This window comes from Chiloscyllium punctatum, chromosome 49 (assembly GCF_047496795.1).
Source record: "Chiloscyllium punctatum isolate Juve2018m chromosome 49, sChiPun1.3, whole genome shotgun sequence".
NCBI lineage: Eukaryota > Metazoa > Chordata > Chondrichthyes > Orectolobiformes > Hemiscylliidae > Chiloscyllium > Chiloscyllium punctatum.
Window position 1 is genome coordinate 34,146,069 of NC_092787.1, and position 288,358 is coordinate 34,434,426.

At 44.4% G+C, this 288,358-nt stretch overlaps 1 protein-coding gene across 8 annotated transcripts; it reads left to right on the top strand.

Annotated features, from left to right (window-relative positions):
• The first annotated feature begins 80,231 nt into the window (after positions 1–80,231).
• Positions 80,232–231,837, top strand: LOC140469554 (uncharacterized). 8 transcript variants are annotated; one of them, XM_072566182.1, is made up of 4 exons: positions 80,247–80,364; positions 81,569–81,658; positions 163,169–164,291; positions 229,076–231,837. In XM_072566182.1, exons 3-4 carry the CDS (start codon positions 163,342–163,344, stop codon positions 229,908–229,910), a joined length of 1,785 nt encoding a protein of 594 aa, XP_072422283.1. In that variant the 5' UTR covers positions 80,247–80,364; positions 81,569–81,658; positions 163,169–163,341; the 3' UTR covers positions 229,911–231,837. The 8 variants fall into 8 exon arrangements, with proteins under 8 accessions (XP_072422279.1, XP_072422277.1, XP_072422283.1 ...); XM_072566181.1 differs by lacking the exons at positions 80,247–80,364; positions 81,569–81,658; positions 229,076–231,837 and adding exons at positions 120,539–120,639; positions 123,066–123,134; positions 124,698–125,232 and having other exon boundaries at positions 163,169–170,232; XM_072566178.1 differs by lacking the exon at positions 229,076–231,837 and having other exon boundaries at positions 80,232–80,293; positions 163,169–170,232.
• The last annotated feature ends 56,521 nt before the right edge of the window (positions 231,838–288,358 follow it).

Here is a 288,358-nt window from a genome sequence, read left to right on the forward strand (position 1 = left end):
CTTCCTCTTCACATAATTGTTCAATTCTATTTTCTTCATTGTATCTGCCTACACCAGACTCTTTGCCACTGTCTTCCAGACCTTAATCTTTTGCTACAGGAAAACATTTTGAATCATGTCACAAAGAGTAATAGAGTTCTACAGCATGGAGATACGCCCTTGAGCCCAAACCAGTCCATGATGACCAAAATGCCTGTCCATGCTAACCCCATTTCCCTGCCATATTCTCCTAACCATTTCCTATCCATATATTTGTTCAAATGCCTTTTAAATGTTGTTAATGTACCCGCCTCAACCACTTGTGCTAGCAGCTCATTCCATATGCATGAAAAAACATTGCGTAAAAATGTTGTCCCTCAGGTTCCCTTTTATTCTTTCCCCTCTAACTTTAAACTGATGCCCTCTAGTCCTCGATTCCCCAACCCTAGGAAAAAGAACATAGAACATTACAGTGCAGTACAGGCCCTTCGGCCCACGATGTTGCGCAGCCCTGTCATACGAATCTGAAGCCCATCCCACCTCCACTATTCCATGTACGTCCATTTGTCTGTCCAATGACAACTCAAATGAACTTAAACTTGGCAAATCTACTACCGTTGCAGGCAAAGCATTCCATACCCTTACTACTCTGAGTAAAGAAACTACCTCTGACATCTGTCTTATACCTATCTCCTCTCACTTTAAAGTTGTGTCCCCTCGTGTTTGCCGCCCCCATACTTGGAAAAAGGCTCTCCCTGTCCACTCTATCTAACCCTCTGATTATCTTGTATGTCTCTATTAAGTCACCTCTCAACCTTCTTCTCTAACAAGAACAGCCTCAAGGCCCTCAACCTTTCCTCGTAAGACATTCCTTCCATACCAGGCAACATCCTAGTAAATCTCCTCTGCACCCTTTCCAAAGCTTCCACATCCTACTTATAATGCGGTACCAGAACTGTACACAATACTCCAGTTGTGGCCTTCCAGAGCTTTGTACAGCTGCAGTATAACCTCCTGGTTCCGGAACTCAATCCCTCTATTAATAAAGGCCAAAACACTGTATGCCTTCTTAACAACCCTGTCAATCTGGGTGGCAACTTTCAGGGATCTGTGCACATGGTCACTGAGATTTCTCTGCTCATCTGCACTTCCAAGAACCTTACCATTAGCCCAGTACTTTGCATTCCGATTACTCCGGCCAAAGTGTATCACCTCACACTTGTCCATACTAACTCAATTTGCCACCTCTCAGCCCAGCTCTGCATCCTATCTATGTCCCTCTGCAACCTACTACATCTTTCATCACTATCCACAACTCCACCGACCTTAGTGTCATCCGCAAATTTACTAACCCACCCTTCTAAGCCCTCATCCAGGTCATTTATAAAAATGACGAACAGCAGTGGACCCGACACCAAGATGAACATGTTCCATCAACTACAACCCTCTGTTTTCTTTCAGCAAGCCAATTACTGATCCAAACTGTTATGTCTCCCACAATCCCATTCCTCTGCATTTTGTACAATAGCCTACTGTGGGGAACCTTATCGAACGCCTTGCTGAAATCCATATACACCACATCAACTGGCTTATTCTCACCTACCTGTTTGGTCACTTTGGTCACAAAAAAGTCAATAAGATTCGTTAGGTACGACCTACCATTCACAAAACTGTGCTGACTGTCCCTGATCAGATTATTCTTTTCTAGATGGTTATAAATCCTATTTCTTATAACCTTTTCCAACACTTTACCAACAACTGAAGTGAGACTCACTGATCTGTAATTACCAGAGTTGTCTCTACTACCCTTTTTGAACAAGGCAACCACATTTGCTATCCTCCAGTCCTCAGGCAGTATTCCTGTAGACAATGATGATTTGAAGATCAATGCCAAAGGCTCAGCAATCTCTTCCCTACCTTCACAGAGGATCCTAGGATAGATCCCATCCGGCCCAGGGGACTTGTCTATTTTCACACTTTGCAGTATTTCTCATACCTCTTCCTGTGAACCTCAAACTCTTCTAGTCTAGATGCAAGTATCTCTGTATCTTCCTTGCCAACAATTTCATTTTCTATCGTGAAAAATATTTATTTAGTGCTTCCCCTATCTCCTCTGACTCCACACACAACTTCCCACTATATCCATGCCTCTCATGATCTTATACACCTCTACAAGGTCCCCCCTCAGTTTCCTACTTTCGAAATAAGGAAGTCCTAACTTGTCTAACGTCCACCTTTAACTCAGACCATTGAGTCTAGGCAACATCCTTGTAAATTTCTTCTGTACTCTGTCCAGTTTAATAACATCCTTCCTATAACAAAGTGACCAAACTCAACACAATCCCGTACGCTGCAACATAACTTCTATAGTCAATGCCAGTGTGCCAAAAGCCTCCTTCACTGCCCTATCTACCTGTGACTCCACTTTCAGAGAACTGTGCACCTGAACTGATCCCTCTGTTCCATTTCTTAAGGCCCTACCATTCACCATGAGATTCCTGTCTTGATTTGACTTTCCAAAATGCAAGGCCTTACACCTACCTACATTAAACTTCATTTGCCATTTCTCAGCCCATTTCCCCAGCTGATCAAGGTCTTGCTGCAATTTCTGAGAACCTTCCTCACTGTCCACGATACTCTCTATTTTAGTGTCATCTGCAAACTTACTAATCATTCTCATCCAAATCATTGATATAGATAACAAACAGCAATGGGCCCAGCTCTGACTCCTGAGGTACTCCACTAGTCACAGGCCTTCAGTTTGACAAGCATCCTTCCACTATTACCCTCTGCTTCCTACCATCAAGCCAAATTTGCATCAAATTTGCCAGCTCGTCCTGGATTCCATGTGATCTAACCTTCCAGAGCAGCCTACCATGTGGAATCTTATCAAAGGCCTTACTGGAATCCATATAGACTACGCTTGAACCCCTGCCCTCATCAACCTTCCTGGTCACTTCATCAAAGAACTCATCAAATTTGTGAGGCATGATCTCCCATTCACAAAGCCATGCTGACTATTCCTAATCATGTATATCTCATCAGTCAGAATCTTCTCAAGTAACTTACCCGCCATGGATGTTAGGCTTATTGATCTATAGTTCCCAGGCTTTCCTTAGCAGCCCTTCTTTAATAAAAGCACAACATGCTTTGCCCTCCAGTCTTCTGGGACCTCACCCGTGGCTAACAATGATGTAAAAATATCAGTCAGGGCCCCCACAATTTCTTCTTGAGTCTCTTGCAGCGTTCTTGGATATATCTGGTCAGGACCAGGAGATTTATCCAACTTCATACATTCTAATGCATCCAAATCCTCCGGCCACTGTGGCCTTGCGTCAGCTTTAGCGCCTCACATTTCCACCCAGGAAAGGGTTAATAATCAGTGTTTTTTTCTCCCCAAGGTGGGTGAGTCCAAAACTAGAGGGCATAGGTTTAAGGTGAGAGGGGAAGAATTTAAAAGAGACCTGAGGGGATTTTTTTTTTCATGCAGAAGGTGGTGCGTGTATGGAATGAACTGCCTGAGGAAGTGGTGGAGCCTGGTACAATTACAACACTTAAAAGGCATCTGGATGTGTTTATGAATAGGAATGGTTTATACGGATAAGACCCAAATGCTGGCAAATCGGGCTAAATTAATTTGGGATATCTGGTCAGCATGAACGAGTTGGACTGAAAGGTCTGTTTCTGTGCTGTACAACTCTATGATTCTACAATTATTGACACTGGCTTTAATGGATTATTTATAGTGCACATTAGTGACTGTATCTGTGGTGCAATTGGTTGGCATGTTCAGCTGCCAACCAAAAGTTGGTGGTTTGAAGCCACCCGCAGCGGAAGGACTTTCATATTTTTTTCCCCCAGTGACTATTCTCTGTGACACACTCCCAGGTTCTGAGTGACGGTTTTGGCTGAAGAAACAGCTCAGAAACCATACTAGCTTGTCGGGTATCGCGTGAATCCCTGAACAGACATCTCCTATTGCATAACAGAAGCAAGTATCACATGCCCAACACAATTCCGGACACATCAAAGTATGAATTCTTGTCAGTGAGATGGACCGAGGGATCTGAGTCATAAACTATTCCTACAACTGGCAGAGAGGTAATTCCAACCTGTACCTCCAAACATGCTGTAGCCTCAGAGCACCGCCACTTCCCGGAAAGTACTCAAATGACAAACGATAACAGAATAACAATGACCCACAAGAAGTGAAGACTACAATCACAATCTTGATTAGATCAGGGCACCCTTCCAATCCACAATGCGGTTGTACCTGCAGCGGATAAAGAAGGCGACTCACCAGCCTCCCATTCACTACAATAGTAATACAACACTAACAACCAGAGTACATGAACATCAATTAGCCACAAAATGACATGACCCTCTCTCACGTACAGATAAGGAAGGACACCACTTTGACTGGGACAATACATCCATCCGAGGACAAACCAAACAAAGACGAGCATGAGAATTCCTTAAAGCATAGCATTCCAACCGGAACTCTATCAACAAACACATTGACTTGGACCCCATTTACCACCCCCTGAGAAAAAGAACAGGAAATGACATCACCATAGGAAATGACATCATCACAGGAAATGGCATCTCCAACCCAAAGAAACCCAAACATACAACTAGAAAGCAGAAATCGTCAGCAGTTCTTCATTTGGAGGCTCACTGAAGACGTTACCTAGTGTGGTGACACAATGTCTGAAAGTGAACCTTCAAGCTCAGCAAGCAACCTCAACCTGAGCTACAAATCTTCTCAAAACTCACTAACAACAGTAAATAACGGTGAGTAGATTCAATGCAGGATTTTATTTGACAACAGCGGTGAAATAACAATCACCATTTACCTTTAATGAAATGGTGAACAACAAGTCGCCTGGAACATGAAACAGCAGTGGAGCCCACTTGAGCTTTTTGCATGTGAAGCATATGTGATCGCCACAGCACTATGGAGACCCAGCCTGTTGACCTGTTGGAGGCTCTGTGCTGTCCCACATTAGTCATTGGCAGGAATGAACTGGAAGCAGGGAAATTGAGGTTCCAGGTGGTTCACTGTGAAACAGGAAACTAAATAGTAGCTAGTCAGACCCAGCAGAGTGTGAGACTCTTCAGCTCAGGGTCATGGGCTTGAGCTCCATGCTGGGTACCTTCATTTTAGAAGGCATTTCATTTAGATTGGCCTGCAAGAATCAATTAAATTTTGTTGTATTCAACTTAAACACAGCTCAGCCCAATCAAACTTCAGCATTACAAAGTATCAGCACATGTGGCAGTGGTGGTATTTGAACCCACACCTCCTTTTTGACTGGAGCTATCCGAATCAGTTAATTCTGGACACTGTCAGTCCCCTCAGGAAGTGGCCATTCTCATTCTGTGACTCTGAACAGTTTGGTTGGTGCAGGGTTGGAGTGGAACCTGCCCCTTTGAATGTGTCATCATTCACTGTATATTTGACTATACCTAAAACTTGTCTTTGGCACTTCCTGTGAAGTGGAAACCGTTTTCACTCAGAAACTGGTATCTGAACAAAAGCAGCAGGAGGGAGAGACAGAGAGAGACCTGTTTTGGGCAGTGACACTGCCAGTGGGGATGGAGAGCTGTGCACCGCCTCAGAAAGTGAAGTTCTAGGATGAAGGTACCCAGCATGGAGCTCAAGCCCATGACCAAGATGAAGAGTCTCACGCTCTGCTGGGCCTGACTAGCTGCTATTTACTTTCCCATTTCACACTGAGCCGCACCTGGAACCTCAATTTCCCTGGTTCCAGTTCATTCCTCCCAATTACAAATAATATAATTTGTCAGAAGATTACTTCAGGTTACAACAGGATCTCAGTCAGATGGGCTAATGGGCTGAGAAGTGGCAGATGGAGTTTAATGTAGATAAATGTGAGGTGCTATACTTTGAAAAAGGAAATCAGAGCAGGACTTATACATTTTATGGTAAGGTCCTGGAGAGCGTTGCTGAACAAGGAGTGCAGGTTCATAGCTCCTTGAAAGTGGAGTCGCAGGTAGATAGGATAGTAAAGAAGGCATTCGGTATGCTTTTCTTTATTGTTCAGAGTATTGAGTACAGGAGTTGGGAAGTAATGTTGCGGCCGTATAGGACATTGGTTTGGCCACTGTTGGAATATTGCTTGCAATTCTAGTCTCCTTCCTATCGGAAGGATGCTTTGAAACTTGAAAGGGTTCAGAAAAGATTTACAAGGATGTTGCCAGGGTTGGAGGATTGAGCAATAGGGAGAGGCTGAACAGGCTGGGGCTGTTTTCCCTGGAGTGTCAGGGGCTGAGGGGTGACCTTATAGAGGTTTATAAAATCATGACGGGCATGGATAGGATAAATAGACAAAGACTTTTCCCTGGGGTCAGGAAGTCCAGAACTAGAGTGCATAAGTTTAGGGTGAAAGGGGAAAGATATGAAAGGACCTAAGGGGCAACGTTTTCATGCAGAGGGTGGTACTTTTATGGAATGAGCTGCCAGCAAAAGTGGTGGAGTCTAGTATATTTGCAACATTTAAAAGGCATCTGGATGGGTATATGAATAGGAAGGGTTTAGAGGGATGTGGGCCAAGTGCTGGCAAATTAGACTAAATTAGGTTGGGATATTTTCTTGGCATGACGATTTAGAACGAAGGGTCTGTTTCCATGCTGGTCATCTCTATGACTCTAGGAGTCCTTTGTGTTCACTATTTCTCAGTATCCTTTCATTTGCTTATCAGTCTTTTGTAACTGACAGTCAGCCTGACAACATCTAAGAACACACGTTATTCACGAACTTTGAATACAGGATGTACAGGAGTGTATATCTTGTCATTCTGGCTTTGAAAAATTCAATGATTTTAGTAAATGCAGCACTGTGGTTTTGTGATGTTGATCAAACTGCATTCAGGAAATCTGCCAGACATGTCTATCGTCTGCGTGAGGAACTGTAACCCAACACAAAGTCTCAACACGATTGCAATGGAGTCTGTATCCATTCACTTTGCCTATAAACAAAATTAGGTAAAAACAAGGGCTCCAGATGCTGGAAACCAGATTCTAGACTAGAGTGGTGCTGGAAAAGCACAGCAGTTCAGGCAGCATCAGAGGAGCAGGAAAATCAACATTTTGGGCAAAAGCCATGAATGGCTATCAACAAAATTACCCCACCCTCTGTAACAAACAAGTTATCAAGCAAATGGGTAGAATCACAGATGAAATAAAAATACATTTTTGTGATCTACTGTAGATTTGCAGCAACAGATGTCCTACATTTATAATAAATACCATATTCAGATTAATCAAAAATATAACAAGTGCTGGGAAAACAATGATGAATCTTACCTGGGTCTCCTGGTTACAGGTGTAAACATTTACAATATATGCTACATGTGCTGGAGAACGTAGATTTACACCTGAAGGCCTGAACTTATTATTCTCTTCTGTGTCCAATAGTTTCATATTCAGATCACAATGGATTCACTGGAATGTACTTACAATGACCCTAGGATTTGTAATTGCTCATGAGTTGCTCATTGAGCAATATTTAGGGAACACAACTTCTGCGAATTCTATCAATAATGTATTGGGTAATTACAATAGTTTGCTTCTAATATTAGGTTAGATTCCCTACAGTGTGGAAACAGGCCTTTTGGCCCAACAAGTCCACACCGATCCTCCAGACAGTAACCCACCCAGACCCATTCTCCTCCCCTATATTTACCCCTGACTATGGGCAATTGAGCATGGCCAATTCACCTAGCCTACACATCTTTGGATTGTGGGAGGAAACCGGAGCACCTGGAGGAAACCACGCAGACACGGGGAGAACATGCAAACTCCACACTGACAGTCACCCAAGGCAGGAATCGAACCTGGGTTGCTGGTGCAGTGAGGCAGCAGTGCTAACCACTGAGCCACCATACTACCCGTATTTAGTGAATTTTGTATTTCAACGCTGGAACCTTGAATCAGAAATTCCAGTTGTATAAAATATTTCCTCTTGTGACTGCATGTAAAATCTATGTAATTATGGGTGCAAGTCTGCATTTAAAAATGACACAGCCACTGATCACGTCATTCTCTTCTCAATGGTGATGAACATAAAGATTTTCCAACTGTGTAAGCACGTATTCCTGAGGATTTCACCAAAGAAATGCATACTTTCAACCAACAAACAGCTTCTCATCCTCTTCAGTGTCCTGAAAATATCTGAAAGTGATACATGTGGCGAACCCCTCTGCTAATTTAAACCAGCCACACAGGAACATGTTCCCTTGCGCCATAACCTGTTAAATTTTGAATGTCAAAGAACTATCCTAGATCTCACTATTTAGTAAAAGTAACAATTTTATTCTTTAAGGAGAAAATTAAATAACAGCTATTTATGACGCCTTTCTCTTAAACCTATTTCTTCCTCCCCACTCTACATTACTGGTCCGATAAATTCCCTCTTAAATTTATGGCAAATCACTTTCAAAGCCAATTGACATCTTCGGACATCAAGCTTTCTCTGTAGATTTCTCTAGGTCATCTTCTCTTCAGTATTCTGCTTCACAGGTCTTCACCTTCCAGAGAGTATCTGTCTAGCAGTATGTATTTGTTGGTGCTGGCTTGGCTGTCTTTGCTGTTCTCCCTCCAACTGTTCAAAATGTCCAATTTTATACCTCAAAACATTGGATCATTTCATTGGTTTGATGTTAAAATATTAAGTTCAAATTTGATTGGATTTTGGTATCTGAGGCATAATTTAAACTGATTGGCTAAATTTGAATTTGTTTTTGTATCATGGCAGCTCAACTGCACAATTTGTTTCACAGTCAAATGTTATATTTAACTTCTTTCAGCACACATTGTGCTTCTGTAAGTCCACAGTGGCTTCCAGTCTCTCTTAAAGGTGAAGTACACATGTACACCATTTGATTCCAGAAGCTGAAAAGTAAATATTGCAGTGAGAAAACAGAAGCTGTGGTTCTGGGAACAGTGACGGTGCTGAGTTGTTTAAAGAACATTTTCTAGTAATTTCTCTTCACAGCTCGGCATCAGCTGGGGAAGGAACTCTGGTTTTGTGAGTTAAAACTTGATGTTGAATCCTCTCGTATCTGGGTCACAACCGAGTTCCTCCACAACATTCTAAACACGGCTCTCCCATTTCTCCTGATTCTGCTGCTCAATGTTTTCACTGTCAGATACATTTTAGTGACCAGCAGAGTCCACAGGAGACGCCAGGCCCACAACAAAGGGAGCAGTCAGTGTGACACAGAAATGCAAAATCAAAAATATCCATCATTTTACTGTTTGTGATCTCAGCCAATTTCATTCTGTTATGGTCAACTTTAATGGTATATTCAGTACGGAGCCAGATGTGGTATTTGGGGTATTACTCTGTGCATCTAGATTGCTTGTGCAGGAATTGGGCTTCATGCTGCAGCTGCTTAGTTGCTGCACAAACACTGCGATTTATGCCGTGACCCAGACTAAGTTCAGACAGCAGCTAAAGAATGTGCTGAATATCCTTTTACCCAAATTCATTAATCAATTAAATTCAGTTATTAATCAATCGACCCAGGATGTTCTCATTTCAGTTCAATGTTGCAGCAATGAAGCAACCTGTTGCTATAGTAACAGAGTGAGGGTCATGCTGATTTGTCCAATTTTATTCTACACGGGGTTACAGGGACATATTTCAATGTTTCTCTCAATTCAAGGACTAGTGAGAAATGACACCATTGTACTGACCGTATCCATAACTTTAAATTGTAAGTAATAAAAATGTCTGTTTAAAAAGTGCCAAGCAGCAGAATGAATCATATTGTGGTTTGTCTTTGTGTTGAAGATGCTGAGCTGGAGGGAGACAGACTCAGTCCCAAGTCCTCATCCTCAAGGAAGGGGAGGGGACCAAAGATGAGCTCAGAAGTTGTGTTTAAGTCGATCTATCCTGGCCTCAGAAGAATTTATCTCTTTCCTTTGTTCCCTTTCCCTCCATACCTCCCTGCGACACTCCTTGTCCATCTCTCTCCTCATCCTTTTTCTCTCTCTTTGTCACTGTCCCTCCCACCCTCATTCTGCTTCACTCCCCTCCCCCCCCCACTCCCCCTTGCACTCTTCCTACCTCTCAATCTCCCTCTCTCCCAGTCTCATCACCATCTCCATTCATCTCTTTGCCTAATCTTCTCTCACCTTATGTCGCTATGGGAACAGTTTGGAGTGGGGCCACAGAATATTGCTAAGTACCATAGTGCGGTGTGCACAAACCCCGTTGTTAATGGAACAGTGCAGTGGTGGTGCAGCAGACTGTTTGTAGGGGAGCAAAGTGGATGGAAGATAACTGACATTTGTTCGGCATGGTTGGGCTGAACGTTGATACCTTTAGAACAGTATGGAATGGGACCTCAGGCAGCTGTTAGGGAAAGGTATAGGTGTGGTCCACAGGCTGTTGCCAAGGGAAAAAGACTGAGTGTGTCAATCTGGTGGTGTTAAACATGTCAGTAACTGAAGGACAAACTGTGAAAGCAGCTTGTGATTGACACAGCTAAGAGGTCACCCAAACAGCAGCTCAGCCCTGAGCTGTAAAAGGGACCTGTCAATGGAGGCGGAGAACTGAAACTACAACAGGAGGAGATAACTTAGAGTCATAGAGATGTACAGCATGGAAACAGACCCTTCGGTTCAACCTGTCCATGCCCACCAGATATCCCAACCCAATCTAGTCCCACCTGCCAGCACCCGGCCCATATCCCTCCAAACCCTTCCTATTCATATACCCATCCAAATGCCTCTTAAATGTTGCAATTGTACCAGCCTCCACCACATCCTCTGGCAGCTCATTCCATACACGTACCACCCTCTGTGTGAAAACGTTACCCCTTAGGTCTCTTTTATATCTTTCCCCTCTCACCCTAAACCTAAGCCCTGGACTCCCCTAAGTTCTGGACTCCCCGACCCCGGGGAAAAGACTATGTCTATTTATCCTATCTATGCCCCTCATGATTTTGTAAACCTCTATAAAGTCACCCCTCAGCCTCTGACACTGCAGGGAAAGCAGCCCCAGCCTGTTCAGCCTCTCCCTGTAGCTCAGATCCTCCAACCCTGGCAACATCCTTGTAAATCTTTTCTGAACCCTTTCAAGTTTCACAACATCCTTCCGATAGGAAGGACACCAGAATGGCATGCAATATTCCAACAGTGGCCTAACCAATGTCCTGTACAGTCGCAACATGACCTCCCAACTCCTGTACTCAGTATTCTGACCAATAAAGGAAAGCATACCAAACGCCTTCTTCACTATCCTATCTACCTGCGACTCCACTTTCAAGGAGCTATGAACCTGCACTCCAAGGTCTCTTTGTCCAGCAACTTTCCCTAGGACCTTACCATTAAGTGTATAAGTCCTGCTAAGATTATTCCCAGACTAAATCCTGAGGGAACATATGACATCTTTCCATGCACATCCGCAACAAGAGTTCATGTCCCATCATTCTGAATGGATTCATGATTGCCACATTTACCTGTGTAAAGGGAAAAGTTTTGTTTTGCATGCAACACAGGCCGATCACGTAGCCACAACTTTTGTATCTTCTCATCATGGGCTCTTCCTGAGGAGCGCAGCATCATGGATATCAGCCTTGGACTAATTTGACTCATTCTGTGGAATATCAGGAAATGGTTAAAGGGACTGAATATTGTAAAAGCTTTTGGCTTTGCCACCATTCCATTAATAACACTGAAGGTCCATGTTCCCGAACTGATGGGGCCACAAACCAAACTGTGCCAGTACATCGACAAAATTGACACCTACCCAGCAAGGTGGGCAATTGCCCAGCAACATCCTGAGCACAAATGGCAGGAAATGTCCAGTTGAGATAATTTGCATTCAATCAATGATCTTTCAATCAATTAGGGGAGGTGACAGCCTAGTGGTATTATTATTGATCTGCTTATCCAGAGACCCAGGTCATGTTTTGGGGACCCAGGGTTGAATCTCGCAGTGAAATTTGATTTCAATAAAAATCTCGAATTAAGAGTCTAATGATGACCATTGTCGATTGTCGGAAAAGTCCATTTGGTTCAATACTCTCTTTTCACGATGGAAACTACATTCCTTACCCTGGCTGACGTGACTGCACATCCATAGCAATGTGATTAACTATTAACATGGGTCATTAGTGCTGGCTTGACCAGTGATGCCCTCATCCTGTTAATGAATTAAAAAACAAATCCTCAATGCAGTTGACTATAGCGAACCATATGAAGACTCATTGGAGAAAAGGAGGAGGAGAGGGGACCTAATTGAGGTATACAAGATAATGAGGGGCATAGATAGAGTTGATAGCCAGAGACTATTTCCCAGGGCAGAAATGGCTAACACGAGGGGTCATAGTTTAAGGTTGGAGGAAAGTGTAGAGGGGATGTCAGAGGCGGGTTCTTTACACAGAGAGTTGTGAGAGCATGGAATGCATTGCCAGTAGCAGTTGTGGAAGCGAGGTTATTGGGGACATTGAAGAGACTACTGGACATGCATATGGTCACAGAAATTTGAGGGTGCATACATTAGGATCAATGGTCGGCACAACATCGTGGGCTGAAGGGCCTGTTCTGTGCTGTACTTTACTTTGTTCCATGTTCTATAAGACTTGAGAACTTGGGGAAGTGGGCAGTGATAACCTGGGAACAGTCCATATCACAGTAGAGGAGGTGCTGGGTGTACTAGAACGTATGAAGGTGGATAAAGCTCATTGTCCTGACCAGATATACCCAGAATTATTGCAAGAGGCTAGAGAAGAATTTTGGGAGGCCCTGGCTGATGCTTTTGCATCATCGTTAGCTCCAGATGAGGTCCCAGAAGATTCCTGACTAAACGGTCCTCTCACAAGTGTCTGGATACAGTTTTGATTAGATTAGATTACTTACAGTGTGGAAACAGGCTCGTCAGCCCAACAAGTCCACACCGACCCTCCGAAGAGCAACCTACCCAGACCCATTCCCCTACATTTACCCCTTCACCTAACACTACAGGCAATTTAGCATGGCCAATTCACCTAACCTGCACATTTTTGGACTGTGGGAGGAAAACGGAGCACCCGGAGGAAACCCACGCGGGGAGAATGTGCAAACTCCATACAGTCAGTCGCCTGAGGCGGGAATTTAACCGGGTCTCTGGCCCTGTGAGGCAGCAGTACTAACCACTGTGTCACCATGCCGCCCACAGTTGCATTGGAAATACTCTGTTTCATGTACATAATGTCAGGAACACTAGCGAAGACAAACCACTTACACATTGCAGAGGGAATGGGTACATTTCTGAAGATAAGCATCCTTCACTCTGAGGAGCTTCAGTACAGTTGCAATCCTCTGCACACCAGCACTGTGTGTGAGAGTGTGTGTGTATGTGTGCATGCGTGAGCTACTCTCTCTTTCTCTCTCTCTGACTGAACCCCACGATACTGCCTATTTTAGTGTCATCTGCAAACTTACTAATCATGCCTTGTTCATTCTCATCCAAATATAGGTAACAAACAGTAATGCACCCAGCATTGACCCCTGAGGCACTCCATAAGTCACAGGCCTCCAGTCCAATGAGCATCCTTCCACTATTACTCTCTACTTCCAAGCATGAAGCCAATTGTGTATCCAATTTGCCAGCTCCCCCTGGATTCTATGCAATCTAACCTTCCAGAGCAGCCTACCATGTAGAACCTTATCAAAGGCCTTACTGAAACTATACAGATTTCATCTACCACCCTGCCATGTTCACTTTATCAAAGAACTCTGACAAATTTGTGAGGCATGATGTCCCACACACAAAGCCATACTGGCTACTTCTAATCAAACCCTGACACAGTCAAGCACATAGAAACATATAGACATACAGTCACATGCACATACATGCAAACACACAGAAATGCAGATAGACAGACAAAAATACAACACAGACATAAAGTATCTGTGTGTAGTAACTAGCACTGCCCTAAACTTAACCATCTGTAACATAATTTGTATACATCAGATAATTCCCAGATTTTCCTGATGAAATGTCGTTGAGAAAATGGGACAGTCCTGTGATGCCCCTCACCTTCTGGAGTAGATAGGCAGAAAGGCTGCTTGCTACTTCTAGGTGTAGGACTAGTTTTATCCATCTAGACATCTGACAATATTCCAAAACACTTTTAAGGCTAAAACGAAAGACCAAAGCCTCACATTTCTTTACATGTGAAGGTACCAGGTTAGCATGACAGAATTCCTCCCTAACAGGCATTATTGAGTGACTTGGGTTTTTGCAAAAGTATGGAAGTTATGTTCACTGTAGACCTATTTCACCCAAATCCCACACTGTTCCCCTAGCAACGCCCAGTAGCCCCACATCCTCTGTTCCCCTGACAACAGACAGTGGACCCAAAGAGATTATTTCCCCGAACAACAGCTAGTTGTCCCACACCAAATCTGTTCCCTCAGCAATGGCCTGTGCATCATGCCCACTCTATTCCCTATGAATGACCAGTGGTCCCACTCCCTCAATTTGTCTATAATAATGTCCAGTGGTGTAACATGACTCAGTTTCCCCAGCAAAAGACTGCAGTTCCATTCCAATTCTGCTGGCCAAGGGGCAACTCTGGCCGAACCCACAGCTGTTCCCCAAGCAATGGTCTGCTAAGCCATGCCCAGTCTGTTCCCTGAGCAGGAGGCTTTGGCTTAAGCCCCACACTGCTCTACAGCAACGCCTTTGAGTTCACCTGGCACACTGTTGCTCTGGCAAAACCTGGCTGCTTAACCCCCACATTGCTTTGCATAGACACCCATTCTGTTCCATTAGCAACAACCTGCAAATCCACATCCACTCTGTTCATCGACACATTGGATCCACTTCCTTATACTGGTCTCCCAGCAACACACTGCATCCCCATACCCATACTGTTCCCCTAGCAACACACTGCATCCCCACACCTACACTGGTCCCCCAGCAACACATTGCATCCCCACACACCCACAATACTCCACCAGCATCACACTGCATCCCCACACCCACACTGCTCCCCCAGCAACACACTGCATCCACACACCCACACTGCTCCACCAATGACAAACTGCATGCTCACACCCCCATACTGCTCCCTCAACAACACACTGCATCCCCACACTCCCACAGTACTCCCCCAGCAACATACTGCATCCCCACACTCCCACAGTGATCCCCCAGCAACACACTACATCCCCACACCCGCACTGCTCTCCCAGCAGCACACTGCATCCCCACCCCTACACTGCTCCCTTAGCACCCAATGCATCCCTACACCCACATTGCTCCCCCAGCAAGACACTACATCACCACACGTACAATGTTCCCCTAGCAACACACTGCATCACCCCACCCCCACACTGCTCCCCCTGTAACACACTGTATCCCCACACCCACACTTCTCCCCCGATGACAAACTGCATGCCCAGGCTCCCACACTGCTCCCTCAATGACACACTGTAACCCCACAGTCCCACAGTGCTCTCCAGCAAAACACTGCATCCCCAAACTCACACACATCAATCCCCCAACAACCCACTGCATCCCCACACTCCCACAATGCTCCCCAAGCAACATACTGCATCCCCACCACCCCACACTGCTTCCCCAGCAACACATTACATCCCCACACCCACATTGCTCTCCCAGCAACACACTGCATCCCCAACCCCACACTGCTCCCCTAGCAACCCATTGCATCCCCACACCCACACTGTTCCCCTAGCAACACACTGCATTCCCACCCCTACACAGCTCCCCCAGCAACACACTGCATCCCCACATCCACACTGCTCTCCCAGCAACGCACAGCATCCCTACCACAACCCTGCTCCCCTAGCAACATACTGCATCCCCACACACCCACAATGCACCTCTAGCAATACACTGCATCCCCACACCTATACTGCTCCCCCAGCAACACACTGCATCCCCACAACCCCAGACTGCTCCCATAGCAACACACTGCATCTCCACACCCACACTGCTCCCCCAATGACAAACTGCATGCCCAGACCCACACACTGCTCCCTCAACGACACACTGCATCCCCACACTCCCACACTGCTTCCCCTGCAACACACTGCATCCCCACAGCTACACCTTTACCCAGCAACACACTGCATCCCCACACTGCTCCTCCAGCAACCCACTGCATCCCCCCACCCCAACACTGCTCCACCACTAAAACACAGCATCCCCACACTCACACTGCTCCCCAACCACACACTGCATCCCCACCCAGAACTGCTCCCCGAGAAAAACACTTCATCCCCCACCCCCATATTGCTCCCCCAGCAAAACACTGCATCCCCACAGCCACACTGCTCCCGCAGCAACACACAGCATCCCCACACCCCCTCAGTGCTCCCCCAGTAACACACAGCATCCCCACACCCACACTGCTCCCCAACAACACACTGCATCCCGACCCGGAACTGCTCCCCCAGCAACACACTGCATCCCCACAGGCCCCACAATGGTCCCCCAGCAACACACTGCATCCCCACACCCACACTGCTCCCCCAGCAACACACTGCATTCACACACCCACACTGCTCGCCCAATGACAAACTGCATGCTCACACCCCCATACTGCTCCCTCAACAACACACTGCATCCCCACACTCCCACAGTGATTCCCCAGCAACACACTGCATCCCCACCCCTACACTGCTCCCTTAGCACCCAATGCATCCCCACACCCACACTGCTCCCCCAGCAAGACACTACATCCCCACACTGTTCCCCTAGCAACACACTGCATCACTCCTCCCCCACACTGCTTCCCCTGTAACACACTGTATCCCCACACCCACACTCTCCCCCAATGACAAACTACATGCCCAGGCTCCCACACTGCTCCTCAATGACACTCCCACAGTGCTGCCCAAGCAACACACTGCTTCCCCAGCAACACACTACATCCCCACACCCACACTGCTCCCCCAGCAACACACTGCATCCCCACAGCCACACTGCTCCCCCAGCAACACACTGCATCCCCACAGCCACACTGCTCCCCCAGCAACACACTGCATCCCCAGACCTACACTGCTCCCCCAGCAACACACTGCATCCCCACAACCCCATACTACTCCCCCAGCAACCCACAGCATCCCCACCACAACCCTGCTCCCCTAGCAACACACTGCACCCCCACAACCCCACACAGCTCCTCCAACAATACACTGCATCCCCACACCTACACTGCTCCCCCAGCAGCACACTGCATCCCCACAGCCACACAGCTTTCCCAGCAAACCACTGCCTCCCCACCTCAACACTGCTCCCCTAGCAACACACTGCATTCCCACCCATATACTGCTCCCCCAGCAACACACCGCCTCCCCACACCCCACAGTGCATCCCGACCCATTACACTGCTGCACCAGCAGCACACTACATCACAACACCAGCACTGCTCTCCAAGCAAGACACTGCATCTCCACAACCACACACTGCTCCCCCAGCAACACACTGCATCCCCACACCCACACTGCTCCCCTAGCAACACACCACATCCCCACCCCTACACTGCTCCCCCAGCAACACACTGAATCCCCACACACCCACAACACTTCGCCAGCATCACGCTGCATCCGCACACCCACACTGCTCCCCTAGCAACACACTGCATCCACACACCCACACTGCTCCCCCAATGACAAACTGCATGCTCACACCCCCATACTGCTCCCTCAACAACACACTGCATCCCCACACTCCCACAGTGATTCCCCAGCAACACACTGCATCCCCACCCCTACACTGCTCCCTTAGCACCCAATGCATCCCCACACCCACACTGCTCCCCCAGCAAGACACTACATCCCCACACGTACATTGTTCCCCTAGCAACACACTGCATCACTCCTCCCCCACACTGCTTCCCCTGTAACACACTTTATCCCCACACCCACACTCTCCCCCAATGACAAACTGCATGCCCAGGCTCCCACACTGCTCCTCAATGACACACCCACAGTGCTCCCCAGCAACCCACTGCATCCCCATACTTCCACAGTGCTGCCCAAGCAACACACTGCTTCCTCAGCAACACACTACATCCCCACACCCACATTGCTCTCCCAGCAACACACTGCATCCCCAACCCTACACAGCTCCCCTAGGAACCCACTGCATCCCCACACCCACACTGTTCCCCTAGCAACACACTGCATTCCCACCCCTACACAGCTCCCCCAGGAACACACTGCATCCTCACCCTTTAAACTGCTCTCCCAGCAACACACTGCATCCCCACATACACACTGCTCTCCCAGAAAACCACAGCATCACCACCTCAACCCTGCTCCTCCAGGAACACACTGCATCCCCACACACCCACACTGCTCCCCTAGCAACACACTGCATCCCCACACCCACACTGCACCCCTAGCAACACACTGCATCCCCACCCTTTACACTGCTGCCCCAGCAACACACTGCATCCCCACCCCCACACTGCTCCCCCAGCAACACACCCCCATACTGCTCCCCCGGCAACACACTGCATCCCCACTTTTTACACTGCTACCCCAGTAACACACAGTATTCCCCACCCCCACAATGCACCCCTAGAAATACACTGCATCCCCACACTCTCACTGCTCCCAAGCAACACACTGCATCCCCACTTTTTACACTGCTACCCGAGTAACACACAGCATCCCCTCCCCCACATTGCATCCCCACGCACCCACAATGCACCCCTAGCAACACACTGCATCCACACACCCACACTGCTCCCCCAATGACAAACTGCATGCCCAGACCCACACACTGCTCCCTCAACGACACACTGCATCCCCACACTCCCACACTGCTCCCCCTGCAACACACTGCATCCCCACAGCTACACCTTTACCCAGCAACACACTGCATCCCCACACTGCTCCTCCAGCAACCCACTGCATCCCCCCACCCCAACACTGCTCCACCAGTAACACACAGCATCCCCACACTCACACTGCTCCCCAACCACACACTGCATCCCCACCTGGAACTGCTCCCCGAGAAACACACTTCATCCCCACACCCGCACACTGCTCCCCAAGCAACACACTGCATCCCCACACACCAGACAGATCCCTCAGCAACCCACTGCATCCCCACAACCACATAGCTCCCCCAGCAACACATTGCATCCCTACACACCACACTACTCCCCCAGCAACACTCTGCAACCCCACACCCACACAGCTCCCACAGCAACACACAGCAACCCCACACCCAACTTTTACCCAGTATCACACTGCATCACCGCACCCCCACACTGCTCCTCCAGTAACACACAGCATCCCCACACCCACACTGCTCCCCAACAACACACTGCATCCCCACAGGCCCCCACAATGGTCCCCCAGCAACACACTGCATCCCCCCACACCCACACTGCCCCCCCAGCAACACACAGCAACCCCACAACCAACTTTTACACAGTATCACACTGCATCCCCCCACACCCACACTGCCCCCCCAGTAACACACAGCATCCCCACACCCACACTGCTCCCCAACAACACACTGCATCCCCACAGGCCCCCACAATAGTCCCCCAGCAACCCACTGCATCCCCACACCCACACAGCTCCCCCAGCAACACACTGCATCCCCACATCCACACTGCTCCCCCAGCAACACACTGCATCCACACACCCACACTTCTCCCCCAGCAACGCACTGCATCCACACCCCTACACTGCTTCCCCAGCAACACACTGCATCCCCACACTCCCACAGTGATCCCCCAGCAACACACTGCATCCCCACACCCACACAGCTCCCCCTGAAACACACTGCATCCCCACACTCCCACAGTGCTCCCCCAGCAACACACTGCATCCCCACAGCCACACTGCTTTCCCAGCAACACACTGCATCCACAAACTCACACTACTCCCCCAATGACAAACTGCATGCCCATGCCCCCACACTGCTCCCTCAACGACACACTGCATCCCCACACACTCTCAATGCTCCGCCAGCAACACGCTGCATCCCCACACCCACACTGCTCCCCCAATGACACACTACATCCCAACAACCCCACACTGCTTCCCCAGCAACATACTACATCCCCACAACCACATTGCTCTCCCAGCAACACACTGCATCCCCAACCCTACACTGCTCCCCTAGCAACCCACTGCACCCCCACACCCACACGGCTCCCCCAGCAACCCACTGCATCCCCACACCCACACTGCTCCCCCAGCAACACACTGCATCCCCACACCCACACTGCTCCCCCAATGACCCACTGCATCCCCACACCCACACTGCTCCCCCAATGACACACTGCATCCCAACAACCCCACACTGCTTCCCCAGCAACATACTACATCCCCACAACCACATTGCTCTCCCAGCAACACACTGCATCCCCAACCCTCCACTGCTCCCCTAGCAACCCACTGCACCCCCACACCCACACGGCTCCCCCAGCAACCCACTGCATCCCCACACCCACACTGCTCCCCCAGCAACACACTGCATCCCCACAGCCACACTGCTCATCCAGCAACACACTGCATCCCCACACTGCTTCCCCAGCAACACACTACATCCCCACACCCAAATTGCTCTCCTCGCAACACACTGCATCCCCAACCCTACACAGCTCCCCTAGCAACCCACTGCATCCCAATCCTCACACTGCTCCCCAGCAACACACTGCATCTCCACAACCACACACTGCTCTCCCCCAGGAACACACTGCATCCCACCCTTTACACTGCAGCCCCAGCAACACACTGAATCCCCACACACCCACAACACTTCGCCAGCATCACGCTGCATCCGCACACCCACACTGCTCCCCCTGCAACTCACTGCATCCACACACCCACACTGCTCCCCCAATGACAAACTGCATGCTCACACCCCCATACTGCTCCCTCAACAACACACTGCATCCCCACACTCCCACAGTACTCCCCCAGCAACATACTGCATCCCCACACTCCCACAGTGATCCCCCAGCAACACACTACATCCCCACACCCGCACTGCTCCCTTAGTACCCAATGCATCCCCACACCCACGCTGCTCCCCCGGCAAGACACTACATCCCCACACGTACAATGTTCCCCCAGCAACACACTGCATCCACACACCCACACTGCTCCCCCAATGACAAACTGCATCCTCACAGCTACACCTTTACCCAGCAACACACTGCATGCCCAGACCCCCACACTGCTTCCCCTGCAACACACTGCATCCCCACAGCTACACCTTTACCCAGCAACACACTGCATCCCCACACTGCTCCTCCAGCAACCCACTGCATCCCCCCACCCCAACACTGCTCCCCAAGAAAAACACTTCATCCCCCACCCCCATACTGCTCCCCCAGCAAAACACTGCATCCCCACCACCCCACACTGCTCCCCCAGTAACACACAGCATCCCCACACCCACACTGCTCCCCAACAACACACTGCATCCCGACCTGGAACTGCTCCCCCAGCAACACACTGCATCCCCACATCCACACAGCTCCCCCAGCAAAACACTGCATCCCCACACTCACACTGCTCCCCCAGCAACAGACTGCATCCCCAAAACCCCAGACTGCTCCCATAGCAACACACTGCATTCCCACAACCCCATACAGCTCCCCCAGCAACACACTGCATCCCCACATCCACACTGCTCTCCCAGCAACCCACAGCATCCCCACCACAACCCTGCTCCCCTAGCAACACACTGCATCCCCACAACCCCACACAGCTCCTCCAACAATACACTACATCCCCACACTTACACTGCTCCCCCAGCAACACACTGCATCCCCACAAACCCATACTGCTCCCCCAGCAACACTCTGCATCTCCACAGCCACACAGCTCCCCCAGCAACACACTGCATCCCCACATCCACACTGCTTTCCCAGCAACCCACTGCCTCCCCAGCTCAACACTGCTCCCCTAGCAACACACTGCATTCCCACCCATATACTGCTCCCCCAGCAACACACCACCTCCCCACACCCCACAGTGCTCCCACAGCAACACACTGCATCCCGACCCCTTACACTGCTGCACCAGCAGCACACTACATCCCAGTACTGCTCCCCCTGAAACACACTGCATCCCCACACTCCCACAGTGCTCCCCAGCAACCCACTGCATCCCCACACTCCAACAGTGCTCCCCAAGCAACACACTACTGCATCTGAACAACCCCACACTGCTTCCCCAGCAACACTACAACCCCAAACCCACATTGCTCTCCCAGCAACACACTGCATCTCCAACCCTACACTGCTCCCCTAGCAACCCACTGCATCCCCAAACCCATACTGTTCCCCTAGTAACACACTGCATCCCCACTTCTACATTGCTCCCCTAGCGACACAGTGCATCCCGACACCCCACACTGATACCCCAGGAACACACTGCACCCCACCCTTTACACTGCTCTCCCAGCAACACACTGCAACCCCACCCCCACACTGCTCCCCCAATGACAAACTGCATGCCCAGACACCCACACTGCTCCCGCAACAACACACTGCATTCCCCCACCCCCACACTGCTCCCCCTGAAACACACTGCATCCCCACACTCCCACAGTGCTCCCCAGCAACACACTGCATCCCCACACTCCAACAGTGCTCCCCAAGCAACACGCTGCATCGCAACAACCCCACACTGCTTCCCCAGCAACATACTACATCCCCACAACCACATTGGTCTCCCAGCAACCCACTGCATCCCCACACCCACACTGCTCCCCCAGCAACACATTACATCCCCACAGCCACACTGCTTCCCCAGCAACACACTACATCCCCACACCCAAATTGCTCTCCTCGCAACACACTGCATCCCCAACCCTACACTGCTCCCCTAGAAACCCACTGCATCCCAACCCTCACACTGCTCCCCCAGCAACACACTGCATCCCCACAACCACACACTGCTCTCCCCCAGGAACACACTGCACCCCACCCTTTACACTGCAGCCCCAGCAACACACTGAATCCCCACACACCCACAACACTTCGCCAGCATCACGCTGCATCCGCACACCCACACTGCTCCCCGAGCAACACACTGCATCCACACACCCACACTGCTCCCCCAATGACAAACTGCATGCTCACACCCCCATACTGCTCCCTCAACAACACACTGCATCCCCACACTCCCACAGTGCTCCCCCAGCAACACACTGCATCACCCCACACTCCCACAGTACTCCCCCAGCAACATACTGCATCCCCACACTCCCACAGTGATCCCCCAGCAACACACTACATCCCCACACCCGCACTGCTCCCTTAGCACCCAATGCATCCCCACACCCACACTGCTCCCCCAGCAAGACACTACATCCCCACACGTACAACGTTCCCCTAGCAACACACTGCATCACCCCACCCCCACACTGCTCCCCCTGTAACACACTGTATCCCCACACCCACACTTCTCCCCCAATGACAAACTGCATCCCCAAACTCACACACATCGTTCCTCCAGCAACCCACTGCATCCCTCCACCCCAACACTGCTCCACCAGTAACACACAGCATCCCCACACCCACACTGCTCCCCAACACAACACTGCATCCCCTCTCGGAACTACTCCCCCAGCAACACACTGCTTCCACACACCCCCAAACTGCTCCTCCAGTAACCTATTGCATCCCCCCACACCCACACTGCCCCCCCAGTAACACACAGCATCCCCACACCCACACTGCTCCCCAACAACACACTGCATCCCCACAGGCCCCCACAATGATCCCCCAGCAACACCCTGCATCCCCACACACCACACAGCGCCCGCAGCAACCCACTGCATCCCCACACCAACACAGCTCCCCCAGCAACACCCTGCATCCCCACACCAACACAGATCCCCCAGGAACACACTGCATCCCCACCCTTTACACTGCTGCCCTAGCAACACACTACATCCCCATACCCCACAGTGCTCCCCCAGCAACACACTGCATCCCCACATACACACTGCTCTCCCAGCAAACCACAGCATCCCCACCTCAACGCTGCTCCCCCAGCAACACACTGCATCCCCACACCCACACAGATCCCCCAGGAACACACTGCATCCCCATACCCCACAGTGCTCCCCCAGCAATACACTGCATCCCCACACATCCACAATGCTCCATCAGCAACACACTGCATCTCCACACGCCACACTGCTTACTGCACCCCTAGCTACCCACTGCATCCCCACACCCACACTGTTCCCCTAGCAACACACTGCATCCCCACCCCCACACTGCACCCCCAGTAACACACAGCATCCCCACCCCACACTGCTCCAATAGCAACCCACTGCATCCCCACACCCATACTGTTCCCGTAGCAACCCACTGCAATCCCACCACTACACTGCTCCCCCAGCAACACACTGCATCCCCACCCTTTACACTGCTGCACCAGCAGCACACTGCATCCCTACCCCCACAATGCGCTCCCAGCAACACTCTGCATCCCCACAACCACACTGCTATTCCAGCAACCCACTGCATCCCCAACCCTACACTTCTCCCCAGCAACCCTTGCATCCCCACACCCACAGTGTTCCCCCAGCAACACACTGCATCCCCACCCATACACTGCTCCCCGAACAATACACTGCATACCCACCTCAACACTGCTCCCCCAGCAACACATTGCATCCCCACAACCACACACTGCTCCCCCAGCAACACACTGCATCCCCACACCCACACTGATACCCAGGAACACACTGCACCCCACCCTTTACACTGCAGCCCCCGCAACACCCTGCATTCCCACCCCAACACTGCTCCCCCAGCATCACACTGCATCCCCACACCCGCACTGCTCTCCCAGCAACCCAATGCATCCCCACACCCACACTGCTCCCCCAGCAAGATACTACATCCCCACCCATACATTGTTCCCCTAGCAGCACACTGCAACCCCACACCCCCACAGTACTCCCCCAGCAACACACTGCATCCCCACCGTTTACACTGCTGCACCAGCAGCACACTGCATCCTCCACCCCCACAATGCGCCCCCAGCAACACACTGCATCCCCAACCCCACACTGCTCCCCCAGCAACTACATCCCCACAACCCCACACTGCTCCACTAGCAACACACTGCATCCCCACACACTCACAATGCTCCGCCAGCAACCCACTCCATCCCCACCCATACATTGTTCCCCTAGCAGCACACTGCATCTCCACACCCCTCCCCCAGCAACACATTGCATCCCGACACACCACACCCCTCCCCCAGTAACACACAGCATCCCCACACCCACAGAGCTCCCCCAGCATCACGCTGTATCCCCAACCCCACACTGCACCCCCAGCAACACACTGCATCCCCACACCCACACAGCTCACCCAGCAACACACTGCATCCCCACCCCCACACTGCACCCCCAGCAACACACTGCAACCCAACACCCACACAGCTCCCCCAGTAACAAACTGCATGCCCAGGCCTCCACACTGCTCCCTCAATGCTCACCCAGCAACGCTCAGCATCCCCTAACCCACACATCATCCCCAGCAACCCACTGCAACCCCAGTCTCCCACACTGCTTCCCCAGCAACACACTACATCCCTACACCCACATTGCTCTCCCAGCAAGACACTGCATCTCCAACTCTATACTACTCCCCCAGCAACACTCTGCATCCCCACACCCACACTGAACCCCCAGGAACACATTGCATCCCCACCCTTTACACTGCAGCCCCAGCAACATGCTACATCCCCACTCCCACAGCAACACACTGCATCCCCACACCCCCACAGTATTCCCCCAGCAACACATTGCATCCCCACACCCACACCGCTCCCCCAGCAACACACTGCAACCCTGCAACCCCACAATCCCACACAGCTCCCCCAGCAACACACTGCATCCCCACAGCCACACTGCCACCCCAGCAACACACTGCATAACCCCCACCCTCACACTGCTCCCCCAGCAACACACCGCCTTCCCACACCCCACACTGCTGCTCCAGCAACATGCTACATGCCCATCCCCACACTGCTCCCCAAGCAACACACTGCATCCCCACCCCCACACTGCTCTTCCAGCAACTCACTGTATCCCCACACCCACACTGCTCCCCCAATGACAAACTGCATGCCCAGGCTCCCACACTGCTCCCTCAATGACACACTGCATCCCCACACTCCCACTGTGCTCCCCCAACAACACACTGCATCCCCCCACGCCACAGTGCATCCCCCGCAACACACTGCATCCCCCGCAACACACTGCATCCCCCACCCCACAGTGCTGCCCCAGCAACACACTGCATCCCCACACCCACACTGCTCCCCCAATGACAAACTGCATGCCCAGACCCCCATACTGCTCCCTCATCAACACACTGCATCCCCACACTCCCACAGTGATCCCCAGCAACACACTGAATCCCCACCCCTACACTGCTCCCCTAGCAACCCAATGCATCCCCACACCCACACTGCTCCCCCAGCAAGACACTACATCCCCACCAGTACATTGTTCCCCTAGCTGCACACTGCAACCCCACACCCCCACAGTACTCCCCCAGCAACCCACTGCATCCCCACACTCCCACAGTGCTCCCCAAGCAACAGACTGCATCCCCACAACCCCCCACTGCTTCCCCAGCAACACACTAAATCCCCACTCCCACATTGCTCTTCCAGCAACACACTGCATGCCCAAACCTACAGTGCTCCCCTCGCAACCCACTGCATCTCTGCCCCCACACTACTCCCCCAGCAACCCACTGCATCCCCAACCCCACACTGCTCCCCTCGCAACCCACTGCATCTCTGCCCCCACACTACTCCCCCAGCAACCCACTGCATCCCCACCCCCACACTACTCCCCCAGCAACACACTACATCCCCACAACCCCACACTGCACCCCCAGCAACACACTGCATCCCCACCTCAACACTGCTCCCCCAGCAACACACTGCACCCCCACACCCACACCGATTCCCCCAGGAACACACTGCATCCCCACCCAGTACACTGCTGTCCCAGCAACACACTACATCCCCACACCCACACTGCTCCACTAGCAACACACTACATCCCCACACCCACACTGCTCCACTAGCAACACACTGCATCCCCACCCCCACATTGCTCCTCCAGCAACACACTGCATCTGCACACACCCTCAATCCTCCCCCAGCAACACATTGCATCCCCACCCTTTACACTGCTACATCAGCAGCACACTGCATCCCCACCCCCACAATGCGCCCCCAGCAACACACTGCATCCCCAACCTCACACTGCTCCCCCAGGAACACACTGCATTCCCACAACCACACACTGCTCCCCCAGCAACACACTGCATCCCCACACCCACATTGCTCTCCCAGCAACACACTGCATCCCCAACCCTACACTGCTCCCCTAGCAACCCACTGCATCCCCACACCCACACTGTTCCCCTAGCAACACACTGCATCCCCACCCCAACACTGATCCCCCAGCAACACATTTCCTCCCCACACCCACACTGATACTCCAGGAACACACTGCACCCCACCCTTTACACTGCAGCCCCAGCAACACACTGCATTCCCACCCCAACACTGCTCCCCCAGCAACACATTGCATTCCCACACCCACAATACTCCCCCAGCAACACACTTCATCCCCACCACCCCACACTGCTTCCCCAGCAACACACTACATACCCACACCCACATTGCTCTCCCAGCAACACACTGCATCCCCACCCCTGCACTGCTCCCCTAGCAACCCAATGCATCCCCACACCCACACTGCTCCCCCAGCAAGATACTACATCCCCACCCGTACATTGTTCCCCTAGCAGCACACTGCAACCCTACACCCCCACACATCACCCCAGCAACCCACTGCATCCACACACTCCCACAGTGCTCCCCAAGCAACACACTGCATCTCCAACCCTACATTGCTCCCCTAGCAACCCACTGCATCCCCAAACCCATACTGTTCCCCTAGCAACACACTGCATCCCCACCCCAACATTGCTCTCCGAGCAACACAGTGCATCCACCCATGCTGATCCCTCAGGAACGCACTCCACCCCACCCTTTACACTGCTCCACCAGCAACACACTGCATCCACACACACACACTGCGCCCCCAATGACAAACTGCATGCCCAGACCCCCATTCTGCTCCCTCAACAACACACTGCATCCCCACACTCCCACAGTGCTCCCCCAGCAATACATTGCATCCCCCCCACCCCCAGACTGCTCTCCCCTAGCAACACACTCCATCCCCAGCCATACATTGTTCCCCTAGCAGCACACTGCATCCCCACACCCCCACAGTACTCCCCCAGCAACACATTGCATCCTGACACCCCACACCGCTTCCCCAGTAACACACAGCATCCCCACACCCACATAGCTCCCCCAGCATCACACTGTATCCCCAACCCCACATCGCTCCTCCAGCAACACACTGCATCCCCACACACCCACAATGCTCCCCTAGCAACACACTGCAACCCCACCCAAACGCTGCTCCCCAACAACACACTGCATCCCCACTCCCAAACTGCTCCCCAGCAACACACTGCGTCCCCACATGCCCACAATGGTCCCCCAGCAACACATTGCATCCCCACACACCACACACCTCCCCCGGCAACCCACTGCATCCCCACACCCACACAGCTCCCCCAGCCACACAGTGCACCCCACACCCACACTGGTCTCCCAGCAACACACTGCATTCCCACCCCGACACTGCACATTGTGTCCCCACATCCCCACAATGCTCACCCAGCAACATACCGCATCCTGACACCCCCACAGTACTCCCCCAGCAATATGTTGCATCCCCACCCCCACACAGCTCCCCCAATGACATACTGCATCCTCACATCCCCACTCTGCTCCCTCAGTAACACACTGTATTCAGACCCCCACAATGCCCTCCCAGCAACATCCTGCAATCATACCCCTACACTGCTCCCCCAGTGCACACTGTATCCCCACACCCACACTGCTCCCCCAGCAACAATCTGCATCCTCACAACCACAAACTGCTCCCCCAGCAACACACTGCATCCCCACATCCCTACCCTTCTCCCCCAGCAACACACTGCATCCCCACACCCCCACACCATTCCCCCAGCAACAGACTGTGCCCCCACACCTCCACACTGCTCCCCCAGCAAGAACCTCCATCCCCATACCTCCACATTGCTCCCCCAGTAACACCTGTATCCCGAAACACCCACACTGCTCCCCCAGTAACACCTGTATCCCGACACACCCACACTGCTCCCCGAGCAACATCCTGCATCTCCAGCTCCTCCAGTTCCCCTTTGCAATGGTCCATGATCCCACTTCCATATCTTTTTCTCAGCAACTGGCTGTGAATTAATTCCTTGTGTGTTTTCCCTGAGCAACAGACAATGGTTCCACACCCGGACATTTCCCCTAACAACAGCCTGTGGTCCCATCCCACACTCATCCAAAGGCAATGTCCTTCATCCCAACCACCCCACTGTTCCCCTGACTAAGGACAATGATCGTCCACCCACTTTGTTCCACTAGCTACAGCCTGCTGTACACCACTGCACTGTTCTGTTCACAACAGGACTCCTTCCCCACAGTATGTGCCCCAGCAACAGACTGTGGTTCCACCCACAACTGTAATCCCTTAGCAAAGGTCAGTTGTTCCATTCAAATTCTGTTCCCCTAGCAAAGGCTTCTGAACATATTCCCACTTTGTTCTTCCAGCACTGTGGTCATACGCAATTTGTTCCATTCACAATCGCCTGCTCTACCGCCTGCACTCTTTTGCCCAAGCACATCTACCCCCTCCCGTGGCTAGTGTTCTTGCACCCATTGTGTCCTCACAATGGCATTTGGCCCAAGCCCCATTGGTAGCCGTGCAATGGCCTGAAGCTCCACACCGCTCTTTGTTTCCTAAGCAACAGACTGTGGAACCATTTCCACTCTGTTCTCCTAGCAACGAAAAGTGAGAGAGGATTATGAGGACCAGGACTTGAGGCCGGGTCTGTCTCTCTCCAGTTCAGCTTCTTCAACACAAAGATAACCAACAATAAAGTTCACTCTGCTGCTTGACACTTTTTAATGAACATTTTTATTGTTTATAACTTGAGGTATAAATACAGTAAATGTAATGGGGCCTTTTTTCACCAGCTACACCTGCCTCTTTGTCAGCTACGTCGAACAGTCTCTCTTCAGTACCTGCACAGTTACTGTGCCCCAACTCTTCTGCTGTTACATCGATGACTGCATCGGTGCAATGTCCTGCACCCAGGCTGAACTGGAGCACTTCATCGATTTCACCCACAACTTCTCCCCCACCCTCAAATTCACTTGGTCTATCTCAGACACCTTCCTCCACTTTCGTGATCACATCATTTCCATCCCTGGTGATAGTGTACAGGCAGACATTTCCTGTAAACCCACAGACTCCCATGCCTATTTGGACTACACCTCCTCCCACCCAGTACCCTGCAAGAACTCCATCCCATTTTCCCCAAATCCCCTGCCTCCATTGCATCCGCCCAGCTAAGGAAACATTCTGCTCCCAATTATCCCAGATGTAAGATATAAGTAAAGCAGTGTTGCTTCTGCAGGCATAATTGCTTCTGCAAGGTGATGAACTAACTTACACAATTGTATAATTGTTTCAGCCAAGAGCTGAGTTAGCTAAAACGTGCATGCAAACAATGGAATATGTTACAGGCAAATAGATAAAGAGGGAAAGAACATTGAGTTATGCCAGCTCAGCATATTGCCTCCACGTAGGCACCAGAATGAGCCAAGTTAGCTGCAAATAAGGGATAGAACAAATAAGAGTAAAGGTCGCCAGGCTTAGAGTAGTGGGAGAAGTAAACAAGGGCAGAGCGCAGCTAGGTCGGGGTGGAATACAGCAAGGAATAGTGATAGGTTTAACGCGTGGTATGCTAGGCCAATGAAGTAAACAGGGAAGTACCGAGAGAGACTCAATTAAACTGTATAAATTGTGGAGTAATTTTTGGATCTGTTTGTCTATTTATTAGCCACCCGTGTTGCAAGAACATTTCAATAAAATTCGCTGCTTCAGAATTTGACTCGGACTGAAATTTATTGATATGTGAGCTTTGTTTCTCACATTGAACAACGTGGTTTTTCCCCCTTTGTCATCCAGAAAGGCCTCCACTGCCCTTCCTCAATTCCCCACTCCAATGCTCTAACTACCCACCCTGAAACACAATAAAGATAGGGTCCCCTTGTCCTCCCATACCATTCCACCAGTCTCTGCATCCAACGGATCATCCTTAAATACTTCCGCCAACTCTAATGGAGACCTTACCCTCCAGAACATTTTCCCCTCCCATCCCTCTCTGCCTTCTGCAAGGACTATTACCTTTGCCAATCCTTGGTTTACGCCACACTTGCCAACAAACCCCCCGCCACCCCCCACCCCCACCCACCCCTGCAATCATCTGCTGCAAAATGCAAGCATAAAAGATCCACCACCTGCTGGAACACCAACCCTCTTACTTCCACCCATGGCCCCAAACAGACTTTTCAACTGAAACAGTGGTTCACTTGCCCCTCTTCCAACCTAGTTTACTGTAACTGGTGCTCTTTATGTCTTCTCTACATCATTGAGACCAAACTTAAATTCATTTCACCATGCATCTCACCTGGATCCACAGGGGCTAACCTGACCACCCAGTCACCACCCGCTTCCCACCCCCTTTCTGACATGACCATCCTTGGCTTCCTCCATTGCCACAATGAACCACACTGCAAACTGGAGCAACGATACCCCTTCTTCTGCCTGGGCAACCTACAGCCCGGAGGACTCAACATTGTGTTCTCCAATTTCAAGTAACCTCCCTTCCTATCCCCCGACTCTCATTCCAGCCCCTCCCCCTCCCTTCCATTCCTCTCATCGACCCTTCTTCCAGCCACCAACCAGATCCATTCCTCCTATTGATGAATCAGGTTGTACCCTCTACCTGTGTACACCGATCCCTACCTCACCACTCCGCCCCACTCCCCACCCAAAACCCTCTCCCACGCGACTCCTTTATCTTCAGCTCTCCTTACATCCACCCTCAACTTGAAGAAGGGTTACTCCTGAAATGTTGACTTCTCTATCTCCCCTTGCTTCCTGGCTTGCTATGTTCTTCCAGCTTTATGCTTGTCTACATTTTTAATTGGCCAGTGAGTTGAGAGAAACATTGAAAGGTGTCCCAGTAACCTGTGGGACAATGTTGGACCCATAGTGACAAGCTGCTTCATTGCTGCAAACATTTCACTGAAATGAGAAAAACCTGGATTAATGAGTGTATTTGATTGATTGATGAATTTGGGTAAAGGGATACTTCAGCTGCTGCCTGAACTTAGTCTGGGTCACGGCATAAATCGCGGTGTTTGTGCAGCAACTGAGGAGCTGCAGCATGAAGCCCAATTCCTGCACAAATCATTCTAGATACACAGATCCATACCCAATCCATGACATTCGGTACCAAATGGAAAATACCATTAATGTTGACCATAACAGGAGGAAATTGGCCGAGATCACAAACAGTAAAATGATGGATTTTTTTCAATTTTGCATTTCCGTGTCTCTCTGAACATCCCCATTGGTGTGAGCCCAGAGTCTCCTGCGGGCTCTGCTGGTCACTGAAATGTGTCTGACAGTGAAAACATTGAGCAGCAGAATCAAAAGAAATGGTACAGCCGGGTTTAGAATGTAATGGAGGAACTCAATTGCGGCCCAGACAGGAGAGATGTAAACATCAATTGCTATATAGCAAAACCAAGGTACTTTCTCCAGCTGATACTTACCTGTGAACATAAAATACCATAAAATGTTCTTTAAACAGCTCAGCACAGTTACTGTTCCCAGAACCACAGCCGCTGTTTTCTCACTGCAATATTTAGTTTTCAGCTTCTGGCAACAAATGGCCACAAATCGATCAAAGGTGAAAATGATGGTGAACCAGACAGAACAGTCAGTGGCTGCATAAAGCAGGACGGTGTGGATATTACACATGGAGACAGAAAATCTCAGGAAATCAAACTGCTCCCAATAAACAATGGGAATGTGTCTCAGTATCAGGTCGAGGATAATGACCAGTAGATCCGCCACTGCCATGGCCCCCAGGTAACGTCTGACACACTGTGATAATCCACAATCTTTATAAAGCAGGATTGTCACTACGTTAGCTGTGGGGAAGGAAAACAAACAACTTATACATCAGCCTGGAGGCAATGTTACCAGTTTGAGCATCTCTTGGGATTTTCAATTGTGTCACTACATTCAGAGATTTATTGAAATAATAGGAGCTGAAATAACAAATGGTAAATTCTTAATTACCTACAACAATGTGATGTGAAACACAAGAAACCCTCCCTCTCCAAACACACAGACACACATCCATAAGGACAGAGGATTTCTAGAGCATTCCCATTCATTCAATCACTCAAGAGCAGACACTAGTCACTTCTTTCCAGATCTTCATACACAGGGTGAAAAAGTTGCTGTCCTTAAGGATTCTCTCTCAGTTGAAGACAAACGAAGGTTGGAAATTTCTGTCTTTTAGTCTAAATTGTGGTTGATCCTCTGTCCTGAAGAAATGTAAATGCAGGGAAAACATATTCATTGCTTTAACTGCCTGAGGGGACTTTGAAACAGTGTCTCCTTCTCTCTGGAACGAGATCTCTTCCACAGGGATCTTATCTTTTGTCCAATTAACAGATGTCTGGCCATTCAAAAATTATGTCAGCTATAGAATATTCCAGAGAATGTTGGTTTTAACATCTTCTGGAAATTGTCAATTACGGAATGTGATAAAGTCGTCTAGATCCACAGGCAAAGGCTCTTCTGACCATTTGGCCTCACAATGGCAATCTCTCCCCAAACTTGAGTCATCTGGTATTTTACACACACAAGCAATACGATTTGGTCATTATTTTGATATAAAATCCATTTTACATTCAAACGGATGCCATCCATTGTTCAGAGATCTATCCTACCTCCTATTCTTTTTGTATAACACTCACAAATGTAAAATGTTCTGGATATCCATTTCCCAGTATCAGTTACTATGTAGCCAGGTTTCTTGAATTCCATTAAATCATTTCTATTTACTTCAATATATACAATGCATGCCTCAATCTTTTTTGAAAATACAGAACACATTCAGATAGAGTGCCTTTCATTCAGCTTTTGAAGCCATTATACCCTGCTTCATTGTCGCTTTCATTCCTCATTTTGACTCATTACGACAAAGTCTGATATCATCGTACTCACAGAATCAGACCGATTAGGCAATGTACCTTGAAGCACCATCACCATCCCTGGATATATCCTCTCCCACCAGCAGGACAGACCCACCAGTGGTGGTGGCACAATTCAGTCAGGAAACGAATTACCCTGGAATTCCCCAGCTTTGATCCAAAACATCTCAAAGTAACAGGTTAAATATGGTCAAGGAAATCACCTGATGATGGATGTCTACTGCCCTCCACACCTCTCCTTGGTGCATTCGAGAAGGTTCCTCACAGTAGGCTATTGCACAAAATACAAAGGCATGGGACTGAGGGGGATTTAGCGGTTTAGATCAGAAATTGACTAGCTGAAAGAAGACAGAGGGTGGTGGTTGATGGGAAATATTCATCCTGGGCTTCAGTCACTAGTGGTGTACCGCAAGGATCCGTTTTGGGTCAACTGCTGTTTGTCATATTTATAAATGACCTGGATGAGGGTGTCAAAGGATGGGTTCATAAATTTGTGGATGATACTCAGGTCGGTAGAGTTGTGGACAGAGCTGAAGGATATTGCAGGTCACAGAGTGACAGAGATAAGCTTCAGAGCTGGGCTGAGAGGTGGCAAATGGAGTTTAATGTGGAAAAGTGTGAGGTGATTCACTCTGGAAGGAGTAACAGGAATAAAGAGTACTGGTCTAATGGTAAGTGTAGATGAGCAGAGAGATCTCAGTTTCCATGTACATTGATCCCTGAAAGTTGCCACCCAAGTTGATTGGGTTGTTAATTAGCTTTTATTAGTAAAGGGATTGAATTTCAGAGCCATGAGATCATGTAGCTGTACAAAAGTCTGGTGTAGTCACACTTGGAGTATTGCCTACAGTTCTGGTCACCGCATTATAGGAAGGGTGTGGAAGCTCAGAAAGGATTCAGAGATGATTTACTAGGATGTTGTCTGTATGGAAGGCTGAGGGACTTATGAGGAAAGGCTGAGGGACTTGAAGCTGTATTTGTTAGACAGAAGAAGATTGAGAGGTGACTTAATTGAAACATATCAGATAATCAGAGGGTTAGATAGGTTGAACAGTGAAAGCCTTTTTCCTTGGATGATGATGGCTAGCACAAGGGGACACAACTTTAAATTGAGGGATGATAGATATAGGAGAGATGTCCGAGGTAGTTTCTTTACTCAGAGAGTAGTACAGGCATGGAACTCACTGCCTGCAACAATAGTAGACTCGCGAACTCTAAGGGCATTTAAATGTTCATTGGGTAAATATTTGGGTGAAAATGCAATAGTGTAAGATAGATGGGCTTCAGATTGGTTTCATAGATTGGTGCAACATCGAAGGGTGAAGGGCCTGTACTGCGTTGTAATGTTTATGTTCCATGTTCTATATTGAAGATATTGTCCATTATGTCATGTGGTATTACCATACTATTTACGATCATACAGATGTCATCCATTATTCAGAGATCTATCCCACCTCATTTTCTGTTTTGTATAACACTCCCAAATGTAAGATGTTCTGGATATTCAGGTCAAATATTGGTTATCATGTAGCTCGGTCTCTCGAATCCCATTAAATCATTTCCATTTACTTCAGTGTATTTACTTGCATGCCTGAATTATTTTTGGAAAATACAAAACACATTCAGATAAAGTCGGGCCTACATGAGGCCATCAGCAGCTGCTGCATCAATGGCCCTCCCTCTGTCAGAAAGTCAGAAGTGAAGCTCACAAACAATTCCATTAACAACTACACCTTTCCTGAAACAGTCTATTCAGCCCATTAAGAGTTTTAAAAGCAGGAACAGAATGAGGCCATTCAGCCATTTCAGCTGTTACTCAGTAATTGTAACAGATCTTTTAATCTCTCATGCCATTTATGCAGATAATTGGAGGGGAACATTCAGCCTAACAAAGCTGTTACATGGGACTAGGGGGAGGACTGGTTAATGAGGAAGCGGGGATAAATTAGTCTTTCTCAATTTCACACAAATTATCGACTGTGGTGACACAGTGACCAGTGCTTCTTCCTCAACTATTTGCAATCTATACCAATGTTTTAAATACATGGAACAAATGTAATTTAACTAAATTTGTCAACAACGCTACAATAGGCAGGAAACTAAATTATCAAGAGGATAGCGAATCTCTACATTGATAATCCATGAACAACAACTTTGCACATGAAATATAACACGGGTAATTGTGAACCTGGGAATTTTTTTGAAAGAATAAAAGGCTATATATTCCATAAATGGAAAGAGATTACAGGTTCTGGATGTAAGTTTGCTCACTGAGCTGGAAGGTTCATTTTCAGACATTTCGTCACCATACTAGGTAACATCTTTCATGAGCCTGCGGAAACAAGAAAAGCAGGAATAATCAGCGGTACTTCATCTGCAGGATCACTGAAGACTCTGTGGATTTTGGGTAATCCAAGATGGAGGACGGGAAAAATTTATGGCTGTAACAGCTGTTCCTTTTTTTGAGGTATTTTAGGTGTTGGAGGTGATTTCCTCGAATCCCAGGAGCAGCAATTACTGTTTTATATGCTGTTGCATTGTTTTGGAACTTTGGGAAAAAAAGTCAAAACAACAGCAGTTTAAAAGGGAGAAGAGCAGGCAAAGGAAACACATGGTGAGGACAGTGCAGGAGAGAGAGAGAGAGAGAGAAAGAACCTGCACAATTACTGCCTTTGTTGTTTGAATTCGTGTATCACTGGACATTGGAGTGCATCTGGAAAAATTAACAAACAGTGAAATTCACAACTGATCTTGGTGAAACTGTTGGGCAAAGTTCACAGCACAGAATCAGATAAGTTAACTGTTATTTTAAGTCTGTCCAAGAGAAAGGCTGCAGTGGTGGGTATAGTGGATTCTTTCTTGATGATATATTTTTGGAGATAAGTCTCTTGATTAATCTTAAAATATAAGCCATAGCTACTAATTTAACCTGGAGCAGTGTTTGTAGAGGAATAAGACGGTGTTATTTTCTGGGTCTGCAGATTGTGAAGGAGCAAAAATGGCCTTTGCAGTGATATGTACTTTTTGTCAGATGTGGGAGTTTAAAGAGAATTTAAGGGTTACTGCGGATTATATAAATGCTGTTGAATGAGAATCTTATCAGATCGAGTGGATCGGTTGGAGACAGATAGAAGCAATGAGGAATTTGCAACAGCAACAGTATGTGATGGATGGCAGTTATAGGAAGGGGGGAAAGTCTCAGATACAGTCACATAGATGGGTTAACTCAAGGAAGGGTGAGAGAGGTCAGCACCTAGGGCAGGAGTCTTTTGTGGATATACCCATTTCAAACAGGTATGCTGTTTTGGAAAATGTAAGGGGTGATGGATCCTCAGGGGAATGTAGCATGAACAGCCAAGTTTCTGGTATTGAGACTGGCTCTAATGCAACAAGGGGTATGTTGGCTTCCAAGAGATCAATTGTGTTAGGAGATTCTGTAGTCAGAGGTACACACAAGTGTTTCTGTGGCCAGCAGAGATAAAGCAGAATGGTGTGTTGTTTCCCTGGTGCCAGGATCAAGGATGTCTCAGAGAGGGTGCAGAATGTTCTCATGGGGGAGACGGGCCGGCAGGAGGTGGTTGTCCACATTGGAACCAACAACATTGGAAGGGAAAAGGTTGAGACTCTGAAGGGAGATTACAGAGAGTTCGGCAGAAATTTAAAAAGGAGGTCCTCAGGGGTAGTAATATCTGGATTACTCCCAGTACTATGAGCTAGTGAGGGTAGGAATAGGAGGATAGAGCAGATGATGCATGGCTGAGGAGCTGGTGTATGGGAGAAGGATTCACATTTTTGGATCATTGGAATCTCTTTTGGGGTAGAAGTGACCTGTACAAGAATTGGAAGGGGACTAATATACTGGCAGGAAAATTTGCTAGAACTGCTTGGGAGGATTTAAACTAGTAAGGTGGGGGCGTGGGACCCAGGGAGATAGTGAGGAAAGAGATCGATCTGAGATGGGTACAGCTGAGAACAGAAGGGAGTCAAACAATCAGGGCAGGCAGGGACAATGTAGGACTAACAAGTTAAACTGCATTTATTTCAATGCAAGGGACCTAACATGGAAGGCAGATGAACTCAGGGCATGGTTAGGAACATGGGACTGGGATATCATAGCAATTACGGAAACATGGCTCAGGGATGGGCAGGACTGGCAGCTTAATGTTCCAGGATGCAAATGCTACAGGAAGGATAGAAAGGGAGGCAAGTGAGGAGGGGGAGTGGCATTTTTGATAAGGGATAGCATTACAGCTGTGCTGAGGGAGGATATTCCTGGAAATACATCCAGGGAAGTTATTTGGGTGGAACTGAGAAATAAGAAAGGGATGATCACATTATTGGGATTGGATTATAGACCCCCCAATAGTCAGAGGGAAATTGAGAAACAAACTTGTAAGGAGATCTCAGCTATCTGTAAGAATAATAGGGTAGTTATGGTAGGGGATTTTAACTTTCCAAACATCAACTGGGACTGCTATAGTGTTAAAGGTTTAGATGTAGAGGAATTTCTTAAGTGTGTACAAGACAATTTTCTGATTCAGTATGTGGATGTACCTACTAGAGAAGGTGCAAAACGTGACCTATTCTTGGGAAATAAGGCAGGGCAGGGCAGCTCTGATCTCCAGCATCTGCAGTCCTCACTTTCTCCTATGTCAGGTATAGACAGCATAGATCGAGTGAATCCTTAGAAGAGTACAAAGAAAGTAGGAGTATACTTAAGAGGGAAATCAAGAGGGCAAAACGAGGAAATGAGATAGCTTTGGCAAATAGAATTAAGGAGAATCCAAAGGGTTTTTACAAATATATTAAAGACAAAAGGGTAACTAGGGAGAGAATAGGGCCCCTCAAAGACCAGCAAGGCGGCCTTTGTGTGGAGCCACAGAAAATGGGGAGATACTAAATGAATATTTTGCATCAGTATTTACTGTGGAAAAGAATATGGAAGATATAGACTGTAGGGAAATAGATGGTGACATCTTGCAAAATGTCCAGATTACAGAAGCGGTAGTGCTGCATGTCTTGAAACGGTTAAAAGTAGATAAAACCCCAGGACCTGATCAGGTGTACCCAAGAACACTGTGGGAAGCTAGAGAAATGATTGCTGGGCCTCTTGCTGAGATATTTGTATCATTGATAGTCAAGGTGATGTGCCAGAAGACTGGAGATTGGCAAACGTGGTGCCACTGTTTAAGAAGGGCGGTAAAGACAAGCCAGGGAACAATAGACCGGTGAGCCTGACCTCGGTGGTGGGCAAGTTGTTGGAGGGAATCCTGACGGACAGGATGTACATGTATTTGGAAAGGCAAGGACTGATTAGGGATAGTCAACATGGCTTTGTGCGTGGGAAATCATGTCTCACAAACTTGATTGAGTTTTTTGAAGAAAATTGATGAGGGCAGAGCAGTAGATGTGATCTACTGTTAAGGGGTTGGCACGGTGGCACAGTGGTTAGCACTGCTGCCTCACAGCACCAGAGACCTGGGTTCAATTCCCACCTCAGGCAACTGTCTGTGTAGAGTTTGCACATTTTCCCCGTGTCTGCATGGGTCTCCTCCAGGTGCTCTGGTTTCTTCCCATGGTCCAAAAATGTGCAGGTTAGGTGAATTGGCCATGCTAAATTGCCCGTAGTGTTAGGTGAAGGGGTAAATGTAGGGTAATAGGTCTGGGTGGGTTGCTCTTCGGAGAGTCGGTGTGGACTTGTTGGCCGAAGGGCCTGTTTCCACACTGTAAGTAATCTAATCTATATGGGCTACAGTAAGGCGTTCGACAAGGTTCCCCATGGGAGACTGATTAGCACGGTTAGATCTCATGGAATACAGGGAGAACTAGCCATTTGGATACAGAACTGGCTCGAGGGCAGAGGGTGGTGGTGGATGGTTGTTTTTCAGACTGGAGGCCTGTGACCAGTGGAGGATCTGTGACAAGGATCGGTGCTGGGTCCTCTACTTTTTGTCATTTACATAAATGATTTGGATGCAAGCATAAGTTAGTAACAGTTAGATACAGTTAGTAAGTTTGCAGATGACACCAAAATTGGAGGTGTAGTGGACAGTGAAGAGGGTTACCTCAGATTACAACAGGATCTGGACCAGATGGGCCAATGGGCTGAGAAGTGGCAGATGGAGTTTAATTCAGATAAATGCGAGGTACTGCATTTTGGGAAAGCAAATCTTAGCAGGACTTATGCACTTAATGATAAGGTCCTAGGGAGTGTTGCTGAACAAAGAGACCTTGGAGTGCAGGTTCATAGCTCCTTGAAAGTGGAGTCACAGGTAGGTAGGATAGTGAAGAAAGCATTTGGTATGCTTTCCTTTATTGGTCAGATATTGAGTACAGGAGTTGGGAGGTCATGTTGTGGCTGTACAGGACGTTGGTTAGGCCACTGTTGGAATATTGCGTGCAATTCTGGTCTCCTTCCTATCAGAAAGATGTTGTGAAACTTGAAAGGGTTTGGAAAAGATTTACAAGAATGTTGCCAAGGTTGGAGGAGCTGAGCTACAGCCGAACAGGTTGGGGCTGTTTTCCCTGGAGCGTCGGAGGCTGAGGGGTGACCTTATAGAGGTTTACAAAATTATGAGGAGCATGGATAGGATAAATAGGCAAAGTCTTTTCCCTGGGGTCGGGGAGTCCAGAACTAGAGGGCATAGGTTTAGGGTGAGAGGGGAAAGATATAAAAGAGACCTAAGAGGCAACTTTTTCATGCAGAGGGTGTTACATGAATGGAATGCGCTGCCAGAGGATGTGGTGGAGGCTGGTACAATTGCAACATTTAAGAGACATTTGGATGGGTATATGAATAGGAAGGGTTTGGAGGGATATGGGCTGGGTGCTGGTAGGTGGGACTAGATTGGGTTGGGATGTCTTTGATGTGCGACTCCCATCCATTTACAGCTCCACAACTCCATTGTGTCATGCCAAGGGATGCTCTGGGAGTGAAAATCACTGCCAGGGAGAAACGTCAGGGGAGCAGTTTCAATACCAACAAACAGGAGAGGTTTGTATAGAGAAGGTGCGGGAGGGTGTGGGAATGGCGTATTGAGAGATAATATCATGGAAGGATGTGTTCAAGCGTCTCAGAATGCTAAAATGAAGGCATTTTAACTGCATCTTTCAATATGTGCCAACGTTTCAAGGAGTGATGGATGAATAGGATTTTGTGTGAGTTAAGATGATGAAGAGTATTGGCTGAGCATTTGTTCTCCAGCTTTGCAACTGGGAATAGGGTCAGCAGAGTCTTTGATTCATTGGGCTGCATGTAACAATGATTTATCTCCATGTCATTTAGTTTCACAGAAGGATCGCCTGCAGGAGTTTGAGCTAGTTTTCTGATGCTATTTTATAAATTCCATTAACTACCAATCATAATTAGTAATTCACTTGTCTCACCTTATTTATTCAGCCAAAGACAGCATCGAAATGTTTGCCTCATGACAGAAATACAATTACTTGCAGAAAACATTTTTTGTCCCTTATCCTGGACAGTATCTTAATTGTAGCTTCTTCATTGTTATCAAAGTTCCTACGGTCCGTTATCTTTGACTTCTTCTGATTTTAGCAGTTTCATATTCTCCAACTCAATTGGCTAGATGGCTGGTTTGTGATTCAGATGGAAGCCAACAGTGCAGATTCACTTCCCCAAACTGACAGATGGTCCCATGATGGTCCTGTTTTCTCAACCTCATCTCTCACCTGAGGTGTGGTGACCCCCAGGTGAAACTACAAGTGGTCTCTCTAATTAGAGAGCAGAACCATGGTCCTCTGGGACTTGAGTGATTTTATTTTATGACTGTCAGCATTTCAAAATTTTGTCTACATTATGATTTCATTTTCCAGTGTTCCCCTGGGTGTTTTGGTCATCCGCAGTTTTGTTTTGTATAACTGTCAGCATTTACCCCCAACACTTCACATTACTTCCCACTTCCTGGTAATCCTTGATTCCGTTGTTATTAATGAATCTATCTGTCTGCGCTTCAAAAATATTCAATGTCTCTGCCTCCAAAGCTCTCTGAGGAAGAGAGTTCCAAAGAAAATAAATCTCCTCATCTCTGCAATAGACTGAAGATGATTTTCAAAAGAAAATAAACATAAAGCCTGTCCACGAGCTGTACTTTCAATCAATGTTTCAGGAAGATTTTCCAAGTATGGGGACGGCAAACATGAGGGCACACAACTTTAAAGTGAGGGGAGATAGGTATAAGACAGATGTCAGAGGTAGTTTCTTTACTCAGAGACTGGTAAGGGTATGGAATGCTTTGCCTGCAATGGTAGTAGATTCGCCAAATTTAAATATATTTAAGTCATCATTGGACAGGCAAATGAATGGACATGGAATAGTTTGGGTGGGATGGGCGTCAGATTAGTATGACAGGGCTGCGCAACATCGAGGGCCGAAGGGCTTGTACTGCACTGTAATGTTCTATATTCTATGTTCTATTGTGTTGCTGTAACCAGGCTGACTGAGAACACGTCTGGAGGACTGTGTGTGAAAGTTTATTTTTGTCCCCTTACCTGAGAATTACAATTGCTTATAATTACATTAAAAGCAATTCAGAATGTTTCCCTTTGCTTACTCCTGAAATAAAGAGATATATTATTCCATTTTGAATAGGGCAGCGAGGAGAGAGGGCGGCGCTGGAGCTGGATGAACTGCAGATCATCTGGGAAGCTCAGGAGAAATTGAGAGGATATATAGTGAAATGGTCCCTCCTTAGGCACAGGATATGGACAGCTGGGTTATAGTCAGGGGGAGGAAAGGGAACAGACGGACAGAGCAGGGATCCCCTGGGGCCGTTCCCCTCAGCAATAAGTATACAATTTTGGATACTGCTGGTGGGGATGCCTACCAGGGGAAAGCCAGAGTTGTCAGGTCTCTGGCACTGAGCCTGACACTGAGGCTCAGAAGGGAAGGGGGAGATGGCAAATAGAAAACCGCTAGTGGTAGAGGACTCAATAGATGGACTGACAGGAGATTTTGTGGTCAGGAATGGGACTCCCAGAAAGTATGTTGCCTCCTCGGTGCCATGATCCGAGATGGTGCCGATCGGGTTTACACGATTCTGAAGGGGAAGAGTGACCAGCCAGAAATCGTGATACATATTGGCACCAATGTATAGGGTTGTCTTCTCAATCCTGCCTCATTATTCATGTGAACTTGGCTGATCTGCTCCAAAGTTCAACTCTATTTTCATGCCAACTCCTTGGATCCCTCAGCTCACAAATATGTTAAATAACCATGCACCTCATCTGCAAACACTTTCAGTCATCTAACCTCCACAACTCTTTGGGTGAGGGAATCCCAGATATTCATGACCTTCTGAGAGAAGAAACTTCTTTTTTACCTCAGATTTAAATCAACATTCCTTGTTCTGCATCTATTGACCTTAGAGACTCCGCCCAGCAATGGAAACATCTTCTCAACATTTACGTTGTTAAGTCACCTCTGTATCTTTCTTGATTCAGTAATATCACCACTCAAGCATTTCAATTACAATGATTAAATGCTTAAACATTTTAATTGTTCTTGATCAGTCAACACTTCCTTCCCAGAAATCTGCTGAATAAATCAACCTGGTTACTTGATGTATCAGCATTCAAACTTTATATTTCATAGACAGGAACACCACAATCTCTTTGTACTGCATGCTTTTTAAACATTCTCTCCATTAAATAACAGCTTGCCTTTCAGTTCTCAGTTTCAAACTGCATGACCTCATACTTTTCTTTTACAATGAACTTCACCTGCCAATTACTTGCCCATTCAATGACCTTATCTAAATCCCTTTTCAGATTCCTCACATGATTATTGCCACATGCTTTCCCAGGTACATTTGCACCATTTGCTAACTTGGATATACATTGCACTCAGCTCCTGCCATCAAGCCATGGTGGCTCAGTGGTCAGCATTGCTGCCTCACAGCACAAGGGTCCCAGGTTCGATTCCAGCCTCGGGTGACTGTTTGTGTATTCTCCCTGTATCTGCATGGGTTTCCTCCCATAGTCCAAAGTCAGGTGATTTGGCCATGCTAAATTGCCCATAGTGTTAGGTGCATTAGTCAGCATGAAATGAGTCTGGGTAGGTTAGTCCTCGTTGGGCTGAAGCACCTGTTTCCGTACTGTAGGAAATCTAATCTATACATTGTACATAAGTGATGCCATCAGACTCATATTTGTGGTGTTCCAGGAGATGCATTTTTTTTTAACTGGATTAATCCCCACTTTCAGTCTTGTGTGTGTTAACTTACCTTATTCCATGTGAATATATTTTCCATCATTCTGTGGGCTCCTGTCTTGTGTAGGAACTTTTATTTTGTGGCACCTTACTGAAAACTACTGGAAAACCAAATGTGCTGTGTACAAGTTCCCCTTTATCAAGTCTGCTTTTTATATTCTCAAAGAACTCCAACCAAACTTTACATGATTTTACAGGGAAAAAGCATCATTTCCCTTTCACAAAACCATGTTGAATCTGATTCTGTTAAGCTTTACTAAATGCCCTGCTATTCCATCCTTATTAACGGACTCTCACAGATTCCCAGCAGGAATGGTTAGGCGAAATGACCTATCAATTCCTGATTTCTGAATTACTCCTTACTTACAGGGCTTCACAAATACCTTGATCCTAAATAATGGAACAGTCCTGCACATCAGTGCAAAGACAAGGCTATCATATCTGCCCCATCCAACCTAAAATTGTTGAGTGGATGATCCAGTTCACCCTTATCATGATGATCGCAGAAGCAGGGATACCAGTCTTCAAACAATTTGATTCACTCTACGTGACATCAAGAAGCAGCTGAACACAGTAGATATGCTAAATATAATGAAGCTGACACCATTCCTGCAATAGGACTGAAGTCTTGTGCTGCACAGCAAGCTGTGTTCTGACAGAAGCTGTTTCATTCCAGTTCCAACTCTGATGTTTACTTGACAATGTGGAAATTTGCTCAAATATCTCCCGTCCCCTAAATGGGGAATAATTACAATCTGACCAATTGCCATGGTCTCAGTCTCATCACAATAGTAAATCTTTTGCAAGTTTGTTTTGACAGAGCTGTCAATCAGCTCAGTGTGGTTTCTGATAGATCCCCATGTAGAGATAGTCACGAGATTTCTAATCCAGGGGAATAGGCTTTTGCTCTGGCAGCTTGTGAAAGTTAAAGGCAAGTAATAAAACATCTGAAACCAAGATCTGATGTCAGTAATAGTGACCGTGGAGTCAATGTCGATTGTAAACACCCATTTGTTTCACCAATGTACTTTCAGGAAACAAGTCTACCTTGCTTTCCTGATCTTGCCAAAAGTGAGGCCTCATTCCTGGTGAAGGGCTTATGTCCGAAATGTCAATTCCCCTGCTCCTCGGATGCCGCCTGACCTGCTGTGCTTTTCCAACACCACACTCTTGACTCTAATCTTCAGCAAGTGTAGTCCTCACTTTTTCCTAAAAGTGACTCCAGACACACAGACACATGATGAGCTCTTGATTGGTCTCTGAAATGGTCAAGCAAGACAATCAATTGTGTCAAACTGCTCCAAGGTCTCAAAGGATAAACTGGAGAGAACACATGGCTCCATCCTCGATATCTGAAAAGGAAGCAGGAAACCCAGTCCTGTCAACCTTGTAGAGAACTCCTTCCTAATGTCTAAGAGCATTAGACATTCCTAATGGTAACATTTATACAGCTTTCCCACAGACTACACAGAAGCACAGGGAAAGGAGTTAGCCATTCAACACTTTGAACCTCCATCTATTTTAGTTCATCTCCTCAATGCACTTTTTTCCACACAATGTACATATTCCTTAATCTGATTACCATCACAAAAAATATATTAATTAGGAACTGTAGTAGTCACTTCAGTCCTTTCCCAATCCATGTACTGTTGGCTGATCTTCTCGCTCTATATTATAGTCCTATTCTTTCTCCATCCAGAAATCCTTATTTACATTCAGTGCTTTGGTTTCCTCAGCTTTATGCAGTTGAGAATTCTCTGGGTTCCCCAGTCTCTGAGCGCAGAGATTTATTTTCATCTCAATGCAGAATGGCCTGTCTGTGTATAATACTATGCTCCCATGTTTCAGACATCCCAGCCAGTGGAATTATCATTCCTGCTTTCAGTCTGTCTCGCCCTGTAAAAATATTATATATGTCACTGAGATCTGCACTCATTTTCCTATAACTCAAGAAATACAGGCCATGCCGACACGAACTCTGATTCACAATAGGCCTGTCATCCAAGAGATCAGTTTGGTTATCTTCGCTGCATTCTCTGAATGTCAGGTTTGATCTTTATTAAGTAAGGAGACCAAAACTGCACACCATACTGCACAATGTTTTAGATGAGCTCTCACCAGGACCCTGCGCAGTTGCACAAAGACAGCCTTACTCCTGTGCTCAAATCCCTTTGAAATGAAGGTCAACACAGCATTGATTCTCCTAACTGTTTTCTGCTCCTGAAAAATTGCTTTCAGTGACTGGAGTACACAGAGATCCAGATCCTTTTCAATGTTCCAGCTACCCATTTGGCGGGGCCTATGTACACTGGCCAGTGTGCCAATGCCATTCCTAGTATTGACTTTTGGCTTCAGAACCCACTGCCCCGAATGGACCCAGGACACCTGCACAGAAGAAAACAAAAAAAAATGAACATAAGTCCCTTTAAAGATAAACATTTTTAAAAAAATAATCCCCTTTCAAATGGAAGACTGTTGTTCTTTCTTTCCCACCAAAATGCACACCTCCACATCTATCTGAACTGCTATTGTTGTGCCACATATTTGCCAAATCACTGCACTTGTCTTAATCACCTTGGATCTTTTTAATGTCCTCCTCACCATTCACAATCCAACATATTTTAATGCCATCAGCAGACTTGGAAAGATTTCATTTGATTCCTTTCACCAATTTGTTGATGTGTATTCTGAATAGCTGGGGTCCAAGCACCGATCCCTGCAACACACCACAAGGCTTCCACCCCCAAAAGACATTCTTTTGCTCCTGCTCATTGTTTCCTGTTAGCTTGCCCATCCTAAAACCGTGACTATGTATTAGCTGCAATCCCACAGGATTTGAGTTTGCACACAAAGCTTGGTACTTGATTAAAGGTTTCTGAAAATCCAAATGCATTGCATCCTTTTGCTGCTGCATACTCTATCTATGAGTCGGTTTCTTAAATATGATTCCTATTTCATAAATCCACGTTGATTTTTGTCTATGTCCATTAAATTCAGTCCTAATAATTTCTCCCAAACCATGTATTTACTTATTTCATTCTATTCATTTTCTCTCAGCGGACTTAGCTTTTCTAGTATTGCTGGGAAGATTTATTTTACTTCATTTTCTTTTGTGAAGACAGAGCTGAAGTGGTTGCTCCATAGTTCTGTCAGTTACCTGTTCTCCATTCTCTGCTTTCAAACTGGAGGGAAGCTGCACTTGTTTTCTCTTGCCCTTCTCATTGACATAAGTTTAGAAGCTATTGCTGTTCACTCTTATAACCCTTGTTAATAAAGTTTTCAAAACCCATCAATTCCTGTCTTAAGCTGCTCATTGATTGATCTTCCACACCACACAATCACAGAAGCATAGACTCTGTACCGTCTACATTAGTCCCACTTTCCTACATGAGTTTCATAGCCTGTTATTGTTCTGACACTTTAAATGCTTGTCCAAGTACTTTTTAATGATTGTAAGGTTACCCGTAACAACTGCCCTCTCAGGAAGTGTATTCCAGATCGCCAACACCCTCTGGTTGGTAAACAATCATCAAACCCCAAATGCTTTACCTTAAAAGTGTGCTCCCTTGTTCTTGACCCTTTGACTAAAAGGAACAGCTGCTGTCTGTCAACCCTGTCCATGCCCCTTGTAATCTTATACTTTTGAATTATGTCCCCTCAGCTTTCTGTGCTCTAAAGCAAACAGTCCAAGCTTATCCAGCCTCTCCTCATAGCTAATATGCTGCTTCCCACAGACGATTCTGATGAATCTCTGCTGCTCCCCATCCAGTGTAATTACATCCTTTCTGTAATATGTTGCATTGAACTGCCCACAGTATTCAATCTTGGCCTTAACAGAGTCCTGTATAGTCCTTATAATCTATTCCTCGATTAATAAAGGCACGCCAATGCCTGTGGTCCACCTTACCTTCTTAACGAGCCTATTAACCTCGCCCATCGCTTCAGCAATCAATGGAGAAGCACCCTCTCAACTTCCTCATGTGCCGCCATTTATTGAATGCTTTCTATCTGGTTGCTTTTTCCAATGTGCATCACCTCATATTTATTAGGCTTAATTTCCATCTGCCATTCATCTTCCAATCTGACCATTCCATCTATGTCTTCCTGTAACATAAGACATTCCTCCTCACTGCCAACCACTCAGCTAATATTTGCGTCTAACACAAACTTAATTATCATTCTCCCCCCACCCCATCCACATTCACGTCTACATCATTTATGAATACACCAATATTAAGGGACATAGCATTGATCCCTGTGGTACACCGGGGACACTGGTCTCCAGTCACACAGCCTTTTACCACTATCCTCTGTACCCTGCCACTAAGGCAATTTTGAATGTAACTTGCCAAGCTATTCTTGCTACCACAAGATTTTACTTTCTTTATTAGTTTCCCATGTGGGGCTTTGTCAAAGATCATTATGAAAAACCATACAAATGATCTCCTCAAAAATAAATTTTTAAAACATTCATTAGTCATGACTTCCCTCTGTTAAAGTCATGCTGACTACCCTGAACAAACCTTGCCTCTCTGAACGTAGATCAATTTTCTTCTTTTCTATTTTCTCCATTAATTTCCCTAACAATTATCTGATACTCACTGGCCTATAGTTCCTTCATCTACCTCCACCACCCTTCCTGTAAAGTGGAACCACACTTACTATACTCCAGTCGCCTGGCGCCTCCCCTGTGGCTGGACACTATGGAAAAATATGTGTCAGGGCCTTTCCTCCCTTATCTCCCACAGCAGCCTGAGGTGCAACTTAACTGGACCTGGGGATCTGTCCGATTTCATACCAGGCAAAGCCACCAACCCCTGCTCGCATCTTATATCAATCTGCTCAAGTGCTTCACAGTCCATCTTCTCGAAGTCTGGATTTGCATCCACGTTCTGCCAAGAAAAACAGATGCAAAACACACGTGTAACAATCTATCAATATTCTTCAGCTTCACAGATACATTGCCCCCTTGGTTTCTACTGAGGCCTACTTGTTCCCTGGTTATTCTGTCCCGTTAGATATACATATAGAATATCTTGGGATTCTTCCTAATCTTACCTGTTTGCACGTCTCTATGCCCTTACATTAGTGAATCCCCTCTGTGTGACTTTTCTAAGTTTCACTACCACTACCTTTCATTCTTTGAATCTCAAGACAGCACAGCCAAAATCCTCATCAGACAATCTTATAGTCTGAGGGATTAACTTCCAGAAATCCCATTGCACTTCCTCTGTGATCAGTATATTCGTCCTTAGATTGGGACACCAAACTGTCGGCAAGGCATTACTTCAGCAAGACATTTGATAGGGTTCCCCATGATAGGCTCATTCATAAAGTCAGGAAGTATGGGATATAGGGAGATTTGGCTAGCTGGATTCAGCTGTAAATTTTCTTTGTTCTTTGTTCTTTGACAGAAGGCAGAGAGTGGTTGTAGATGGAAAGTATTCTGCCTGGAGGACAGTGTTCTTGGGCCTCTGCTCTTTATAGTTTTTATAAATGACTTGGATGACGAGGTTGAGGGGTGAGTTCGTAAATTTGCAGATGACACAAAGGTTGAAAGTGTCATTGATAGTATAGAGGGCTACTGAAGGCTGCAGCATGACATAGACAGGATGCAGAGCTGGGCTGAGAAATGGTAGATGGAGTTCAACCTGGATAAATGTGAAATGATGCATTTTTGAAGGTCAAACTCGAATGCTGAATATAGAATTAAAGACAGGATTCTTGGAAGTGTGGAGGAACAGAGGGATCTGCGTGTGCAAGTACATAGATCCCTCAAAGTTGCCACCCAAGTGGATAGGGTTGTTAAGAAAGCATATGGTGTTTTGATTTTAATTAACAGGAGTATCGAGTTTAAGAGCCGTGAGGTTTTGCTGCAGCTCTACTAGTCCCTGGTGAGACCACACTTGGAATATTGTGTCCAGTTCTGGTTGCCCTACTATAGGAAAGATACAGAGGCTTTGGAGAGGGTGCAAAGAAGGTCTACCAGGATGCTGCCTGGACTGGAAGGCTTGCCTTCTGAAGAAAGGTTGACTTAAGCTCGGACTTTTCTGTCTGGAGAGAAGGAGGAAGAGAGGAGACCTGATCAAGGTGTACAAAATAATGAGAGGAATAAATAGAGTCAATAGCCAGAGACTTTTCCCCAGGGCAGGGTTGACTGGTATGAGAAGTCATAGTTTGAAGATATTAGGAGGAAGGTATAAAGGAGACGTCAGAGGTAGGTTCTTTACGCAGAGAGTTGTGAATGTGTGGAATGTGTTGACAGCTGTGGTGGTGGAAGCAGTGTCATTAGGGACGTTTAAGCGACTGCTGGACATGCACAAGAAGAGCAATGAGTTGAGGGGTGCGTGGGTTAGGTTACTATATTTTACATTAGGATTAAACCTCGGCACAACATCGTGGGCCAAAGGGCCTGTTCTGTGCTGTACTTTTCTATGTTTTATCCACAATTCTCACCAACACTTTGTGCACCTGTGAGAGGACATACTTACTTCTATAATCCAATTCTCTTTTAATGAAGGCAAAATTAATTCTTACCATTCAATCTGCATGTGTTCCTTCCAACATATTTCGCTTTCATTTTATTTACTAACTCACTGTGTGAGATTGTAAAAATTCCTCCTGAGTATCCAACTATACCGCATCCACTAGTGCTCCAGTGTCTCTGTCAATAGGAAACATCATCAAACAATTTGTCAGTCTGATTTTCCGTTCATAACTGTGTTGGCATTCTTTCCAATTTTTGCTATGGATTTCTAAATATGCAATATCAAACCATTTCTAAATTCTAGATTCCAACAGATTCTCTACTGTGGATAATAAATGTAATTTGTACATCATCACTCTCCCTTTTCTTCCTTCCTTTAATCATCCGATTACGTTAATAAACTTGCAGTTATCCAGAATGGCTTCTTGCCTTTGCAGAAGGTATGGGGAAAAAACACAGTGATTGCCAATACAATCAATGTGTCTATTTCTGCTTCCCCTGAAAATTTGGTATAACATACATCTATTCCGTTAGACTTACCAATGCCTAATCCACCCATGTTTTCAAATACAACCTCGTCACTGATGTGAATGAATTTAGTCTTTAGTTACAAATGTCCCATGGTCTCTTGGCATTTCTGGGAAATTTTCTGGATCTTACTCCATGAAGATAGACACAAAGTTAATGCTTAGTTTTCCTAGAATTCCTCCCCTTCTCTGCAATAAATGATCCTATCCACACACTGTTCGACATTTGTTAGCCGACGACACCCTCATCCTGTTAAAGAATAAAGATCTTGCTTTCAGCTTTTTGTTTCAACTCTTGGTGGAATCTTTTCAGCAAGCTTTATGCTTCTTTTAGTTTGCATTCCTATTGTCTTTTTGATTTCCTTCTCAATTCCTTTTTCCTTCCTCGCTGGGTCATAAATTTCTCTGAATCCATGGCGTCCCACAATACTTAGTATTTTTCTGAGCCACTTCCTTTGATTTAATGCACTCTTCTTTTGTTAACCATTGCGGAGTCAACTTTTGTTTTGTTGTTTGCACCATGGGGGCTATGTGTATTTTATACATCTTACAGTGTTTCAATAAGTAACAGACATTGTCATTTCTCCATGAAATCTTTTTCACGAATTTTTCCAATTCACTGAAGCCAACTTGCCCCTCATGGCTTGTATGACTTAGGTAACTACCCGTAATTGCTTTTCAAAAACTGTTTTGTATTAAGAAATCATGTAAACTTCAATGTATTATAATCACTACTTCCAAAAGTTCCTTTACAGCAAGGTTTTCAATTAGCATTTCTGATCGCACAACACCAATTCCAAAACAGCCTGATCTCTAATTTGGTGCTCAAGCAAACCACCTCATACTTGCTCATGAAATCCTTTTTTCCCAGCATTAGCATTCACTTGGGTTAACACAGTTTAGGTGAAACTTGAAATCGTCCATTATTATTGCAGTACCCTCAAACTTGGATATCGAATTTCTTGTTTTATAACATGCCCAACACATATATTGCAGTTTTGACTTTGAAATCTAAATGGGAGCATCAATGCTTGCTTCTCCTTGATGTTGCTTAACCTGGGTGGAAACCTTATCAAACACTAGAAAAGGGTTTTTGACACTTTACAGGATCATAGTGAGATCGCATCTGGAGTAATATGTACAGATTTAGTCTCCTCACTGAAGAAATGATATTGTTGCATTGGATCAGCTCAGAGATTCTTTTCCCACAAATAATTCCTGCAATGAATTTGTAAACTCATAAGGAAAGGATAATTAAGTTGATTCAATGCCCACGAGAGTTTACAGGAATGAAAGCTGACCTTATTTGTAGATAGAAGACCAGGAGTCAGCAACATAAGCCAATTACACAGCAAATGGAAGAAGCCATTCTACCTCTCCAAGCTGTTACACAGGAACGCCAGAAGCATAGTCAGGCCTTCAACCATGTTATATGAGAACAAGACGAGGCTATTCAACCCTTGGAATCTGATATACAGTTACAGGAGGAGGTCCATCTGCCCATCAAGCCTGTAACTCTGGACCCAAAGTAGGCCATGCCACACCAGTATCCTATTACACAGCAACAGAATCAGGCCATTCAGCCTCTTCATTTTTGCAACACAGGAACAGGCAGAAGCCACAAAGTGACTGTAGATTGGACACTAGAATAAGAGGAGGTCATTCAGCCCATCAACACATGAATTGTACAAAGAAACAAATCTATCTCAGACATTTTATGGGAAACGAGGAGGTAATTCAGCCATATGTGGACAGGAGAAATCTAATCACTCCCTTAATCCCATTTCAGGGATACACAAGGACACTGTTCAGTGTATCGAGCCTGTTATGGAGGAATAACCTCCATCCCCTGAAACTGTCAATCAGCAATAGGAAGGTTCCATAGACCCTCAAGCTTCTTCTGCATCATCAAGAGGAGGACAAACAGACTTTCAGCCTCTTACTCAGGAACAGGAGCAGGACAGTCAGGCCATAGAAACTTTACTATAGGAACAGCAGAATGACATTCAGCCCATTCTACCTGAGACTCCACTTTCAAGGAGCTATGAACCTGCACTCCAAGGTCTCTTTGTTCAACAACACTTCCTAGGGTCTTACCATTAAGTGTATAAGTCCTGCTAAGATTTGCTTTCCCAAAATGCAGCACCTCACATTTATCTGAATTCAACTCCATCTGCCACTTTGCAGCCCATTGGCCCATCTGGTCAAGATCCTGCTGTAATCTGAGGTAACCCTCTTTGCTGTCCACTACACCTCCAATTTTGGTGTCATCTGCAAACTTACTAACTATTCAGCCCTTTGAATGTGCTAAATAGGAATGGGAGAGGGCTGGTTCTCAACAGGAAGCAGACACTCAGGATAAATTAGTCTTGATCAGTTTGACCCAAGATAATGGCACGATGGCTTAGCGGTTAGCACTGCTGTCTCACAGCGCAGGGACCCGTGTTCAATTGCAGCCTTGGGCAACTATCTATGTGGAGTTTGCACATTCTCCCAGCGTCCGTGTGGGTTTCCTCCAGAGCGGCTTTTCCACAATCCAAAGATGTTCAGGTTAGGTGAATTGGCCATGCTATATTGCCCGTGGTGTTCAGGGATGTATTGGTATGGTCCATTAGTCAGGGGAAAAGGTACAGCAATAGAGTAGGAGAATGGGTATGGAGGGTTAACCTTCAGAGTGCCAGTGTGGACTTGTTGGGCCAAATGGCCTGTTTCCACACTGTAGAGATTCAATGTAACCAGTAGAATCACAGAATGACTCGTGCCGGGTCCTCAGCTATTTACAATCTATATCAATGATTTGCAGGAGAGGAACAAATGTACCGTAACTGGGTTTGGGGCTAACACTAAGATAAGCAGGAAATTAAATTATCAAGAGAAGGTCTTAATCCATGGACAGGTAAAGTCAATGGATGATAGTTGGTATCAAGAGTGTCGTGCTACAAAAGCACAGCAGGTCAGACAGCATCTGAGGCGCAGGAGAATCGACATTTTGGGCATAATTCCTGACGAAGGGCTTATGCCCTACATGTCATTTCTTCTGCTCTTCAGATGCTGCCTGACCTGCTGTGCTTTTGTAGCACCACACCCTCAACTCTGATTTCCAGCATCTGCAGTCCTCACTTTCTTCCAGATAATTGTGTGGCAGGTGGAATATAATCTGACATATAACTTGTCATTTTTGCTTTCAGGAAGAATGGAAGACGGTATATTACTGAAATGGAGAGACATATTAGTACAGGGTTCACTCTGAACCATTCAGACATTGGAAGTGTTGCTTCATTTCCCTGATATTCTGCTTCTTGATGTCCCCGGTGGCCCTTTGCTCTGAGTACACAAGGGATATTTTGATGTGGTTGGTTGACGGTGGGTAGTGGTGTGGGGGAGGGTGTTTTCAGCCATGGATCAGGGGGACAGCCTTTATCTGAGGGGCCATCCTTTCTTTCTACATGGAGACCTGAAGTTGATGGGAATGGCTGACTGCTTCAGAATGAATAGGCTGTGGGGTTTTCCCAATAAAGCAAAAGCTTGTTTAATTTTTTTTCCCCTTTTGCCACAAGCTGTTTCAAAGTCCATTAGTCATCTTGAGCTCAAAACCAAAATTGATAAAATAATAATTTTATTATTATTAAAATAGGATCAGCAAGGATTCAAACACAACGGCCAACTCCTTTAGTATCATTTTACTTGAATCAAGTTTTTCAGCACTATTTTGTTCTAATCTTAATCACTTTCAATGTTTCTCTCCCAGTACAAGTATAAGGAACGAATAAGGGTATAAGGCTTGTATTTTAGTCGAGTTAGGGCATGATGATTGAGACAGACTTAGAGGGCCGAAGGACCAGTTCCTGTGCTGTACCTTTCTTTTGCTCTTTTGTTGCTTTGGGTACAGTTGCTTCCCTGGCATTTCTGGGAAATTACCTGTGCTTTCTTCTATAAAGGCAGAACTAAAGCAGTTGTTTAATTGCTCCATCATGTCCTTGCTTCCCATTATCAATTTAGAGCTGAAAATGTGTTGCTGGAAAAGCGCAGCAGGTCAGGCAGCATCCAAGGAGCAGGAGAATTGATGTTTCGGGCATGAGCCCTTCTTCAGGAATGAGGAAAGTGTGTCCAGCAGGCTAAGATAAAAGGTAGGGAGGAGGGACTTGGGGGAGGGGCATTGGAAATGCGACAGGTGGAAGGAGGCTAAGGTGAGGGTGATAAGGCGAGGGTGATAGGCCGGAGTGGGGTGGGGGCGGAGAGGTCAAAAAGAAGATTGCAGGTTACAAAGGTGGTGCTGAGTTCGAGGGTTGGGACTGAGACAAGGTGTGGGGAGGGGAGGGTTGGGTTGAATGAGGAGGTTGAGGGGTGGGTTAGTACATTTGCAGATGACACAAAGGTTGGAGGTACCATTGATAGTATCAAGGGCTACTGCAGGCTGCAACATGACATAGACAGGATGCAGAGCTGGGCAAGGAAATGGTAAATGGAGTTCAACCTGGATAAATGTGAAGGGATGCATTTTGGAAGTTCCAAATCAAATGCTGAATATAGGATTAAAGACAGGATTTTTGGCAGTCTGGAGGAACAGAGGGATCTTGATGTTCAAGTACATAGATCCCTCAAAGTTGCCATCCAAGTAGGTAGAGTTCTTGAGAAAGCAGACAGTATTCTGGCTTTCATTAACAGTGGGATCGAGTTTAAGAGCCGTTAGGTTTTTGCTACAGCTCTACAAGTTCCTGGTGAGACCATGCTTGGAATATTGTGTCCAGTTCTGGTTGCCCTACTATAGGAAAGATACAGAGGCTTTGGAGAAAGTGCAAAGAAGGTTTATCAGGATGCTGCCTGGACTGGAGGGCTTGCCTTATGAAGAAAGGTTGCCTAAGCTCGGACTTTTCTCTCTGGAGAGAAGGAGGAAGAAGGTGACCAGATCGAGGCGTACAAAATAATGAGAGAAATGGATAGAGTCAATAGCCAGAGACTTTTCCCCAGGACAGCATTGATTGGCACGAGGGGGCATAGTTTGAAGATATTAGGAGAAAGTTATTGAGGGGACATCAGAGGAAGGTTCTTTATACAGAGAGTTGTGAATGCATGGAAAGCATTGCCAGCAGTGATAGTGGAAGCAGAGTCATTGGGGACATTTATGCAACTGCTGGACGTGCACATGGAGAGCAGTGAGTTGAGGGATGTGTAGGTTAAGTTACTTTATTTTACATTAGGATTAATCCTTGGCACAACATCATGGGCCAAAGGGCCTGTTCTGTGCTGAACTTTTCCATGTTCTATGCTCTAAATTGACTATGCTTTATACTAAATCTAAGACCGCTTGTTCTAGATTGTTCCACATGAAGAAACATCCTCTCTAAGTCCACATTTTCAGTCCCCTTTAGAATCTTATATCACCCAATCAAATCTCCACTCATTCTTTTAAATTCCTCAGTGTATGGCCTGAACTGTTCCATGTGTATTCATAAAATAAGCCATCTGTCTCTGACAGTAAAGCTCTTCTGAATTACCTGAAATGTAATTACATCCCTCTGCATCAAAACTATACACAAAGCTCCAGTTGCAGTTTCATTAATGCCTTGCATAACCACAGCCATGTCCCTACTTTTATACTGTTTTCCTTTAAGTAAAATAATGGAAATTCCATTTGCACTTCCACTCCAATCCCCCACCCCCCCCCCACCCCCCCCCACCAAACCACCCGGATGTGCAGCGCTCCACTCACTCCACACCGACTCCCGGTTCACCATCAAACCCGCTGACAAAGGCGGGGAATGTGCTTGCCTGGATGACGGACCTTAATGTCACAGAGGCCAAATGCCAGCTCTTCAACACCCCAATCTCCCTCTCCTTGACCACAATCCCACCATGGCCCATCGTCACTCACACTGTCCGTGACCTTATCTCAGCTGGTAATCTTCCCTCCACTGCCTCCAAACTCACAGTCACCCAGCTCCGCACTGCCTGGTTCTACCTGCTCCCTAACATCCACAAGCCCTACCAGACCCAATGTCTCCACATGCATCTGCCCCACTGAACTCATCACATCCTACCTCAACTCGATCCTCCCCCTGCTAATTCAGGCACTTCCCACCGACGTCCAAGACACCAACCACACCTTCCGTCTCTTCAGCAACTTTCAGTTTCCCAGCCCCCAGTGCTTTATCTTCACTGTGGGCGAGCGGTCCTTATACATGTCCATACCCGACAAGGATGGCCTCCAGGCCTTCCACTTCCCCCCCCCTCCAATAGACCCATCTAGGCCCGCTCCACTAATACTCTCCTCAAACTGACTAAACCAGTCCTCATCCTCAATAACTTTTCCTTCAACTTATCCCATTCCCTCCAAATCTGGGAGGTGGCTATGAGGATTCAGGTGGGCCCCAGGTATGCTTGTATCTTTGTTGGCTATTTTGAACAGTCCCTCCTCAGTACCTAGACAGGCACTGTGCCCCAAGTCTTCTGCCATTACATCAATGACTGCATTGGTGCAGCGTCCTGCACCCGGGCTGAATTGAGCAGTTCATCAACTTCACCCATAACTTCCATCCCAAACTCAAATTCATGTGGTCCATCTCAGACACCTCCCTCCCCTTTCTTGGTTCCATCTCCGATGACAGTCTACAGACAGACTTTTACTATAAACTCACAGACTTTCCAAACTTCCGGGATTAAACATCCTCCCACCCAGTAGCCTGCAAGAACTCCATCTCATTTTCCCAAATCCTCCACCTGCTCAGATGAGGAGACATTCCACATCCAAGAATCCCAGATATCCACCTATTTTGAACAACATGCTTTTCCTGCCCCGTCATTCAGACAGTACTCCACAGCACCACCTCCATTTCTCATTCCACTGCTATAAATCTCCTCTCCCAATGCAGTAAAGACAGAGTCCCCCTTATCCTTACCGATCACCCCACCAGTCTTCACATCCAACACATCATCCTCAAACACTTCCGCCAACTCCAACTAGACCCCACCACACTTCCCCTCCCCATCCTTCCCTGTCTTCTGCTAAGACCATTCCTTTTGTCAATCCTTGTTTCATGCCACCCTTTCCACCAACTCCCCCATACCAGCACAACCGTAACAGATGCAAAACCTGCCAACACACCATCTCCCTCAATTCCAGGGCTCCAAGCAATCCTTCCAGTTGAGACAAAGTTTCCTCTACCTCTCCTACAATCTTGTATTCCGAATGTGGTCTTCTCTACATCGGGGAGACCAAACATATTGGCACATTTTGCCGAGCATCTCAGCCAGGCCTGCAGGGGATAACTTGACCTCCGTGTCACCGCCAATATCAATTCCCCTTCCCATTTCCTCTCCGATATGACCATCACTGGCCTCCTCCATTGCCACAGTGAATCCGACTGCAAGTTGGAGGAATAACGCCTCATCCTCCGCCTGGGCAACCCACAACCCGAACGACTTAATATCAAGTTTTCCAATTTCAAATAACCCCCATTCCCTTTTCCTTCCCAAATCGCTTTCCAGCCCCTCCTTCTCTTTTCCATTCCTCCGACTCTCCCTTCGGTCCAGTTACCAACTGGATTCATTCCCACCATACCTACCACCTGTGTTCACTTATAACTCCTCATCACTCCACCCCGCTCCCCACCCAAAACCTTTTCCCACCTCCCTCTTTATCTGCAGCTCCACTTACCCCCACTCCCCCGTCCTGAAAGAGGGTTAGTCCTGAATTGTTGACTTCTCCTCTTCTTGATGCTGCCTGGCTTGCTGTGTTCTTCCAGCCTCTAGCTTCTCCTCCTGTAACTAAGCAGTCTCAATGCTCTGAATGATGTCTCAATGTTATGAAAAGGATTGAAAAGAGTGCTCCTAAACCTATGAATAACATTGCATCAAGGCAATGGACAATAAATATTGTTACTCTGGTTTATGGCCTCTATAAATTTCCCTACCAGCCATTTTATGCTGTTGGTCTGTTAGTTTATCCTTGTCTCCTTTCATTAACAAGGTAGAACATATGAAACGCTGCAGTGTTCTGGCACTATTCCCACATGCCAGGAAGAAAGATTGAGGCTGGTCACCCTCTCCCTTCAGGACCCCAAAGATACGATCCAAGACATCACAGCCCCTGGCACCTGGGCGGTAACACACCAATTTATGGTCCATCCCTTAGCAACCTTCATCAGTGAGTCACTGATTTGAACCTTCAAAAACTTACCATGAGCGCGGGAGTCCTCCATTTCTATTTTTCAGCAACAACTCGAAGGGCGGGAGCTTGCACCAGGAGCCTGTCGGAAGCTGTGAGACACTAATCTGTGCTTTTAAATTTGAAATCAGAGAGCAGAGGTTTCTGGGAAAGGAGGGACTTCTTATTTTTATTTTCATCCAGCTATATAAGTCAGCTGGAGCTGGATGAACTTCAGATCATTCAGGAGGCAGAAGCTATGATAGGTAAGAGTTACAGGGAAGTAGTTACTCCGAGGCACAAAGAAAGCTGGGTGACTGTTCGAAGGGGGAGAAAACAGTCAGTGGAGGGATCACCTGTGGTCGTTCCCCTGAAAAATATGTATACTGTTTTGGATACTGTTGAGGGGGATGACTTACCAGGGGTATGCAGTGGGGCCTAGGTCTCTGGCACAGAGCCTGGCCCTGTTGCACAGAAGGGACGGAGGGAAAGGAGGAGAGTGTTAGTCATTGGGACTCAATAGTCAGAGGCTCAGATAGGTTTGTTGAGAACGAACAAGACTCGCGATTAGTGTGTTACCGCCCAGGTGCCTGGGGCCGTGATGTCTTGGATCGTATCTTTGGGGTCCTGAAGGGAGAGGGTGACCAGCCTCAAGTCGTTGTCCACGTAGGTACCAACGACATAGGTAGAAAGACGGATAGGGATGTAAGGCAGGATTTCAGGGAGCCAGGGTGGAAGCTGGGAGCTACAACAAACAGATAACAAACAGAGTTATTATCTCTGGTTTGTTACCCGTGCCACGTGATAGTGAGGCAAGGAATAGGGAGAGATATCAGCTGAACACGTGGCTGCAAGGATGGTGCAGGAGGGAGGGTTTCAGGTTTTTGGATAATTGGGGCTCATTCTGGGGAAGGAGGGACTTGTATAAACAGGACGGTCTTCACTTGAACCAGAGGGGTACTAATATCCTGGGTGGGAAATTTGCTGGTGCTATTCGGGTGGGTTTAAACTAGGTCAGCAGGGCGGTGGGAACCGGAGGTGTAGTTGCAGTGCACAGGAGGATGAGAGTAGGAAGGACAGGGACAGGATTTCAGGGTCACAAGAATGTGCTGGCAGACAGCAAACCGGTTTCAAGTGTGTCTACTTCATTGCCAGAATTATTCAAAATAATGTAGGTGAGCTAGCAGCATGGATAGGTACCTGGGACTTTGATGTTGTGGCCATTTCGGAGACATGGATAGAGCAGGGTCAGGAATGGATGTTGCAGTTTCCAGGGTTTAGATCTTTCAGGTTGGCACAGTGGCACTGCTGCCTCACAGCGCCAGGGACCCAGGTTCAATTCACACCTTGGGCAACTGTCTGTGTGGAGTTTTCACATTCTCCCTCTGTCTGTGTGGGTTTCCTCCGGGTGCTCCAGTTTCCTCCCACAGTCCAAAGGTGTGCAGGTTAGGTGAATTGGCCATGCTAAGTTGCCCGTAGTGTTAGGTGGATTAGTCAGAGGTAAATAAAGGGGTGTGGGTTTCTCTTCAGAGGGTTGGTATGGACTTGTTGGGCCAAAGGGCCTGTTTCCACTCTGTAGGTAATCTATCTATCTAAACAGGCAAGGTGGTAAAAGAGAGGGAGGCGTGGCGTTGTTAATGGTGCTTGGTAATGAACCAGGCCAGGTGTTTGATTTAGTTGCAGGTTAGCACTTTGGAGACAGTGACCATAATTCAGTTACGTTTAGTTTAGCGATGGAAAGGGATAGGTACGTGCCACAGGTCAAGAGTTACCGATGGGGCAAGGGCAATTAGGTAAGAATTAGGATGCATAGAATGGGGTAGCAAAATGCAGGGGATGCAGACAATGGAAATATGGAGCTGGTTTAAGGAGCAGATATTGCGTGTCCTTGATAGGTAAGGTGATAGTGATAAGGTAAGGGAACCGTGGTTTACAACAGAAATTGCATCTCTTGTTAAGAAGAAGAAAGAGGCTTATGTGTTGATGAAGCAAGATGGTTCAGATGAGGCGATGGAAAGTTACAGATCAGCTAGGAAGGATTTAAAGAGCGAGTTAAGAAGAGCAAAGAGAGGACACGAGAATAATAGAGAACCCTAAAGCTTTCTATAGGTATGTAATGAATAAAAGGATGACTACAGTAGGAATAGGGCCAGTCAAAGACAGAAGTGGGAAGTTGAGTGTGGGCCCTGTGGAGATTGGAAAGGTGCTAAATGAACATTTCCCATTGGTTTTCATTCAAGAAAAGGAGAGTATTGTAGAGGAGAAGAATGAGGTACGAGATATTAGACTAGAAAGGATCGAGGTTAGTTACGAATGGGTGTTATCAATTCTAGAAGGAGTGAAAGTAGACAAGTCCCCTGGGCCAGATAGGATTTATCCAAGGATTCTCTGGGAAGCTAGGGAGGAGACAGCAGAGCTTTTGGCTTTGATATTAGAGTCATCATTGTCTACAGGTTTGGTACCAGAGGACTGGAGGATTGCAAATGTTGTGCCCTTGTTCAAGAAGGGCATCTTTCAGCCCCAACCCACAAGACTCACTCCCAATGAAGAACTGATGCCCGAAACATCGATTCTCCTGTTCCTCGGATGCTGCCTGACCTGCTGTGCTTTTCCAGCACCACACTCTCAGCTCTGATCCCCAGCATCTGCAGTCCTCACTTTCTCCTTTTTTTAAGAGGTTGGTACTCATATGGAATGAGCTGCCAGTGGAAGTGGTTGAGGTGGATAAATTAACAACATTTTAAAAGCATTTGGACAAATATATAAACAGGAAAGATTTAGAAGGATCTGGGCCAAGTGCAGGGAAATGGGTTTAGCATGGTTGCATATTTAGGTTGGCATGGACCAGTTTGGGACAAAGTTCCAGTCTCTGTGTTGCAGGACTCTTTGACTCTATGACCTGGGAAAGGTCAGTGGAAGTACAATGGCAGACAATTAAGAAACTTTTCATAATGCTAAGCAATGATGGTTCGTGGTCAAAAAGAAGAACTCAATACCAGAGGAACCCATAGTCTGTCAAGGAGAGTATTCAAACACCACCTGAAGAATTAAAATTGGCAAGAATTAGTGTCAAAAACTGTGGTACTGGAAAAACACAGCAGACCAGGCAGCATCTGAGGAGCAGGACAATCGACATTCCGGGCATAAGCCCTTCTTCAGGAATGAGGCTGGTGTGCCAAGCGAGCTGAGCTAAAAGGTAGGCGGGGAGGGAATTTGGGGGAGGGGCGCTGGGAATACGATAGGTGGAAGGAGGTGAGGGTGAGGGTGATAGGCTGGAGAGGGGGTGGGGGCGGAGAGGTCGGGAAGAAGATTGCAGGTCAAGAAGGCGATGTGAAGCTGGGTTGGGACGAGATAAGGTGTGGGGCGTGGGGGGGAGGGGAGGAATGAGGAAGCTGGAGGAATCTACATTCATCCCGTGTGGTTGGAGGGTTCCTAGGCGGAAGATGAGGCGCTCTTCCTCCAGTCGTCATGTGGTCAGGGTCTGGCGATGGAGGAGGCCAAGGACCTGCATGTCCTTGGCGGAGTGGGAGGGGGAGTTAAAGTGTTCAGCCACGGGGCAGTTGGGTTGGTTGGTCCGGGTGTCCCAGAGGTGTTCGCTGAAACGTTCCGCAAGTAGGTGCCTGTCTCCCCAATGTAGACTTAGTGTCATCCAGTTATGGGATACTTATTTTAGGAACCCGAAGCAGATGTTACAAAACAAAAAAAAAGCAAAATATAATGAAAGTAAATTAGAAACAAATATAAAAACAATGAGCAAGAGCTTTCTTGTGCACATAAAAAAGAGTTCCAGATGTCAGTTGCGATTTCGTTTCACTAATTTTCTATGCTTGAATTGAGTTCTGTAAATGCATCACACAAGTTCAAAAAGGGAGAGGGGCTGGTAAAACCAAGAACAAAAATCTGTGATGTTCATGAGTTATTGGAACTTGGTACTTTATATCAATGTTTTATTGAAATTGTGACGTGTCTGGCCAGACAGTAACTGCCCTCCATGAATTACTATTTAGACACTGCAAACCAGTTTGAGCTGATGCACCCACAGTGCTCGAAGGGAGGGAATTCCAATGGTTCACCTTGGAAGTTACTGTTTCAGGGAGTGAGTGCTGCTGGTAGTGAATATTGGACAGTGAATTTGGGGAATTTTAGCCTTGTCTGGGTCTCACTCCCGCACTAGCCTGGTCTGGGACTCACTCCCGCGCTGGCCTGGTCTAGGACTCACTCACACATTGGCTTGGTCTGGGACTCACTCACACATTGGCTTGGTTTGGGACTCACTCCCGCACTGGCCTGGCCTGGGACTCACTCCCACGTTGGCCTGGTCGGGGACTCACTCCCGCACTGGCCTGGTCTGGGACTCACTCCCACACTGGCCTGGTCGTGGACTCACTCCCGCACTGGCCTGGTCTGGGACTCACTCCCACACTGGCCTGGTCGTGGACTCACTCCCACACTGGCCTGGTCGTGGACTCACTCCTACACTGACCAGGTCTGGGACTCACTCCTCACTGGACTGGTCTGGGACTCACTCCCGCGCTGGTCTGGTCTGGGACTCACTCACACATTGGCTTGGTCTGGGACTCACTCACACATTGGCTTGGTTTGGGACTCACTCCCGCACTGGCCTGGCCTGGGACTCACTCCCACGTTGGCCTGGTCGGGGACTCACTCCCGCACTGGCCTGGTCTGGGACTCACTCCCACACTGGCCTGGTCGTGGACTCACTCCCGCACTGGCCTGGTCTGGGACTCACTCCCACACTGGCCTGGTCGTGGACTCACTCCCACACTGGCCTGGTCGTGGACTCACTCCCACACTGGCCTGGTCGTGGACTCACTCCCACACTGGCCTGGTCGTGGACTCACTCCTACACTGACCAGGTCTGGGACTCACTCCTCACTGGCCTGGTCTGGGACTCACTCCCGCGCTGGTCTGGTCTGGGACTCACTCACACATTGGCTTGGTCTGGGACTCACTCCCACGCTGGTCTGGCCTGGGACTCACTCCCGCACTGGCCTGGTCTGGGACCAGATCTGGGACATGATCTGTGATTCATTTCAGTGGCTCACCAGTGATGCCCTCTGGTCTGACAGTCGTTCTCTCCATTTCCCACCCAGTGCGGTTAAGATGTTAACATTTTGTAAAATATACTACAGAGAGGAGGCAAATGTAGAACAAAAAGATATAGAAGGTTTGGAACAGAGGAGATCCGAATGGAGCGTCCTATCGTGCCACTATCAGAACATGGGACTGAACAGCACAACAGGGTCATTTGACCCATTTCACTACTGCCCCTTTAAATGAGATTGTGGTTGCAGTTGCACTTTTCCTTTCAGACCATGTTACTCACTCTCTATCGAAAATCGAACAAGGTCAGCCTTGATATGATTTAATTCTCCAGCCTACGCGAACTACTGTTGAAGAGAACTCTCACTTGAATAAACCTCTGAGAATGTCCCCTTGGCCCTCTTCAGGTTGGTGTTCAGAACTGACTGATCCTTTGTATTCCCGCTCCTCGACCAATCACAACACATTTCAAATTTGACGTGGTCAATGATACAGGTCTCAGACTGAGCCAAGTTCACTGTTAAGAATAAGTCAGGTGGGTTTCATTAGTCAACAACAAAAAACTTGTTTACTACCAAGATAAAATTCTTCAAAAAATATACAAAACATAATGACAAAAAAAAATGTTTTAGACTGTACAAGTATACATTGAGAATCCACAAGTTCAACTGTCTTCAATATCTAGTATGGCTCAATATGATCACCTCTTCTAGGTTTTTATAAGCAACAAGTAGCTTGTTAACACCTTCCTACCATAATTCCATCATCAAGGAAGTAATGAAGTTAAATATCTCTGAACTATTTGTAAAACCATGAGGTACTTTGCTTCCCAATTAGGAGGTCATAGCTGCACAAACTGAACCTGATGTGGTCTCACCAATGCCCGGTACAGAGGAAGCAAATAATACTTAATATTTATTTAAATAACCTTTGCAAGAAACAACAGAATGCTGTTTACCATGTTGCTGCACCTGCGCACTAAGTTTATGTCATTCATGTATCAGGACACACAATTCATCTGCACTGCGGAATTCTGCAATCTCACTCTATGTAAATAGTTTACTGTTGATTTATCCGTCATGCCAAATGGACAAATTCTCATAAACCACATCACATTGTTTCTGCAGAAAAGTCTGTTCACTCACCTCCCCTGTCTATTTCCCATTGATACCTCTCTGCCTCCAACTGACAACTTATTGAAGGATTTCCTTGGTACATTAGCTAATTGAGATCCAATGCATTCTCAGTTTCAGATCATATACTCAGGTAGCATTAGTCCAAAGACAATTACCATTCCACTGTTTCAGAATTCCAGTCTTTCATTAATTTCTCTAAAGTAACAATTCAAACCAATGGACATTTAACGTGAGGAAATCTTATTATACAGAAATAACGATTCATGCTATTTCCTATTTATTCTTTCCCCAGTTGGCCATATGCAACTAATTATAGATGAGGGAAATTCTGACAAAAGATCTTTAAATTCTGATTTCAAATTAAAGTTTAACAGCAGTCTTTTTGTGATCACTAAAAAGCCCTTACAATGAAAGAATACTGTTGCCTCTCCATCCTTTAATCGATTTGGAATTTGCTTCAAAATTCTTCCTTCAGATCGAGGGGTCAGAATAATGCCATGAAGCCCAACGCTAAATGCACCACCCAATTCTGCAAATTGACCTGACATCGCTTTGTTTTCAACTGACACAGGAACAGTAGATTCACATCTAACTTTCATATTTCCATGCATCTGAGAAATATGAATTCCTTTAAGTTATAAACTCAATGCATCATAGTGTTCTCATACACAGGAACTGCAGAGGTGAAGAAAAACATTGGAAATCGAAAATGGTTTAAAATATGACCCACCGTACAAATTCATATAAGGTCAGACCACAAAGGGTTAACATTTATTTCAGTGAATGTTAGTATTTGAGAAATTCCCAATCAGACAGAAACCCCTCTTTTCCCACAATAGAATAAGAGCACAAGCTACTCACCCGCTTCAGGATGGGATTCTTTCTTTTCACAGAACAAAGCCCTTCACCTTTTAATTAACTTCTTACAATCTCAGATTTTAATTTTGTTTCAATCTTTCTTGTAATGGGAGTGAGAGATATAGAGATTTCTGCGATTGTATTCAGAAGTACCATTTATAGGACATGGCCACAATATAGGAGCTTACCTCCACTCGTCCTCCCAACTGTGACTAATATGTATTGTGTATAGAGTGTCCCATTTAATTCCAACATCCGAAATTCAAACAGAGAATGATCTCCTCCTCCGTGATGGTGTCTCAAATTCCTGGTGTTTGTTTTTTAATATATTATTCACTCACTTCATCATGTCTTGGTCTTGTCTAAACAGAAAGATTCAAGCTTTCTTCATCATGATCTTTATTCTCTTTATCCTAACTCATATCCTGTTGCATGGGGATTGGAATTGAATTCTAGCTGTTATTCCTCCCTGTAGATTCCCTATTTGTATCAGCCAGAATCTAGTTAGTGCCATTTCTGGTGCCCACTCGAGTTCTCTTTCATTCAGCCATTTAGAGAGACCTGATGGGATTATTTGTCAGATTCTCACCTTGGCCTCTCGCCATAGTGAAACCTTCACTCATGATGGATACTGAGGATATTGTTAGGATGGAATATTATTGGGATGCCTGACAGTTCCTGGGATGGTACCGAGTCTAATGCCATATGAATAAAAGAATAGTCACATGGTGACTTCCCATTGGGTCTCCTGTAGTCTTTCTGACACCAAATACAAGGCCAAGTTGACAGTATTTAATAAAAAAGAAGAAATTCAGCAGTCTGAGTTTAAGCTATGAATGTTATATTCATAGATATGCGGGAGCAGGAGAAAAATGGTTGTCCACTGTGCCACTGACAGTTGTGATCTTTATACAAAACATGACAGCTCTCCATTTTTGATCATTGAACTTGGGACATGTCACATGTTATGACTGCTAACAAAATGTTTTAAATTGGCCTGTTCAGGATACCAAGTTGCTTCAGTAAACAAACTTGCTACTGCTCTGCTGCTCTGCCCTCATCAATCTTCTTTGTTACTTCTTCAAAAACCTCAATCAAGTTTGTGAGACATGATTTCCCATGCACAAAGCCATGTTGACTATCCCTAATCAGTCCTTGCCTTTCCAAATACATGTACATCCTGTCCCTCAGGATTCCCTCCAACAACTTGCCCACTACCAAGGTCAGGCTCACCGGCCTATAGTTCCCTGGCTTGTCTTACCGCCCTTCTTAAACAGTGGCACCACGTTTGCCAACCTCCAGTCTTCCGGCACCTCATCTGTGACTATCGATGATATAAATATCTCAGCAAGAGGCCCAGCAATCACTTCTCTAGCTTCCCACAGAGTTCTTGGGTACACCTGATCAGGTCCTGGGGATCTATCCACTTTTAACCATTTCAAGACATCCAGCACTTCCTCCTCTGTAATCTGGACATTTTGCAAGATGTCACCATCTATATCTCTACAGGAATGAGGGCATTCCTGAAGAAGGGCTTATGCCCGAAACGTCGGTTCTCCTGCTCCTTGGATGCTGCCTGACCTGCTGCGCTTTTCCAGCAACACATTTTTCAGCTCTGATCTCCAGCATCTGCAGTCCTCACTTTCTTCTAGCTGATCCCTATTCTCTCCCTAGTTACCCTTTTGTCCTTAATATACTTGTAAAAACCCTTTGGATTCTCCTTAATTCTATTTGCCAAAGCTATCTCATGTCCCCATTTTGCACTTCTGATTTCCCTCTTAAGTATACTCCTACTTTCTTTATACTCTTCTAAGGATTCACTCGATCTGTCCTGTCTATACCTGACATATGCTTCCTTCTTTTTCTTAACCAAACCCTCAATTTCTTTAGTCATCCAGCATTCCCTATACCTACCAGCCTTCTCTTTCACCCTGACAGGAATATAATTGCTCTGAATACTTGTTATCTAATTTCTGAAGGCTTCCCATTTTCCAGCCGTCCCTTTACCTGCAAACATCTGCCTCCAATCAGCTTTTAAAAGTTCTTGCCTAATACCGTCAAAATTGGCCTTTCTCCAATTTAGAACTTCAACTTTTAGATCTGGTCTATCCTTTTCCATCACTATTTTAAAACGAATAGAATTATTATCGCTGGCCCCAAAGTCCTCCCCCACTGACACCTCAGTCACCTTCCCTGCCTTATTTCCCAAGAGTAGGTCAAGTTTTGCACCTTCTCTAGTAGGTACATCCACATACAGAATCATACTGACATGTGGACATTTCGAATCGAGAATGGTCAGGAGATTGGAATTACAGCTAATGCAGATATCTCGAAGGGTATTTTGAAAAGTTCATTCTTGGGATGTGGGCATCGCTGTTTGATTTCACTTTTATTGGCCAGCCTTAATTGTCCTTAGGGGACCTTAAGAGATTAAAGCAATAGTCTCCTCTCTATCTATCAAGAGATTTGAAGAGAAGGATGAAACATTTAAAATGTAGCTGTGCAAAGAAGGCGTGTTGAGTGAGCAATACTTGGTGCGAAAACTCACACAGGCAGCAGAGTTTTGGATTACTTCACCTGGTGAATAACCTGTAACTCCTTCCCTTAAAGCACTGTATTGCCCAATTCCTAAGCATCTGTATCTCTGTTGTTGTGGTTCTGTTCGCTGCGCTGGGAATTTGTCTTGCAAACGTTTCGTCCCCTGTCTCGGTGACATCCTCAGTGCTTGGGAGCCTCCTGTGAAGCGCTTCTGTGCTGTTTCCTCCACAGAAGCGCTTCACAGGAGGCTCCCAAGCACTGAGGATGTCACCTAGACAGTGGATGAAACGTTTGCAAGACAAATTCCCAGCTCGGCGAACAGAACCACAATAACGAGCACCCGAGCTACAAATCTTCTCCCAAACTTTGAATCTGTATCTCCCTGTTCCCCACCTCCTCATGCATCTGTCCAGACGGACCTTAAATGAATCTACTGGGCCTGCCTCTACTGCCGCTGCTGGCAATGAATTCCAGACACCTCCCATCCTCTGTCTGAAGTACTTGCCGCCTATATCCTCCCTTAACCTTTTTCCCTCTCACCTCTTGTTATTGAATCCATCATCCTGGGAAAAAGCTTATCTCTATCTACCCTGTCTATACCCTTCATGATTTTGTAGACCTCAATCAGATCCCACCTCAATCTTCTTTTTTTCTAGATAGTTCAGTCCAGAAATAACAAAGGAATGGAATAATGTTGCAGCAGCAGATGATCAGAAACTAGGAGAAGTCGAGTGATGTTACTGAGGCAGAAGTAGAGAGTCTTCATCATAATGGGGATATGTGTTTGAAAAGTCATCGCTAGACTAAATATTTCACCATGGTTATGACGTGTTTAATTCAGACTCTGACAGGGAGATGGATGGAGTTAGTGGTGAGGCATTGGAGTTTGCATTGGGGACTGAAGACAAAGGCCTCAGTTTTGCCATAATTTAACTGGAGGAAATTTCAACTCCACCAGGACTGCATTTCAGTCAAGTCAGGACAGTGTGTGTACTGGAGGGAATTTGGAGGTGATGGTGTTTACATCCAACTGCTACCCTGCTTCTTCTCGGTGGTGGAGGCTGTTTGGAACATTCAGATGAAGGTTTGTTCAGGTTGTACATGTCTAAAACCAAACTTCTTCAGTGCCTATCATTCACATTGAAGTCAGAGTTTTGTAAGATTGTCTCTCACCCTCTTGTTACTTGTTTGACATCAGTTTCACAGGATATTAGAAAAGGGTAGTTTACAAAACCAACCATCACACCAAGATTTGATGGAGTTGCCCATTTGATCAAAAATAGATCGAGAGCAGATTTTGAACATGGAAGAAAAAGGTCCCATTGACAGTGGAGAGAAACTACACGTGTTTTGTGTGTGCGTGTGTGTATGCATGCATGCACAAGACTTCAGCCCAGTCACCAGACCTCAGAAACCACAAATTCAGTCAGACTGTGGAGGAACTGTGAAAATATGGGAACAAATTCATTTCCTCATCTGAGCTGGAAACACACCGATGCAGTCATACCAGTAATAGGCAGTTCACCTGCTCAGCATGTGGGAAAGGCTTCCCTCAGTCACTTTATCTGCTGCAAAACCAGCTCATTCACACTGAGGAGTGACCATTTGAATGCATTGACTGCAGGAAGTTCTGTAGAACTTCTGGAGGACTGCTGTGCCAATGTGTTTGCAATGCGGACAGACCTTTTAATTGCCAGACTGTGGAAAATGCTTTAAAGCTTCCAGGGACATGACATCCCATCGACTTGCTCACATTAATGAGAGACCTTTTCAATGCCAGGCTGTGGGAAATGCTACAAAACCACCAGGGACCTGATGTCTCCCAAAGTGTTCACTCTGAGGAGAGGGTGTACAGATGCTCACTCTGTAGGACTGGGTACAGGTTTTCTCTCTGTGGGAGTGTGTACAGGTGCTCTCTGTGGTACTGGGTACAGGTGCTCTCTCTGAGGGACTGGGTTCAGGTGCTCTCTTTGTGGGACTAGGTTCAGGTGCTCTCTTTGTGGGACTAGGTTCAGATGCTCTCTCTGTGGGACAGGGGACACCATGCTGTCTTTGCTGGACTGGGTTCAGATGCTCTCTCTGTGGGACTAGGTTCAGGTGCTCTCTCTGTGGGACTGGGTACAGGTGTGCTCTCTGTTGGACTCGGTACAAGTGCTCTCTCTATTGGACTGGGTACAAGTGCTATCTCTGTGACTAAGCTTGAACAGCACAGACAGTCTGACCAGGTAGCTGAAGCTCTTCCTCGAGCTGAGAATCAAGCCAGTTTTTATAGGAATACAGTACAATGACGCTATTAAAAATAGTAAAAATACAACTGTCTTGATAGTCAAGTAATCAAGTTAAGATGGTGATAATAGCAAAGCAGTTATCAGAAGAATATCCTGAATGTAGATATAATGAAGTGTCCAGTAGCATTAATCAGTTTTTAATGGGATCAGGAGATTCCAGCTTTCTGTAAGAGTAGGTAAGAATGCCTCCTTTCTTGGCAGTAAGGTGTTTCCATTGTTTCTCTCCTGTGAGCGAGGTATTCTGGTGCCTCTCTATCTGACCTGAGCTTTGTGTGGCTTTGGTATTACTGGGGTATGAGACTGCCCTTAGGGCTGTGTTTATCGGGTCCAAGAAGCCTGTTGTCAGTTTGTCTTGGAAAGTGTATTTCCTGATCTGTGAGTGACTGTGGTCACTGGAGATTGGGCTTCATTGAGACCATGGCAACATCTGCTATTTTCAGGCTGAGGTGTGCTCCTCTCCTTCTCCCCTGTGATCATGTTCTTTTCTGGTAATGACCCTCCCTCTGTAAGTCCTCCACGTCAAAGGAGCTGTTGCTGTTTCCATCATGCAACTACCTCTTCTCATTTTGCTGTCGGACAGTAGGGTCCTACGTGGTTTTCTTTTTCAGCTTTTCTTATCATTTTCCACTCCCTCAACCCCTTCATTATCACCTTCACAATTGACTCTGGATTCTCGGGTGGAGGTTGAATGGATTCTTCCTTCATTTCCTCTCTGTCCTGTCCACCATACACTTAAACCTGCATGGTGAGTTGAGGATGTTCCCATTGACGCCTGCCCGCAGGGTCACCTTGACCTGCTTTTTGCTGTCCAAATCCAGAAGTAGTCCATCATGTTGATGATGTTGCCTTTTTAGATTATATTAGACTAGATTACTTAGAGTGTGGAAATAGGCCCTTCAGCCCAACAAGTCCACACCGACCCTCCAAAGAGCAACCCACCCAGACCCATTCCCCTACACTTACCCCTTCACCTAACACTACGGGCAATTTAGCATGGCCAATTCACCTAACCTACACATCTGTGGACTGTGGGAGGAAACCAGAGCACCCGGAGGAAACCCACGCAGACACGGGGAGAATGTGCAAACTCCACACAGACAATTGCCTGAGGCGGGAATTGATGGTTATACAATGGTTATACATATGAATGGTGACCATCCAACTCCTCTGGTCAAGTAGCTGCATGCAGAATGGAGGGGGGGGGGGTCCTTCACCTCTTTTGTCCCCTATTACCTACAAGAGGCTTTAGACTTGCTTCACACTCCAGAAGGTCACATAAAATGTTGAAGGTAAATCCACATTTGATATTTGGGAGGCTTTTGAAGAGAGGTTGATTATTGTGTAGGGGAGACATGTCCCTGTGAAACCGAAGAATTGAAATAGCAAGTTTAGGGAACCATGGATGACAGGTGAACTTGTGAGACTAGCAAAGAGGAAAAAGGAAGCATACATAAGATCTAGGTGGCTGAAGACAGACGAAGCTTTGGAAGAATATCAGGAAGGTAGGACCAATCTGAAACAAGGAATTAAGAGTTAAAAGGGGTCATGAAATATCTTTAGCAAAGAAGGTTAAGGAAAATTCCAAAGCCTTCTATTCATATGTAAGGAGCAAGAGGGTAACAAGAGAAAGGGTTGGCCCCTCAAGGACAAAAGAGGAAAGTTATGTGTGAAGTCAGAGAAAATGGGAGATTCTTAATGAGTACTTTGCATCAGCATTCACCGAGGAGAGGAATTTAACACTGGTGAGGTGAGGGATAGATGATTGATTACTCTACATAAGGTTGGCATAAGGAAGGAAATGTTGGGTATTCTAAAAGGCATTAAGGTGAAGAAGTCCCCAGGTTCAGATGGGATCTATCCCAGGTTACTGAGGGAAACGAGAGGGGAAATCTTTGCACTATCCTTGAACACAGGTGAGATCTTGGAGGACTGGAGAATTGCTAATGTTGTGCCCTTGTTTAAGAAGGGTAGCAGGGATACTCCAGGTAATTATAGACCAGTGAATCTGTTGTCAGTGATAGGGAAGCTGCTGGAGAAGATACTGAGGGATAGGATCTATTCCCATTTGGAAGAAAATGGGCCTATCAGTGATAGGCAACATGGTTTTGTGCAGGGAAGGTCATGTCTTCCCAACTTAATAGAATTCTTTGAGGAAGTGATAAAGTTGATTGATGAGGGAAGAGCTGTCAAAGTCATATACATGGACTTCAGTAAGTTGTTTAATAAGGTTCCTTGTGGTAAGCTGATGGAAAAAGTAAAGTCACATAGGGTCCAGGGTGTACTAGCTAAATGGATAAAGAATTGGCTGGGCAACAGGAGACAAAGAATAGTAGTGGAAGGGAGTTTCTCAAAATGGAGACTGAAATCAGTGTGTTCCACAGGGATCCGTGCTGGGACCACGATTGTTTGTGATATATATAAATGATCTGGAGGAAGGTAGAGGTGATCTGATGATGACACTTATATTGCTGGAGTAGCAGATCGTGAAGGGGACTGTCAGAAAATACAGCAGAACATAGATAGATTGGAGAGTTGGGCAGAGAAATGGCAGATGGAGTTCAATCTGGGCAAATGCGAGGTGATGCATTTTGGAAGATCCAATTCAAGAGCAAACTATACAGTAAATGGAAAAGTCCTGGGGGAAATTGATGTACAGAGAGATGTTCAGGTCAATTGTACCCTGAAGGTGGCAACACAGGTCAATAGAGTGGTCAAGAAGACATATGGCACGCTTTCCTTCATCAGACAGGGTATGAGTACAAGAGTTGGCATGTCATGTTACAGTTGTATAAAAGTTTGGTTCGGCCACATTTGGAATACTGCGTTCAGTTCGGCTGGCTGCATTAGCAAAAGCATGTTGATGCTTTGGAGAAGGTGCAGAAGAGGTTCACTGAGATGTTGCCTTGTATGGAAGGCACTATCTATGAAGAGAGGATGAATGGATTAGGATTATTTTCATTGAAAGGTGGAGGTTGAGAGGGGACCTGATTGAGGTCTGCAAAATACTGCAGAGATACAGACAGGTAAATAGAAAGAAGCTTTTTCCCAGAGTGGGGGACTTAATTACGAGGGGTCATGAGTTCAAAGTGAAAGGGGAAAAGTTTAAGGGAGATATGTGTGGAAAGTTCATTATGCAGAGGGTGGTGGGTGCCTGGAATGCGTTGCCAGTGGAGGTGGTAGAGGCGGGCATGATAGCATAATTGAAGATATCCCTAGACAGGTACATGAATGGGCAGAGTACAGAGAAATACAGATCCTTAGAAAACAGGAGGCAGGTTTAGATAAAGGATCTGGATCGGCGCAGACTTGCAGGGCCAGAGGGCCTGTTCCTGTGCTAGAATTTTCTTTGTTCTAAACTCGCTGCTAATGGGAAATCCTACAGGCAGTAGATGGCTGCTGCTTGGAAGCCACAGCAGTCATGGAGAATGACTGTGTCTTCTTTCATCTTCTTCACAGTCACCTTGATGTATTTTGAAGCTCATGATCTTGGCCGCAGCTGCTTGCCAAGGTCATAGCTCCAGGCTGGCTTTTCCCTGAATTGGCATTAGGCTGCATAGGCACTTTACAACCTCAGGTCCTCAACATTGAACTCTATAACACCAGAAACTGATTTCAATGTCTGTTCTCCAAGTTTCTTCCACTCTCAGCCCACCTTCCATCGGTTGTTTAGTGAAGACTTCATATAAATGCCAGGAACTGTGATCAAATTGAGGGAACTGGTGACATTGCAACAACACTTAAATCCACTCCCCACTTATGAAAAGAATGAGAATTAATCATAGTTTTAGATAGAAACTGCAGAGCACACATGCAGATTTAAATCAAATTATTCATAAAGTTCAGGCTGTATGTTGGGATTGTTGAACTGATAAAACCTGCATATGTTTCAGGTCACACTCACAGTGAATGCTTGAGACACTCAGCAAGTCCAGGCACTGTCTGACACACATACACTTTACAAGATCACCAGGAGAATGGAGAGAAATTGCCTCATGTTTGAACCAGGACATTCAGAACCAGCTAAACACCAGGTGTGAGGCCTTCAGATCAGGAGACCCACTCACATACAAGGAATTCAAGTATGACCTTCGCAGAGCCATTAAGACAGCCAAAGACCAATACCAATCCAAACTAGAGACCCCGACAGACACCCATGGCGACTATGGCAGGGACTAACTGACATCACAGATTCTAAAAAGAGACAATGCAAGATAGCAGACCATGACATATCCCTTCCAGATCGTCTCAACGTCTACTATGCTTGCTTTGAGCAGAATTTTGGGGGAGACGTAACACCTATTCTCAACAAGTCCTGACAAACCTATCCCAAAAGTCACTGCATCAGAGATCAGATCAGTTTTCCATCATGTGAATCCAAGAAAGCGATGGGACCAGACGGAGTACCAGGCCGTGCACTCAGAGCATGCGCAGTTCAACTGGCAGAGGTCTTCTCGGACATCTTCAACCTCTCCCTTCAGCAGGCCACTGTCCCTGCCTGTTTCAAGAGAGCCAACATCATCCCTGTGCCTAAGAAGGCTCATGCAGCATGTCTCAATGACTACCACCCAGTGGCCCTAACTTTGGTGGGCATGAAGTGTTTTAAAAGGCTGGTAATGGCATTAATCAACTCCAGCCTCCCCACTACTCTTGACTCACTCCAATTTGCCTATCAGACCAACAGATACATGTCAGATGCCATATCACTTGCCCTTCATTCCTCCCTAGAACATCTTGACGCCAAGAACAGCTACATAAGAATCCTACTCTTTGATTACAATTCAGCCTTCAACACTATTATCCCCTTGAGGCTGATTACTAAACTTAATGATCTCAGTCTAGGGTCCACTCTCTGCAACTGGATGCTCAGTTTCCTGACCCACAGGCACAATCAGTGAAGATTGGGGACATTATTTCATTGTCACTAACACTCAACACTTGGGTCCCCCGGGGTGTGTACTCAGTCCCCTACTGTACTCACTGCATAGCCATGATTGCATCGCCAAATACCAGACTAATGCCATATACAAGTTCGCTAATGACACCACCATAGTCGGCCAAATCTCAAATGGCGATGAAACAGACTACAGATCGGAGGTGGAAGACCTGGAAAAATGCTGCACTGAGAACAACCTAGCTCTCAATGCCAACAAAATCAAGGAACTCATTATTGACTTTCAGTGGAATGTTACTCATGCACCCCCTACACATTAACAGCACAGAGGTAGAACGAGTGGAGAGTGTCAAGCTCCTGGGAGTGGTCATCCACGACAAGCTTGCTTGGACTCTTCATGTGGATGCACTGGTTACAAAGTACTATTCAAGATCGGAGATGATACAGAGAGTGGTGAACTCAGCCCGGACAATCACAAAGGCCAATCTCCCATCTATAGAATCCATCTACCAGGCCCACTATCAAGGAAAGGCTGCCAGCATTCTTAAAGATCCATCCCACCCTGGCAATGTTTTTCTACAACCTCTACCATCGTGGAGAAGGTACAGATGCCTGTACACACGCACCAGCGTCATAACAGTTTCTACCCTACTGTTGTTAGAATATCGAATGGACTCACAAACTCTTAACATTCGCCTCTACCTGAGTTTTTGTTCTTGCCACTGTTTACCTATTATTTACTATCTATGCTATTAACTATGTGATCTGCCTGTAAACTTTTCACTGTGCCTTGGTACATGTGACAATAAATCCAATTCAATTCATTAAGCAGGGAGACTGGGACAACAGCAAAAGATGGGTATCACTGGGAAGGGAGCAATGGATAAAGACACAGTGAGTCAGAGAATAGGTACAGCACTTGAGGGATCCTGAATTACTCACTTTGGACTGTCCTACTCCTGAACCGAGCTGGGTTGAGGGTCAGAGCTTAAAAATGTGTTGCTGGAAAAGCGCAGCAGGTCAGGCAGCATCAAAGGAGCAGGAGAATCGACGTTTCGGGCATAAACCCTTCTTCAGGAATGAGGAGGGTGTGCCAAGCAGGCTAAGATAAAAGGTAGGGAGGAGGGACTTGGGGGAGGGCCGTTGGGAATGTGATAGGTGGAAGGAGGTTAAGGTGAAGGTGATAGGCCGGAGAGGGGGTGGGGGCGAAGAGGTTGGGAAGAAGATTGCAGGTCAAGAAGGCAGTGCTGAGTCTGAGGGTTGGGACTGAGAAAAGGTGGGAGGAGGGGAAATGAGGAAGCTGGAGTATTCATCCCTTGTGGTTGGAGGGTTCCTCGGCGGAAGATGAGTCACTCTTCCTCCAGGCATTGTGTTGCCATGGTCTGGCGATGGAGGAGGCCAAGGACCTGCGTGTCCTTGGCGGAGTGGGAGGGGGAATTAAAGTGTTCAGCCACAGAGCGGTTGGGTTGGTTGGTGCAGGTGTCCCAGAGGTGTTCTGTGAAACGTTCCGCAAGTAGGCAGCCTGTCTCCCCGATGTATAGGAGGCCACATCGGCTGCAGCGGATGCAGTAAATGATGTGTGTGGAGGTGCAGGTGAATTTCTGATGGATATTGAAGGATCTCTTGGGGCCTTGGAGGGAAGTGAGGGGGGAGGTGTGGGCACAAGTTTTGCATTTTTTGCAGTTGCAGGGAAGGTGCCGGGAGTGGAGGTTGGGTTGGTGGGGGGTGTGGATCTGACAAGGGAGTCACGGAGGGAGTGGTCTTTCCGGAACGCTGATAGGGGTGGGAAGGGAAATATATCCTTGGTGGTGGGGTCTGTTTGGAGGTGGCGGAAATGATGAAGGATGATCCGATGTATCTGGAGGTTGGTGGGGTGGTAGGCGAGGACTAGTGTGGTTCCATCCTGGTGGCAATTGGAGGGGCGGGGTTCAAGGGCGGAGAAGCGGGAAGTGGAGGAGATGTGGTGGAGAGCATCGTCAACCACGTCTGAGGGGAAATTGCGGTCTTTGAAGAAGGAGGCCATCTGGGTTGTTCGGTATTGGAATTGGTCCTCCTGGGAACAGATGCAGCGAAGGAATTGGGAATATGGGATGGCATTTTTACAGGGGGCAGGGTGGGAAGAGGTGTAATGTAGGTAGCTGTGGGAGTCAGTCGGTTTATAGTATACGTCCGTGTTGAGTCGGTCGTCCGAGATAGAAATATTGAGGGTCAGGAAGGTGCAAATTGATAGATTGCTCTGTGAACCGGGTGAGGCTGGAATTGTGAATGACAGCTGTGTGGGATTATCAGAGCAAGTAGCGTCTATGCTCCACCTTTCTTCATGGGTGTAGAACTAGAGTTGGGTTGGTAAATGTTTCGAACTGATAGTCCACAAATGTAAGTGGATTGTAGATCTCTGTGGGTGTTACATTATATGGCATCCCTTCTCTCCCCCTTTCCTTCAATCCCAGTTTCGGGCTGAATGCTCTGGGGTCAATGGCGGATGTTGGACTGGGATCAATCTGGGTCTGAAGACGGTTTCGTATTGGGTGATAATGACAGATCATCCTGCACAGAATGTCTGGCAGAGTAAAATCTGATCTCTCTATGTCAGTAGGGAACCACACCACCCTCATAAATTGAGGTTAGATTCTGTGGAACAAAGGAGACGGTAATGGGGGAGTGATGATTAAGATGTATAAAATTATGAGGGACAGAGACAGGAGCGATTTCTGATTGGTGGAGAGATGAATGACCGGGGCCATTGGTGGTAAGGATATGGAGGTTGAGAGGGATGTGTGGATTTTAGTTTTTAAACAGATGGTGGGTAGCTGGGACTTATTACCTGTAAGCGTGGTAGAAGCAGACATCCTCACAACAGGTAAAAAATATATTTAAATGTACACTTAACGATACCAAGGTGTGCACGGCTATGAGCCAAGTGCTTGAAATGGGATTAGAATAGCTAGCTGGTTGTATTTTGCTTACAACCTCTCACATGCTTTCTCTTTCACTTCTTTATTCCATTTCTGTGTTTGTTGTTTTGACCTGTTCCCCGGGTGACATTAACATCTCAACTGAAACGTCAAATCTCGCTGATTCTGGCCGTTCTGTGTTTTCAATAAATAAACTAAAAAAGTCATGTTTCATGGTTACACACACGCAGGAATTGACTATTCCCTGAGCAGGGCTGTTAACATAGATTATGATTTTGGAGGTGCCGGTGTTGCACTGGGGTGGACAAAGTTAAAAATCGCACAACACCACGTTATAGTCCAACAAGTTTACTCAGAAGCATTAGTTTTCTAAGCGCTGCTCCGAAAACTGGTGCTTGTTGTGATTTTTTTCCAACATGGATTATGGGAGCGATCACTAGGAAATGGGAAATTTGTCTGTAGTGGCAGTGAACTGAAGTGAAAACTTGGTTGAGGTGACAATGGTCAGTTACTTTGCAGGAATTTTGGCTCATAAGGAACAAGGGATGTCATGGTAATTGATGAACGATGAAATGGTCTTCCTGGGTTCTGTTGGTGAAATGGAGAGCACCCACAACCCGTTGTGTGTAAACCGTCCAAGATTAAAACTGCTTTCCCCAGTTGAATGTGAAAATGTTAACCCTGATATGAAGTGTCACAGGAAGTTTTTACTCCGCAAAGGTGTTATATAAATACACGCTTTAGTTGTTATTGTGATGAAGAGTGAGTAGTGTGCAGCTCCACTCTTAATCAGATCCCCAGTCTCCACAAACGGGAGAGACGCGCACGCGCAGTTCTGGACAGTTTGCGGAGCATGCGCAGTTCTGGACAGTTTGCGGAGCATGCGCAGTTCTGGACAGTTTGCGGAGCATGCGCGGAACAAATACTGACGGTTGGTGGACGTTCGTTCAGTCGGAAAACGGTGAGAATTGAGACGGAACGGGAGGGATCGACCATCCAGCGGGAAAAGAGTGAGGTGTCTGAAATTCTTGAGTAAGCGGTGACTCCCAAAAAATAAGTTAGTAGTGCCTTGTTTACACGAACTGAGGACGCGTGTTTAACGGAAAGCTTTCGCCTTAAGTTAGGCCCCGGGTTAACGCTGCCATCTTTATTGGGCATGAAGTGGAGGTGCTGGTGTGGACTGAATTAAAACAACAATCACACAACACCAGTTAAAGTCCAGCGAGTTTATTTGGGAGCACTTGCTTTCGGATCATTGCTACCTGACGAAGGAACAACGGTCCAAACTTGTTCTTCGAAATAAACCTGATGGACTATAACTTTGTGTTGTGTTGGATTTTTATTTTTATCGGGGACACTAGACAGCAGGGTGCATGCATTCTTTGGAATGACTGAGTGAGTGGAGATTGCTGCCCGTGGTGCAGAATGGAGACAACTTGTTCATCAAGCTGCATTAGCCTTTCACACGTAATATCTTACTGATGAGGCAGAGCGGCTGCAGAGAAGGAGTGAAACCCTCATTGCTGCTTCGCACTAGTTCATGGGATCCCCTGCAATTGTGTCTTGACTGTCTCCGATCAGTCAAATGAAGACCCAGGGCAGAAACTTGGGCTCCTGAGTAGACATTATTATTATTAAAATTAAGTGATTCCTGACTACAATGAAAGTGATGTGCAGCATCAAGCATGCATATTCTTTGTTTTAGGATTAGTGGTGCTGGAAGAGCACAGCAGTTCAGGCAGCATCCAAGTAGGTTCGAAATCGACGTTTCGGGCAAAAGCCCTTCATCAGGAATAAAGGCAGTGAGCCTGAAGGTTACCTTATTCTTTGTTTTAGCAGAGTTAGAAGAGGGCGGCACAGTGGCACAGTGGTTAGCACTGCTGCCTCACAGCACCAGAGACCCGGGTTCAGTTCCCGCCTCAGGCGACTGACTGTGTGGAGTTTGCACGTTCTCCCCGTGTCTGCATGGGTTTCCTCCCACAGTCACAAAGATGTGCAGGTTAGGTGAATTGGCCATGCTAAATTGCCCATAGTGTTAGGTAAGGGGTAAATGTAGGTGTATGGGTGGGCTGCGCTTTGGCGGGGTGGTGTGGATTTGTTGGGCTGAAGGGCCTGTAAGTAATCTAATCTAATCTAGGGCATTAATTGTAGCAAATTCAAACCGGAGGGCTTGTTTTTCTTTACTGAATTGCTATCCTGAGCTGGCAGTGATGAATGTTGTAACCATCTTTTGCAGGATGTTACGTGAGGATTTGCTGATCGAAATCTGAAATCAAATATCACACACAACTCTGACAGAATTAGTTACTTCTCATCATCGGCCTCTGTAAGTAAACACTGAACTCCAGACCTTCCAGCTCAGCGAACAAACCTACATCCAGAACCACAACCTGAACTACAAATCTTCTCAAAATTTGCTAATTCAGTTCTTTTATCATGTATTGTACAAAATGTTCCCTGTGGCTCTACAGCTAAGTCTCCAATCAATGTTCCATAATCTTTTTTTCTTATGTCCAGCTGACAATAATAACTTACTTGTAAGGTCATTGAGGTATACAGCATGGAAGCAGACCCTTCAGTCCAACTCGTGCATGCCAATCTCACTTCCCAGGTAGCTCTAGTCCCATTCGCCAGCATCTGGCCCATATCACTCTGAATCTTTCCTATTCATATACCAATGCAGAGGCCTTTTAAGTGTTGTAATTGTACCAGCCTCCTCCACTTCCTGTGGTAGCTCATTTGATACACTACCCTCTGTGTGAAAAAGTTGCCCCTTAGGTCGCTTTTAAATCTTTGCTCTCTCACTGTAAACCTATGCCCTCCAGTTTGGACTCCCTCACTCTGGGGGGAAAAAGTACCTTGTCTGTTTATCCTATCCATGCACTCATGATTTTATAAACCTCTGTAAGGTTATATCACAGCCTCCGACAGTCCTGGGAAATTAGTCTCAACCTATTCAGCAAGTCTCTATATTTCAAACTCTCCAACCCTGGCACAATCCTTGTAAGTATTTTCTGAACCCTTTCAAGTTTCACAACAAGCTTCCTATATCCAGGAGACCAGAATTGCACGCAATATTCCAAAAGTGGCCCCACTAATGTCCTGTACAGTTGACACATGACCTCCAACTTCTATGTTCAGTGCAATGACAAATAAAGGCAAGCATACCATACACCACCTTCAGTATTCTATTTGCCTGCAACTCCACTTTCAAGGAACCATGAACCTGCACCCCAAAGTCTCTTTCTTGAGCAACATTCCCCAGGACTTTACCATTAAGTGCATAAGTCCTGTCCTGATTTGCCTTTCCAAAATGCAGCACCCATATTTATCTAACTTAAACTCCATGTCACTTATTGGCTCACACGCCCATACTTCTATTGCCCTGCTCATTCTGTTTCACTCCAAACAGACAATTTACGTTCTATAATGTAACAGTGGAACTCAAATTCCTCATCTCTCAAAGTATTTTGGTAGATCTCCTCCCATCCTTCACAATGTGTGGTGATCTTTGCTTTTAACAAACTCCAATGTTCTGTGTTCCTGTGTATGATGCACAATGACATCACCCATTCCCCTGAGATTTCCTCAAATGCGAGATTTTTCTCTGATTCCTTACTGCAACTTCAGGAGATTTCAAAATCTTGAGCAGCAGATTTGAAAATATTGAGATTGTTTCGCTGACGAGTGTGAGGTGAATTATCGTAATCATACATATTTTCCCATTTGCCTGTGTTCTGTTATCTGAGAGAGGTTCCATGGCATTGCGACTGGAGTTGTTTCCTCCACAGCTCTGTAATCTTTGCTGTCCCTGATTACATAACTGCTATTGACTAACTTCGTCTATCCTCAATGGATGTCTTTTATCTCTGTTAAGTATTGCACTACTTCTGCCAACCGTGCTGTAAGTGAGGTTTACATACTGCCTATCCCCTGATTAATATGCTGCCAGTATATTTTGTTGTCCCACGGGATCTTTCACAATCAGGAATTGTTTTTTCCTGCACTATAGTTCATTCCTCTTCCGCATCTAAACTTGCATTGATCAGCAAGTTTGCACCACATTTATTCACCGTGATTCATTCTGTACACCTTACATAATTCACTCCTTTTATCACTCCCCATCTGCATCCACTTATTGCCATTCCACCTACCTTCCCGCAGCTCCACCCCCCCATTTATCTCTCAGCCCTGTGCCCTCTCCATATTCCTGATGAAGGGCTTATGCCCGAAACATCGCCTCTCCTGGTCCTTGGATGCTGCATGACCTGTTGCGCCTTTTCCAATGCTACACTTTTTGACTCCATGGACACTGAATATTTTTGACGAGTGTATACTCAATGGGTCTCAGGACCTTTTTTCATGCTAGAGACCTATATGAATCTATGAACATGCCTGTCCTCCAGACAATCTCCAGCATTTTCTCTCTTTACTTCAAATTTCCAGCATCTGCAATATTTTGCGATTATTTTGTTGTAGGCCATACTCACAAAAACAGATGGACTAAGTAAGAGAGAACTTACTTCATGTGGTCTCCATTTCCACTGAGATACTGAATCATTCAGTGGCTATAGTATATTACAACTGGACTGACTCTGTAAAGAGCATCACCTAACCCCACTCCCATTCTCTTTCACTGAGGAGAATACAAAGATTCTACAAATGTTTTAAGGTAAAAAGAATAACTAGGGAGAGAACAGGGCCTCTTAAAGCTCGTCATGGCTCTCTGTGTGTGGAACTGGAGTTGATAGGGGAGATACTGAACGAGTATTTTGCGTTAGTGTTTAATGTGGAGAAGGATATGAACGGGAACTTGGGCAAATAAATAGCGACATGTTGAAGAGGAGGAAGTGTTGACTGACTGTCTTAAAACACATAAAATTGGGTAAACCCCCTGAAAACTGATCAGGTATATCCTAGAACTTTGTGGGAAGCTAGGGAAATGATTGCTGGGCCCCTTGCTGAGATATTTGTATCTCAATAGCCATGTGTGAAGTGTGACTGGAGGTTGGCTAATGTGTTGCCACTATTTAAGAAAGGTGGTTATGAAAAGCCAGGAGACCATACACCAGTGAGCCTGAAGTCAGTGGTGGGCAAATTGTTGGAGGGGATTCTAAGGGACAGGGTTTACATTCATTTGAAAAAGCAAGGACTGATTTATGAATATTCAACATGGCTTTGTGTGTGGGAAATCATGGAAAAACTAACTAAAGTTTTTTTTTTGTAGAAGTAACAAAGAGGATTGATGATGGTAGAGTGGTGGGTGTTGTCTGTATGGACTTCAACAAAGCATTCAACAAGGTTCCACAAGGTAGACTGGTTAGCAAGGTTAGATTACATAGAATACAGGGAGAACTAGCTATTTGGATACAGAACTGGCTCGAAGGGAGGAGAGTTACTTTTCAGACTGAAAGCTTGTGACCAGTGGTGTGCCACAAGGGTCAGTGCTGGTCCACTGCTTTTAGTCATTTACATAAACGATTTGTATGTGAAGAAAGGCGTATGGTTACTAAGTTAAAGTTCTGGGATTTACATTTTAGATTAAACTCCATCCGCCACTCCTTGGCCCATTCGCCAATCTGATCAGGATCCTGTTTTACTCTAAGGTAACCTTCTTCGCTGTCTACTATACCCCAAATGTTGGTGTCATTTGCATCTGAGATTTATATCCAAGTTGGACCTGGTGTTATGTGATTTTTAACATTGAAAGGTCATCTGGATGAATACATGAACAGGAAGTGTTTAGAGAGATATTGGCCAAAAGCTGGCAAATAGGACCAAATTAATTTAGGATATCTGGTTGACATGGGCGAGTTGGACTGAAGGGTCTGTTTCTGTGCTATACTGCTATGACTCTTAAGATTACTATATGTTGTCAAATCCTCAGTTACATGTGGAGAAGTGGATGTTAGAGATTCTTGAACTGCTGCAATCCATGTTGTTTGGATACAGAATGGCAGATGTCCTATAGTACACATTCTGCACCAACTTTCTAACTAACATTGTCTTCATGCCATTTGTCTGCTTTCTTCCTGAATCTCTGTATATTCTTTATCTTTGAATATTCTCCAATCCCTTGGTGAATGCCTCATGCAAACTTGCCTTTACTGAACTTGCTGGTAGTAAATTCCAGGCACAAGTCATTCATTGTGTGACACAATATTTTCATGCAACAAATTTGTTTTCAAATTAACTTAAAATTATGCCCTCTTGTTGATCCTTTTACGCATGACTCTACCTAGACCAGTCACGGTTTTGACACTTTTTTGTTCTCAGATGTGCTCTGATTTGCTACAGTGCTGATAGGTAAGAGGTTCCACATAATTCACCCAGTGATAACCATGGAACAGTAATATATGTACAAATCAGCAACATCTTTTTTTAAATGTGTTCCAAATCATTTCATACAGTGTCAGAAAGAACCTGTTGATACTGAGCTAAAACAGAGATAATCAGGTAGGTGACCAAATATCTTAGAATGAAATATTTCATTATTGTTGTTAACAGTCTGTTTAAACCTCAAACATTTGCCTGAGAGGGATGGAGTCAGTGATGAGAAAGTGCAGTTTCTAAAAGGGAATAAAAATATTGGCTTCAGTCTTCATAATATGTAAATAGATGAGGGTTTTGCCCGTGTAGTACCAGAATGTCAGACAAGTCATGGTGGTGTGTAACTGGGAAGTGGAAGTGTTCGCATAAGGTATTCCTTCTGGGTGATATAAATTGAGGGATTGGGAGTTTCTGTTAAAATTCCTGATCATATTAAATGATATTGTATCCCTCTCCTTCACTACTTGCCTACCCCTTTCTCTTGATCTTCCGTAGAGGCCAGAGTCTTGCGTACATGTGGACTGGATGTGGATGTTCTCCTCAAGTCATTGACCATGTAAAATCCTTCATTCTGTAGCTCTTCCAAATAAGTTTCTCTGTCCTCGCAACCCCCCCCGCCACCCCAAACGCCCTCAACCCTGTCATCTAGTAAAAATCAGAATTCGGTGTCAGACTGGAGCGGGTGGTAATCTCCGTTTCCCGAAGGACATTTGTAAACGGGTTGAATTTTTGTTAAAATCTAGTCACTTCCATGATAGCTATCTCCTAGACCTAGCCCCACAAAAATTCCCAGATTCAATCAGCACCATTTCCTAACTTGCCTTTATGTTTTTATGCCTTCTTTCACATCCTTTTTTCATGTTTTAAACACATTTTACAGGATATTGGAAGGACAGGGTTTGCATTCAGGCAATTCACACCACATGTGCCATCAGGATCTTACAGAATCACCTAACTATCATTGGATTTTGAAAATGGAAGGAAACAGCACAATTTTCACTGGGGAGAAACCATACATGTCTTCTGTGTGTGGAAAAAGCTTTGCTGATTCATCTCACCTGCTGGCACACCAGCAAGTTCACACTAGAGAGAAACTGTTCAACTGCTCCCTGTGTGGGAAGAGATTCAATCAGTCATCTGACCTGCTGAAACACCAGCGTGTTCACACTGGGGAGAAACCATTCAACTGCTCTGTGTGCGCGAAAGAATTTGCTTGGTCATCCAGCCTGCTAAGACATCAACGCAGTCACACTAGGGAGAACCTATTCATCTGCTCTGAGCATGGCAAAACATTTACTCATTCATCCAACCTTGTGGAACACCAGCGAATTCACGCTGGGACGAAACCATTCACCTGCTCAGAGTGTGGGAAAGGATTCACTAAGTCATCCAACCTGCTGAGACACAGGCAAGTTCATACAGGGGAGAGACCATTCAGTTGCTCTGTGTGTGGGAAGGGATTCACTCAGTCCTCCCACCTGCAGGTACACCATCGGGTTCACACTGGGGAAAGACCGTTCACCTGCTCTGTGTGTGGGAAGGGATTCACTCAGTCAACACATCTGCTGCAACATCAGCGAGTTCACACTGGTGAGAGACCATTCACTTGCTCTGTGTGTGGGAAGCAATTCATTCGGTCAACCAAACTATTAACACACCAACGTGTTCACACTGGGTAGAAACTATTCACTTACTCTGTGTGTGGGAAAAGATTCACTCAGTCATCCATCCTGTTAACACACCAACAAATTCACAAAGAACATAGTTTTGAAAGATTTTGGAATGTCTTACACCAAGGAATGAACTGAGGTCATTGGGATGTTTGTACTGATGTTATTAGACATGCTCTATTAAAGGTGCTAATATTGTGGATAAAATGTCTCTACAGTTTTTTCAGTTTGTTGGTATTGATCCCAACTTGCTTTACGTCATTTTCACATTGCTCATCTGCTCAATCTCTTAACCAATGTGTGGATGGGATATTTCTGATTCATCAGGACTGATTAAACATCAATGAGTTCCCGAGTAATTGTAAAGATTGGGTTGTGATGCTATTGGCATCTATCTCCAATCCATGTTTGTTGGGGTCAGCTTCTGATGATAATTGTAAACACCCCAAGTCCAGTATGCTTACTTGGGTTTAAAAAAAAAAATTTGGCTTTCCCTTAATACTGTGGTGCTTTATCATACCTCTAAGGCAGATTGTTGAGGGGAGGTCACATCTGAGCAACTTGATTCAAATTTCTTTGAAGAGATGTTGAGGTGTGTAGATGAGGGAAATACTTTTAATGTAGTCTACTTGGACTTACGTAAGGCTTTTGATGAGGTTCCACATGGGAGACTGAGAGCAAAGAGCCCACGGGATCCATTGACGTTTGGCAAATTAGACCCACAATCGGCTGAATGGCAGGAAGGTTGTTAACTGAAAGTTTGGTGGTTCGAAACCTCCCAGGGACGGACTGCTCGCTATTTTATAGATCAGTGAGCCTTACTTCTGTTGTAGGAAAGGTTTTGGAAAGGATTATAAGAGATAAGATTTATAATCATCTAGCAAGCAGCAATTTGATTTCAGATAGTCAACATGATTTCGTCAAGGGCAGGTCGTGTCTCACAAACCTCATTGAGTTTTTGAGAAAGTGACCAAGCATGTAGATCAGAGTAGGGCAGTTGACGTGGTATACATGGACTGCAGCAAAGCCTTTGATAAAGATCCACATGGTATGCTGTTGGAGAAAATGCAGAGGCATGGAATTGAGGGTGATTTAGCAGTCTGGATTAGAAACTGGCTTTGGTGGTGGTTGATGGAAAATATTCAGCTTGGAGTCTGGTTACTGGTGGTGTTCCACAAGGATCTGTTTTGGGACCACTGCTGTTTGTCATTTTTATAAATGACTTAGATGCAGGCATATGTGGATGATTTAGTAAATTTGCAGATGACATGAAAATCGGTGGAGAAGTGGACATTGTGGAAGAATGTTACAGGTTGCAGGGGGACTTGGATAAACTGCAGAATTGGGCTGAGAGATGGCAAATGGAGTTCAATGCAGCTAAAAGTGAGGTGATGCACTTTGGAAAGAATAACAGGGAGGCAGAATACTGGGTCAATGGAAAGATTCTTGTTAGTGTGAATGTGCAGCGGGATCTTGGAGTCCATGTACGTAGATCCCTGAAAGTTGCCACCCAGGTGGATAGTGCTGTTAAGACATACAGTGTGTTAGGTTTCAGTCATAGAGGGATTGAGTTCCAGAGCTGCAATATCATGCTGCAACTATACAAAATGCTGGTGCGGCAACACTTGAAATATTGTGTACAATTCTGGTCCCCATATTTCGGGAAGTATGTGGAAACATTGGAAAAAGTACAGAGGAGACTTATCAGGATGTTGCCTGGTCTAGAGGAAAAAGTGAGGACTGCAGATGCTGGATTTACCTGGGGTGTGCAGTGAGAGAGGGATTCCTGAAGACGGGCTCATGCCCGAAACGTCGATTCTCCTGCTCCTTGGATGCTGCCTGACCTGCTGCGCTTTTCCAGCAACACGTTTTCTGGTCTGGAGGAAAGGTCTTACGAGGAAAGACTGAGAGACTTGGGTCTGTTCTCATTGGAAAGAAGAAGGTTAAGAGGGGATTTGATAGAGACGTACAAGATGGTCAGAGGATTAGATAGGGTAGACAGTGAAAGTCTTTTTCCTCGGATGATGACGTCAGCTTGTATAAGGGGGCATTACTCCAAATTGAGTGGTGATAGATTTAAGACAGATGTCAGAGGCACGTTCTTTACGCAGAGAGTGGTAAGGGCGTGGAATGTCCTATCTGCTAATGTAGTCAACTCAGCCACATTAGGGAGATTTAAACAATCCTTAGATAAGCACATGGATGATTTTGGCATCGTGTAAGGGGCGAGCTGAGAATAGTTCACAGGTCGGTGCAACATTGAGGGTCGAAAGGCCTGTTCTGCGCTGTATTGTTCTATGATGGTTGAAAGGTGATTTTTCCCAGTGGAAATCTGTGCCCAATGGGGTCCCAAAGTAGTTACTTTCAGGGACCTTGCGATTTATGATTTATATGAACGATTTAGTCATCTACGAGCATTGATCAGTTACCCTACCAGATGGTATAAAAGGATCCAGGAGAAATAGTGAGGATGAAAGCCCTCGATGACATGATGATATAGATGATCAGTAGCGCATTGAATTCAATCTAAATTAGCATGAGCTTGGAAAGGACAATTAACCAGCACGGTCAGCTGTTAACTACAAGGTTTGTAATTCACAGACCAGACAATGATGAAAGTCTTGTTGGTTTCCTCATACATCAGTGAACTCCATGACATAGTCCTGGATTGTTAGTGGAGATATTGGCTGCAAGACAATTTCCCTCAAATCTTACTTGCTGTGTTATCCCGTGAGTTGGTAAAGAGGCAGTTTTTAATGCAATTTTGATGCAACTTATGAAGAAACAGTTTGGAATTTTGACCTTCATTTTTGGATGTTAGGGTTTAAAAATAGGAAGATCTTGTCACCACTGCACAAGGTTTTTGTGAAGCTGCTTCTGGTGGACTACTTACAGTTCTGGTCCCATTATTCACAAAATAGTATTTTGGTATTGAATGCGAAGAGGACTGTCAGAGAATACAACAGAATTTAGATAGGTGGAAGAAATGGCAGATGGAGTTCAATCCAGGCAAATGTTACGCTATGAATTTGGAAGATTCAATCCAAGAGTGAACTATATAGAAAATGGAACAGTCCTAGGGAAATTAATGTACAGAGAGGTTTTGGTGTTCAGGTCCATTGCATTTTGAAGGTGGTAATGCAGGTCAGTAGAGTGGTCAAGAAGGCACATGGCATGCTTTCTTTCATCGGACCAGGTACTGAGTACAAGAGTTGGCAGGTATTTCCTCTCTTGCTTCCCTTAGCAACCTGGGATAGATCCCATCTGGACCTGGGGACTTGTCCACCTTTAATGCCTATTAGAATACCCTCCTTATGCCAACTTGACCTAGAGTAATCAAAGATCTATCCCTAACCTCAACATTCGCCATGTCCCTCTCCTCAATGAATACCAATGGAAAGTACTCATTAACAATCGCACCCGTTTTCTCTGACTCCACACATATCTTTCCTCTTTGTCCTTGAATGGGTCAAGCGTTTCCCTAGTTTCCGTCTTGCTCCTTATATATGAATAAAAAGACTTGGGGTTTTCTTTAACCCTGCTCACTAAGGATATCTCGTGACCCCCTTTAGTCCTCTTAATCCCTCATTTCAGATATTCTTCCAAAGCTTTGTCTGTCTTCATTTGCCTAGACCTTTATGTAGGCTTCCTTTTTCCTTTTAGCTAGTCTCACAACTTTACCTGTCATCCATGGTTCCCTAATCTTGCAATTTCTATCCGTCATTTTCACAGGAACATATCTCTCCTGAACTCTAATCAACCTCTGTTTAAAGGCCTCCCATATATTGAATGTGGATTTCCCTTCAAACAGCTGCTTCCAATCTACATTCCTCAGCTCCTGTGAAATTTTGGTATAGTTGGCTTTTCCCCAATTTAACACGCTTCCTTTAGGACCACTCTCATCTTTGTCCATGAGTATTCTAAACATATGCAATTGTGATCGCTATTCCCAAAGTAATCCCCAACTAAAAGTTCAACCACCTGGCCGGGCTCATGTCCCAATACCAGGTCCAGTATGGCCCCTTCCTGAGTTGGACAATTTCCATACTGCTCTAGAAAACCGTCCCGGATGCTCCTTACAAATTCTGCTCCATCCAGACCTCTAACACTAAGTGAATCCTAGTCAATGTTGGGAAACTTAAAATCTCCCATCACCGCCACCCTGTTGCTCCTACATCTTTCTATGATCTCTGTAGAAGAAGAACAGAGACATCATGGAGTGATGTCCACAGATCCTTGAAGGTGCCTGGGCACACAGATAATGAGATCAGTGAGGGATTTGGTTGAGCCTAGAATATTATAGCCAGGAGATAACGCTGCAACTTTAGAAAGCACAAAGTTAGAGCACAGCTGCAATACTGAGGGCAGTTATGTTCATTATATTAATGAACAAGAAATTGAGATGATTAATCAGAAAACTCAAGTCAATTTAATATTTCTCTCGTAATAGTCAGTGCTCAATTCACAAAATTTAGCTGATGAAGGGAAAGCTCACCTTCCAGGAATTGTAATAGTGAAGCCACCTGAATTTTTCAGCATATTAAAATCTGTCCTAAGAAATTAAGAAAAATATTTTACTGAACTCCTGAAAAGTCAGGTACCTTCTGTATAATGGAGAAGTTGATTGGTGAGTAGTTGATGAATTGCTATTTATTTTAATCAGAAGTTTATTTTGGTTTAGTTAAGAAATAAATTCAAGGTAGCACAGCCCAGTAACATGGAATGCACATCCAGTTCCATGTGGGAAAACTACAACACTGTACCAAGCACAAGCAGCCATAAGAACAGAGAAGTGACTCTAGAACAATCAAGAACGGTAGTTTGACTACAGCTAAAGTACTGCCCTATTTCTGGTCCCCACATTCCAGGATGTGCAGAGGAAATTGATTAGCATGTTTCCAAAAGATTGGAGAATTGTAGCTGTGAATAAAATTTGGATAGGCTGGGGTGTTTTCTGTGGACTAGAAGAGACTAGGTGAGATTTAACTTAACAAAGAAATGGCAGTCACACAGAATTGCTCTAGTTTACTCAATCTGCTGTTCATTGCCTCCTGGATGACCAGTTTTAATTTACTTGATTTGATTGAAGTCTCGTAAATTTAGCCTGATAACAATGCTAGATGATGACTGGCAGATTTCTTTGACCTCGTATGACCACTTCATGTGGTCTCACATCAACGTTGAGGACTCTGAGGGCAATTCTGAGCTGCATGTATACCAATGTCACTACCACCGCTGGGTCTGTCCTGTTATCGGAGCTGGATGTAGCCAGGGATGTTGATGGTCTCTGAAATATTGTAACATGTTATCATGTCACAACGCTACTTGACTAGTCTGTGGGAGAGCTCTCCCAAGTTTTTCCCTAGCCCCTCAAATGAGGACTTTACAAGGTCCCCAATGCTGAGTTTGCTGTTGTTTCCTAGGCCCGGATCAATGTCAAGTGATTTGTCTGGTTTCATTCCTTTAAGTTGTTTTGATACAACGAATTGCTAGCTCATTTCAGCAGTTGCACATTGGCTGCATTGCTTTGGGTTTGGAGTCACAGGTAGGCCAGACTAAAGAAGGATGACAGATTTCCTTTCCTAAATGGTAGGGAACCAGTTGGTTGCCATTTAGAACAGCATTTTTTGTTTTAAATCCAGATTTTAATTGCGTTTGAATTTCACCATCTGCCATGATGGGATTAAAAGCAATGTCCCCAGAAGATTAATCTGGAGCTCAATATTACTAACCTAGTGCCACCTCTTTCTGCATGAATCTCCTGCATCTATTTCCCATGTACAAACATACATCTTGTGGGGGCTCAGACACCGTTTCAAAGGAAAAAAAAATTTCAATTTTTTAGAAAGAATAAAAATTGCAGGGGAAAAGTGTTTGTAAAATGTATTTGTAAAAGGATTAGTAAACTGGCTTTGCAGCTCAGTGGAGCAACTGTTTACAGTGACTTTGAGCAGCAATGTAAGGATTTGCAGCAAGGCATGAAGGGAATATTACCAGTGTCAATTAAATATGGGTTAGAAGACCACATGTTCTGCTCTGGCTGTGACGTCCCCCATCTATAGTGCTTGTGTCTATGCAAAATCGTGGAATTGTGTGTATTTCTCCCAGTTGTATTTCTTCTTATTGTGGAGATTTTTGACCCTTTTGTTTCCCCCTTCATACTTCCAGTAAAGGAAATTGCAACAAACAAACAAACAAACAACAATCCACCAGCTGTGGTTTTAAAAAGATAGGTTAGGAATTGGTGGGACAGTTACATTCTTCAAGTCAACTTCTATTGATGTGTTAGATCTCAAATGGACTAACTCCAGGAAAACTTGCTCTTTTACTCTCGAGGTCGCCACTATCTCAGACTGTGGTCCTATTTAAATGATATGAAAACCAGACAAACAAGACTTTGCTGGAACATGCAGCCAATGTAATTTTTAAGAAGGCTTGGTCTATGCAAAAAGTAGAGAATAACATAGAGATAATAATCACACAGACATGTGATTGAATGGGCTTTTTTATTTTGCTTAATGACCCAGGCAAGACTTCTGACTCTCGTTTTTCAACTAGCCAGTCACTGAATTTTTCCATCAGATAGAAAATAATCATGTTTAAAATGGAGAAGCGTACATTTTTGTACCCTGACTGCTTAATAATGGAGGTGGGAAGGAGAAAGAAGTGACAAACAATCCCCAAGTATTTTAGTTTCACTTCTTAATTAAAGTCAGATTAACAAATATCTGGATGTGTTAGCAGACAGTTGTTTAATAAAATGTCTAGGTAACATTATGAAGATATGGCTTGATATTGAGCTATTAATATTGGGAGCAGACATGTCAGTGCTTTCATTTGAAATTCATTTGTCAAAATGGATTCATACTTTAATTAAAATACAAATCAGTTGATGCTTTTGTTAATATACCTACATTGCTAACCCCAGAGAATTAATGAGAGCTAGATTTTTTAATGGTATGGGTGTCACAGCTAAACTAGCAGTTATTGCCCATCCCATTCCGAAAAACCTTTCACAGGGGAAATTGGTTCTCGATATTTACACGTACTTCCTGATGGTGAAGCTTATCAAAATGTCACTTTTATAATTAATTACCAGAAGGACTGGTCCATTGCTGGTCACTTTGCACAATGTCTCAGAGGCTTAGTTTGTTTTTGGCTGATTGTGCCAGTATTAAGTATTGGAATCCACTGGTACAAACAGGTTATCCAATTAGTCACATTCATGATGCCACACGTGCACCTAACTGATTTTAGGAGATTTCATGTGCAGAATTAGATACTTTTCGGTGTCTTTTTTTTCTGTAAATCTGAAAATGAGCACTCATTTGAGATTTGTAACGACAAATAATTTTCCCTCATTATTTTTCCACTTAAGTTCTATTGGTCTAGAAAGTTCCTTAATTCTGAAGGCTACTTCAGCGATGAAATTGGCAAATTCAACTTTTAATGAGAAATTATCGTCACCTCAATTACTTTTCTTGACATGAGACAGATGCTGGTTTATAAGATGTTAGTGTAAAATTATATTGATGATCCCTAAGAAACTTGCAGCATTAAGATCCGACCCTGGTGATGTTCCCCTGGTAATTATGGTTCCATATGGCTACTCCAAATGGTCCAGCTCCTGGCTGAGGTAGGATGCACTTGTTGCCGTTTATTCACCCATCCACTCTGCTGGTCTCAGGATTAATTCACAAAGGGTCACTTCCTTTTGAGGGGTACCTTTGTCCCAGATCATGTGAATTTATGATTTTTTTAAAAAATGAGCTAATTGAGCTAGATTTTATTGCTGAGTGTGAGAAGTAATAATGACATGCAATCGTAAATTCTCACATGCTCTCATACAATCTCACATGACAGATGGCTCAGACTCTATGGGTTGTCCATGAAGCACAGCGAATAGGAAGTTGATAGTTTTGTTGTTGATTTTTCAGAATCTTGGCTTTGATTGAAATTCTTTTGTTCTGCTTTTTTTGACTAGATTTCTGGATAGTAGGCTTTAAGCACTCAGAGGGAGGGAGGCTTTTTGTCTGCTGCGTAGGGGTGACTAGTGGATGCTTCTTTGGCTGTTATCTTCACTGCCCACTCGTGCTTGAAAACAGGCTAATAAACACATATACCTGACCAGCGCATGCAAATCAAGGTTGAACTGGCTTTTAATCCTTTTCTTGTATGATTGTTCATCCCAACATGTCTATCATAATGACTGCTACCTTTTTCATCCATCGTGTTCACAGTAACTTCCAAAGTGCATTTCAACTTCCTTTGAAGTTCCTTGATACTTTGTTGGGTATTCCTTACCTGACAGCTTGGGAAAAAAACATGCTGAAATTAAAGTTTGATACATCCATAGGCGACCCAGGGTTATGATTGTGCTCGTGACAACAGGAAATATTTGAAAGATATCACCAGATTCGACATTCTGAATTGCAAGTTCCTTAATTATATTTTTATTCCATAACTTATTCCAATTTTAATTCCAACAAATTAATGCAATGCCCAGGAATGTCTAATATGAAACTTGAAAGGGTTCAGAAAAGATTTGCAAGGATGTTGTCATGGTTGAAGGGCTTGAGCTATAAGGACAGGCTGAATAGACTGGGGCTGTTTTCCCTGGAGCATCAGAGGCTGAGGGGTGATCTCGCAGTAGTTTATAAAATCATGAGGGGTATAGGTAGGTTGAATAGCCAAGGTATTTTTCTCATGGTAGTGGAGTCCAAAACTAGAGGGCACAGGTTTAAAGTGAGTGGGCAAAGATTTAATAAGGATCTAAGGACAGCACGGTGACTCAGTGGTTAGCACTGCTGCCTCACCAGGTTTGATTCCTGCCTCGGGTGACTGTCTGTGTGGAGTTTGCACATTTCCTCCGTGTCTGTGTGGGTTTCCTCTGGGTGCTCCAGGTTCCTCCCACAATCTAAAGATATGCAAGTCAGGTTAGTTGACCATGCTAAATTGCCCATAATGTTAGGTGCATTAGGTGGGGGTAAATATAGGGTGGGTTATTCTTTGGAGGGTCACAGTCGTCTTGTTAGGCCACATGGCCTGTTTCCACACTGTAGGGAATCTAGTCTAATCTAAGGGGCAACATTTTCACACACAGTGTGGTGCGTGTATGGAATGACCTGTCAGAGAAAGTGTTGGAGGCTGGTGCAACTACAACGTAAACCCATCCAGATGTCTTGAAAATGAATAGAAAAGGTTTAGAGGGATAAAGGTCAAGTGCTGGCAAATGAGACTATATTAATTTAGGATATCTGGTCAGAATGGACGAGTTGGTCCGAAGGGTCTGTTTCCATGCTGCACAGCTCTATAACTCTTTGCAGCAAGTGGAATACACTTACATAGTAATTAAGTATGTTAGATTCGAGAAAATGGTTGTTTCATGTTTTTTGCACACTTGGAAATATTTAGAATTGGTCAGAAGATAATCATTACAATGCATTCCTCTTTTAAGTGGTCGTTCAAATTCCAATTGTGAATGTTTGGAAATAATTACCTGAACCTATCGGGTGTTTGCAAATTATTTTTAAAAAGTGTTGACTGTTCTTAAACAAAATCAGAGACTTCTCTGGTGAAAACTTGAACATGCCAGCAAATTGTGCAGAAACACTGTAGCATTTTTTGAAGAGAGGTGGTCCCTTAATTACTTTAAAATGTAGTTGTTGAGTTTATTTATGGACTGAAGTTGCTTTATGCCACATATTAAGGGTCAGGAGTAGGTTGTTCTGTACCAGAGTGTTTGCCACCTCCTACTCTGAAGTATGCTTTGTTGGTATAACTAGAGTTTCCCATGATGCTAAAGCTGCTGAAGGATAATGTGATTAGTAGTGGAGAAATTTTCCCAAGCATTAACGTTATTTTGTCTGATGGAATCAGAAACTTGACATCAGATTAGATTAAAATTGACAGACCAATTTTTGAAAGGCCTTCAAGTAACAAAAGAAATTCCAATTCCCCTATTTTATTGGATAGTGCGTACTTTGTTTCTATAGTTGTGTTCTGATAAATATTTATCTGGGCTCCATTTCATCAATTTTGATGTAGTTTAAGTTTATTAAAGACTGCATAGTTGTGAATAACGACTGGAAAAAAATTTGATATTTTCTGATACTCCTAACACAATCATGAGAAAAATGTCCTTAACATTACAGTCAATTGTACCTTGTTCTAGATGCAGCAATAAATCTTTGTTCAACCAGGATGTTTTTAAAAATTGTAACCGTAATGAATGTTATCACATTGCAATTTGATACCAAAAGGCTATAGTAGAATTGCATTGAAGCTGATGCATTGTAGTGTTATGATGTTTGGTAATTGTTGATCAGTCCTGAAATTGACACTCTAACAAGGGCAAGCAGTGATAAATATGTAATTATTAGATCTTTTGATTAACAGAAAGTAATCTCCAGTTGTGTTGCTGGGTGGTATTTACCGTGTGACCATGCTATGAGAAAATCCTATGTGATGTTGTATCCAGATGTACCTTTTGGGCATTCAAATCACTGAGCTAGTCCTACTGGGGTGGCACAGTGGCTCAGTGGTTAGCAACACCAGGGTCCCAGGCTCGATTCCAGCCTCTAGTGACTGTGCAAACTCCACATAGACAGACATTCTCCCAGTCCCTGTGTGGGTTTCCTTTGGGTGTTCCGGTTTCCCTCTCAGTCCAAAGATGTGTAGGTCAGGTGAATTGGCCATGCTAAATTTCCCATAGTGTTAGGTGCATTAGTAAGAGGGAAATGGGTCTGGGTAGGTTACTCTTTGGAGGGTCAGTGTGGACTGGTTGGGCCGAATGGCCTGTTTCCACACTGTAGGGAATCTAATCTCTAATCTGTACCAGAGAGTTGCGCTCGCGCTCTCGTTATAGAGGGATGACTGGTGGTAATTTAATCTGAGGGTCGCTATGCCTCAGGTGAGAGAAGAAGTTGAGAGGGAGAGTCCTTGGCTGAACGCACACTGTTAGCATCATTCTGCATTGTAAACCAGCTGTCAAGCTAACTGACCCTGATCCCTTTTAATGCTTACTGGTTCTGATTGTACTTTTACACTTCCAGAAGGAAACATTGACTGTATCCTGACCCAAACTGTCACTACAAAATCTGGCAATTCATGAAAAATCAAAGAGTCAGGTCCAATAGCAGCAGTGTGTACAATTCACAGGATGCATTGCAGGTACTCATCTATCCTCCTTTGGACAACACCTTCGAGACCCGTGATCGTTATCAAGTGGATGGATCAGGGTCACAGATACAAGTTCCGCTCTGAATCCTACACCAACCTGACTTGGAACTATATCACTGTTCCTTTATTGTTGCTGGGTCAAAATCCTGAAACTTTCCTCTTATCAGCAACTTGGCTGTACTGATATCATGTGGATAATGACTATTCAGGAGGTTGGCTCATCACCATTGTCTTAATTGGCAGTTAAGAATGGGGATCACATAACTGCCCTAGCCAGCACTGTTGCCATGCCATGAACACGAAAGATCAAGTCTACAGCAAGTATTGAGATATGGAAATAGGGTAGAAGTAATTTTACTTTTGGTCGTCTCCTTTCGTGGTGATGATGGTCTTATCCCTAGTTTAGAAAAACGAAGATGCTTGGGGTTACAAGGTATTTTGGCCATTATTTATAGACAGTTGGAAGCCTCTGAAGTTAATATCTGATGCCACAGGCCTCCTTCGGCACAGTGGTAACCATCTTGCTCTTGACTAACATCAGTTTCATATCTAGTCCCGACACCTACATAATCCTGACCACAAGTGCTGCATTGTCAGGTGCCATATTTCAAATGCAATGCTAAACTGCAGGTCCATTTGTCCTTTCAGTCAGATATAAAAGATGCCAATTGATACTGTTTTGAAGAAGGCAATGGAATTCTTCTTGGTGTTGTGGCCAGTGTTCATCGCTGTACTAATTTTGATAGAAGAGATTATTGCTGGCATCTTGCTGTGTGCAAATAAATTATCAGTTCTTTTTTCTCTCATTATAGTAATGGCTGCTCCCCGACCCCACTCCTTCTCCCTCAGTGTGGACTTTGCAGAAGAACATCAGGCCCAGGATGGCTGAAGTCTAAAAGAGAACTTACTTCCTATAACTTTAAGAAATTGAGGGCAGGGAGAGTGCTTTAAGAATACCAGTCTTGAGGCCAGCATTGCTTCTAGAACAACTAAGCCCAGTTTTATTTGGAAAAGTGCAACTGGCAGTAGAAGAACTGTATGTTGCCATAGGTATTTTTTTTCTATATGTGGCAAGTAAAGATAGCAGTTCTTCACTTAGTGATTCCATCTTGGAGTCCCTATTCACTTTATCTCCAGAGGTTCTATAGAGGGGTTTTAGTTATTATTCACCAGTGCTTTAGAGCAAACTGATTACGACTCAGTTTATTTCATAGCCTATCAACTTGTTACCTTTCCCATGTTCTCAGAAGTAACCATTCCAATAGCAAAATAATTTAATGCAAGGCTTTTGTTAAAGATGCACATTGTAGGTTCTTTCTGGGACTGAATATTTTCAGGTGTTGAGCCCATGTTGCATTACCATGTACACTACACAGTTTTCCAGGAATTGGCTTCCTCATGGGCTGCCTCCCCAAAGACCCCAGCTGAGCTCCTGAGGCTGCAGCTCCATGGTTTCAGCCACTGTCCCCAACTGGCAGGGACGACCACTTTTTAATCAGAGCATGAGGCTGCCTCAGAATGGTGATGCCTTCAAGCACTCATTTTAACCTCCAAGGTTGGAGAGGCCCAAAGCTGAGTAGGCCATGAGAGTGGCAAGAAGCCCACCTGGAGGACCTGTTTGGGCTGAGCCTTCCATCACCATGGTGTGCTCCATTAGAACCTGGACGCACTCATAGCTACTTCTGGATCTGACAGTACGCACCTTGGTGGAGCTGGTGGGCACCACACTCAACTGGAGCCCACTCCAACACCAGAATGAGCCTGTTGGGTCCCCCTTGCCTGCCTCACTCAATTGACAGTGATCTACCTGCAGTGGCTGGGCAGATAGTTACTGTCGACGTTCACCCTCCCCTCCAAGAGTGCTGGGAAGTGACAATACCTTGTAGAAATGTCTCAACCTCCTTTTTCTCTGACTTTGCTCCCACCTCTGCTTCACAAACTCCCTGCTATGGGGCTGTGAAGATGCCCCTCTGAGTTTTATTGAGAAGGGAATAATGTTGACTTGTTTTTTAAATTTCTCTTTGAATGTGTCTCCAAACAGGAAGTGATCCAGGCCTGAGGAGCTTAAGTATAATAAGAGTTTTTCCCAGCATTCATTATTCACGAATTGAAAGCATAATTTCCTCCTTATACAATGTCTCATACTGCTTTCAATATGTTTACTTCACATGTGTTGAAAGATGAGATATGTACTTCTGAAGGACTACTGTCAAAAAAGGTGCTAGTAATGGGAATTCATGTTGAGACAGGAAGCAGTCGAATATGTAAAATGAGGTTAGAGTGTCCAGTGAAAAGTGGAGAATTTGTGTACTGGACAAACTCTCAGCTCCAGGAATACAATTCGTCCTTGCTAACGATACAGTGATTCACCGGTAGATTTGCTGCCTACTGTGGTTGAAATGTCAGTGGAAACTTGGGCAACTGAAATATTGCAAGACACATATCCTGGGATTTTTCCGGACTGTGTGGTAACAAGGTCACAAAGTTACCAGTTCAAATTGGAGAGATCAAAGAGTACAGATAAGAAAGTTGAAGTGGAATTAGCAGAGACCCTGTTTGATCAGATGGTTGAACAAACCAGGAGGCGATAGATGACAATGCAGACTTCTTTAGCTCAGATAAATTAACTGAGCTACAGCAGAAGAATGAAAATTTAAAGCAATTATATCAAAAGGCACACACAGAAAAAGAATCTGAATAAATCCTTGAGTATTATTATCTTAAACATGATGACTTAATGAGGAAATGGAGACCATATTCAGGCAAATGAGAAATGGGCAAGTGGTGCGAGTGGTGAATGAGCAACCAGTAGGGAGTCATTTAGGGGTTGATAAAAAACCCAAGCTAAACTACAGAAAACTATTTTACTGGGTGGACTGCACAAGATTATCATTGAATTTTGCCAGATATGTCATACATGTCAAGTAATTGGAAATCCTACCTTTCGTGCTTATTCCTGGATTTGAGGAATCTTTTACAAAAGTCTTAATTGATTGCGTAAGACTCCTACCTAAAACAAAAAGTGGAGATCAGTATTTGTTAATAATAATGGATGTGTCCACTAGATTTCCAGAGGCTGCCCCATTATACAATAGGGGACTGAGATCTGCAGATGTTGGAGATCAGAGTTGAATGTGTGTTGCTGGAAAAGCACAGCAGGTCAGGCAGCATCTGAGGAGCAGGAAAATTAATGCTTTGGCCTGGAGCCCTTCTTACAGCTAAAAGGTTTGTAGAGAAATTACTTAAATTTTTCCCGAGATACGGAATACCGACCGGAATATAATCAGATCAAGGGTCAAACTTCACATCGAAATCTTTCAAGGAAGTTATGGACAACTTCAGAATAAAGCTGAAAATGTGTTACTGGAAAAGCGCAGCAGGTCAGGCAGCATCCAAGGAGCAGGAGAATCGACGTTTCGGGCATGAGCCCTTCTTCAGGAATGAGGAAAGTGTGTCAGCAGGCTAAGATAAAAGGTGGGGAGGGGAGTTGGAAATGCGATAGGTGGAAGGAGGTCAAGGTGAGGGTGATAGGCTAGAGTGGGGGTGGGGGTGGAGAGGTCAGGAAGAAGATTGCAGATTAGGAAGGCGGTGCTGAGTTTGAGGGGTTTGACTGAGACAAGGTGGGGGGGAGGGGAAATGAGGAAACTGGAGAAATCTTGAGTTCATCCCTTGTGGTTGGAGGGTTCCTAGGCGGAAGATGAGGCGCTCTTCCTCCAACCGTCGTGTTGCTATGGTCTGGCGATGGAGGAATCCAAGGACTTGCATGTCCTTGGTGGAGTGGGAGGGGGAGTTGAAGTGTTGAGCCACTGGGTGGTTGTGTTGGTTGGTTCGGGTGTCCCAGAGGTGTTCTCTGAAACGTTCCGCAAGTAGGCGGCCTGTCTCCCCAATACAGAGGAGGCCACATCGGGTGCAGCGGATGCAATAAATGATGTGTGTGGAGGTGCAGGTGAATTTGTGGTGCAACGCTGCGCTTTTCCAGCAACACATTTTCAGCTCTGATCTCCAGCATCTGCAGTCCTCACTTTCTCCTCCAGCTTCAGAATAAAACAAATCAAATCTACTGCGTTCCATCCAGAGTTGCAGGGAGTGCTAGAAAGGTTGTGTTAAACATTAAAGACCATGTTGAGGACCTATAGTCAAGACTATCAAAATGATTGGGATAAGAGAATTTCATTTGTACTTTTTTTTTAATCAGAGATGCACCAAATGAATCGACCAAATTCAGTCCATTTGAATTAGTTTTGGGGCATGATGTGAGAGGACCACTAAAACTGATTAAGGAGAAATTGATAAGGCAGCATTCAGGGACCACATATTTGGACTATGTGTCAAATTTTTGGGAATGATTAATAGAGCAGGGGAGTTGGCAAGACAGCATTTAAAAGTATCACAGCATGCAATGAAACAGGAAGCAGACAAGAAATTTTAAAAATTGCAATTTTGCTGTCAGATAAGATGTTAGTGTTAATTCCAGTTTTAAAAGCAAGGTTTATTGTCTCCACTTTTACAGAGTAGTGAGGAGAGGGGCTGGAGAGAAGCGAGGGCTGCTGGGAAGGGTAAATTTTCCCACTTAAAAAGGGACTTCCCTCAGGAGTCAGGCCTCCATTTTCACAGAGAGGCTAGGAAAGAGGGTGGAAAGAAGAGAGGGCTGCTAGGAAGGGTAAATTTTCTCACATGAGAAGGGACTTCCCTCGAGTTGGGGCTCCATTTTTACAGAGCGGTGAGGAGAGAGGGCGGACAGAAGAGAGGGCTACTGGGAAAGGAGAGCACGAGAACCGATTTTAAAGGAGCAGCAGAGGCAGAAGGCCACAGCGAGGAATAGGGGCTGCCAGGTATATGTTTGGGCAGCGGTTGAATCGCGAGACAATACACGTGTAGTGTCTTCCACCCACCCTCCTCCTCTAACCAAAAGAAGGACTCTCGAGTGTTGCTAAGGTAAGGTATTTCAACTGATACTTATTGTGTGTCTTGTGATTGATTGATTAAATATTTACTGTTAGTTAGTTCGTTGAATAAGAACATAAATTTGTATAAATTAATTAAATAAGTAGAGATGACTGGGCAGATGATGTGCTGTAGCTGTATGATGTGGGAGCTGGCTGATCCCATTGTGAAAGGCAGTGACCACATCTACAGCAGGTGTTGATTGCTGGAAGAATTCCGGATCAGAATTGATGATCTGGAATCTGAGCTTCAAACACTGCGGCACATCTGGGAGGGGGAGAGTTATCTGGACGCTTCGTTTCAGAAGGCAGTCACACTCGGTAGATTAAGTAATTCAAATTCAGTTAGTGATCAGGAACAACGGGAGTGTTACTGTAAGTGAGGTAGGGAGGGGGATCCTGAGTTCAGGAATGCAAGAGCCTCGGCCCTTGACATTGGACAACAGGTATGAGATTTTTGCTCCTTGTGTGGATGCGGGGTGGATGGGCCAACTGACCATGGTGCAGAAGGCCATTCATGAGGGGGAGCAAAAAGACATGTAGTTGTTCTAGGGGATTCTATAATTAGGGGGACAGATACTTTGCAAGCTGTATCGGGAGTCCTGCATGGTGTGTTGCCTGCCTGCCTGGGCCAGGGTGCAGGACATCTCCGACCAGCTAAAAAGGATATTGGACCAGGAGGGAGAAGATCCAGTTGTGGTCCACGTTGGCACTAACAATATAGTCAAGGCTAGGAAAGAGGATCTGTTTGGGGATTGTCAAGTACTAGGAAGGAAGTCGAAGAACAGGTCCGCAAGGGTCATAATCTCTGATTACTGTCCGAGTCACGTGCTAATTGGCATAGGGATAAGAAAATTAGGGAAGTAAACACGTGGCTAAGAGATTGGTGTGGGAAAGAGAGATTCCATTTCATGGGACATTGGCATCAGTTTTGGAACCCGGGGATCTGTACCAATGGGACGGTCTCCACCTGAACTGATTTGGAACTATGTTCTAGCGAAAAGGATAAATAGGGTGGTCACTCGGACTTTACATTCCTTACAGTGTGGAAACAGGCCCTTCAGCTCAACAGGTCCACACCAACTCTCCAAACAGTAACCCCCTCAGACCCATTCCACTACATTTACCCCTGACTAATGCACCTAACCTACACATCCCTGAACACTATGGGCAATTTAGCATAGCCAGTTCACCTAACCTGCACATCTTTGGGCTGTGGGAGGAAACCCAAATAGACACTGGGAGAATGTGCAAACTCCACACAGACAGTCACCCAAAGCGAGAATCGAACACAGGTCCCCAGTGTGTAACGACTGAGCCACCGTGCCACCCCTAGAGAACTTGAGTCAGGCGGAAGGGAAAGCAACAGGGAGTATGGAGTCAAGTAGAAAAATAAGTAGCAGGTTAGCATATGTGCAGGAACACAGGCTAGGAATGAAGCAAAAACGAAGGATAACTTGGGACATATCTTCATGATTTCCAACATCTCGAGTAATAAGAAAATTAGCATTAAGGAGCTACCTGAATGCTCATAGTATTTGTAAAAAGGTAGATGAATTAACAGCACAAACCATCATGAATGATTATGGTGTGGTAGCCATCACAGAAACGTGGTTGCAGGGGTTTCAGGACTGCCAGTTAAACATTCAAGGATTTACAACTTATCAGAAAGATGGGGAGGTGGACAGAGGGGACAGAGTTACCTTGTTAGTTAAGAATGAAATTAAGTCTATGGCACTGAATGACGTAGGGTCAGATGATGTGGAATCTGTGGGTGGAGTTGAGGAATCACAAAGGCAAAAAAAAACAATAATGGGAGTTATGTACAGACCTCCCGACAGTGGTCAGGACCAAGGGGTGCAAAATGTACCGGGAATTAAATAGAGCATGTCAGAAAGGCAAGGTAATGGTGATCGTGGAGTCTTCAATATGCAGGTAGCCTGGCTGAATAATGTTGCTGGTAGATCCAAAGAAAGGAAATTCGTGGAATACTTATAGGATAGCTTTTTGGAACAGCTTGTGATGGAGCCCACAAGGGAGCAGATTATTCTGGACTTAGTGCTGTGTAGTGAGCCACAGTTTATAAACAATCTTAATGTAAGGGAACACTTAGGAGGCAGCAATCATAATATGGTAGAGTTCAGTCTGCAGTTTGAAAAAGAGAAGGCAAAATCAGATATAATGGTGTTACAGTTAAATAAAGGTAATTATAGGGGCATGAGAGAGGAACTGAAGAAATCTGACTGGAAGCAGAGCCTAGTGGGGAAGACAGTAAAGCAGGAGATTTCTAAATTCTTGGAAGTGCAGGGTCGGATTAGAACAAGTCAACATTGATTTAGTAAGGGGAGGTCGTGTCTGTTGGAATTCTTTGAAGAGGTAACAAATAGGTTAGACCAGGGAAATCCAGTGGATGTTATCTACCTAGACTTCCAAAAGGCCTTTGATAAATGCCTCACAGGAGGCTGCTGAGTAAGATGAGGGCCCATGGTGTTCGAGGTGAGCTATTGGCATGTTTTGAGGATTGGCTGTCTGACAGAAGGCAGAAAGTTGGGATAAAAGGCTCTTTTTTTGGAATGGCAGGGTTCAGTGTTAGCCGCAGCTGTTCACCTTTATATGTTAATAGTCTGGATGAAGGCACTGGGGCATTCTGGCGAGTTTGCCAATGATACAAAGTTAGGTGGACAGGCAGGTAGCACTGAAGAGGTGGGGAAGCTGTATGAAGTTTTAAGCAGTTTAGGAGAGTGGTCCAGGAAATGGTTAATGAAATTCAACGTGAGCAAATGTGAGATCTTGCACTTTGGAAAAAAGAATACAGACATGGACTATTATCCAAACGGTCAGAAAATTCATAAAACCAAAGTACAAAGGAATCTGGGAATACTAGTCCAGGATTCTCTAAAGGTTGACTTGCAGGCTGAGTCTGTGATTAAGAAAGCAAATATAATGTTCTCCGTTATCTCAAGAGAGTTGGAATATAAAAGCATCAATGTGCTTCTGAGACTTTGTAAAGCACTAGTTAGGTTGCATTTAGAATACTGTAGCTGAAAATGTGTTGCTGGAAAAGCACAGCAGGTCAGGCAGCATCGAAGGAGCAGGAGAATCGATGTTTCGGGCATGAGCCCTTCTTCAGGAATGGTCCTTTGCAAGTCTGTGAGAGTGTTGTCCTGAGCTGGGGTAGGGCTGATTGCAGGGAACGTAGGTAGCGGTGCATGGCTGCAAGCGTGGAGCAGAGGATCCGGAGGGAGGTCTGTTGCTGGATTCTTCGGATTTGTTGTTGGTACTGGTTGTCCTGGTTGGGTCCAAATTTTGTTGGTCTGAACGTAGTCCGGAGACTGTGCGGGGTCAGTCGGTTCCGTAGGCAGGTGCTGAGGAAGGAGATGTGGCTGTGGTAGCGAATCTGTTTGAGAACGTGGCTGAAGAGCTTCTGGGCAGAGGAGATGACCTGGGGTGTGCAGTGAGAGAGGGACTCACTGAAATCCTTGTGGAGGGAGGAAGAGACCTTCTTCAAAGAAGGCATCCTTGTAAGAAGATTCGCAGTAGGTTAAAATCTTCCTGAAGAAGTGCTCATGCCCGAAACGTCGATTCTCCTGCTCCTTGGATGTTGCCTGACCTGCTGCGCTTTTCCAGCAACACATTTACAGCTCTGATCTCCAGCATCTGCAGTCCTCACTTTCTTTAGAATACTGTATCCAATTTTGAGCTCCACACCTCAGGAAGGACACGCTGGCACTGGAGCATGTCCTGCAGAGATTCACATGGACGATCCCTGGCATGATAGGCCTAACATATGATGAATGGCTGAGGATCCTGGGATTGTATTCACTAGAGTTTAGAAGGTTGAACATAGATAGAACATAGAACAATACAGCACAGAACAGGCCCTTCGGCCCACGATGTTGTGCCGAACTTCTATCCTAGATTAAGCACCCATCCATGTACCTATCCAAATGCCGCTTAAAGGTCGCCAATGAATCTGACTCTACCACTCCCTCGGGCAGCGCATTCCATGCCCCCACCACTCTCTGGGTAAAGAACCCACCCCTGACATCTCCCCTATACCTTCCACCCTTCACCTTAAATTTATGTCCCCTTGTAACACTCTGTTGTACCCAGGGAAAAAGTTTCTGACTGTCTACTCTATCTATTCCGCTGATTTGAGGGGAGATTTAATAGAAATTTACAAGATGGCTTAGAAAGGGTGAACGCTGTGAATTTGTTTCCGTTAGGTGGGGAGACGAGGAACCGTGGGCACAGCCTTAAAATTAGAGGAGATCAATTTAGAACGGAAATGAGGAGACACTTCTTTAGCCACAGAGTGGTGGACATGTGGAATTCATTGCCATGGAGTGCAGTGGAGGCTGGGACGTTAAATGTCTTCAAGGCAGAGATTGATAAATGCTTGATCTCGCAAGGAACTAAGGGCTATGGGGAGAGTGCACGTACGTGGAGTTGAAATGCCCATCAGCCATGATTAAATGGTGGCGTGGACTCGATGGCCAAATGGTCTTCCACTCCTATGTATTATGGTTTTATGGTCTTATCGTGGAACTTATCAACTTATTACTATCACATGGGGAGATTTGGGGAAATAAGCTGGGAAGTACTAACCAAATTATGCATGATGTTGATATAGGAAATGCTTTTCCGATAAGCAGCATCCTTATAGACATAAACCTCCAAAGTTGGCGCAGGTTGAAAAGGAGATTGCATGCTCCAAGTTGGCATAAACGAAGTGAGTTAGTGACTGGAGCTCACCCATAGTCATGGTGCCGAAATGAGATGGGATGCTAATGGTTATGAATGGACTATCGCAAAGTCAATGCAGTTACAAAGACTGATGCATATCTGATTTCATGTTGAAAAGTTGGGACAAGCAGCTTATATTTCTAAGAAAGAGCAAAGAAAATTTACAGCCCAGGAACAGGCCCTTTGGCCCTCCTAGCCTGAGCTGATTCAAATCCACTGTCTAAACCTATTGCCCAATTCCTAAACATCTGTATCCCTCTACTGCCCACCTACTCATGCATCTGTCCAGCCGCACATTAAAAGAATCTACTGTGCCTGCCTCTACTACCTCTGATGGCAACACGGGCCAGGCACACACCCTCTGTGTATAGTACTTTCCGTGTGTATCCACCTTAAATGTTTCTGCTCTCACCTTGAACACGTGATGTCTTGTTATTGAATCCATCACCCTGGGAAAAAGCTTATCGCTATCTACCCTGTATATACTCTTCATGATTTTGTAGACCTCAATCAGGTTCCCCCCTCAATCTCCTTTCTCCTAATGAAAACAATCCTAACTCACTTAACCTTTCTTCACAGCCAGCATCTTCCATGCCAGGCAACATCCTTGAAAACCTTCTCTACACCCTCTCCAGAGCGTCCACATCCTTTTGATAGTGTGGCAACCAGGACTGTACACTGTATTCTAAATGCAGCCGAACCAAAGTCTTGTACAGTTGTAACATGACCTGCCAGTCTTATCCAGTGAAGGCAAGCATACTATTGACCACTCTGTCCATCTATGCAGCAACCTTTAGGGTGTAATGGACCAGAACTCCCAGGTCTCTCTGCTCATCAACTTTTCCCAAAGCTCTTCCTTTTACAGTGTAGTTCATTCTAGAATTAGACTTCCCAAAATGCATCACCCCACATTTGCCTGGATTGATCTCCATCTGCCACTTCTCCGCCCAACTCTTTAGGCTATCTATATTCTCCTGTATTCTTTGACAGTCCCCTATGCTTTCTGCTACTTCACCAATATTCATGTCATCTGCAAACCTACTGATCAGACCAACAATACCCTCTTCTAGATCATTTATGTATATCACAAACAACAGTGGCCCCAGCACTGATGCCTGTGGTGTTGGACTTGCTTAGAGGATACTGGCAGGTACCTTGTCAGAAAGAGCTAAAGAATTTCGGCTTTCGTAACACCAAATAGGATTATGCCATTTGGTATGAAAAAATGCCAGCCACCTTTCAGAAACTAACTACTTGCTGGACTACCCAGTTTCTTATATAAGTGACCGAGTGATTTTTAGTCATACAAGGAAGGAACATTTGCAACATTTATCAGACTGTTCAATCCTCTTAGGAAGGCAGGTTTGGTGACAATCCTGGCTAAAAGTGAATTTGCCAAACCTTCCTGGGCCATGTTATTGGATATGAACAAATGGCCCCATGGAATGCAAAAACAAAGATAACTAGAGAGTTTCCCATACCGATTGGAAAAAAAGAGCAGTATTACGATTCCTGGGATTGAGTGGATTTTATCAAAAGGAGCTGCTAGATCGCTTCGAAGTCTGTCCCATTTAACGCAATGGAGGGTATTCTCAATGTGAAGTTGGGACCACTTCCCCACAAGGTCAGTGCAGTAGTCACTTTTACCTCAAAGAGTCATAAAGTCATAGAGATGTACAGCATGGAAACAGACCCTGCGGTCCAATCCATCCAGGCCGACCAGATCTCCCAACCCAATCTAGTCCCACCTGCCAGCACCCAGCCCATATCCCTCCAAACCCTTCCTGTTCATATACCCGTCCAAATGCCTCTTAAATGTTGCAATTGTGCCAGCCTCCACCACTTCTTCTGGCAACTCATTCCGTACACGTACCACACTCTGTGTGATAAAGTTGCCCTGTAGGTCTATTTTATATCTTTCCCCTCTCACCCTAAACCTATGCCTCTAGTTCTGGACTCCCCAACCCCAGGGAAATGACTTTTTGTTTATTTACCCTATCCATGCCCCTCATAATTTTGTAAACCTGGACAGGTTGCTGCACAGGTGGATAGAGTAGTCAAGAAGGCACAGTGGTTAGCACTGGTGCCTCACAGCGCCAGAGACCCGAGTTCAATTCCCGCCTCAGGCAACTGTCTGTGTGGAGTTTGCACATTCTCTCCATGTCTGCATAGGTTTTCTCCAGGTGCTCCGGTTTCCTCCCACAGTCCAAAAAAGGGGAAGGTTAGGTGAATTGGCCGTGCTAAATTGCTCGTAATGCTAGGTGTAGGGGAATGGGCCTGGGTGGGTTGCTCTTCGGAGGGTCGGTATGGACTTGTTGAGCCAAAGGGCCTGTTTCCATACTGTAAGTAATCAAATTATAAGGTCTCCCCTCAGTCTCCGATGCTCCAGGGAAAATAGCCCCAGCCTGTTCAGCCTTTCCCTATAGCTCAAATCCTCCAACCCTGGCAACATCCTTGTAAATCTTTTCTGAACCCTTTCAAATTTCACATCATCTTTCTGATGGGAAGGAGACCAAAATTGCATGCAATATTCCAACAGTGGGCCTAACCAAAGTCGTGTACAGCCGCAACATGACCTCCTAACTCCTGTACTCAGTACTCTGACCAATAAGGGAAAGCATACCAAATGCCACCTTCACTATCCTATCTACCTGCGTCCTGTAAGATTTGCTTTCCCAAAAAGCAGCACCTCGCATTTATCTGAATTAAACTCCATCTGCACTTCTCAGCCCATTGGCCCATCTGGTCAAGATCCTGTTCTAATCTGAGGTAACCCTCTTCGCTATCCACTACACCTTCAATTTTGGTGTCATCTGCAAACTTACTAACTGTACCTCTTATGCTCACATCCAAGTCATTGATGTAAATGACAAAAAGTAGAGGACCCAGCACCAATCCTTGTGGCACTCCACTGGTCACAGGCCTCCAGTCTGAAAAACAACCTTCCACCACCACTTTCCCTTCTCAAAAAAAAATACTATTTCAACTGGACAACACATCTATCCTGGGACAGACTAAGCAAAGACATGCCAGAGCATTCCTAGAGGCCTGGCACTCCAACCACAACGCAACGCCATAAACAAACACACAGATCTAGATGCCATCTATCAACCCCTCAGAAACGAACAGGAGATGACATCACCACAAACCCCAGGAACCCCATCCAGGAGAAAGATATAAATAGAAAGCAGGAGACAACAGCTTCGCTTTACTTGGAGGTTGCCACTGATGATGTTACCTAGCCAGGTAATGAAACGTCTGGATATCAAACCTACAGCTCAGCAAGCAAACCTACACCTCACCCCCCCCTGCCCCCTCCACCACCACCCTCTGTCTTCTACCTTTGAGCCAGTTCTGTATCCAAATGGCTAGTTCTCCCTGTATTCCGTGAGATCTAACCTTGCTAATCAGTCTCCCATGGGGAACCTTGTCGAACGCCTTACTGAAGTCCATATAGATCACATAGCAGAGATAAGTGGGAAAACTGAGGACTGGGAAGCTTTTAAAGAGCAACAGAGGATTACTAAGAAGGAAATACGCAGAGGAAAAATTAAGTACGAAGGTAAACTGGCCAATAATATAAAGGAGGATAGTAAAAGCGTTTTTAGGTATGTGCAAGGCAAAAAAATGGTTATGACTAAAATTGGGCCCTTGAAGACAGAAACAGGGGAATATATTACCGGGAAAAAAGAAATGGCAGAGGAATTAAATGGGTACTTCAGATCTGTGTTCACTGGGGAAAACACAAGCAATCTCCCTGAGGTAACAGTGGCTGAAGGACCTGAATTTAAGGGAATTTATATTTGCCAGGATTTGGTGTTGGAGAGATTGTTAGGTCTGAAGGTTGATAAGTCTCCGGGGCCTGATGGTCTCCATCCCAGGGAACTGAAGGAGGTGGTTCTAGAAATCATGGATGCGTTGGTGATTATTTTCCAGAGTTTGATAAATTCGGAGTCGGTTCCTGAGGATTGGAGGGTGGCTAATGTTATACCACTTTTTAAGAAAGGTGGGAGAGAGAAAGCAGGAAATTATAGACCAGTTAGTCTGACCTCAGTGGTGGGAAAGATGCTGGAGTCTATTATAAAGGATAAAATTACGGCACATCTGGATAGTAGTAACAGGATAGGACAGAGTCAGCATGGATTTATGAAGGGGAAATCATGCTTGACTAATCTTCTTGAATTTTTTGAGGATGTAACTCTGAAGATGGACGAGGGAGATCCAGTAGATGTAGTGTACCTGGACTTTCAGAAAGCTTTTGATAAAGTCCCACACAGGAGGTTAGTGAGTAAAATTAGGGCGCATGGTAATGGGGGCAAAGTACTAGTTTGGATTGAAAATTGGTTGGCTGATAGGAAACAAAGGGTAGTGATAAACGGCTCCATTTCAGAATGGCAGGCAGTGACCAGTGGGGTACCGCAGGGATCCGTGCTGGGACCGCAGCTTTTTACAATATATGTTAATGATATAGAAGATGGTATCAGCAATAACATTAGCAAATTTGCTGATGATCCAAAGCTGGGTGGCAGGGTGAAATGTGATGAGGATGTTAGGAGATTACAGGGTGACCTGAACAAGTTAGGTGAGTGGGCAGATGCATGGCAGATGCATTTTAATGTGGATAACTGTATGGTTATCCACTTTGGTGGCAAGAACAGGAAGGCAGATTCCTATCTCAATGGAATCAATTTAGGTAAAGGGGCAGTACAGAGAGATCTGGATGTTCTTGTACACCAGTCAATGAAGGCAAGCATGCAGGTACAGCAGGTAGTGAAGAAGGCTAATAGCATGCTGGCCTTCATAACAAGAGGAATTGAGTTTAGAAGCAAAGAGGTACTTTTGCAGCTGTATGGGGCCCTGGTGAGACCACACTTGGAGTACTGTGTGCAGTTCTGGTCTCCAAATTTGAGGAAATACATTCTGGCTATTGAGGGAGTGCAGTGTACGTTCACGAGGTCAATTCCTGGAATGGCGGGATTACCTTACACTGAAAGATTGAAGCGATTGGACTTGTATACCCTTGATTTTAGAAGACTGAGAGGGGATCTGATTGAGACATATAAGATTATTAAAGGATTGGACACTCTGGAGGCAGGAAACGTGTTTCTGCTGATGGGTGAGTGCCGAACCAGAGGACACAGCTTAAAAATACGGGGTAGACCATTTAGGACAGAGATGAGGAAAAACCTAATCATCCAGAGAGTGGTGGCTGTATGGAATGCTCTGCCCCAGAGGGCAGTGGAGGCCCAGTCTCTGGATTCATTTAAGAAAGAGTTGGATAGAGCTCTCAAAGATAGTGGAATCAAGGGTTATGGAGATAAGGCAGGAAGAGGATACTGATTAGGAATGATCAGCCTTGATCATATTGAATGGCGGTGCAGGCTCGAAGGGCTGAATGGCCTACTCCTGCACCTATTGTCTATTGTCTATTATCTGCCCTCATCAATCCTCTTTGATATTTCCTCAAAAAACTCAATCAAGTTTGTGAGACATGATTTCCCACACACAAAACCATGCTGACTATCCCTAATCAGTCCTTGCCTTTCCAAATACATGTATATCCTGTCCCTCAGCATTCCCTCCAACAACTTGCCCACCACTATCGTCCGGCTCACTGGTCTATAGTTCCCTGGCTTGTCCTTACTACCCTTCTTAAACAGTGGCACGACGTGAGCCAACCTCCGGTCTTCTGGCACCTCACTTGTGACTATCGATGATACAAATATCTCAGCAATCATTTCTCCAGCTTCCCACAGAGTTCATGAGTACACCTGATCAGGTCCTGGGGATTTATCCACCTTTACCCGTGGATAAAGAAATCCAGCACTTCCTCCTCTGTAATATGGACATTTTACAAGGTGTCACCATCTATTTCCCTACAGTCTATATCTTTCATATCCCTTTCCATAGTAAGTACTGATGCAAAATATTCATTTAGTATCTCCCCCATTTTCTATGGCTCCACACAAAGGCCGCCTTGCTGATCTTTGAGGGGCCCTATTCTCTCCCTCGTTACCCTTTTGTCCTTAATATATTTGTAAAACCTCTTTGGATTCTCCTTAATTCTATTTGCCAAAGCTATCTCATGTCCCCTTTTTGCCCTCCTGATTTCCCTCTTAAGTATACTCCTACTTTCTTTGTACCCTTCTAAGGATTCACTTGATCTATCCTGTCTATACCTTACAAATGCTTCCTTCTTTTTCTTAACCAAACACTCAATTTCATTAGTCATCCAGCATTCCCTCTTCCAACCAGCATTTCCTTTCACCCTAAGAGGAATATACTTTCTCTGGATTCTTGTTATATCATTTCTGAAGGCTTCCAATGTTCCAGCTGTTCCTTTACCTGTGAACATCTGCCCCCAATCAGCTTTCGAAAGATCTTGCCTAATGCTGTCAAAATTGGCCTTTCTCCATTTTGGAACTTCAACTTTTAGATCTGGTCTATCCTTTTCGATCATTATTTTAAATCTAATAGAATTATGGTTGCTGGCCCCAAAGTCCTCCACCACTGATATCTCAGTGACCTGCCCTGCCTTATTTCCTAAGAGTAGGTCAAGTTTTGCATCTTCTCTAGCAGGTACATCCACATACTGAATATGAAAATTGTCTTGTACACACTTAACAAATTCCTCTCCATCTAAACCCTTAACACTATAGCAGTCCCAGTCTATGTTTGGAAAGTTAAAATCCCTGACCATAACCACCCTACTTTTCTTAAGATAGCTGAGATCTCCTTACAAGTTTGTTTCTCAATTTCCCTTTGACTATTAGGGGGTCTATAATACAATCCCTTTCTTATATCTCAGTTCCACCCAAATAACGTCCCTGGATGTATTTCTGGAATATCCTCCCTCAGCACAGCTGTAGTGCTAACCCTTATCAAAAATGCCACTCCACCTCCTCTCTTGCCTCCCTTTCTATCCTTCCTGTAGCATTTGTATCCTGGAATATTAGGCTGCCAGTCCTTCCCATCCCTGAGCCATGTTTCTGTAATTGCTATGATATCCCAGTCCCACGTTCCTAACCATGCCCTGAGTTCACCTGTTAGGCCCCTTGCATTGAAATAAATGCAGTTTAATTTATTAGTCCTACCTTGTCCCTGCCTGCCCTGACTGTTTGACTCACTTCTGTTCTCAACTGTACCAGTCTCAGATTGATCGCTTTCCTCACTATGTCCCTGGGTCCCACCCCCACACCTTACGAGTTTAAATCCTCCCGAGCAGCTCTAGCAAATCTCCCTGCCAGTATATTCGTCCCCTTCCAATTTAGGTGCAATCAGACCTTCTTGTACAAGTCACTTCTACCCCAAAAGAGATTCCAATGATCCAAAAATGTGAATCCTTCTCCCATACACCAGCTCCTCAACCATGCATTCATCTGGATTAGTGGTGCTGGAAAAGCACAGCAGTTCAGACAGCATCCGAGGGGCAGTAAAATCAATGTTTCGGGCAAAAGCCCTTCATAAGGACTATAGGCAGAGTGCCTGAAGGGTGGAGAGATAAATGAGAGGAGGATGGGGGTGGGGAGAAAGTAGCATAGAGTACAATAGGTGAGTGGGGGAAGGGGATGAAGGTGATAGGTCAGGGAGGAGGGTGGAGTGGATAGGTGGAAAAGATGATAGGCAGGTAGGACAAGTCATGGGGACGGTGCTGAGCTGGAAGTTTGGAACTAAGGTGAGGTGGGGGAAGGGGAAATGAGGAAACTGTTGAAGTCCACATTGATGCCCTGGGGTTGAAGTGTTCCGAGGCAGAAGATGAGGCGTTCTTCCTCCAGGCGTTGGGTGGTGAGGGAGCGGCGGTGAAGGAGGCCCAGGACCTCCATGTCCTTGGCAGAGTGGGAGGGGGATTTGTAATGTTGGGCGACAGGGTGGTGTGGTTGCTTGGTGTGGGTGTCCCAGAGATGTTCCCTAAAGTGCTCTGCTAGGAGGCATCCAGTCTCCCCAATGTAGAGGAGACCACATCGGGAGCAATGGATACAATAAATTATATTGGTGGATGTGCAGGTAAAACTTTGGATGTGCAAGGCTCCTTTAGGGCTTTGGATGGAGGTGAGGGAGGAGGTGTGGGCACAGGTTTTGCAATTCCTGCGGTGGCAGGGAAAGGTGCCAGGACAGGAGGGTGGGTTGTAGGGGGGGGCGTGGACCTGACCAGGTAGTCACAGAGGGAACAGTCTTTGCGGAAGGCGGAAAGGGGTGGGGAGGGAAATATATCCCTGGTAGTGGGGTCTGTTTGGAGGTGGCAGAAATGTCGGTGGATGATTTGGTTTATGCAAAGGTTGGTATGGTGGAAGGTGAGCACCAGGGGCGTTCTGTCCTTGTTACGGTTGGAGGGATGGGGTCTGAGGGTGGAGGTGCGGGATGTGGACGAGATGCGTTGGAGGGCATCTTTAACCATGTGGGAAGGGAAATTGCGGTCTCTAAAGAAGGAGGCCATCTGGCATTCATCTGCTCTATTCTCCTATTCCTGCTCTCAATAGTTCGTAACATCGGGAGTAATCCAGATGTTACTACTTTTGAGGACCTCCTTTTTAAATTTCTGCCTAACTCTCTGTAATCTCCCTTCAGAATCTCAACCTTTTTCCTTCCTATGTCATTGGTTCCAATGTGGACAATGACCTCTTGCTAGCCCCTCTTCCCCATGAGAACATTCTGCACCCTCTCTGAGACATCCTTGATCCTGGCACCAGGGAAGCAACACACCATTCTGCTTTTTCGCTGCTGGCCACAGAAACGTCTGTACCTCGAACTGGAGAATCCCCTAACACGATTGATCTCTTGGAACCCGACGTACCCCTCGTTGCACTCGAGCCAGTCTCCATACCAGAAACTTGGCTGTTCATGCTACGTTCCCCTGAGGATCCATCACTCCCTACATTTTCCAAAGCAGCATACCTGCTTGAAATGAGTATATCCACAAAAGACTCCTGCACTAGCTGCCTACCTCTCTTATCTTTCCTGGAGTTAACCTGTCTATGTGACTGTATCTGAGACTTCCCACCCCACCCCCCTCCCTTTCCTATAACTGCCATCCATCACATACTGTTGCTGTTGCAAATTCCTCATTGCTTCTAACTGTCTCTCCAACCGATCCATTTGATCTGATAGGATTCGCAGCCAGCAGCAATACCGTCATGGACAGATGCTTCTGCAACCGGCAGATTAGTAAGGATGAGATCAAGTGTATTTTGTCCTCTTGTTGGTTCCTTTATCACCTGCCACAGAGCCAGTCTAGTAGTTGTATCCTTTAGTACCCGACCAGCTCGATCAGTAATGCTGCTGCCAAGCAATTCTTGGTGATGGACACCCAGAGTACATTTTCCACCCTCAGTGCTTCCTCCAAGTGTTGTTCCACATGGAGGAGTACTGATTCATCAGCTGAAGGAGGACGTTACGTGGTAACCAGTAAGAGGTTTCCTTGCCCATATTTAACCTGAAGCCATGAGACTTCCTGGCGTGTGGAGTCTATGTCCAGCACTCCCAAGGCAAGTCCCTTCTGACTGTATACCACTGTACTGCCACCTCTGCTGGGTCTGTCCTGCTGGTGGGACAGGACATATCCAGGGATGGTAGTGGTGTTGTATGGGGTGTTGTCTGTAAGGTACGATTCCATAAAAATGACTATGTCAGGCTGTTGCTTGACTGGTCTGTCAGACAGCTCTCCCAATTTCAGTACTAGCCTCCAGATGTTGGTCAGGAGAACATTGTATGGTCAGTCGGGCTGTTTGGTGTTTTTGCTGTGGTCTTTTCTGGTTCCAAAGTCAATGGTGGTCCGTCTGGTTTCATTTCTTTGTTTGACTTTCTAGTGATTGATACAACTGAGTGGTTTGCTAGGCCATTTGAGAGGGCAGTTGAGAGTCAGCCACATTGCTGTGGCTCTGGAGTCCTATGTAGGCCAGACCAGGTAAAGATGGCAGATTTCCTACCCGAAAGGGCATTGAACCAGATGGGTTTTTCCTGACAATTTCATGGTCATCAGTCAATTTTTAATTCTTTTTTTAAATTTAATTGAAATTCCACCATCTGCCGTGGTGGGATTCGAACCCAGGTCCCCAGACCATTATTCTGCGTTTCTGGATTACTAGTCGAGTGATAATGCTACTTGGCCATCATCTTCCCCATTATGTGCTGTTTAAAATAAAGTTTGCTGTCCTGATAAAATTCAGTTGTTGAGGAATTGACAACAGTTTGCAGATGGTGGAATTTGAATGTAATAAAATTCTGGAGTTAAAAAGGTTAGCCTAATGGTAACCTGCCAGTTTTTGTGAATTCTCATTTGGTTCATTCATAATCTTTCGTGAAGGAAATCTACCATCTCCCCTGATCTAGCCTACATGTGAATCCTGACACATAACAATGTCGTTGACTCTTTTAATATCCTTTGGATAGTTTCAACAGATGAAACATTTTGTGGTGATCCTGTGAACAAACAAATCAAAAAATCCATTCACTGCAGTTACGTGTGAACTCACTGGTTAAGTGAAGCTGAATTACAGTGAAGTTCTTCCCACGTTCAGAACAGGAAATGGCCTCTCCCTGTATTCGCTGGTGGACAGTGGGGGTTGATGATGTCTTAACACAGCCCCACAGTGAGATCACCTGAATGATCTCTCTTCAGTGGGAATATGTTGATAATACATCAATCCACTTGAGCTTTTAAAGTACATCAGATCACTGGAACTCTGATAGCATTTCCCATAGTCTGTACATTTAAAGATCTCTCCCCAGAGTGAACACGCTGATGTTTCAACAGGCTAGATGACAAGGAGAAATCCTTCCCATGCTCAGAGCTTGTGAACAATCTCCCCCCCAGTTTGGACTCGCTGGTAGCGTCACCAGGTGGGATGACGAATGAATTTCTTGCCACACAAAGAGCAGGGAAACACCCCCTATCCATAAAAGATTGCACTGGTGAGCCAGTAGATGGGAGGACTTCATAACTGCCTTCCCACATACAGAGCAGGTGAACATTTTGTTTCCTGGTGTGACTGTGTCAACATGTTTGCAGCTTGGATAGGTAATTGAAACCTTTCCTACAGTCTCCACATACCTAGCTTCTTGTCAGTGTGACACTGTTTTCGTTTCAAAAAGTCATGTGATTGCCTGAGGCCTAGTCTACACAGAATCTGTGCACAGTTTATCCTCACTGTGAATAGTGTATCCGCCTTCCATGTTTTAAAACCAATTATGTTCAGCTAGCAATAAATTAAACAGTTCTGACAGATCCTGGTGTGATGTTTGGTATGTCTCTTGACTGCACATCCTCAGTTTATAAAACACTGTGGAATTGATCTGAAACAAAAAAGGTGTATGAGATAAGGCAGCTTGTGAAATCAAGGGGAATTAATCTAGCAATTGGTGGGGCTGGCACTAGGGAATAGTGACCATAAAAACTGCTGCATTGTCATTAAATCACTAACTGGTTCTCTCGTGTACATCAGGGATGGGAACTATCATCCAATCTTGAACCGCCACAAGACACTGACGTCAATGTGGAGAGACAGAGCACTGGTAGGGGCTGAGAACAGTCCATGGGCTTTTTCTACATTCAGTGAGAGAGGTTATAACCTGAAGGGGGTTCTTCCTTGCTGTTTTGTTCACCATATATAGAATCCAATCAATTTAAAGTAATCAGAAGTCAGCAATAAAATGGGAAACTAACTAAATCAGAATGTGTTTCTTAGTGTCTGTGATTCTGCTGCTGGTCACTGTATACTTCCCCTCACTCAACAACCAGGCACAAAGAAGCAGACACTGGCAGGGAGGTGAACTTAAGACCACAATCAGGTGAGCAAATGACCTTGTTGAATGGTCACTCATTCTCCGATACCTACTGTTCAGGCAGACTGAACCTACCTACACACGCTGTCCATTCGTGTCCTCCAAATTAGTTTAAACCGAAAGAAGATTCTCTGCCCTTCACACTGCACAGCTTAGGGTCAGGAGCATGGAATTGATATGTCACCAAACATTGGGAAGCTGCCTCTTCAGGTAACTGTCACAGCGAATATATAGTTAAAGATCACACAACACTTGGTTATAGTCCAACAGGTTAAATTGGAAGCACACTAGCTTTCGGAACAGCGCTGTGTGATGTTTAACTTTGTACACCCCAGTCCAACACCGTCATCTCCAAATCATAGCGAATTTATGTTATGTACTCCTCCGGTCTGCAAACGTCACTTGCAGCTGGATGAGAGTGAAACTGCTAAATATAAACCATAACCCAACTGCTCAGAAATAAGGTTTAATGCACTAGGACCCGGTGAGGAAACAAAGACAAGCTGAAGCCCCGCTCACTTCCAAGCGTCACGAAGTTCATGCACATGCGCCCGAATCCTGGAAGATCCAACATGGTGATGGTTTACCCGGAGCTGATTTCGGGACAAAACCCTGGGGCCACTAATCAGGCAGTTGCAGGTTATTAATCGAGGTTTAAGGTATGTATTAACTATTAATAAACCTTTCTGCCCTGCCGCCCGTTCTAGGGCTCACTCCGTGGTCCTGCATCGTCGTCGTCTTCAGATGAAGTTAAAAATCATACAACACCAGATTATAGTCCAGCTATAACTGTGGCAATATAGCCTGGTGTTGCGTGATTTTTTAACTTTGTACACCCCAATCTAACACCGGCATCTCCAACTCGTGAGAATAGGTAGCGAGAAACTGTTTACGTTCACAAAAGAATTAAGAATGAGGTGGCACCGATATAAAGTACTTGGCAAATAAGCAAAGGTCGAGAGTGTGTTGCTGGAAAAGTACAGCAGGTCAGGCAACATCCGTGGAGCAGGAAAATCGACATTTCGGGCAAAAGCCCTTCTGCTCCTCGGATGCTAACTGACCTGCTGTGCTTTTCCAGCAAAACATTCTTTACTCTAATCTCCAGCATCTGCAGTCCTCATTTTCGCCTAAATAAGCAAACGTGAGATGAGCAAACCGTTTTTATGCAGCAAAAGGTTAAGGTCTGGAATGCACTGCCAAAGAGTGTAGTGGAGTAGTACAGTGAAGAAAATAAAATTGAACAGTTATTTGAAGAGGAAGAATGGGGTGGGTGATGGGGGAAAGTATAGAATAATTCGTTGAGATGATTCTTCAGAGTCCTGTTGAGCTAAATGGCCTCCTTTTGCACCGTAATAATTTTGTGAGCATTTAATTCTGAGCTACACAAGGAAATATCAGGGCAGGTGAACAAAAGCTTGAAGGAGGGACAAAACAACAAAAATGAGATACATATACAGAGATTTCCAGATCTTATGACCACTAATGAAAAAGGAATGCTCGAGACAATAATTAAAGCAGTGCAGAAATCTAGACATTTATGCAGCTGAAGGGGGTGCTGGAGATAGACACCATCAGTGCTTATTTCAATCCAGACACAACAGCCAGGGGGGCACCTCCACTCTACAAAGCTCTTTAAGAATGTTGTTCATTTGTAGATACTTCAGAGAAGGCAGCTCCACTTTCCTCAATCTCTCCTGACAGGGCAATGCTGCTGTTAGATTTCAATTCACTGGTGAATGTTACTGTCTAGTTAACGTACTGGAATTGGCCAATGAGACTGTAACAATAGATGTGTGGTGGCTAGGTGGTTAATACTCTTGACTCACAACAGCAGGGACCCGGGTATAATTCCAACCTCTAGGTGCCTGTCTGTGTGGAGTTTGCATGTTCTCCCTATGTCTGCGTAGGTTTTCTCCGGATGCTCCAGTTTACTCCCACTGTCCGAAGATGTGCAGGTTAGGTGGATTGGCAATTTGGATTGTCCATCGTGTCGAGAGATAGAGTGGGGTGCTCTTCAGAGGATCGGTGTGGACTTGATCGGCCAAATGGCCTGCTTCCATTCTGTAGGGTTTCTGTTCTATGATTACTATGTGAAATATCTTTAATTGTATTGCCAGATTGCTAGACACATGAGGGGCTTTAAGAAAAAAAATACAACTTGCACGCAGTTGAATATCAGAGCACCTAATGTTGAGGGTATCCTGTTTAGATGCAATCTATTGATAGTTGTTAGAAATGACTTAAAACTGGTGTCAAAGAAGTAGTCATGATTGGAGGAGCCGGTGTTGGACTGAGGTGGACAAAGTTACAGATCACACAACACCAAGTTATAGTCCAACAGGTTTATTTGGAGGCACTTTTTAATGAAGGAGCAGTGCTCCGAAAGCCAGTGCCCCCAAGTCAATCTGTTGGACTATAACCTGGTGTTGTTTTTTTATTTTAACTTTGTCTCAAGAAGTAGTCAAATGATCATAAATGTTTTAGGAGCTGGTAATAAACTCCCCAAGGGTTAATAATAGAGGAAATGCCAGTTCTGCTGATAAGGTGCGCAAAGTTGTTTGAAATGTTGCAAATTTAATTTCAGAAACGTGATGAGAGAAGGGGACATTGCTGAGATCTTTGCATTAGCCAAGGTTACAATGTTCAGGAGAATTGAATGGAGAGCTGGAGGTGTAGGATGAGTTGGAGCTGGATGTTAAGAGATTGCTAAGGAGCTTAGTCCCAGTCGGACTCTTTCCTGCAGTTATGTCTTTGTTCCCGCACTGCTTGGTAAATTCACTTCCCCTCATTGATCCAGCCTCGTATGCATTTTCTCTTCCAGGTTGCCTGCTTCATACCAAGTACAGTTTTAGCCTGCATGGACAGGCTGGACCGAAGGGTGTGTTTCCATGCTGTACATCTCTATGACTCTGTACTGTTCTCATTTAAAGGGACAGAGACATTGTGTGAGAGAGACTGAAATCAACCTGGAGAGCAGGGAAATTCACTCTTGAGCAACAAGTAACAATGCAGGAAGTTAAGAAATTAGTTTAAATTCCTCCTGCAATTTTACTGCAGTAATGATGGAAATAAACTTGTTTTACAGGGAAAGGGTTCACAGATGGGAAGCTCAGATTTGACATCAAATCAATTGAAGAGTCTCCCAATTCAGCAGGTACTGTTCATGATCAGTAATATGGAAGGGGAAAGCAGCATTCCCAGTCCAAAGAAACCATTTCCATGTGCGTGTGGTCAAGGATTCAACCGGTCATGTGATCTGGGAAAATACAAATGTGACCGGTCCAAGAGAAGGCCATATAAATGTAAGGACTGTGGGAAGGAATTCAGTTATTCTTCCCAGCTGGAATTTCACTGGCACAGTCACGTTGGGAGAGGCCATTCACCTGCCTCGCGTATGAGAAGGGATTTACTCAATCTTGCAACCTGCTCAGGCACCAGAGAGTTCACAGTGGATTTAGACCCTCTGCCTGCTCTGTGTGTGAGAAAGGATTCATTCAAATCTCCCACTTGCAGAGACATCAGCGCATTCACACTGGGGAGAGGCCATTCACCTGCTCTGAATGTGGGAAAGGATGCACTCAGTCCTCTGACCTGCTGAAACACCAGGGAGCTCACTCTGGGAAAAGGCCATTTACTTGCACGGAGTGTGGGGAGGGATTCACTCAAATCCAGTAGCTGCTGAGACACCAGCAAACCCACACAGGGGAGAGGCTATTCAAATGCTCCATGTGTGAAGAGAGATTCAGTGATTCATTTCCCCTGCTGAGATACCAGCAGATTCACACCGGGTCGAAGCTGTTTACCTCGCTTTGTGAAAAGGGATTTGCTGAGTCTTCAACATGACTGACAGACCAGCAAGTGCGCACAAAGTGGTCATTCACCTGCTCCATTTGGGGAAGAGTTCATACATCACTGCAGGACTCTGATTCAGCAGTTATTGTTCATCAGATTCAGGACTGGATTTTAGTCATGATGACATTGTTGGAGCCTTGATGATGATAACCTCAGTTCTTGGGTTGGATTGACTGAATTTGTATCACAATTTTCTGAACCACAGGATCTCTCTTTGGGCAATATGTCACACTGCCGTAATAGAGACTATGAGCAGGGATCATCTGTTTTGAGTGAAATTAGTTGAGGGGAAAGACTTCACAGCTGGGTCCTTGGAGAAGTACATGAGGTGTCTAACTATACTTTAACTGCCTTCAGATAGTACTGGGCACAGTGGGGGATACAGTGCTTTATTTTAGCCTCCAACTCTATTTTGATTTAGCCCATTTCCACTCTCCCTACCACCACCCCTTACTTTTGATAGTTTGCATTTCCCACCATGGGGCTTTGCTTGTAAATATTTAATTGATGACACAGGTGTTTTGCGAGTGATGGTCTTTAGTGAACAAAATGCAAAAAAAAGTCGTGATTCTGGTTTGGGAAGGTTGCTTAGCTGTGTGTGATAACACTTCTGGGGAGAAGAAAAGGTTTCATAAGCTCATATAACCAGAACTGAAAGGGAGTTAAATCAAACCAACATGTTGAACAGGCTTGGTTTTTAGTAACTGTAATGTGATGGTGTCTAGGAGGAGATGGGATTTTGTTTCACAGGGCAGATGAAAACTTTTAAACTGTGTTATATTTAAATAGCTTTTTTTTATTTTAATTTTATTTATTGTTATTCATTGATAAAACAAAATCTGCAGATCTTATGTTTATGTTTCAGCAAAAGACCACCATGTTAAGCAAAATACAAAATGATCTATCAAACCGTAATTCATTTTGAGATGTAACATATCCAGTGGAAACAGCAGCTGGGATCATAACACCTCACCTGAGCTGTCGATAGTTTCACCACTGAAAGCTGATCTGGGGGTGTAATCTCCTGGAGAATCCCTGCCCTTCCTGCCTTTTCTTACCCTGACTCTTCTGTTTATTTGAAAACATAGGTAAGGAAGAGGAGTTGGTCATTTAGCTTTCAAGTCTTCTTCATTCAATGTGATCATGGCTGATTATCCAATTCAATTCTCTGTTCCTGCTTTCTTCCCATACCCTTTGATTCTTTTATCTCTAAGAACTATGTCAAAGTCCTCCTTCAAAACATTCAATGGCTGGCATTTATGACTCATCTCCAGTTACCCTTGAGAAGATGGTGGTGAGCCCTTTGCAGTCCACTTGACGTAGGATGACCTTCAAAGCTGTTAAGGAGGGAGTTGCACAATTTTGACCCGACAGCTCTAATGCACATTGAAGTCACAACGGTGAGTGAGTTGCAGGGACACTTTTGGATGGTGGTGTTCCATGTATTTACCACTAGTAACCAATATCCCTTCCAGACCCCAATGTAAACAGTAGACAATAGCCACCCAGACCGTTACACAAACAGGAGATCATATCTACCTGACACTCAGAAAACAGCTGTCAATATCCATCCAGACACCAATATAAAATATTCGACAATGTCCACTCTGACCTCAAGTATAAAAGAGTAGAGAATATCCACAATAATCCCCATATAAAATTAGTGACAACATCCACCCTGACCCTAATATAAAGTAGACAACATCCCTCCCAGGCCCAATATATAACAGGAGACAGTATCCCTCCAGATAAAGGAAGGATGTGGTCACAGTAAAGGCAGTTCTGAGGAGGTTCACCAGGTTGATTCCAGACATGAAAGGGCTGTCGTACAAGAAGCGATTGAATAGCTAGAGTTCAGAAAAATGAGGGGGATTTGACTTAGGTCTACAAAATGTTAAGTGGGATTGATAAGGAAGACTTTGAACAGATGTTTCCTCTTCTGGGGCAATCTAGAAATAATAGTCACAAGAGCGGCATGGTGGCTCAGTGTTTAGCACAATGCCAGGGACCCAGGTTCAATTCCAGCCTTGGACGACTGTCTGTGTGGAGTTTGCACATTCTCCCCGTGTCTGTATGGGTTTCCTCCAGGTGCTCTGGTTTCTTCCCACAATCCAAAGATGTGCAGGTCAGGTGAATTGGCCATGCTAAATTACCCATAGTGTTAGGTGCATTAGTCAGAGGGAAATGGGTCTGAGTGGGTTACTTCAGAGGGTTGGTGTGGACTTGTTGGGCTGAAGGACCTGTTTCCACACTATAGGGAATCTAATCTTAAAACAAAAATTATAGATTCAGAGGAAGTAAGTTTAAACTTGAGATGCGGAGAAACCACTTCTCCCTGAGGGTTGTGAATCTGTGGAACTTGCTGTTCAAGAATGCAGTGGAGGCAGAATCAATCAACAGATTCCAGAAAGAAATGAGTATGCTTCTGTTAAAAATGTGTGATAAAGGTCTGTGGGGTGCAAATAGGAAAGTGGAGCTGGGATTTTTTTACTTTTATGGCCTGTGAACCTGAGGCACATCTGTCAGATTTTAGCTTCAAGTTTCTTTTGTTCCTCTACCTCACCAAGACACTCTGCTTTCCTTCTCTTCGATAGTAAACTTAATGGCTTACGTTTTTCTGGGACTGTTTTGTCGTCACCTTATCTATAGGAATTACATGAATGATACTTTAGTTTTTGAGCACTACAGCTTTTAATGAATTATTGAATGTGTACAGCAATATCTCCAATACCTCTTCTCTGCATTAATTGAAAATACAAGGATGTAATCCATTCAGACAAGAGCATTTTCCATTTTGACTTTGAGTTTATTTATCACAAGACCTTTCTGGATTTTGAATGTACTGATCTCATCCCTCATCTCATCAAGTCATATCTCCCTTTTCCATCTCTCTGGTAAATAACAATCAAGGAGAGGCAGGGGCTACCAGAAGAGCCACATGTGCAGTGTTTTAGCTGTTGGTGTGGATTGTTGCTGTTTTTGGTGTTGGTACCAACTGTTGAGGTAGTGACCATCCTGCATCCTGAGAACATACCTAGTCAGTGCATTCCCCTCTGCCTGATGACACCTGGGAGATTAGTCTTTGATTGGAGATCGTAATTAGTGAAATCTTTCAAACACTGAATTCTGTATTTTAAATCAGAGAACAATTTAGCATTGAAATAAAAGCTCAATTTGTATTGTCAACATTAGTTTTCTCAAAAATGGTTGAATCATGTAGAATATCACAGATGGTGCTCTTTAAAGGGACATTCCGGCCAACCATTGCAGTTAGTTATTTATGAGTCTGCTGGTGTGTCCAAAAGTTTGATCACTGAGTGAATCTCTTCCCACAAACACAGCAGTGAATGGTCTATCCCCAGTGAGAGTGCACTGATAGTCTGAAACTCTTTCCACATGAAGTGCAGGTGTATGGCCTCTCCACTATGTGAATCCGCTAGTATATCTGGAGGCTGGAAGTATGTGTGAAATTCTTCCCACACATGGAGCAGGTGAATGGTCTCTCTGCAGTGTGTGCTGAGAACAGATGACTGCCTGAAACTTTTTCCACATAAACTGTAACTTAACAGCTTCTTTATGATATGAATAGACTGCTGTGACAACAGAGAGGATGACTAAGTGAATTCTTTCCCACCAGCTGAACAGGTGAATGTCGTCTCCACAGTGTGAATTTGCTGGTGCATATTAATGTTATATGGCCTCCTGACCCACTACCTACAGTCAGTGCAGCTAAAGGCTTCTCTTCAGTGTGAATCTATTCATGTGACATTAGACTGGCGGACTTAAATTCCTTCCCACTCACGAAGTAAGGGAATGGCTTCTCCTGAGTGTAACTGCACCAATGATTTTCCAGCAGGGAAGCACTTCAAATGCTTTACTGCAGTGTCCACATTTCCATGGTTTCTGTCTGGTGCTGGTCTCCATATGAATGTGGTGGTGCTTTTCCAACCAGGATGAATGATTAAATGCTTTCCCATAATCCTCACATTTCCACCATATCTCCATGGTTCTGGTGCCCTTCTGTGGCTTATGCGCAAAACATCGATTCTCTTGCTCCTCAGATGGTGCCTGACTGCCTGTGCTTTTCCAGCACCACTCTGTTGGCCCTTATGTCTCTCCAGTCAGGATGATCAGTTGAAGCCTCATTCATACACAGAGCACTTTGCACCATTCATATTGAGAGGAAACGATGTTATTTTCAGGTTGTGTAACTCTTTCCCTATTCAGTGGAGTGGAACACTCAGTCAGATGTCTGTGTGCCTCAGTATTTGCAGTCACGCTGATCTTTGAATTATCGCCTCAAAGATAGAGCAAACATATCTCCTATCATATTCAAAGATCAATGATATTCAGGTCTGGAAAAGTCACGCAATTGTCAAATCTTGATATGGTGTTTGGTTTGAGTTTCCCATGTGAAATTTGTAACACCGTATAAAAGGAGCTTACAGAAAACATCACTAAGTATGATGGATGCTGGGAGATTTTAGTAAGTTTAAGGAGTTTTTTTTAATTACTAAGGTTTGAAGGGTTATCGGCAAGGGGAATTCCTAATCCCAGTTTGCAGCACTGGATACAAAAGTTTGTATGACTTGGCATCACAAGTGCACAGGTGAGTACTTCTTAAATATGAGGAGGATTTCTGCCCCTGCAGCACATACAAGCAGTGAGTTCCAGAACCCTGCACACTCTGGGTGGAAGATATACTCTTCCTATTCACTCTGTCTTCCATTAAAGAGCTGCTTTGCAGCATTTTGATGTCAGTTTGGTGAATGATGGTGAAGGTGATCATTCCCTTCTCCTCTCATTGGTGAGTAATTCTATTCCTTCATATCCAAGTGAAGTCTTCAGTAATTTGGGGCATAAGGGGTAAGAGGAGCCAGCAGAACAGGACAGAAATCAGTAGGAGATAAAAATTGACACGGAAGCTCAAGACTTACACACTTACCCAGGTAGCCCAGAGAGAGGACCTGTATAGGGGAAGATGCAGGGATCAGCAACAGTGTTAAAAAAGTGCCATCACAGTGTTATGAAGTTGAAAACATGTATGGTCACTTTAAATTCAGAAAAACACTTAAAGAACAGCTAGCTAGAGGTTGGGCTGTTCCAAATATAACAATTGGCTGTTAAATGGATACCTGAGTTTTAGTTGTTGATTTGACAACAACTCGAATTTAGCCAATTAGTTTTAATTAAGCCCCAGGATATCCAAAGCCAATCGAATTTTCATTTTATTGTTTTGACACCGAGAATCCAACCAAATTATAATTAATATGTCATGAATGGTATAAACCCAACACTTTGAAAATTAGAGGGACAGTAACTGCCCTTATAATGTCTTACTCTCAAAGAAATCAGAAAAAAACTTTCTATCAAAGACACCTTTTTATGTGAAATATACTTGCAGCAAAAAAGAAAGTAGATGATCCAGGGACATCAGCAGTCAGAAGAGTAAAAACACTGAAGAAGACAGAGACTATGTGGTCTTGAGATTAATGTAATTTTTTAAGTGTTTTATTCGAACAGCAAATTGTTTTGTATAGTTGGGGCCAGGTAGTATGTAGTAAAGAGAAGGGAGGCTTGGATTTGTGAATAGTTTCTTTGTTTAATGTTCACTTTTAGAGTTAGGAAAATAAATAATTACTTTCTTTAAACAGTGGAATTTAGGAGTTCTCTGTCACCCACATTTTAACAGATTATGAGCCGAGGCGAGCTTTTCTTGGTGTTAGGTTTTAATTAACATGGGTTTGACCTTTGTGTCCTAACAACAGGAAAAGCCGCATATTCATTGGTTGTTCAGTAACCTCTAATTTGAATACCTGTTCTAAATTGCTTTCAGATTGTACGTAAATTGGAGAGATATGTCATAGATTAAAAACTAAAGGCCAGGAGGAAATGTAAAAATGTAATGTTAAGGCTAATTAAATAATTTGGAAATGCAATGTCAGGCAGTATGTTGTCCCTGCATGTGAGAGCTGATGGACCCCATTGTGGTTAATCGTGCCACATCTGTTGCAAGTGCTGATTGCTTGCAGAACTCCAGTTCAGTTGATGGGCTGAGTCTAAACTTCAAATAACACACCATTTCACAGAAGGGGAAGAGTTACCTGGATGTTGTGTTTAAGGAGGGAGTCTCATACACTGCAGGTTAAGTCCTTCAAATTTGGTCAGGGTCAGGGAAGGACACGATATTTTACATAGAACATAGAACAGTACAGCACGAACAGGCCCTTCAGCACACAATGTTGCACTGACCATTGATCCTCATGTAAGGTAAAGCTAATGTACAAACCCTCAAATTTCTGTGACCATATGCATGTCCAGCAGTCTCTTAAATATCCCCAATGACCTCGCTTCCACAACTGCTGCTGGCAGCGCATTCCATGCTCTCTCAACTCTCTGCGTAAAGAACCTGCCTCTGACATTCCCTCTATACCTTCCACCAAACAGCTTAAAACTATGACCCCTCGTGTTAACAATTTCTGCGCTGGGAAAAAGTCTTTGGCTATCAACTCTATCTATGCCTCTTGTACACCTCAATTAGGTCCCCTCTTTTTCTTTTTTCCAATGAAAAACGTCCGAGCTCAGTCAACCTCTCTTCGTAAGATAAGCCCTCCATTCCAGGCAGCATCCTGGTAAACCTCCTCTGAACCCTCTCCAAAGCATCCACATCTTTCCTGTGATAGGGTGACGAGAACTGGATACAGTATTCTAAATACGGTCTAACCAAAGTTTTATGGAACTGCAACAAGATCTCACGGGTCTTAAACTCAATCCCCCTGTTAATGAAAGCCAAAACACCATATGCTTTCTTAACAACCCTGTCCACTTGGGTGGCAATTTTAAGGGAGCTATGTACCTGCACACCAAGATCCCGCTGTTCCTCCACACTGCCAAGAATCCTGTACTCTGCTTTCAAGTTCGACCTTCCAAAATACATCGCTTCGCATTTATCCAGTTTGAATTCCATCTGCCACCTCTCAGCCCATCTCTGCATCTTGTCAATGTCACGCCGACAACAGCTGTCAACGACACCTCCAACCTTTGTGTCATCTGCAAACTTCCTTCAATCTCCTCATCCAAGTCATTAATAAAAATTACAAAGAGTAGAGGCCCAAGAACAGAGCCCTGTGGAACACCACTCACCACTGACTTCCAGCAGAATACTTTCCTTTCCTACCACTCGCTGTCTTCTGTTGACCAGCCAATTCTGTATTCAGACAACTAGATTTCCCTGTATCCCATTCCTCCTGACCTTCTGAACGAGCCTACCAAGGGGAACCTTATCAAATGCCTTGCTGAAGTCCATATACACCACATCCACCACTTGACCCTCATCAACTTGTCTAGTAACATCCTCAAAGAACTCAATAAGATTTGAGAGGCATGACCTGCCCCTCACAAAGCCGTGTTGACTGCATTTAATCAAGCTGTGCTCTTCCAGATGGTCATAAATCCTATCCCTCAGAATCCTTTCTAACACCTTGCAGACGACAGACATGAGACTGACTAGTCTGTAATTGCCGTGGATTTCATTATTTCCTTTCTTGAAGAGAGGAATTATATTTGCCTCCCTCTAGTCCTCAGGTACGACTCCGGTGGAGAGCAAGGATGCAAAGATCTACGCAAGCAGCGAAGCAATCACATTTCTCACTTCCCAAAGCAGCCGAGGACAAATCTGGTCTGGCCCTGGTGACTTGTCAATCTTAATGTTTGACAAAATTTTCAGCACATCAGCTTCCTCAATCTCTATCCATTCCAGCATGCCTACCTGCTCCTCAATGGTTTCATTCACTACCAGGTTCTTTTCTTTAGTAAAGACAGAAGCAAAAAACTCATTTAGGGCTTCCCCTACCTCCTCAGACTCCACACACAAATTCCCTATGCTATCCCTGATCGGCCCTACTCTTTCTTTGACCATTCTCTTATTCCTCACATAGGTGTAAAATGCTTTTGTGTTCTCCGTTCTGCCAAGCCTTTCGCGTGCCCCCTCCTCGCTCTCATCAGACCATTTTTGAGCTCCTTTCTCGCCTGCCTGTAATCCTCTAGAGCTGAGCTTGATCCTAGCTTCATCCACCTTATGTAAGCTACTTTCTTCCTTTTGACGAGAAGCTCCACCGCTCTCATTATCCAAGGTTCCTTTATTTTACCACTTGCCTGTCTCAGAGGGACATATTTATTCATCACTTGCAACAACTGTTCCTTAAACAGTCTCCACATGTCTATAGTGCCTTTACCATGGAACAATTGCTCCCAATTCATGCTTCCTAACTCATGTCTAATCACATCATAGTTTCCTCTTCCCCAATTAAATATCGTCCCATTTTGCATAATCCTCTCCTTCTCCATAGAATGTGAGGCAGTTGTGGTCACTGTCACCAAAATGCTGTCCCACCACCTGATCTGATACCTGCCCCGGCTCGTTTCCGAGCACCAAGTCTAGAATGACCTCTCCCCTCATCGGCCTGTCAACGTACTGGGTTAGGAAACCCTCCTGAACACACCTTACAAAAACAGATCCTTACAAACCATCTGCTCGAAGGAGGTTCCAATCAATATTGGGAAAGTTAAAGTCACCCATTACAACAACCCTACTACTTGCCCATCCCCTGCAGTTTCCTATGCTTCCTAAATCTTGCTTAATCGCATCGTAATTGCCTTTCCCCCAGCTGTAACTTTTGCCCAGTTGTACACACCTATCCCTTTCTATCACTAAAGTAAACATAACAGAATTGTGATTGCTAATACCAAAGTGCTCACCTACTTCCAAGTCTAACACCTGACTGGCTCATTACCCAGTACCAAATCTAATGTGGCTTCGCCCCTTGTTGACCTGTCTACATACTGTGTCAGGAATCCCTCCTGCACACACTGGACAAAAACTGACCCACCTATAATTCTCGTAATATAGTGTTCCCAGTCAATATTTGGAAAGTTGAAGTCCCCCATGACAACTACCCTGTCTCTCTCACTCCTATCGAGAATCATCTTTGCTATCCTTTCCTCTACATCTCTGGAACTATTTGGAGGCCTATAGAAAACTCCCAACAGGGTGACCTCTCCTTTCCTGTTTCTAACCTCAGCCCATACTACCTCAGTTGATGAGTCCCCAAACATCCTTTCTGCAACTGTAATACTGTCCTTGACCAACAATGCCACACCTCCCCCTCTTTTACCATTTTCTCTGTTCTTACTAAAACATCCTGGAACCTGCAACAACCATTCCTGTCCCAGCTCTATCCATGTCTCCGAAATGGCCACAACATTGAAGTCCCAGGTACCAACCCATGCTGCAAATTCATGCACCTTATTCCGGATGCTCCTGGCGTTGAAGTAGACACACTTCAAACCAACTTCTTGCTTGCCAGTGCCATCTTGCATTCCTGAAACTTGATTTTGGACCTCCCTACTCTCAACCTTTTCTATACTCAAACTATAATTTTGGTTCCCACCCCCTGCTGGATTAGTTTAAACCCACCCCAATAGCCTTAGTGAATTTCCCCCCCCAGGATATCAGTACCCCTCTGGTTCAGATGAAGACCATCGTGCTTGTAGAGGTCCCACCTACCTCAGAAAGAGCCCCACTTATCCAAGAATCCAAAACCCTCCCTCCTGCATCATCCCTGTAGCTACATGTTCAACTCCTCTCTCTCTCCCTATTCTTTGCCTCACTAGCACGTGGCACGGGCAACAAACCAGAGACAACAACTCTGTTCATCCTAGCTCTCAGCTTCCTTCCTAGCTCCCTGAATTTCTGCCTTAAATCCCCCTCTCTCTTCCTACCTAAGTCGTTGGTGCCTATGTGGACCACAACTTGAGGCTTCTCCCTCTCCCCCTTAAGGATCCCAAAAACATAATCAGAGACATCACGAACCCTGGCACCTGGGAGCAACACACCAACCATGAGTCTCTCTCGTCCCCACAGAACCTCCTATCTGTCCCCTTAATTATGGAGTCCCCAATGACTACTGCTCTGCTCCTCTTTCTCCTTCCCTTCTGAGCAGCAGGGACAGATTCTGTGCCAGAGCCCTGTGCCCCACTGCTTTCCCCTGGTAAGTCATCCCCCCTCCCCCAACAGTATCCAAAATGGTATACTTATTGTTGATGGATCATACATTCCATTTTTGCAATTTAGTTAGGTAATGATTAGTTACTGGACAACTGAAACTGCCAATGTTCTTTCGCTAAAACAACATGTTTATTGCACTAAAGAGAAAAAGAGCCCCTGTATTTAAGACAATTTTTGAAAGGCCTTAACATAAACAGCTTTGAATACATTTTCCTAGCAATATGCTTTATAAATGCACAATCTCAGTGAAGTTTCACTCCTGTAATTTTAAAAATTCATTCACAGGATGTTGGTGTTCCTGGTTCTGCTAGCATTTATTGCTGAGACATAACTGCCCAGGAAGAGTGGGGATCTGACTTCTTGCATGTTTGCAGTCCATGCGGTGTTGGTGCACATACAGTCACATTTTTGACCCTGTGATGGTGAACGGTGATTTTCCAAGTATTAATGCAATATGCACTGAGATAGCAGTTACACGAAGTGTTGTTCCAATGAATTTACTGTCTGTGTCCTTCTTAGTGTTCAAAGTCAGCAAAAGGTTCTATTGGAGGAGCTCTGGTGAGTTACTGCAGTGCATCTTGGAGATGGCTTATACTTCTATAACTATGTGTCAGTGATGATGGACTGAATATTGAAGTTGCTTGGGGCGTCAATCCAGTAGGCTTTTGCAGTTTTTTTGCATTTCACATACCTAAGCAATTTTTATGGTCCATCTTTGTTTCCTATGAGCATCTTTTCCCCTTTCATCTATTTTTGGGTCATCCTTTTGTTTGATTATAAATTACTTCAAATCATCTAGTTTATTGCATTTCCTTGTAACCTCACAAACTACTTCCTTTGATCTGATATAATCTCTCAGTGCTTTTGCCAGCCATAGCTAATTTATTTCCCTAATGCGTATTCCTATCTTCAACAAATGCATACTTGTTGTAAACCATGCAATAATTATTCAAATACTCGCTAATACCTGTGTACTTTCAAATAATTTTGTGTATTTTGCCAATCCATCACAGACAACTCGCCATTCCATTGTTCACATTGAGACCCTAATTCCAGCATGAGCTATAAGTTACAACACTGCTAATTTAGATTAGATTAGATAGATTAGATTACTTACAGTATGGAAACAGGCCCTTCGGCCCAACAAGTCCACACCGCCCTGCCGAAGCGCAACCCACCCATACCCCTACATCTACCCCTTACCTAACACTACGGGCAATTTAGCATGGCCAATTCACCTGGCCTGCACATCTTTGGACTGTGGGAGGAAACCGGAGCACCCGGAGGAAACCCACGCAGACACTGGGAGAATGTGCAAACTCCTCACAGTCAGTTGCCTGAGGCGGGAATTGAACCCAGGTCTCTGGCGCTGTGAGGCAGCAGTGCTAACCACTGTGCCACCGTGCCGCCCAGAAGCCTGACACACACAACCTCATCTTGTGCCATAATCTGTTAAATTTCAAGAGGCAAAGAACTATCCCAGAGGTCACTATTTAAAGTAAAAATTAACCATTTTATTCTTTAAGTCCAACAGAGAATATTAAAACAACAAATATTTACAACTCATTTCTCTTAAACCTATCTTTTACCTCCCACTCTACAGTACTGGTCCGATAAATTCCCTCTTAAATTTACAACAAACTTAATTTTTAACCCAGTTATAGTCTTCAGATACCAAACTTTCTCTGTAATTCCTCTAGGTCGACTTTGGTGTTCTGCTGCAACAATTTCTTATAGACAGATACCTTTCAGAGAGCCCTTTCTGGGCAGCACGGTGGCTCAGTGGTTAGCACTGCTGCCACACAATGCCAGGGACCTGGGTTCAATTCCCACCTTGGGTCACTGTCTGTGTGGAGTTTGCACAATCTCTGTGTATCTGCATGTGTTTCCTCTGGGTGCTCTGGTTTTCTGCCACAATCCAAAGATGTACAGGTCAGGTGAATTAGCCATGCTAAATTGCTCATAGTGTTTGGTGCATTAGTCAGAGGGAAATGGGTCTGGGTGGGTTACTGTTTGGAGGGTTGGTGTGGACTTGTTAGGCTGAAGGGCCTGTTTCCACACAGTAGGGAATCTAATTTATTTGGCTAGCAGTCTGTTTGTTGCTTGTTGCTGTTCTCCCCTAACTGTTCAAAATGTCCAGTTTTATACCCCAAAACATCGGATCATTTCATTGGTTTGATGTTGTCAAAATACTAAATTCAAATTTGGTTGTATTTTGTTATCTGGAGAATAATTTAAACTGGCCGAATTTGAATTTGTTTTTGTATCACGGCAACTCATTGGCATTGTTGGTGTTTCACAGTCAAATGTTACATTTTAAATTCCTTCAGCGCACACTGTGCTTCCCTAAGTCCATGCCAGCTTCCAGTCTCTCATAAAGGTTCAGTACACACCTATACCTTCATAACATATATCACTTTCAAACCCAAAGGAACTACAAATGCTGTAGATCAGAGACAAAAATACAGGTGAGGATTCCTTGGAACTGATGAAGCGTCACTTGACCCAGAACATGAACTCTGATTTCTCCCCACAGATGCTGCCAGACCTGCTGAGCTTTTCCAGCAAATTATATTTTTGTCTTTAAATCACTTCTAAACTTGATTAAAATTCCACGTGATGGTCACTATTTAACAAAGACTCTTTAACAGCAAGGTCATTAATGAGTCTTGTCTTTCCAGAAGACTGAACCTAAAACCTAAATATGAAAAGCTTCAATACAAACTGCAGAAATTCACCCGCCACAGCAATCATACTGATTTGCTTCATCTAATCTGTATGGGAATTGAAATTACCCATTATTACTGTTGTTTGTATATTACATGGATATCTAGTTCTCTGATTTATATTCACAAGGAATTGTTCTGGATATTAAATAAATTCAGCAAAATCCAAATCCAAATAATTATGTTTCGCTATAATATTATCACCTAAAGCTGGGCTGGGTGTTTTAACATGTTTGTGACCTGAATGCAATTAACAGCACAAAAGAGCTCCTGATATCACCTGTGGACTCGCTGCTATCTTCTCGCATGTGTCATGAGATGATTTCTGAGTGAATCCTTTCCCACATTCTGAGCAGATGAATGGCCTCTCCCCAAGTGTGAATTCATTGATGTACAGTGAGTTGAGATAATCATCTGAACCTAATTGAATAATCCCTCATAGGTGTGAACAGTGTTGATGTAGTATCAGTTCCCCAGACTGGAGAACTGGACATTTCTAAAACACTTCCCTCAGTCTGGACATTTAAGAGGCCTGTCATTGGAATGAACATGCTGATGGCGTATCAGATCCCAGAATCTTTGTAAAGCACTTCCCACAGTCTATACATTTAAAAGGTCCCTCCACTGTGTGAATCCGCTGGTGTGTCAGGAGGTAGATTTTCTGACTGAATCTCTTCCCACACTCTGAGCAGGTGAATGGCTGCAAGTGCACTGGTGTACAGTGAGACGAGATGACCCTCTAGACCTAGAACCATACTGAGATCATTTGAATGGTCTATAGTTAGTGTGAACATGTTGGTGTAACTTCACCTCCAAGGAGCTTTTACACCTTGCCCTACAGTGTGGACATTTCAAAGGTCTCCTCAGTGTGAACTCACTGGTGTGTCTTGAGCTGGGATGACTCAAAATCCCTTCCCAAACTCAGTGCAGGTGAATGGATCTCCCTAGAATGAACTCACTGGTGTGTCAATGGGGTGGAGAAGCAAATAAATAGCAGCCCACATTCAGAGCAGATGAATAGCCTGTCCCTAATGTGAGCACGCTTGGTGTAGTGAGGTGAGATGATCTTCTGAACCATTTCCATAGTGAGGGCACCTGAATCGTGTCTCGACAATATGAATATGGTGATAGATGATTAGCTCCCTGGAATCAATTCTCACACCCTGAACATTTAAAAGATCTTCTCCTCAGTGTGAGCACGTTGATGGGACTGCATATAATGAGAACTTTAAAAGTATTTACCACAGTCTGTACATTTAAAAGGTCTCCCCTCAGAATGAACAAGCCAATGGGACATCAGATCACTGGAACTTTTAAAGTACTTCCCAGTCTGGAGATTTAAAAGGTCTGTCCTCATTGTGAACTCATCGGTGTTTCAGCAGGGTGGATAACTGAGTGAATCCCCTCCCACAAATAGAGCAGATGAATTGCCTCTCCCCAGTGTGAACACATTGATGAATTTATAGTGGAGAGTGGCAAACAGAATCCTTTCTATTTCTCCCCAGTGTGACTGCATTTGTGTATCTTGAGGCTAGTTGATTGGCTGAAGCTTTTTCTGCAAACAGAACATCTGTTCTCCCCACCGTGAATGGTATTTCTCGTTCGATGTTTCAAATCTGTTTATAGTTCAGTTATGATAAATTGTGTCAAATCACAGTGCGATGCAAGGTTTCAGTATCCTGACCTCTTCCTCTTTGCATACCCCATAATTGATTTAAATAGGAAAATGGAATGAGGGAAAAGGCACAAAGTAATAAATTCAGGATGTGAAATTATTCTGAGTGAACCGGGTAATAATGAGGAGCCAGCATCTTGGACAAATTATCATCAGAGTTGCTGGATTGTTATAGAAACTGAACTAAGACTATCAGTTAGGGAAGGAGCCTGCTTTCTACTCTGGGCCTGCTCAAGACAGTGTGGTCTTCAAAGTTTGTGAGAAGATTTGTAGCTCGGGTGCTCGTTGTTGTGGTTCTGTTCGCTGAGCTGGGAATTTGTGTTGCAGACATTTCATCCCCTGTCTAGGAGGGAGCCTCCTGTGAAGCGCTTCTGTGATGTTTCCTCCAGCCTTATTAGTGGTTTGTCTCTACCACTTCCGGTTGTCAGTTCCAGCTGTCCGCTATCAACAAACACATCGACCTGGACCCAATATACCAGCCACTGCAGCAGACAGCTGGAACTGACAACCGGAAGCGGCAGAGACAAACCACTATGAATGCCGGAGGAAACATCACAGAAGCGCTTCACAGGAGGCTGTCACCGAGATGGGACGAAACGTCTGCACACAAATTCCCAGCTCGGCGAACAGAACCACAACAGTGAAGTCTTCACGTGTGAGGAAAATAAAGAGACATGGGGAGGAGGTCAGAAAAATAGGGGGCAAAGAAGTGGGATTCTGTATATCTAAACCTGCCCAGAAACTTGACAGGATTTTTACCAGCTCAAAGACTCAGTGTCAATGCTGTCACCACCAAGTTACCCTCCAAGACGCACTGTCCTGACCTGTTTGACATCCAATAGTGGAGGAACAATGACTTCCTTCAGTCAGTCAGACATTAGGAGGATGAAAGTCAGTGCCTTCTGTTCCTGTTACAAACTCTATTCCCCAGTCGCTGACTGAATCTTTCTCCCTGGGAATTTTCTAGCGCTGAAACAGATTGTTCTGGACTTTAGTGCCATATTTCACCCCAAACAAAATCCAATCACATGTCCACATCATCAGTAAAACCACCTATTTCCAACTCTGTATCATCACCGATTTCGCTCAGCTCATCTGCTTCTGAAATTCTCATCCATTCCATTATAGCCTGGTGTTGTGTGGTTTCTCACATTATTATCTGCAGCCATCAATCCGATTCATCTTCCCTGTAAATTGAGATTCCGTCCCTGCTGAGAGTCTCCTCAGTCATATCAACACTTGCTGTGCCATCCCCAGTGACATCGTAACATTTTCCCACAAGATGGCCATGCACATGCACTGGTCCACTTTGATGTTATAAAGATGGCATCTCTGGGCCTCTTCCCTGAATAAAGACTACAATCTCCTAATGTAGGCCTGGAGATTCTTATTTAGGATCTGCCACCGACACAAGATGTTTGTGAAGTGTCTCTATTCATTTTTCCCAGCCACACTTCCAACCAATGGTGCCCAAACCCCCTTTCTGCCACCAATCACAGCCACCGGAGAAAGCAGATTCATGTCTCTCACAGTCACATGCCCCACATACTAACCAAACTTTGCTTGTGTCTAAGCCTATTGTTGACTGTATAGAGAATACTCGTATCTGTAAGGAATAGTGGGTTAAAAGACGGCCATTAACAGTGGTTCTGAGAAAGTGAAAAAAGGGTTCTTCTTCAAGTTGTGTAAATCAATGGAAAATATATAAATTATCATGATCGGTATCTTAAGCAGGAAGTCCAGATTGCATCTGTTGCACTTGATGTGGTCTCCTTTATGTCGGGGAGAGGGACTGTCAACTCTCAGAGAGGTTCAGGGAATGTCTGTGGTCAGCATGCACCAAACAATCCCACCACCCTGTGACCAACCACTTCAACTCCTTCTCACACTCCCCCAAGGACATTCAAATATTTGGCCGCCTCCTCCACCAAATCAAAGCTACCCACCAACTGGAGGAAGAACACTTCATCTTCTGCCTTGTGACACTACCACCACAAGACATTAACACTGACTTCACCAGCTTCCAAATCTGCCCACCCCTCACCTCATCCCAGATTTAACCTTCTCCATTGATCTATCACAATAACCTATCTGCATCCATCTATTGCCATACCACCTACCTTAACCCATTCCCACCCCCACCCTACTATTTATCTCTCACCTCCCCCCTCCACATTCCTGATGAAGGGCTTCTGCCCAAAATATCGATTCTCCTGCTCCTTGGATGCTGCCTGACCTGCTGTGCTTTTCCAGTGCCACACTTTTCAACTCCATGAATAGGAAAAACCGGAATCCGAGGCTACAGCCTTAGATTAAAGACAATTTTGGAACTGAGATAAGGAGGAGTTTCTTCACTCGGAGGGTAGTGATTCTGGGCAACTGCTTGCCACGTAAGGCAAGCCAAGTCATTGATTAGTAATGGGATCATGACGTTACAGGGAAAAGGCAGGAGAATGCACTTGAGAAACAGATCAGCCATGACTAAATGGTGGAGTGGTCTTTGTGGGCTGAATGGCCTAATTCTGCTCCAATATATCATGATCTGCACACTCAGTTTGATTTGAAAAACAAAATGTGGGGAAAAGCAGAGCAGCAAAGTAATAAATTAATGGTCACTTTGAGATTGAACTTTACAGAATGTACACTTTCCAACACCAGTATGAACTGCCACCCTCCCCACCACCCTGTGCAGTGAACATTCCCTCAACCGTTCATCCACCAATAGATCTCATAGATCTCATCCATCAATAGATTGATATTCAGCATCATCTTCGTACCTGGTCTGCAGTCCTTCCACCCTCTCCAAGCCATGTATTATCTTGTAAGTTTCTATTAGATCTCCCCTTAATCTTCTAGACTCCAATGAATACAATCCCAGGATCCTCAGCCGTTCCTTATATGTTAGACCTACCATTCCAGGGATCATCCGTGTTAATTTTCGCTGGACACGCTCCAGTGCCAGTATGTCCTTCCTGAGGTGTGGGGACCAAAACTGGACACAGTACTCCAAATGGGGCCTAACCAGAGCGTTATAAAGTCTCAGTAGCACAACGGTGCTTTTATATTCCAACCCTCTTGAGATAAATGACAACATTGCATTCGCTTTCTTAATCACGGATTCAACCTGCATGTTTACCTTTAGAGAATCCTCAACTAGCACTCCCAGATCCCTTTGTACTTTGGCTTTATGAATTTTCTCACCGTTTAGAAAGTAGTCTGTGCTTGTATTCTTTTTTCCAAAGTGCAAGACCTTGCATTTGCTCACATTGAATTCCATCAGCCATTTCCTGGACCACTCTTCCAAACTGTCTACACATGAAAGAAGTGAAACTATCACCGTATTCTAACAGATGAAAGGCTTAACAGACAATCAGTTTTTGAATGTATAATTTCAGTTACATCACACTGCAAATTTTACTGTTCCTCGGATGCTGCCTGAACTGCTGTGCTCTTCCAGCACCACTAAGCCAGAATCTCCTTCCACAGATACCACTGATCATTGCCAAAGCCTTGTTGCCTGTGGAGAAGGTGATTTTTAACTTTCTTGTACAGTTACAGCTTGTGTGATGAAGGTGCTCCCACAATGTGTTTGGATAAGGAGTTACATGTCATTCACCCAACAGTCAGGAAGAGTTGATGATGTATGTCAAAATCAGCAAGAGTTTATGTTTTTATTTTGTTTATAATTTTACAAAAATATTATTGAGAACCTTTGACATCAGGCCACAGATTAGGTCAAGCATTGCCAAACTAGCAGGTTTACAAGAATGTCTTCAAAGAGGAAAGCAGACCTGTGAGGTTTAGGATGGGAATTTGAGACCATGTTGTTTTGGCAACTGTAGAAACAGCCACATAGGTAAAACAGTAAATAAATGCATTATTGGAGTTTGAAACACAATGAGGTTTCAAAGGTTGTGTGGCACGGGGGAAGTAGGGATTATCACAGCCAAGAATTAAATCAGGGGTGAGAATTTTAAAATGTTGCGTTTCAACAGGACCCTTTTATTAATGACTCTGTTTGTAATTTTTATTAATGACTTAGATGAGGGAGTCGAAGGGTGGGTCAGTAAATTTGCAGATGATACAAAGATAGGTGGAGTTGTGGACAGTGAGGAGGGCTGTTGTCGGCTGCAGAGGGACTTAGATATGATGCAGAGCTGGGCTGAGGAGTGGCAGATGGAGTTCAACCCTGCCAAGTGTGAAGTTGTCCATTTTGGAAGAACAAATAAGAATGCGGAATACAGGGTTAATGGTAGGGTTCTTGGTCAGGTGGAGGAACAGAGGGATCTTGGGGTCTATGTACATAGATCTTTGAAGGTTGCCACTCAGGTGGATAGAGTTTGTAAGAAGGCCTATGGAGTATTATCGTTCATTAGCAGAGGGATTGAATTCAAGAGTCGTGAGGTGATGTTGCAGCTGTACAGGACTTTGGTTAGGCCACATTTGGAGTACTGTGTGCAGTTCTGGTCGCCTCACTTTAGGAAAGATGTGGAAGCTTTGGAGAGGGTGCAGAGAAGATTTACCAGGATGTTGCCTGGAATGGAGAGTAGGTCATACGAGGATAGGTTGAGAGTTCTCGGCCTTTTCTCGTTGGAACGGCGAAGGATGAGGGGTGACTTGATAGAGGTTTATAAGATGATCAGAGGAATAGATAGAGTAGACAGTCAGAAACTTTTTCCCCGGGTACAACAGAGTGTTACAAGGGGACATAAATTTAAGGTGAAGGGTGGAAGGTATAGGGGAGATGTCAGGGGTGGGTTCTTCACCCAGAGAGTGGTGGGGGCATGGAATGCGCTGCCCGTGGGAGTGGTAGAGTCAGATTCATTGGCGACCTTTAAGCGGCATTTGGATAGGTACATGGATGGGTGCTTAATCTAGGATAGAAGTTCGGCACAACATCGTGGGCCGAAGGGCCTGTTCTGTGCTGTATTGTTCTATGTTCTATGTTCTATTTAGCTAGATGAACGAAGTTTGGTAAAATTAGCACTTAGGCAGCAGGGATTTACATTTTCTTGAGATTACAGGGAGGTTGAATGTGGAAGGTTGGCTCGGAGTGTGGATAATTCATTCTAGAAGTAACACAGGAATGGATGAGAATTTCAGTGAATGAGATGAGACTAAGGTGGAAGTTGTGTGAGGTCACTGAAGTGGAAATAGGTGGTTTTGGTGCAGGACTGACCTGTCATCTCTGGAATTCAGCTGTTTTTCAATTTGTGAATCAGGTCTGTAACAAGATCAGGAACTGAGTGCCCCTGGCAGAACCCAAACTGGGTGTCGCTGAGCAGATATTGCTTGATTACACTTTTCATCACTTTACTGATTAACAAGAGTAGATTGACAGAAGGGAAATTGGCTGTGTTGGATTTACCCTGTGTTTTTGTGATGAACATACCTGGCTGACGTTCTACATTGTTTCCACACTGTAAGTAATCTAATCTAATCTAATTGTTAGTAGATGCAGTGCTGCTGTTCTACTTGGCTTGGTGATTAGCAAGTCAGAGAGCGCAACTCATCAGTACGACTGTCAGAATCTGCTCATAGCCTTTGCACAATTTGTCAATTTCTTGATTTTATTTGCGGTGAATTGAGTTGGCTGAAAACTGGCATCGGTGATGTTGGATACCACTGGAGAAGGCTGACATGGATCATTCATTTGGCACTTCTGGCTGACAGTTGCTGCACATACTTGTCTTTTGCATGGATGTGTTGGGCACCTGCCATCAGTAAGGTTGGAGATTTTTGATGTGCTTCCTCCAGCCAGTTTTTTGAATTGTCACCATTTGACTGTGGCAGAACTGCAGAGCTTAGATCTGACCCAGTGGTTGTGGGATCGCTTTGCTCCATCTCTTGCTGCTTATGCTGTATGGCATGCAGGAAGTCCTGTTTGGTAACTTCACCAGGTTGGTACCTCTTTTAGGTACCTGCTCCTGGCATGCCCTGCTTTATTATCCATTGAACCAGGGTTGTTCAGGGGATTAACCCTAGCTTAATAGTAATGGTTGAGTGTAGGATATGCCAGGCCATGAGATTTTAGATTGCGCTGGAGTACAATTTTGATGTTGTTGATGGCCCACATTGCCTCATAGGTACCTAGTTTTGAGTTTCTATTTTGTTTCGAATTCTGTCTCATTTAGCACAGCGATAGTGCAACTCAGCACAATGGAGGGTAGTCTCAATCTTAAGGCAAGGCTTTGTCTCCAAAAGGATTGTGTGGCAGTTGCTCTTATTAATACTGTCATAGACAGATGCATTTGCAGCTGGCAAATTCATAACAATGAGATCAAGTATGTTTTTCGTTCTTGTTGGTTCCCTCATCACCTGCTACACACTCAGTCCTTTAGAACCAGTTCAATCAGTAATCCTGCTGCTGATCTACTGTTGATGGTGGACATTGAAATCCCATGCCAAGTGTACATATGGCACCACTTACACCCTCAGTGTTTATTCCAAGTATTGTTCAACATGGAGCAGTACTGATTCATCAGCCAAGAGAGGATGGCACGTGGTAATCAGCAGAAGCCATGAGACGATGTATACCACTGTGCCACCACCTCTGCCTGGTCTGTCCTGCCAGTGGGACAGGACATATCTAAGGATGGGGATGGTGGTGTCCAATATTGTCTGCAAGGTATGATTCTATGAGTATGATTATGTCAGGCTGTTGCTTGACTAATCTGCAAGACAGTTTTCCAAAATTAGGCACTAGCCCCCAAATGTTAGTAAGAAAGACATTGCAGGGTTGAGAATGCTGATTCTGTATTGTATTTTCTCGTGCCTTGGTAGATGTCATGTGGGCCATCTAGTTTCATTCCTATGTTAAAACTTCAAATGAATGACTTGCCAGGCCACTGTCAGGTTGGCACGTTTCTTTCCCTGAAGGACATGAGGTTTTTTTATATGCCATTGGCAATCGTCCCATGACAATCAGTTGATTCTTAATTCCAGTTTTATCTTATATCCAGAATATTAAAATGTACAACTGAAGTCCAGGTTTGAATCCCACCTCGGCAGATGGTGGAATCTAAAACCAATAAAAGTTAAATACATAAGGTTTGCTTACTCATTTTTATATATCACTGACACAATTTTTGTTTATTTCCAAACCACTGTCCATTATCCTGTCCTTCTCTCCCCCCCCCCCCCCCCCCAAATCCCCTGCCGCCGAGCTCCACCCCCATCCCAACAGTAAAGTGCACATGGAGTTTGACACCAAGACTGAGACAATCTGATCACCTTCTTCTGCTGCTTCCCTCCCTTCCACTAGCCCACCAAGCCACACTATCTTACATGTTGTTCCTTATTTAGTCCTAAACATGCATCTTTCTCCAGTCTCTTGTCAGGTCTTATCAGAGTTTATCTTGACCCTAGTCTGCTGACTACAAGCACTCCAAGTCTCTCGCCCCTCCTCCTTGTCAAACCTCCTCACCAATTCATAGATATTATTCCTTGTTCTGTGATTCTCTATTTTCTGGTTATGTCCTTCTCACCCATTCTGCTAAAAATTAATGTTTGGCCTCACCGTCATTGGAAGATCCTGCTCCATTTCCACTCATCCTTTCCTTTCTGAATTCCTCGTATTTTTTCTTAGATTAGGTTCCCTACAGTATGGAAACAGGCCCTTCGGTCCAACTAGTCCATACCAACCCTCCAAAGAGCAACCCACCCAGACCCATTCCCCTACATTAACCCTAACACTGGGCAATTTGTCAGTTCACCTGACCTGCACATCTTTGGATTGTGGGAGGAAACCTGCTCACCCGGAGGAAACCCATGCAGACACAGGGAGAATGTGCAAACTGCACACAGTAAGTTGCCCGAGGCATGAATCGAACCCGGATCCCTGGTGCTGTGAGGCAGCAGTGCTAGCCACTGTGCCGCCCTAAAGTGGTGTCCATCAATGATCTATCCTTGGCCCCTCATGTTTCTCACCTATCTACTGCCAGGCGATGACATCGTCCAAAAGCACTGTGTTAGTTTCACGTACACTGACAATGCCCAGCTTTGCCGCCCCATCATCCCTCTCTATTTCTCCGCTGTTACGCAGTTATCAAAATGATGAAGGGCTTATGCCCGAAATGTCTACTTGGATGCTGCCTGCTGTGCTTTTCCAGTGCCACCCTTTTCAACTCAGTTATCAAACTGCTTATTACATATCCACTACTCGATTAGCTGAAATTTCCTCCAGCTAAATATTGGGATGGTTAAACCCATTGCCTTCAGTTATTATTACAAATGACTTTACCTTACTGCTGAGCCCTTCCCTCTCATTGGGAACTGCTTGAGGCAGAACTACAGTCTTCAGTATTGCTCTCATATCTGACCCCAAGAAGACCTTCTGACACATCTACACAACTGCAAATACCAGAAATTTCAATCTCTCAAATGTTATTTGTTTCCACCTCACCCAGCTCAATTACTACTGAATCCCCTTCGCCAAATCCTTGATTCCCCAACTGACCAAGAATCTGGTCTGAGACTATCTTATGATGGGAAACATCCTTTCAATCTTTTCTAGATTGTTATAAATCCTATCTCTTATAACCTTTTCCAACACTTTACCAGCAACTGGTAATTACAGACTCACTGGTCTGTAATTACCAGGGTTGTCTCTACTACCCTTTTTGAACAAGGGAATCACATTTGCTATCCTCCAGTCCTCAGGCAGTATTCCTGTAGACAATGATGATTTGAAGATCAATGCCAAAGGCTCGGCAATCTCTTCCCTTGCTTCCCAGAGGATCCTAGGATAAATCCCATCCGGCCCAGGGGACTTGTCTATTTTCACACTCTGCAGTATTTCTAATACCTCTTCCTTGTGAACCTCAATCTCTTCTAATCTAGATGCATGTATCTCTGCATCTTCACTGCCAACATTTTCATTTTCTATAGTGAACACTGTCGAAAAATATTTATTTAGTGCTTCCCCTATCTCCTCTGACTCCACACACAACTTCCCTCTATTATCCTTGATTGGCCCTAATTTAGCTCTCGTCATTCTTTTATTCCTGACATACCTATGGAAAGCCTTAAGGTTTACCCTAATCCTATCCGCCAACAACTTCCTATGTCCCCTTCTGGCTCTTCTGAGCTCTCTTTTTAGGTCTTTCCTGACTTCCTTGCAACCCTTAAGCACCCTAACTGAATTTTCACATTTTGTCCTTACATAAGCCTCCTCCTCCTTCTTGACCAGGGATTCCACTTCCTTAGTAAACCACAGCTCACGCGTTCTATATCTTCCTCCCTGCCTGACAGGTACATACTTGTCTAGGGGACACAGGAGCTTTTCCTCGAATAAGCTCCACATTTTTAATGTGCTCATCCTCTGCAGTTTCCTTCCCCATTCTACGCTTCCTAAATCTTGCCTAATTGCATCGTAAATTCCATTCCCCTAGCTGTAACTCTTGTTCGATGGAGTGCACCTATCCCTTTCCATCACTAAGGTAAACCTGACAGAATTGTGATCACTGTCTCCAAAGTGCTCACCTACTTCCAAATCTTAACACCTGGCCAGGCTTGTTACCCTGTACTAAACCTTGTAGGCCTGTCTACATACTGTGTTAGGAAGCCGTCCTGCACACACTGGACAAAACTGACCCATCTATAGTACTCGTACTGTAGTGATCCCAGTCAATATTTGGATAGTTGGAAGTCCCCCATGGCAACTACCCTGCCCCTCTCACTCCTATCAAGAATCATCTTTGCTATCCTTTCCTCTACGTCTCTGGGACTATTTGGAGGCCTATAGAAAACCCCCAGCATAGTGACTTCTCCTTTCCTGTTTCTAACCTCAGCCATACTACCTCAGTTAATGAGTCCCCAAACATCCTTTCTACAACTGTAATATTGTCCCTGATCAACAATGCCACACCTCCCCCTCTTTTATCATCTCTGTTCTTACTGAAACATCTGAATCCCGGAACCTGCAGCAGCCATTCCTGTCCCTGCTCTATCCATGTCTCCGTAATGGCCACAGCATCGAAGTCCCAGGTACCAACCCACGCTGCCAGTTCACCCACTTTATTTCAGATGCTCCTTGCGTTGAAGTACACACACTTCAAACCAGGTTCTCGCTAGCCAGTGTCAGATACTTGATTTTGGAACTCCCTACTCTCATCCTCTTCTGTACCTGTCCTACAATTTTGGTTTGTTAGTTTAAATCCACCTTCATAGCTTTGGCCCATTTCCCACCCAGGGGAATGGGTTTAGATGAAGACCATCTTGCTTGTAGAGGTTCCACCTACCTAAAAAAGAGCTCCAATTATCCAAAAACCTGAAACCCTCCATCTTGCACCATCCCTGTAGCCACGTGTTCAACTCCTTTCTCTCCCTATTCCACGTGGCACGGGCAGCTAACCAGAGAAAACAACTCTGTTTGTCGTAGCTCTAAGCTTTCATCCTAGCTCCCTGAATTTCTGCCTCAAGTCCCCATCTCTCTTCTAACCTGTGTCGTTGGTGCCAATGTGGACCATGACTTGGGGCTGCTCTCCCTCCCCCCGAAGGATCTCAAAAGCACGATCAGAGATATCACGGACCCTGGCACCCTGGAGGCAACACACTAACCATGAGTCTCTCTCGTCCCCACAGAACCTCCTATCTGTCCCCCTAACTATCGAGTCCCCAATGACTACTGCTCTGCTCCTCTTCCCCCTTTCCTTCTGAGCAGCAGGTGCCCCACTGCTTTCCCCTGGTAAGTCATTCCCCCCACCCCCCCCCTCCCCCCGTCCCCCCCTCCCCCCATTAGCATTTTTAGAAAAGAATCTCTCCTAAGTGCATAATTTGAGGGAAAAAAATTGATCTGTCCATGTTTAGTCCTCTTCAAAAGGTCTGTTGACAGAACTTTGAAAGCAAATCATGCACTGTTTTTTGGTAGTTTTTTTTACACTTTTGATGTTAAAGAACCGAAAATGAATCAAAATAAAAATTTTATACCACGGAAATGTAATTTTTGGGGCTGGAGGTGATTACAGAGATAGGGAGGGTTGTGAAGCTTGGAGGAGATTATAAAATAGGAAGGATTGTGAGGATAGAGGGGGTTTACAGAGATGAGGACAGTTGAGGCTGGCGGGGGTAATAGATAGGGATGGTTATGAGGCCTGAGGAGGATTACAGAGATAGGGTTGTGACACTAAAGGAGATTATTATCCAAGCAGCACTGTGGTGTACTTATCGGACATGGACTGCAGCATTTCAGGAAGGCATATGACTTTCTCCAAGTCATAAAAGATTGTCAATAAATACTGGTCTTGGCAGCAAATGAATGAAGCCAAGTTGTGAACCCTCCCAGCAGACTGGCTGTGAAGTTACAAGCCTCTCTGGAAATTGAGTTGGGACAAAAGAAAAACAAACGAGCAAACAGTGACATTTCACAGCTCACCTTGGAGATCATTATTAAAACTATTCACAGCTGGGGTTCAGCTGAGTGATTTTATGACTCTTAAAAGATTAGATTAGATTAGCGTACTTACAGTGTGGAAACAGGCCCTTCAGCCCAACAAGTCCAGACCGACCCGCTGAAGCGCAACCCACCCAGACCCATTCCCCTACATTTACCCCTTCACCTAACACTACGGGCAATTTAGCATGGCCAATTCACCTGACCTGCACATCTTTGGACTGTGGGAGGAAACCGGAGCACCCGGAGGAAACCCACACAGACACGGGGATAATGTGCAAACTCCACACAGAGAGTCGCCTGAGGTGGAAATTGAACCCAGGTCTCTGGCATTGTGAGGCAGCAGTGCTAACCATTGTAAGATAGATCTTACTCTGTTTTATTTTAGTAAATAGTCAACATAGGTCTAATGGTGTGTTGAATAATTTTTTTAAAATATAAAACATAGGTACTCAGTTTATTCTAGGGTAGTTTTTTAGAGCAGTAAGCCCGTGCCTTTTTCTGGGTCTGTAGTTTGTTTAAGGTGCAAAAGTGGCCATTCATAAATTCTTCCTGTCAGAGATTAGGGCGAATTTCAATGATCCTGATGATTATGTCTGCAGCAAGTATGGTTGCAAATCCTGTTGGATCATGTGGATCAGTTAAAGGCAATGAGGAATTTATAGGAACTAGGAGGTGTGATAGATGGCAGTTTCTGGAAGGTAGAGAAACCTCGGATATAGTCAGGTAGATGGATTACTTGTAGGAAAGGTCGTAGAGGTTTGCAGGTAGTGCAGGAGTCTCCTGTAGCTATCCCCATCTAAAATAACAATGTAGGGGCTGATAAATTCTCAGGGAATGTAGCACTGAAAGCCAGGTTTCTGGTACTGAGACTGGCTCTACTGTAATGAGGGCTAAATTGGGTTCCAAACGATCAGTGGTGATAAGGGTCTCTAGTCAGAGGCACAGACTGCCGTTTCTACAGCTGACAGCGAGACATCAGAATGGTGTGTTTGCCTCCCTGGTGCCAAAGTCAAAGTTGTCTTGGAGAGGGTGCAGATTATTCTCAAAGGGGAGAATGACCTATCGGAGGTTGTTATACGTTGGTATCAATGACATAGGAAGAGAAAAGGACCAGGTCCCAATGAGAGAAAATAGGAAATTAGGCTGGGGGTTAAAATGTAGGTCCTTGAGGTTGGTAATATCTGGAGTACTCCCAGTTCACATGCTAGAAAGAACAGGAATAGTAGGATAGAGCAGATTAATGCATGGTTGAGGAGCTGGTGTAGAGGAAAAGTATTCACATTTTTGGATCATTGGAATCTCTTCCAGGGTAGAATTGACCTGCCTAAGGAGGATGGATTGATTAGATTAGATTCCCTACAGTATGGAAACAGACACTTCCGCCAACAAGTCCGCAAGGACCCTCCGAAGAGTAAAGCACTCCGATCCGTTCCCCTGCCCTATATTTACTCCTGACTAATGCACCTAACACTATGGGCAATTTTATCATGGCCAATTCACCTGACCTGCACATCTTTGGATTGTGGGAGGAAACAGTCACCTGAGGCTGGAATTGAACCTGGGCCCCTGGTGCTGTGAGGCAGCAGTGCTAACCACTGAGCCACCATGCTGCCCTAATTGCACCTGAATTAGAAGGGGACTAATATACTGGCGGGGCAATTTGCTTGTACTATTCAGGAGGCATTAAATAGTAAGGGAGGTGCATTACAGAGATAGGATTGTGAGGCTGGAGGGGGCCTGTATGGAGTTTGCACATTCTCTCTGTGTCTGCATGGGTTTGCTTTGGTTTCCTCGCGTCTTCCAAAGATGCTTAGGTGGATTGGCTATGCTAAATTGCCTGTAGTGTTCAGGGATGTACAGGCTGGGTAGATTAGTCATAGTGAAGATCCAGAATCCCAGGCGGGACCCCTTGGTCTCAAGATCGGCCAAAAGAATCACTCGGAGTCCGGCTGTTTAAAGCAAGGATACATGTTTAATAAATTAAGGCAGCCTGGCGCAGATTTGTCCAGCAACAGAGGTTAAAAGCTTCTGTGTGCTGTGGAGAAATGGCGCAATTACATTTGAAAATTACACATTACTTACATGTTTTTTAAGAGAGAGACAGCCTTAATTACAAGAAAAGACCAATCAAATGTAATAAGGTGACATGATTTGCAGCAGGTTAATCCAATGATATTTCCTGGGAAAGGGTTCTTAATCGCAGGAAAAGTCCAATCAACTGCAATATGGTGACATGATTGACAGCAAGCTAATCCAATGTATTTCCTGAGAAACAGATTGCTTTATGCACAAAATCATCCCATGCTTGCTAGTTCAAGGTTAGTTTGAATACCAAATCACTGTCTCATGATTCATATTATGAAAACTCAATTATTTTATCTCTAAATACATTCAACTCAGCAAAACATCAGTTCAAGTTCACAGTGTCAAAAGAAAAATCTAAAGCCATTTTGTTATGTTATTTTAAATTGAAAAGCCATTTTGTGGTTAATGAAAATCTTGCTTCTGACAACAGTCTAATTTCAAACTTTAGATCCTCAATAGGAAATACAAGGTTACAGGGATAGGGTAGAAGTCTCCTCGGAGGGTTGAAGAGGCCAAATGGCCTGCTTCCACACTGTAGCGATTCTATGAAAATTCCATTAGTTTTAAAATATTTATTGGAAAGGATTGACCAGATCCAAAAGCTAAAGTTCTGAAATGGACAAAGGCCAATTTTGATGTACAATGCAAGATCTTCCAAAATTTGACTGGGGGAGGCTACTCCCAAGTAAAGGGATGGCTGGAAGTGGGAACGTAAAAAACAGATGTAGTAGGAGCAGGAGTAGGTTATCTGGCCCCTCAAAACTGCTCCACCATTTCATAAGATCATGGCTGATATTATCAAGGACTCAGCTCCATTTTCCTGCCTACTCACCCTTACTTCCTTTACTATTCAAAAATCTATCTTTTTAAAATCTTTAAAAACATTCAAGAAGGTAGCCTCAACTGCTTCACTCTGCAGGGCGTTCCACAGATTCACAACTCTTTGGTTGAAATCATTCCTCCTCAACTCAGTCATAATCTGCTCCCCCTTATTTTAAGGCTGTGTCACTTAGTTCTACTTTCACCTGGCTGTGGAACCCACCACCCTGCTTCTAATTTATCAATTCCTTCATAATTTTACATTTTTTGAAAAGAGCCCCTGATTCCTCTAAAGTCTAATGAATACAGTCCCGGTCTACTCAATCTCTTCTCATAAGCCAACCCCCTCAATTCCAGATTCAACTTATTGAACTTCCTCTGCACTCACTCCAGTGCCAGTACATCCTTTCTCAAGTGACGAGACCAAGACTGTACACAGTACACCAGCACCCCATACAGCTGCAGCATAACCTCCCTATTTTTAAACACCATCCGTCTAACAATGAAGGACGATATTCCACGTGCCGCCTTAATTACCTGCTGCACCTGCAAACCAATTTTTGTGATTCATGCACAAGGAAACTCAAGTCTCTCTGCACAGCAGTGTGCTGCAATTTTTTTACCATTTACATAATAGTTTATTTTGCTGTTATCCTGACCAAAATGAATGACCTTACATTTACCAACATTGTAGTCCATCTGCCAAATCCTTGCCACTCACTTAACCAATCTACATCCCTCTGTAGACTTTCAGTGTCCTCTGCACACTTTGCTCTACCACTTCTCTTAGTGTCATCTGCAAACTGTGACACACTGCACTTGGTTCCCAACTCCAAATCATTTGTGTAAATTGTAAACAATTGCGGTCCAACACTAACCTAAACATCCACTTATCCTTACGCTTTATTGTCTGTTAGTTAACCAATCCCTTATCTATAACGTGCACCTTTATCTTATGCAGAAGCCTTTTGTGTGGCAGTTTGTCAAATGCCTTCTGGAAATCCGGATATACCACGTCCTCCTTTTCCCGTTGTCCAACATGCTTATGATAGTTTAGAATCCCTGCAGTTATGAAACAGGCCATTAGGCCCAACAAGTCCACACTGACCCTCAGAGTATCCCACCCTGAACCATTCCCCTACCCTATTACTCTACATTTCCCCTAATTAGTGCACTAACCTATATAATCCCTGAACACTACAGGCAATTTAGCATGGCCAATTCATCTAACCTGCATGCCTTTAGACTGTGGGAGGAAACCCATGCAGTCACAAGGAGAAAATGCAAACTCCCCAGGAACGGTTGCCCAAGGCTGGAATCAAACATGGGTCCCTGTCGCTGTGAGGCAGCCGTGGTAACCACTGAGCCACCATGCCACCCGTATCTTCAAACATTTCAGTAAATTAGTTAAACGTGACCTGCCTTTCATGATTCCATGCTGCATCCTTCTGATGGGACAATTTCTATCTATATATCCTGCTATTTCTTTCTTGATCGAATTAAGCATGGACCTCACGGTAGAAGTTAAGCTAACAGATCTATAGTTAGTTACCTTCTGTCCCACCTTTTTTTAAAATAGTGGCATCATATTTTTTGTTTTCCAATCTGCAGGAACTATTCCAGAGGCCAGCAAATTTTAGTGAGTTACTAGATTAGCTATTTCCCCTGCCATCCCTTTTGATCCGCTGGGATGCATTCTGTCAGGGCCAGGAGACCTGTCTACCTTTAACCTGTTAGCTTACCAATACTACCTCTTTAGTGATAGTGATTGTTTCTAGGTCCTCTCCTGCCATTGCCTCCATAGGCCTTCAAAAATGAGATGACTGTACAGGGACAGTATGTTTCTGTTAAGGACAAGGCTGTTAGCTGAAGGGAATACTTGATGACTGGAGAAGTCGAGGCTCTGGTCAAGAAAATGAAGGAGACATATGTCAGTATAGACAACTGGGTTCGAGTGAATTCCAAGAGGAGTATAAGTGCAGTAGAAGTTGGGGGTATCCGTTAGTCTTGTGAAACCATGGATCTGTTCCTGGGAAGTCTTGCTTCAGTCTTGGTTGGTAGAGCAGTGTCTGTTGTGGCTGTAGAGGCCCACGTGGGAGTGGCAGTCTCGGTTGCAGCCTGTCCTACGGTGTTGCCTTGGTGCTATTTTCTCAGCGGATGTATTTTTCTTCAGCAATAAGTTTCAGCCTCTCTTCTCCCCTTTTTAGACCTCTGCGTAATTCCAGCGAGTGCGTTCACTTGTAATGTCCTTCCACCTCTTGACGTTCATATTGAGTGACTTCATGCCTCTCTTGCAGACATGTTTGAAACAAGATTGTGTTGTCTTGCCAGGGGCCAGTTTCCCGTGCAGCAGGTCTTTGTGAATCCTCCCATCTAACATGTAGACCAGCCAGCTGAGATGGCGTTGTTGGAGCAGGGTGAAGAAGCTGGGTATCTGGGCGTGATCCCAGACTCATTGTTGGTAACTCGGTCAGTCTACTTGATGTCCAAGATGCATCTCAGGCTGCGAAGGTGGAAGGCTTTGAGACGCTGCACTTGTCTGGGGTAGAGTCTCCAGGTCTCGCTGCCGTAAAGCAGTGTGCTGAGGACTCAGGACCTGTAGACTGCAACCTCTGTGTGAGTCGTCAGCCTTCTGTTCTCCCAGACTCTCTGTCAGCCTGACAAATGTTGAGGCTGCTCGTCTGATCTGTCTGTTGATCTGAGTCTAGGGAAAGACTGTCCTTGAAGGTGGAGTCAGGGTATGTAGAAGTGTACTCAAGGGAAATCAGGAGGGCAAAAATGGAGACATGAAGTAGCTTTGGGAAGTAGGTTTATGGAGAATCCAAAGAGATTCTACAAATACATCAAGGATAAAAGAGTAACTAGGCAGAGAATAGGGCCCCTGAAAGATCAACAAGGCCATCTACAGAACCACAGCAGGTGGGAGAGATGCTGTATTATATAATTTTTACTGGAGAAGGATATGGAAGCAAGAGAATTTGGAGAAATAAATAGTAATAATTTGAATGGTGTCCATATTATAGGAGGTGGTACTGGATGTCTTAAATCGCATAAAAGTGGAACCTGGGACATGATCAGGTGTTTCCTAGAACTTTGCGCAAAGCTAGGGAAGTGTTTGCTGGGCCCCTTACGGAGATATTTGTATTATCGATTACCATAGGTCAAGTGCCAGAATATGGATGCCATTTAGGAAAGGCCAGGGAACAATAGACCGGTTGAAGATCTGAAATCTTGTGGAGGGGGAAGGGGGAGTCCCTCGGTCAATAAACACACCTGTAAACTACTCTTTGTCAATCACACAAGCAACAGTTTATTCTATGATATGGCCCGGGTCGGTAGACTTTGATTAGCCCAGAAGTACGAATACTTCTAAATCATCAAAAGAATACAGCGACTTTACAGAGTTTGCATAGGGTAAATATACATTGTTCATAGTCAGACATTGAGCATGTTCGCATGGTAACAACCAATCAATACATGATAGTTGCTTGATCCAATGATATTAACTGGTAAATAATTTCGATTATACTGGTTTTATTGTCTACTTCTGCATTCTAGTGGTGAGCTATTTATGTAGCTTTAGAGGCTAGCTGCAGGTAGTCACGTAGGCGCAGAGCACCATTTTGTCTCCAGCTGCAATTTATAATTAAGCTTCCTTCTGTATTTTGTTGGAATTACATCAGTCTGCAGTTTCTTGTTTCTGTCTGTTTCAGTGCAATCTCATTTAGCAATGCAGGAGCCATTTTGTGCAGCTCCTTCAGCCATTTTGTCCTATCTCCCAGATGCCCATATCCTCATGGTGAGCCTGAAGTTATTGGCAGGCAAGTTGGAAGGGATTCGGAGGAACAGGATTTATATTTATTTGGAAATGATTTGGGATAGTCAACATGGCATTGTGTATGGAAATCATATCTCACTAACTTGATTGAATTTTTTTGAAAAAGTGATAAGACTGATAAAAGCTGAGCAGTGGACATTGTCTCTCTGGACTTCAGAAAGACATTCGACAAGGTTCAAAACAGAGTGGTTAGCAAGGTTAGATCAAATGAAATACAGAGAGTACTAGCCATTTGGATACAAAATTGGCTTGAAGGTCGAGACAGAGGGTAGTGTTGAAGGGTTGCTTTTCAGACTGGAAGTCTGTGATCAGTAGTGTGCTGCAGGGATTAGTGCTGGGTCCACTGCTGTGCCATTTAGATAAAAGATTTGGATGCGAACATAGAAGGTTCGGTTAGTAAATTTACAGATGACACCAAAATTAGAGGTTAGTGTACAGCGAAGAAGATTACCTCAGAGTACAATGGGACCTTGACCGTTGCAATTTAGTTTAGAGAAATGTGAGGGGATGCATTTGGAAAGGCAAATCAGGGCAGGATTTATACACTTAATGGTAAGGTCCTGGAGAGTGTTGGTGAACAAAGAGACCTTGGGGTGCAGGTTCAGTGACCTTGAAAGTGGAGTCACAGGTAGGCAAGGTAGTGAAGAAAGTGTTTGGTACGCTTGCCTTTATTGGTCAGTGCACTGAGTATAGAAATTGCGACGTTATGTTGTGGATGTACAGGACATTGGTTAAGCCACTTCTGGAGTTCTTTCAGTTCTTGTCACCCTGCTGCAGGAAGGATGTTGTGAAACTTGAAAGGGTTCAGAAAAGATTTGCAAAGATGTAGCCAAGGTTGGAGTGTTTGAGCTATAGGGAGAGGCTGAATAGGCTGAGGCTATTTTCCCTGGAGTATTAGAAACTGAGAGGTGACCTTATGGAAGATTATAAAATCATTAACATGGATAGGGTGATGATTTGGAGATACCGATGTTGGACTGGGGTGTACAAAGTTAAAAATCACACAACACCAGGTTATAGTTCAACAGGTTGAATTGGAAGCACACTAGCTTTCAGAGTGTCACTACCACCTGATGAAGGAGTGACGCTCCGAAAGCTAGTGCTTCCAATTAAACCTGTTGGACTATAACCTGGTGTTGTATGATTTTTAACTATGGATATGGTGAACAGTCAGAATCTTTTTCCCAGGTTAGGTGAGTCAAAATCTAGAGCGTGTAGACTTAAGGTGAGAGGTATAAGATTTAAAAGAGATGTAAGGGGCATATTTTCAAGCTGAGCATGGTACGTATGTGGAATGAGCTGCCAGAGGAAGTGATGGGACCCTAGTGCTGTGAGGCAGCAGTGCTAACCACTGTGCCGCCCCAAATAGCAAGAAATTAGAGGGCTATGAGCCAAATGCTGGCAAATGGGATTACGTTCATTTTGGATACCTAATTGGCATGGATGAGTTGGATCGAAGGGTCTGTTTCTACATCTCTATGACACTAATAAATTAAAATTAGGATGGGTTTCTCTTTTATGGAGAGGTAGCAGAAGCTTATAATTGTCCTTGGAGCTCAGAAGGTTTAAGCAGTGATTAAATCCAGGTGCAGATTTATTTCCAGGATATTTAATCTGCTGAGAAAAATTATTAAAATTGTCACAATTTTTAGTAACCACTTTCAGATAATTGGCAAAAAATGCAGGGTGAAAATGTGAAGATAATTTTACTCAGTAAGTTCTGAGCATCTAGAACAATCTGAACTACCGGTAGCTGGATGCAGATTCAGCAATTATTCTCAAAAGATTTAGAGGGCTATGGGCAAATGACGGGGGAGTTGGGACAGATCCACATCTCCAGAGGGAGAGAGTACAGTGGGTTGAATGGCCACCAGCCCTGTAATATTGCCCTGTTCATTATGAATGATGAAGCTCATCCCAGGGCAGAGAAAGAGGATCCCACCACTCCCCTCTCAATGGGGCCTGGCCTATTGATGGCAGCTTCAGACCAATAAGAGGAAAGTTGGATTGTCCTCTAGCCAATGGGAGTGAATGAGGGGCATGACCAGCAGGATGACACATGACCATGAACTGTGTAGGTGCAGTGTTGCTGTGAGTGGGGATTCTGAGTGTGAAGGGATTGGGAGAGAAAACAGAGATCGGGGGAAAACTTGAGTTAGAGGGCTGGGAGGTTTTATAAATACACAGTTATAAATATAAATAGGCTGCTAGGCTTGAGTTAGAAATTCCCGGTAAATTAAAATCTAAAGAACTGTGGATGCAATAAATCAGAAACAAACACAGAAGTTGCTGCAAAAACTCAGCAGGTCTGGCAGCATCTGTGAAGAGAAATCAGATTGTCTGCGTGGGTTTCCTCCCACAATCCAAAGATGTGCAGATTAGGTGACTTGGCCATGCTAAATTGCCCATTGTATTCAGGGATGTGTAGGTTAGGTCAGGGGTAAATGTAGAGTAAAAGGGGTCTGGGTGGGATACTGTTCAGAGGGTTGGTGCTGTGCAGAAGGGCCTGTTTCCACTCTGTCTGGATTCTACAATTCTTTATGATTCAATACTTCATTGGGCAGGGAATTCCACAAATTCACAACTCTCTGGGTGAAGAAGTTCCTCTTCAATTCAGTCCTAAATCTGCTTCCCCTAATTTTGAGCCTATGGCCTCTATGTAGTTTCACACACTAGTGGAAATATCTATTCCCTTCGTAATTTTATATGTTTCTATAAGATTCCGCCCTCATTCTTCTAAACTCCAATGAATATAATCCCAGCCTAGGTAAAAACAATGACTGCAGATGCTGGAAACCAGATTCTGGATTAGTGGTGCTGGAAGAGCACAGCAGTTCAGGCAGCATCCAAGTAGCTTCGAAATCGATGTTTCGGGCAAAAGCCCTTCATCAGGAATAAATCTGATGAAGGGCTTTTGCCCGAAACGTCGATTTCGAAGCTACTTGGATGCTGCCTGAACTGCTGTGCTCTTCCAGCACCACTAATCCCTAATCCCAGCCTACTCAGTCTCTCCTCATAAGGCAACTCCCTCAACTCCGGAATCAACCTAGTGAACCTCGTCTGCACCCCAAGTGCATGTGCATCCTTTCTCAAGTAAGAAGACCAAAACTGCACACAGTATTCCAGGTGCAGCCTCACCAGCACCCTTTCCAGCTGCAACATAACCTTTTAAACTCAACCCCTTTCGCAGTGAAGAACCAAATTCATTTTGCCTTAATTATCTGCAGACTAGACTTGTATAATTCATGCACAAGGACACTCCTGTCCCACTGTGCAGCAGCATGCTACAATTTTTTTTCCATTCAAATAGGAGTTCTTTTTACTGTTATTTCTACCAAAATGGATGACTTCGCATTTATCAACATTGTACTCCACCTGTCAGACCTTTGCCCACTCACTTAAACCATCTATAACCCTCTGCACACTTTGCTCTGCCACTCATCTCAGTGTCATCTGCAAATTCCAGTTCATCTTTGTAGATTGGAAATAATTGTGGTCTCAATACTGATCCTTGAGGCACAGCACGATAAACTGATTGCCAACCAGAAAAGCTTTCATTTATCCCCACTCTTTGGTTCTAATTAATTCACCAATCCTTTCTCTATGCTGATATGTTGCCCCCCTCCTCGTAAAGCCATGCATCTTTATCTTATGCAGCAGCCTTTTGGAAATCTAGATACACCACATTCCCCCTTGTCCACTGTGCTCGTAATATTTTCATAGAATTCTCGTGAATTAGTTAAATATGACCTGCCTTTCATGAACCCACACTGTCTGCTCAATGGGACAGTTTCTATATGATGTCTTGCCATTTCTTCAGCTTCTGAAACTCCACAGAAAATAGCCCCAGGCTATTCAGTCTCTACGTATAGTTCAAATGCTCCAACCCGAGCAGCAATCTTGTAATTTTTTTCTGGATTACATGGTACCTTTACAAGCCTGACTGGTTGCCTCTTGGCAGAGCTGGAATAAATTTCCTCATGGAGGCTTTTGTCGGTTGCATTTCAAACTAGTATGGTAGGGGCTGGGAACTAAAATATAGGCTTAGATGGGTCGGATTCAGATCAGGAAATTGGAGGTAGAATGTTTGTGATGCAGTCAGTAGCTCAGGCAGACAAAAAAAAAGGAGGATTAAATGAGGATTGAGTCTTGACATCCCAAGAATCAAGGGAGAAGAAAGTGAGGACTGCAGATGCTGGGGCGGATATGGAAGGATCCCTTGGGGCCTTGGAGGGAAGTAAGGAGGGAGGTGTGGGCGCAAGTTTTGCATTTGGCGGATATGGAAGGATCCCTTGGGGCCTTCGCGGATATGGAAGGATCCCTTGGGGCCTTCGCGGATATGGAAGGATCCCTTGGGGCCTTGGCGGATATGGAAGGATCCCTTGGGGCATCCCAAGAATCAGTCTGGTGAACCTTGTTTACAGTCTCTCAGTAACCAAAATATCCTCCCTTGGGAAAGGAGAACAAAAGGTGCACACAAAAGCCCTGACCAAAAGGTATCCCTGCTCCTGTACCTGAATCCTCTCACTATGAAGGCCAACATATCATTTGCATTCTTCACTGCTTGCTGCTCCTGCCTGCTCCCTAAAAGAGAAACAAAATGGGATCAGAGTCTCTGATATAAAATTGTTGAACAGTGTCCCCATTCTATCCAAGCTGGTCATCAAGCACCTATTTAGTTTAGTCCCGTTTTTCTGGCACTCAGCTTGTAACCTATATGATACTGCCTTGTATGATTATCTAAACATGTCTTCAAGGTTGCAAAGTCCTTGCATCTGTCACCATTTCAGATGCTGCCAGGTCTGCTGAGTCACTCCAGCACTTTTTGTTTTTACTTTCAGATTTCCACCATTTTGCTAAAGCATTTACAGTCAGAATTATATGGAAACAGATCTTACAGGCCAACTCATCCCGATATCCTAAACTAATCCAGTTCCATTTGCGAGCGTTTGGCCCATATTCCTGAACAGTTCCTATTCATATACCCCTCCAGATGCCTTTTCAGTATAATTGTACCTTCTACCACCATCTCTGGCAGATTGTTCCAACCTCAGAGTGAAACATGTGTCCCTCAGGTCACTTAACCTTTTTCCCTCTGACATTTAACCAATGCCTACTAGTCTCCCACATGGGGGAAAAAAAGACCTTAGCTTCTCTATAAGATAACCCTCAGCCTCCAACACTGCAGGGAAAAAGCGCTAGCCTATTCAGCCTCCTAGCAAATAACCTTGTAGATTCGTAGAGATGTACAGCATGGAAATAGATCCTCATCCATGCTGACCAGCTCATTCCTTACATACACTACCCTTTGCTTAAAAAAAAGTGCCACTTCGGTCCCTTTAACTCCTTCCCCTCTTATGTTACACCTATGCCCAAAAGTTTTGGACTGTCCTACACTGGGAAATAGACCTTGACTATTCACCTCATCCAGGTTCCTCATACTTTTATAAACTTCTATAAGATCATTTCTCTGCTTCTGAAACTCCAGGGAAAATAGCCCCAGTCCATTCGGCCTCTACCTATGGTTCAAACGCTCCATCCCTAACATCGGGAGAAAGTGAGGACTGCGGATACTGGAGCTCAGTGTTGTAGAGTGTGTCGCTGGAAAAACACAGCCAGTCAGGCAACATCTGAGGAGAGGGAGGTTCAATGCTTCGAGGAGAAGCCCTGATGAAGGGCTTATGCCTGAAACGTCAATTCTCCTGCTCCTTGGATGCTGCCTGACCGCCACCACGCTCTTCAACTCTAACATCATCTTTGTAAATTTTTCTGAACTCTTTCAAGTTTCACAACATCTTTCCTATAGCAGGGAAACCTGAATTGAACAAATTCGAAAAGTGGTCTATCCAATGTCCTGTACAGATGCAACATGACCTCCCAACTCCTATACTCAATGCACTGACCAATAACCGCTAATGTACCAAACACCACCTTCATCATCCTGTCTACCTGAAATTCCACTTTCAAGGAACCATGAACCTACAAGGTCTCTTCAGTAACAATAGGAACTGACCATTTAGTGGATAAGTCCTAACCTGATAACAGCTTTCTGAAATCAGGGAAACAAGGATTGAATGCAGTATTCTAAGATTGGCCCCACCAATGTCAGTGACCTCCCAACTCAATCACAGAATTTGTAGTGTGGAAGCAGGCCATTTGACCCACAAGTTGACACCAACCATTCGAAGAGCATCCTGCCCTATTTCTTTAACCCTGCATTTTCCACAGCTAATCCATTTAACCTTCATATCTTTGTACTGTGGGAGGAAACTATGCAGACATGGGGAGAATGTGTAAAATCCACTCAGGGTGAAATTGACCCCAGGTGCCTTTATTGGTCATTACACTGACCAATAAAGGCAAGCATGCCAAATACCGCCTTCAGCACCCCATCTACCTGAAACTCCACTTATCTGGAACCATGTATTTGTTCTTCGCCCTTCGGAGAGATTGAAGGGTATGGGAGAAAATAGGAAAATGATTGACTTGTAGATCTATAAAATGCTTCTCCTTTGTTCCTGTCACTCCCACCTCTATCTCTTTCTATAGTTTGGTGCAAATACTTACTGGTTCCCTTCCCTGAAGGGCATTTATGAACCAGTTAAATATTAATGATAATCCAGCAGTTTCCCTAAGTGTCATCTCCACAAGTGGCCAGATTAATTTCTGTCAGGTTTCACAGCTTGTGTGTTCTTCTGGTTTCTCCTAATACATTTATTTTCTGTTTGAAAGGTTGACCTGCAATGAAAGATTTCAAACAAAACGACATCCAGACCTGACAATGATCCTGTTTATCATTGTCTAATTATCTCAGGATCTTGAACATTGAAGGAAAAATCATAGTTCACTCTGGGGAGGAACACATACTAAGTGTATGTTGAAGCATCTGAGAAGATTCGTCTAAAATGTCCAAACGTCCGCGCAGTCACACTGGGGAGAGACTATGGAAATGTGGTGATTGTGGGAAGGGATTTCTTTACCAATCCCGTCTGGAAATGCACCAACGCAGTCACACTGGGGAGAAGCCGTTTACTTGCTCCGATTGTGGAATGGGATTCCCTCAGTCATCCCACCTGCTGATACATCAGCGAGTTCACACTGGGGAGAGACCATTCACTTGCTCCCTGTGCGGGAAAGGATACACACAGTCATCCCACCTGCAGATACATCAGCGAGTTCACACTGGGGAGAGACCATTCACCTGCTCTGATTGTGGGAAAGGATTCACTCAGTCATCTAGCCTGCGGAAACACCAGCGAGTTCACACTGGGGAGAAACCATTCACTTGTTCCCAGTGTGGAAAGGGATTCACTCAGTCATCTGACCTGCTGATACATCAGCGAGCTCATACTCGGGAGAGACCGTTCATCTGCCCTGACTGTGGGAAGGGATTCACTCAGTCTTCCAACTTGCAGACACACCAGCAAATTCACACCACAGAGAGACCATTCACCTGCTCTGACTGTGGAAAGCGATTTAACCATTCATCCAGCCTGCGGATACACCAGCGAGTTCACACTGGAGAGAAACCATTCACCTGTTCTGAATGCGGGAAGAGGTTTACCCAATCATCCAATTTGCGGAGTCACCAGCAAGTTCACACGGGGAAGAAACCATTCACCTGCTCCAAATGTGGGAAGGGATTCATTCGGTCATCCCACTTGCTGATACACCAGCGAGTTCACACGGGAGAGAGACCATTCACCTGCTCTGATTGTGGGAAGGTGTTTAACCAATCATCCAACCTGCTCAGTCACCAGCGAGTTCACACGGGAGAGAGACCATTCACCTGCTCTGATTGTGGGAAGGGATTTAACCAATCATCCAACCTGTGGAGACACCGACAAGTTCACACCGGGAAGAAATGTTCACTCCGTCAACTCACCTGCTGAAATACCAGCTTGTTCACTCTGGGGAGAGTGTGTTGTTTCATCCAGTGTGGGAAGGGATTCACGCTGTCATCCGAACTGTTAACACACCAGTGAAGTGACACTGGATGGATCCTGTTCACCTGCTCTGTTTGTATGAAAGGATTTGCTGTTTGCAAATATCCAGCAAATTCACAAAGAATGGCAGGATGGCTTTGCCTTTACTCACAGCAAGAAACGAACCTTGGTCGTTGGGCAATTTGCATTGATATTAATAAACCCAGCTCTATTAAAGGTGCTGAAACTGTCAGTAAAATATCAATACATTTGTGTGATAAGGTTTGAAAATGATCACAATGTCGCTGTACATCAACACATTTACACTGGGTAAAGACTGTCCACCTTCATACTGTTTGTAAAGTGGGTTTGTGGATCATCAGGCCTGCTTAAGCAGCAATGAGTTCCCTAGTATCTGTCTGTATTAGATTTTGATGATGTCTACATCCAAACTGCATTTTCTGGACCAATTTCTGATGTTTGTAAATACCACCGGTTCAGTGAATTATTTGGGATCAAAAATAATACAAATCAGCTTTTCGTTAAAACTATGTTGCATTCATTCTGAGTGCCTTAGAGATCAGGTAATCATGTGAGCAGTTGGGGGGGAAAGCATATCTAGTGTGGGATATATCTTGTAGTGCTGGAAATGTAGCTACTTGTGCTGTTGGACTGTGTGTAGACGAGAGGTCACGCTTTCAAGGTGAGAGGTGGAAAGTTTAAGGGGGATACACGCGGCAAGTACATCACGCAGAAGGTGGTGGGCGTCTGGAACACGTTGCCAGCAGAGGTGGTCGGGACAGGCACGGTAGATTCATTTAAGGTGTGTCTGGACAGGTGCATGAGTAGGTGGGAGCAGAGGAATGCTTAGGAATTGACCGACACTTTGTGAGTGTCTCTGGAGTACCCCTTGTGGAATCTCTCTCTGATCCTATCCTTATTGGTGTTGGTCCGCGCGCAGTGCCTGACCAAGCTATAATTTCCCCCTCCTGTCCAGTCGCCCTTTTGGGGCTCCAGACGCCATGCAACCTTAACGCCTCTATTCATTGTTACCCGCAGGGGCTTACATTAGAGCTTCCCGGCTCCAATTAACTCATTTTGCAGGCCGCCATGGTCAATCTGTCCTCCCCACCCGCCCCCACTCCCTCCCTTTACGCTTGGTCATCCCCCGACAATCCGGTGCGCGCCTCATTCCTCTCCTATTCCCGTCTTTACTGCATGCACCACCATCCACCACAATTTCCTTTCCTCACTGGATCCTCCAGACAAGTCATTTTCTGTGCAGCCTCTACTGCGCTGCGGCGTGCCCTACCTGCCCTGAGCCATCCTGTCCTGCTCTTGCGGAACCCAACCTCAATCTGCCCTGCAGTTGACTAGGTTTTATTATGTTGGGCAGCAAGGTTTAGCAGCGGAAGTCCTGCTCGCTGCTGATCAGGAACTGCTGTTACGCTCTGACCATGTTTCATTTCGCCATGTCCCGATTGCGGTTAAAGTCCCATCACGCCCACAAGACCTCGGGTCCATGCTGCGGGAATTTCAGCCCCTAAACCCATCAGACCCTGATTCCTTACAGATTGCTGGTTTAGGAGCGGAGGAATTGTGCATTCACTGCCAACTCTCCCTTGTGCCTCCAGTTTTTGTCCTACCGCCACCCACCCGACCTATGACAGCCCTATGCTGCTCGATACTCTGCCTCCGTCATTATAGGCGATCACTCTAATCATGTGATATCCGCCCCACCTCACCCAGTCACTGTGAAACCAGGAGCCAATTTATCGTCTATATCGCAGTACAATTTGTCGTTGGCAGCCGCCGAAGGGACTGACTCCCTTCTACACCAGGGCATCCTGGTCCTTAACTGTTAGCCCCTGCAACTCACCTGTACCCCCATCCTCACGCCGGAAAAACCGGGCCGATGGAGGTTTGTGCAGGACCTGAGGGCAATTAATGTCATCGTTGTTCCCTGCTCTGGAAAAGTTGCAGCTGTGCCAGAAGGCAGTATAGTACCTGGGCTATCACTATCTCCGGATCGTGTTGCAGCCATTATTAACCTCTCTCTTTCCACTTCGCGTACTGATCTATTGTCTTTCCTGGGCATGGTCAACTACTGCAAACACTGGATACCCGACTTATTGACGCACCCCTCCGCCAGACTTCTTCACTGAAGCAGCCGGCCCAGGTGACAAGAATGCCTGAAATGCCACAGACCTTTGACGTGCTTAAACAATGCTGTGGCGTATCCTACTATACGCTGCCGTTTCAGCTTTATATGCATGAAAAGGAGAGGACAGGTCCGGCATTTTGACACATGGGGATCTCCGGCGTCTTGTAGCCTTTTATTCTGTACAATTGCCACCTGTTTACGTGCCTTAGCGGCTGCCACACTAATGGTAGAAAATTTCACCCCCATTGTAATAGATTATCCATGCCCTATTTTTGTGCCTCATTCAGTTTCCCTTGCTGCTAAATTCAGCAGCAACCCAACATTTTACCGCATCACGGAGAACTGGCTAGGAGGTCATCTTACTATCCCGTACGAACCTTACACTACAACGTGCATCCGCACTGAACCCAGCTACCCTCCCAGTCTCCCATGATCCACCGAGGTAGATCATGACTGCTTGCATGTAGTCCAAAAGATTGTCGTCCCCACCCCCACGTCCTTATCTCTCAACTCCATTAGACAACCCAGACATGATTCTTTTATTGCTGGTTCCTCTTTTTGGCCCCTTGGACCATCAAATGTTAGCTGGTTATGCGATATGCACACCTTTCGAAGTTCTAGAATCATCTGCGTTGCCGGAAGGGACTTCTGCGCAAGTGGCTGAACTGTTTGCCCTTCTTAGAGCCTGTATTCGAGCTGACAAAAAAGTCTTTTAATATTTACACTGACTCCAGATATGCTTTTGGAGTGGTACTTTTTTTTGGAGCCCTGTGGAAACATAGAGGATTCATTTCTTTCTTTGGGCAGCCCTTACAACATGCCCTGCTCATCAAAAGCCTTTTGTAGGCTATCATGTTCCCCTCTGCTGTGGCTGTGATTAAGTATGCTGCCCGTAGTGTGCAGACGATTCTGTCTCCCAAGGGAATGCCCGCGCAGACCAAGCTGCGAAATGAACAGCTTTAGCTCTCTTTATATCTCACAGGCTCCCAAAGTCGGAAAGTCAGAAAAGGCTTTAGATCTAGTGGCTGATGGGGATATTAGCTGCTCAGCAGGATGTCCCTCAATCTGAGAAAGATAGTTGGGCACGTGTAGGCGCTAGGGAATCAGGCAACTTCAGGCTATTACAACACCTGGATGGTAGAATTGTCAGCCTCTGATCACACCTGCATGTTTTGGCGTTGGCCACCCATGGAGTCGGCCATGCAGGGAAGCGGGGAATGATCCATGCAGTAAGACAAAGCACTACCACTAGTTTCCCGCTGCCAGATATGCCTAGAGAATAATAATGCTAAACCATTGGCCAAGTATGCTCACCTGCCCGTCCCAGATGGCCTCTTTCATCACTTGCAGATTAACTTTGCTCATATGCCACGCAAACAGGGTTTTAAATACGTGCTAGTTCTAGTGTTTTCTAAGTGGGTAAAGCTTTCCCTACACAAAAGGATAATGCTAGTGGTTAAATGCCTTATGAAGGATGGGATTCCTCGGTTTGGTGTCCCCGATAGTGTCAACAGTGACAGAGGAACACATTTCACTGCTGAGGTTACAAAAGCGGTTAGTAGAATTCTGGGTATTGCATGGAAACACCACATTTCCGTATTAGCCTCAGTCTTCGGGGATGGTGCAACGGATGAATGGCACCCTTAAAACCACCTTAACAGAGGTCATCCAGGACAGCGGCTTGCTGTGGCCAGAGGCGTTGCTGCTAGCCCTTTACACTCTCAGGACAAGTAAATCGAACTATGGGACTAACTCCCTTTGAGCTACTCATGGATCACCCGATGCCAACAGGGCTCAGACCCCCTAAATTTCCTGTGGATGTGGCACTGCTTCTCACTTCTGGACTATGCCAAGTCACTGTGCCAGGTTATCACCTGCAACCATGATTTGGTCAAGGAAGTCCCTCCCACACCAAATGATGGCCCCATACATCCGTTCCACCCCGGGGAATATGTGATGGTAAAATCATTTGGAAAGGGTTATCTTTCTCATCGGTGGAAAGGCCCATACCTCGTCCTCATAGTGACCCGGACGGCTGTCAAGGTCGAAGGCATACCTGAATGGACACGTGCCACTCGTTGCAAGAGAGGGCTTTGCTGGAACAATCTGAGCAGAAGACACCTGAACAGGAGACATTGGAAGCACGGGCATGCTAGTCAGCTGATCATGTGGGGAGTGACTGTCTGCCTCTTCTGTGTCTTTTTATAGCTCTGTACACTTTGATAGGGCTTGAATGGGGTGAAGGGAACAGGGCATTGAACTCTATTGTTCGGGAATTACATACTAGCACTTGCCTGCACATGACTTACACGTATGCAAAAGAGATTAGCCGTTCCCGCTACTGGATATGTGCTCATATTCCCATCCATTCTGAGGAGGGTTCCCCCTCTAACCCAACCCATTCAATGAATCCGACACCGCCGAGTGGTGGTTGGAATGGTATCGGTCCTCCGAGGTGGCCACATTGCAACTTCCTAGTGGGTTTGAGTGGCTGAGCCTCCTCCAAACAGATAACAGTCGTCTGCGCTGGAAATCAATGGATCATGTCTTGGATAAGTACAAAGACTGATTCCAACCCCGGTATAACCTCCTGCATACACCCCCAGCTCTGGTCCTTATGAACACCACAGGCCTGGGCACACCCACACAACTATTTGTTTCAGGAGCAACTCTCCTGGTGGATGGAATGTTGGATTCAGCAGATGCAACTACTCCCTGCTCCTTACCTCAAAGGCAATTCAGTTCACAGTAAGGAGAAGTATACTCAACCTTAAGACCCCCAACAAGATTGCAGGCAATACTATTTTTAGGACTTATTGGACTGGCACCCAGATGGACCGTCTGGGAACCTATAATGGCACCTACTTTATTTGCAGCCATAAGGCCTATTCTTGGCTAACAGTCTCATGGGTTGGTAGCTGCTACGTCAGATATGTTGTTCTTTTTATCTACCATTTCTACTCATCCTCATTTGAGCAGCTCAGGACTCGCACAAAGAGAGCTTTAACTGCATTTGAACAGTTCCTAGCTGTATCCACCCCCTTTTACAGGACTGCCCTGCTGACCATCGAAGTCAGATAGTCCTGGCATCCCTCCTCGAGAAAGTGGCAAATGACACAACTTTCGTGTTTATGGAGCTTAACACGGAGATGGTTGCCATCCACATGGTTGCTCTCTAGAACGGGATGACTGAAAAAGGGGGCGCATGTGCCCTCATTGGTTCCACCTGTTGCACCTATAACCCTGGGATCCCATTGGGATCTTTAGATCTGGATGGGCGGGTGGTTCGGGTCTTTGGGGAGCGCCATTGTTCAGGGTCTCACAGTGCTGGTTATTGCCCTAGTGCTAATCACACTCCTGATTGTTTTCCTTAAACAGTGCTGCTCACACTGCAGCTCATTGCTGCTGCCCTCCAACCCACCGATAGCCCAATTGATTAAAATCCCCCTCCCCATGAACCCTCGTCTTAACACTAAGCCTCTTAGGCCCAAGCCTCCAAGTTCATGTCCAAGTGAGGCACCTGACTCAGATTCCAAGAATTACTGGAGCCTCCCCCTCCGGACAACCCCCGGCTACATTCCCCAGTTTCCTAAAATCCCAGACCTGCTTTTCTGATTATGAAAAGAAGGGATTGTTGGGGAAAGTTGACATGGTTGCCTGGAAGCCATTTTCCTATTCCATTTTGTAAACCCAGAGCTTTGTTAGCTATGAGGTAATGTTAAAAGTAGATTCTGGATTAGTGGTGCTGGAAGAGCACAGCAGTTCAGGCAGCATCCAAGGAGCTTCAATTTTGAAGCTCCTTGGATGCTGCCAGAACTGCTGTGCTCTTCCAGCACCACTAATCCAGAATCTGGTTTTCAGCTTTTACAATGTTAAAAGTAGGCCTTATCTCCCTGAGGTCTCCAGCCTGAGTCAAGTTAATGTTTTTCCCACTTTGATGGATGGTCAGTGCACACAGCATAAGCAGTCAAGCAGATATCGTCTTGTCAATTAGTCCTGTTCCCTTCACAAATTATTGACACTTCACGGTCATTCAGCTAGTTAAGGACATCTCTGCTTAGTGTTAACAATCTGTGTAAATAGAACAAATGGTGATACCATTTGTCTTGGTCCACTTGTGGAATGCATAATAGTGTCTAGTTTTGACCTTAATGACTGACCTCTAATTTAGTACCAACTTGTAAGCATACCAAAACCTTGTAATTAACGATCAGTTCTCAAGGCCTGTGTCTCGAGAGCTTTTTTCAACAACTTCAACAAACATTTTAACATTTAATTTGTTTATTAGAATCCCTACAGTGTGGAAACACGCCCTTCGGGGTCTAACAAGTCCACACTGATCCTCCAAAGAGTATCCCACCAAAATCCATTCCCCTATCCTATTACTCTCCATTCACCCCTGACTAGGGCACCGAACCGACACATCCTTGAACACTATGGGCAATTCAGCATGGCCAATTTATCTAATATGTATGGACTGTGGGAGGAAAACAAAGTGATATGACGCGGGGTAAACCCTCCTGCTTAATTTAAAACTAGCAACACAGAAAAGATTTATCCCATGCAAAAATTCCAGTCTGTAAAAATTCCAGTGGCCAACAACTATTTAAAGTAAAAATTAACAATTTTACTTCTTAAAGTATAATAGAGAATAATTAACTAACAACTATTTACAAGTCCTTCCTCTAACCTATCTTTTATCTTCCCTTCTATAATACTTGTCCGGTAAAACTCCCAATTATTTATAGAAAAAGTCATCTCATTATCTTCGTCAGTAGATTGGCTCTCCAGGTCAGTGTTGAGGTTTTTTACTGTGCAATCACCTTTAGACAGGTTACTCTCAGAGTTCTGACTAGCTGCCTTTAGCTGTTGGTCTGCTAGCAGTTATCATCCCAAATGTTCAATTTTCACCGGTATTATACCCCAAAGCATCGGATTTTGTCATTTGGCTTTTAAGATTGTCAATATACTCAATTCAAACTTGATTGGAATTTCGTATTTTTCAGGGTGTCATTTAAACTGATTGGCCGACTTCGAATCTGTTTTGTCATTTCCAGGCAACTAGCTTCTCCAGTAGTTGGAGCACATGTTACATTGTATCTTATTAAGAACTTGGTGCTGTCTGTTAGCTTTTAGTCTTTTAAAGATTTAGTAATCCCACATCTTCATAACAACAGCATCCCAAATAATCTTTTCTGAACATCTTTCTTGTACTTACAATTATGTCTTTTGTTAAATCCTATCCTTCTCTTGAACTGTCACTGGGAATTGAGGATGATTTTCTTTTACTCCAGGTTTGCTGTAGGTTTGATATCCTGATGTTTCATTACCTGGCTAGGTAACATCATCAGTGGAAACCTCCAAGTGAAGCGAAGCTGTTGTCTCCTGCTTTCTATTTATATCTTTCTCCTGGATGGGGTTCCTGGGGTTTGTGGTGATGTCATTTCCTGTTCATTTTACTCCAGTGTTATAGATTCTGAAGTGATTAAATAATTCAATATGAGTTCCAGAATCCCTGACATTGGAGAGGCAGATGGTATTCGCTATGGTGTGAGTGGCTGGGATACAGTTTTTCATTTGCTCCTCTGCCTGTTAATACTTATTGTTCATCTGGGACTGTTTTCAATGATATTGCCCAGTGGATAAAAAATATGAGCAGCCAAAGACAGATCCTTGGAGGACATGCTAGGAATCAGGTTTAGGCAATCATGAGAGGATCTTTGAAGTTTCAATGAGATCACTGCTCATTCTTCAAATTATATGATCCCTGTTGTTGTAATGCTGCACAAGTTAAATCTCACAGTGAAATTAGCCTGATAGATTATATGTTTTATATTTGTAATTTAGTTAGGATGATGGCTAGTCACTAGACATAGTCATATGAAGCTACCCCAATGTTCTTTCACTAAAACAACACAAATTTATTGCACTAACGAGAAAACATGGTAATTATAGACCAGTGAGACAAGTTGTGGGGAAAGTGTTGGAAAAGGTTATAAGAGATAGGAATTATAATCATCTAGAAAGGAATAAGTTGATTAGGGAAAGTCAACACGGTTATGTGAAGGGTAGGTCATGCTTCACAAACCTTATTGAGTTCTTTGAGAGGGTGACCAAACGGGTGGATGAGGATAAAGTGTTGATGTGGTGTATATGGATTTCAGTGAGGCATTTGACAAGGTTCCCCATGGTAGGCTATTGCAGAAAACATGGAGGTATGGGATTGAGGGTGATTTAGTGGTTTGGATCAGAAATTGGCTAGCTGAAAGAAGACAGAGGGTGATGGTTGATGGGAAATGTTCATTCTGGAGTTCAGTTACTAGTGGTGTACCGCAAGGATCTGTTTCGGGTCCACTGTTGTTTGTCATATTTTATAAACACCCTGGATGAGGGCATAGAAGGATGGGTTAGTAAATTTGTGGATGACACTAAGGTCGGTGGAGTTGTGGACAGTGCAGAAGGATGTGGCAGGCTACAGAGGAACATAGATAAGCTGCAGAGCTGGGCTAAGAGGTGGCAAATGGAGTTTAATGTGGAAAAGTGTGACAAGATTCACTTTAGAACAGGAATAAAGAGTACTGGGCTAATGGTAAGACTCTTGGCAGTGTAGATGAGCAGAGACATCTCAGTCTTCATGTACACAGATCCCTGAAAGTTGCCACCCAGGTTGATAGGGTTGCTAAGAAGGCATATGGTGTGTTAGTTTTTAGTGGTGGAGAGATTGAGTTTCAGAGCCATGAGGTCATGTTGCAACTGTACAAACTCTGATGCGGCCACACTTGGGAGTATTGTGTACAGTTCGGGTCACCGCATTATAGGAAGGATGTGGAAGCTCTGGAAAGGGTTCAGAGGCAATTTAGTAGGATGCTGCCTGGTATGGAGGGAAGGTCTTATGAAGAAAGGCTGAGGGACTTTTGAGGCTGTTTTTATTGGAGAGCAGAAGGTTGAGGGGTGACTTAATTGAGACATATAGATAGTCAGAGGGTTAGATAGGGTGAAGAGTGAGAGCCTTTTTCTCAGATGGTGATGGCTAGCATGAGGAGACATAGCTTTAAAATGAGAGGTGATAGATATAGGACAGATGTCAGAGGTAGGTTCTTTAGTCAGAGAGTAGTAAGGCCTGCAACAGGAGTGGACTCATCAACTTTAAGGGCACTTAAATGGTCATTGGATAAACATATGGATGAAAATGTATTGTAGGATAGATAGGCTTCAGATTGGTTCCACAGGTTGGCGCAACATCGAGAACCAATGTTGTCTTGTTCTATGTTCTAAAACAGGCTGTATCACAATTTTAAACAACTTTAACATAAACAGATTTTGTTCCAAGTCTCAGTGCAGTTTGGGTTGAGAGAAAAGTTACATTCAGTATTGTTCCCATGCATTCACTTATCACTTGTCCTTATCATCGTTCAAGGTCATGAGGAGATTGTTTTGGAGGAGCCTTGGTGAATTACTGGAGTGCATCTTGGAGATAGCACATATTTCTGTATCAGCGATGAGGGAGTGAATGTTGAAGCTGATGCCAAACTAGCAGACTTTTACATTTTTGCATTTTGTACAGACCGCCTTTATGTTTTCTGTGAGCTTTAATTGAACACAATCAGAGATTTCCAATCAATCACAGACTCCCTAGAGTGTGGAAACAGGCCATTTGGCTCAACAAGTCCACACTGACCCTCCAAAGAGTAACTCACCCAAATTTACCCCTGACTTATGCACCTTACCAATATATCTCTGAACATTATGGGCAATTTAACATTGCCAATTTATCTGACCTGCACATCTTTGGATCATGGGAGGAAACCCATGGGAGAACGTGCAAATCCCACACAGACAGCCACTCAAGGCGGGAATCAAACCTGGGTCCCTGACGCAGTGAGGCAGGAGTGCTAACCACTGAGCCACCGTGCATCTTCTCTTTTTCACCTTTGATCAATTTTGGGTCATCTTTTGTTATATTATAAATTAAGCCCAATCTCCTGGCTTAGCGCTTTTTCTTGCAATATTACAAACCAATTGCTTTCATCTGATGTAACCTTTCAGTCCTTTTTGAATAATTTTTCCCACTGCATACTTCTGCTTCAAGAAATGCATAATTGCTTTTAACTAGGCAATACTTATTCAGATACTCACTACTATTTGTGTACTTTCACATCATTTGGTGTATTTTGCCAAACAATCACAGCCAATTTGCCACTCTACAGTTTCCATTGTTCAGATTGAGACCCTAATTCCAGAATGAATATCAAAATTGATTAAAATTCCACATTATGGTCACTATTTGACAAAGGTTCCTTAACAGCAAGGTCATTAATTACTCTTAGTTTTTCTGTTGAGTATTCTGTAAAAAAGAAATCGGAAATGCTTCAATACAAACTGCAGATATTCACCCACCACATCATTCATGTTGGTTAGGTTCACCCAGCCTGTATGGGAATGGAAGTTACCCATTATTACTGTATTATGCATATTACATGGGCATCTAGTTTTCTCTCATATTCAAAAAGAATTGTTCAGGATATTAAATATATGCAGCAGACTATGTGTTCAATGCTAAAAGCCAAATAATTATCTTTACCACCTAAAGCTGGGCGAGGTGTTTTAACATGTTGATGACCCGGAGTTACATTACATCTCCTGAAATCACCCATGGGCTCGCTGCTGTCTCCACTGATGTGCCATGAGGTGTGATTTCTGAGTGAATCCTTTCCCATGTACACTGTAGACGAATGGTCTCTCTCCAGTGTGAACTCACTGGTGAACAGTGAGTTGAGATGATCATCTGTGTCTTTTTTCAGCTAGCCAATTTCTGATCCAAACCACTAAAACACTTTCAATCCCGAAACTCCTTATTTTGTGCAATAGCCTACCGTGTGGAACCTTATCAAACGCCTTACTGAAGTCCATGTACACGACATCAACCACCTTACTTTTATCTACCTGTTTTGTCACCTTCTCGAAGAACTCAATAAAGAGGAGTGAGGCATGACCTACCCTTCACAAAATCGTGTTGACTATCCTGAATTAAATTATTCCTTTCCAGATGATTATAAATCCTATCTCTTATAACTTACTCCAACATCTTACCCACAACAGAAGTAAGGCTTACTGGCCTATAAGTACCAGGGTTGTCCCAACTACCCTTCTTAAACAAGGGGAGTTGGGACCCCATTTGCTACCCTCAAGTCTTCTGACACTACTCCTGTCGACAATGATGACAGAAAGATCAAAGCCAAAGGCTCTGTGAACTCCTCTCTGGCTTCCCAGAGAATCCAAGGATTCTCAGAGAATCCCATCCAGCCCTGGGGTCTTGTCTATTTTCAGATCGTCCAAAATTGCTAAAACCTCCTCTTTGTCAACCTCAATCCCATCCAATCTTGTAACCTGAATCTCCATTTTCTCACAATCCAATGTGAATACTGATGAAAAATATTCATTAAGCACTTCCCCAGATCCCACACAACTTTCCATTACTATCTTCCATTGGCCTTAATCTTACTCTTGTTATTATTTTATTCCTGATATACCTATAAAAGGCCTTCAGGTTTTCCTTGATTCTATTCACCAACAACTTCTCATGTCCCCTCCTAGTTCTTTTTAGCCCTCTCTTTATATCTTTTCTGGCTAACCTACAACTCTCAAGCCCGCAAACTGAGCCTTCACACTTAATCCTGACATAAGAATCCTCTTCAACTTGACAAGATCTTCAACTTCTTTAGTAAACCATGGCTCCCTCTCTCGACAACTTCCTCCCTGCCCGATTGGTATACACTTATAGAGTCATACAGATGTACAGCATGGAAACAGACCCTTAGGTCCAACCTGTCCATGCTGACCAGATATCCCAACCCAATCTAGTCCCACCTGCCAGCACCCGGTCCATATCCCTCCAAACCCTTCCTATTCACATACCCATCCAAATGTCTCTTAAATGTTGCAATTGTACCAGCCTCCACCACACCCTCTGGAAGCTCATTCCATACACATACCACTCTCTGCGTGAAAAAGTTGCCCCTTAGGTCTCTTTTATATCTTTCCCCTCTCACCCTAAACCTATGCCCTCTAGTTCTGGACTCCCCGATCCCAGGGAAAAGACTTTGTCTATTTATCCTATCCATGCCCCTCATAATTTTGTAAGCCTCTATAAGGTCACCTCTCAGCCTCCGGCGCTCCAGGTAAAACAGCTCCAGCCTGTTCAGCCTCTCCCCATAGCTCAAATCCTCCAATTCTGGCAAAATCCTTGTAAATCTTTTCTGAACCCTTTCAAGTTTCACAACATCTTTCCGATAGAAAGGAGACCAGAATTGCAAGCAATATTCCAACAGTGGCCTAACCAATGTCCTGCACAGCCGCAACATGACCAACTCTTGCCAATAAAGGAAAGCGTACCAAACGCCGCCTTCACTATCCTATCGACCTGCGATTCCTCTTTCAAGTAGCTATGAACCTGCATTCTAAGGTCTCTTTGTTCAGCAACACTCCCTAGGACCTTACCATTAAGTGTATAAGTCCTGCTAAGATTTGCTTTCCCAAAATGCAGCACCTTGAATTTATCTGAATTAAACTCCATCTTCCACTCCTCAGCCCATTGGCCCATCTGGTCAAGATCCTGTTGTAATCTGAGGTAACCTTCTTCGCTGTCCACTACACCTCCAATTTTGGTGTCATCTGCAAACTTACTAACTGTACCTCTTATGCTCGCATCCAAATCATTTATGTAAATGACAAAAAATAACCCAACACCGATCCTTGTGGCACTCCACTGGTCACAGGCCTCCAGTCTGAAAAACAACCCTCAACCATCACACTCTGTCTTCTACCTTTAAGCCAGTTCTGTATCCAAATGGCTAGCTATCCCTGTATTCCATGAGATCTAACCTTGCTAATCAGTCTCCTATGGGGAACCCTGTCGAATGCCTTACTGAAGTCCATATAGATCACATCTACTGCTCTGCCCTCATCAATCTGCTTTGTTACTTCTTCAAAAAACTCAATGAAGTTTGTGAGACATGATTTCCCACGCACAAAGCCATGTTCACTATCCCTAATCAGTCCTTGCCTTTCCAAATACATGTACATCCTGTCCCTCAGGATTCCCTCCAACAACTTGCCCACCACTGAGGTCAGGCTCACCGGTCTATAGTTCCCTGGCTTGTCTTTACCACCCTTTTTAAACAGTGGCACCATGTTTGCTAATCTCCAGTCTTCCGGCACCTCACCTGTGACTATCGATGATACAAATATCTCAGCAAGAGGCCCAGCAATCACTTCTCTAGCTTCCCACAGAGTTCTCGGGTACACCTGATCAGGTCCTGTGGATTTATCCACCTTTACCCGTTTCAAGACATCCAGCACTTCCTCCTCTGTAATCTGGACATTTTGCAACATATCACCATCTATTTCCCTATAGTCTATATCTTCCATATCCTTTTCCACAGTAAATACTGATGCAAAATATTCATTTAGTATCTCCCCCATTTTCTGTGGCTCCACACAAAGGCCGCCTTGCTTATCTTTGAGGGGCCCTGTTCTCTCCCTAGTTACCCTTTTGTCCTTAATGTATTTGTAAAAACCCTTTGGATTCTCCTTCATTCTATTTGCCAAAACTATCTCATGTCCCCTTTTTGCCCTCCTGATTTCCCTCTTTGGGACCAGTGACCATAATTCTATTTGTTTTAAAACATTGATGGAAAAGGATAGTCCAGATCTAAAAGTTGAAGTTCTAAATTGGAGAAAGGCCAATTTTGACGGTATTAGGCAAGATCTTTCGAAAGCGGATTGGGGGCAGATGTTTGCAGGTAAAGGGATGGCTGGAAAATGGGAAGCCTTCAGAAATGACATAACAAGAATCCAGAGAAAGTATATTCCTGTCAGGATGAAAGGGAAGGCTGGTAGATGTATAATCTTCCTTTATACTCTTCTCAGGATTCTCTTGATCTATCCTGTCTATACCTGACATATGCTTCCTTCTTTTCCGTAGCCAAACCCTTAATTATTTTAGTCATCCAGCATTCCCTACATCTACCAGCCTTCCCTTTCATCCTGACAGGAATATACTTTCTCTGGATTCTTGTTATGTCATTTCTGAAGGCTTCCCATTTTTCAGCCATCCCTTTACCTGCAAACATCTGCCCCCAATCCGCTTTCGAAAGTTCTTGCCTAATACCGTCAAAATTGGCCTTTCTCCAATTTAGAACTTCAACTTTTAGATCTGGACTATCCTTTTCCATCAATGTTTTAAAACAAATAGAATTATGGTCACTGGTCCCAATGTCCTCCCCCACTGACACCTCAGTCACCTTCCCTGCCATATTTCCCAAGAGTAAGTCAAGTTTTGCACCTTCTAGTAGGTACATCCACAAACAGAATCAGAAAATTGTCTTGTACACACTTAAGAAATTTCTCTCCATCTAAACCTTTAATACTATGGCAGTCCAAGTCGATGTTTGGAAAGTTAAAATCCTCTACCATAACTACCCTATTATTCTTACAGATAGCTGAGATCTTCTTACAAGTTTGTTTCTCAATTTTCCTTTGACTATTAGGGAGTCTATAATACAATCCCAATAAGGTGATCATCCCTTTCTTATTTCTCAGTTCCACCCAAATAACTTCCCTGGATGTATTTTCGGGAACATCCTCCCTCAGCACAGCTGTAATGCTATCCCTTATCAAAAATGCTACTCCCCCTCCTTTCGTGCCTTCCTTTCTATCCTTCCTGTAGCATTTGTATCCTGGAACATTAAGCTGCCATCCCTGAACCATGTTTCTGTGATTGCTATGATATCACAGTCCCATGTTCTTAACCATGCCCTGAGTTCATCTGCCTTCCCTGTTAGGCCCCTTGCATTGAAATAAATGCAGTTTAATTTATTAGTCCTACCTTGTCCCTGCCCTAACTGTTTGATTCACTTCTGTTCTCAACTGTATCAGTCTCAGATTGATCTCTTTCCTCACTATCTCCCTGCATCCCAACCCCCCCACTTACTAGTTTAAATCCTCCCAAGCAGTTCTAGCAAATTTCCCTGCCAGTATATTCGTCCCCTTCCAATTTAGGTGCAATCCGTCCTTCTTGTACAAGTCACTTCTACCCCAAAAGAGATTCCAATGATCCAAAAATATGAACCCTTCTCCCATACACCAGGTCCTCAGCCATTCATTCATCTGCTTTATCCTCCTATTCCTGCCCTCACCAGCTTGTAGTACTGGGAGTAATCCAGATATTACTACCCCTGAGGACCTCCTTTTTAAATTTCTGCCGAACTCTCTGTAATGTTCCTTCAGAATTTCAACCTTTTCCCTTCCTATATTGTTGGTTCCAATGTGGACAATGACCTCTTGCTGGCCCCTCTCCCCTGTGAGAACATTCTGCACCCTCTCTGAGATGTACTTGATCCTGGCACCATGGAAACAACACACCATTCTGCTTTTTCTCTGCTGGCCACAGAAACACTTGTGTGTACCTCAAACTACAGAATACCCTAACACAATTGATCTCTTGGAAGTCGACGTACCCCTCATTGCATTAGAGCCAGTCTCAATACCAGAAACTTGACTGTTCGTGTTACGTTCCCCTGAGGATCCATCACCCCCTACATTTTCCAAAACAGCATACCTGTTCGAAATGGATACATCCATAAAAGACTCCTGCCCTAGGTGCCTACCTCTCTTGCCCTTGCTGGAGTTAACCCATCTATGTGACTGTATCTGAGACTTCTCCCCTTCCTATAACTGCCATCCATCACATACTGTTGCTGTTGCAAATTCCTCATCGCTTCTATCTGTCTCTCCAACCGATCCACTCGATCTGATAAGATTCGCATCCAACAGCATTTATAGCAGATATAATCCACAGTAACCCTTAAACTCTCTTTAAACTCCCACATCTGACATATCACTGCAAAGGCCATTTTTGCTCCTTCTCAATCTACAGACCCAGAAAATAACACCGTCTTACTCCTCTGCAAAACTGCACTCGGTTAAATTAAGAGCTATGGCTTATATTTTAAGTTTAATCAAGAGACTTATCTCCAAAAACATATAATCAAGAAAGAACCCACTGTATTCACTAATACAGCCTTTCCCTTGGACAAACTTAAAACAACAATTAACTTATCCAAATCTGTGTTGTAAACTTTGCCCAATCCGGTTCCTCCAAGATTAATTGTGAAATTCACTGTTTGTTAATTTTCCCAGATGCACTCTGACGTCCATCAAAGATCTGCAGTAGCTGTTCCTTGAATAAGCTCCACATTTCAAGAGTGTCCATTCCCTGCAGTTTCCTTTCCCAACCTATGTGTCCTAAATTTTGCCTAATTGCATCATAATTGCCTTTCCCCCAGTTATATCTCTTTCCCTACAATATATACCTATCCCTACCCATTGCTATTTGTAAACATAACCAAATTATGGTCACTATCACCAAAGTGCTCATCTACGTCTAAATCTAACACCTGGCTGCGTTCATTCCCCAGTACTAAGTCCAATATGGCCTCACCCCCTTGTTGATCTGTCTACATTCTGAGTCAGAAAGCCCTGCTGCACACATTGAACAAAAACTGACCCATCTAAACTACTTGAACTATAGTATTTCCAGTAAATATTGCAAAGTTAAAGTCCCCCATAACAACTACCCTGTTATTCTCGTTCCTACAGAGAATCATCTTGCTCTCCTTTCCCCTACATTCCTGGAACAAATCAGAGGCTTATAGAAAACTCCCAACAGAGTGACCTTGCCTGTTTCTAAACTCAGCTCAAACTACCTCAGTTGATGAGTCTTCAAACATTATCTCAGCTACTGGGATACTAACGTTGATTAACAATGCCACACTCCTGCCTCTTTAACTATCTTCTCTGCTCTTGCTGAAACATCTAAATCCCAGAATTTGTAACAACCATTCCTGGCCCTCCTCTAGCCATGTCTCTGAAATGGCCACAACATCGAAATCCCACGTACCAAACCAAACTGCAAGTTCACACACCTTCTTCCGATGCCCCTGGCATTGAAGTAAACACATCTCAAACCAACATCCTGATTGCCAGTGCTCTCTCGCAATCTTGTAAACCTATCCCTGACCTCACTACCCTCAACTTCCTGTACATTGGAATGACTATTCAGGTTCCCCGTCCCCTGCTGCATTTGTTTAAAACCCCTGAAAGGCATTAGCAAATTTACTCCCCAGGATCTTGGTACCTCTCTGGTTCAGGTGGAGACCTTCCTGTTTGTAGAGGTCCCACCTTCCCCAGAAAGAGCACCAATTATCCAAGAATCCAAAACCCTCCCTCTTGCACCATGCCTGCAGTCACGTGTTCAGCTCTGCTCTCTCCCAGTTCCTTGCTTCACTAGCACGTGGCATGGGCAAACAAACCAGAGATAACAACTCTGTTTGTTCTAGCTCTAATCCTACCTATGTTGTTGGTGCCTACATGAACCATGACTTGGGGCTCCTCTGCCTCCCCTTCAAGGATCCCAAAAACACAATCAGAGACATCACGAATCCTGGCATCTGGCAAGCAACACACCAATCATGAGTCTCTCTTGTTCCTACAAAACCTCCTAACTTTCCTCAACTACATTTTCCAATTTTCAGCCGTTAATCCTTCAGAACATGATTATCCATTTTCAGCACTTGCTTTGAGATTCAAGATTCAGTTAGTATTTTCGTGCTGTTGCTCACACGTTTAAGCAACCAAGTCAGTCCCAGTCACTCTGTGAGATGGGGAATAAATTTGGGAATTTGCTTCAATAAGCAAATTCAATTCTGTTACAGACTGTAAAAAAATGTTCACCTGTCTGCCAAATCACAGTCATCACTAACCCTGTACACATCCATTTGCCATGATGCCCTGTATACGTCCATCGGCCATGACGAAGGCCTCCAAGTCCTCTGTTTCTTCTACTCACGTCGACCCAAACAGTTCCCTTCCACCAACACACTCATTCGATTGGCTGAACTGGTCCTCACACTCAATTTCTCCTTCCAATCCTCCCACTTATTTCAGACCAAAAGGGTCGCAATGGGCACCCGCATGGGCCCCAGCTATGCCTGCCTCTTCGTCGAGTACATGGAACAGTCCATCTTCTGCAGTTGCACTGGAATCATTTCCTACCTTTTCGACCACTACATGGATAACTGTATTGGCACCACCTTGTGCTCCCATAAGGAGTTTGTACAGTTCATCAACCTCACAAAAACTTTCCACTCTGACCTCAAGTTCACCCGGACTATCTTGGACACCTCCCTCCCATTCCTGGACCTCTCCATCACCAGTTCCGGCGACCAACTCAACAGGGACATCTATTTCAAATCCACTGACTCCCACAGCTACCTGGATTACACCATCCACCACCTTTCTCCCCCCCCCCCCCCCCTTGTAAAAATGCTGTCCCATACTCCCAATTCCTCGGCCGCATCTGCTCCCAGGAGGATCAATTCCACTCCAGAACATGCCACATGGACTTCTTCTTCAAGATCCACAATTTCCCCTCCCATGTGATCGACAATGCCTTCCAGCGCATCTCCTCCACTTCCTGCACCTCCGCCCTTGAACTCCATTCCTCCAACTGCAACAGAACCCCCCAGTCCTGACTTTTCACCTCACCAACCTCCACATACAATGTATCATCCTCTGCTATTTCTGCTGCCTACAGTCAGACCCCACCACCAGAGATATTTGTCTCCAGGCAACAAACTAATTGAGTTGTTCGACCAAGTGTTCCATACATTGTTGCCTTATTGAGAACACTTGGTGCTCTGTCTGGTAGTTCTGCTGCTTGTAACTGTCTTAAAGTACACCCACACCTTCATATCACCTCCCCACCCCTTTCAGCATTCTGCAGAGACCATCCTTCTGCGACTCCCTCAATAGGTCTACGCTTCCCACCAACCCACCCTCAATTCCTGGCACCTTGCCACTGCAAGAAGTGTGAAACCTCTGCCCACACCTCCCCCCTTGCCTCCGTTCAAGACCCCAGAGGATCCTTCTACATCCTGCAGAGATTTTCCTATACCTCCAAACACCTCATCTCCAAACACTGAACAAACAAATCGCTGATAGTAGGAGAAAGTGAGGACTGCAGATGCTGAAGATCAGAGTCAAAATGTGTGACACTGCAACACTGCAAAATCACAGGCAGCATCGGAAGAGCAGGAGAGTCGATGATTTGAGCATAAGGTCTTCATCAGGAATGTGGGGGCTGCTTAAGGGGGCTGAGAAATAAATGGGAGGTGGGGGGTGGGGCTGGGGGAGGGTAGCTTGGAGTACAATAAGTAGAGGAAGGTGGGGAGTGATGGTGATCGTTCAGCAGATAGGTGGGAAGGAAGATGGACAGGTAGGACAGTTCAAGAGGGCAGTGCCAAGTTGGAGTGTTGGCTCTTGGATAAGATGAGGGGAGTGGAGATAAGGAAACTGGTGAAATCAGTATTGATTCCATGTTGTTGGAATGTCCTAAGGCGGAAGTTGAGGCATTCTTCTTCCAGGTTTTGGGTAGCTAGGAATTGGCAGTGGAAGAGGCCCAGGACTTGAATGTCCTTAGCAGAATTGGGGGTGGGGTGGGGAGCAGGGCAGTGGGGTTGCTCAGTGCGTGCATCCTGGAGATGTTATCTGAATCGTCCGCGAGTTGGTGTCTTGTCTCCCCAATATAGAGGAGACCACATCGAGAGCAATTGACACAATAGATGATCTGTGATGAAGGGCTTATACTCAAAACGTTGAGTCTCCAGCTTCTCAGATATTGCCTGACCAGCTGTGCTTTTCCAGCACCACACTCTTTGGCTCTGATCTATGGTTGAAAGCTGATCTCCAAGTCTGATATTTCAGCAATGTTGTGAAGAGCCTGATTCAGTTACCAGAGTGAGTGATGCAGTTGGAGCGAGGATGTTTGTAGTAGAGACTGAAGTCAGTAGCTTTCAGTGAACAAAGGATCAGGAGCAAGCCATTCAGCTGTTCCACCATTGAATGAAATCTGTGGCCTAACTACATAAACCTGGGTGTGGCCCATATCCCAGAATATCTTTGCTCAACAGGAGTTTATCTATCTGAGATTTAAAACTAACAACTGAGTGATTGAGCATCAACTGCCATTTTGGAACCACTATCTCCTTTGGTGCACAGAATTGCTTTCAAACATCATTCCTGAATAGAGGTAAAAACAATGACTGCAGATGCTGGAAAACAAATACTGGATTAGTGGTGCTGGAAGAACACAGCAGTTCAGGCAGCATCCAACAAGCAGCGAAATCGACATTTTGGGCAAAAGTCCGAAATGCCAATTTTGCTGCTCGTTGGATGCTGCCTGAACTGCTGTGATCTTCCAGCACCACTAATCCAGTATCATTCCTGAATAGTCTAGCCCTAATTATCAGACTAAGTTCCCTAGTTCTGGATTGAATTGAATGAAATTTCTATGCATTCAGCACTGAATAACAGGACATTGTGTGACTTGGAGGGAGCATCAAGGTAGTTCACGTACACCCCATGTTAGAAGTGGTTGGTTTGGGAGTTATGGTTGAGGTGCTGATTGATAAAATGCTCTCTCATTCACCACCATCTTCAACCCAACAACCCACCCTATTGCAAGTATATATTGATCGAGTACTGGGTAATGAATTGAAGACCGTGAGTTGAGATAAAGAGACCATTTTCCTGATGGAAAATAGTAACTCATGGATCAATAGTGGGGGCACAATTATTTACAATACATACATACATGACTGTCACTAAGTTTGTAAATGACAGAAAATAGATGGGAGGCAAGTAGTGAGGATGGCACACAAAACTACAAAGGGACAGAGACAGGTTATCCAAGTAGACAAAAACTCAGCATTTGAAATATAGTGTGAGAAAAATTGAGGTTTGTGCACTGGGTTCAGGTGGTCATTCCAACTCTCTGCCCACCAGTGATCTCACACTGTACACCTGCACTGAATATGGGGAGGGACTTGCTGTGAAATCCAAGATTACAAGAGGTGAATATTATTTAACTGTGGAAAATATTATGGACCAGGCAAAGTAGCCCAAACTCTAACTTTGCAGTTGTTTTAAGCAGGTGTAACATGGATTTTGCAGGAGAGATGCAGCTGGTCAAACCACGTAGTTTTAAACAAAACAGAATTTATTTAAAAGACTACCGAATGAAATACAAACAAAAGTGAACAGAATACAGTAAGTAGAGAACAGAAAGTGAACAGAAAATAGAGCGTTCCTATGAAATCTTTTGTAAGCCGAAATGGCGTAAAGCAAAGCAGCATTACTTTATATAGGTAAAATTTCATCTTTTCTCAAAAAACCAAAAATCCTCTTTGGATTTCTTTTGGTTAGTGAAAACAGGTACTAATGCAAGTCACTTGTAAGAGCAAAGTGGCATAAAGCAAACTTTACCCAATAGCTTCACCTGTCTGAGAACCCAACAGATCATCCCAACTTAATAATGCTGTTCCAAATACTTGCAACAATCCCCACAAAAACCCCTGGCAAAAAGGTAAAATTAAATACAGGTCTTACCGGAGAGATGTCAGAGAGAGAGAGAGAGAGAGACGGCAGCATGGAACACTCTCTTCTATGTAGTTTTTCCTTGGATCAGCGGCCTCAAACTGCCTGACTGTTTTCAGTGAATAGCCAGACTGCCAAAAAACCAAATCAAACAAGAGAAAAGCTGAGTTGGGAGATCTAGCCACTCCCCTTTTGATGTACAAGTGTTATTTTTTTACAAAATTAAAAGCCTGAGGCAGTAAGTGTTAGCTTTAGTCGAATTGGCCCTAAAACCAATCGAAGCCAGACTTTTTAGAATTGTTGCTTTTATAATATCTCTGAAAAAAAGATATCATAACCTTGTTAAAGGAGCAACATCATCACATAAAACATTGCAGAAAGCTGCATCTCAGTGGATTGTAGATCCTTGTGCTTGAAAGGCAAAAAGCTAACACTCAGGTTCAGCAGGTGATCAGGGTCCATTTGGAGGTGGCGGAAATGTCAATGGATGATGCGGTTAATGTGGTTGGTAAGGTGGAAAGTGAGGACCGGGGGGTTCTGTTGGAGGGGTGGGGTTTGAGGGCGAAGGTGCGGGATGTGGATGAGACGCATTGGAGGGCGTCTTCAACCATGTGGGAAGGGAAATTACGGTCTCTAAAGAAGGAGTGTGTTCTGTGGTGGAACTGGTCCTCCTGGGAGCAGATACGGCGGAGGCGGAGGAATTGGGAATACGGGATGGCATTTGTGCAGGAGGTAGGGTGGGAAGAGGTGTAATCCAGATAGCTGTGGGAGTTGGTGGGTTTGTAAAAAAATGTCAGTGTCAAGTCGGTCGTCATTAATGGAGATGGAGAGGTCCAGGAAGGGGAGGGAGGTGTCAGAGACGGTCCAGGTAAATTTAAGGTCGGGGTGGAACGTGTTAGTGAAGTTGATGAACTGCTGAACCTCCTCGCAGGAGCATGAGGTGGCGCCGATGCAGTCATCAATGTAGCGGAGGAAGAGATGGGGAGTGGTGCCAGTGTAATTACGGAAGACGGACTGTTCTCCGTAGCTGACAAAGAGACAGGCATAGCTGGGGTCCATATGGGTACCCATGGCCACCCCTTTGGTCTGCTCTCTGGCTTCCAGCATCTGTCGTCCTCACTTTTTGCCTAGTCAATAGTGTTGTTGTTGCCACTTCCATCACTTTGCTGTCAATGGAGAGAAAATTAATAGTATGATAATTGGCAGAAATGGAGTTGTCCTGCCTTTTGAGGACACACTGGGGCTGGGAACTTTTTTTTAACTTGTAGTGTCAGTGTAAGTTTTGTAGCCCTGGAACAGCTTGGCTGGAATAAAAGCAGGAACAGGGGACTGAGCAGCACAATCATTCTTCATCATATTGAAAAGCAGAGCTGGCTCCTGTTCCTATGCGGGGGAGGTAGGAGGGTGACTGGGGCGGGTGTGCAGTCTCAGGAGGAGGCTAATTAGAGAGTCAGAGAGATCTACAGCATTGAGAAAGACACTTCAACTCATGGAATCTGCACCTGGATCATTCTTTCGCAATTCTAACGAAACATTCTTGGAAATCTTTTACGCTCATTGTGTTGGTTTCCCCCATCTCATACATGACAGAGGCAGTCTTTGAGATGAATACCTCCTTTCCAGTCAGTTTTGTTCTGCATGAGGACAGAGTGAACCTTCTCCCTCACCGGTCCATACTGTCACCAGGCAGATTTCGAAGCTCCTCGGATGCTGCCTGAACTGCTGTGCTCTTCCAGCGCCACTAATCCAAAATCTGGTTGCCAGCATCTGCAGTCATTGTTTTTACCTAGCGAACAGCTACAACAGGATCTGGACCAGATGGGCCAATGGGCTGAGAAGTGGTAGGTGGAGTTTAATTTAGATAAATGCGAGGTGCTGCATTTTGGGAAAGCAAATCTTAGCAGGACTTATACACTTAATGGTAAGGTCCTAGGGAGTGTTACTGAACAAAGAGACCTTGGAGTGCAGCTTCATAGTTCCTTGGGATAGTGAAGAAGATATGCTTTCTTTTATTGGTAAGAGTATTGAATACAGGTCATGTTGCGGCTGTACAGGACGTTGATTAGGTTCCTTACAGTATAGAAACAAGCCCTTCAGCCCAACAAGTCCACACCAACCCTCCGAAGAGTAACCCACCCCCCCCCCCCCCCCCCCCCCCCCCATCCAATATTTAACCCTAACTGATGTACCTAACACTATGGGCAATTTAGCATAGCCAATTCACCTGACCCAAACATCTTTGGATTGTGGGAGGAAACTGGAGCACCTGGAGGAAATCCACGCAGACACGGGGAGAATGTGCAAACTCCACGCAGTCGCCCGAGGCAGGAATTGAACCTGGGTCCCTGGTGCTGTGCCACTGTGCCACCCCAATTGGTTAGGCCACTGTTGGAATATTGCGTGCAATTCTGATCTCCTTTCTATTTGAAAGATGTTGTGAAACTTGAAAGGGTTCAGAAAAGATTTACAAGGAGTTTACCAGAGTTGGAGGATTTAAGCTATAGGGAGAGGTTGAACAGGCGGGGATGTTTTCCTGAATCGTTTGTGGTTTACAAACTTATGAGGGGCATAGGGTAAATAGCTGAAAATGTGTTGCTGGAAAAGCGCAGCAGGTCAGGCAGCATCCAAGGAGCAGGAGAATCGACATTTTGGGCATGAGCCCTTCATCAGGAATGGCTACCCTGAAGAAGGGCTCATGCCCAAAACGTCGATTCTCCTGCTTCTTGGATGCTGCCTGACCTGTGCTTTTCCAGCAACACATTTTCAGCTCTGTTCTCCAGCATCTGCAGTCCTCATTTTCTCCGCATAGGGTAAATAGATGAAGTTTTTTTTCCCTGGGGTTGGGGAGTCCAGAACTAGAGGGCATAGGTTTAGGGTGAGAGGGGAAAGATATAAAAGAGACATACGGGGCAACTTTTTCACAGAGGGTGGTAAGTGTATGGAATGAGCTGCCAGAGGAAGTGGTGGAGGCTGGTACAATTGTAACATTTAAGAGGCATTTGGATGGTTATCTGAATAGGAAGCATTTGAAGAGGTATGGGCCAGGTGCTGGCAGTTGGGATATTTGGTCAGCATGGACAGGTTGGACCGAAGGGTCTGGTTCCGTGCTGTACATCTCTGACTCCATGACTATGGCTCTATGACACTTCAGAGGAAGAAGGTAAAACAAGTTCTTGCATTGTGCTCACATGACATGGTATCAAGACAGAGTGGTGCTGGAAAAGCATAGCAGGTCAGACAGGAGGAGAATCGACGTTTTGGGCTTAAGCACTTTGTCATCAGGCCTGATGAAGGGCTTATGTCTGAAACGTTGATTCTTCTGCTCCTCAGATGCTGCCTGACCTGCTGTGCTTTTCTAGCACCATACTCTCGAATCTGATATCCAGCATCTGCAGTCCTCACTTTCTCCCAGCATTGAAGTACAGTGAGTTCTGCTATAATATGGCAGTTCCCTTCTTGTGCAATCCCATGTTATAAGAAAATCACGTAACAGCAGCACCGTTTAAACTAATGGGGCTGGAATCATGTTACAATCAAAATATACTTTAAAACAGTGTCGCCAATTCATCAAATGTGTTCTAGCATGTTCATGAAACATGCATTATAGCCAAATGTACAAAGTCGTGTTTCGTTGACATGAATTCACTGTTATGCAGTTGACGAACTATGGACATTGTTTCTAAAGCATAAATTTTAGAACATGTGTTGTTTGTAATGCAATGACATTGCCAACACTTTAAGCGCTGTTTCTAAAATGAGATTTTTATATAATGCAAGGTCGTACAATAATGCAATCATTGCGTTATAGGAGAACTACTAGTATCGAGCCGAGGTGTAAAAAAAGGATGCATATGTGTTCCAGCAGCAGCTACACGGAGATGGAGACAGACTCAAAAGAGATTTAAGAGGTGGATACAGACGTTCTTAGTGCTGACACAGATATGAGATCAGACACTCCTCTCAGAATCAAATGCCACACCAAGTTGTGATCAATTCCTGATGAAGGGTTTATGCCCGAAAAGCCGATTCTCCTGCTCCTTGGATGCTGCCTGACCTGCTGTGGTTTTCCAGCAGCATATGCTTGACCAAGTTGTGAACAGCCTGACTGAATCTCAGTGAGTGGGATAAAGTGAGGAGTGCAGGTGCTGGAAAGTCAGAGTCAAAAACTGTGGTGCTGGCAAAGCAGAGCAGGTCAGACAGCATCTGAGGAGCAGGAGAGTCAACATTTCAGGCATTAGCTCTTCATCAGGAATTATGCCCGAAATGTTGACTCTCCTGCTCCTTGGACGCTACCTGAGCTGCTGTGCTTTGCCAGCACCACACATTTTAACATAAATCTCAATGAGTTACAACGGAGAGGGACAGAGGCAGCAGCTCAGGAATGAAGCTTGGTACAGGAATTGGAAACATTGCTTAATTCTTTCCAAAACTTAATTGGAGTTAATTCATCAGCATGAAGAATCTCATGAATCAGAATGGACCAAGAGACAATTCCAGGTTTAATTTAGTTTTGGCTGGAGAGAAAGAGTGAAGGGGATGCTAGGAGGGTGGAGAAACTGCCTTTATATGAATGGCTCCGGCAGTGAGAAACCTCAGCCATAAAATTAGATTGCAGAGGACTGAGAGAAGATTTAAAAGAAGTTTTCAAAATCATGAAGGGTCTGAAAAGAAAACTGCTGCAGAATTCTTAGAGAAATGATTAATGATGCCCACAACCGACTCCGTAAATACAACCAAAATCTTTATTCACTAACGTGACAGACCATGAATGGACAGACACAATATAATGAACCAGATGCATTAGACAGTGGCAAACACAGAAAACGAAAAATCTAGACCTGCAGAAAAAGCCAGACAAACTCACACAAAAGAACAATACAGAAGCCTGGATAAACAAACTTATTAGACTGACACCAAACACACTGAAAAAACTGTCTTCAGAAGAAGATTAAATTATAACTTCAGAGACGTGAACAAAAAGGATTTCTTAGCAGCATTAGAATCATCACTGAAAGACAACAAACTCACAGAGGAAACCCAGCAAACCATCAGACAGACAGTAGGAAGGAAATACAATCAATACACAAGAAAGGAAAGCACTAGAAGGACACAAAAAAGACGACAACATCGTCATCCTACCTGCAGATAAAGGATACTTGACAGTCATTTCAAACAAATCAGACTACTACGAGAAAGTGAACGCACTGCCTGCAGATACCGACCCTTACTGATAGGTGGCGATAGACTCGACCACAAGGTTAGAGAACCGAATCACCGTCTTACTCACAAAACTTAAGAAATCAGGAGAATTAAACAAGACAGACTTCCAAAACATGAAACCAGACGGATCCAACACACCATGCTTTTATGGACTACTCAAAATTCACAAACCAAGTGCCCCCCTCACTACCTGAAACATCAACATGATGTTGATGACATAGCCAAGAAACTCCACAAAAGACTAAAATACTTAGTAGAGGACTCACACCACACCACAGAATTCCTGAACACGATCAAAGACACTAAGATAGAAGAGGATGAAATAATGGTCTCCTTTGAAGTAACAGCCCTGCTCACATCCATCAACATTAACCTAGCCAAAGAAACACTGACTACACTTATAGAAAAACCAAAGACACACACTCCAGATACTACCGATTTCATCAGCAAATACAGCATTGTCAAACTAGTCTCACCATCCACTTCACTTTCAAAGCAAGACCTACAAACAAATCAATGGAACCTCTGTGAGATCACCAATATCAGGGTTCCTAGCAGAAGCAGTAATGCAGAGACTTGAACAGACAGCCCTCCCAACCATCCAACCCAAACTTTGGGTGTGCCTGCTGCATGATACCTTTGTCATCACTAAACAAAACAAATTAGAGGAAACCTTCAAGATCATCACAATATCCTTATTGGCATAAAATTCATGAAAGAGGAGGAAAACAACAACAAGCTGCCATTCCTAGATGTCACAGTACAGCAAACAGTCAGTGGGAAACTTCAAATCAGCAGAAAAACAACACATACTGACCAAATACTCAACTACAGAAGCAATCATCCCAACATTCACAAACAAAACTGCATTAGACATTATTTCAATGAGCCACCACACACTGCAGCACCGAGGAACACTGAAGAGCAGAAGAAGATCACCTCTACAGCGTTTTCAAGTAAAAAATACCCAATAAACACAGTCTGCTGATTTCTCAACAACAAACCCAGATAAGACAACAAAGCACGCCCAGAAACTCTAGACATCTCTGAAATGACTGCCAGACTACACAGACCTCTTGGCATAATGGTAGCCCACAAACCCAGCAACACATTAAAACAGCAAGTAATGAACTTGAAAGACCCTGTACAGACAACAAGCAAAACGAATGGCATTTTGCAAAATACGTACGTTGGACAAACAGGCAGAAAACTAACCATCAGGATACATGAACATCAACTAGCTACAAAACAACATGACCCACTATCACTGGTAACCTTGAGGAAGGAGACCACTTTGACTGGGATAACGCATCCATCCTAGGACAAGCCAAGCAGAGACATGCACGAAAATTCCTAGAAGTAAGGCATTCAACCGGAACTCTATCAACAAACACATTGACTTGAATCCTATTTACCACCCCTTGAGAAAAAGAACCGGAAACGACATCACCAATCACCCAAAGAAACCTAAACACTTAAATAGAAAGCGGGACCTAACTCCAGTGCTTCACCGGAGGCTCACTGATGATGTTACCTTGTACAAAGATGAAACATCTGAAACCAAACATTCCAGCACAGCAAGCAAACTCTCATATAGAACATCAACTTGAGCGACAAATATTTTCAAAACTCGGTCTCTACCATGCAGAAAATGAGAAACTGTTCACCCTGGTAAAAGCATTGAGTGCAGATTTAAAAACATTACAAGAGAAGTGATGTGAGATGAGAAAGAAATTGCACACATTATGTAATTAGATCTGGAATACATTGCATGGAACAGTGATTTGGGAAGGTTCAGTCAAGGGCATGATATAATTGTTTATCATCAAACAATGTGCAAGATCACAATGAGCTGAATAGCCTGCTCCTATGCTTCAGTAATACAATGGGTCATAATTGCTCATTGAATCTCCACACAGTCAATTATGAACATCAGGCTAATGTGCTATCCTGTATGGTCAATCAGGGAGGATCAATCAGATCAATGTTATGTGATAATTAATGACTGGGGTACTGTAATGATTGGTGATAGGACCTCAGCGATTCACAATATATGTCAATGAAAAAGAGTATTTCAAAATTTGTGGATGACACCATCTAATAATCTGATCAAATCTTAAACATTATATTCCAAGCAGGAGATAGACATTGAATACAATCACTGATCATCCACTTGAATGTCAAAGAACAAAGAGAATTATTGCACAGGAACAGGCCCTTTGGCCCACCAATTCTCTATCTAAACCTGTTGCGTATTTTCGAAGGGTCTGTATCCCTTTGCTCCCTGGCCCATTCATGTATCTGTCTAGGTACATCTCAAATGATGCTATTGAGCCTGCCTCAACCACCTCTGCCTGCAATGCATTCCAGGTACCCATCACCCCCTGTGTAAAGAATTTTCCACGCATATCTTCCTTAAACTTTTTCCCCCTCACTTTGAATTTTTGACCCCTAATAATGAGTCTCTCACGCTGGGAAAAACCTTCTTGCTATCCAACCTGTCTATAACTCATGATTTTGTTGACCTCAATCAGGTGCCCCCTCAATCTCTGTTTTTCAAATGAAAATAATCCTAATCTACTCAACCTCTCTTCATACCTACCATCCTCCATACCAGGCAAAATCCTCATGAACCTCCTCTGCACTCTCTCCAAAGCATCCACATCCTTTTGGTAATGTGGCAACAAGAATTGTACACAGTATTCCAAATGTGGCCAAACCAAAGTCTTACTCAACTGTCACGTGACTTGCCGACTCTTGTACTCAATAAAATTCAATGAAGGAACGCATGCTGTGTACCTTCTTGACCTGCGTTACTACCTTCAGGGAAAAATGGGCCTGAACACCCAGATCTTTCTGTACATCGATTTTCCCCAGGACATTTCCATATACAGTAGTTCGTTCTTGAACTGGAATTTCCAAAAATGCATCACCTTGCATTTACCGGATTGAACCCCATCTTCCATTTCTCTGCCCAAATCTCCAATCTCCTGTTGGAATTTTTTGAAGAGGTAACAAGTAGGTTAGACCAGGGGAACCCAGTGGATGTGGTCTATCTGGACTTTCAAAAGGCCTTTGATAAGGTGCCACACGGGAGACTGCTGAGCAAGGTGAGGGCCCATGGTGTTCGAGGTGAGCTGCTGGGATGGATTGAGGATTGGCTATCTAACAGAAGGCAGAGAGTTGGGATAAAAGGTTCTTTTTCAGAATGGCAGCCGGTGACGAGCGGTGTCCCGCAGGGTTCGGTGCTGGGGCCACAGCTGTTCGCATTATATATTAATGATTTGGATGAGGGAACCGGGGGCATTCTAGCGAAGTTTGCCGATGATACAAAGTTAGGTAGACAGGCAGGTAGTACTGAGGAAGTGGGGAGGCTACAGAAGGATCTAGACAGGTTGGGAGAGTGGTCCAGGAAATGGCTGATGGAATTTAACGTGAGCAAGTGCGAGGTCTTGCACTTTGGCAAAAAGAATATAGGAATGGACTACTTTCTAAATGGTGAGAAACTTAATAAAGCCAAAGCACAAAGGGATCTGGGAGTGCTAGTCGAGGATTCTCTAAAGGTAAACATGCAGGTTGAGTCTGTGATTAAGAAAGCGAATGCAATGTTGTCTCTTATCTCAAGAGGGTTGGAATATAAAAGCAGAGATGTACTACTAAGACTTTATAAAGCTCTGGTTAGGCCCCATTTGGAGTACTGTGTCCAGTTTTGGTCCCCACACCTCAGGAAGGACATACTGGCACTGGAACGTGTCCAGCGGAGATTCACACGGATGATCCCTGGAATGACAGGTCTAGCATATGAGGAACGGCTGAGGATACTGGGATTGTATTCGTTGGAGTTTAGAAGATTAAGGGGAGATCTAATAGAGACGTACAAAATAATACATGGCTTTGAAAAGGTGGATGCTAGAAAATTGTTTCTGTTAGGCGAGGAGACTAGGACCCGTGGACACAGCCTTAGAATTAGAGGGGGTCATTTCAGAACGGAAATGCGGAGACATTTCTTCAGCCAGAGAGTGGTGGGCCTGTGGAATTCATTGCCACGGAGTGCAGTGGAAGCCGGGACGCTAAATGTCTTCAAGGCCGAGATTGATAGGTTCTTGTTGTCTAGAGGAATTAAGGGCTACGGGGAGAATGCTGGCAAGTGGAGCTGAAATGTGCATCAGCCATGATTGAATGGCGGAGTGGACTCGATGGGCCGAATGGCCTTACTTCCACTCCTATGTCTTATGGTCTTATCTATCTATATTCTGATGTATTCTCTGACAGTACTCCACACTATCTCCTCCTCCACCAATCTTAGTGTCATCTACAAACTTGGTTATCAGACCAGCTATCCATCCACAACATGGATCCCTGTGGAATGCCACTAGGCACAGGTCTCCATTTTGAGAAACTCCCTTCCACTAATACTCTGTCTCCTGTTGCTCAGCCATTTCTCTAACCATCTAGCTAGTACACCCTGGACCCCATGCGACCTCACCTTCTCCCTTCATCTTACCATGGGAACCTTATTAAATGCCTTATATGTATATGACAAATGCAGCTCCTCCCTCACGAACCAACTTTGTTACTTCCTCAAAGAATTGTATTAAGTTGGTAAGACATGACCTTTCCTGCAAAAAACCATGTTGCCTATCACTGATAAGCGCTTCTTCCAAATGGGAATAGATCCTCACCTTCCGTATCTTCTCCAGCAACTTCCCTCCCATTGAGGTCAGGCTCACCGGTCTATAATTACCTGGATTATAAATACCCTGCTACCTCCTTAAACAAGGGGAGGACATTAGCAATTCTTCAGTCCTCCGGGACCTAACCTTTGCTCAAGCATGCTTCAAAGATATTTGTTAAGGCCTCAGCTATTTTCTCTCCTGCTTCCCTGAATAACCTGGGATAGATTCCATCCAGTTATGAGGACTTGTCCACCTTAATGCCTGTTAGATTACCCAACACTTCCTCCCTCCTTATGCCAACTTGACCTAGGGTAATCAAACATCTATCCTGAACCTCAACATCTGTCAGGTCCCTCTTCTTGTAAATACCGATGTAAAGTACTCCACAAATCTCACCCACTTTCTCTGACTCCACGCATAACTTTCATCCTATGTCCCTGAATAGGCCAATCCTTTCTCTAGTTATCCTCTTGCTCCTTATATATGAATAAAAGGCTTTGGGATTTTCCTTAACCCTGTTTGCTAAAGATATCTCATGACCCCTTTTAGCCCTCTTAATTCCTCATTTCGGATTGGTCCGACATTCCCGATATTCTTCAAAAGCTTGTTTGTATTCAGTTGCTTAGACCTCATGTATGCTTCAATCTTCCTCTTAGCTAGTCTCACCATTTTACCTGTGATCCATGGTTCCCTAATCTTGCCATTTCTATCCATCATTTTCACCAAAACATATCTCAGCTGCACTCTAATCAACCTCTCTTTAAAAGCTTCCCACATATCAAATATGGATTTACCTTCAAACAGTTGCTCCTAATCTACATTCTCCAGCCAAACTTTGGTATAGTTGGCCTTCTCCCAATTTAGCAATCTTTCATTAGCAACTCTCTTGTCTTTGTCCATGAATATTCTAAAATTTACAGAACTGTGATCACTATTCCCGAACTAATCCCCTACTGAAACTTCAACCACCTGGCCAGGTCCATTCCCCAACACCAGGTCCAGTATGGCCCCTTCCCAAGTTGGACTATTTACATACTGCTCTAGAACACCCTCCTGGATGCTGCTTACAAATTCTACTCCATCTGGACCTATAACACTAAGTGAATTCCAGTCAATATTGGGAAAGTTAAAATCTCCTACCACCACTACTCAGTTGCTGACGCATCGATATCCCGGCATATTTAGTTGTCAATCATCCCCTTCCCTCAACCAAGTCTCGATAATAGCAATAACATCATTTTTCCAGGTACTAATCCAAGGCCTAAGTTTAAACCCTCCCCAACAGCATTAGCAAAAGCACCCCCAAGGACATTGATTCCAGTCCGGTCAAGGTGTAGACCATCCAATTTGTAATAGTCCCACCTCCCCCAGAACCAATCCCAGTGTCCCAAAAATCTGCACCGCCTCTCTCCTGCACCATCTATCAAGCCATGCATTCATCCTGCCTATTCTTTCATTTCTGCTCTGAGTTACGCATGGCACTGATAGCAATCATGAGATTATTACGTCTGAAGTCCTACTTTTTACCATGACTCCTAACTCCCTAAATTCTGCTTGTGATCCTCATCCCATTTTTTACCTATATCATTGGTGCCTATATGCACCGTCACAACTGATTGTTCACCCTCCCCCTTCAGAATGTCCTGCGACTGATCTGACACATCCCTGACCCATGCACCTAGCAGGCAACATATCATTCGGGAGTCTTATTTCTTATTCCTATCTACCCCCCTTACAATTGAATCCCCCATGACGATAGCCCTTCCAACTTTTTTCCTTCCAACTGTTGCCCAAATATATCTGTTCACTCACCCTTCCAGAGCACAATTCAACCGCTCCCACTCAGTTCCTGGTTCTCACTGCTACACTGCAAATGAAGGCCTCTTACGTTCGAAGCAAGTCCCTTAAAAGTGGGAAATTTACCCCAGTCTTCTCTCTTTCTCACTCCTCGCTCTCCTGAAAATGGAGGAGCAAGGAAAGAGAGAGGACCAGAGGGCTGTCAGAAGGCAAATTTCCCACTTAAAAGGGACTTATGCTGCCTCACAGTGCCAGGGTCCCAATTACGATTCGAGCCTCAGGCGACTGTCTGTGTGGAGTTTGCACATTCTCCCCATGTCTGCATGGGTTTCCTCCGAGTGCTCCAGTTTCCTCCCACAGTCCAAAGATGTGCAGGTTAGGTAAATTGGTCATGTTAAATTGCCCGCAGTGTTAGGTGCATTAGTCAAGGGTGAATGTAGGGGAATGGGTCTGGGTGGGTTGCTCTTCGGAGGGTCAGTGTGGACTTGTTGGGCTGAAGGGCCTGTTTCCACACTGTAGGGAATCTAATCTAATCAGGCCTCCATTTTTGGCTGTTTTACACATACTCAATATGTAAGCTTCCACAGCCCACTTGGGCAGAGAATTCCAAAATCTGAATTACATATTCAGTGGGGCAAAAATAGGACAGTGGTGGCACAAAATGTGAGGTGGGTCTACATAAATGGGGAAAGGACAATATCTGGGCGAGATCGGGTGGGGGGGGAGGTGGGGAGCTGTAGGGGGGCGTGGGAGGCTCATGATTTTTGAGGCTGTGAAATCTGGGGAGGGCACAAGTATTTGGGGAGGTGCAAAATTTGGCATCGTGAGAATAGGGGAACATGAGGGCTTGCAGAATATTTCTGGAGGTTGCAAATTTTAGGGGCTCACAAATTGTGGGGGTTTACATAATTGCAGTGGATCCAGCATTTGGGAAGGGCCTTAATTGGAGGAAAGGCTGCAAAACCTGGGTGGATTACAAAATCAGTGGGAGTATTTTGTGGAGGGTTACATAATTTGTTGAGAGTGTTGTAAATGTAGCAATATTTTGGAGGAGAAATATTTGGAGGGTTCAAAATTTGATAGGGTTACAAAACCTAGGAGTGTGCAAAATGTGGTGAAGGCTGCAAAATTTAGCATTCACAGAAAAATGGGGGGGTGTGAAATTTGGGGGGAATGCAAATTTTGAGGGTTGCAAAATTAGAGGGTACTGCACAAACAAGGGGGAGGCACCAAACTAGGATGTGCAAGCATTTGGGGATACAAATTTTGTCAGAGGGGGCAATACTGGAGGTGGGCTGAAAATTGTGAGGATGGGAGGGTGAATGCATAATTTAGAGAGGGATGCTTATGTGGTGAATCCAGTTGAGTTTCTGGTCAATGGTAATCGCAAGGATGTTGATAGTGGGGAATTCCGTGATGGTAATACCATTGAATGTCAAGGGGCAGTGGTTAGAATGTCTCTTATTGGTGATGGTCATTGTCTGGCATTTATCGGCCCAAGCCTGGATATTGTCCAGATCTTGTTGCATTTGAGCAGGGACTGCTTCAGTATCTGAGGAGTCGCAAATGGTGCTGAACACTGTGCAATCATTGGCAAACATCCCCACTTCTGACCTTATGACAGAGGGAAGGTCATTGATGAAGCAGCTGAAGATTGTTTGGCCTACAACATTACCTAGGACAGCTCCAGGACATCCTGCAGAGATGTCCTGGAGCTGAGATGACTGACCCTCCACAACCATCTTCCTTTGTGCCAGTATGGCTCTAACCAGCGGAGTGTTTGCCCCCTGATACGCATTGATTCATTTTGCCAGGGCCCCTTGATGCCATATTTGGTCAAATGCAGCCTTGATGCCAAGGTCTGTCACTCTCTGTTCACCTCTGGAATTCAGCTCTATTGTCCATGTTTGAACCAAAGCTGTAATGAGACCAGGAGCTGAGTGATCCTGGCGAAACCCAAACTGGACATCACTGAGCAGCTTGTTGCTGAGCAGGTGCTGCTTGATAGCACTGTTGCTGACCCCTTCCATCACTTTACTGGCGATTGGGTGGTAATTGCCTGGGTTGGATTTGTCCTCCTTTTTGAGTACGTGGCATACCTGAGCAATTTTGTACATTGTCGGGGAGATACCAGTGTTGTAACTGTACTGGAAGAGCTTGGCTAAGGGAGTGGCAAGTTCTGGAGCACACGTCTTCAGTACTATCGCCAGAATGTTATCAGGGCTCATTGCCTTTGTAGTTTCCAGTACCTCCAGCCATTTCATGACATCACATGGAGAATCCCAAAGCATTTTATTCTTATTTAAGAAGCAAGTGGGTAACTAGAGAAAGGATTGGTCCACTAAAGGATAATGAAGGAAGGCTGTGTGCCGAACCTGAGAGAATGGGTGAAATTCTGAATGATTACTTTGCATCAATGTTCACTGAGGAGCGGAACATGATGAATGTTGAGATTAGAGATAGAAGTTTGATTAGTCTGGATCACATTGACATAAGTAGGGAAGATGTGGTTAGCACTGCTGCCTCACAGCGCCAGAGTCCCAGATTCAATTCCCGCATCAGGTGACTGACTGCATGGAGTTTGCATATTCTCCCCGTGTCTGCATGGGTTTCCTCCAGGTGCTCCGGTTTCCTCCTACAGTCCAAAAATGTGTGGGTTAGGTGAATTGGCCATGCTACATTGCCTGTAGAGTTAGGTGAAGGGTTAAATGTAGGGGAATGGGTCTGGATGGATTGCGCTTAGGCGGGTTGGTGTGGACTTGTTGGGCCGAAGGGCCTGTTTCCACACTAAGTAATCTAATCTAATTTAAAAATGTGTTGGGTAGGCAAGAGGTTATTAAGGTGTACAAATCCTGGGTTGCTGAGGGAAGCGAGAGAGGAAATAGCTGGAGCCCTGACAGATATCTTTATGGCATCCTTAAATACAGGTGAGGTGGCGGAGGACTGGACGGTTGCACATGTTGTCCCCCTGTACAAGAAGGGTAGTAGGGATATTCTGAGTAACTACTGACCAGTGAGCCTGACGTCGGTGATGGGAAAGTTGCTGGAGAAGGTACTGACGGATAGGATCTATTTATATTTAGAAAAGAACGGGCTTATCAGTGATAGGCAACATGGTTTTGTGCGGGGGAGATCGTGCCTTACCAACTTAATGGAGTTCTTTGAGGAAGTGACAAAGTTGATAGATGAAGGAAGGGCTGTTGATGTCATATACGTGTACTTAAGTAAGGCATTTGATAAGGTTCCCCTTGGTAGACTAATGGAGAAAGTGAAGTCATATGGTGTGCAGGGTGTTCTAGCTAGGGTGGATAAAGAACTGGTTGAGCAACAGGAGACAGAGAGTAATAGTTGAAGGGAGTTTTTCGAAATGGAGAAAGGTGACCAGTGATGTTCCACAGGGGTCAGTGCTGTTGTTTGTAATATACATAAATGATCTGGAAGAGGGCACTGTTGGTATGATCAGCAAGTTTGCGGATGACATGAAGATTGATGGAGTAGCAGAAAGCATAAGAGACTGTCAGAGAATACAGGAAGATATAAATAGACTGGAGAGTTGGGCGGAAAAGTGGCAGATGGTTTTCAATCCAGACAAATGTGAGGTGATGCATTTAGGCGAGACTAATTCTAGAGTGAATTATACAATGAACGGAAGAGGCTTGGGAAAAGTTGATGGACAGAGAGATCTGAAAGTGCAGGTCCATGTACCCTAAAGGTTGCTGCACAGGTGGATAGAGTGGTCAAGAAGGCATATAGAATGCTTGACTTCATTGGACATGGTATTGAGTATAAGAGCTGGCAAGTCATGTTAACATTGTACAAGACATTGGTTTGGCTGCATTTAGAATACTGTGTACAGTTCTGGTTGCCACATTACCAAAAGGATGTGGACGCTTTGGAGAGGGTGCAAAGAAGGTTTATGAGGATGTTGCCTGGTATGGAAGGTGCTAGCTATGAAGAGAGGTTGAGTAGGTTAGGTGTATTTTCATTAGAAGAAAGGAGATTGAGGGGGGCCCTGATTGAGGTTTATAGAATCATGAAGGGTATAGACAGGGTGGATGGAGACCATCTTTTTCCCAGGGTGAAGGATTCAGTAACGAGAGGTCACGCTTTCAAGGGGAGAGGTGGAAAGTTTAAGGGGGATACATGTGGCAAGTTCTTCACACAGAGGGTGGTGGGTGTTTGGAATGCATTGCCAGCAGCGGTGGTAGAGACAGGCACGGGAGATTCATTTAAGATGCATCTGGATAAATGCATGAGTAGGTTGTGGAGTAGAGGAATACAGATGTTTAGGAATTGACCGACAGGTTTAGATAGTACATTTGGATCGGCTCAGGCTTGGAGGGCCAAAGGGCCTGTTCCTGGGCTATAAATTTTCTTTATTCTTTGAATTGAATTGGCTGGAGACTGGCATGTGTGATGCTGGAGACCACTGGAAGAGCCCGAGATGGATCATCCACTCAGCACTTCTGACTGAAGATTGTTGCTAAGGCATCAGCCTTATCTTTTGCACTAATGTGGGCTCCTACATCATTGAGGATGGGGATATTTGTGAAGCCTCCTCCTGCACTGAGTTGTTTAATTGTCCACCACCATTCATGACTGGATATGGAATGACTGCAGAGCTTAGATCTGATCCGTTGGTTGTGGGATCGCTTTGCTCTGTCTATCACTTGCTGTTTTGCCATTTGGCATGCAAGTAGTCATGTTTGGTCACTTCACCAGGTTGACACCTTATTTTTAGGTATGCCTGATGCTGCTCCTGGAATGCCCTCCTTCACTCTCCATTGAACTAGGGTTGATCCCCTGGCTTGATGTAATGGTTGAATGGGGGGATATGCTGGGCCATGAGGTTGCAGATTGTCCTGGAGTACAGTTCTGCTGCTGTTGATAGCCCACAGTGCCTCATGGATGCCCGGTCTGGAGCTGCTTGATCGGTTCGAAGTCTGTCCCATTCAGCAGAGTGATGGTGCCACACAACGCGATGGAGGTTATTCTCAATGTGAAGGCAGTACTTTGTCTCCACAAGGACAGTGCGGTGGTTGCTTTTACCTGTACTGTCATGGACAGATGCTTCTGCAGCCAGCAGATTAGTAAAGCTGAGGTCAGATATGTTTTTTTCCTCTTGTTGGTTCCTTCACCAGCTGCTGCAGACACAGTCTAGCAATTGTATCCTTTGGGACACGGCCAGCTCAAACCGTAAGCTTCTGCCAAGCCACATTGAAATCCCTCACCCCGTGTACATTTTGTGCCTTTGCCACCCTCAGTGCTTCCTCCAAGTGTTCAGCCAGGGGAGGGTGGTACGTGGTGACCAGTAAAATGTTTCCTTGCCCATGTTTAACCTGAAGCCATGAGACTTCATGAGGTCTGGAGTCGATGTCAAGGACTCCCAAGGCAACTCCTTCCCAACTGTATACCACTATGCTGCCACCTCTGTTGGGTCTGTCCTGCTAGTGGGACAGGACATATCCAGAGATGGTAATAGTGGTGTCTGGGATGTTATCTGTAAGGTATGATTCTGTAAGAATGATTATGTCAGGCTCTTGCTTGACTAGTCTGAGACAGCTCTCCCAAATTTGGCACTAGCCCTCCAGATGTTATGATTTGGAGATGCTGGTGTTGGACTGGGGTGTACAAAGTTAAAAATCACACAACACCAGGTTATAGTCCAACTGGTTTAATTGGAAGCACACTAGCTTTCAGAGCGCTACTCCTTCATCAGATGTTGGTAAAGACGACTTTGTATGGTCAACAGGGTTGTTGGTGTTTTTGCTGTTGCCTTTTCCGGTTCCAAGGTCAATGCCAGGTGGTCTGTCCGGTTTTATTTCTTTGTTGTGACTTTCTAACAATTGATACAACTGAGTAGCTTGTTAGGCCATTTCAGAGGGCAGTTGCGAGTCAACCACATTGCTGTGGCTCTGGAGTCGCATGAAGGCCAGACCAGGTAAGGATGGCAGATTTCCTTCCCTGAAGGACATTAGTGAACCAGATGCGTTTTTCCAACAATTGTTTCATGGTCAGTGGTTGACCCTTAATTCCAGATTTGTTCTTATTGAATTCAAATTCCCCATCTCCCCAGGTCCCCAGAATGTTATTCCTGGTTTCTGGATTAATAGTCGAGCGATAATACCACTAGGCCGTCACCTCCCCCTATAGACCAGTTAATCTAACACTGGAAAACAGTGACAGAATTGGACAGAATCCATCAGCATGGATTTTGGAAAGGGAAATCACAGTGGATAAATCTACTGGAATACTTCAAGAGTGAGCTTTGAGAAGGCATTTAAAAGTTCTAATCGAAGAGATTAGCATGTAAAATGAAAGCTCATAGTATTGGGCTACTGTATTAACACAGATACAGAACTGATCGCCAGATGGGAAACAAAGAATCAGAACAAACAGGTCATTTTTTTTGAATGGCAGCCAGTTGCCAGTGTGGTATTGCAGGGATCGGTGCTTAGACCCCAGCTATTCTTCATTCATTCAGGTAAGAGTGAACATGTTGGCCAGACCAGGTAAGGATGGTAGTTTCCTTCCCTAAAGGCCATTAGTGAACCAGATGGGATTTTCCAACAATCAACAGTGGTTCCATTGTCATCATCAGTCTCTCAATTCCACATTTTTAAAACATTTGAACTCAAATTCCACCATCTGCCATGGCAGCTTTTGAACCAGGTCCCCAAAACATTATCTGGGTCTCTGGATTAACAATGCGGCAGTAATACTGAGAGGCAATCACCTCTCCTATTCACAATATACATTCATAAATTTGTGAAGAAACTTAAATGTCATAGCGTGTAGATGACATGTGACGATGAGGATTAATGAAGGCAGAGTGGTGAATGTGATCTACATGGACATCAATAAGGTTAGATTCGATTAGATTACTGACAGTATGGAAACGGCCCTTTGACCCAACAAGTCCACACTGACCCTCCAAAGAATAACCCACCCAGACCCATTCACATTCCCCTACCCTGCATTTACCCCTGACTAATGCACCTAACACAATGGACAATGTGGCAAGGTCAATTCACCTGCACATCTTTGAACTATGGGAGGAAACCAGAGCACCCAGAGGAAACCTACGCAGCCATGGGGAGAATGTGCAAACTCCACAGAGACAGTCACCCAAGGCTGGAATCGAAGGTCCCTTGGTGCTGTGAGGCAGCAGTGCTAGCCACTGTGCCATCCAAGTGTTTAACAAACTTCGACGTGGTAGACTGGTTAGCAAGGTTAGATCACACGGAATAGAGAGGGAGGTAGCCATTTGGATACATAACTGGCTTAAAGGTAGGATTCAGTGGGGACTGGAGGAGGGTGGCTTTTCGGAATGGAGACCAGTTGTGTGTCACAAGGATCAGTGCTGGGTCCACTGGTTTGTCATTTACATAAATAATTTGGTATGAATGTAGGAGGTATGGTTAGTAAGATTGCAGATGACACCAAAATTGGAGATGTAGTGGACAGTGAAGAAGGATATCTCGGAGTACAACATAACCTTGATCAAATGGACTGAGAAGCAGCCAATGGAGTTTAATTTAGACAAATGTGAGGTGCTGATTTTGGTAGGACAAATTAGGACAGGATTTATAGATGTAATGGTGAGGTCCTGGGGATTGTTGCTGAACAAAGAGACCTTGGAGTGCCGGTTCATCGTTCCTTGAAAGTGAAGTCACAATAGTGAAAAAGGCGTTTGGTATGCTTGCCTTTATTGGTCAGTGCATTGAGTATAGACGCTGGGAGGTCATGTTGTGGCTGTATAGGACATTGGTTTAGCCATTTTTGCAATATTGCATGGTCTCTCTCCTTTAGGAAGGATGTTGTGAAACTTGAAAGGGTTCATAAAAGATTTACAAGGATATTGCCAGAATTCAATGGTTTGAGCTATTGGGATAGGCTGAATATGCTAGGGCTATTTTCCCTTCAGCATCAGAGGCTGAGGAGTGACCATTTAGAAGATTATAAAATCATGAGGGGCATGTATAGGTTAAATAAGCATGGTCTTTTCCCCAGGATGATATAATCCAAAACTAGAAGGCCATAATCTTAGAGGGAAAGTGGGAAAATTTTAAAGGGATGTAAGGGCCAACTTTTTCATGCCAAGTGTGGTGTGTATATGGAATGAACTGCCAGAGGTAATGGTACAATTACAGCATTTAAAAAGCATCTGGATGGAAATCTGAACAGGAAGGGGTTAGGACAATATGGGCCAAATATTGGCAAATAGGACTAGATTTATTTGAGATATCAGGGCAACATGGACCAAAGGGTCTGTTCTGTACTGCACATCCCTATGACTCTATGACGTGAAGCTGACTGGGACAGTGAACTGTGAGAAGGATGCAGTTTGGCTTCAGTGTGAGTTGGACTTTCATAGTAATAGAAGCAAGAGTAGGCCATTTGGCCTGCTCCACCATTTATTTGGATCATGAATGACCTATCCATCATCTAAGTTCCTCCTACCAACATGATCCCTGTAATCCTTAATTCCCCTATCATGCAAAAGCCCAACTGTGCCTCGAATATATTTAGTGAGGCTAATTCTATTACTTCCTTGGGCAGAAAATTCCATAGTTTCACTATTATCTGAGAAAAGCAATTCCTCTTCATTTCTGTCCTAAATCTGTTCTCCCTAAACCTGAGTTGTGAAGTCATGAAATGCGTTGCTAGCTGTGGTGGTGACAGCAGAGTCATTAGGGACATTTAAGGGACTGCTGGGCATGCATATGGATAGCAGTGAGTTGAGGGGTGTGCAGGTTGAGTTATTTTATTTTACATTCGGATTAACTCTCGGCACAACATCGTGGGCCAGAAGGCCTGTTCTATGCTGTACATTTTATATTCTGTGCTCAAGTCAAAAGTTCTATTCTTACCCACCAACAGAAACAACTTGCCTGCCTCTCTCGTAAGTAAGTACAAAAAACTTTTGTGTACTCCCACACTCCGGATTCCTCGACCTAAACCTTCTCACTACCTCCAGAACCGCTCGGGTGCCATTGTCCACGCAGCCACTGCAGCCACCACCGCAAACGGTGACGTCACTTCCGCCCCCACCACCGCAGGGACAACAGTCTCTGCGATCGCTGCCCAGACAACCGCCTCCACGATCGCCAGAAAGACCATCGCCAACAGATACGCAACTGCCGGTACCAGCGCCGTTTCTGCCCAGTACACCACTTCCGCCCCCGGAGCTGCCATGGCCGCAGCCACTTCCGCCCCCAGTGACATCACTCACCTGCTCAAGGACCACACCGTACACTACGCCACTCTCATGTCAATCTCTGCCCCCACGTCGATCTCTGCCCCCATGACCAACTCTGCCCCCAATTCCAGGTCCTAGCTCCACACCAGGCTCTGCCGTATTTTCACCATCCCTCCAGACCTCCCCCTCTCTGAGGATGAACGATCAGTCCTCAGCAGAGGCCTCACCTTCATCTCTCTATGCTCCCTGATCATTGAGTTCGACACGCGGCTAGACCTCGAGCATTTCTTCCGCTGCTTTCACCTCCGCGCCTACTTCTTCAACCAGGACTCTCGCCCACCCTCTGATGACCCCTTCTCCTGCCTCCAACACACCCCATCCACCTGGACACCCCATGCTGGCCTCTTACCCGCCCTCGATTTCTTCATATCCAACTGCCGCCGCAACATTGACTGCCTCAACCTGTCTACCCCTCTCACCCACTCCAACCTCTCACACTCACAATGCGCAGCCCTCCACTCCAACCACAACCTCACCATCAAACTGGCAGACAAGGGAGGTGCAGTAGTAGTTTGGCGCACCGATCTTTACACCGCTGAAGTTAGACGCCAACTCACGGACACTTCCTCCTACTGCCCCCTTGACCATGACCCCACCTCCCACCACCAAACCATTATCTCCCAGACCATCCATAACCTCATCACCTCAGGAAATCTCCCATCCACCGCCTCCAACCTCATAGTCCCACAACCCCGGACCGCCCATTTTTACCTCCTGCCCAAAATCCACAAACCCGACTGCCCCAGCCGACCCATTGTCTCAGCCTGCTCCTGCCCCACCGAATTCATCTCTGCATACATCAACACTGTCCTGTCCCCCTTGGTCCAAGAACTCCCCACCTACATTCGGGACACCACCCACGCCCTCCACCTCCTCCATGATTTTTGCTCCCCGGCCCCCAACACCTAATCTTCACGATGGTCATCCAGTCCCTATACACTTCCATCCCCCATCACGAAGGCCTTCAAGCCCTCCGCTTCTTCCTTTCCAGCCAACCCAACCAGCACCATTCCACTGACAACCTCCTTCGACTGACTGAACTGGTCCTCACTCTTAACAACTTCCCCAATCCTCCCACTTCCTCCAAATCAAAGGAGTAGCCATGGGCCCCAGCTATGCCTGCCTCTTCATCGGATGTGTGGAACAGTTCATCTTCCGCAGCTACACTGACACCACCCCCACCTTTACCTCCGCTACATCGATGATTGTATTGGCTCCTATGAGGTAGTTGAACAGTTCATCCACTTTACCAACACCTTCCACCCCAATCTCAAATTTACCTGGACTGTCTCAGACTCCTCCCTCCCCTTCCTAAACCTCTCCATTTCTATTTCGGGCAACCGACTCAACACAGACATTTACAACAAACCAACCGACTCTCACAGCTACCTAGATTACACCACCTCCCACCCTGCCCCCTGTAAAAACGCCATCCCATATTCCCAATTCCTTCGCCTCCGCCGCATCTGTTCCTAGGAGGACCAATTCCACTACCGAACTACCCAAATGCCCTCCTCCTTCAAAGACCGCAATTTCCCCTCCGACATCGTCTGCGATACTCTCCACCACATCTCCTCCACTTCCCGCACCTCCACCCTTGAACCCCCGCTCCTCCAATCACCACCAGGACAGAACACCACTGGTCCTCACCTTCCACCCCACCAACCTCCGGATACATCGTATCATCCTCCATCATTTCTGCCACCTCCAAACAGACCCCACCACCAAGGATATATTTCCCTCCCCATCCCTATCAGCGTTCTGGAGAGACCACTCACTCCATGACTCCCTCGTCAGGTCCACACCCCCCACCAACCCAACCTCCACTCCTGGCACCTTCCCCTGCAACTGCAAGAAGAGCAAAACTTGCGCCCACACCTCCCCCCTCACCTCCCTCCAAGGCCCCAATGGATCCTTCCATATCCATTGCAAATTCACCTGCACCTCCACACACATTATTTACTGTATCCGCTGCACCCGACGTGGTCTCCTCTACACTGGGGAGACAGGCCGCCTACTTGCGGAATGTTTCAGGGAACACCTCTGGGACACCCGCACCAACCAACCCAACTGCCCTGTGGCTGAACACTTTAACTCCCCCTCCCACTCTGCCAAGGACATGCAGGTCCTTGGCCTCCTCCATTGCCAGACCCTGACCGCACGACGCCTGGAGGAATAGTGCCTCACCTTCCGCCTAGGAACCCTCCAACCACACGAGATGAATGTAGATTCCTCCAGCTTCCTCATTCCTCCCCTCCCCCCCACCCCCCACACCTTATCTCGTCCCAACCCGGCTTCACATCGCCCTCTTGACCTGCAATCTTCTTCCCGACCTCTCCGCCCCCACCCCCCTCCAGCCTATCACCCTCACCCTCACCTCCTTCCACCTATCGTATTCCCAGCACCCCTCTCCCCTACCTTTTATCTCAGCCCGCTTGGCACACCAGCCTCATTCCTGAACAAGGGCTTATGCCCAAAACGTCGATTCTCCTGCTCCTCAGATGCTGCCTGGCCTGCTGTGTTTTTCCAGCACCACATTTTTCAACTCTGGTCTCCAGCATCTGCAGTCCTTACTTTCTCTCTTATCTATCCCTTTCATAATTGTATTTTTTTTATGAGATTCCCTCTCATCCTTCTAAATTCTAATCAATACAGTCTCAGGTGGCTTACCCTTTCCTCAAAGGGTAACCCCCTGAACCTCCTCCATATAGCCTCTTAAGGCAGTATATCCTTCCTCAAGTAAGGAGACCAGAATAATGCACAATACTCCAGGTGTGGCCTCACTAACAACCTTGTACAGAACTTCCTAGCTCATAAATTCAATCCTTCTAGTAATGAAAGTCAATATTCCATTCACCTTCCTAATTACCTGTTACATTTACAATTAACTTTTAGCGACCCTTTTAAGTCCCTCTGCACAAAAGCATGCTACAATCTTTCACCATTTAAATAATATTCTAACCTACTATTTTTACTTCCAAAGTGGTAACTTCACATTTACCAACATTGTGTTCCATCTGCCAGACCCTTGCCCACTCATTTAACCTATCTAAATCTCTCTGCAGAACCTCCACATCCTTTGCAGTTTGTCTTTCCACTCAATTTAGCATCAACGCAAATTTGGATACATTACACTCAGTCTCCTCTTCCAAATCATTTACATATGTCATGACCAGTTGGGGGTACAAAACCAACCCTTGTGGCACCCCACTCACCACTGATCTACAATAAGAGACTCATTTATCGTATCTTTCTGCTTTCTATTGGTTAACCAATCCTCTATCCATGCTAGTACATTCCTTGAAATTCCATACATTTTTATCTTATGAAAGAGTTTTTTTTTATATGGCAACTCATTAAAAGCCTTCCAGAAATCCAAGTATACAACATACCCTTGTTACAAAGCTGATCCTTTTCTCAAAGCTGTTCCTTTTTCTCAAAGTTACTATAAGTTTGATTTTTTTTCAGAGGGGCCATAAAACACACCAGGCTCTGAATTGGCTGAGTTGGTGCAGAGGTGAATGGGGTTTATTGGGGCCCGTTTTGTTTACCCTTAAATAGATGATACCACAGGCCAAAGGTTTTCGTGTTTTAGAAATAACTTGTGTAATGAAAGGGGATTGGCAGAGCAGCTGAGATTTTTTGGTTCATTCCCAGCAGCGAATGTCTGAAACAGGCTGCTGACTTTTCTGTCTCTCCGTGCAAACTCTGTGCGATGTTTTACTGTTTGTGCTACCTCAGAAAAGGACAACCACCTGATAAAAGACCAGTGCTTCCAAATAAACCTGTTGGACTAAACCCTAGTGTTGTGTGATGTTTAGCATGGTTGATGTTCATATCTATAGCAAATAAGAGACGGGGTTGGAGGATCAAATCGAAGCTCTTTTTTTTCCCGAACTAATCAGAATGAATGGGGAAAAAAAGCAAATTAATGCGGATGCTGGAATCTGAAACCAAAAGAGAAAATGCTGGAAAATCTCAGCAGGTCTGGCAGCATCTGTAAGGAGAAAAAAGAGCTGACGTTTCGAGTCTAACTGACCCTTTGTCAAGACTCGAAACGTCAGCTCTTTTCTCTCCTTACAGATGCTGCCAGACCTGCTGAGATTTTCCAGCATTTTCTCTTTTGGTTTCAAAATGAATGGAAGGCGGGGAATATGACCCAACCAATTAGTGGATGAGTGACGGATGGCACGTCCAACCAACAAGGGTGAAGGTGGGACTGTTGCCTGACCAACCAATCAGAACGAGTGATAGGCAGGATTAATCGCCAACCAATCAGGGAGCTTACAGAAAGGGGCCTGGGCCTGGGAGTGGAGCATGCGCCAAAGAGGTAAATTAGCTATTATAATGTTTCTTCAACTGACGGGAGAATGATTTTATGTTCATGCTTTTTATAGCGCATTGAATGGGAAGCATTATCCAGATCGTCCCTTCCAAGCGCATATCACAGAAAGATATAGCAGAGTCACTCCTGTCACCGTGGGCTGTGAAAGCTGTTGGATCTGCTGGGAAAGATTTCCGAGATCGGTTTCACTGGAAAATCCTGCCAGAGATTTGAAATCATGTGTGGAGCAGCCCTGGAGGATGTGTCCCGGCTTGGGCCCCACACCTGAGGAAGGAGCGACTGTGGACATTCCTGGGGGATTTGCCCCATTGATTCATAGCTTATATTATGAGTAGAAGCTGCAGAAATCAGTCTTCGATTCATTATGGTCTGGAAAAGAGGTAATTTGGCCTATCAAGCTTTCTGTGCAGCCTGTTTCATTCCCGTACTCCTTCCCCAAAGCTCTAAGTTTATTTCGCAGGCTGCTGGTCTAATTTTCCTACTTAATCATTGATTTTCTTAGTTTCCAACCATAAGCAGAGAGGACTATGTAATACCACTGACTTTGGGGGAAAAAAATGTTGATTACGCCCCTGTTTCTTACCTGTCTTGTAACTGGTTGGGTGTACGGTAATATACTACCAAATCTTTTAGAATTTACATAAATTAGAGGATTGAAGGCAAGGCAACAAAAGATGTAAAATATGCTATGGTGAAGCCATAAGGATTTAAGGACAAATACACAGATAGGTTTAATGAATGGGCAAAGTACATTTGAGATGGAATATAATGTGGGAAAATGTAAAGTCATTCACTTTGGTAGGAAGAATAACTAAGAGCAAGGTATTACTTAAATGGAGAATGACTGTAAAATTCTGATATACAGAGGGATTTGAATCATGAGTCATAAACTGTTAGTATGCAGATAAATGATTTGGAGGTACTGGAGTTGGACTGGTGTGTACAAGGTTAAAAATCGCACAACACCAGGTTACAATCCAATAGGTTTGTTTGCAAGTACCAGATGCTCCTTCAGGTGGTTGTGGATTAGTAGATTGGAGAGACGGAATTTACAGCTAAAGTTTACAGTGTGATGTAACTGAAATGATATATTGAGAAAGACCTGGATTGTTTAAGTCCCTTGACTAGATTAGACTCCCTGCAGTATGGAAAGAGGCTCAACAGATCCACACTGATCCTCTGATGAGTAACTCACCTAAACCCATTCCCTTATCCTATATTTAGCCCCGACTAATGCACATGACATTGTGGACAATTTAGACTGGCCAATTCACGTAACTTGTCCATCTTCGAATTGTGGGAGGAAACTGGAGCACTTGGAGGAAACGTACACAAGACACAGGGAGAATATGCAAATTCCACATTTGCCCGAGGGGGACTGGCGCTGTGAGGGAGCAGTGCTAACCACTGAGCCAACGTGTCTCCCATCTTTTAGGGTGAACATGTTGGTTTCAGTTCTTTCATATCTAAATCCCAGGACTTTTAAAAAGTTACATTCTCAAGTGAACTTTAACTATAGGTGTCATGTAGGCATTAAAGGTGTGAGGTGCCCTGTGTGAGACTTTCTGTTCCCCAATGTTCAGGCTGATTCTAATCTAAAAAAAGGAATTTACAGAATCTTGCACAGATTCATGAAGCTTTTTGAGCAAAATAAAATGTAATTCTGCAAGTGCAAATTTATCCCACATACTTGGGTGGGTGTATGTGCGCGGAGCTGGGGGGACGGTGTTATGAGTGTTTGTGAGAGAGAATCATTCCTGAAGAAGGGCTGATGCCCGAAACGTCAATTCTCCTGTTCCTTGGATGCTGCCTGACCTGCTGCGCTTTTCCAGCAACACATTTTCAGCTCTGCCCATTGTATCAGGTGCATTAGTCAGAGGGAAGTGAGTCTGGGTGGGCCACTCTTCAGAGGGCCGATGTGGACTTGTTGGACTGAAGGGCCTGTTTCCACACTGTAGAGAATCTAATCTAATCTAATCTAATCTTGGAGGATGGTCACCCAAAGGTCTGAGGTTGAATGTTCCGGATCACTGAAGTGTTCTCCAACTAGGAGAGAAAATTGCTGTCTGTTGATTGTTGCGCAGTGTCCATTCATTCGTTGCCATAGCCTCTGGTTGGTCTTGCCAATATACTATGCCTCAAGGCATCATACGCGCACTCGCGCACACATCCCCACGCTACCACCACCATGCCCCACACATTTCCTCCCCAACACATGGCCCTCCCTCCCCACACTCACGCACCCCCACGCCACTCCCCCACACAGTGCTTCCAAATAAACCTGTTGGACTATAACTTGATGTTGTATGATTTTTAACCTCATGTAGATACAGCATGTTATCAAGAAAGCTAATGGACTGCTATCCTTTTTATGACAGAAATTAAACATAAATGTAAGGATGAGTCAAAAAGTGTGGCACTGGAAAAGCACAGCAGATCAGGCAGTGTCCGGGTAGCAGAAGAATCAATGTTTTGGATATAAGCCCTTCATCAAGAATGTGGAGGAGGAATGGGGATGAGAGACAGAGGGGTGCGGCTGGGTGGGGGGGGGGGGGTGGTGGAAGTTAGCTCTGAAGGCAGGTGGGAGGTAATTGAGTTATGTTGGTGGAAGGGTTGAGTGGGTAGGTGGGAAGGAAGATGGACAGGTAGAATAGGTTAAGATGGCAGTGCCAAGTTGGAGGTTTGGATCTGGGATGATGTGGGGGGAGGTTCGTTTTGGAAACTAGCAAAGCCTATGTTGATGCTGTGTGGTTGAATGGTCCCAAGGAGGAAGATGAGAGATCCTTCCTCCAGGTGTCAGGTGGATTGGATTTGGTGGTGGAGGTGGCCCGGGACTTGCATGTCCTTGGGGAAGTGTGAGGGGGAGTTGAAGTGGTTGACCACAGAGTGGTGGGGGGATGTAAGGATGCTCAATTTCATTTCTACAAGAAACTGGTGAGATTGCACCTTTTCTTACTGTGTGCAATTATCATCGTCATCGTCATCGTTATCATCATCATCATCATCCACCAATAGGCAGAAAACAACAGTACGACTGTGCACAGCATCCAAGCTGCAGTAGCAATATTGGGAAAGATGTTGGAATGGAATTCAGTGATGTGAATAATAAGGACATAGCTGTAATTATGGGAACTTTAATCTGCATAAAAATCGGGCAAATCGGTAGCAATATGATAGAGGAATTCATAGAGTGGATATAGAAGTTGTTTTATGAATCATTGCATTGGATCTGTTTTGGGTCCACTGCTGTTTATAAGTAACCTGGATGAGGGCGCAGAAGGATGGCTTAGTAAACTTGCGGATGGCACTAAAGTCGGTGGAGTTGTGGATCGTGCTGAAGGATCTTGTAGGTTACAGAGACATAGATAAGCTGAAGAGCTGGACTTGAGGGGTGGCAAATGGAGTTTGATGTGGAAAAGTGAGGTGATTCACTTTGGAAGGAGTAACAGGAATGCAGAGTACTGGGCTAATGGTAAGACTCTTGGTAGTGTAGATGAACAAAGAGATCTCTGTGTCCATGTACATAGATCCCTGAAAGTTGCCACCCAGGCTGATAGAGTTGTTAAGAAGGCATACAGTGTGTTAGCTTTTATTAGTAGAGGGGTTGAGTTTCGGAGCCTCGAGGTCATGCTCCAGCTGTACATAACTCTAGTGTGACTCACTTGGAGTATTGCATACAATTCTGGTCACCACATTATAGAAAGGATGTGGAAGCTTTGGAAAGGTGACTTACTAGGATGTTGCCTGCTATGGAGGGAGGGTTTTACGAGAAAAGGCTGAGGGACTGGTGGCTGTTTTTGTTAGAAGAAAGTTGACTTAATTGAGACATAAGATAACCAGAGGGTTCAATAAGGTGGGCAGTGAGAGCCTTTTTCCTCTGCTAATGGCTGGCATGAGGGGGCATAGCTTTAAATTGAGGGGTGATAAATATAGGACAGATGTAGTTTCTTTACTCAGAGTAGTAGGTTCATGGAGCGCACTGCCTGCAACAATAGTAGACTCAGCAGCTCTAAGGGCATTTAAATGGTCATTGGATAGACACATGGATGAAAATGGAATAGTGGGGGTTAGATGGGCTTCAGATTGGTTTCACAGGTCAGCGCAACATTGAGGGTTGAAGGGCCTGTGTTGCGCTGTAATGTTCTATGTTCTATTGAGAAAGCAACTGGGAATTGGGTAATGAGAAAGGAATAATTGACAATCTAATTGAGAATGGGCCTTTGAACAAAAGTGACCACAACAGGATAAAGTTTTCATTTGATGGACAGTAATGTCATTCCTTCTGAGACTTGGGTCTTGTAAGTAAACAAATAAAGGAAATTAAAATGGTGTGAGGCATGAGCTTGCTGTGATAAATTGTGCGTCAGTATTTAAATGGGGGATAGGTAATGGCAAACGTTGAGAGGGTGCAAGCTACTAAAGTTATTCATCCCAGTTTGGAATAAAAACCATAGGGGATGTATCGTCAGGCTATGGCAAATAAGTGAAATTATGGTATGGTCAGCATTAAATCTAAATTGGCAAAATAAAGTACCAGGCCTGAGGGTTTAGAACAGTTTAGACTTCAGCAAAGTTAGAAAAAGGGATTAGAGTCATAGAGGAAATGATTCCTTTGGTCCAACTCATCAGTGCTGACCAGATATCCTAAATTAATCTAGTCCTATTTGTCAGCATTTGACTCATATTCCTCTAAACTCCTCCTGTAGATATATCCATCCAGATGCCTCTGGCAGCTTATTCAATACACGCACTACCTTCTGTATGAAAATGTTGCCCTAGAGAGCCCCTTTCTAAATCTTTCCCCTCTTACCTTAAACCTATGCTTTCTACTTGCAGATTTCCCCAGCCTATTCAGCTTCTCTCTGTCACTCAAATCCTCCAACCTAAGTAAAATACTTATAAACATTTTCTGAACCCTTTCAAATTTCACATCTTTCCTATAGCAGGGAAACTAGACTTGAATGCAATATCCCAAAGGTTGCCCAGCCAATGTCCTGAAAAGATAAAATATGACCTCTCAGCTCTTGTACTCAATGTACTGACCAATAAAGGCAAGCATACCAAATGCCGCCTTCACTGTCCAGTCTAGTTTTTTTTTAGATTTTTAGATTCGATTACCTACAGTGTGGAAACAGGCCCTTCAGCCGAACAAGTCCACACCGACCCTCCGAAGAGCAACCTGCCCAGACCCATTCCCTTTTTTACCCCTGACTAATCCACATAACAGTATGGGCAATTTAGCATGGACAATTCACTTAACCTGCACATCTTTGGACTGTAGGAGGAAACTGGAGCACCCGGAGGAAACCCACGCAGACACTGGGTGAATGTACAAACTCCACACAGACAGTTGCCCGAGGCTGGAATTGAGCCTGGGTCCCTGGTGCTGTGAGGCAGCAGTGCTAACCACTGAGCCACCTTCTTGCGACATCACTTTCAAGGAACTGTGAACCTGCACGCCAGTTCTGTTTGTTTAGCAATGCTCCTGCGGACCTTAGTATTAAGTGTATAATTCCTGCTCTGATTTGCTTTTCCACAATGCAGCACCTCACATTTATCTAACATAGAACATTGCAGTGCAGTACAGGCCCTTCGGCCCTCGGTGTTGCGCCGACCTGTCATACCAATCTGAAGCCCATCTAACCTACACTATTCCATGTACATCCATATGCTTGTCCAATGACGACTTAAATGTACTTAAAGTTAGCGAATCTACAACCGTTGCAGGCAAAGCATTCCATACCCTTACTACTCTCTGAGTAAAGAAACTACTTCTGAGATCTGTCCTATACCCCTCAATTTAAAGCTATGCCCCTTCGTGCTCGCGGTCACCATTCTTGGAAAAAGGCTCTCCCTGTCCACCTTATCTAACCCTCCGATTATCTTATATGTCTCTATTGAGTCACCTCTCTAACGAAAACAGCCTCCATACCAGGCAACATCCTAGTAAATCTCCTCTGCACTCTTTCAAAGCTTCCACAATCTTTTTATAATACGGTGACCAGAACTGCACACAATACCCCAAGTGCGGCCACACCAGAGTTTTGTACAGCTGTAGCATAACCTCTTGGTTCCGGAACTCGATCCCTCTATTAATAAAAGCTAAAACACTGTATGCCTTAACACCCCTGTCAACCTGGGTGGCAACTTTCAAGGATCTGTGTACCTGGACACTGAGATCTCTCTGCTCATCTACACTACCAAGAATCTTACCATTAGCCCAATACTTTGCATTCCGATTAATCTGACCAAAGTGAATCACCTCACACTTGTCCGCATTAAACTCCATGTGCCACCTCTCAGCCCAGCTCTGTAGCTTATCTATGTCTCTCTGTACCTACGACATCCTTCGTCACCTTAGTGTTATCTGTAAATTTACTAACCCACCCTTCTATGCCCTCACCCAGGTCGTTTATAAAAATGGCGAACAGCAGTGGACTCAACACCAACCCTTGCAGTACACCACTGGCAACCGGACTCCAGGATGAACATTTCCCATCAACCACCACCTTCTGTCTTCTTTCAGCAAACTGCTGATCCAAACTGCTTTGTCTCCCACAATCCCATTCCTCCACATTTTGTGCAATAACCTACTGTGGGGAACCTTATCGAACGCCTTACTGAAATCCATATACACCACATTAACCAGTTTACTCTCATCTACCTGTTTGGTCACCTTCTTAAAGAACTCAATAAGGTTTGTGTGGCACGACCTACACTTCACAAAACCGTGCTGACTGTCCCTAATCAAAGTATTATTTTCTAGACGATTATAAATCCTATCTCTTATAACCTTTCCCAACACTTTATCAACAACTGAAGTAAGGCTCCCTGGTCTATAATTGCCAAGATTGTCTCTACTCCCCTTCTTGAACAGGGGAACCACATTTGCTATCCTCCAGTCTTCTGGCACTATTCATGTAGACAATGATGATTTAAGGATCAATGCCAAAGGCTCGGCAATCTCCTCCCTGGCTTCCCAAATGATCCTAGGATAAATCCCATCCAGCCCAGGGGACTTATCTATTTCCATACTCTGCAGGATTTCTAATACCTCCTCCTTGTGAATCTCAATCCCACCTAGTCTAGAAGCCTTTATCTCAGTGTTCTCCTCGACAACATTGTCATTTTCTAGAGTGAATACTGTTGAAAAATATTTATTTAGTGCTTCCCCTATCTCCTCTGACTCCATACACAACTTCCTACTACTATCCTTGATTGGCCCTAATCTTACTCTTGTCATTCTTTTATTCCTTAAATACCTATAGAAAGCCTTAGGGTTTGCCCTGATCCTATCTGCCAACAACTTCTCATGTCTCCTCCTGGCTCTTCTGAGCTCTCTCTTTAGGTCTTTCCTGGCTACCTTGTAACCATCAAGCACCCTAACTGAGCCTTCACATCTCATCCTAACATAAACCTTCTTCTTCCTCTTGACCAGAGATTCCACTTCCTTTGTAAACCATGGCTCCCGCGCTGTACAGCTTCCTCCCTGCCTGACAGGTTAATACTTATCTAGGACACACAGGAACTTTTTCCTTAAATAAACTCCACATTTCTAATGTGCCCATCCCCTGCAGTTTCCTTCTCCATCCTATGCTTCCTAAATCTTGCCTAATCGCATCGTAATTGCCTTTTCCCCCAGCTGTAATTCTTGCCCAGTGGTATACACCTATCCCTTTCTATCACTAAAGTAAACATAACAGAATTGTGATTGCTAATACCAAAGTGCTCACCTATTTCCAAGTCTAACACCTGACCGGGCTCATTACCCAGTACCAAATCTAATGTGGCTTTGCCCCTTGTTGACCAGTCTACATACTGTCAGGAAGCCCTCCTGCACACACTGACCCATCTATAATACTCATACTATAGTGTTCCCAATCAATATTTGGAAAGTTGAAGTCCCCCATGACAACTACCCTGTCTCTCTCACTCCTATCAAGAATCATCTTTGATGTAGACTTCCTCTACATCTCTGGAACTATTTGGAGGCCTATATAAAACTCCCAACAGAGTGACCTCTCCTTTCCTGTTTCTAGCCTCAGCCCATACTACCTCAGTTGATGAGTCCCCAAACATCCTCTCTCTACCCTTCAGGCACTCTGCCTGCATTCCTGATGAAGGGCTTTTGCCTGAAACGTCGATTTTCCTGCTTCTCGGATGCTGCCTGAACTGCTGTGCTTTTCCAGTACTTCTAATCCAGAATCCCCTATCCCTAATCAGCCCTTGCCTTTCCAAATAAGTGTAAATCCTGTCCCTCAGGAACCCTTCCAACACCATGCTTATCGCTGACTGTCAGGCTCAATGATCTATAGTTTCTTGGCTTTTCCTTACCCCCTTTCTTAAATTGATGAAGCGGGGAAAATGGAATATGATGACAAGCTTGCAGAGATCATACACACCAATAGTTTTTTTTTTCAAAACATCAATTCTAGGATGTGAGTGCCACTGACTAGGCCAAAATTTATTGCCCATCTCTTAATTGTCAGAGGGCAGTTGAGCCAACTGCATTGCTGTGGGCCTGCAGTCACATGTTGATCAAACTGGGTAAGGACAGCAGTTTTCTTCTCTGAAAGACATCAGTGAACCAGGTGGATTTTTCCAATGTATTGACAATGGTTTTAATGGTTATTGTTAATCTCTTGATTACCGATTGATACAAGATGTAGTATAGTTTTGTTTTCACAAAGGAAGAACAAAAATAACATCCCAAAAACATGGAGAATTACAGCGTCTAAGGGGAACGAGGAATTGAAAGAAATTAAAGGGAAATGATATTAGGGTAACTAGCGGGATTAAAGGCAAATAAATACCCCGAGCCTGATAACATTTATCTGAATACTTAAGGAAGTGGCACTAGAAATAGCGATGTGGTGGTGATTATCTTTCAAAATTCTACAGACTCTGGAAGGTTTCCTGTGGATTGGATGGTAACTAACATAGCCATAGTATTTAAAAAGTGAGGCAGAGAGAAACTAGGGAATTAGTATGGTATTGGTGATGGGAAGAATACTCGATATCACTATAAAAGGGGTAATGGAAGACCATTTGGAAAATAGTGGAAAGAGCAGGCAGTTCAGGTCACCCTGTTAAAAGTGGACATTATTAAACTGGAGAGTGTTCAGAAAAGATTTAACAGAATGTTGCCAGGAATGGAGTGTTTGAGTTATTAAAATAGCCTGGATAGATATATAAATTAATAACAGTATCTACTGTAAGAAATTTTTGTGTTTTTTCGTGAATTAGGGCAAGTGATTTGTTTTGGATTTTCAGAAGGCATTTGACAAGGTACTGCACAAAAGTCTGCTGCATAACATAAAAGTGTTTGTTATACAGGTAATGTATTAGCATGGATAGAGGATTGGTTAAATAACAGGAAGCAAACCATGGGGATAAATGAGTGTTTTTGTGGTTGGTGATCCTCAGGGATCAGTGTTGGGACTGCAATTGTCTACAATTTACAGGAATAATTTAGAGTTAGGAACCAAATGTGGTGTATCAATTTTGCAGGTGACACTAACATGAGTAATAGAACAAAATGTGCAGACGACACTATTGTCTGCAGAGGGTATAGTTAGATTACGTGAGTGAGCAGGGGCCTGGTGGTTGCTGTGCAGAGAGATGAGTGTCTTTGTGCATGAATCACAAAATGTTGGTTTGCAGGTGCAGCAGGTAATATAGAAGACAAATGGAATATTGTCCCTCATTTGCTATAAGGATGAAGTTTTAAAACAGGGAGGTTATGTTACAGATGTATAGGGTGCTGGTGAGGCCACACCTAGAGCACTGCATGCAGTTTTGGTCTCCTTACTTGAGGAAGGATATCCTGGCAATGGAGAGGGGACAGAGGAGGTTCACGATGTTGATTCTGGAATTGAGAAGGTTGCCTTAAGAGGAGAGATTGAGTAGATTGGGAATATACTAATTGGAATGGGGACAGGATCTTATAGAAACACATGAAGGGAATAGATAGAATAGAAGCAGGAAGGTTGGTTCAACTGGTGGGTGGAACTAGAACGAGGGGGCCTAGCCTTAAAACAAGGAGGAGCAGATTAAGAACTGAATCGTTTTCATCCAAAGGATTGTGAATGTGTGGAATTCCCTACTTAGTGCAGAGGTCAAGGATGTCTCATTGAATGTTTTAAAGACAAAGATAGATATATTTTTGACAGTAAAGGAATCAAGGGTTATTGTGAGTGGGCAGCTAAGTGGAGATAAGTCCGTGAACAGATCAGCCATGATCCTGTTGAAAGGCAGAGCAGGCTTGACATGCCAGATGGTCTACTCGTGCTTCTATTTTATTATGTTCTTATGGTGCAAAGTCCTGCAATTTTTTGCTTGAGCTTAGCTTTCCTTGATTACATGAACCCCATCACTACCAACACAGTTTCTTGTGCTGAAATTTCTGATCCAAGGTCTAAGTTAAAGTAAACCAAAACCTGATCGACTGCAATGATAACTGTTTGGAGGATTAAATGTGACATGGTCTAGTACAGTACGATTAAGATCAATTCGTACTTGTCCTAACATAATCCCACAGTAACACAACCTTTTTATTAGCTCAGATGTTGGCCAGATCATGTTTTTTTTTTCAGCACTAGTGACTGAACAACTGATAACTGAGATCAGGTTCTGAAGCAGAAGTCAATTCTGCAAACTTGTAATTCTGAAAAAAATTAATATCATGAAAAAGTGACCTTCCATATCTAAAGCTTGGCCATAGCATTGAATAACATAGCTGCTGTTAAATTTCCAAATGCTGATTGCTCAAACAGCTACTTCACATGTAATTGCATTGATTTGGATCAACTTGAGTGAAATTCCTGCAGTAATTTAATTTGAAAGAACAAGGCCATTTGGCCTATTGTGTCAGCTATTTGAAACAACTGTCCAGTAGTTCCTCTTTTGTAATCTTTTAGACTAATTCCTTTGCAAATATATTCAAAATTTCCTTTTGAAAGTTACTTTTGAATATGTTTGCATCAGCCTTTCCAGAACCGCCCATGCCAGATATAATGGAGTCAAAGTTTGGCGTGGAAAATTGTAGCTACCTTTTGAAAAAGAGATACAGTATTTCAGACAGTCAAATGGTAGGGCAAACATTTCCAGAGCTTCATGAATGGCAAAGAAATAAAACAAGTTAGTTGTGATTAAAAGTGTGTAACATTTGGGACTTGAATTGTAAACTAGAGGCAGATGGATTTTGGTCAATGCTGTGATGATGATTGTTCTTGAAAATTCAGGAAATAGTTTGGAACAGTGACAGACATAATTTCTTTGAAGACATGTAACTTCAGTAAAGTGCCTTAGAGGACATTTGATGTTAATGGGTTGAATGGTCATGCTGCTGATTTTACACAGACGTAGGGATGTAAACAGTTGTCCTTCAGAATCTGTCATGGGACTATTCCTCCTCTTAGTCAAGCAAAGTGATCTAAGAATGTGCATAAGATCAAATCACCAGAGAACACTAAAGCAGGAACGGTGAGGATTGCTGTCAACTTAAAAATAAAACCTGAAAAGCTTATATTGATACAACATCACTCTCAACATCAGTGCAACACAAAAACTTCACTGGTCATTCCAGGAGAAGGCTCACGTCGCAGGAACACAGCTTCATCCTGTAGCTTATATTTATGTACTTAATACAATGTATTCTAAACTTGAGCTCCTCTCTCAAATCTTCCTTCCACCACAGTGTCTCCGACCTAAGTTTGCAATTAAAATTCCTTGTCTGTAAAACAATGATGTGATTTTGGAAACTCCTTTCAATGGGGTTTAGAAAGCAAAGACTTACATATGGCAAACTCCAGCTAAGGGAAACGTTTGTCTCCCCTGAATTTCAAATTTAATTGACATTATCATTTTTGTAATCTCATTTTACAATGAGCTATCTTTGTAAACTTGGGGATTTTTATTTAGCTACAGTTTTCTACCTTTTCCAGCTGCGACATCTAGCAGGAGATATTAAATTTGAAATCAATAAAATTGCTTCAGAAGTGAGTATTAGTGATAGTCCATTCATAAGTTAAGCTTTTTGTGCTGTGTTCTCATTGTATCAGTCTCGGCTTATTGTACAGTTTTGTTTTACTCTTCTCATCATGACTATCTCTTTGCCATTGTGTAAGTTACTTTGCTTTAATGCCAGGTGTATTTTAATTTTCTGGTATTATATTATTGTTGTTACCAAATGTGATTTAAATGAGATTTCCATTGTTGTCCATCTCCTGATTATGTGCTGCTGATTCATCATCTTTATCTTCCCAAGGTCAATAATTGTTTTCCTGAACTAGCAATTATTTATCGTCCCCTGCTGAGCTAATGTAAAGCATCATAATTTGTACTATTTTCACTCACCATATTCATTCTGCATGCACTTGTATGTTAACTGTTGCCTTCTGTACAAATACTCTGCTGAATTCTCTGATATTTCATTTTTTTTGTTTCAGATGTTCAACATCTGCAGTATTTTTCTTGTTTTATTCCAAGGATTGTCCATAGAACCAGGTCTAGAAACACAAACTTTCCTGAAGAAGGGCTTATGCCCGAAACGTCGATTCTCCTGCTCCTTGGATGCTGCCTGACCTGCGCTTTTCCAGCAATACATTTTTCAGCTCTGATCTCCAGCATCTGCAGTCCTCACTTTCTCCTAGAAACACACACCACCAGTTAAAAGCTGATTTGCAGCAGTGCATTGTTGTTTCCTAAGGTTTACTCCATCTCCCAATTTAGATCCTTTTTCACGGATTCGTGGAATGATTACAGAATCGAAGGAGGCCATTTCTCACAGCCCTGCTGGCTGCCTGTCAGTGCAAATCGGTCAATTTCGCTCCCCTTCCTTTCACTGTAGCCCAACAACATTTTTTTTCACTTCAGGTGTTTATCCACTTCTATTTTGAAAGCATTTGTTTAATTAGTTTGACCTGGAATGGAGATAGAAGAGCCGATGGGTTTAAGCCTGATGATGTAACAGTTTTAGTTGGAATGGTGATGGTAGAAGAGCTGCTGAGTTTAATGCTGAGGCCTTTGAAACCCAGTCAGGTTCAGGAATTTCTGATTTCTGATTGTATAGAGTGGTAGATTATTGGAATGATCACTTTCAAAAGGGAAGTCATGCATATGATGTAATAACAGCTTTCAGAGCAAACATTTCTGTGGGATGCTTTTAGTCCATTTTGCGTGTACATGTTTTAAAACATTGGTCTTGGGATTTGAGCACGATCAACAGTTGGCAACTCAACATTCCGGGATATAGGATCTTCAGGCAAAACAATGGAGGATGTAAATGAGGAGATGGTATTGCATTATTAAATGGAGTCAGTTACTGCAGTTAGCAACGTAGGATCTAGGAACAAGTGTGGATAATTCAGCCCCTTGAGCCTGCTCTGCCATTCAGTGTGATCAACTTAGCATTAACTCCACTTTCCCTCATGTTTTCCATAATCCTTCAGCTGATTGCTAATTAAAAATCCATAGATGTCCTCCTTAAATTTACTCAGTATCTTCATTCTGGGGTAGTGATTCCCACAGATTCATGACATCTGAGAGAAGTACTTTCTCCTCCTGCCTATTTTAAATCCACCACCCTTTGCCCTCTTTAGATTTCCAAAAGGCATTTGACAAGATATTTTGCAAAAGGTAAAGTTATAAGATAAGATCCCATGATGTTGGGAGTAGTATATTGGCTTGGTGAAAGTACTGGCTGAGGGGCAGAAAGTAGTGATAGGGGGTACTTTCTCAGGCTGGTGATCAGTGACCAGCGGAGCTCAACAGGGAGCAGTGCTGGGACACAACTGTTTTACAATATAAATAACTTGGAGGAAGGAAGTGCAGCAAAATTTGCAGATGCCAGGCTTTGAAAGGGATAGAAACAGTTTACAGAGAGATGTTGAATGATAATGTCAGTGGGCAAAAACTCGTCAAATGGAGGATGATGTGGTAAAATATGAAGTTGTTCATTGTGGAAGGCAGAACAAAAAAATGGATTATCATTTAAATTAAAAAACATTACAAAAGCTGCAATATAGAGATTTGTATTTGTGCATGTAATATGGAAAGCTGATACATAGATGCAGCAGATAATCAGGAAAGCTAATAAAATGTTGGCCCTTATTTCAAGGGGTTGTAGTATCAGAGTAAGGAAGTTTTACTGCAACTGCACAAGGTGCTGGTGAGACCACATCAAGATTACTGTGGGCAGTTTTGGCCTGATTATTAAAGAAAATATATTGTTGCATTAGAGGCAGCTTAGAGAAGGTTCTGTAGGATGCTCCCTGGTTGGAGGAATTACCTTGAGGCTACCCAGCTTGGGTACCCTACCCAGTGGAGTGTAGAAGAAAGAGGTGTATAATTGTGGGTGGCACGGTGACAGTGGTTAGCACTGCTGCCTCACAGCACCAGAGACCCGGGTTCAATTCCTGTCTCAGGCAACTGACTGTGTGGAGTTTGCACATTCTCCCCGTGTCTATGTGGGTTTCCTCTGGGTCCTCCGGTTTCCTCCCACAGTCCAAAAATGTGCATGTTAGGTGAATTGGCCATGCTAAATTGCCTGTAGTATTAGGTGAAGGGGTAAATATAGGGGAATGGGTCTGGATGTGTTGCACTTCGGTGGGTCAAAGGGCCTGTTTCCACACTGTGTAAGTAAGTAATCTAATCTAATTGAAACATACACAATTTTTAAGGGGCTTGACAATATAAATAAGGGAGAATGTTTCCCTCTTGGGAGAGCCTAGAATGAGAGGGCATGGTCGCAGATTAAGGATGCCAGTTTAAGACTCTGAAGAGAAGGAAAGTGTTCGCTCAGAGGATCATGAGACTTTAGAGTTCCTTGCCACAGTGAGCTGTAGGGGGTACAGTCCTTATTACTTGCTGTACCTGCAGACTCATTTTCTGCGATTTCATGCGTGAGGTCATATAGATTCCTCTGCAGACTAGCACCCTGAATTTTCTCTCCATTTAGGTAATAAATTGTCTTTCTATTCCTTCTTCCAAAATGGGCAAACCCACACTTATCCACATTAAACTTCATCTACCATATTTTAGCCCATTCACCTAATTTATCCATGACCATTTGTGTGTTTATTTATTGCAACTTATCTTACCACCCATTTTAATATTCATTGCATGTTTGGCTGATAGTACCTTCCGTACCTGCATCCAGATCATGAACTATATGCACTAAATAGTTAGCTCCTGTGGATGAAACCCTTGGCACACCATTAGTTATAACTTGCCAGCCACAAAAGAACCCTTCCCACTGATCTCTGCTTTCTGTTCATTAGCCAATCCTCCATCCAAGATAATAAACATTCACGAACCTTATGTATTAACCTATTGTGTGGTACCTTTATGAAGTGCAATCTGGAAGTCCAGATGTACAGCATCTGCAGGATCTCCGTTATCTAGTTTGCTTGGTACTTCTTCAAAGCTCTCTAGCGGATCAGTCAAACTCTATTTGATCTTCATAAAACTATGTTGACTCTGATGAATTATGTTCTGGCTTTCCAAATGTCCTATTATGACTTTCTTAATGATGGATTGCAACAATTTCCTAATGAGACATGTTAGCTTTTTTTTAATCAATTGCAACCTCCCTCCTTTTTTGAATAAGGTGTTATATTAACACTTTCCATTCTTGTGGAACACTTCTAATGTCCAGGGAATTTTGGAAAGTTATAACCAATGGATCCAGTGTCTGTCCTGTCACTTTCCCCAAGACCTAAGATGTCAACCATCAGACTTCAGCGAATTGTCTGCCTTCATCGCCGATAGTTTGCTCAGTACTTTTTTCCCTCATAATGGTGATCGTTCTAAGATGCTCCCTTTTCTATAACATCTGCATCACCTGGAACTATCTGTACTAGTGTCCTCTCCCATGAGAACTGAGGCAAAATCTTGTTTCAGTGTCTCTGTTATTTCTGTATTTCCCACTGTTAACTCCTCAGTCTCATCCTCCAAGGAGTAACATTGACTGCCATCACTCCTTGGGGATTTTCTTAACTGTGAGATTTTTCTCTGATTCCAGTATTTCTGTTTTTTTTTCCCAGCTACTGGCAGGAGGTTACAAAATTGAAAGTTGATATTGTTTCAGAGGAGTTATTTTTGACCATTCGTCTACAATTTAGAAGTTTTAGCACTGTGGTCTGTTAGATCTGATAAATTCCTTGACTCTGGGCTAGTGTAACTCCATTATTGAGGATCTGAATCCATGTCCATTCATTACTGTGTTTCACCTCTGCCCTCCTTAATGTCCTCCCCAACATTTTCTAACTTCTGCTGTCTATGTCTGTCAATATCACGCGTTTGTATGTATAATGAATTGCTCACATAACAAAATATTGCAATATCTGGAATAGAGATACAGAAGCAATACTGAGGCAGGTGAATAACACATTCGTGTCTGATTGGTTTCACTGAATATCTTAAGGAAGGATCATAATGTGGGGAGCAGATGATGTTTTGGAAGGAAATACCAGAGTTATGGCATTGGCAGGTAAAAGAGGACCACTCACCATAGAGCAATGAACATCTGGAATGTTAGAGGTGGAATTAGTTGAGTTGCAAAGATAGGACTGTAAGAATTCAGAGCAGAACCAGACAATATGGTCCATCAGACCTGCTCTGTCATTCAATAGATCATCCAAGGTCTGGTTGCCATCTTCACTTGTCTGCTGTCATCTCAGTTTATATCCATGTCACCAGAAATTAATCTAATTCTACCCTGATAAATTCAGTGGCGCCGCCTCCAATGCTTTCTAAAAGAAGGAATATCTAAGCATTCTGTGACTGGAAGGGAACACTGAAACAGATGTAATGATTACCAGGAAGGAAAATGAGAACAACAATATAAAATATTAGTGCTTTTGGGTTAACTGGACTTGGTGTGAGTCAGCACGTGAGCTGCAGAGATTTGGATGCACTCAAGGTTACAGATTGGTAGCAACAGTGAGGCCTGCCGAGAATGTGTTCACATATTTGAGAGGTAAGAAAAGAATGGGTGAGCGACAGATGTGTTAAAACTACATGGAGTCAGGTGAGGTGGAAATAGGTGGTCCTGATGATTGGAAGCTCAACTCGGTGAAATATTTCACCTTTGTTGTGAACACTCGAGCGTCTTTGTAAGGCTGAACCAATGAGGAATGTAGTACCTGGTGAGGTAGTGCAGTTGTGTGCAGGGATTGAAGTCAGAGGCTTATGCTTTCTCAATATTTAAATATTGGAAATTTCTGCTCATTTAGGATGCTGTGTGACTTGCACATGAACTTGGAGGTTATAGTGTTCACAGAAAAGCTACATTCTGATACTTGTGCAGGGAGTTTGGGATATTGTCAAAGTTCTGATCAAGTTGAAGGTGTGTAAGATCCATTGCTCCTACTCCTCTCTTCTTCTCCTCCCAGAGCCACCAAAGGCTTGTGTAGGACCAGACAGGTGGCAAGATCCTTTCCCTGATAGACCTTTGTTAATAATTTGGGCTTTTATCAATCAGAAGCTTTCATGGTCACTTTTTCCAAGGGCTAGCCTCACAAATTGTCTGTTTCATTCAGCTCAATTTCACAATCCACCTTTTATGTTTTTCTGATTTTTGTCTCATTCACCCTTTCTATTTAAATCAGTTTCACAGGGTATTAAGAAGAGATCTCTACACTTTTTGGAGTCTGAAACCAAACATTACATCAGGATCTGACCGAGTTGTCCAATTTACCAGTACCTGAATATCATTGGATGTTGAGCATGGAAAGAAAAAGAACCATTCAGTGTCAGGAGAAACCGTATGTGTGTTCTTTGTGTGGACGAGGTTTCAGGCAATCATCTGGTCTGTCGAAACATAAGTGCAATCATGCTGGGGAGAAACCGTGGAAATGCGGAGACTGTGGGAAGGGATTTAAATCACCTTCAAAGCTGGAAATGCACAGGCGCAGTCACACTGGGGAGAGGCCATTCACCTGCACCAGATGTGGGAAAGGATTCACTCAATCAACTCATCTCCTGAAACACCAGCGAGTCCACACAGGGGTGAGACCATTCACCTGCTCTCAGTGTGGGAAAGGATTCACTCAGTCAACCCACTTGCTGGAACATCACCGTGTTCACACTGGGGAGAGGCCATTTATTTGCACTGAGTGTGGGAAGGGCTTCACTCACTCATCCAACCTGCTAAAACATAAACGAGTTCATACTGGAGAAAGGCCATTCATCTGCTCTGTGTGTGGGAAAGGATTCACTCAGTTATCCAGTTTGCTGTCACACCAACGAGTCCACACAGGGGAGAGGCCATTTACCTGCTCTCAGTGTGGGAGAGGATTTACAGTCTCATCTGACTTACTGAGACACCAGCATGTTCACAATGAAGAGAGATCTTTTAAGTGCCCAGACTGCGAGAAGTGCTATAAAAGTTCTGGGGACTTGATGTTCCATCAACGTGTTCACACTGACGAAAGACCATTTAGATGCTCTCACTGTAGGTCTGGGTTCAAAAGATCATCTCAACTCACAGTTCACCAGCGAGTGCACACTGGAGAGAGGCCATTTCCTTGTTCCCATTGTGAGAAGAGATCCCCTCAGTTACCCATTTGTGAAACATCAGCAAGTTGAAAAGTGACCACAGACTTTGGATTTTGTTCAGTCAGACACTCGAGTGGTTAATGATTGATAAGGAGGTGATATAGAATGCTTTCTATTGTTAAAAGTTAATTATCAACTGAAACTATAGAAGATGCATCCAAGGATAATCAGGAATGTGATAATAGACTGCAATTTCTACTATCAATTCTGACACTTTGTAATGATACTAGAAAATTGAGGATTTATAAACATTACACTGGTATTAGGTGAGTTTCATTCATTTTGAAACTTGGAAACATTAATTTGGGTTAAACAAATTCTCACATGGAGAACAGCTGGCTAATTAAGAAAAGACAGCATAACCTTAAGGGAATATTGTCTCACTACTTTCCTGGTGTTATCAAAGCGGTAACAGGGAAGATGGATCTCCCCTGTGCTGTTGATGTAGATTAGACTAGATTAGATTACTTAGTGTGGAAACAATGGTACAATGTAGTGTACCAAACTTTCAAAAGGAAATTGACAATGATTCACAACAGACTTGTGAGCAAAATTAGAACTCATGGAGTAAAATAGATAGTAACAGCAATGATGTAGATTTGACTAATTGACAGGATGCAGAGCATTGTAATGAATCAATATTTTAAAGGCAGGAGGAAATATTTGTCATGGAGTGGCCAAGTGGTCAATTTTGGGTCATTTGATTTTCCTAATATTTATTGTAATAATAAGTTGGTTAAAAATAAGTTTTTGCACGTATGTACATGTATATGTAGTGACTGTGAATAGTCCAATAAGGATGGCAGATATAATCATGTTGTTGGAATTAACAGTAATTTGTCAGATGCTTCCTCTGAAGTCAGCCAAGCAATCACCACTTTGTGGACCACTTGGTGAGGCTGGACTGTGAAACTGCTGTGCAACAAACTTACAAAGACAGATTGTCTGAGAATTGCACCACATAAAAGTATTGAAATTTATCCTACCCATAAAATGTCCAAATCTTAAAGATGAGTCTTTTAATCTGTAGTGCAAGGCTAGTGGTTACTGCCACGGCCACCTGCAAGGAGACTTGATTACATGACTTCACAATGGTAAACTTAACTGCATTTAAGTTATGGAATTTTATACCTTGTTCAGGATTTAAGCTGCAGAGGTCAAGGTTTGGCTGGTTTAAAAACAGCCACAATATCGTTTTGCACTGTTAAAGTAATCAACTTTATTTTGCTAAAACCACAGAATAGAATCCACAGAGCAAATGTAAAATATAACTCTTCTGATTGAGAGGAAAGATTAAATTATGATCTAGTGGGAAAAGATCTGCCACCCTGCCAACCCATAATAAGCCCCACAGAATATGGGAAAGCAAACTTGGCCAAACTATACCAAAACCACCCAGCATGCCTCAACAGGGACCAAACCAGCTGACAAGCGAAACTTGACAACACTTGCAGACAACGGAATACACTTCCTAGCACCCACTAAGAATGTCAGAGTAACACAGCTATCCCAAAGCCCCAAGAGCAGTTTCACAACGCAGCAGTACCAAAGCCACACGAAGAACAGGTCAGACAGAGAGGCACCTCCAAGAGCATTGCTCCCAGGACACGACAAGAAACCTTACCGTTTCAGAGGAAACATTAGCACCTACCTGCGAAGAGGGATGGAAGTTCCGGGCCCATTGACACTGTCAGAATGTTGCATTGTATCGAGAATCGGGACACTCATCCGATAACTCTTTTTCAATTAGCATCAATGTAACTGGATTACTCCATTTCCAGATACATTGTATTTTCCCCATTTCTAATTAGCTTTATTGTACAAGATTATTATAAAAACTTGCTTCTTCCTCAGCTCGACAAAGAGAACCCTTGATTTACCTGGACACTCTTCTATGTCAGCCTAGTCAATTTCTCTTCCAGTGATATCGTTTGTAATAAACTGCTTGTCAATTTCACTGGAACTGATTTTGTGTCATCTCTGCTTTATTGGGCTAACTTCTCCGACAGATCTATTTAAAGAGAGGTGCTGCAGGACCTGGAGATAAATTCCGATGGACTGTAAGGTCTCAAGAGATTAGTGAGTGTTGAGTAGATTTATAGCTCGGGTTGAGGTTCCGGATGCAGGTTTGCTCACTGAGCTGCAAGATTTGGTTTCAGACATTTCATCACCATACTAGATAACATCTTCAGTGAGCCTCCAGATGAAAAACTGGTGGTATGGCCTTTTTATTTGTGTTTAGGCTTCCTTGGGTTGGTGACGCCATTTTCTGTGGTGATGTCATTTCCTGTTGTTTTTCTCAAAGTGGTAAATGGGATCCAAGTCAATGTGTTTGTTGATAGAGTTCCAGGAATTTGCACGTGTTTCTCTTTTTGGCTTGTTCTGGGATGGATGTTTATCCCAGTCAAAGTGGTATCCTTCCTCCTCTGTATATAAGAGGTCATGTATTTTTGTGGCTAGTTATGTTCATGTATCCCATTGGCTAGTTTTCTGCCTGTTTGTCCAATGTAATGTCTGTTAACAGTTCTTGCAAAGTATTTTGAAAATGACGTTAGTTTTACTTGTCTGTATCGGGTCCTTCAATTTCATTAGTTGCTGTTTTTGTGTGTTTGGTGGGTTTGTGGCCTACCATAATGCCAAGGGGTCTGTGTAGTTTGGCAATCATTTCCGAGCTGTCTTTGATGTAGGGGAGAGTGGCCAGGTTTTCTGTTCGTGTTTTGTCTGCTTGTTTGGGTTTTTTTGCTGAGAAATCGGTGGACTGTGTTCATTGGATACCCGCTCATTTTGAATATACTGTTTCGGTGATTTTCCTCTGCTCTTCGTAGGTCCTCTGTGCTGCAGTGTGTGGCTCATTGAAGTAATGTTCCAGTGCAGCTTCGTTTTTGAATGTTGGAATGATTGCTTCTGTAGTTTATAATTTGGCCTGTATGTATTGTTTTCCTGTAGATGTTGATTTGAAATTCCCCGTTAGCTGTTCGCTCTACTGCAGCATCTCGAAATGGCAGTTTGTTGTTGTTTTACTCTAATGAATTTTATGCCAGTAAGGGTATTATTGATGGTCTTGAAGGTTTCCTCTAATTTGTTTTATTAGTGATGACAAAGGTGTCATCCATGTAGCAGACCCAAAGTTTGGATTGGATAGTTGGTAGAGCTGTTTCTTTTGAGTGTCAGCATTATTGCCTCTGGTAAGAACCCTGATGGTGGAGATCCCATGGGTGTTCTGTTCGTTTGTCTGCAGATTTTGTTGTTGAAGGTGAAGTCGGTGGTAAGGCATGGGACAACTAGCTTGCCAATATTGTCCTTGCCACCAACACTAAAACTGCAGCTAATGCACTTGAAGGACCCTCTATAGACAACAAGCAAAACTAATGTCATTTACATTTCTGGTAAGGTATTTTGTAAGAAACACTACATTGGACAAACGGGCAGAAAACTAGCCACAAAAATACATGACCCACTCTCACTGGTATCTTTACATACAGACGAGGACACCACTTCGACTGGGACAACACATCCATCCTAGGACAAGCCAAACAGAGACACTCATGAGAATTCAGAGAAGCATGGCATTCTAACCAGAACTCTATCAACAAACACATTGACTTGGACCCCATTTACTACCCCCTGAGAAAAAGAACAGGCAATTGCATCACCACAGGCAAAGGCACGACCAACCCAAAGAAACCTAAACGCATAAATAAAAAGTGGGCCAGACCAGCAATGCTTCATTTGCAGGCTCATTGTTGATGTTACCTAGTATGGTGATGAAATGCCTGAAGCTGAACCTTCCAGCTCAGCGAGCAAACCTTCATCTAGGTCTAAAGAGATCCCTCTGACTCTGACTGGCCTGGACATGAATGGTTGACTGGTCTTCTTCCCACTTTCCAACTGTGTGTTGTAACCAATAGGATAAGAGGGAGCAGAGCTGGTTATTTTAATCAATAGGTGTGTATTGTGGACGAGGTTAGTTCCCCATGTGATCACCTCCTTTGCATGTATCCTGTCACTGAGAATAAAGACTGGTTCCTTCTCCTTTGCACAGTGAGAAATATGTTTTCTAAGCACACAGTGTACACTGCTATTCTGGAATTAGAAGCTCTTGGTCCTGCATCTCAAATATATAGGAAAACTGCTGCAGGCATCAGGTGGTGAAAGGCCCCGGTTACTTCCACTCTCGTTATTGGGTGCAATATACTGCGAGAGATGTGCGTGACTGCCCCTGATAAGGATGGTAATATGCAGTCAGGTGCCTGAACAACCTACTGGGGTCAGAAGGAATGAAACAAAAAACAGGTTGCTGGACAAACTCAGCAGGTTTGGTAGCATATTGAAGAGAAATCAAAGTTCTGAATATTCTCAGAAAGGCTCACTGGACCTGAAACATTAACTTTGATTTCTCTTCACAGATGCTACACACCTGATGTTTACCAGCAACTCTGTTTTTATTTCTGATTTACAGTTCTTTCGGTTTTTATGTAGTCAGAAGGAATGGATTGACACACGCACGTGCATGCACACACAGCAAACTCAAACCATGTTTGTGATTTATGAATTTGTATCCACTGCCAACAGGTATTTCAAGAACTCCTTTGACATGAGGTTAGGAGGTGAGAAGTTGAAATCATAAGAAATATTTGACTTGTGAATTTCTATCCTGGGCTGATATGGACTTCACCCCAGAGGTCAGAAGAGAGAGTGAAGGGATTACTGGTGATCTTTCAGGAATCAGTCGAGTCTGAGGGTTCCAGAGGACTGAAAACCTGCGAAAGATCTTCCCTGTTTAAGAAGGGAGTAAGACAAAAAATAGGAAATTATAGGCCAACTTAATCTGACCTCAGTCATTGGTAAAATTTTGGAGTCCGTTGCAAAGACTTGCAAGTGAATGGTAAAGTAGGGCAAAGTCAGCATGGATTCATCAAAGGGATATCATACCTGACAAATCTGTTAGAAATCATTGCCAAGGTGACACCTAAGAGGCTGCTGAGTAAGGTGAGAGCCCCTGGTGTTGATGCAGGATGCTAGCATGGGATAGAAGATTGGCTGTCTGGCACAAAGAGAGACAGCCACAAAAGGGTCTTTCTCAGGATGGTAGCCGGTGACTAGTGGTGTTCCACAAGGTTCAGTATTTGTACCACAACCTTGCAGTTTATACATTAATGATCTTGATGAAAGAATTGAGGGCATTCTAGCTAAGTTTGCATACAATACAAAGATATGTGGAGGGACAGGTAATACTGAGGCTGCAGAAGGATTTAGATAGCTTAGGACAGTGGGCAAAAAAAAATGGCAGATGGAATATATAGTGGATAAGCATGAGGTCATGCACTTTAGCAGGAAGAACAGAAGTAAAGACTTTTTAAAGGGGAGAAGCTTCAGAAATCTGAAATGCAAAGGGACTTTAAGAGAATCCTGGACTAGGTCTCCAATGTAAATTTGTAGGTTGAATTCAGTAGTTAGGAAGGAAAATTCAATGTTGGCATATATTTAGAGAATAGAAAAGCAGGGGTATACTTCTGAGGCTTTATAAGGGTTGGGTTAGACCACATTTAGACTACCATGAACACTTTTGGGCCCCATACCTCAGGAATGATGTACTGGCATGGCATGGTTCCAGAGGAGGTTCACGAGAATGATCTCAAGAATGAAAGGCATAGAATATTAGAAAGGTTTGAGGACTCTGGTTCTATACTCGATGGAATTTAGAAGGGTTGTTGGTGGGAAGCGGGGGGGGAATCTAATTGAAACTTAGAATACTGAACAGTTTGGACAGAGTGGATGTTGGGAAGATGTTTCCATTAGCAGGGGAGATTGGGACACGAGGGACACTTTAGAACTGAGATGAGGAGAAAAGTCTCCATTGCCGCAGAAGGCTGTGGAGGCCAGGTCATTGAGTATATTTAAGACAGACCGGTTCTCAATTGTTCAGAGGATCAAAGGTTACTGGATGAATGAGGTTGAAAAACTCAGCCATGTTTGAATAGTGACGTAGACTCAATGGGCTGAAGGAGCAGAAATCAGGCCATGTGTCTAAAGGACACATGTAAACACCTTTTTTACAGAGAAAATGGAACAGGATTCATAGACCATAAGCTCAAAACAAACATCACAACAAGACCTATCACTCGGTTTACAAGGAACCATCAACCGTTGGCCATGGAATGATAAAGATTTGTCTGTTCTGTTTGTCAGAAAGGATTTAAGGCATGGATGTGACTTAAAAACTCAGGGGCATATTAAAACTCATGGTTAGAACAGTCCTGGCGAATGGGTTCAAAAGTGGAAATCACATCTGAGGAAGGATCAAAGATTTTGGCCCATTCATGGAGTGCAGAGTGTATTTAAAGAAGTGATACATTGATTCCTGGTTTATATTATTAGAACTGGTTAAAAATGCACCAGAGATTCATTATTGATGAGAAGTAGGTAGTTGACAGTTATGGTCCAGGTCTGACTCCTCCGAACATTTCAAGAAGGTAGCACGGACCCTAACTTTGTGATTTGATTTAAGCAAGTGGACAGTGGATATTCTAGGAGAGAATTAGCTGGACCCACTACTTAGTTTAAAACTATTTACTAGATTACTGAAGGAAACACAAAGAACAGAATGCTGAAAAAACTTATCCTGTCCGAATATCTGTCTAGCTGTCCTGACCTAATTATGCTGTTCCAAAATACTTAGAACAATCTCAATAAACACCCCTTAGCACAAAAGGTAAAATCAAACAAGGGCTTGCAGTCTAGAGGTTAGAAGGAGAAAGATACCAGTGTGGACTTGCTTTCAGCAACCTTTCTACACACACTCCTAAACTGAATCAAAAACTCAGCTGCTCGGACTGGCTCATTTCCCTTTCGTGAAACAAGTTTTTTTTTAAGTTGGAAGTATTCTGCCTGAGGTGGTATTTGTTAGCTGTAAACAATTGAGCTCTAAAATCTATCCAAACTCTCAAACTTTTCAGAAGCTGGGCCATTTGCAACCTTTCTGAAATTAATGAAGGATGATATCTTGCCAGAATGAGCAACCTTTTCACACCTACCCTCTTTTTAAAAAAAAATTCGTTTTTCATTCCCCCCCCCCCCAAAAAAATGGTTAGTACCCTAAAACACAAATACACATTCCACTGAGTATAGACATAGAGTCATAGAGGTGCACAGCATGGAAACAAACCCTTCCATCCAACCCGTCCAGGCTGACCAGATATCCCAACCCAATCTAGTCCCACCTGCCAGCACCCGGCCCATATCCCTCCAAACCCTTCCTATTCATATACCCATCCAAATGCCTCTTAAATGTTGCAATTGTACCAGCCTCCACCACTTCCTCTGGTAGCTCATTCCATACCTATGCCACCCTCTGTGTGGAAAAAGTTGCCCCTTAGATCTCTTTTATATCTTTCCCCCCACACCCTAAACCTATGCCTTCTAGTTCTGGACTCCCCGACCCCAGGAAAGGACTTTGCCTATTTACCTCTCATACCCCTCATAATTTTGTTAACCTCTATAAGGTCCTTGTAAATCTTTTCTGAACCCTTTCAAGTTTCACAACATCTTTCTGATAGGAAGGAGACCAGAATTGCACGCAATATTCCAACAGTGGCCTAACCAATGTCCTGCACAGCCGCAATATGACCAACTCTTGCCAATAAAGGAAAGCGTACCAAACGCCGCCTTCACTATCCTATCGACCTGCGATTCCTCTTTCAAGTAGCTATGAACCTGCACTCTAAGGTCTCTTTGTTCAGCAACACTCCCTAGGACCTTACCATTAAGTGTATAAGTCCTGCTAAGATTTGCTTTCCCAAAATGCAGCACCTTGAATTTATCTGAATTAAACTCCATCTGCCACTCCTCAGCCCATTGGCCCATCTGGTCAAGATCCTGTTGTAATCTGAGGTAACCTTCTTCGCTGTCCACTACACCTCCAATTTTGGTGTCATCTGCAAACTTACTAACTGTACCTCTTAATGCTCGCATCCAAATCATTTATGTAAGTGACAAAAAGTAGAGGACCCAGCACCGATCCTTGTGGCACTCCTCTAGTCACAGGCCTCCAGTCTGAAAAACCACCCTCTATAACCATCTTCTGTCTTCTACCTTTGCACCAGTTCTGTATCCAAATGGCTAGCTCTCCCTGTATTCCATGAGATCTAACCTTGCTAATCAGTCTCCCAAGGGGAGCCTTGTCGAACGCATCACTGAAGTCCATATAGATTACATCTACTGCTCTGCTATCATCAATCCTCTTTGTTACCTCTTCAAAAAACTGAATCAAGTTTGTGAGACATGATTTTCCACGCACAAAGCCATGTTGACTATCCCTAATCAGTCCTTGCCTTTCCAAATACATGTATATCCTGTCCCTCAGGATTCCCTCCAACAACTTGCCCACCATTGACATCAGGCTCACTGGTTTATAGTTGCCTGGGTTGTCCTTACCACCCTTCTTGAACAGTTAGCCAACCTCCAGTCTTCTAGCACCTCACCTGTGACTATTGCTGATGCAAATATCTCCGCGAGAGGCCCAGCAATCACTTCTCTGGCTTCCCACAGAGTTCTATGGGCAGCACGGTGGCACAGTGTTTAGCATTGCTGCCTCACAGCGCCAGAGACCCGGATTCAATCTCACCTCGGGCGGCTCTCTGTGTGGAGTTTGCACGTTCTCCCCGTGTCTGCGTCGGTTTCCGCCGGGTGCTCCGGTTTCCTCCCACAATCCAAAAATGTGCAGGTTAGGTGAATTGGCCATGCTAAATTGCCCGTAGTGTTAGGTGAAGGGGTAAATGTAGGGGAATGGGTCTGGGTGGGTATGCTTCGGCGGGTCGGTGTGGACTTGTTGGGCCGAAGGGCCTATTTCCACACTAAGTAATCTAATCTAATCCAATCTTCTAGGATACACCTGATCAGGTCCTGGGGATTTATCCACATTTATGCATTTCAAGACATCCAGCACTTCATCCCCTGTAATATGGACATTTTCTAAGGTGTCACCACATATTTCCCGACAGTCCATCTCTTCCATATCCTTTTCCACAGTAAATATTGATGCAAAATACTCGTTTAGTATCTCCCCCAATTTCTGTGGCTCCACACAAAGGCCACCTTGCTGGTCTTTGAGAGGCTGTGTTCTCTCCCTAGTTACCCTTTTGTCCTTAATGTATTTGTAAAAATCCTTTGGATTCTCCTTTAATTCTATTTGCCAAAGCTATCTCATGTCCCCTTTTTGCCCTCCTGATTTCCCTCTTAAGTATATTCCTACTGCCTTTATACTCTTCTAAGGATTCTCTCGATCTATCCTGTCTATACCTTACATATGCTTCCTTCTTTACTTAACCAAACCCTTCAATTTCTTTAGTCATCCAGCATTCCCTATATCTACCAGCATTTCCTTTCACCCTAACAGGAATACACTTTCTCTGGATTCTCATTATCTCATTTCTGAAGGCTTCCCATTTTCTAGCCATCCCTTTACCTGCGAACATCTGCCCCCAATCCGCTTTCGAAAGTTCTTGCCTATTGCCGTCAAAATTGGCCTTTCTCCAATTTAAAACTTTAGCTTTTAGAGCTAGTCTATCCTTTTCCATCAATATTTTAAATCTAATAGAATTATGGTCGCTGGCCCCAAAGTGCTCCCCCACTGACCCCTCAGTCACCTACCCTGCCTTATTTCCCAAGAGTAGGTTAAGTTTTGCACCTTCTCTAGTAGGTACTGAATCAGAAAATGTTCTTGTACACACCTAACAAATTCCTCTCCTCAACACTATGGCAGTCCCAGTCTAGTCTGGAAAGTTAATATCCCCTAGTAAAACCACCCTATTATTCTAACATATAGCTGGGATCTCCTTACAAGTTTGTTTCTCAATTTCCCTCTGACTATCAGGGGACCTATAATACAATCCCAATAAGGTGATCATCCCTTTCTTATTTCTCAGTTCCACCCAAATAACTTCCTTTGGATGTATTTCCAGGAATATCCGCCCTCAGTATAGCTGTGATGCTATCCCTTATCAAAAACGCCACTCCACCTCCCTTTCTATCCTGCCTGTAGAATTTTTCTGAGCCCTTTTTCTGAGGAAAGAGATATTGGCCTGAGAGGAAGCACAGTTTTATCCAAATAACACCTCGTCTCTTTCAAATAACTATTATGTTTCGTCGCAATCACACACTAAACCATAAATTCCTCATTTTCAAATACCTGCCTACTTAATTTTAAAGTTCCTATGATCTTGAGATCTGTTGATCCAGAAACTGCTGAAATCCATGTTGAGTCTGGAGCGTTATAAACTGTCAAACTGAAAAGTGATATACTGTTCCCTAAGCTCCCATTGAAACAGTGCAGAAGGTTGAGGTCAGAGTGAGTACAAGCAAACAATGAAAATGACAAGGCTGCACTGAGAATGCTACTTGACTCAATGACAGTGTTTTGGAGTTGGGTGAAAACAGTGTGTTGGGTGAAACAAGGAGAAAGTGAAACTGAAAAACTGAGTGTGGTGTTCAGTCTTAATCCAGGCAGTAAAAAAGACAAAAGCTGATTGGTAAGCAATACCAAGTGGCACGGTGGCTCAGTGGTTAGCATTGCTGCCTCACAGCACCAAGATCCCAGGTTCAATTCCAGCCTCGGGTGACTGTGTGGAGTTTGCACATTCTCCCTGTGTCTGTGTGGGTTTCCTCTGTGTGTTCTAGTTTCCTTCCAAGGATGTACAGGTTAGATGGAATGGCCATGCTAAATTGCCCATAGATTTAGGTGCATTAGTCAGAGGGGAATGGGTCTGGGTGGGTTGCTCTGCGGAGGGTCAGTGTGGACTTGTTGGGCCGAAGGGCCTGTTTCCATACTGTTGGGAATCTAATCTAACCTGCAGAGATTTTTAGTCATTCAGCAAGGAAACAGACTCTTCAGTCGAACTCCTCCACAGTGCCAAAGTTTCCCAAACTAAATTAAAACCATTTGCCTGCATTTGGTCCAGATACCTCTCAACCTTTCCTCTTCATGTACCTGTCCAAATATCTTTCAAATGTTGTGACTATACCTGCATCTATCACTTCCTCCAGCAGTTAATTCCACATATAAGCCACTCTATATGAAGAAGTTGCTATTAGATCCCTTTTTAATATTTCTCCTCTCCCCTTAAAAATATGCCCTCTAGTTTTGAACTCCCTCAACCTTAGTGAAAAGACCCTTGTATTCATCTTATCCATGTCCCTCAAAAGTTTGTAAAGCTTTATAAGATTACTTCTCAATCTCCTCTTCTCCAATTTTAAAAAAAACTACCAGCCTTTCATTCCAGGCAATATCCTGGTAAATCTTTTCTAAACCCTCTCCAATTTATTCATGTATTTCCTACAACAGAGTGACCAGAATTGTACAAAATGCCCAGCTCCTGTGAAGTTGGCGGGTGTTAACTCACGGATGTACACCCACATGCACTAACTCACATGCACACTCAATCTGTTGCTCCTACATGCACACACATATAAGCTTTTGGGGTGAATTTGTTTTTTCTGAATTACTTTTATTTTGCTCAATAACTGCATGAATCCATGTAAAACACTGTAAGACTATACAAGTGGTTTGTTAATCTGTCTGGGATTCATGCAGACTTCACTCCTGTTGTTAAAAAGCTGAGCTAACTTGAGAATGTAATTTAAAATAAGTTCTGGGATTTACATATCAAAAAACAGAAACCAGCATAACCCATTATAAAAGATTAAAGTTTTAATCTAAGATTGCTTACTGTCTCACATTTCCATGACACTGGACTCCTTTGGCAATAAGTTCTGTGAGCATGATCTTAACTTCCACAACCAACTGATGAAGGAGCTTGTGCTTCCAAATAAACCTGTTGGACTATAACCTGGTGTTGTGTGATATTTAACTTTGTTCATCCCAATCCAACACCAGCTCCTCCAAGTCATGGTGTTACCTTGGGTCCTGTGAATAATTTTCATGAGGTGTTAATGCCTCAGATATGGTAAAGGTAGGTTTTCTTCAGTATTCAATGTCTTCTACTTTTGGTGTCATTCTGAAGTCACACATGTTAACCACTACTGACTCCACTGCTCCCTCCCCAGTTCTCTGAGATGACCCTCATGTAGAAATGTAACACTGCAGTCTCAGTCCATCTGGGATTTTGGCACTGCACTTGCACCAAACATGACATGGCTGGCTGATAGAAATGGATGGTGGTGCTGACTGCAGCTGCTCCTCCAAACAATGGATATAAATGAAGGGTGGGACTGGAGGTTCAAGGGGAGCTTTCATCTAAATAGTTTAGATTAGATTACTTACAATGTGGAAACAGGCCCTTCGGCCCTTCGGCCCAACAAGTCCACACCGCCCCGCCGAAGCGTAACCCACCCATACCCCTACATCTACATCTACCCCTTACCTAACACTACGGGCAATTTAGCATGGCCAATTCACCTGACCTTCAATGTCCTGAGGATTCCATGCTCAACACCCCTTTTAAACAGTGAGTTCCAGATACTCAAATTCCTTATCATCAGGAGTGTGCATAGGGTTAACAGACTTCTTTCCTGGGTAGAAGAGTCCAAATCTAGAGGGTGTAAGTTTAAGATGAGAGGGAAAATATTTAAAAGGGACCTAAGAGGCAACTTTTTCTATGCAGAGGGTGTTGCATATATGGAATGAGCTGCTAAAGGAAATAGATTAGATTACTTACAGTGTGGAAACAGGCCCTTTGGCCCAACAAATCCACACCAACCCTCTGAAGAGCAACCCACCCCCCCCTACATTTACCCCTTCACCTAACACTATGGTCAGTTTAGCTCAACCAATTCACCTAACCTGCACATTTTTGGACTGTGGGAGGAAACCGGAGCAAACCCACACGGACAGTTGCCTGAGGCAGGAATTGAACCCAGGTATCTGGTGCTTTGAGGCAGCAGTGCTAACCACTGTGCCACCATGCCAACAAAATAGTGGAAGCTGGTACATTTACAACATTCTACAGGCATCTTGGCAGCATGGTGGTTCAGTGGTTAGCACTGCTGCCTCAAGGTGACAAGGACCCAGGTTCGATTCCAGCCTGGGTGACTACCTGTGTGGAATTTGCACATTCTCTCCCTGTGTCTGCATAGGTTTCCTTTGGGTGCTCTGGTTTCCTCCCATAATCCAAAGATGTGTAGGATAGGTGAATTGGCCATGCTAAGTTGCCCATAGTGTTCAGGTGTGTGTAGGTTAGGTGCATTAGTCAGGGGTAAATGTAGAGAATAGTTTAAGTGAATGGGTTTGGATGGGTTACTCTTCATAGAGTGAGTGTGGACTTGTTGGGCTTTCCACACTGTAGGGATTCTATGATTCTTCAATCTGGATGGGACGTGAAAAGGAAAGGTTTGAAGGAATATGGACCAAATGCTGGCAGTTGGGACATGATTAACTTAGGATATCTGACCGTCACAGACAAATTGGATCAAAGGTGCTGTAAGGCTCTTTGACTCTACTCCAAAAGTGGCCTCACCAACATCCCATGACATCCCAACTCTTACACTCGATGATCTGAGTAATGAAGGCAAGCATGTTAAACACCTTTCTTAACACCTGTTGTCATGAAGTTGATGTGTACACTGTGCTTTTATAAGATTATGAGGCGAGATTGTTTCTGGTTTTAATTTTTAGAGGATTATTGACCTCTGTCTGTGACATAACTTTCAAGCCATTTGCCCACTCTGCTTGTGGGAAGGGATTTAATTGGTCATTCAACTGCTGGAACACCAGCAAGTTCACACTAGGGAGAAGCTATTCATCTATTCAGAGTGTGGGAAGGCATTCATTCAGACAACTCACCTGCTTTACACCAGTCAACACTGCTTTGTGAAGGGTAGATTGTGCCTCACAAACTTTATTGAGGTTTTTTGAGAAGTTGATCAAACAGGTTGATGAGGGTAAAATGGTTGATGTGGTATATATGGATTTCAATGAGCCGTTTGATAAGGTTCCCCATTGTAGGCAATAGCACAAAATGCACAGGCATGGGATTGAGGTTGAATTAGTGGTTTGGATCAGAAATTGGCTAGCTGAAAGAAGACAGACGGTGGTGGTTGATGGGAAATGTTAATCCTGGAGTTCAGTTAATAGTGGAATCGTTTTGAGTTGACTGGTGTTTGTCATTTTTATAAATGGCCTGGATGAGGGCATGGAAGGGTGTATTACTAAATTTGAGGGTGACACTAAATTTGGTAGAGTAGTGGGTAGTGCTGAAGGATGTTGTAGGCTACAGAAGGACATTGATAAGCTGCAGAGGTGGGTTAAGAGGTGGCAAATAGAGTTTAATGTGGAAAGGTGTTAGTGGATTCACTATGGAAGGAGCAACAGGAGTGCAGAGGACTGGGTGAATGGTAGGATTCTTCATAGTGTAGATGAGCAGAGAGACCTTGGTGTCCACATACATAGATCCATGAAAGTTGCCACCCAGGTTGATAGGGTTGTTAAGAATGCATCAGGTGTGTTAGTTTTTATTGGTAGAGAGATTGAGTTTCGGAGCCAAGAGATCATTCTGTAGCTGTACAAAACTCTAGTGTGGCTGCACTTGAAATATGCATACAGTTCTGATCACCGCGTTATAGGAAGGATGCATGCAAGTTAGCTCGCTGAACTTGAAGGCTTGTTTTCAGATGTTTCGTCACCATATCAGATGACATCATCAGTGAGAATCTCCAGTGAAGTGCTGGTGGTATGTCCTGCCTGTCTATTTATAGATCTTGCTTTCTTAAGGTGGGTGATATCATGTCAGATTCTTCCTTTCAAGGGAAGGTAGATAGGATCTAAATCAATGTTCTGATTGAAAAAAAACGAACCAGAAATGACATCACCCATCTTACGAAACCAAGACCTATAAATAGATAGGCAGGACACACAACCAGCATTTCTCGGGACACTCTCACTGATGATATTGCCTAGTCATGGAGTCATAGAGTTGTATAGCACAGAAACCTTCAGTCCAACTCATCCATGCCGACCAGATATCCCAACCCAATCTCGTCCCACCTGCCACCATCTGGCCCATATCCCTCCAAACCCTTCCCATTCATATACCCATCCAGATGTCTTTTAAATGTTGCAATCGTACTGACCTTCTCCTTCTTCTTCCTATCTATCTGTGACTCCATTTTGAAGGAGCGATGAACCTCCATTCCAAGGTGTCTTTGTTCAGCAACATACCCTAGGACTTTACCATTAAGATATTAGTCCTGCTAAATTTGCTTTCTCAATATGCAGCACCTCGCATTTATCTAAATTAAACTCCATCTGGTACTTCTCAGCCCATTGGCCCAGCTGATCAAGATTCAATTGTAATCTGAGACAACCTTCACTGTCCAATACACCTACAATTTTGGTGTCATTTGCAAACTTACTAACTATACCTCATGCTCACATCAAGATCATTTTTATAAATGATGAAAAGTAGTGGCATTGGCAATGATCCTTGTGGATCTCCACTGGTCACAGGCCTCCAATCTAAAAACCAACCCTCCATCACCACCCACTGTCTTTTACCTTTCAGCCAGTTTTGTATACAAAGTTCTCCTTGGTTTCCATGAGATCTAACCTTGCGAACCAATCTCCCATGGGGAACCTAGCCAAACACCTTACTGAAGTCCATATAGATCACGTCCACTGCTCTGCCCTCATCAATCCTCTTTGTTACTTCTTCAAAAAAATGTTTGGAAGACATGATTTTCCATCCAGAAAACAATGTTGACTATCCCTAATCAGTCCTTGCCTTTCCAAATACAGTTGCATCCTGTCCTTCAGAATTCCCTCCAACAACATCAGGCTCCCTGGTCTATAGTTTCCTGGCTTTTCCTTCCCACCCTTCTTAAACAGTGGCACCATGTTAGCCAACCTCCAGTCTTCTGGCTTCTCACCTGTGATGATCAATGGTACAAATATATCAGCAAGAGGCCCAACAATCACTTCCCTAGCTTCCCACAGAGTTCTAGAGTGCACCCAATCAGGTCCTGTGGATTTATCCACTTTTATGTGTTTCAAGACTTGCAGCACTTCCTCCTCTGTAATATGGGCATTTTTCAAATGTCACCATCTATTTCCCTACATTCTATATCTTCCAAGTCCTATTCGTTTAATATTTCCCCCATCTCCTGCAGCTCCACACAAAGGCTGCCTTGCTGATCGTTGAGAGGCCCTATTCTTTCTCTAGTTACCCTTTTGTCCTTAATGCACTCTTAAAAACCCTTCGGATTCTCCTTAATTCTATTTGCTAAAGCTGTCTCATGTCCCCATTTTTGCCCTCCTGATTTCCCTCTTATACTCCTACTTCCTTTATACTCTTCTAAGGATTCATTCAATCTATTCTGTCTATACCTGACATATGCTTCCTTCTTTTTCTTAACCAAACCCTCGATTTGTTTCCCCATCCAGCATCCCTACACCTACCAGCCTTTCATTTCGCCCTAACAGGAATATACTGTCCCTGAACTCTCATGATCACAGATCTGAGTGCTCCACATTTTCCAGCCATCTCCTTACCTGCGAACATCAGCCCCAATCAGCTTTTGAAAGTTCTTGCCTTCAGAATGAACACAATTTTTGATTATTGAATGAATGAATGAATGAAAACAATGGTTGATTCATTCAATGAATGAATACAACTTTTCATTAATTGATAGAGTGGATGAATGAATACAACGTTCAAATCATTTAATGGTGGCACAGTGGTTAACACTGCTGCCTCACAGCACCAGAGACTCGGGTTCAATTCCTGCCTCAGGTAACTGTCAGTGTGGAGTTTGTACATTCTCCCCGTGTCTGCGTGGGTTTCCTCTGGGGTGCTCTGGTTTCCTCCCACAGTCCAAAAATGTGCAGATTAGGTGAATTGGCCATGCTAAATTGCCTGTAGTGTTAGGTGAAGGGGTAAATGTAGGGGAATGGGTCTGGGTGGGCTGCTCTTCCAAAGGTCGGTGTGGACTTATTGGGCCGAAGGGCCTGTTTCCACACTATAAGTAATCTAATCATTATAATGTTTAATGCATTGATTGAATGAATAAATGCTATGGCTTATTCATTGAAGGAATGAATGAATGAATAAACAAGTACAAAGTTTGATTGTGAATAAATGGACGATTGAAAACTAAGTTTGTTTCATTGAATGTGTGAATGAATGAATACAACGTTTTATTCATTGAATGAATGAATGAACACAAATTTGATTCATTGAATGAATGGATTATTGAGAATAGTACTTGATTATTTGAATGAAAAAATATCTCCAACATTGATTCAGTGAATGAAATAATGAATGAATATATGCAATGTTTGACTCATTGAATGAATGATTGAATAAATACAATGTTTGATTCCTTGAATAAGTGAACGAATGAAAACTACATTTGATTCGTGAATGATTAAATGAATGCAGAATTTGAGGCATTGGATGAGTGAATGAACACAATGTTAGGTTCATTGACTGAATGAATGAATGAATTGAATGAATGCAATGTTTGATTCATTGTTGAATGATTGAATGCACAAGTACATGTTTTGGGTTATTGTATGAATAAACAATTGAATGCAGCATTTGCTTCATTGAATGAATGAATTAATTAATTAATTAATACAACATTTGATTCGTTGAATAAATGGGTAAAAGTTATACACATTTGATTAATTGAGTATATACATTTGATTAAATGAATATATACAATTTTTGATACATCGAACGAGTGATTGAATGAATACAATTTTGATTCATTGAATAAATGAACGAATGAAAACTATGTTTGGTTAATTGAATGAATGAATACAACATTTGATTCATTGAATGAATGAATGAAAAGGGCACTTGATTTATTCACTGAATGAACGGATGCAACGTTATATTCATTGCATTCCTTCATTTAATGTTTTGTTCATTGAATGAATGCATGAACGTAATGTTTGAGGCATTAAATGAATGCAAGGAGGTCATTTTATGAAAGAATGAATGAATGCAATGTTTTAGCATTGAATGAATTTATGCATGAAAGAATAAATACAATGATTTATTGAATGGACGAGAGAATGAATAAATGTAATGTTGCCTGAATGAATGAAAGAACACAACGCCTGCTTCATGGAAAGTATCAAATGAATGAATGAATAAATACAACATTGATTGAAGGAAGGAATGAATGAATGCAAAAATTGATTATTTGAATGAATCATTGATAATCGAAATGTTTGATTCATTGAATAAATGAATGAATGAATACAAAGTTTAATTAATTGTATCAACGAATGAATGAATGAATGCAAAGTTTGATTCATTGAATGAATGAATAGAAAGTCTGATTCATTGAATGAAGGGATGAATGATGATTGATTTTGAATGATTGATTGAATGAATGAATGCAATGTTGATCCATTGACTGAATGAATGAATATATTGTTTGATTCTTTGAACTAATGGAAGAATGGAAATTGTCTTTGATTCATTGAATTAATTACTGATTGAATGAATGATTTAATGAATATTCCATTTGATCCATTCAATAAATGAGGGAATGAAAACTACCTTTCATTCGTTGAATGAATGAATGAATGGACGCAATGTTTGAGGTAGTGTATGAATGAATAGAATGTTTGATACATTGACTTACAAAATACAGCATTTGATTATTTGAATGAATGCAACATTCGATTCATTGATTGAATAAATGCATTCATTGTTTCTTTCATTGAATGATTAGATAAAATTCCCTACAGTATAGAAACAGACCATTCAGCCCAAAACATCCACACCAACCCTCCGAAGAATAATCCATACAGACCCATTCCCCTTTCATTTAACTGTAACTAATACACCTAACACTATGGTCAATTTAGTGTGGCCAATTCACCTGACCACCTGGATTGTGGGAGGAAACACATGCAGACACGAGGAGAATGTGTAAACTCCACACAGTCATCCGAGGCTGGAATTGAACCCAGGTCCCTAGTGCTGTGAGGCAACGTTGCTAACCACTGAGCCATCGTGACTGAGTGATTAAATGAACACAATGTTTTATTCAGTGAATAAATGTATGGAGCAATGCAATGCTTGATTTATTGAATGAATTGATGATTGAAAATTGTGTTATTTGTGTCATCGATTGATTGAATGAATGAATGTATACAATGTTTGAACATTGAATGAATGATTGAATGAATAAGATATTAGATTCATTAAATAAATGAATGACTGAATGAAAACAATGTTTGATTATTTGAATGAATGAATGATTGAATGAAGGAGTGAATGAATGAATTAAGTAAAGCATTAATAAAATAATTTTTAAAAAATTCATTGAAGGAACGATTGAATGAATAGAATGTTGGATTAATTTAATAAATGAATGAATGAACGAATGCTAACTTCATCAGGTGATTGTGGAGAATAAGATTGTAAGACACAAAATTTAGAGCAAAAGTTTACAGTGTGATGCAACTGAAATTATATATTGAAAAAGGCCCGGATTGTTTGTTAAGTCTCTCATCTTTTAGAATGACCATGTGGGTTTCAGTTCTTTCATATGTCAGTTGCAAAATCTATTTTAAAAGTTACATTCTCAATTGCACTTTAACAATTGGTGCCATGTCGGCCCAGATAAGGTATTGAAGGTGTCAACTCCCTCTGAATCTGTCTGTGCCACAGTGATCAGACTGATTCCAATGTAAAAAATGGAACAGATTCATGCTGTGTTTGGGCAAAGTAAATTGTGATTCTGCAAGTACAAGTTCACCCCACAAAATTATATGTGTATGTGTGCATGAGAGTATGTGTGGGGGCGGGGGGGGGGGGGAAATGGGTGGTGTGGGGGTGGTTATGAGTATCTGTGAGAGGGTGTGTGTATGTGTGTGAGTGTAAAGGGGTTAAGGTCTGTGAGAGGGTGTGTGTGGGAGTGTATGTGTGAGTGCATGAGAAAAGGTCTGGAAGTGCATGTGTGTGCGTGTGCATGTGTCCATAGTGCAATGGGCTCACCTGTAGTGTGACAAGAACCCAAGGTCCTGGTTGAAGCCATCGCAATGAGTACTGAACTTGGCTCTCAGCCTCTGCTCGGCCACTTTTTGTTGTTGACTGTTCCGAAGTCAGCCTTGGAGCACTGTCACCCGAAGGTCCGAGGTTGAATGTTCTGGACTGCTGAAGTGTTCTGACTGGGAGGGAACACTCCTGTCTTTTGATTAGTCTGTGGTGTTCATTCATCCATTGCCATAGCCTCTATTTGGTCTTGCCAATGTACCATCCCTCAGGGCATCCTTGCCTGCAGCGTATGAGACAGACAACATTGGCTGAGTCGCATGAGTACCTGCCACATACATGGTGGGTGATGTTCCCACACATAATGATGGTGTCCATGTTGACATTCTGACAGGTCTCGCAGTGTTTTCCATGACAAGGTTGTATGGTATTATACTGAAAGTCGGGCAGTTTGCTATGAACAATGATCTTTTGAGGTTTGATGGTTGTTGATGGCGGGAAGTGGAGGAGTGGAGAAGGTCTTGGTGAGGCTCTCGTCCTCATTGATAATGTGTTGCAGGCTGTGAAGAACATGGTGTAGTTTCTTGGCTCCTGCGAAGTACTGGACAACGAAGGGTACCCCATCAGTTGCAGCTCATGTCTGTCTCCTGAGGAGATCATTACAGTTCCTCGCTGTGGCACGTCGGAACTGGTGGTCGATGAGTTGAGAATCATACCCCATTATTATGAGGGCATCCCTGAGTACTTCCAAGTGCCTATAACATTGCTGCTCAACTGAACAGATCCTGTGATTGCATAGGGCTTGTACATAAGGGATGGCTGTTCTAATATGTTTTAATACAATACTCAGCTCCTCAACCACCACTTCCACAAGTTACACAGGGACTTCTGTACACTATAAGATACATAGGCACTACTGCTCTCCACAAGATACGCAGGGACTGCTGAACTCCCTGATATACAAAGGCACTGCTGTTCTCTATAAAATACACAGGGAATTCTGTTCTCTATAAGATGCACAGGGACTGCTCTCCTCAATAAGACAAACAGGGACTGCTGCTCCCTATAAAATACACAAGGACTGTTATTCTCTGCTCTTCAATTCAAGATACACAGGGACTGCTGTTCTCTTTCAGAAACACAGGCACTGCTGTTCTCTATAAGATACACAGGGCCTGCAGTTCCCTACAAGATATACAGGCACTGCTGTTCTCTCTCACATACTCAGGCACTTCTGTTTTCTCTCGGACACACAGGTACTGGTGTTCTCTAAAAGATACACAGGGACTACACATCTCCACGTGATACACAGACACTGCAGTTCTTACAAGATACAAGAGGCTGCTGTTCACTTTAAGATACACAGGGACGGCTCTTTCCCCTCATATGCACAGGCAACTGCTGACACACAGGACATGCTCTTCCCTATAAGGTACAAAAGCACTGCTGTTCTCTACAAGATACACAGGGACTGCTCTTCTCTCTCAGATGCACAGGATCTGCTGTTCTCTATAAGAAACACAGGGAATACCATTCTGCATAAGATACATAGGGACTGCTGTTCTTTCTCAGATACACAGGGACTGCTGTTGTCTATAAGATGAAGAGGGACTGCTGTTCTCTGTAGGATAAACAGGGATTGTTGTTCTCTTATAAGATACACAAGGACTGCTGTTCTCTCATATGTACAGGCAATGCTGTTCACGACAAGATGCACAGAGACTGCTGTTGTGTATAAGATACGCAAGGAGAGTTGCTTGTTCTTATATACACAGGCACTGCTGTTCTCTGTAAGATACACCAGGACTGCAGTTGCCTATAAGATACGAGAGAGAAGAGCAGTCCCTGCGTATATTATAGAGAACAGCATCCCAATGTATCTTATAGAAAGAATGGCAGTCCTTGTATATCTTAAGCACTGCCAGTGTATCTGAGAGAGAACAGCAGTCCCTGTGTACTGTGTAGAGAACAGCAGTGACTATGTGTATGAGTGAGAACAGCAGTCCCTGTGTATCTTATAGAGAAAAGAGTGCCGTGTATATCTTATAGAGAACAGCAGTGTCTGAACAGCAGTCCATGTAAATTAGATTAGATTAGATTGATTAGATTACTTACAGAGTGGAAACAGGCCATTCGGCCCAACAAGTCCACACCGCCCCGCCGAAGCGCAACCCACCCATACATCTACCCCTTACCTAACACTACGGGCAATTTAGCCTGACCTGCACATCTTTGGACTGTGGGAGGAAACCGGAGCACCCAGAGGAAACCCACGCAGACACGGGGAGTATATCTTGCGTCGAACAGCAGTCCCTGTGCATATGAGAGAAAAAAGTAGTCCCTGTGTATCTTAGAGTACAGCAGTCCCTGGGTACCCTATGGAGAACAGCAGAGTTTGTGCATCTGAGAGAGAACTGCGGTTCCTGCGTATCTTATGGGGAACAGCAGTACCTGTGTATCATATGAAGAACAACAGTCTCTGTGTACCTTATAGAGAACAGCAGTGCCTGTGCATATGGGAGAGAACAGCAGTCATTGTGTATACGAGAGAGAACAGCAGTTCACTATACGATACACAGGGACTGCTTTTCTCTCTCATATGCACAGGGACTGCTGTTTGACGCAAGATATACATGGACTGTTGTTCAGACACTGCTGTTCTCTATAAGATACACACGGCACTCTTTTCTCTATAAGATACACAGGGACTGTTGTTCTCACTCATACACATAGGCACTGCTGTTCTCTACACTGACACAGGGCCTGCTGTTCTCTCTCAGATACACTGGCAGTGCTTAAGATATACAGGGACTGCTATTCTTTCCATAAATACATTGGGGTGCTGTTCTCTATAATATATACAGGGACTGCTGTTCTCTGTAAGATACACTAGGACTGTTGTACTCGATAAGATACGCAGGCACAGCTGTTCTCTGTGACAAGGTCTGCTGTTCTGTATAAGTTACACAGAGACTGCTGTTCTCTTTAAGATACACAGAGACACCTGTTCTCAATAAGATACACAGGGACTGCAGTTCCACATCAGATACACTGGGACTGCTTTTCCCTTTCATATGCACAGGCAACTGCTGTTCTTGATAAGATACACAGGCACTGCTGTTCTCTATAAGGTACACAGGGATTGCTGTTCTCTCTCATATACACAGAGGCTGCTTTTCTTCATAGGATATTCTCTGTAAGATAGACAGACACTGCTGTTCTCTCTCAGATACACAGGGACTGCTGTTCTCTCTCAGATACACAGGCACTGCTGGTCTCTATAAGATACACATGGACTGCTGTTCTCTCTCAGATGCGCAGGCACTGCTGTTCTCTATAAGATACACAGGGACTGCTGTCCTCTCTCATATACGCTGGCACTGCTGTTCTTTAAAAGATATCCTCTGGAAGATACACAGCGACTGCTGTTCTCTCTCATATACACAGGCACTTCTGTTTTCTATCAGACACACAGTTACTGCTGTTCTCTATAAGATACATAGGGACTGCTATTTGCTATAAGATACAAAAGCACTGCTGTTCTTTACAAGATACACAGGGACTTCCTTTCTCTCACAGGTATACAGGATATGCTGTTCTCTTTCAGATACACAGGAAATACTGTCCTGCATATGATATACAGGGACTGCTGTTCTCAACTGGATAAACAGGGACTGCTGTTTTGTTTAAGATACACAAGGGCCGCTGTCTCATATGCACAGGCACTGCTGTTCACTACAAGATACACAGGGACGGTGGTTGTGTATAAGTGATGCTGGGAGAGCTGCTTACTCTCATATACATAGGAAGTGCTGTCCTGTGTAAGATACACAGGGACTGCTGTTCTTTCACAGATACACAGGATCTGCTGTTCTCTATAAGACACACAGGGAATGCCATTCTCTATAAGATGCACAGTGACTGCTGTTCCCTGTAAGAAGCACAGGGACTGCTCTCCTGTATAAGATAAACACGGGCTGCTGTTCTCTATAAGATGCACAAAGACAGCTGTTCTCTTTCAGATTCACAGGTACTGTTGTTCTCTCATTTGCACAGGCACTGCTGTTCTCTGGAAGATGCACAGGGACTGTTATTCCACATAAGATTCACAGGGACTGCTGTTCCCTCTCATATGCACAAGCAACTTCTGTTCTCTATAAGATGCACAGGGCCTGCTGTTCTCTATCAGATACAAAAACACTGCTGTTGTCTACAAGATATACGGGGATTCCACTTCTCTCTCAGATACACAGGATCAGCGTTCTCGATAAGATACACAGGGAATACTGTCCTGCATAAGATGTCTTGCTTTTCTTTCTCAGATACACAGGGGCTGCTGTTGTCTATGAGATGAAGTGGGACTGTTGTTCTCTATAGGATAAACAGGGACTGTTGTTCTCTATAAGCTACACAAGGACCGCTGTTCTCTCTCATATGCGCAGGCACTGCTGTTCACCACATGATATATAGAGACTGCAGTTGCCTATAAGTTACACAGGAACTGCTGTTCTCTCCCATATGCACAGGCGCTGCTATTTTCTATAAGGTACACAAGGACTGATGGTCTTCATATGATACATTGGCACAGCTGTCCCCTATAAGAGACACAGAAACTGCTGTTCTCTCTCACATACCTGGGCACTGCTGTTCTCTGTAAGATAAAGAGGGACTGTTGCTCTCAGATACACGGACACTACTGTTCTCTATAAGATAGACAGGAACTGCTGTACTTTATTAGATGCAAAGGGACTACTGTTCTCTACAAGATACACAGGGACTGCTGTTCTCTAAAAGATACACAGGGACTGATGTTCTCTGTAAGATGTACAGGCACTACTGTTCTCTATAAGATACAAAGGGACTGCTGTTCTTTATAAGGTAGACAGGGACTGTTGCTCTATTTAATGGACACAGGGACTGCTGTTCTGTGTGAGATACGCAGCCATTGCTGTTCTCTATAAGATACACAGGGACTGAAGTTCTCTCTCAGATGCACAGGGACTGCTGTTCTCTATAAGATACACAAGGACTGTTCTTTTCTGTCATATACACAGGCACTGCTGTTCACTTCAAGATACTCAGGGACTGCTGTTCTCCATAAGATATGCAGAGGCTGCTGTTTGCTCTCATATACACAGGTACTGCTGTTCTCTATAAGATATTTTAGGACTGCTGATCTTTGTAAGGTATGCTGGCACTGCTGTTCTCTACAAGATATACAAAGACTGTGGCTCCCTACAAGATGCACAGGGAGTAGCTGTTCTGTATGAGATACACAGGGACAGCTGTTCTCTCTCAGATACACAGGGACTGTTGTTCTCTAGAAGATGCACAGGGGCTGTTATTCCCTCACATATACATAGGCACTGCTGTTCTCTAGAAGATGCAAAGGGACTACTGTTAAACATAAGATGCACAGGGACTGCTGTTCTCTCTCATATGCATAAACAACTGCTGTTCTCTATAAGATACACAGGGCTTGCTGTTCTCTCTCAGGTACACAGGATATGCTATTCTCTATAAGATACACAGGGAATACCGTCCTGCGTAAGATACACGGGGTCTGCTGTTCTGATTAGATTGGGTAAAAACAATGACAGCAGATGCTGGAAACCAGATTTTGGATTAGTGATGCTGGAAGAGCACAGCAGTTCAGGCAGCATCCAAGGAGCAGCAAAATCGACGTTTCGGGCAAAAGCCCTTCATCAGGAATGGAGAACAAAGTTCTGATTAGATTCCCTAAAGGATGGAAACAGGCCCATTAGCTCAACAAGCCACACCAACCCTCCGAAGAGGAACCCATTCCCCTACCCCATATTTACCTCTGACTAATGCACCTAACGCTGTTGGCAATTTAGCATGGCCAATTCACTTGATCTGTACATCTATGGATTGTGGGAGGAAACCCACACAGACACAGGGAGAACGTGCAAACTCCACACAGACAGTCACCTAAGGCAGGAATCAAACCTGTGTCCTTGATGCTGTGAGTCCGTAGTGCAAACCACTGAGCCACCATGCCGCCCCATTCTCTCCATGATACACAGACCCTGCTGTTCTCTATAAGATAGACAGGAACTGCCATTCTCTGTAAGATACACAGGGACTGCTGTGCTGTACGATACAAAGGAACTTCTGTTCTTTATAAGACACACAGGGACTACTGTTCTCTAAAAGATACACATAGACTGATATTCTCTATGAGATATGCAGACACTGCTGTTCTCTACAAGATACCCAGGGACTGTTGATCTGTTTAAGAGACACAGGGACTGCTGTTCTCTATAAGATACACAGGGACTGAAGTTCTCTCTCAGATACAGAGGGACTGCTGTTGTCTACAAAATACACAGGGTTTGCTGTTCTCTCTCAGATATATGTACTCCTGTTCTCTAAAAGATACAAAGGGACTGCTCTTCTCCACATGATGCACAGATACAGCTGTTCTCTACAAGATACACAGGCACAGCTGTTCTCTACAAGGTACACAGGCACAATTGTTCTCTACAAGATACACAGGGACTGCTGTTCTCTAAAAGATACAAAGGAACTGAAGTTCTCTCTCAGATAAACAGGAACTGCTGTTCTCTATAAGATTAAAAGGGACCACTGTGCTCCACAAGATTAGATTAGATTCCCCACAATGTGGAAACAGGCCCTTTGGCCCAACAAGTCCACACTGACCCTCCAAAGACCAGCCCACCCAAACCGAGTCCCCTACATTTACCCCTGACGAATGCACCCAACACTATGGGCAATTTAGCACTGCCAATTCACCTAACCTGCACATCTTTGGACTATTGGAGGATACTGGGGCACATGGAGGACATCCACACAGACACAGGAAAATGTGCATACTCTACACAGGCAGTTTCCCAAGGCAGGAATTGAACCCGGGTCCCTGGCACTGAAAGCCAGCAGTGCTAATCATTAAGCCACCATGCCGTCCGAAAGATGCACCAGGACTGCTGTTCTCTGTAAGATACACAGGCACTTCTGTTCTCTGTAAGATACATATATACTGCTGTTCTCTAAAAGATACAAAGGGAGTGCTCTTCTTCATGTGATACACAGGGACTGCTGTTCTATTTAAGATACAAAGGGACTGCTGTTCTCTCTCATACACACAGGCAGTGCTGTTCTTGATACGATAACAGGAACCACTGTTTGCTATAAAATTGCTGTTCTCTCTCAGCTGCACAAGGTCTGCTGTTCTCTATAAAATATACAGGGACTGCTATTCCTTCTCATATGCTCAGGCACTGCTGTTCTATATAAGATACACAGGGACAGATATTCTCAACAAGATACACAGGGACTGCTGTTCACTATAAGATACGCAGCATCTGCTGTTCTTTATAAGATACAGGGAGCAGCTCTTCTCTATAAGATAGATACTGTATTTGATACAAAGGGACTACTGTTCTCTATAAGAAACACAGGGTCTGCTGTTCTCTAAAAGATACACAGGGACTGATATTCTCTATAAGATACACAAGGACTGAAGTTTTCTCTCAGACACACATGGGCTGCTGTTAGAACATAGAACATAGAACATAGAAGAATACAGCGCAGTACAGGCCCTTCGGCCCTCGATGTTGCGCCGATCAATGCCCACCTAACCTACACTAACCCACTATCCTCCATATACCTATCCAATGCCCGCTTAAATACCCATAAAGAGGGAGAGTCCACCACTGCTACTGGTAGGGCATTCCATGAACTTACGACTCGCTGAGTGAAGAACCTACCCCTAACATTAGTCCTATATCTACCACCCCTTAATTTAAAGCTATGCCCCCTTGTAATAGCTGACTCCATACGTGGAAAAAGGTTCTCACTGTCAACCCTATCTAACCCCCTAATCATCTTGTACACCTCTATCAAGTCACCCCAAAACCTTCTTTTCTCCAATGAAAACAACCCCAAGTGCCTCAGCCTTTCCTCATAGGATCTTCCTACCATACCAGGCAACATCCTGGTAAACTTCCTCTGCACCCGTTCCAGTGCCTCCACATCCTTCCTATAGTATGGCGACCAAAACTGCACACAATATTCCAGATGCGGCCGCACCAGAGTCCTATACAACTGCAACATGACCTCAGGACTCCGGAACTCAATTCCTCTACCAATAAAAGCCAGTACGCCATATGCCTTCTTCACTGCACTATTTACCTGGGTGGCAACTTTCAGAGATCTGTGTACATGGACACCAAGATCCCTCTGCTCTTCCACACTACCAAGTATCCGACCATTAGCCCAGTACCCCATCTTTTTGTTACTCTTACCAAAGTGAATCACCTCACACTTAGCTACATTGAACTCCATTTGCCACCTTTCTGCCCAGCTCTGCAGCTTCTCTATATCCCGCTGTAACCTGCCACATCCTTCCTCACTGTCTACAACTCCTCCGACTTTCGTATCATCCGCAAACTTGCTCACCCAACCTTCTAACCCTTCCTCCAGGTCATTTATAAAAATGACAAACAGCAATGGTCCCAAAACAGATCCTTGCGGAACACCGCTAGTGACGGCACTCCAAGATGAACCTTTGCCATCAACTACTACCCTCTGTCTTCTTCCAGCCAGCCAATTCCTAACCCAAACCTCCAACTCACCGTCAATGCCATATCTCTGTATTTTCTGCAGTAGCCTACCATGGGGGACCTTATCAAACGCCTTACTAAAATCCATATATACCACACCTACCGCTTTCCCCTCATCTATCTCCTTAGTCACCTTCTCAAAGAATTCAATAAGGTTTGTGAGGCACGACCTGCCCTTCACAAAACCATGCTGACTATCCTTGATCACATTATTCCTATCCAGATGTGCATAAATCCTATCCCTTACAATTCTCTCTAAGACTTTGCCCACAACAGAAGTGAGACTCACTGGCCTATAGTTACTAGGATTATCCCTACTCCCCTTCTTGAACAAGGGAACCACGTTTGCTAGCCTCCAGTCCTCTGGCACTACTCCTGTAGACAAAGAGGACACAAAAATCAAGGCCAATGGCTCTGCAATCTCCTCCCTTGCTTCCCAGAGAATCCTAGGATAAATGCCATCAGGCCCAGGGGACTTATCTATTTTCACCCTTGCCAGAATTTCCAACACCTCTTCTCTACATATCTCAAAGCCATCCATTCTACTTATTCGTGCCTCAGTATTCATATCGACAACAATGTCCTGTTCCTGAGTGAATACTGACGAAAAGTATTCATTCAGTGCCTCCCCAATCTCTTCAGCCTCCACACGCAACTTCCCATTACTATCCTTGATTGGACCTATTCCTACCCTAGTCATTCTTTTATTCCTAACATACCTATAGAAAGCCTTAGGGTTTTCCCTAATCCTACCAACTAAGGACCTTTCATGTCCCCTCCTTGCTGCTCTTAGCTCTCTCTTCAGGTCCTTCCGGGCTATCTTATAACTCTCAATCGCCCCTATCGAACCTTCACGCCTCATCTTTACAAAGGCCGCCCTCTTCCATTTAACAAGGGATTCCAATTCCTTATTAAACCACGGCTCCCTCACACGACCCTTTCCTCCCTGCCTGATAGGTACGTACTTATCAAGGACACTCAATAGTTGCTCCTTGAACAAGTTCCACATATCAATTACGCTCTTGCCTTGGAATCTACTTTTCCAATCCACACATCCTAAGTCATGCCTCACCGCATCATAATTTCCCTGCCCCCAGCTATAACTCTTGCCCTGTAGTACACACTTATCCCTCTCCATCACTAGAGTAAAAATCACCGAATTGTGGTCACTGTCCCCAAAGTGCTCACCTACCTCTAGTTCTAATACCTGGCCTGGTTCGTTACCCAGAACCAAATCCAGTATGGCCTCACCTCTTGTTGGCTTATCTACATATTGTGTCAGGAAACTCTCCTGCACACATTGTACAAACACTGACCCATCTAACGAACTTGAGCTATAGCTTTCCCAATCAATATCAGGAAAGTTAAAGTCCCCCATAACAACCACCCTATTACTGTCACTCTTCTCCTGAATCATCTTCGCAATCCTTTCTTCAACGATTCTAGGACTATTATGAGGCCTGTAAAAGACTCCTAACAGGGTGACCTCACCTCTCCTATTCCTAACCTCAACCCAAACTACCTCAGATGACAAATCTTCGTCCATCTTCCTTTCCACCGCTGTAATACTATCTTTGACAAGCAAAGCCACGCCCCCCCTCTTTTACCCCCACCTCTGACCCTACTAAAACATTTAAACCCTGGAACCTGCAACAGCCAATCCTGTCCCTGATCTAGCCATGTCTCCGTAATAGCCACAATATCGAAGTCCCAGGTACCAACCCACGCTGCAAGTTCACCTACCTTATTTCATATACTTCTGGCATTAAAGTATACACACTTCAAGCCACTCTTCTGTTTAGAGGCACCCTCCTTTAAGATTGATGCCATATTCCTAACCTCCCTACACTCCAGGTCCTGCACCCTAAAGCTACAGTCTGGGTTCCCATGCCCCTGCAGAGTTAGTTTAAACCCCCCCCAAGAGCACTAGCAAACCTCCCCCCAAGGATACTGGTGCCCCTCAGGTTCAGGTGCAGACCATCCTGTTTATAGAGGTCCCACCTTCCCCAGAAAGAACCCCAGTTATCCAAATACCGGAATCCCTCCCTCTTGCACCATCCCTGTAGCCACGCATTTAACTGTTCTCTCTCCCTATTCCTCGACTCTCTATCACGTGGCACGGGTAACAAACCAGAGACAACAACTCTGTTCGTTCTTACTCTGAGCTTCCAACCTAGCTCCCTAAAAGCCTGTCTAACATCCTCAGCACTCCTCCTACCTATGTCATTGGTGCCAATATGGACCACGACTTCAGGCTGCTTCCCCTCCCCCTTAAGGACCCGGAAAACATGATCAGAGACATCACGTACCCTTGTACCATCTACAAAATACACAGGGAGTGCTGTTCGGTCTCAGATACACAGAGACGGCTGTTCTCTAGACAATACACAGCAACTTCAGTTTTCTATAAGATATACAGGCACTGCTGCTGTCAATGAGATACACAGGACCTGCTGCTCTCTGTAAGATACACAGGCACTGCTGTTCACTCTCATATACACTGGCACTTCTGTTCTCTCACAGATACACATGTACAGCTGTTCTTTAAAAGATACAAAAGCACTGCTCTTCTCCACATGATACACAGACACTGCTGTTCTGACAAGATACACAGGAACCGCTGTTCTCTTTAAGATACAAAGGGACCGCTGTTCTCTCCCATATACACAGATACTGCAGTTCTCAATGAACACAGGAACTGCTGTTCTCTATAAGATACACAGGGACTGCTTTACTGTAAAATATATATGCAAGGATTGGTGTTCCCTATAATTTACTCAGGGATTGCTGTTCTCTGTAAGATACACAGGGACTGTTCTCTCTCACATGCACAGGGACTACTGTTCTATAGAATATAGAACATAGAAGAATACAGCACAGTATAGGCCCTTTGACCCTTGATGTTGCCCCGATCCAAGCCCACCTAACCTACACTAGCCCACTTTCCTCCATATGCCTATCCAATGCCCGCTTAAATGCCCATAAAGAGGGAGAGTCCACCACTGCTACTGGCAGGGCATTCCATGAACTCACGACTCGCTGAGTAAAACATCTACCCCCTAACATCTGTCCTATACCCACCCCCCCTTAATTTAAAGCTATGCCCCCTCGTAATAGCTGACTCCATACGTGGAAAATGGTTCTCACGGTCAACCCTATCTAACCCCCTAATCATCTTGTACACCCCTACCAAGTCACCCCTAAACCTTCTTTTCTCCAATGAAAACAGCCCCAAGTGCCTCAGCCTTTCCTCATACGATCTTCCTACCATACCAAGCAACATCCTGGTAAACCTCCTCTGCACCTGTTCCAGTGCCTCCACTTCCTTCCTATAGTATGGCGACCAAAACTGCACACAATACTCCAGATGCGGCCACACCAGAGTCTTATACAACTGCAACATGACCTCAGGACTCCAGAACTCAATTCCTCTACCAATAAAAGCCAGTACACCATATGCCTTCTTCACCGCACTATTTATCTGGGTGGCAACTTTCAGAGATCTGTGTACATGGACACCAAGATCCCTCTGCTCATCCACACTACCAAGTATCTGACCATTAGCCCAGTACCCCATCTTTTTGTTACTCATACCAAAGTGAATCACCTCACACTTAGCTACATTTGCCACCTTTCTGCCCAGCTCTGCAGCTTATCTATATCCCGCTGTAACCTGCCACATCCTTCCTCACTGTCAACAACTCCTCTGACTTTTGTATCATCCGCAAACTTGCTCACCCAACCTTCTAACCCTTCCTCCAGGTCATTTATAAAAATGACAAACAGCAATGGTCCCAAAACAGATCCTTGCGGAACACCGCTAGTAATGGCAATCCAAGATGAACCTTTACCATCAACTACTATAGATACACAGGGACTGCTGATCTCTGTAATATACAGAGGGACTGCTGTTCTCCACATGATACACAGTGACTGCTGTTCACTGTCAGATACACAGAGACGACTGGACTGTATGAAATACAAATGGACTACTGTTCTCTTAGATACACAGGGACTGCTGTTCTCTAAAAGATACACAGGGACTGATATTCTCTATAAGATAGACAGGAACTGTTGTTGTTTCTAAGATACACTGGCAGTGCTGTTCTCTTAAAGATACGTAGCGACTGCTGTTCTCTAAGATACACCGGGACTGCTGTTCTGTTTAAGATAGACAGGGAGTGCTGTTCTCCACAAGATACAAAGGGACTGCTGTTCTCTATGAGATACACAGACATTACTGATCTGAATAAGATAGACAGGGACAGAAGTTCTCTCTCACATACACAGGGACTGCTGTTGTCTACAAAATACGCAGGGACTGCCGTTCTCTATAAGATACACAGAGACTGATGATCTCTACAAGACACAAACGGACTGCTGTGCTCCACAAGATACACAGAGACGGCAGTGTGCTCTCAGATACACTGGCACTGGTGTTCTGTATAAGATACAGAGGGACTGCTGTTTTCTGTAAGATACACAGGGAATGCTTTACTCTTTAAGATACACAGGGACTGTTCTCTCTCATATGCATAGGGACTGCTGTTCTCTGTAATATACAAAGGGACTGCTGTTCTCCACATGATATCTATGACTGCTGTTCGGTCTCAATACACAGGGACAACTGCTCTCTAGAAGATACACAGGGAGTGCTGTTCTCGATAAGAAACACAGGGACTGCTGCTCTCTCTCATATACTCTGGCACTGCTGTTCTGTATAAGATACACATTGACTGCTGTTCTGCCTATTTGATACATTGGGACTGCTGTTCTGTCTCACATGCACAGGCATTGCTGTTTTCCATAAGATATACAGGGACTGATAATCTCACTCATATACACAGGCACTGCTGTCCTCGATAAGATACACAGCGACTGCCATCTCTCTCAGGCACTGTTAACTGTTTAATATATGCAAGGATTAGTGTTCCCTATAATTTACTCAGGGATTGCTGTTCTCTGTAAGATACACAGGGACTGTTCTCTCTCACATGCACACGGACTACTGTTCTCTAATAGATACACAGGCACTGTTTTTCTCTATACACAGGGACTCCAGTTTTTTTTATAAGATGCTCAGGGATTGCTGTTCTCTCTCATGTACACAGGCAGTGCTGTGCTTTAGAAGATACACAGGGACTGCTGTTCTCTACAAGATGCACAGGAACTGCTGTTCGCTATAAGGTACACAGGGACTGCTATTCTCCATGAGATACACAGGCACTGCTCTTCTCTATAAGATATAGAGGGTCAGCTGTTCTTGATAAGAAACACAGAGACTGCTATTCTCTTTGAGATAAGCAGGCATGGCTGTTCTCCATGAGATACAGAGGGACTGCTGTTCTCTCTGATATGCACTGGTACTGCTGTTCTCTGTAAGATACAGAGGGACTGCTGTTTTCTCTCTCATATACACAGGTACTGGTGTTTTCTAAAAGGTTCACTGGGACTACTGCACTCCATAAGAAACACAGGGACTGCTGTTCTCTATCAGATACAAAAGGTCTGTGGTTCTCTATAAGATATGCAGAGACTGCAGTTTTCTATAAGATTAACAGGGGCTGTGGTTCTCTCTCCGATACAGAGGAACTCCATGACTGTTTGTAAGATACTCAGGGACTGCTGCTCTCTCTTTTATACACAGGTACTGCTGTTCTTTATAAGATACATAGGGACTGCTGTACTATATAACATGCAAATGGACTACTGTTCTCTCTTAGATACACAGGGACTGATATTTTCTATAAGATACTCAGGGACTGTTGTTGTTTGTAAGATACACTGGCAGTGCTGTTCTCTAAAAGATATGTAGTGACTGCTGTTCTCTGTAAGATACACAGGGACTGCTGTTCTGTTTAAGAGATAGAGGGAATGCTGTTCTCTATAAGATACAAAGGGAGTGCTGTTCTCTATGATATACACAGGCACTGCAGTTGTATATAAGATACACAGCGACTGAAGTTCTCTCTCAGATTCACAGGGACTGCTGTTGTCTACAAAATACACAGGGAAGGCTGTTCTGTAGATGATACACAGGGACTGCAGTTCTCTGTGAGATACACAGGGACTGTTTTACTGTATAATATATGCAGGGGCTGCTGTTTTCAATAGGATACACAGGGGCTGAAGTTCTCTTTAAGATACACAGGGACTGTTCTCTCTCACATGCACAGGGACTGCTGCTCTCTGGAAGATACAAAGGGACTTGTGTTCTCCACAAGATACACAGGGACTACTGTTCACTCACAGATATGCAGGGATGGCTGTTCTCCAGAAGTTACACAGAGTCTGCTGTTCTCAATCAAATGCACAGGGATTGCTGTTCTCTACAAGATACACAGGGTCTGCTGTTCTCTGTAAGCTAGACAGACATTGTTGTTGCCTCTCATAGACAAGGTCACTTGTCTTCTCTCTCAGATACACATGTGCTATTGGTCTCTAAAAGATACAAAGGCACAGCTGTTCTCCGCATGATACACAGATAGGGCTGTTCTGACAAGATACACAGGGACTACAGTTCTCTTTAAGTTACAAAGGGAATGATGTTATCGATAAGACACACAGGCACTGCTGAACTCAATAAGATACACAGGAACTGCAGTTCGCTATAAGAAACACAGGAACTGATGTTCACTGTAAGATACACAGGGACTGTTCGCTCTCATATGCAGAGGGACTGCTGTTCTCTATAGGATTCACAGGGCCTGCTGTTCTCTGTAAGATACAAAGGGACTGCTGTTCTACACAAGATACACAGGGACTGCTGTTCACTCTCAGATATACAGGGATGGCTGTTCTCCAGAAGATACACAGCGTCTGCTGTTCTCTGTAAGATACACAGGCACTGCTGTTCCCTCTCATAGACAAAGTCACTTTTCTTTACTCTCAGATACACATGTGCTGTTGTTCTCTAAAAGATACAAAGGCACTGCTGTTCTCCACATGATATACAGTCACTGCTATGCTGACAAGATGCACAGGGACTTCTGTTCTCCACAAGATACATAAGGCCAGCTGTTCTCTATAAGATATGCAAGCACTGTTGTTCTCTTTAAGATATAGAGGCACTGCTGTTCTCTACAAGATACACAGGTACTGTTCTCTGTAAGATACACAGACACTGCTGTTCCCTCTCATGTACACAGGCACTTCTGTTATTTCTCAGATACACATGTACCGCTGTTCTCTAAAAGATACAAAGGCACAACTGTTCTCCATATGATACACAGACATTGCTGTTCTGACAAGATGCACAGGGACTGCCTTTCTCTATAAGATACACAGAGACTGATGATCTCTACAAGACACAAATGGACTGCTGTGCTCCACAAGATACACAGAGACGGCAGTGTGCTCTCAGATACACTGGCACTGCTGTTCTGTATAAGATACAGAGGGACTGCTGTTTTCTGTAAGATACACAGGGAATGCTTTACTCTTTAAGATACACAGGGACTGTTCTCTCTCATATGCATAGGGACTGCTGTTCTCTAAAAGATACAAAGGCACAACTGTTCTCCATATGATACACAGACATTGCTGTTCTGACAAGATGCACAGGAACTACAGTTCTCTTTAAGATACAAAGACTTCTTAGAGAGTTTTGAGAAGATTTGTATCCGATATCAGGGTTCTTAGCAGAGGCAGTAATACAGAGACTTGAGCAAACAGCTCTGCCAACCATCCAACCCAAACTCTGGGTCCGCTACATGGATGACACCTTTGTCATTACTAAACAAAACAAGTTTGAGGAAACCTTCAAGACCATCAATGATACCCTTACTGGCATAAAATTCACTCAAGAGGAGGAAAACAACAAACTGCCATTCCTAGATGTCACAGTAGAGGGAACAGCCAATGGGGAACTTCAAACATGCATCTACAGAAAAACAACACATACAGACCAAATATTGAACTACAGAAGCAATCGCCCCAACACCCACAAACAAAGCTACATCAGAACATTATTTCATGAGTCAACACACACTGCAGCACAAAGGAACTATGCAGAGCGGAGGAAAATCACCTATATTGTGTGTTCAATAAGAATGGGTATCCAATGAACACAGTCCGCCAATTTCCCAGCAACAAACCCAAACAAGCAGACAAAACATGTCCAGAAACCCTAGCCACTCTCTCCTACATCAAAGACAACTCAGAAATGACTGCCAGACTACTCAGACCCTTGGCATTATGGTATCCCACAAACCCACCAACACACTAAAACAGTAGCTAAGGAACTTGAAAGACCCCATACAGACAATGAGCAAAACTCACGTCATTTACAAAATACCGTGCAAGGACTGTAACAAACACTACATTGGACAAACAGGCAGAAACACTAGCCACCAGGATACGTGAACACTAACTAGCCACAAAAAGGCACGACTCTCTCTCACTAGTATCCTCCCATGTGAATGAGGAAGGACACCACTTCGACTGGGACAATACATCCATCCTAGGACAAGCCAAACAAAGACACGCATGAGAATTCCGAGAAGCATGGCATTCCAACCAGAACTCTATCAACAAACACATCGAGTTAGACCCATCTACCACACCCTGAGAAAAGGAACCGGAAGTGACTTCACCACAGGAAATAACATCACCAAAGGAAATAACATCACCAACTCAAAGAAACCCAAAAATATAATTAGAAAGCAGGAAGTTTCAACATTGTTTTGCATAAAGTCCACTGAAGATGTCACCTAGTAAGGTAATGAAACATCTGGAAATGAACCTTTCAGCTCAGCGAGCAAACGTACATCCAAAACAAAGACTTCTGTTATTGATAAGATACACAGACACTGCTGTTCTCGATAAAATACACAAGAACTGCTGTTCACTATAAGAAACACAGGGACTGCTGTTCACTGTAAGATACACAGGACTGCTTTACAGTATAATATATGCAGGGACTGCTGTTTTCTCTATTATTTGTTCAGGGACTGCTGTTCTCTGTAAGATACACAGGGACTCTTCTCTCTCATATGCACAGGGACTGCTGTTCTCTATAAGACACACAGGAACTTCTGATCTCTGTAAGATACAAAGGGACTGCTGTTCTCCACGTGATACACAGTGATTACTGTTCTCTGTCAGATACAAAGGGACGACTGTTCTCTCGAATATACACAGGGTCTGCTGCACTGTATAACATACAAATGGATTACTGTTCTCTGAGATACACAGGGACCGCTATTCTCTATAACATACACAGGGACTGTTGTTGTTTCTAAGATACACTGGCAGTGCTGTTCTCTTAAAGATACATAGTGACTGCTGTTCTCTGTAAGATACACAGAGACTCTGTTCTGTTTAAGATAGACAGGGAGTGCTGTTCTCCACAAGATACAAAGTGACTGCTGTTCTCTATGAGATACACAAGCACTGCTGATCTGAATAAGATAGACAGGGACAGAAGTTCTCTCTCACATACACAGGGACTGCTGTTGTCTACAAAATACGCAGGGACTGCCGTTCTCTATAAGATACACAGAGACTGATGATCTCTACAAGACACAAACGGACTGCTGTGCTCCACAAGATACACAGAGACGGCAGTGTGCTCTCAGATACACTGGCACTGGTGTTCTGTATAAGATACAGAGGGACTGCTGTTTTCTGTAAGATACACAGGGAATGCTTTACTCTTTAAGATACACAGGGACTGTTCTCTCTCATATGCATAGGGACTGCTGTTCTCTGTAATATACAAAGGGACTGCTGTTCTCCACATGATATCTATGACTGCTGTTCGGTCTCAATACACAGGGACAACTGCTCTCTAGAAGATACACAGGGAGTGCTGTTCTCGATAAGAAACACAGGGACTGCTGCTCTCTCTCATATACTCTGGCACTGCTGTTCTGTATAAGATACACATTGACTGCTGTTCTGCCTATTTGATACATTGGGACTGCTGTTCTGTCTCACATGCACAGGCATTGCTGTTTTCCATAAGATATACAGGGACTGATGATCTCACTCATATACACAGGCACTGCTGTCCTCGATAAGATACACAGCGACTGCCATCTCTCTCAGGCACTGTTAACTGTTTAATATATGCAAGGATTAGTGTTCCCTATAATTTACTCAGGGATTGCTGTTCTCTGTAAGATACACAGGGACTGTTCTCTCTCACATGCACACAGACTACTGTTCTCTAATAGATACACAGGCACTGTTTTTCTGTATAAGATACACAGGGACTGCAGTTTGTTTTATAAGATGCTCAGGGATTGCTGTTCCCTCTCATGTATACATGCAGTGCTGTGCTTTAGAAGATACACAGGGACTGCTGTTCTCTACAAGATGCACAGGAACTGCTGTTCGCTATAAGGTACACAGGGACTGCTATTCTCCATGAGATACACAGGCACTGCTCTTCTCTATAAGATATAGATGGCCAGCTGTTCTTAATAAGAAACACAGAGACTGCTATTCTCTTTGAGATACGCAGGCATGGCTGTTCTCCATAAGATACCCAGAGACTGATGATCTCTTTAACACACAAAGGGACTGCTGTGCTCCACAAGATACACAGAGACTGCGGTGTGCTCTCAGATACACTGGCACTGCTGTTCTGTATAAGATACAGAGGGACTGCTGTTTTCTGTAAGATGCACATGGATGACTGTTTTCTAGAAGATGCTCAGGGAGTGCTGTTCTCGGTAAGAAACACAGGGACTGTTGTCCTCTCATATATACACTGGCACTGCAGTTCTGTATAAGATACATAGTGACTGCTGTTCTGCCTATTTGATTCATCGGGATTGCTGTTCTCTGCAAGATATAGGGAGACTGCTGTCTTCTCTCATGTACACAGTGAATGCTGTTCTCTCTCACATACATAGGCATTGCTGTTCTCCATAAGATACACATGGACTGATGATCTCACTAATATACAGAGGCGCTGCTGTTCTCGATAAGAAACAAAGAGACTCCTGGTCTCTTTCGTATACACAGCCACTGCTGTTCTCTGTAAGATACACAGGGGCTGCTGTTCTCTCTCAGATACACAGGCACTGTTTTTCTCTATAAGATACACAGGGACTGCTGTTCTTTATAAAATAAACAGTGGCTGTGGTTCTCTTGCAGATACACAGGGACAGCTGTTCTTCATAAGATGCTCAGGGATTGCTGTTCCCTCTCATGTATACATGCAGTGCTGTTCTATATAAGATACACAGGAACTGCTGTTCTCGACAAGATGCACAGAAACTGCTGTTTGCTATAAGGTACACAGGGACTGCTATTCTCCATGAGATACACAGGCACTGCTGTTCTATATAAGATATAGAGGGCCAGCTGGTCTCGATAAGATACACAGAGACTGTTGTTCTATTTAAGATACGCAGGCATGGCGGTTCTCTATAAGATACACAGGTACTGCTGTTTTACATAAGATGCACAGGGGTGCTGTTCTCTCTCATATAGTCAGGCACTATTGTTCACTGTAAGATGCACAGGGACTGCTGTTTTCACTCAAATGTACAGGCTCTACTGTTCTCTGTAAGATACAGACGGATTGCTGTTTTCTCTCTCATATGCACAGGCACTGATGTTTTCTATAAGGTTCACTGGGACTACTGCGCTCCATAAGAAACACCTGGACTGCTGTTCTCTATCAGGTACACAAGGCCTGCGGTTCTCTATAAGATACGCAGGGACTACATTTTTATGTAAGATAAACAGGGGCTGTGGTTCTCTTTCCGATACACAGGAACTCCAGTTTTTGATAAGATGCTCAGGGACTGCTGTTCTCTCTCATGTACACAGGCACTGCTGTTCTCTATAAGATACACAGGGACTGCTGTACTGCATAACATACAAATGGACTACTGTTCTCTTTTAGATACACAGGGACTGCTGTTCTCTAAAAGATACACAGGGACTGATATTCTCTATAAGATACTCAAGGACTGCTTTACTGTATAATATACGCAGGGACTTCTGTTCTCTATAAGATACACAGGGTCTGCCGTTTTACTATAAGATAAACAGGGGCTGTGGTTCTCTCTCCGATACAAAGCAACTCCAATTCTTTGTAAGAAACTCATTGACTGCTGTTCTCTCTCACCGTCCGCAGGCGCTGCTCTTCTCTATAAGATATACAGGGACTGCTGCGCTGTATAACATGCAAATGGACTACTGTTCCCTTTTAGATACACAGGGTCTGCTGTTCTCTAAAAGATTCACAGGGACTGATATTCTCTATAAGATACAAGAGAATATAGTGTTGTGTACAAGATGATTAGGGGGTTAGATAGGGTTGACAGTGAGAACCTTTTTCCGCGTATGGAGTCAGCTATTACAAGGGGGCATAGCTTTAAATTAAGGGGGGGTAGATATAGGACTGATGTTAGGGGTAGGTTCTTCACTCAGCGAGTCGTAAGATCATGGAATGCCCTGCCAGTAGCAGTAGTGGACTCTCCCTCTTTATGGGTATTTAAGCGGGCATTGGATAGGTATATGGAGGATAGTGGGTTAGTGTAGGTTAGGTGGGCTTTGATCGGCGCAACATCGAGGGCCGAAGGGCCTGTACTGCGCTGTATTGTTCTATGTTCTATGTTCTATGTTCTATACTCAGGGACTGTTGTTTGTAAGATTTATTCGTAGTGCTGTTCTATTAAAGATACACCACGACTGCTGTTCTCTGTAAGATACACAGGGTTTGCTATTCTGTTTAAGATACACAGGGACTGCTGTTCTGTATGAGATACGCAGGCACTGCTGTCTTGTAAAAGATACACAGGGACCGCTGTTTGTTCTCTCATACACAAGGATGGCTGTTGTCTAGATGATACACAGGAACTGCTTTACTGTATAGATTAGATTACTTACAGTGTGGAAACAGGCCCTTCGGCCCAACAAGTCCACACCGACCTGCTGAAGCAAAACCCACCCAGACCCATTCCCCTACACCTAACACTACAGGCAATTAAGCATGGCCAATTCACCTAACCCAGACATTTTTGGACTGTGGGAGGAAACCGGAGCACCCAGAGCAAACCCACGCAGACACGGGTCGAATGTACAAACTCCACACAGTCAGTCGCCTGAGGCAGGAATTGAACCCGGGTCTCTGGCGCTGTGAGGTAGCAGTGGTAACCACTGTGCCACAGTGCCGCCCATTAGTCTAAGCATGGACTGCTGTTCTCTGTAAGATACTGCTGTTCCCTTTCATATAGACAGGCACTTCTCTCTCAGATACACATGTACTGCGGTTCTCTAAAAGATACAAAGGCACAGCTGTTCTCCACATGATACACAGACACTGCTGTTCTGACAAGATACACAGGTACTGCTGTGGGGAAGGTAAACTTAAAATTATATAAACCTACCTCGTGAATAGGCAGAGCGCACGCTGAGCAGGAGCGGACATGGGACTGCTGAGTAAGTAAAGTAAGATATTTGGGTGGTTGCTTTACCCGAAACACTACTTAGATACTTAGTGTCCCCCACCCATCCTCCTCCTCTCACCAAAATCAAATGGTTCTGTGCCCCGGATTCATAAGATTACTTGCATTTTTTATATTCTTTATTTTTCTTCAGAATAGTGGGAATGGAGGTTAGGGCAGTTGAATGTTCCTCCTGCAGAATGTGGAAGGTAAGGATCACCAATAGTGCCCCTGCTGACTTCATCTGCGGGAAGTGGACCCAACTCCAGCTCCTCAAAAACCCCATTAGGGAGCTGGAGCTGGAGCTGGATGAACTTTGAATCATTCGGGACGTGGAGGGAGGTTATTGAGAGGAATTACAGGGATATAGTCACACCTCAGATACAAGAAGAAGGCAGATGGGTTGCTATCAGAGGACAGAAAGGAAATTGGTAGGCAGTGCAGGGATCCCCCATGGCCATTCCCCTCAATAACAAGTATACCATTTTGGATACTGTTGGGAGGGGAGCAACTGACCGGGGTAAGCCGGGGGTACAGGTCTCTTGTACAGAGTCTCTCCCTATTGCTCAGAAGGGAATGGAGGAGATGACCAAAGCATTAGTCATTGGGGACTCCATAATTAGGGGGAAAGATGGGAGGTTCTGTGGGGCCGAGAGAGACTCACTGCTGGTGTGTTGCCTCCCAAATTGCCAGGGCTCGTGATGTCTCAGATTGTGTTTTTGGGATCCTTCAGTGGAGAGGAAGCAGCCCCAAGTCATGGTACACATACACACCAACGACATAGGTAGGAAAAGGGATGCACATTTAAGGCAGAAATTCAGGGAGCTTGGAGCTAGAACAAACAGAATTGTTATCTCTCTGTTTTTGCCCATGCCACAACCTAGCGAGGTGAGGAATAGGGAGAGAGAGGAGTTGAACATGTGACTTCAGTGATGGTGCAGGAGGGAAGGTTTCAGACACCTAGGTAACTCGGGCCCATTCTTGGGGTAGGTGGGACCTCTACAAACAGGATGGTATACACCTGAACCAGAGGGATACCAATATCCTGGCAGGGAAATTTGCTAATGCTCTTTATGAGAATTTAAACTAATTGAGCAGGAGGATGGGAACCTACATTTCAGCTCTTGTGTCCAGCAAGTTGAGTGTAGTGGGATCAGAAATAATGTTTCAAGGTCGCAAGAGTTCACCGACAAGCAGGAAGGCTCAGCGGTTAGCACTGCTGCCTCACAGCACCAGGGTCCCAGGTTCGGTTCTAGCCTCCGGTGACTGTCTGTGTGGAGTTAGTTCATTCTCCCCGTGTCTGCGTGGGTTTCCTGCGGGTACTCCAGTTTCCTCCCACAGTCCAAAGATGTGCAGGTCATGTGAATTGGTCAAGCTAAATTGCCCGTAGTGTTAGGTGCATTAGTCAGAGGGCAATAGGTCTGGGTGGGTTACTCTTTGATGGGTTGGTGTGACTGGTTGTGTCGAAAGGCCTGTTTACACGCTGTAGGGAATCTAACCTAAAGTGTGTCTACTTCAACACCAGGCACATCAGGAATAAGGTGGGTGAACGTCCAGCATGGTTTGATACCTGGGACTTTGATGTTGTGGCCATTTCAGCAACATGGGTAGAGAAGGGACAGGAATGGTTGATGCATGTTCTGGGATTTAGATGTTTCAGCTAGAACAGGGAAAGCGGTAAAAGGGGGGAGGTGTGGCATTGTTAGTAAAAGACAGTATTATAGTGGCAGAAAGGTCATTTGAGGACTTGACCACTGAGGTAGTATGGGTTGAGGTTAGAAACAGGAAAGGAGAAGGTCACCCTGTTGGGAGTTTTCTATAGGCCTCTGAATAGTTCCAGAGATGTAGAGGAAAGGATAGCAAAGATGATTCTGGATAGGAGCGAGAGTAACAGGATAGGTGTTATGGGGATCTTTAACTTTCCAAATGTTGACTGGGAATATTATAATTCAAGTACTTTAAATGGGTCAGTTTTTGTCCAGTGTATGAAGGAAGGTTTCCTGATACAGTATGTCGACAGGCCAACAAGGGGCGAGGCCACATTAGATTTGGTACTGCATAATGAACAGGGCCAGATGCTAAATTTGGAGGTAGGTGAGCACTGTGGTGATAGTGACTACAATTCAGTTATGTTTACTTTAGCAATGGAAAGGGATAAGAATACACTGCAGGGCAAGAGTTATCGCTGGAGGAAAGGAAATTATGATGTGACAAGGTAAGATTTAGGATGCACAGGATGAGAAGGAAACTGCAGGGAATGGGCACAATTGAAATGTGGAGCTTTTTTCAGTGAACAGCTACTGCGTGTCCTTGATAAGTATGTACGGGTCAGGCAGGGAAGAAGTGGTTGAGGAAAGAAATTGAATCTCTTGTCAAGAGGAAGAGAAAGCATGAGATGTGAAGGCTCAGTTAGGGCGCTTGAGAGTTACACATTAGCCAGGAAAGACCTAAAGGGAGAGCAAAGAGGAGCCAACTACTGAATGTGACATCTTATCTCATTCTCTGTCTCTAACCTCTTCTCTGCCCATCTCCCCAACTCTGCCTGGCATCTGTGCTGCCAACTCACTCACTCAGGACATCTCACCACCTTCTCCCCAGTCGTACCAGCACTAACAGCTGTGCTAGCCACTACAACATCCCTGTGTACTCTTGGTAATTCTCACATTCCAGAAGGAACCATCTTACAATCGGACAGAAAGAGACAAGAGCGACATGGGACAGTCAAGCATTCAGCTCCTCACTCCTGACAGGAGTGATCCTCACAACCACGGGAGGCTTACTGACTGTGGCCAAGCTCCCAGAATGGAATCTGAGACGACCTTTCACTCACTGTGCCAGGCACCTTGACTGACTGCGGGTAATGACATTAATTTTCCTGGTCTGTGTCTGTACTAAATAATAAGACAATGTAGCAGTCATGTGAGCCTGGTAGGAAATACTCACAAAGGTAGGGGTAAGGCAAGACAATCATTCCGTGAGCATTCAAGTCAGCTCAAAGTGAGAGTGTACAAACACCGAGTGAGTGTCCCAGAGGAACAGTCCATGAGCTGGGTGTCCTTGCAGCAGCATTGCAATGAGAGTTGTCAGTGCACCCTGAGATGCAGCACTGATGTATAGAAGCACACTGTCAGTGGCATGCTGAGGCTGGCATGTGACAAATGCCAGCTTTGGTGGGCATGGCGTGCGTGCAGGTTCTATCTGTGCAGCATTCCCCCACAATGTTGTTGTCCAGGATGGAGGTCCACAGAGTGATGGGCAAGATGGAGTCACCAATTCCCAGCACTGATATTCCCCCTCAGTGGGAGTCAGGGCATGATCCTGCAAATTGATGAGGACAGAAAGCAACTCGCCATGATCTTGCTAGACTCTTATCTCAAAGAATTGCAAAGGAAATGAAAATCCCCTCAGACCATCAAGCCTGATCCAACACTTGACCACTTTTCAAACTGAAATACCTTTCCCTCCACATGATCCGTATCGCACCTATTCACATATCTCTCAAGATGCCTCTTAATCTTTGCAGTTCTACCTTCTTCTTACATCCTCCTCTGTCAACACATTCCAGCTACTTACAGATTTTGTGTTAAATAAAAATGTGTCTTTCATACCTCCTTTAAAACTCCCTCCTCTTACCTTAAACCTGTGGTCCCTGGTAATTGATATTTCTACCCTGGGAAAAATGTTCTGATTGCTCATTCTATTTGTGTCTCTCACAACTTTTTGAACTTCTATCAGGTAACCTGTCAGCGTCTGACGTCAAGTGAAATCAAACCAAGTTTGTCCAATCTCCCCTCGTAGCCAATCCCCTCCAATTCAGGCAACATTCTGGTTGACCTTTTCCATTCCCTCTCCAACACCTCCACATCCTTCTGTGAGCGTGACAATCGGTGTTGGAAATAAAATTCCAAATGTGGCCAAACGTGAGTTCTAGACAGCTGCAACGTGACTTGTCAATTTGTATCCTGTGTACCCCTAATTGATGTTCACAAGCATTCCATGCACGGAACTGTGGACCTGTATGCCTGGATCTCTTCAGTTGTCAATGCCAGAAAGAGTTCATCTATTTACTGTATTCTTCTCTCCTGCACTGGGCCTTTCAAAATTTATCACCTCGCAATTGTCCATATTAAATTGCATCAGCCTTTTCTCCATCAAAGTCTCCAGCCAGCCTATAAGCTGTTCTATAACTGTCCTCTCAGTCTACAGACCACCCCACCTCCAATTGTTGAGTTGTCCAAACAAATTACTCGCCTGGCTAACTACATTCTCCTCTAGATCCTTTATATATTTTACAAACAGCAGTAGTCCCAGCATTGATCTCTCCAGGTCATGGATCTCCAGTCAGAAACCACCCTTCCACAGCTACTCTGTTTTCTATGACCAAGTCAGTTCTGTATCCATCTTACCAGCTCACTACAGATACCATTTGACTTCACCTTCTGGACCATAACCTTACCAATAGCCTTGCAAAGGCCCATATGGACAATATCCAGCCATATGCCCTCATCAATCATCTTTGGTACTTCTTCAAAATATCCAATCAAATTTGTAAGACACGATCTCTCACATGCAGAACCATGTTGTCTATCACTAATAAACCCAAGTCCTTCCAAAAGTGAGCAAATCCTATCGCTAAGAGTCTTCTCCAGTAATTTCACTCCACATTTAAAACTCACATGCCTGTACTTTTACGGATTCTCCGTGTTGCCCTTCTCACACAAATCAAAAAGCTACAATTTTCTTGTACCCATCATGTGACTAAAGAGGATATGAAGCTTTCACACAAGGCCCCAGTAATTTACTCCTTCGCATTCTGGGATTTATCCCCTCAGGTCCTGAAGCCTTTACTGCCTTAACGCTTTTCAAACATCAAGCACCTCCCTTTTTGAGATCGAAATGCTCCAGAATGTCAAAGTATCCCTTTCTAGACTCACCATCCACCTGTTGTGAATACCAGTACAAAGTATTTGTTAAGAACTTTATTCATTTCCCCCAGGTCCATGCATAAATGCCCTCCTTTGTTTTCCCTAGCTACCCTCTTGTTCTCCATTAAAGTATAAAATGGTTTGGGGTTTTCATTAATGCTGTTTGCCAAACATACTTATGACCACCTTTTGCCCTCCTAAATGCTTGTTGACATTCCTCCTGCTTTATTTGTATTTGTTGAGAGCTCTGGCTGCCTTCAGTGCCCTAAATCTTACATTTGCCTCCCTTTAATTTTTGACTAAGCTTACAGTTTCTCTTGTCTTCCAATGTTCCCAAACCATTTCATTGTTGCCATTCTGCCTCGATGCATGGACCTTGTGTTCCTAAATGAAAGTATCTGCTCATAACATCAAGAAGGGTCAGACAGTCTCCTCAGATGATTGGCCCAGTTTCCTCACGATGTCACAACGTTGTTGAAGGCAATTTAAATTTCTGTCAAAGGTATTCATTAACAATGATATAGAGATCGTTTCCATCTACATATGGTTTGTATTTTTTATGATCCTTACATTTGTTTTTCTCTGTATTGCAAAACAATCTGCTGAAGACTGCCTTGTTGATTCTTACCAACATCGTGTTACACATGCTGTTTGTTTTCTAACTTACTTTAGGATCAGACCCCTCCACATTCAGGGCTCGTCTTGGCTTCCTACAGTATTGAACACTCCCTGAAGGACATAAGCTTTCCTTATCGGCCTGCGTGCTGTTAGATTTCTGGGGAGCTCAGAAATTAACAGCCTGGTCGTCTTTACATTGTGGCAACATTTGTTTTGGAGCCTCTTTAATCTCCCTTCAGCGTGTCCATCACTGCTTCACCTCTGAGTCGTTGTGTCTGGCTCATTTTAAATAAATCTCTTCTCATCTTAGTATCATTGATACTAATTAAAACTCCAACTCTTGGTCTAGCTTTATCTTGTACAATAATTATGTGAAACTCAACTGAATTATGATCATTATTCCTGAAAAGCTGCCATTTTCCTTCCAGTTGGCAGTGGCAATGAGTGTGGCAGCTACTGTCTAAGGAGTACCATGGTACTCACACCTGAGTGTCAGTGGTGGAGGAAGTGAGTGATTGTAGATGCGAATCTATCAAAGACTGTTTGTTCTTTGATCACGTCAAGCTGTTTGAGTATAGATGGAGTTGCACTCATTCAGAGAAGTGGGTTTATTCCATCACATTCATGACTTGAGCCTTGAAGATTTTGTCCAGGCTTTGGCGAGACAGGAGGCAAGTCACTCGCTGCAGGATTCTCACCGTTCGATTTGCTGTTCGAAGCATCATAGTTATATAGTCTTGGATAAACCTCAGAATGTTAGAGCCTAAGTATTGGCTATTGGATGTCGAGTGGCAATGGTGTGATGATTTATGATGATCATTGTCTTGCTTTTGTGTGGCACCAATGTTACTTGTCAGCTCAAACCTGCACATTGTCGTGACCTTATTGTGTTTGCACATGGACTGCTTCAGTACCCGAGCAGTCACAAATATTGTTGAACACTACGCAGTCTGCAGGAAACATCCCCATTCCTGGACTGAAAGTGGACAGAAGGTCATTGATGGAGCAACTGGAGACAGGTTGGATTGAGAACACAACCTGCAGAACTCGAGAGGACTTGTACTTTTCTCAAGCTAAGAAAACTGACTTCCAACAAACCACACCCATCATCCTATGTTTCAGGTAACACTCCAATCAGTGAATTCCCCTGATTCCAATACCACCATAAGAACTAGGGACAGGAAAACATTGTTTGGCCTCTCAAGCCTGTTATACCATTCAGTATCATGCCTGATCTGATCGTGCTGAGATGCACGTTTCTGCGTTTCCCAGTTGCACTTGATTCCCTCATGAGCAGGAATCTCTTTCATTCTCCAATAAACACAAGAACTTTGCTCCAGAGCTTCCTGTGGCCAGGGGAGCGAAAGGCATTCAACTCTTTGAAAGAAAACATTTCTCCTCATTGCAGCCTGAACTTAACGTTACTTTATTCTGTGATGATGCCCTTGGGTTCTCGATGCTTCTGTGAGAGGAAATGACCTCTCAGCATTTACCCTGTCAAGCCACTTAAGAACAAAGAACAAAAGACATTATAGCACAGGAATAGGCCCTTCGGCCCTACAAGCCTGCACTGATCCAGATCCTCTATCCAAACCTGTCGCCTATTTTATAAGGCTCTGTATACCTCTGCACCCTTCCCATCCATGTATCTGTCGGTGCCGGTGGTTTCAGAAGGGCCCTGGGAAAAGGTGTTTTCCCTGCCAGAAAGTGGGACATGTAAAGACACAGTGCTGGTCGTTAAAGAAAGGTGCTATGGGGAAAGATGTGGTAAAAGAAGCAAAGCCAGTGACATTAGTGAAGGTAAGAAAGCAGACCCCAAGAAGAGCCGAGGAGCTGCAGGACAGTGCACAGCCTAGGGAGGGGCTGGGTGTGGGGTTAGTACCAGATCTCTGTAAAGAATTTGCATCTGAGAGTAAAGCTTACTCAGAAAGAACAGGGTGAGAAAGACACAAAATTATAATTTTGAGCAATACAGGATCTAACAAGTCGCTGATATAAAGGGATGAGCAAATATGCATCCTTTCTGATCTGTTATCTGAGAGTGTGATAATTTGTGGGATAGATTCCCCTTTGTAAGATCAGGTTGGAGTGCCAATGCAAGACTGGGGAAGTTACAATGGGAGTGATTGACCGAGTGTCAGTTCCAGGAATCCAGTTTGTTCCTGGGAATGATTTGGCAGGATCCAAGGTGGGAGTGACACCCCTTGCTGTGGATAAACCCAAGGAAGACCAAGAAACTTAGGAGTTAAAACAGAAATATCCTGGTGTTTTCCCAGACTGTGTAGTAACCAGGTTCCACTATTCTAAGTCACAACACAAAGTGAAAAGTAAAGAGAGAGATGAAGGAGTTGAGGTTCAGTTAGCGGACATCCTGCTTGACATAATGGTGCAGGAAAAACCTGAACAGGCAGAGGGTCAGACAGAAGTGTTTCATCCTGAAAGGCTAAGAGACTTGCAACAGCAAGGCAAGATGATAAAAGATATGTATGTGGATGCGTCCTCCGAAAAGGAGGCAGAGAGTATTCATGAGGGTTATTATCTGAAAGATAGAATCTTAAGGTGGAAATGGAGACCATGGCAGGTTAGTACAGAGGGGAAATGGGCCAAAGTGCACCAGATTGTTTTGCCAGTAGCATACAGACATACAGTATTACGGGGAGCACATGAACTACCTGTAGGAGGTCACCAAGAGTACAAAAGACTCAGACTAAGGTATAAAAACATTTTTATTGGCCTGGAATGCACAAGGATGCGGTTAACTATTGCCAAACGTGTCATACGCAGCAAATAGCAGGTAAGCCACAGGCGGTAATAAAACCAGCATTTGAAGAACTTTTCACAGGGGTTATAATTGATTGTGTAGGTCCTCTCCTGAGAACTAAAAGTGGGAACCAGTATGTGTTAATCATAATGGATGTGTCTACTAGATTTACGGAGTCAATTCCACTACCAAGTATCAAGGCAAAAAGGGTAGTAGAGGAGTTCGTAACTTTCTTCACACAATATGGGCTACCCAGAGAGATTCAGTCAGAGCAAGGGTCAAATTTTACTGCTAGGCTGTTTAAGGAGGTTATGGATAGCTTTAGGCATACAGCACTTTAAATGCAGTGCTTATCTTCTTGAATTCCAGTGAGCTGGAGAAAGGTGGCATCGGGCCTTGAAGATCATGTTGAAAGCATAATGTCAGGATTACCTGATGATTGTGATAAAGGCATCCCATTCGTATTGTCTGCCATTAGAGATGCCCCAAACTAATTTACTCAGTTCACTGCCTTTGAGTTAATATTTGGGCATGAAGTGAGAGGCCTTTTGAAATTAAAGAAAAATTGACAGGACCAAAGTCAGAGATCTCACACTGAGATTATGTATCGGAGGTGAAGAAGAGACTAAATGGAGTAGGTGAGTTAGTTAAACAGCACCTAAAGAGGGCACAGTGATGAATGAAGCAGGTGGCAGAGAAAAGCTCTGAGACTCTGATGCTTTCCCGAGGGGATAACATGTTAATACTGTTACCAATGATAGCACATCCCTATCAAATTGAGAACAAGTTGAGTCAGATGAACTGTCTAGTCAAGATGCCACTTTGGAAAAAAACGTAGCAGGTATGTCACATGAACATGTTGAAACCATATTGTACGAGAGAGAATGAACTCAAGAATAAGTGTTAGTTACTATGCCGCAGAGCGAGGAATCAAATCCAGATGATGTGGATTTTTTGTGTCTCAAAATAGATTTTTAGAAAAGTCCTTGAGGATTGTGATCGATTAGTAACCTATTTGGATTATGAGCAGAGAATGCAGCTGAAAAATTTGTTACTGCAGTATAAGGACACTTGTAAGAATCAGATGGGGAGGACTAATGTTATTGTACCTGAAGTAGACGTAAGGAATGCTGCTCTGATAAAACAACACCCCTGTCAGCTTAATCCTTTCAAAGCCAGACAGGTCCAGAAGGAGGTGGGGGGCATGCTCGATGAACACAGCATCGAACCGAGCCAGAGTGAGTAGAGTTCACCATTCGTCTTAGTTCCTGAACCAGACAGGACTCAACGATTCTGTGTGAATTATTGGAAAGTCAACGCTGTTACCAAATCAGACCCATATCCAATTCCTAGATTTGAGAACTGTATCGAGAAAGTCGGACAAGCCAGCTCCATCACCAAGTTGGACTAACTGTGTGGTTACTGGCAGGTACCTTTATCAGAGACGGTGAAAGAAATTTTTGCACTGATAACCCCAAATGGGCTGTAGCAGTTTAAAGTGATGCCCATTGGAATGATGAATGCACCCACCACATTCCAAAGACTCATGAACAGAGTTGTGGCAGGGTTAACAAACTGTGCAGTCTATTTGGACAATGTAGTGATCTTTAGTAAGTCCTGGAAAGATCACATGGTGCAGTTGGCAGAGCTCTTTGAATGATTATGAGAAGCAAAACTGGTGATAAACTTAAATAAAAATGAATTCACAAAAGCAGTGGTGAGGTTTTTGGGATGTAACATCGGTCATGGAAAGTTGACCCCACAGAACGCAAAGCTGAAGGCCATTGAGGAATTTCTATGACTAACCTCAAAGAAAGAGGTGCTTCAATTCTTAGGACTCAGCAGATTCTGTCAGAAGTTTGTTCCAAACTTAACAGAGCAGTGGCACTGTTTACGGATTTGCTGATCCCACGCTGACCTGGTCTGGGACTCACTCTTGCACTGACCTGGTCTGGGACATATTCCCACATTGGCCTGGTCTGGGACTCCCTCCAGTGCTGTACTGGTCTGGGAGTCCCCTCCTTCCCTGGCCTGATCTGGGACTGTCTCCTGCACTGGCGTGGTCTGGAATCACACCCGAACTGGCCTGGACTAGGACCTGTTCCCCGGCATGATCTGTGATTCATTTCTGGAACTCGCCAATGATGGCCTCTGGTCTCAGTGTCATCCCCTCCCAGTGAGGTGAAGATGTTAACATTTTGTAAAATAAACTACAGAGAAGAGGAAACTGTCGAACAAAAAAATGCAGAAGGGGTGGAACACAGGAGATCCGAATGGAGCGCCCTATCGTTTCACTATCGGGGGAACATCAGAACATAGGACCGAACAGGACGATGGGGTTATTTGAAACTTTTCACTACTTCCCCTTGAAATGAGATTGTGGTTGATCTCATTGTGGTTCCAGTTGCACTTTTCCTTTCAGACCATGTTATCCCTGACTCACTCTCTGTCGAGAATCAAACTAGGTCAAACTTGCTATGATTTAATTCTCCAGCCTCCATGAACTACTGTTGAAGAGCAATCTCAGTTGAATGAACCTCTGAGAATGTCCCCTTGGCCCTCTTCAGGTTGGTGTTCGGGGCTGACTGTGATCCTTTGGATTCCCACTTCTCGACCAATCACAAGACATTTCAAATTTGACATGGTCAATGATACACGTCTCAGACTGGGTCAAGTTCACTGTTAAGAATAAGTCAGATGGGTTTCATTAGTCAACAACAAAAAACTTGCTTACTACCAAGTCAAAATTCTTCAAAAAGTGGACAAAAACCTAATGATAAAAAATAATGTTTTAGACTGTACAAGTATACATTGGGAATCCACATGTTCAACTGTCTTCAAAACCTAGTATGGCTCAGTATGATCACCTTTTCCAAGTTGTTAAAAGCAACGAGAAACTTGTTCACAACTCCATACCATAACTCCATCATCAAGGAAGTAGTGAAGTGAAATATCTCTGAACTATTTGGAAAACAATGAGGTACTTTGGCTTCTAATTAGGAGGTCACAGCTGCACAAACTGAACCCGATGTGGTCTCACCAATGTCCTGCACAGATGAAACAAATAATACTGAACATTTATATTCAATAACCTTCACAAGAAACAGCAAAATGCCATGCAAATCAGTTGCTGCATCTGCACACTAAGTTTATGTCATTCATGTATCAGGACAAACAATTCATCTGCACTGCTGAATTCTGCAATCTCACTCTGCTTAAATAGTTTACTGTTGACTTATCCCTCCTGCCAAAATGGACAAATTCTCATAAACCACATCACACAATTTCTGCAGAAAAGTTTGTTCACTCACCTCCCCCGACTATTTCCCATTGAAATACCTCCAACTGACAACTTATTGAAGGATTTCCTTGGTACATTAGCTAATTGAGATCCAATACATTCTCAGTTTCAGATCATATACTCAGATAGCATTTGTTCAAAGACAATTAGCATTCCACTGTTTAAGAATTCCAGTCTTTTGTTAACATCTCTAAAGTTACAATTCAAACCAATGCACATTTAACACGAGGAATTCATATTATACAGAAATAAAGATTCATCCATATGTCAAAATAATATTCGAAAGCTAACTATAGCCAGAAAATGAGACTTAATCTTGACAATTTAATAATGCAACCCATTATCTAAAACTCTTTCCTTAATCAAAATGTAACACAGGAAAACTGGGTACAAATTACGTGTTGTTTTCTTATTATTCTTTCTCCAGTTGGCCTTATGTAACTAATTATAGCTGAGGGAAATTCGTACATTTGGTCTTTAAGTTCTGACTTTGAATTACATTTGGAAGCAGTCTGTTTGTGATCACTAAAATGTCATTACCGTGAAAGAACACTGTTGCCTCTCCATCCTTGAATCGATTTGGAGTTTGCTTCAAAATTCTTCCTTCAGATCAAGGAGTCAGAATGATGCCATGAAGCCCAACACTAAATGCACCACCCAATTCTGCAAATTAACCTGACATCCCTTTGTTTTCAACTGACACAGGAACTGCAGATTCACACCCAACTTTCATATTTCCATGCATCTGAGAAATATGAATTCCTTTAAGTTATAAACTCAATGCATCATAGTGTTAGAACATAGAACATAGAAAAGTACAGTGCAGAGCAGGTCCTTAGGCCCCTGATGTTGTGCCGAGACTTAATCCTAATGTAAAATATAGTAACTTAACCCATGCAACCCTCAACTCACTGCTATCCATGTGCATGTCCAGCAGTCACTTAATTGTCCCCAATGACTTCGCTTCCATCACTTCAACTGGCAATGCATTCACAACTCTCTGTGTAAAGAACCTACCTCTGACCTTTATACCTTCCTCCTAATATCTTCAAACTATGACTTCTTGTACCAGTCAATCCTGCCCTGGGGAAAAGTCTCTGGCTATTGACTCTATCTATTCCTCTCATTATTTCGTATAGCTCAATCAGGTCTCCTCTCTTCCTCCTTCTCTCCAGAGAGATAAGTCCAAACTTATTCAACCTTTCTTTATAAGGCAAGCCCTCCAGTCCAGGTAGCATTCTGGTAAACCTTCTTTGCACTCTCTCCAAAGCCTCTGTATCTTTCCTATAGTAGGGTGACCAGAACCTGGACACAATATTCCAAGTGTGGTCTCACCAGGGACTTGTAGAGCTGTTCCTTTCCCTCTCCAAGGCTATGGTAAATGTGAGGCAGTTGTGGTCACTGTCACCAAAGTATTCTCCCACCACGAGATCTGACACCTGTCCTGGCTCATTTCCGAGCACCCAATTCAAACTGGCCTCTTCCCTCGTCGACCTGTCTAAATACTGAGGAAGGAAACCCTCCTGAATATACTGGACAAAAACAGCTCCATCCAAACCATCTGCACTGAGGAGGTTCCAGTTGATACTGGGAAAGTTGAAATCACCCATAACAACAACCCTGCTACTTTTGCATTTTTCCAGAATCTGCCCACCTATGAGATTTTCAATCTCTCTACTGCTATTAGGTGGTCTGTAGAAAACCCCCAATGTGGTGTCTGTTTCCTTACTGTTCCTAACTTCCACCTATACTGACTCAGTAGGCAAACCTTCCTCAACAGCCTTTGTTTCTGTAACTGTGATGCAATCTCTGATTAGCAATGCTGCACCCCCTCCTCTTTTTCCACCTTCCCTGTTCTTTTTAAACGTACTCAACCTTGGAACATCAAGCAATCATCCCTGCCCCAGTGAAACCCACGTCTCCGTTATGGCCACAGCATCATAACCCCAAGTACTGATCCATGCACTAAGTTTGTCACGCTTATTCCGGACACTCCTTGCATTAAAGCAGACACACTTTAACTGATCCCTTTGTTTCATCACGTGAGAAACCTTCCTGATAGATTCAATATATCCTGTCACTGTCCTGTCTGCAACAGACCCCCTCTCAGACATGTTCTTATATACAGGAACTGCAGAGAGGAAGAATAACATTAGAAATTTAAATTGGTTTCAAGTATGACCCACCGTACAAATTCATACATGGTCAGGCCACAAAGGGTTAACATTTATGTCAGTGAATGTTAGTCTTTGAGGAATTCCCATTCAGACAGAAACCCCTCTTTTCCCACAATAGAATAAGAGCACAAACTACTCACTCGCTTCAGGTTGGGATTCTTTCTTTTCACAGAACAAAGCTCTTCACCTTTTAATTAACTTCTTACAATCTCAGATTTTAATTTTGTTTCAATCTTTCTTGTAATGGATGTGAGATATAGATATTTCTGTGGTTGTATTCAGAAGTACCATTTATAGGACATGGCCACAATGCAGGAGCTCTCCTCCTCCCAGCTGTGACTAATATGTCTTGTGTACAGAATTCCAACATCCGTGTCTTGAACTCCTGATGTTTGTTTCCTAATGTATTATTCACTCACTTCATCACGTTTTCCACCCGTCTAAACAGAAAGATCCAAGTGTTGTTCATCATGATCTTTCTTTTATTTGTTCTAGCACACGCCCTGTTGCATGGGGATTGGAATTGGATTCTTGCTGTTCTTAAAACATCTCTTCCTCCCTGTAGGTTCCTTATTTTTATCAGCCAGCAACCTAGTTAATGACAGATCAAATGGATCACTTGGAGAGACAGATAGAGGCAATGAGGAATTTACAAGAGCAAGAGCATGTGATGGATGGCAGTTATAGGAAGGAAGAAAAGTTGCAGATGCAGTCACACAGATGGGTTAACTCCAGGAAAGGTAACAGAGATAGGCAGGTAGTGCAGAAGTCTTTTGTGGCTCTCCCCATTTCAAACAGGTATGCTGTTTTGGGAAATGTAGGGGGTGATGGATTCTCAGAGGAATGTGGCATGAACAGCCAAGTTTCTGGTATTGAGACTGGCTCTAATGCAATGAGGAGTTCCAAGAGATCACTTGCGTTAGGGGACTCTCTATTCCAAGGCGCAGACACATGTTTCTGCAGCCAGCAGTGAAAAATCAGAATCGTGCGTTGCCTCATTGGTTCCAGGATCAAGGATGTCTCAGACAGAGTGCAGAATGTTCTCAAAGCAGGAGAGGGTTCCGCAGGAGGTCATTGTATACATTGGAACCAATGACATAGGAAGGTAAAAGGGTGAGATTTTGGAGGGGAGATATAGAGTGTTAAGCAGGAATTTAAAAAGGAGGTCCTCTCGAGAGTAGCAATATCTGGATTACTCCCAGTGCTGTGAGCTGGTGAGGGTAGGACTAGGAGGATAGAGCAGGTGAATGCGTGGCTGGGGAGCTGGTGTATGGGAGAAAGATTCACATTTTTAGATCATTGGAATCACTTCTGGTGTCAAACTGACCTGTACAAGAAGGATGGTTTTCACCGAAATTGGACCAATATACTAGCAGGGAAATTTACTAGAGCTGCTCAGGAGGATTTAAACTATTAATGTGGGGGTGTAGGACCCAGGGAGATCAATCTGAGACTGGTACAGTTGATAAAAGAAGCGAGTCAAACAGTCAGGGCAGGCAGGGACAAGCAGAGAATATGGTAGACTGATAAATTAAACTGTCTTTATTTCAATGCAAGAGGCCGAACAGGGAAGACAGATTAACTCAGAGCATGGTTTGGAACATGGTACTGGGATATCATAGCAATTATGGAAACGTGGCTCAGGGATGGACAGGACTGGCAGCTTAATGTTCCAGGATACAAATGCTATAGAAGAGTCAGTAAAGGAGGGAAGAGAGGAGGGGGAGTGGTGTTTTTGATAAGGGATAGCATTGCAGCTGAACTGAGGGAGGATATTCCCAGAAATACTTCCAGGGAAGTTATTTGGGTTGTACTAAGAACTAAGAAAGGGATGAACACCATATTGCGATTGCATTATAGACTCCCTAATACTCAGAGGGAAATTGAGAAACAAGTTTGTCAGGAGATCTCAGTTATCTGTAAGAATAATAGGATGGTTATGTTAGGGGATTTTAACTTTCCAAACATAGACTGGGCTGGCGATTGAAGAGGCTCAGGACCTGCAGGTCCTTGGTGGAGTGGGAGGGGGAATTGAAGTATACGGCCATGGGGTGGTGGGATTGGTAGGTGTGGGTGTCCCGGAGATGTTCTTTGAAGCGCTCTGCGAGTAGGTATCCTGTCTCCCGAGTTAGAGGAGACTGCTTCTGGAGCAAGAGATACGGTAAATGACATGTGTGGAAATGCAGGTAAAATTTGGATGGATGTGGAAGGCGCCTTTGGGGCTATGCACAGAGGTGAGGCATAGGTGGCTGCATAGGTTTTGCAATTCCTGTGGTGGCAGGGGAAGATGTCAGGAGGGGAGGGTGGTATGATTGAGTGCATGGACCTGACAAGGGAGTCGTGGAGGGAACTCTTTAAGGAAAGCAGATAGGGATGGAGAGGGAAATATACCTCTGGTGGTGGGGTCTACTTGTAGGTGGCGGAAATGGCAGAGGATGATACAATGTATACAGAGATTGGTGGGGTGGAAGATGAGGACCAGGGGGCTCTGTCCTTGTTGCAGTCGGAGGGGTAAGGCTCAAGGGCAGAGGTGTGGGATGTGAAGGAGATGCGTTGGAGGTCATCAACCACTTGGGAGGGGAAATTGCGGTCCTTAAAGAAGGAGGCCACCTGGTGTGTTCTGTGATGGAACTGGTCCTCCTGGGCACAGATGCAGTAGAGGCGGTGGAGTTGGGAATATCAGATAGTGTTTTTGCAGGAGAAGGTACAGTCCAGGT

Coding starts and splice junctions, on each gene's coding strand:
- LOC140469554 (XM_072566182.1), top strand. CDS start 163,342: ATGTCCAAACGTCCGCGCAGTCACACTGGGGAGAGACTATGGAAATGT. Junction 164,292..229,075: donor AGACACCGACAAGTTCACAC/CGGGAAGAAATG, acceptor AACCATTCAGTG/TCAGGAGAAACCGTATGTGT.